Source organism: Mauremys mutica, chromosome 3, assembly GCF_020497125.1.
Source record: "Mauremys mutica isolate MM-2020 ecotype Southern chromosome 3, ASM2049712v1, whole genome shotgun sequence".
In the NCBI taxonomy this organism is placed as follows: domain Eukaryota; kingdom Metazoa; phylum Chordata; order Testudines; family Geoemydidae; genus Mauremys; species Mauremys mutica.
Window position 1 is genome coordinate 162,110,468 of NC_059074.1, and position 288,358 is coordinate 162,398,825.

Below are 288,358 nucleotides of genomic sequence, written 5' to 3' on the forward strand. Positions count from 1 at the left end.
AAATACTTTTCGGAGACAGCAGGAACTGTGGGATACCTTGCGTCCTCATTCCCCCCTCCCTCCATGAGCGTCCATTATATTCTTTGGCTTTCCGTTACGCTCGTCACGCAGCTGCGTGCTGAGTCTGTGCTATGCCGTCTGTCCGTAGATTTTTTAAAAATACTTTGGACCAGGCGTAAAATTACAGTAATTACCCTAATTAGATGCAGGAGTTTCCGAGCGAGATCACCCTGAGGACGGTCACTGAAGGAGATAGAGAGCGCATGCTGCGTGAAAGCTAGCACGAACCAGGGCCCGATGCAGCCGTGCTCGGGGAGGCAGTGCTCCCTGAGTACCTCATGAAAGCCTTGCGCGGAAAAGTGTGCTACCACGGAGCACCCAATAAGGAAGCTCTCCCCAGGAACCTCCTGCTGATGCTTTTCGATTAACGCAAGGAGAGCTTCGTGGAGATCTCCAAGGATGATTTCTGTTCTATCCCCATATCTAGAGAGCCCTCCTTTTCACACAGTTAAGATTCCTGTTATATTAAGAATAAAAGTTAACATGGTTAAAGCACTTACCGACTGCTCCTTCCCCTGATTCAGGATCCGGGTTCATGGCAGGGGAGGGTTGGTAGGGGATCTCCGTGACGGTGATGAATAGATCCTGGCTGTCGGGGAAACCAGCGTTGTAAGCGCTCTCGCCTGCCTCGTCCTCCACAAACCCTTCCTCATCTTCCCCGTCCGCGAACATCGCCGAGGAACTGCCCGTCGACACTGTCCCATCATCAGAGTCCACGGTCACTGGTGGGGCAGTGGTGGCAGGCTCCGTAGTGTCCGTTTGCCGCTTTGATTTTTTGGTAGCCTTGTCTGGGGTCCTTGATTTTCACGCGGCGCTGCGTTGCATCCCGCCTGTATCCTCTGTCTCTCATGGCTTTGGAGACCTTCTCGTAGGTCTTTGCATTCCGTGTTTTGGAGCGCAGCTCCGAAAGCACAGACTCCTCGCCCCACACACCGATCAGATCGAAGAGTTCCCAGTCAGTCTATGCTGGGTCCCTCTTTCTATTCACAGATAACATGAACTCCTCTGCTGGAGAGCTCTGCATCGTTGCAGGTGCTGCGGAGCTCGCCCCGATGTCCAGCCAGGACGTCAGATTCAAAGTGCCCAGACAGGAAAAGGAATTCAAATTTTCCCGGGTCATTTCCTGTGTGGCTGGTCAGAGAATCCAAGCTCCGACTGCTGTCCAGAGCGTCAACAGAGTGGTGCACTGTGGGATAGCTCCCGGAGCTACTAAGTTCGATTTGCATCCACACCTAGCCTAATTCGAGCTAGCCATGTCGAATTTAGCGTTACTCCACCTGTCGGGGTGGAGTACCGAATTCGAACTAAAGAGCCCTCTAGTTCGAATTAAATGGCTTCCTGGTGTGGACGGTTGAGCGGTTAGTTCGAATTAATGCTGCTAAATTCGAATTAAAGTCCTAGTGTAGACCAGGCCTTTGACAGGTGTACAGCCATCACACACTTCTCTATGGGGAAGCATAATTATAACACCAGGAATGTTGGGGGGCGGGGCGGCGCTGAAGCCTTGGCTCTGCCCATTCCCTGATCTTACCCACCTGTGTGTGGACACAACAAAGCGGCTTTGTGAAGCCTGTGTCACCTGTTGTGCTGTGGTTAGCTGGTGCAGGGGTATGCATAGGCATGGGAAATAGGGATTGCGGGTGGTTCTGTAGCTCCGCTCCTGGCCCCACACCCAGGGTCCTGGCTGCTGTTCTCGTGCCTGGGGCTCTGTTCCCAGACTCGTGTCCAGAGTCCTGGCTGCCAGCCCTGCACCCGGGGCTCTGCTCCTGGCCCCACCCCCACCCTCAGGCGTGTCCCCAGCCTCGGCCCCCTTACCCCTGTCCATGTCCCCTCCTCCCGGAGTCACAGCTTTGGGGAGGTGGGGAGACTGTTTTCTGAATGTTATAATTCTTGACGTCTGATTTGTGTCCATTTGTGTCCATTGCAATGTCCCTCTGCCATGTACATTGGCCAAACCAGACAGTCTCTATGTAAAAGAATAAATGGACACAAATCAGACGTCAAGAATTATAATATTCAAAAACCAGTTGGAGAACACTTCAATCTCCCTGGTCACTCGATTACAGACCTAAAAGTCACAATATTACAACAAAAAAAACTTCAGAAACAGACTCCAACAAGAGACTGCCGAATTGGAATAAATTTGCAAAATGGACACCATTAAATTAGGCTTGAATAAAAACTGGGAGTGGATGGGTCATTACACAAAGTAAAACTATTTCCCCATGTTTATTTCCCCCCCACACACACACTATTCCTCATACCTTCTTGTCAACTGCTGGAAATGGGCCATTTTGATTACCACTACAAAAAGGTTTTTTCTCTCCTGCTGGTAATAGCTCACCTTAACTGATCACTCTAGTTAGAATGTGTATGGTAACATCCATTGTTTCATGTTCTCTGTGTATATATATATATATATATATATATATATATATATATATATTTTCCTACTGCATTTTCCACTGCATGCGTCCAAAGAAGTGGGCTGTAGCCCACGAAAGCTTATGCTCAAATAAATTTGTTAGTCTCTAAGGTGCCACAAGTGCTCCTGTTCTTTTTGCGGATACAGACTAACATGGCTGCTATCATGAAACCTGTCATTGTATTTTGAGTTAAGGAAATGTTTTATTCAACCCAAGGTGGGGTAGCAGGCAGCTAGAGCAGGACCCAGATCCAGCACATTTATACCAGCAAGGAGTTCTCCTACACCAAGGGAATTTTCTGCTGGCCATCTGCAGCCAGCATCACAATAGAGAATCTGGCCCACTGTTTGCTAGCCTGATCCCAAACAAGAGGCATTGGAAGCCGATAGTAAAGAGAGTGTGGTTTTAGAAGTGATGACGCCATATATTCTTGATACCACAATTCTCTCCCTGAGACAGATGGTCCAAAAGTGCTGGGAGCATGTAAAAGATCTGTACATGTGTTTTATGGACCCTAAGCACACATACAACTAAGCGTAAAGAGATGGTGTTGTTGAATTATTGACCTCTGTGGAGTAGCTAGAAAGGTAACCACACTGCAGAAGCGGATGGTCTATGCATGCAAGCCCACATTCAGGCTTGCTGAACTGTCACACTTCTCAAATTCTGTGACCACTTTAACTTTTTTCCCTAACTTGACTCTGCAGAAACATTCTATGGAAATATTACTGTGCTTGCGCAGCTCGGGTGTTAGGAAGCTTTTTCATCCTGTAACAAAAGGTCTTTTATTGTTTGGAAACAAACACAATCTCTTTAAGTGCTCTGGGTTTAAAGTTTCAAAGTTCAACTGGTTTTGAGGTATCTCTGCAAAAATATCCTGGGTAGAATATTTTTTACTATGGGAAAATCTATTTTGTTTTGTTTCATTCCATTGTAAGTCTGAGATTGCTGAAAGGATTTTGCTCACATATTTTTTGAAGTATCAGAGGGGTAGCCGTGTTAGTCTGGTTCTGTAAAAGCAGCAAAGAATCCTGTGGCACCTTATAGACTAACAGACGTTTTGCAGCATGAGCTTTCGTGGGTGAATACCCACTTCTTCGGATGCAAGACTTGCATCCGAAGAAGTGGGTATTCACCCACAAAAGCTCATGCTGCAAAACGTCTGTTAGTCTATAAGGTGCCACAGGATATTTTTTGAAAGATTTCACTGTTAGGTAGATATCCAGGCCATGGTCCTGTTACCCTAGATCAGCCTTATGACTATCATCTGATGTATGGGGCAGAGGAGGGTTCAAGGCCATGGCCTCAACCAGACATATGACATACCCACTCTAGGGCAATGAGGACCAGAGCCTCCCCCTTGAACTTCAGCAAAACAACCAGCCAAATTATAGCGGTCTCCTCTGCAGAAGAGGTTGGAGGAAAGGATGTCCCTTTCTCCCCTTCTCCTCCTTGCCCACTGATTCTAAATCAGCCATAAATTGACTGGATATATTTTCTGAAAACCATGACAGAAACTGAGATCACACAGTAATGTAGTCACACTTACACAGCCCCCTCCTGTATGCTCCTGGTCACCCAGAGTGGTAGAGTCCACTAATTCCTCCCTCCAGGGTAACTCTGTGGCCCACCTGAAGACCAGTGGGTCCTGGGTTCTTTGCTCCTTGTCTCCTTCCCTCAGAGAACAACTGAGCAGAAATATCTCTTCCTGCTACTGAAAGCCTGACTGAAAGCCAGCTCCCACTCCCTGACATGGTGCCTCTCTGGGTTTGGGACAGGCAAGTGGGCTGTCCCAGCCATGCTCAGACTACCTTGGGCCTGTAAGTTGCCTGGGCATGGCAGTCAGAATCCTGTGGCAGTAACTCTTCCTTTACTTCTCTGGCTCAGTCCCCACAGGCTGTCTGCATCTCATACACCCAGGTTACTAGATGAGTGGGGTCCTGCATGTCTGTCTTCTTTCTGGAACTTCCTGATAGGCTCCCTGTTCGGTGTCACTGGGCAAACTTTTTCACTTTATCCTTGTTCCCAGCTGCTGCTTCTGATCTGATGCCTGTGGGATTGTAAAAATGGCAGGAGGGGAGGAATCTAATTCTGTGATTTCCCTGTTCTGACTCACCTACTTACACTACCTCATATTTCCCTTGCTAACCAGCCCAGGAGCTTCTTCCACACCAGGGAAATTCATATCACAGGACTTGTTTGCAGTGGTGGTGTAGCTGTGTTGGTCTCAGGATATTAGAGAGACAAGATGTGTTAGGTAATATCTGTTATTGGCCCAATTCCTCTTGGTGAGAGATACAAGCTTTCAAGCTTACACAGTCCTGAAGAAGAGCTCTGTGTAAGCTGGAATGCTTGTCTCTTTCATCAACAGAAGTTGGTCCACTAAAAGATATTAGCTCACCTTGTCCCTCCCTACTATCCATGGGACTTGTCAGCAATTTTTGCTTCCTTCAGCTACCCGAGCAGAACTGCTGATTGTAGCCCCTTGCCTTTTGAAATAAGCCTGAAAAGTTGGACACCACTACTCTATAGTTTTAGCTTCTGTAATGCATGGATACTGCTCAGCACCGGAAGAAATGTCATAGTTTGAGACTTCCATTTGGCTTCTCACCCCTTGCTCATATTGTTAGTTTAATAAAATGTCTCTAGCTACAAAGCATCTGGTTTTTAACATCTTTCTTTCTGTGTGGCCAAGCTGAAAGCTTGTGGTAGTGCAGTGAAATGCTCACATTGCCCCTATTTCTGTAGAATTGAATAGTATTTTTTTTAAATGTTGAGACTATTTTGCCAACAAAATTTTCATTCTGGTCAAATCCTGACTGTAAGGCTTTTGGGACAGGAGTGTCATTTATAATGTGTGTGTTCAGCACTTCATAGCCTGGGGCCCAGTCTGGTTGTGGCTTTTCGGCACTACTCTAAAATGTTTAGTAATAGCTCACTATCTGAATAACCAGGCTCTGCACTGGGGATATCTGTTAGGCTAAGTGGGGAAGCATCCTCCATTCTAAGCCACAGAGCTGTTTTGTTCCCACTACTCCTTAGGGGCAATTGTAGGGTGACCAGACAGCAAATGTGAAAAATCGGGACAGGGGGTGGAGGGTAATAGGATCCTATATAAGGAAAAGACCCAAAAATCATGACTTTAAGTATAAAATCAGGACATCTGGTCAGCCTAGGCAATTGTTACTAGATCTGCATCATTCCAGATCCACCAGCCATGTCCTTGCTCTTTCTAATCCCATGCCCTGAGGGGTACAGGATGCCTCCGCAGAGCACCAAGGCACACGGTGGTGCCTGGTGTCTCAGTATTCTGGCTCCTTTCTGCCCATGCAGTGGAACTGCTGCTGCTGTCAAGGGCCTCCATGGCTGCAGAAGGTGGAGGATGTGATTTGTCTTGAAAAATTCCTTATTGTTAATATCAAAAATTAACAAATTTACTTAAACCAAGTATTGCTACTTCCCTAATGTACCCTATGTTGGGGAGGTGCCCCACAGGCCCCTTTCATGGACTATCCAAATCTCTGGTCACATCATGATGGGGAGAGCAGGGCTGCTACTCCCTCCCACATAGACAGGCAGGAGTGAGCAGGCAGGTATAAGGAAGGGGCAAAATCTCAACTTCATTTCCAACGTGCCCCGTCTGGAAGAGCGGAGTCAGTCTGGAGGGAGAAATAACGTGCTGCTGGCCAAGGGCTTTAGCAGATTACTTCCTCGTGGAGTAAGGGGGAACCCCAATTAACTGTGACGCTCAGAGTGACAATTCACTGCTCATGCTGCCCCTCTCTCAGGTGACTTTTTAGATCTTATTGAAAAGTGGTATTATTGTTTCTACCGGACATGATCCTTTCTTTTTTACCCAACTTCATCTACACTAGGAGGTCTTCATCTGTGAACTATGTCTTCAGAGAAATCTATCTCAGGGGCAACCTCCTGTCCCATTCCTGACTGTGTATCCCACCTTCCCTCCACTTCATAATCATACAACAGCCCCATGTCAACTATAACTGTTTATATGGAAAAAGTAATCATAAGAAAATATTTCATAGGTTTTTAGCCTTCTTTTACTATGAATTACCAGCTGGCAATGGGAAAACCAGCATCATGTGACCAACCAGTTCTGTGCAGATCACTTGTGGTCCATGGTCCTCAGCTGGGAATTGCTGCTCTAAAATACCCTTAACCCACCCCCGATACCTACGCACTGTGATTTATGTCCTATGTTAGAGGTTTCCCAGCACAACAGTAAAAATATTAATATAGGTTAAGGATATTAACAGAAATAAGATTACACATATTTGGTGTATCACGTCCAGTGTAGTACTGATATATACTACTCCTTAAGAAGCTTCCTAATGGGGATTTTTGAAACCACCTATATGGGTTGGAAAATCATAAACACCAAATAGGGGAGGAATTATTAAGTGTAGTACAGTGTAGTTATAACCAGGAGTGTGGGTACGAAATGGAACAAAATAAAATGTAGGCTGGATATCAAGAAAAATTTCCAAACAGTAAGGTCTACTAGAGCTGTGGAACAGCCTCCCAGGGGAAGTGGTGGAAGCCCCATTGCCTGAGTCATTTAATACTAGACTGGAGAAAACATTCAAGAGTAACCCTGAATTGGCAGGGACCAATCCTACGTTGGCAAGGACGTGGAAAAGATGATCTAATAGGTCTTTTCCATCTCTAACGTCTATGATTCAACCAAGGTATGTTGCTGAGTATCATGTATCGGGGCAAGCCCAGGCCATTCACTTCAAGTTCCACTTCAAAGGGCACTGCTTGAAATTTCAGTTTGGCTGAGATTGACATTGTCATTTTAACAGACGTTGGAGGTTTTATGTTCCGAGAGTATTAGCTGGTTTTTAAGGCCTAGAAGACAAAACTGCAATGGATGAAGAATGAATTTAGAAAATGTTTTTTAAATGACAAGGTATTTTTCATGACTTGTTCCCTGCTATTTTGTCTTTTCCTATGTGGAGCTGAGGAAGAAAAAGAATTAAAACCTGTTCAAAATGCATCTATTTAGCTCCATATGCTGTGCCCATGACTGTAGCATCTGGCCGCCTGGAGGCTACGTTCCTGACATTGCATAGTCTAGAACCTTAGTTAGTAGATCAAGCCTGAATCCTGCAATTGGATCAGTGTGGGTGTGCTTTGGAGTTCACGCCACGCCGCATTTACTTCAACTTGGACTACACCTACAGTCCTGCTAGTTTAATATACTCAGTGAGCCAAATCCTCAGCTAGTGTAAATCACTGTAGTTCCACTGACTGAGGATCTGGGCTCAACAGGCTTACAGTATACTGTACTGCAATATGCATTTAAAACACATGGGCCTCTGGGCCGCTAAGTCCACTTTGCACTGCTCATGTAGCGCAGTGTGAATGTAAACTGGCCAGAATGGCCAGCAGAAATTTTCCCCTCACTAGGAGAGCTGTCCACTGCAGAAAGCTGCTTCCTGATGCCTCTGCTCCCTCACTCTCCAATGCATTCATGTGGGGAGGAGAATCTAGTCAATTTATATTGTTTAATCTACTATGAATATTATGAGAAATGAGCCATTTTAAATATTTTTATTAGGCCATGGGCCTATGCCCAGTACCCTGATTTGGAATCCCCTGAACTTTAGGGGTTGGGGGGAATCATAAATGACACACTAATATTCAGCTAATAGAAACTTTTTGCAGAAATGTATCATTTTCATTTAAAATTTTGTTGGGAAAGAGATAGACCCCCAGAATAGCCAGCACCCCAGTGGTAAGGGCAATCACCCAGGACATAGGACATTTAGTCTCAAGTCCCTTCTTCTCTGCCTGATTTGGGATGCCCCAACCACCAGTCTCTCTCTCTCTCTCTCTCTGACCAATGAGTATGTAGTTATTTATATGAAGTAGCACAGTTCACTCTCTCTCTTGCTCTCTCTCACACACACACATATATATGTTTTCATGGAGTATTTTAAAAGGTTTGATTTTTGTTCCAATGCAGAACAAAAACAAATGTCAAAACCTCAATTTTTTTTCACAAAACAGAATTCTTGTTTTCCAGCCAGCCCTATTCAATGGCTGGAAGTTGAAGCTAGGCAAATCAAGACTAGAAATAAGGCACATATTTTTAATAGTGAGGGGAATTAACCACTGGAACAATTAACCCAGAGTTGTGGTGTATTCTTCCTCACTGGCAATTTTTAAATCAAGACTGGATTCATTTCTAAAAGACATGCCCTAGTTTTGACAGGAATTAATCCATGGAAGGCCACTGGCTAATCTTATACAGGAGGTCAGACGGGCGGATCATATTGGTCCCTTCTGGCCTTAGAATCTGTGGAAAGAAATGGGAGTGAGGGTGGAGGAAGGGACATTCGGTTCCTCTATTTCCAAGTCTCTAGCTGCAAAAGTGTTGTCCCGATGCTGGTCCCTTCAGCATAAACTATTGGTTTACATCAATTTACATTTGCAAGGCCACCTTTGCAAATAAAGGGGATAGAAACTTACTTTGTGTTAACATGAAAGCTAAGATTCTTCTTTGTATTTTTAATTCCAAGTCACGGACACCAACTTCCTGATTGCAAAAGTTACCTCTGCTCTCTGTGAAACTGATTTTCACAGGTTCCTAACTTTCAGAACCAGCACATTGCCTAGTTAATCAAGTTACTGGTAGGGCTAGATTCATTTTTTCCCTCCCTTCTACTATGCACATCACTGATTTTTGGAATAAGTTATGTATTTGAGGCAACCTCCCACTATTTAATTCTGATAAAATAGAATTCTGTCATCCTCTAAATCAGTGGTTCTCAACCAGGGGTCTGAGGCCCCTCCACAAGTTGAACTGCTCCTTACTACTGTCCAGGCCTCATGAGCCATGGGAACAAGGGGCAGGCTGGGGTAGGTGCAAACGCACAGTGCTGCCGGCTGGGAGAGCAGCCTGAGGCAGAAGCCTCCAGCTCACGCGATATTCCAGGCAGGACTGAATTTCCATGAGACGAAACTTAGAGAAGAGAATGACCTGGAGTCACTCCCATTTGGTGCTCTAAGAAGAGGATAGCCATGTCTGTCCAGGCACCCCTGATCACCGAGGTCTGCCAGCTGAGAGTGCTGAGTGGGACCCCAGCTGGCAGGAGCTGGTGGATGGAGTCCCAGACCGGCAGCGGGCTGAGACGCTCACCCCCCTGCCAGTCTGGGGCTCCATCCACTGGCCCCGCTCAGCCCGCTGCCTGCCTGGGGTTCCGATCATCCAGGCAGGCAGCGGGCTGAGCGGGTCCAGTGGAAAGGACCCCAGAAAAAAGGCGCAAAACGATTGTCTGCCATTGCTTTCATGGAAGGGCGGGGGGCCTGACGACATGTACCCAAAACCACCTGTGACAAAGTTTTTGCCCCATCAGGCATTGGGAGCTTAACTCAGAATTCCAATGGGCAGCGGAGACTGCAGGAACTATGGGATAGCTACCCACAGTGCAGCGCTCCATAAGTCGATGCTCGCCGCAGTAGTGAGGACACACTCTGCAGACTTTATGCGCTTAGTGTGGACATACGCAATAGACTGTATAAAATCGAATTCTAAAAAATTGACTTCTATAAAACCAACCTAATTTTGTAGTATAGACATACTCTTAGCAATGTAGCTCGGGGAGGGCGGGGGTCCCACGGCATGAGGCCCCAGGCAACTGCCCTGCTTGCTACCCCCTAACACCAGCCCTGGCTTTTATATGCAGAAAACCCGTTATTGTGACACAGGTGGGCTGTGGAGTTTTTATAGCAAGGAAGTTGGGGGCGGATCAGAAAGAAAAAGGTTGAGAACCCCTGCTCTAAATCATGCAGCTCTTCAGATTCACGTCTTCGACATTTGTTAAATCACCTTATGAAACAGGGACATGGATTTGGCCAAAACTGGAAGGAGTAGCACAATCCACAAGGTCATCAAACTGTCTGAAACAGGATTATCTGGATCAGATTTCTTGAGTGAAATTTATTCCATAATCCATACCCTTGCTAGAATAATAGTGCCTGTGAAGACAGATAGTAACTAAGCAGCTGTCTGGGTCTGGTAACATGCTTTTATGAAAGCTTTTAAAAAAAGTTGTATTTCATTTTCTGCAAAACTTTTGAAGAAAACAAAAAATTTTCATTTTCATCAATTTTTCCACAGACTTTTTAAAATTTTAATCAACAACAAAAAAGAAAATCTGAATCTTTTAAAAAATGTTATCCAAAACTGAAAATTGTTTAGGTTATTGACAAAAACCCATGAAACTTCAACAAAAAACAAAAATTTTCTCACAAAAAAATCCACTGAATCAAAAAGCTATTTTTCATTCCCCCAAAAAACATGTTTTGGATGAAAAACTATGGACCAGTTCTTTCTGCTAAAGCAAAGTGCCAAGTGCAAAGTGGGACATTCAGGATGACCTGTGGCTGTATAGGACACTCCAAGTAGGACTCTGTGTCCATAAACTAATGAGTGGTATCCCCCATGTAGTAGCGGTTCCCCAAAGGGGATTATAGGCATCCAAGAGCGGGCCTGGGAATGCCATGAAAGGCTAAATGAGATGTTTCATTTGAGATGGAGAGGGGGTTGGGCAGCTGAAAATACTGCACATTTCTGTCCATCTGTAGTTGGACTGCTGTTTACAAGGTTATTAATGGCCTTTTATAGATCTTATTAATTTATTATTTATTAAGCATCATCCACAGGCCCAGCATTGTACAAGGCACTGAACACACACTATCCTTTACCTCCAAGAGCTAACAGTCTAAACAGTCTTTCTCCTGCTTGTACTTGCAGAGTTCTGACATCTGGAATGTGACCCTGAGGTGGCTCCCAGACCACAGAACCAACCCTGTGTCATTTAATTGTAAACACAGCAACTGACTGGGTTAATGTTCAACGTTAATCGTTTATTGTTCAAATGGTTGACCGCTAGTTAATGCTGCCGACATTTATTAGGAATGTTTTATTTATTTATTTATCATTCCTGGTATGTTCCAGTAGAGCAAAGACTAGCCAACTGATGCTGTGGCTGCTGTGGGGACTGCTAGAACCTGGGGAAGAGAAATGGGTGCAGAGAAGGAATTCTCAGATCAGCAGTAAGGTATCAAGGCATGCCTCTGGCAATAAGACTGCCTGGCTCTAAGGTAGCCTACCCACACTTTTTTCAAATCTCTGGGCTGTGCATTCACACACAGTCTGGGTCTGCAATCTTGGATGCACTTTTGTCAGGCCTATCTGCATCCCAGCCTATTTTCAATCTCTTGAGGATAGGTATTACTCAAGGTGGCACAGGAAAATATGCACTTTACAAGTGCATTGCATATGTGTAACTTTTTCTTTAAATTTGGCCCACAGTCAGGCAAACTGCTTTTCCTTCAGGAAGCAATCCAAATATAATTTAGTTTAAAATATTTTTTTCAATTATTAGCAAATAATCAATATGAACAGTTGGCAGATAACCCACATGCTGAAAAATGTTCGTCTGGACTATTTGGTGAATACATACAAGGCATTAATATATTTGAAGAAATTCAGATTGAGTTGCAAACAGTTCTAAAAAAAAAGATAGGGCTAATGTGTGTGTGGGTGCACCCATGCACTTACATATAGGGTGACCAGACAGCAAGTGTAAAAAATCGGGACAGGGGGTAGCGGGTCATAAGTGCCTATATAAGAAAAAGCCCCCCAAATCAGGACCTGTCCCTATAAAATTGGGATATCTGGTCACCCTACTTACATATATGCACACACACATGCATGGCTATCATCTGGGTTTCCATATTCATGCTTTTTGCAAATATGGTTTTGAATACCTACATATGTGCTCATATATGGATGGTCTGCATATGCTTTGTTCTGTTTGTCCAATCCAGAATTGGCTCCCTCGTCATTTTGTTTCACTAAACATAACAAGCACCAATTTAGCAACCGTGATCGACAAATACTACAGAAAAAAATTAGTAAATATCAACTGAAAGTTCAGCTTAGCCAACATATCTATGATATATGCCCAATTATGCCCTCACACCTGTGGAATCAATGGGTTCTGTGGGGTTGCATGGGTGTGATGACAGAATGTAGTGAGCTTTCTAACTTGGTCTCCTTTTGTATTTTCCCTGCCCTCTGCTTAACCAGTAACCCAAGCCTCAATACTCCCTTTGTCTCCCAAGCACAGAGATCTCTCTGCACCTTCTTCCATGTTAATCCTTATGCAGTGGAACATACTGAATCTATCTACAAAGCCAGCTCACTCACTACATTTAATGGCCTCTTAAAACATCTCTGCTGCTATTTCATGTAAGAGAAGTCAGGGGAGGGAAGGTCAGACCATAAAAAAGAAAAAACTAAGTAACAACCATCAATATATGGGAAAGCCTCACCCACTAACCACATGCTGGCAACCTCCATCACCCTCTGCTTCTCCCCCCGCTTTTTTTTTTTAACTTCTCTATTCAGCTCAGTTGTTGGGTTATGTCAAACCAAGACTGCATGGTCCTTAGTACAGTGCTCTCTTTTTATTTGTTTTAAGAGTGTCTGGCACAACACTAGGCACTTAATAAATGAAGCAGAGGAGGAAGATGGAGCTTTTCACAGATAAAATGTATATTCCATATCTTGTACTTGAAGACCCCATAGGGCACCATGTGACGTGTCATGGCTTATAGACAAAATTTAAGAAGTCAGCACAAGCTTTTGTGGATATCAACTGCAATGCTAGGAAAATATCTCTCCCTCCCTCTCCCCCCAACAGATTTTATTAATTATTATTAAGGCAGGAAATTGCAAAAACTGTCAGCACTGGTATCGACACCAGTGGGAACAGAGTTAGGCCAGCACTCAACCCTAATGCAAATCTCACCCTAACTAAGCAAACAGAAATATGTCACATAGTCTATCACCTGATACAATTCAACATCATTTTCAAATGGATCAAATTCAAGTCCAAACTAGGAAATGTTAATCCGGAACACGGCATACTATCAGATCACTCTTCAGTGCTAGGTCTTGGTTTGACTTTAGGCGCTGGGTCAAGAGTGCTAACTCTATCACATCCAGTTTTTCCTCCTTTCTATAAAACAAGAGCTCCCCAAAGTATAAAATATCACCTTCTGCTAGGCCTGATGTTAGAAATTGTGGCTGTCAATGTTAAGAGTTCTAACTTATAGCTTCTGCATGCACTGGGATTAACACACTAGCACTTTTCCTGCAAACAACACTGATTCTTCAGTGAACTGCATTCAGGGATGAAAGAAGAGTGTAAATAAATGAAATAACTCCTACATCTGGTGGATGGGGAGGGGAAGTCCAGTGTGCATGCATATGACCTGCATCTTTCCAACAATACCACAACATATCCCACGAGGTCTGATTCTGATCTCGCACCATGATTGTAGCTCCATGGACTATAATATAGTTATTCCGGATTTACATTGGTGTAAATGAAATCAGAATCAGCCCCATAATATGCCTTCTGAAAAATGTTCACAGGAAGTCTTTGTTGTGCAGTGTGATTTTTATCTAAAGAATGAAATTATAAATGTACAGGGTTGGATCTCCTCATTTTTAATTGTGATGCTTCATGTTCATTGAAAACTGAATGGTGGTTTTCATACCACTAATTTACAATGGTAGAACCTTTATTAAAATAAAAATATTTCATTGTTCAACAAGAATGTAAAATAATTAATTGGCAACTTGGCAAACATTCAGTGTTTGTAGGATCTATTTTATAAAATATTTTATTGCTGAACATGTGTCTAAAGCCTTAGCAATGTGTTTGGCTTTGGTCTCTGGAAGCTGAGAAGCAAAAATCTTAAAGCCAGAAATATCCCCAGAGCATGCAGAAAAGTACAAGTTTGCATCTATATTCCTGCTGTAGGTCTTTGGAGTTCTCCTTTTTCAGAGGAGTGGAAAAATGTTTCAGTGGCTGTTTTATGATTCGTTGTGATTTGTATATGAGCAAATCTCACATTTCTACTGTCAGATATTCCCATGCTTTACCACATTGCACTTAAATGATTTTCAAGTTGCATTAATTCTTAGAGTGGACAAGAATAAATGTTAGTGCAATAGAGTTTTAACGCTGAAAACATAGACATCACAGGCTATTGCCTTTCTTTTGTGTTTACTAATGAGATGAAGGGTGAGGAGGAGGATAAGTAATACTTAAAGTGCACTTTAGGCACAGCTTTTGGAGAATGTCTGAAGATGTGCATACACTGTACTGTGTGTACTAGACCTCTTGGCTCAAACTATAGCCAACATGGCTTCCCAATAGGTACAGTTCCCATACAGCTATGTGTGGGGCCCACATTCCAGCTGTGTGTAGGGCCCAGACTTTAAAAAGCAAGCAGGCTTCCAGTAGCTAAGAAGACACATGGCTGGTGAGTATCTCTGGGGCACTTCTATCTTATTGATATTGATTAACTCTCGGGGGCAAAAGAGGAGCAGTATCTGTGCTGTACTGTACTGGGAAGTGCCGTTGAATTTGGTAGGACTCTGGGCTGGCTGCTGTGTTTTGGAACAACAGTTAAGTGTGTTAGCTCCTGCTTTGTAGCAGGGGCTCCTTTGAAATGAGAGCAGTGGAGCTAGTGATTGGATAAGGCAGTGACTAGAGGGGTTGAGTCACCATGCAGGCGTCTAGTAGCTGGTGAGATGAAGGCAACTAGGACACTATGGAAATTAGCCTGCTGAGTTCACCAGTAAACCCAAGCCCCCCACTGTTCACACCCTACACACTACTGTAATGATCTTTGTACCAAATACGCCATGTGAAGTATCATCTGAAAACTAATATCTCACTGATCAATTATCAGAGGGGTAGCCATGTTAGTCTGGTTCTGTAGAAGCAGCAAAGAATCCTGTGGCACCTTATAGACTAACAGACGTTTTGCAGCTTGAGCTTTCGTGGGTGAATACCCACTTCTTCAGATGCAAGTCTGTATTGGAGCATGAGCTTTCGTGGGTGAATGCCCAATGCATCTGAAGAAGTCGGTATTCACCCACGAAAGCTCATGCTGCAAAACGTCTGTTAGTCTATAAGGTGCCACAGGATTCTTTGCTGCTTTCACTGATCAATAATATTCTTGTGTCAAGTATCAGAGGGGTAGCCGTGTTAGTCTGGATCTGTAAAAAGCAACAAAGAGTCCTGTGGCACCTTAAAGACTAACAGATGTATTGGAGCGTAAGCTTTCGTGGGTGAATGCCCACTTCGTCAAATGCATTGGGCATTCACCCACGAAAGCTCATGCTCCAATACATCTGTTAGTATTTAAGGTGCCACAGGACTCTTTGTTGCTTAATATTCTTGTGTGATGTCTGTACGTAGTGGATATTAAGAGTTATGGATGTATGCTAGAGTTATGACTAAAGTGTGTTTAAGCCAGGCATGTAGGGCGGAGTTGGTAAATGGGTCTGCACCAGACAAAGGAATGTGTTTACCATACCAGGCGGTTACTTCAAAGTACTTTGAAAGACAATGAGAATGTATTTACATATCACGTAAACAGATCCATTGAGCAAACAAGGGGTGGAGGCAAACCTCGCACTAACAAGTGAGGGAGAAGACAACGTGGCATCTACACCTAACAGGAGAAAGAAGCTAGGTCTGAGTTTTATTTTTTCAAAGAATACATCGCAAAAGGTTTACTGACCTGTAAAGACAGAGGATGGAACCCCAAGTGATAACCAATTGAATCAACTGATTATATATATTACATTACTGTACTATCAAAGTATATAGAGCAGTGGTTCTCAACTGTGGGCATATGCGTCCTCAATGTGTTACCTGGGCTGCAGGGGCTGGGTGGCAGGGAAGCAGCAGCCCCAACCCAGATCATCACAGCATAGGGCAGCTGCCCTGGACCCCAGAGCTCGTGGGGCCTGGTGGCTGCCCCATACCCCACAGCGCCAGCCAGCTGCCCTGGACTCCCAGGCTCGTGGGGCCTGGTGGCTGCCCCATACCCCACAGCGCCAGCCAGCTGTCCCAAATCCAGAGCTCGCGGGGCCGGCTGGGTGCCCCGACCCTGCAGGGCCCACCAGCAGCCCCGACCCCTGACCCTGTGGAGCCCATCGTCAGCCCCAACCCTGGACTCCCACCACCCGGGGCGGCTGGCAGCCCCGACCCCGCCGCGCTAGGTGGCAGGGCAGCCCATCCAGACCCCTCCACACCAGGTAGCTGGGAACCTGGAGTCCCCCAGAACACAGGCCAGCCTTTAGCACACAGCTGAACTGGGCTGCAGCTGTGCGCTAATTGGGCCACATGCAGGCCACAGGTTGAGAACCACTGATATAGAATGAGGTCTTATCAGAAAGCTAATGACACAATGGTGATTAATATCATTGTGAATTGTACATATTAACACTGTGTGAGGAAATATGGATACTTAATGATATTATGTTTAAGTCAAGACCGGATAGAAGGCAACTATTTACCTGTCTCCTACATAAATTAAGCCTGGTAGAATCAAAACAGTGGAAACACCGTTTACATACAGGGGGATGTGAAGCTCAGAGGAAGGTCAGAACAGCATGAGGTCATCCTGCCTCTTGAAACAAAGTCATTGAGCTTTAGAAGATATCAGCAAAGAGAGAAATACAAAAGAATAGCACAAGCATGTAGGAACAAAATCAGAAAGGCACAAAATGAATTACACATAGCAAGGGGCATAAAAGGCAATAACAAGAGGTTCCTTAAATACATTAGGAGCAAGAGAAAGATGAAGGGAAGTGTAAGTCCTCTACTTAGTGGGGAAGGAAAACTAATAACTGATGACAAGAAAGCTTAGGTGTTTAATGCCTATTTTGCATAAGCCTTCACTAAAATGGTTAATGGCAACCAGATATTCAACACAATTAATATTAACAGCAAGGGGGAAGGAATGCAAGCCAAAATAGGAAAAGAACAGGTTAAATAATATTTAGGTAAGTTAGATGTATGCAAGTTGGCAGGCCCTGATGAAATTCATCCTAGGGTACTTCAGGAACTAGCTGAGACAATCTCAGAACTGTTAGCAATTTTCTTTGAGAACTCCAAGAGGATGGGTGAGGTCCAGAAGACTGGAGAAGGGCAAACATACACCTATCTTTAAAAGGAGGAACAAAGAGGACCCCGGATATTGCAGACCAGTCAGACTAACTTTGATACCTGGGAAGATACAAGAAACATTTATTCCATGATCAGTTTTCAAGTACTTGGAGGATAATAGGGTTATAAGGAATAGTCCTCAAGGATCTGTCAAGAACAAATCATGCCAAACCAACCTAATTTCCATCTTTGACAGGGTTACTGGTCTAGTCGATGGGGGGAAGAAACAGTCTGATATATCTTGATTTTAGTAAGGCTTTGATATAGTTCCATGTAACATTCTCATAAGTGAAGTAGGGCAATGTGGTCTAGCTGAAATTACTATAAGGTGGGTGCACAAGCACTTGAAAGACTGTATTCCAAGAGTTATTACCATGGTTTGCTGTCAAACGGGGAGGATGTATCTTGTGGGATCTCGCAGGGGTCACTCTTGCATTCAGGACTATTCAATATTTTCATTAATGATTTGATAATGGAATGGAGCGTATGGGTATAAAATTTGCAGATGACACCAAGCTGGGAGGGGTTGCAAGCACTTTGGATGACTGGATAAGACTCTCTGGCTGGAGAGTCTTGCCCGCATGCTCGGGGTTCAGCTGTTCGCCATATTTGGGGTCGGGAAGGAATTTTCCTCCAGGGTAGATTGGCAGTGGCCCTGGAGGTTTTTCGCTTTCCTCCGCAGCATGGGGCAGGGGTCGCTTGCTGGAGGATTATCTGCTACTTGAAGTCTTTAAATCAGGATTTGGGGACTTCAACAGCTGAGTCAAGGGAGAGAATTATTTCAGGAGTGGGTGGGTCAGCTTTTGTGGCCTGCATTTTGCGGGAGGTCAGATTAGATGATCATAATGGTCCCTTCTGATCTTAAGTGCTATGATTCTATGATTCTATGATAAGAATTCAAAACGACCTTGACAAATTAGAGAATTGGTCTGAATTCAACAAGATGAAACTCAGTAAAGACCAGTGCAAAGCACTTTACTTAGGAAGGAAAAATTAAATGCACAACTACAAAATGAGAAATAACTGGCTAGGTGACAGTACTGCTGGAAACGATCGAGGGCGATAGTATCAGGGGGTAGCTGTGTTAGTCTGTATCCACAAAAACAACAAGGAGTCCGGTGGCACCTTAAAGACTAACAGAAGCCACCAGACTCTTTGTTTTTGGGGGGGGGGGGGCTATAGTGGATCATAAATTGAATATGATTCAACAGTGTGATGCAGTTGCTAAAAAGGCTAATAATCATTCCCAGACGTATTAACAGGGGTATTGTACTTAAGAAATGGGAAATAATTGTCCTGCTCTACTTGGCACTGGTGAGGCCTCAGCTGGAGTACTGTGTCCAATCCTGGACACCACATCAGACTGTAGAAAAGTTGTGGACAATTTGGAAAGAGACCAGAGGAGAGCAATAAAAATTAAAAAAAGTTTAGAAAACCTGACCTATGAGGAAAGATTAAACATGTGGGCATATTTAGTCTTGAGAAAAAAAGACTGAGGGGAGAGCTGATAACAGTCTTCAAATATATTAAGGGCTGTCAGAAAAAGGACGATGATCAATTGCTCTCAGTGTTAACTGAAGGTAGGACAAGAAGTAATGGTTTTAATCTGCAGCAAGGAAGGTTTAGGTTAGATATTAGGGGAAAAAATCCTAATTATAAAGGTAGTTAAGCTCTGGAATAGACTTTCAAGAGAGATTGTGGAGTCACTCATCACTGGACATTTTTAAAAACAGGTTTTACAAATACCTGTCAGGGATGGTCTAGGTTCACTTGCTCCAGCCGCAGCCTGGGAGGTTGGACTTGATGGTTTCTCAAGGTCCCTTCCAGCCCTACATTTCTATGATTCTATGAGATAATGTCTTCAGAAAGCTTCAGAAACACGATGGAGATACTGATGATTGGTATGAAGATTTGCTAGAACCATTTATTTTTAACTTACTGTGTCCAAATAACTCAGCTTCTAAAATGAAACCAAGACATGATCATATCTTAATTAATCTTAATATTGGTACCCAGCACTTTCTTAGGTGCTGTTAAACAATATAATAGTAATTCATAATAATTAATGCACATACAGTCCCTACGGTGATTGCATGTTAAAAGTTTCTTCCCCTTAGAAAGATCCCAGGGGTTTGAGACATCTTACGCTGGGGAACATCTGCAGAACTGGTAAAAATCTTCATCTTAAACAAAATGTTTCAAGTATACCCCATTTTAGAAAGTCAAGATAGAAACATAGGGCTCAAGGTTCTGGAGCAGCAGCATGCTCTGGTGGGTAATACGCTGGAAGCCAGGAGACATATTGTTTATTATTTGTATTGCTGTAGTGCCGAGGAAACCCAGTCATGGATCAAGACCTCATTGTGCTAGGAACTATATAAACAAGACCTGGTTCTATTCCCAGCTTTGTCTCTGACCTACTGTGTTATGTTGGGCAGGTCACTTCACCTCTGTTTCCCCTTCCACCATTTGTCTACCTAATCTATTTAGACTGTAGGCTTGGTGTGAGAAGGGCTGTCTCTCATTATACAGAGCCTAACATAATGGGGTCCCAGTGTCAGTGGGTGATTCTAGCTGTTACTATAATACAAGTAACTAAAGCTGATCAAAAAATGTTGTTGAAACATTTTTTGATAAATAGATGGGACCAAAATGAAAATTTAATGTCTTTTTTCCATTTTTCAAAGAAAAACCAAATATATTTCAATACATTTAGGTTTCGATTTTGTTTTCAGTTTCAGATTTTTTGAGTGCTTGGGAGTAGCCATATTGCTTACGTCCATAGATTCCAAGACCAGAAGGGACCATTGTGATCATTTAGTCTGACCTTGTGTATAACACAGGTCATAGAACTACCCCAAAATAATTCCTAGAGAATATCCAGGGGGTATTCCTGTAAACTTGCAACTTGTAATCTCATCAGAAAAAGTTCATTTGACAGATTCTATTTTCCATAAACCCACATTGATTGGCATTAATGATTTCAGGATCTCCTTTAATCTCTCTCATGCCCACACCAAACAACCACACCAGAGTATCAAAGGTATGATGTCTACCTCCTTGAGAAGAGATGTTAATGAAGTCTCTATAATTAACAAACAAACTTCTAGCTAATAATATATGTGCCTTTCATCACCCTTAGCACTCTACTTCTGGGTTACATCCTTTTTACCCTGTCTGCTTTTTTCTGCTACAAATGGAAACCAAGTAGAGATTACCCTTTACAGCCTGTTGAAGATACTCAGATGAAATTCCATAATAGCTCCTGAAATACATGTCACAGGGAAAGCACTCCTTAAGCTCTCTGGGACAGGGATTGTCTCTAACACAATGAGGCTTTGGCTCCTGATTGGGACCCCTATGTACTACAATAATTTAGACCTGCCTGCAGAGCTGGTATTGACTGACAGTAGTTTCTTAAGGTTTTGGACCTAACGTCATTAGAAAATCTTCTGTCCTCTTCCTTGGAATGTTGCAAATTCCAGGATAGGGCCCTTGACCTTACCAGGCCCATGAAAATATAGAAAGTACCATGACAAGCCTAGATCCCCTCAAAGCAGATTGTTCAAGCTGTTCTTTGGTGTCAAGTACATTGCTGAAAATGAGTCTATGCTTTAGTGTCATGGGGCAGCAGAAGCAGAAGATGGAACAATGGAAGATAGAGCAGCAAAGGGACTGGCAACATGGCACCCAGGGATCCCGGAGTGGTCTTCATTGGGGTCAAAATATGTCATTGTCAGGTGTGATTTCATGCTTGGAGGAGGCTATGTACCTGTAAACAACTGCCAAGCACCATCAGACTTTTCTCTATTTTTTCCAAATCAGCTACCAAGAAACACTCCCTTCCAGATGGGAAAAGTAAATCCTAGGCTGAGATAGGAGAGTTGTGTTAGCTTCCACTAGCTTGAGTAACTACTTCCATATCTGAGGGCCCTTCACTCAGTTACCCTGTTGGTAGGGACACATAGAGAAGGTAATCAAGCAAATAAACAAATAAAAACTCACTGCATATGGCCTAGGTTGGGAGGAAGTTATGCATTTAATAGTAAGGATGATGCACCAATGGAAGAGGCACAACTACAGGGCACTGATGAATGTGCCTTCTGTTGTTTCCTATAAGGGCAAGGACAGCCTTCGCAACTGTTTGTCATACTAGTGGAAAAACAGCCAAAGAGATATATCCTGGGTCCCCTTGGCACACTTCAGACCTATATAGAATAAAGTTAGGCGAGCTGGATGTAAGCCCTATGACGCAAAGCGTGTAAGTGCCTGTGATCTTAGCAAAGGCAGGCATATGCTCAAATCCTGCATTTCTCATTAAGGCTGGTCTCCTTTTCTGATACCATCAGGCAATAGCCTCTGGGCAACACTCTCCTCTCGTGTCCTTTTTCTCTCAGAATGTGATCAGTTTCACCAATCTTACATCATGTGGGATTTCTCATAAATACCTACAGTACAGTGATGGGCAAAGGAGTGGATTGTAGTTCTGCAGAAGGCAGAGTGGTCTTGACAAAGTCTGGAAATTCTGTGCTTTGGACCAGTGCTGGGACATTTTCTACTGCTTCCTGGATGAGAATTTGGCTGTCGGAGCCCAGCTGTGGAAGTGTGTATCAGTGCAGAGCCTCTTGCAAATCACAGAAATCTGATTATATTATGAGCGGGTCCCTGACACAGCAGTAGTCCTATCCCTTTTAAACACAAAATCAGGCTGCAAGCCATTTGTCAAAATAGACATTTAGTTAAGAAAAGAACCCCCTGTAATATAAATCATATATAAAGGCACATACTGGGTCATATCTCATTTAATATTTCTTTACAAACACTGCTAATATAATTAAATATATTTTTACTAAACCCATGCATCTAAGAGCCCAGTTTGCTTTACGGAGATGAACAATAATTCCCCTTTAAGAGAAGGAAGAGCTTCCCCTGACAGTAAAACTTTGAGCTGATTAGATACCCCCATGATTATGGACTTGAAAAATTCACAGACAGATGAGTTCTGAAGGAAATCTTATCCAGGCTCCTGGCTGGAATGATGGCTACTATTACATTATGCCTTCAAACTGTAGGAGGGGGAGAAGTTAAAACAGAAGAAATGGGAAGATCTTCTCTGTCAAAACCGTGAAGAATACTCACTAGCCCCAGAGGGAAATAGTATTTAAATAGTTAAACATTTCTGGTTAAGTTAAGAAAGCATTCTGCCTTTCTTCCATCATGCATATTTCAGTAATCATGAATCATAATGTTGTGAAACTATAAATCTGGCATTCCTTCTCTAGGTACCGAGTGCCCATATATGTGTGTTTACATGGCACTCCCAGCTTGTCAAAGGTTCTCAAATGTTTTCCTACACTTCAGCTCAGTGACAGCACAATTGGTGAATTAAAAAGCAGACTATAACTAGCAATGGCATGTGTAATATTTTTTTATGATTGCCCTCTATTAAAATAGAATCTTAAGAAATTATGACAACACTAACAATCATAATTACCAATTTGGTTAGACACACTACAAATGTTGGACTGGAAAGAGAGATCATTTCCAGGTGCAAAAGGGAATTGCTTGTCTCACTTCATCGGATTGTCAGGCAACTCGGGTGAAGAAAATTGGGATTACACGTGCTTCAGAAATGCTGCAACCAAACAAGAGGCCAGGAGAGGATTCCTAAAATAATAAGTCTAAAAGTCCCTGCAAGTCTACATTTTCTAACTGTTGTGAGAAGATGGCAACAGCAAGCATTCATGGCTATGTTGAGTCTTTTGTTCTTTACACAACCAGAGTAACAGGAAGGAACCACGGGGGGCACAATGGGGTCTAAATACCGTGGTTACTAACATGCAAGGCCCAGCTACATATACAGGCTGCTGTTCTGGCAGGGCTCACATGGCTTCTGAAACACAACGCAGTGAGGGCCACTAGAGGGCTCACAAACTATTTAAAGGGATACTACTCAACTTGGATACTCTGCAGGCTATTACAAGACTTGTGCAAGGGACTATTATTTTACCATGGCAGTTCCTAGGGAAAGAGTGGAGATGGTGAAAAATACAAAAGCCAGGGCAATATAAAAACATAATTAAAGGGACACAAGGATGTCGTAACAGAGTGAAAGTTCTCAATGGCATATTATGCATAATACCATTTTATTTATTTAGATTTATAGAATAATACAAATGTAGGTGAGTGCCTATAAGAACTCTCGCTGTCCTAATGCTCTCTCAGATTCAAGATACCTCATAATTCAAGTAAGTAGAATTTTCCTCCCAGTTGCTTTAAGTTAATTTCTTATCATGATTAGGTGCTGTGTGGTGATTCCTTCACAGTTGTTTAGGGACATGTTTGCCTAAACAAAAGAGGCAGCATGGTCTATTGGATAGGGCTCTGGACTAGGTGTCATACTGGATTCTATTCACTGACTCACTGGGAACGTCATTTCTTTTCTTTGTGCCTCTGCTTCCTCTGCTACCCTTTGTCTTGTCTCTTTCGAATGTCTCCTCTTTGGGACAAGGAATGTCTCATATTATGTGTTTGTACGGTTCCAAGTTCAACTGGACCCCTAGGCACTACTATGATTAGGACCCCCACCAAATTCATGGCTGTAAAAACCATGGCACAGATTGTGACATCTAAAGAGTGGAGGAAAGGGGAAAGAGCAGCAGGGCTGGGGACATCCCAGCCAGAGGATCCTACCATACAGTGGGCTCCAGTCCAGAGTGTGACTTCCTCTTCCCCTGCATGGCCACTCTCAAGGGAGAGATCAGACCCACCTCCAGGTACCTCCCCCTGCTACAGGAAGCTCCGCCAAAGGTGCTGACTCTGTGGGTTGCTCCAGGGCTGGAGCACCCACAGGAGAAAAATTAGTGGGTGCTTAGCACTCACCAGCAGCCAAGCTGATCACTCCTCTCCCTCCCTCCCAGCGCCTACTGCCCACTGCAAACAGGGTGGGGGCAGGGTGGGAGCGGAGCAGGTTGGGAAGAGGCAGGGTGGGGGGGTGGGGAAGGGGTGGAGTGGGAGTGGGGGTAGGGCCTGGGGCAGGTGTGGGGGGCGAGCACCACCCCGGGTATGAGCTCAGCAGCTTCTGCCTTCAGAGCTCAGCTCTGAAGGCAGCACAGAAGTGAGGGTGGCAATCTCTCGACCCCCATACAACAGCTTTGTGACTCCCCATGACCCTCTTTTGGGCTGGGATCCCCACGGTTACAACACCGTGAAATTTCAGATGTAAACATCTGAAACTGTGAAAATGACTAATTAAAAAACCCTATGGCCATGAAAGTTACCAAAATGGACCATGAATATGGTAGGACTATAACCATAATACAAGCAATAAAAATTATAATAAAACTGTGGGGCTCATAGCTTCCTCTAAAAGTAGAAAGAGATGAGCTTAGTCTGAACTAGAGAATCACATGTAATAATCATGACCCGCTCACTGGCTTCCTGTGATTGTCACAAGCTGAAACTGAGTTCCACCAACTAAAGAGTTCTTATTAAGCTTAGCAGATGTAGTCTGGAGTCAGTCATTGAGATAACTGGGACTTTACCTATTCAAGGCTTTGTAGATGAGGAAGAAGACTCTTGAAATGGATCCTGACTTCAGCTGGCAGACAATGTACAGTGTGGAACCCACTTGTAAGTGATGAGTTCCTGCCACTCGGCTCTGCTTAGCTTCTTATTTTAAGGCAAAGTTGATTGGTGTCTGTGTATTTTATACATTAATACAATACAAAAACAACCTGTGGCACGTTCCAGTACCTGAAACAGCTGAAAGATTATCATGCTGTCAGATAATTGGATGATTATCATTTTATTACATAAGGCATCATGGTTTATGTAATGCAGTAAATCATATACAAACAAGATAAGTAAAATTAGACATCTACTGACAAACATACTTGGCACCAATTTCATTTTTAACTTATGGTGTTAGCTTTAATTTACAGTCATAAAGCCTAGGTTTCTTAGCCAGAATTTATACTTTGTCCGAAGTAAGTTACTTACTCTGTTGACAGAATAGATGGATATGCAAAAATATTCAGGGCAGACTACAGAATTTGTGCCCTAAATTGTTGCAAGCATGTCTTAATCCCCTTTCAACCCCTATTTCTTTAGACATCTGTCATACAAAAATCCCAAGCCAAAATTCCACATAATGTTGGAAATTCTTTGCTTGAAACATACTAAAAAATATGCCAGTTCCCACTGAAAATCATTCTAGACTTAGGAGGTTTTAAGTGAATTTGTCTACATGTAATCAGTGACTGGCCTAAGTCTATTTCTAATGAAAATAGGTTGTGATATGAAGATTAGCTGATTTTCAGAAACCCCTTTCAGAGGGTTTCTAATGAAGAACCTACAGTGGAGTTTTATCTTCAGAAAACTGTGTCTTGGGTCCAAATTAAATCCATTATCTTCAGACTCCTTGTAAAGATTTTCTGAATATGTATGGAAATATACATATGTATAAATATACAAATATATGTGTTGATTAATGTAATATTGTAATGAGATGAGTGGTGTGTTTGTGCACCACTTTCCTCTACTAGACACAATTAGAATGGCTCTCCTTTGTGTCATAAGGCCCATACTGCTAACAACGAATGGAGACTTTCCTTCAATTCCAGCACTAGAGGCCTTAGTTTTTGGACCAGGATAATCTGAATTCTTTCCCATATGTTGCTGTGAAGTTGTTATGGTGGATAGCACAATGGCCACTGTGAAATTCCTAGGTACTCAGCAAGAACACTGTACCCTTACTCTTATGAAAAAAGTCATGAAATGCTTACTAACCATTACTGATCAGGACCTAGGTTTTACATCTCATCCCCAGCACCTCTCGCAGTATAGTGGCCCCTAATGCCATGCTGGCACTCATTCAACATTGACTCAGAGAGACGAGTGCCACTTCATGAATCACCAACCAACAACTTCCTGCAGTACCTCCCTATAGGTCTCTCAGCCAAGTACTGAACCACCATGATCCAGTTTGGGTAACTAGCAGCTATGGCTGCAAGCCATATTATTCTGAACACTGTAGCTGCTACCAGCTTATTTTACGTAAACCATCAGACAGCTGACATTCCTCTACTGCTTTTGAATATGGTCTTTTAAAACCTTAAATAATTTAATGACATGCAGAATAATATGAGGCAATCGGCTCTTATAACAAAATGGATATACAGCCCAATTAGTAATAAAATTATGTTTATATTAAATTATTATTGTATTAACCACTAAGCTACTTAACCATTTTAAAAACTACTTTATAACTCATCAAGAAAGGGTTAATAGTGCAAAGCAATTATTTATTAAATGTTATTTGGCTATTTTCCCCCTCATCTTTAGCTAGAATGCCAATCCCTTCAATTGTCTGGCAGATTCTAGACATAGGTCTTTGTGTAGATTGCTTTGCACTCTTTAAATATTATAAATTAGCTGTTATATGCTTAGGCCTTGCAAAAGAATCTATTTGAAAGACAGCCTGGCAACATGAAATGTGATTTGTGAAAAAAAGTTATGAATATTATGATTTTAAACCAGAGACTTCTGGCTTTTCTTTAAAGTCAGATAATCATAACTGACCTGATTGGAAGGATAAATACCATTTGCACTGTTAGTTTGTATGCAACATGCCACCCACTGAAATCAAAGAATGCTATTATACAAATTTATAAGCACAAATCTGAAGTTACATTACAGATTTAGGGTCCAATCTTTAAATTGTTACTTATGTGCAATCTATGCTTGTCTGAGTAGCCCCATTGGCTTAAATAGGACCAGTTGCATGAGTAAGTGTTGTTGGACCAGACCCTAATAAAACATCTAAAGCATAGCAGTCTTGGACTATAGTGAATATTGAGCAATCTTCTCTTTACTGATTTCTGAGTGTTGTTCATGGATAATATACTATAACAACTTATTATGTTGTGCCTTTCATAAGCATCCCAGGGCAGACTGGTTGTGCATCATTTTGGAGGATCTCAAAGCCCCTAACAAACTTTATGCATATGTGCAGATCACATCACCCACCACTGAAATGCAACTGGAAATACAGATGGTTAAAAAATGGGATGAAAATTTGCTATGGGATCTTGTAATAATCACAAAAGGTCAAGATCTTAATTTTAAATCTCATCCAAGAGATACATTTCCCCTATTTATGCCTTTTTGTTGCATGCTTTCAGCATACTCTTTCTAGGGGCACATTATAGGAGATTAAGTGCTTATTGTATGATTCATGAAAGAAAGAGATTTGTGAGTACACAAAGGGGAGAAGAGATGGTGGCCTAAAGGCTGGGACTCTGGTGAATGAAAGAAAAATGGAATCCCCCTCTACCTACCGTCTGGATTCCTGCAGCTCCCCCAAGCTGTCCCACGGGCTAAAGATTAAAGATAACTACATGGAGGCTGACTTTGCAGAGTTCATCTCAAATGCTGTTTACCGCTGGCTGTCAGAGATACACCTCTATCCCGTTATAATGCCACCCAATATAACATGAATTTGGATATAACGTGGTAAAGCAGTGCTCCAGGGGAGCGGGGCTGTGCGCTCCAGCAGATCAAATCAAGTTCGATATAACGCGGTTTCACCTATAACATGGTAAGATTTTTTGGCTCCCCGGGACAGCATTATATCGAGATAGAGGTGTATATCCATATCAGACATGGACACCATAGAGTCCAGTTCACTGGCGCCCACAGAATTTCATATAATTCAGAGGTGTATACCACTACATACAATTTTTTGACTTGGAGGCACCATATGGCCTGTGAAGGCGGCAGGGAGTGTGCATATATCTCTATATTTTTACAACATTATTACCAAAACCAAAACTGTTTCTGGACAGTGTAAAAAGTTTCACTTGAAAACCAGAAGTCATTGAATCTAGGCTTTTGGGCTACAGTTCCAAAAACAAGGCGAAAGGCTCCACTGTCGCTCATGCATCTTAACTAATGATAAGAAAACCTCCACATGGTCAGTCTTCAGATCAGATGGGACAAAAGCTGAAAAGTTCACATGCTTATTGCAACTTTATCCAAATGATCTACCGATATACGCTTGATTTGTAAAACTGGGGCGGAAATCTCATAAGAACAGTGTTTCCTTTAGGATTTCTGGTACTTCCCAATAGCTGCAAAATAAATACTACTAAACTTCTCATAGTATTTTGGTACTTCTGCATTTATGGAAAGATTTGACTTCGATGGTGGTGGGATCAGGCCCTTCAGTAATCATTGAGTTGCACAAAATGAAAAATTATTTCAGAAAAATTAGTCACTCAACTTTTTTTTGAACCTCAAATCATGTCAAGATAGGAGTAAGACTTGGGCATGAAGGGAAAATGACCTTTCTTGTCTTCCATAACATCTCCATGCCAAGGCAGACTATAATCCCCCAATAGATGAGCTAGTTGGTTTTCATTTTATGAATATCAGTTCACCCATCCCTAATTTTAACTCCCTTTCACATTAGAAGAAAGACCCTTTTTTGCCAGCACTGAGTGTCATATAGGAGAACAAAGCAGTATTAGACTTAAACCAGGGCTGATGATGGCTTTAATTCTGGTGGTTCCAGAAGGAGCACATGGGAGAGCAGGGCTAGGTAAATGTGGCCCTTCACCTTATCCCCAGTTATAGAAACTGAATTTCAGCCTTGAGGAGGGGTGAAGATCAAATCACTACAAACTATTTTATTATATAAATAAGGAACCAATCCCTTTGGTATATAAACATCATTGTTTTCTTCCCAACTCAAAGGTGCTCTGATTATGAGCACTTCCTTTCTCCTCAGTTGTGCTGTTCTTGCAGTGTGTGGTCAGCCATCTCTGCAGCATACCTGTAAAACATTTTCAAGCACCAGCTTTTATAGCTCCCTGATGTCATTTGACTGGGCCAAGCATGAAGAGTCATTGCCCCAAACGACGAGCGATTGCACCACTCATACTGGCTAACCATTATCTGCTTTGCTACGATCCTGAGATGGTTTTTACAGTGACCAAGTCACTACAAACCACCAGCTGTTGTCCTGCTTTTCTTCATCCCTTCTGCTGGCTGCCAGATAGTAAGAGTGATCCATCAACAACCAGTTCAAATAATAGCTCTAGTTTAGTTCCAGCACAGCTAGCTGCTTCCCCCAGTGGATCTTAGGTTTCTTCACTTGAAGAGCAACCCAAAGCCAAACCACTCTTTTTCGCTGACTGTGATGAGAGATAGACCGTATGAGGAATAAGAAAGGAAAAAATAGATTCTCCTCATGGAGAGAGGCTTTTTGTATTGCTACACAGTTCTCTTGCCAAGTGGGGAACTGCTCTGTGGTACTGGTTCAGCTTTCTCCTGAGGCACAAATCTCTCCAGGTGCTTCCCGGGGGTTCAGTACAAATCCCATGCAGGGGCCTATGCAAATGTCACACGCCAGCTCTTTGCTGGCCAAGTGACTGCCTTCCTCGGGTCACAGTCCTCTTAATGATTGGATCAAAATCAGCCACAGAGCAAAGGACACGATACTGGGTGGTGTGTGCGTGAATGATGTGAGCACGGATGTGCATGTGTGCAAACCCCAGTTTGTGCATATGCCCATAGATAGACAGACAGACATGTATCTACTCATATTAGCATGCAAATACGTGCCTTACCTCTCAGGATACGTCTACACAGCAGCTGGGAGGGTGCTTCTCAGGGCAGGTAGATAGACATGGACTCGAGCTACCATACTAAAAATAGCAGCGTGACTATGGCAGCAAGGACAGTAGCTCAGACTAGCTACCTGGGCTGGGTGTGTTTGTACTTGGGTGGCTAGCCTGGGCCACTGGCAATGCTGCCCCAGCCACACAGCTATTTTTAGTTCACTACCTTCAGCAGAGCTGGCTCTTGTCTGTCTAGCTGGGCTGGGAAGCACCCTCCCAGCTCCTGTGTAGACATATCCCGAGACAGACACAAGCATGCAAGCTATGGGCACGTGCACAAACTGGGATTTGCACACAAGCACATCTGGCACATGAAATCCTTGCCTTAAATCTTTCTGAAAGCCAATCCTTTAATGAACAGACAAACATGCTGGACTTGCAAGACAGGGCCTATTAATAGTTTGTGAGGTATTAAATAAGGGGAATAATGGGTTAGTAACAGACAAGCCTCTAGATTTTTAAAGATGTACTGTATGATCATTATGAAATTTTAGCCACAACTATTTTCTTTTTGGATACCAACAGAGAGCTAGTGACTGAGCTACATTTCTTCTCTGTTTGTCAGTTCATATAACTGAGCAAATAGGAAAACATCAATGCTCCTTTCACTCTGGTTCTAAACAAAGATGAATTGCAACTGTTTGTGTGTCCTGACTGGGACACCTTGGTGCAATGAAATACCTCAAAGGAGGTATCTGATACTATCTCTGTATCCAAATAATGTCCTATACTGTCTGCATCCCGGGCTTCTGCAAGGAACTGAACGCTCCTGGGAAGTGCTGAGTGTCCTAAGTTACCCTTGACGTTAGTGGCGGTTGACGGTATGCAGAGCCTCATAGGTAAAGCTGCATGTCTTTCACAGAGGTCACGGAAGTCACGGATTCCCTGACTTTCCGGGACCTCCAGGACTTCTGCAGCGGCTGGTGTGGCTGACCCCAGGGCTGCTGCTTGGGTGGCCCCAGGCAGCTGGTCCCGGTGCAGTCTGGAGCAGTGGCAGTGGCAGCAGGGCTCCAGGCCACTACCCTCTGCCCAGAGCAGCAGCAGTGGCAGGAGGACCCCGGGCTACCCCCACCCCAGCAGCGTCAAGGCCCAGAGTGGCACCCCACCCCCCCGATCAGTAGCATCCCTGGAAGCCCCCCACCACCTAAGATTTAGTTAGGGGTATTTTTAGTAAAAGTCATGGACAGGTCACCAGCCCCTGACTTTTTGGTTATTGCCTGTGACCTGTCCATGACTTTTACTAAAAATACCCATGACTAAATCATAGCCTTAATTATAGGATACTGTACATATAAAGCTGCTGTGGGGGAGGTTGTAATATAATACAGGGCAAAAGGTTCAAGGAAATTCCAGTGTTTGTACAGTAGGAACAGACCAAACTCTGTGTTATCTTTTTCTAAGCTTTTTGGCTAGGCTTAGAGGTGGTATAGGCTAAGAGTAGATATGTCCTCCCTCCTGCACTTCCTTAAGTCCTACTAGATACATTTTTCCATCTCTGACCCTATAATCCTATAGAGGAAACTGCAATGGAGTTAAGGTTGAAATGAGAGTGCTTGTCAGGTTAGTAATGAAGAGCGGACAAGTCAGGCACTAGTAGCCACATCAGCCTCTTACTCTTAGTAAAATCTATCTTATTTGAAAAGGAAATAAGTTTGATACTGCAGTCAGGGTAGTTTCTCTTTGGAAACAGCCGGGGGGGAAATCAGCAAGACTGGATATGTAGTGAAACCCATCTGTATTGCCAAGTCTCCTTCCATTCCCTGCTCCTCTCTTCCCAGAGCAGAGGGGTAGTAGAAGACCCAATTACTTCTTCGTGCCTAGATCCGTGATCTGGGTATTGTTAATAGTGGTGTGTAAGTGGAGTTCCTACTCTCTCTTTTTCCATTGTGTTGTCATGTTGGCCGAGGGTATGTCTATGCTGCAATTAAAAAGCTGTGGCTGGGCTGTGCCAACTGACTTGGGTTAAGAGTGGGGTTAAATGCAATGTAGATGTTCAGGCTCGGCCTGGAGCCTAGGGTCTAGGACCCTGTGAGGTGGGCTGCAGTCCGGGCTTGTCTACACCACAGTTAAACAGCCCCTTACCCTGATGCCCACAAGCCCGAGTCAGTTGGCATGGGCCAGCCACAGGTGTCTAAGTGCAGTGTAGACATCCCCTGAGTCATAATCTAGCCCTACTTGCTTTAGGTGAAAATTGGTATTTCTTTAAAAAATAAATACATTCAAATAAATTCTGAAAAAAGTACAGTTATTTCCCTTGGTGTGAATGCGATTCCATGTGTTGCTGGACAAACAGAAAAACCAAATTCCGAAACATAAATATAAGCAAAAACTAATCCACATGACCTTGCACACAGAAAAATCCAAACCTCTCAATAATCCATCATGCAGGGCAAATCCTGATAAACAGAACTGGGAGCTAGGATTCCACCATCCATTAGCATTAAAGCCAAAGCACTTGATTCTTTCGTGCTGAGCTCTGTGAAGAGATAACTGACATCATTTTCTTTGTGTCTTCACAGTTGTTGTAACCTCATTATTCTTTGAATTATCTTGGCTGTTAGTCATTTTTTAGGTTTAGTTGGTGCCATCTCGTCTGTAAAGCTCTGCCATCAAAATTACAATGCAGAGAAAGGTCGCAGCACAAAAAATAAGTCAGTCTCCATCTTCTAGCACTAGCAGTACTCCTTTTGTTTCCTGAATTATTCATTATTTCTTCTGTTTTCAGTTCTTGGTAGTTGTCTGATATCATCCTGCTTGTGCAACTCAGCAATAATAGTCTATGAATGCTAGAAAAGTTTATTTTCTTCTCCTTTCATGCCAATTGCTTTTACCATTTCCATTGGAATTCTATAATTGGGGTGAGATAACATGCCAGCACAGCACAAAACAGCTAATCTCTGCAAGCATAATACCCAAGAAGCCTAGTATCATATGGTTTATTGCTAGAAGTCAATATTCAGCACAAAACTGTGACAAAGGATTTAACTAAGTGATCTCCCTCTTCCTCTCTTCCCTTGGAAAAGAAATGCCTGATTCATACAAAAATAATGTTAATAAAACAATTTGCGCTGCATTGTTTGAAAAGGTCTGCTTGTTCTTCTGAAATAATGGCGCTTTCTCCTGCCTGGACTCTCACAGCTCTGTTTGATGTACTCTAGGGGTTAGCCAAAAATATAGGATTGTATTTGTCAAAATGCAGATGCTAAAATTACACAGATGCTCAGTCTCTAACAGGCCCTAAAGCTACTGTGAAAGTTAGGAAGTCGGAATAACTTTCTCATAACAAAAGGCTTCCAATGACGGGCATCGTTTCCATATTTATGCTGGTCGGCACTAAATGTCATCATTTGCCAGCAATAATTATACAGTGGTATGAGAGTAATCACAGCTTCCCACTCTACTTAGAATAAAGAATAGCTGAGGTATCTCAGCTATACCGATGTCATAAATATGAACAACTACTGACCACTGCATCATCATCTAGGGCAGGGGTCTCAAACACACGGCCCGTATTTCCTGCGGCCTGCCAAGGCCAGGAGTGGGCAAACTACACCCACAGGATTTCCCCCCTCGAGCCCCATGCCGCTCCCTGAAGCAGCTGGCATCATGTCCCTGCAGCCGGCGGAGTGAGGGGGGGGGAGAAGCAGAGGGCTCTGTCCATGTTTTGCCCTGGCTTCCAGGCACCGCCCCCACCCCCGCAGCTCCCATTGGCCAGGAACGGGGAACCGTGGCCAATGGGAGCTTCGGGGGAGGTACCTGGAGGCGCAGCAAGCAGCATGTGGAACCCTGCATCCCCCTCCCCCAGGGGCCGCAAGGATATGGTTCCAGCTACTTTCTGGAGCGAAGCAGAGCAGAGCAGATCGGGATCGGGGCCGGGGCCGGCAGCCTGCCCTGGCCCCGATGTGTGCCGCTGCCACCCCAGAGCCCTAAGCCCCCATGCCGCCCAACTCCCTGCCCTGAGCCCCCTGCTGCTCCCCACACCCCAATCCCCTGCCCTGAGCCCCCTGCTGCATCCCACACCCCTTCTGCACCCCAATCCCCTTCCCTGAGCCCCCTTCCTGCACCCCAACCCCCTGCTACACCCCAACTCCCTGCCCTGAGCCCCCTGCCTGAACCTCAACCCCCTGCTGTACCTCAACCCCCTGCTCTGAGCCCCCTGCCGCATCCCACACCCCTCCTGCACCCCAACCCACTGCCCTGAGCCCCCTGCTGCACCCCACAACCCAACCCCCTGCTGCATCCCACACCCCTTCTGCACCCTGAGCCCCCTGCCTGCACCCCAACCCCCTGCTGCACCTCAACTCCCTGCCACACCCCTCATGCACCCTCTGGGGCAGGGAGGAGGCGGAGTTGGGGTGGGGACTTCAGGAAAGGGGTTGGAATGGGGGCAGGGAAGGGGTGGGAAGAGGCGGGGCCTCATGGAAGGGGTGGAGTGGGGGCAGGGCCGGGGGCAGCGAGGGGGGGTGGTGTCAGTGTTGCAGCCCTCGGGCCAATGAACTAGCCCTCATGTGGCCCTCATGGTCATTTGAGTTTGAGACCCCTGATCTAGGGCTACGACACATCTTTGCTCGGCGTCCTTTGGAATGGGCTGTGTGTAGCTGCACTGCTACTGGAAGAGTCCCCGAAAAGAACTGTGTCTCAGAAAGGCAATTCCAGCCCTGCTGCCCCTTTGTTTCCAAATTTTGCTCCTTTGCTAGACAGAAATAATAATACCCATCTCCCAGGGGTGGTAATTCATTAATATCTGTGATGTGTTTTCAGACCATCAGGTGGAAGGAACTATAAAAGTGCAAAGTAAGCCACTGACAGGGTGAGATTCGGGAGAGCACATATGCATGTGCTTGGACTTAAGCATATGCTTAAAACGAATTGATTTTAATGGGGCTCATGCTTAAGCACTCAGATGTAGCTGACCCAGCACTCTGATCACGTAAGCATTAATTCATTCTCCCAGAAAAGGCCTGATGGAGAAGTAGAGTACTTAATTACCTAATCAGAGGGGAGCTGATGAGCTAAGGAGCTACGGTCAGGTCTACACAGACATATATTGGTATAACTACATCATTCAGGGGTGTAAAAAATCCACACCCCGAGCAATGGAGTTATTCTTACCTAATCCCTGTTGTAGACAGCACTATATCAATGGGAGAATGTATAGACCAGCCCAAATTATCCCATTTGCTGAGAGTGTAACTAAAAAGCACTGGAAAAAAGTGCAAGGGGGAAGGCTAGCAGGCTAGAGGAAGTAAAAGCTCAGGGTGGTGAGATGTCTCCCTGGAGAAAAGGTTTAGGAGTAGGGATGGGATCGCAATGCTGCATGGAATTAGGATGGTGGTCTGGGGAAGGTACCAAATAAAACTCACAAAGATGCTAACTAACAAAAAGCGTCCAAGACTGTTTATGTGGGATCTCAGGACAGGAGAGGATCCTGCTCTGTTACAGGATGGTTTCCTGAATTGAGGACTTACCTACTCATCTTGCAGAATAGAATTTAATTGATATCGTGTAGTCTAAACCATTTTACATTAGAGAATTAGTTACTGGTTAGATGCACTCCCAATCTTGTAAAGCTCTTTTTGAACAGGTTACTTGAATTCCCCTTTGTATCTACTACTCTGGATTATATTTAATCTTTTTTCATACACTTTAAAGACTCTGAGGGGTGGCCGTGTTAGTCTGGTTCTGTAGAAGCAGCAAAGAATCCTGTGGCACCTTATAGACTAACAGACGTTTTGCAGCATGAGCTTTCGTGGGTGAATACCCACTTCTTCGGATGTACTTGCATCCGAAGAAGTGGGTATTCACCCACGAAAGCTCATGCTGCAAAACGTCTGTTAGTCTATAAGGTGCCACAGGATTCTTTGCTGCTTTTAAAGACTCTGTGGTCAAGTTTAGCCCTGGAGTAAATGGATGTAACTCTGCTGACTTCAGGCAATTCTGAAATTGACAGTTTTTTCCAGCACATAAGTTACCATATTTCCTGTTATTTTATGACACTGATATTTCATTGACACATTTTCTCCTGTGCCCATAACATTTTCCATCTGGGGTACTTTTCTAATCCTTTCATGAACCCCTGGATTTAAATGTCAATATTCAGTGCTCGTTCTTGGAGACAGAAGATCTTAAGTTTACATCTCAGTAAAGAAACCTACGGTATGCTATATGATTTGCTAAAAAAACATATACATCACTGTAGGATGGGGGGGTTCTACTGCTAAAGTTACCTTCTTATGAAATCATAATCAAATCATTGAACTCCTTACAGCTGAAATCCTTGAAAATTAAGATAGTGATTTTTCCATGTAAAAGATGAAAGAGCAGCTATCACTGCGGTTCTCTTTTGGGGTTAAGAACAGGAACCAGCTAAGCCTGTTAGGGGGAAGGAGGGAAACCAGTGTAGACATATTTTTTAACAGCTGAAAAAGTACAAAGCTTATGTTTTTTTGTATCTTCTCCCAAAGGAACAGTGAAGGCTATCCAGCCAGAGTCCATGAAAGAAGAACAAAGGCCGAGGCATCATGTGGATAAAATTACAGACTGATTATAATTCATATGATGCTATTTTATTACGGATGGAACAAAATGGCAATAATTTCTTTGTGTGGACATTACTTCCTGTGGCTTTATGATACTGGGGTTACTTTCCCCTGAAACAACATGGTAGTTTAATTTGCTTCACATATCATAAGAATCTCTATTTGAAATGTCCTTTAAAATAAGTTATTTATCCTTCTGGATTAATTTTCTTCTTTTTCTTCTCGGTTAGAATATTCCAGTTATTTTGCCATTAAGCTGCAGGACTTTTATGTCATCTCGGGAAAGTTTATTTGGAAAAATATCTTAAGGGTGGTAGATTTATTAGCCAGATATGTTTTAGGGAATTCAGCTAAAGATGAGCCAAGCCAGTTCTTTCTCAAGGATTCAGGTCTTTCTGAATGAGTGGGGAAATGGAGAGTGAAGGCAGAGAGGCCCCCAGGTTAAGGAGGATGCTATGTGATTGAAAGTACAATTTACCTCCTCTGTGTAATGCCCTGTTATCCCAGAAAGCTGCAGTGTTGGGAACACCTACTGCCATTGTAGTCATATAAATAATAATATGCAGTACTTACATGGGGTTTTTCACCCTGAAAGATTCCGCCACACATTTTGGAAACTGTGGGCCTGATTCTCCTTAGATCAGATTCTGACCAAGATTCTGCACACCAGTTTTACAATACTATATACACCAAAGAACAAGAGAGAAGAATAGGTCCCCAGCCTGCACGTCACTCTCTACCTCTCTCATAGTCAACACTAAGGGTACATCCACACTACCCACCGGATTGGTGGGTAGCGATCGATCTATCGGAGATCGATATATCACGTTTCGTCTAGACGCGATAAATCGATCCCTGAACATGCTCCCATCGACTCCGGAACTCCACCAGGGCAAGAGGTGGAAGCAGAGTCGACGAGGGAGCCACGGCCATCGATCCCGCGCCATGAGGACGGGAGGTAAGTCGATCTAAAATACATTGACTTCTACGCTATTGTCAAAGCTTAAGTTGTGTATCTTACATCGACCCACCTCCCGCCCCCCAGTGTAGACCAGGCCTAAGGGACATCTTAAGGCCCCAGCTCAGTAAAGCACTTACCCATATGCTTTAGAGCATTTGGCCTCCAGAATGTAACTTCTATTCCTTAACTACTTTGAAGTAACCATATGATATCCAATGTAGTTATGTTCAACCTGGAACCGAGACTGTGTCTATTGGATAACCAAGTTTTGCTAGTCACTTGGGTAATCACTTAATATATGCAGACAGATGTTCACACAGAGGAGTCACATCCCCCATTACTGAGATGACACCACCTCCGGGGTAGAAAGCAGCAGCTGTCATTTACGGTGACTAAACTGACACTTTCTGGCTCCACACCAGAATTGGCAAATCTTTCATTGAAGCCAGTTGAGTTCTGCCCATTTACACCAGCAGATAAGTTGTCCCACTGAGTGGCTATTTGTAGCCAAGGTTTCCAAAGGGAATGGAACCTTAGGAGGTGTGTGACAACCCTATAAACTTGCTTAACTTTACAAATCCCCTATTACCACAAAGTCTCAGACATTGCTGACTCAGCAGGAATGGGGGTGTGGCTAGAGAGGGGGCCTGGGAATAACAGGAGAGTCAGAGGTCTAGGAACAGAATGAATATTTTGTGATTTAAGGTGCTACTCAATGACGGTGTGAGGTATCTCGTTTTTCTGAGCAGTCCTTAAAGTAGCTATTTGGGGCTGGGTTTAGCTCTTTTTAATGTTCGTACAGTACCTAGCACGCTGCGTACTGTCAGAAACAAATAATAATCATTGTCACTTTTCTCTTAAAACACAGATCCAGTTCCGCTGAGAAATGAAAAGGCCTCCTGAAGCTGCAGCAACAAGTCTAAATTCAGGACATTTTCCCAAATTCTGTCTTTTATTGCAGGACAGTAGAAATATATATTTTTTCCTCTGAGACTTTAAATTGTTTTCTGAAGAATATTGCTAACAGAAGGAAAGCATCTGGTGAATGACTTACAGTAAAGCAGGATAATTTGGCTTGTACAGTACGCTAAAAGATTTTCTGAGTTTTTCAATGGAGTGGGAATAGAAATATATTAAAATTGTAATAATGATTTATAAATTAGCAAAGACTGTCATCACACTTTTTTTTATAGCTAATCTAAATGGCAGCCACAGTGGAGTCTATTTGTCTCATGTTCTTCCTCTCAGTAAAATCAGGCACAGACACTTTGTTGGATATCCAGGGTGCTTTTATCTTTGCCTACGGAGACCCCCGAGGAATGAAAACAGGAAGAAGGTGTGGCAAGGGGATTTGTATCCCTGGCCTTTTGGAAGACCTGACTTTGGAGAGCTCCCTTCAAGCGTGGCATTTTATCCAGTTCTTTTTTCTGTTTAATAGGACATTAGAGTAGGAAAAAAGCTTTAATGTGGCCCAAATCCTGACCCCAAACAGCAGCAGAATGGTTTTTACATCTCTCCCAGCCAGGGCCAGAGATGGATTTTTCTAACCATAAAATGAACGATGGGACTCCAAGAATGGATCTCTGCCATCAGGGCCGGCTTTAGGAACTGCAGGGCCCGATTTGAATACTCGGCGGTGGTCCAGGTCTTCGGCGGCACTTTGGCAGCAGGGGGGGCCTTCACGCGCTCCAGACCCCCTGCCGCCAAAATGCCGCTGAAGACCCAGAGCGAGTGAAGGACCCTCCACCGTGAAAGTGCCGCCAAAGACCCGGACCACCGCCGGGTATGTAAAAAAAAATTAAAAATTAAAAAGGCACCTAAGGCGCAGGGCCCAAATCCGGGGAATCGGGGGAATCGGCCTAAAGCTGGCCCTGTCTGCCATGATTATCTTCAATTGTTTTTTTTAAAAAGGGAAAGATTAGAAAGGACAAACCTCAATACACACAAGTGAATGGATAGGAATGGCAATAAATGTTTGCAGAATCAAGCGCTAAATCACTACGATAGCCACTTCCCCAGACTTGCTGTCCAAAATGCTTGTGATGACATCAGGGGTGAAGAAGATGTTGCGGGGTGGGGGGGGAGGTGTCATTAAAAGTCCAGGCCTAATGAGTGGACACTCTTAAAAATGTAAGCCTAGCCTTTTGCCTAGTAGTGAGCAACATGCGGCCTGCATGCGGCCCATCATGGTAATCTAATTGCGGGCCATGAGACATTTTGCTGATGTTGACCGTCCACAGGCATGGCCCCCCCACAGCTCCCAGTGGCCACGGTTTGCTGTTCCCGACCAATAGGAGCTGCGGGAAGCAGCTGATTAATGTAGTTTGAGCATCTGTACGAATGTGCTCTCATTTTGAGATTCAGTTGAGATATACTGGCAGCTTGACAGGACTCCAAAGGCTGCATTCAAGTTTGAATAACATGATATATAACACTTATGCAGTGCTTTTCATCTGGCCCATTACTTCCCGCAGCTCCCATTACCCAGGAATGGCAAACTCCGGCCACTGGGAGCTGCGGGGGGCCATGCCTGTGGATGGTCAATGTCAGCAAAATGTCTCACGGCCCACAATAGATTACCCTGATGGGCCGCATGCCCGCGGGCCACTGATTGCCCACCACTGCTTTTGCCCCTCCACAATGACTGTGCTACCATGGTATCTACTTAGATTGCAAGCTGTTTGAGGCAGGGACTGTCCTTTTGTTCTTTGTTTGTACAGCACCTGACACAGCGGGGTCCTGGTCCATGACGAGGCTGCAAGGCACGATGGTAATACAAATGATGCATAATAATGTTCTGAGGTGATTCTCCAGGTACATGGAGTTAGTAAATATTGAGTTTTTAAATGGGGACCACTATAAGTTGTTATATCTTGAACAAACAAGTGTGTTGTCTGAGCCCAAGTCCCCCATTTACATTACTTAATCCTCTCCTCATTTCGGGAAGACTCAGACTGAAATCCACAGGATGAAACAGGCAGATCAAAGGGATGGATTAAAATGAGCACATATGCATCCATCTGTTGTGTCCATGTGCTCAAGACTGCAAGCAACTCCAGAAGCCTGGTTGACTGGGGTTTGTTTTCAGCAGTTCACTCAGCTAAGGAGCAAAGCTGCATTTTGGGAAGAAAGCTGCCAGATTTCACCCCCACACCCTCCCCAAAATCAATGAGATTCAAAACACTGTCATCTTCAGGTAAAAGTGAGGACCTATTAGCATTGTCAGTATCTCTTTCAGTCAAGATATGCCCAACGGTTGCAGTGTGGTTCTAGGCATGTTAGTCCCAAGGTATTAGAGACAAGGTGGGTAAGGTAATATCTTTTATTGGACCAACTTCTGGTGGTGGAAGACAAACTTTTGAGCTTGCACAGGTTGTTGGTCCAATAAAATATATTACCTCCCCCATTTTGTGTCTTTAAGATATGCCCAAGGCATTTTTAAATGTATGCCTAGCTATACCATATTAACAAACATGTCTTGAACTATCATAGAAAGAAAGACACCACATTTTTTCATCTTACCCCTAGTAGGAGCTACAGCTCTTGTAATCAGCTATTTTCTATTCCATGATCTAGCTATGACACAACTGAAGATGGTTAAAGTGTCCCACAGATCTGTACTTCGTCCATAACCTCTTCCCACATTGTAACAATTTGTTACAGGAGTGTAAATCTGATACTGCTGGCTTGCAAACAAAGTGTTAGACAATCTGCAAACATGAGCTCATCACTCCAGGCAAGGTGAAAAGGGTCTCTGATGTGGTATCCTCATTGCAGGCCCCCAGATAGGAGTTGAAACTCCAAAAGGAAATCAGTTTTTAACGTCGTGTCTGTTTTCATTTTTTTATCCTTTGTTCCATCTCTGACTCTTTCACACTTTGATATCTAGCCACTCGCTCTTTTTTTTTGTTATGATTCAGTCTTCAAGCATTTATTGTTAAACAGCTGTGTCTCCCAACAATGCTGTCCCTGTGCTAAATTTCTTAGGGGAGCAATTTCATTCCCTTATTCCCCTTATGCCATCCCCACCTTCTTTAGCCCTGGTAGTTTTGCTGTAAAAGAATAAAAAAAAACCCAGCCCACCACACCAACCCATAAACAAAATAAACCCACTTTTATGGCTGCTGTGAACAGACAAATTAGGACAGATGAGAGCACATGCAGGCGCTCCTGTGCAGAAGGCAGCTATATCTTGGCTGTTTGCCCTTTCAGGGAATCGGGGAAAAGGGGGATCGCTTCTGAACACTCCAAAAGCATGTGTCTGGACAGGCTGGGAGCAGCTGCCCCTGGAGTACAGCACTGGTGGAGGTGTGGTAATGGTTCTAGCCACTCTAGGGTTAGGTAGTGTACTAGCTTCTTGGTAGGCATAATGCTGCAAGCCACCACGCAGGTGGTGTCCCTACACATCCTTTCTTAACATGGCTCAGGCTCCTTGCATAGTAAAGGAGCCCTCAGTCTTCTAACTAAACTGAAAACATTTGACATCATACTTTTGCACCATGTATTTTAGCCTAGACTGATATCAATAACCACGACATCCCTCTGTCGTAGGAATAGACCAACTATCTCCCATAAGCGAAAAAAACTAGGAGCTGTGTAAATCCTGTGAATTCTGTTAATGAGGCTTCTTGAAAACCTTTGGCCCAATTTTGCCCTCGACCTTTGCTTTGTATTTCAGATAACGCAAGGTGAAATGCAGCCCAAACCTCTGTAGTATCCACCCAAAACTGTAAATCTGTCCATTGTTCCTTAAAACTCAGTGCAGGTGGGGAAAGATGTTCACAAAAACTCAGTGATTCCCAAGGTGGGTTTGGGGTTTGTAATGAAACCCCTAATCTAGCTAGCAAGCACACACACAAAAACAACTTACCCTCACTTTGGGTTTTGATCTAAAAAATTTCAATAAGCTCTAGAATTGACCTGAGCCTTCAAGCAAAATTGGAACTGAGCTTCAGCTGAGATTTGAAAAACAAACATTTGTTTTAAATCTAAACTAGTCAGAATCCTTTTCATTTGCCTTTGCAATTCCTGGTTCCAGACTGGTCTGGAAACAGAGGCCGCAAAATATTGCAAGAAAGTTTGTTCTCATAGTATTTCCAGCACTGATGGAAGGAGACAGACAGTACAGTCTGTATTAACCAAACCCTGGGTAAGCAATAGTCGTGGCTATCTGAAGATTGGTTACATTCACTGGGGATTACACTGGATCCTCTTCACTGCAACCAACATTTGCCAAAGTGCAGCCACAGCTGGCTGGACTGTAGGGGAGCCAGCTAGCAAGACATCTGCTTCACTGTGCTCCAGGTTCTTCATACTCACAATGGACCATCACCATCATGGCAAGCTGGAATAGAGGAGCACACCAGTGTCATTTAAGTTCATCTCCTGCAATGAATGACACAGGGAGCTCAAGTTATCTGCATTTTAACTTGTCTGTAATTTTAGCAAGGTTTCAAATGTCCTGCACCAAGACCTTTGGGTAATCAGAGTTGCATGGTGCCAGAAATACTACAAGAAATACCTTGTAAGGATGAGATCTCCAGGCCAGTTGTTAGAGCCAAAAGACTTGGATAGCAGACCTACAGTGGTCACTATCATAAAGTCACCATTTATCAACAGTTGGAACACAGTGGTATCTTATATGCAAACACTGATTCCTTTGGAATAGAAAACAGCTATGGTAACTGTATGGTACCTGTTGACTTTTGAAGGGTGACTGCTGCAACATTAGTAAGTGACATTGCAACAGGGTGATCTGTACCCCTTAAGGATAATGGTGGGCTGAGGCAGTCTGCCAGGATTAGAGCACAGACTCAGAAAAGAGGGCTGTGGAGACCCTGCTCCAAGGGAAGAAGGAATTTGAGCCTAGGGACCAAGCTAGGAAGAGACCAGGTCTCACCAGAGAGACTGGAGTGAGACCAGCAGAGCTCCCCTACGCAGAAGAAACTGGGGTAGCTGAGAGAAATGGAACCCAAAGCTCTGAAACAAGGATTAATTGGAAGCCCTGAGGAAAGAAGGCCTGATGAACTGTATTTGTTTTGTGAGAACTTAATAAATTAGATCCCAGGAGAGGAAATGTTATTTCAAAACTCCCATGAAGTATGAACAGATTTGGGAACGGAGTAGAAGTGTCTACAGTTCCTTCCATTCCATGGGGTGGTATGTTCTGGGACCCCGCCCTGCAACAGGTATTGAACAAACACAGTTTGAACAAAATTATTGTGATAATAAGAAATGTCTAGTGTTTCCAATAGCGAATAAAACAACATTAACTAAAATTTCAGGGCAGTTCACAGGATTTGTCTGTCTTGCAGTCCACTTGCCTCAACAAGAACCAATTTTTACAACCCACCACCTATCCAAGTGCAGAATATACTCTCACTGAATCACCTCAGCTGTGACTTTCACACTTGCTGTCTCCTTGACTGAAAACTTAATCCTTATGCCCTTGGGAAGTGTCTTATTTTATATCAGTACTTCTTGTGCTTGCAATTCCCTACCTTGGGCTGTTTTTCACATTTCAATCTGTCATCTTTCTAGCCTTCTTTAGTGCCTGATATTTTATACCTCCTCCTCCAGTCACTTTTTTTAGTTCTGGTCTCATGAACATATGAGTTTATGAACATAAACATATTTAAACACTTGTCCCACAAGTGTTTAAATGGTCCTTTTCCTCTTTTTTTTTTAATTTAGTTCAATTTCAACCAAAATTTGATGTAAAATTTTAGAAACCTATTTTTCCATCTCATTTTCCATCTCATTTCAGACCTGAGTGCTGATCCTTATTAATGAGGTACCTTTTTATAGCGCAAATATTTTTTCAGTGTATCATTCAAAACAAAGTCAAGAATAACTTCCAGGGCTGGCCTGGTTGAAAAGAAACAGGACAGTATGTCAGTCATGTTAAGAATCCAAGCTCTGGATCATAGGGGCTTCTTTGCTCACCAGGGGCCCAATCCTATAAGGCAGTTGTTCTCAACCAGGGATATGTGTACTCCTGGGGGTATGCAGAGTTCTTCCAGGGGGCACATCATCTCATCTAGATATTTGCCTAGTTTTACAACAGGCTACACAAAAAGCACCAGTGAAGTCAGTACAGACTAAAATTTCATACAGACGATGACGTGTTTATACTGCTCTATATACAATACACTTAAATATAAGTACAATATTAAATTCCAGTTGATTTATTTTATAATTACACAGTAAAAATGAGATAATTAGCAATGTTTCACCAATAGTGTGCTGTGACAATTTTGTATTTTTATGTCTGATTTTGTAAGAAAGTAGTTTTTACGTGAGGTGAAACTTGGGGTCCGCAAGACAAATTAGATTCCTGAAAGGGGTACAGTAGTCTGGAAAGGTTGAGAGCCATTGCTCTAAGGGACTAAACAGGAGCTTGGGGCACTCAGCAGCACATCTTGGGTTCAGGATCCAGGTTATTACCGGTCTATGAGTACAACAAAGGCAGTATACTCAGCCCCTGATGGTATCTTACTGGTCTCAGTTCAGATCGCAGTAGATAAGTGTCCACATCACAAAAACCAAAACTTTGCAACTATGGCAGTACAGCATCTAAGCAATGAATAGGCCTTGAAGTGAACAATTCTCTGACCCCTGAGGTGTGGGCTCAGCTTTCAGCACATTGGTAGGTCAGTGTAAGGTAGTTTGTGGTGTGTGTTTGACAGAAAAAAAGAGAGGAGAGACAGCTCTTTTGGCAGCTCTAAGTTCACACACAAAATATTTTTCAAAATGATATAAAGAGAAATAATTTTCATTTGTTTAAACATCTCACTTTTCTTTTTAACAGCCTCTTAGGGGATTTGTGAAAATGTTTACATGAAATATTGGGCGACAATTACTAGGTGGAGTAACCATCAAGTAGGAACAGGCAGCGGCTATTACAGTGTCTCTCTGCAGCCCTAACTCATGTTGAATAATACTTACTCTCATGAGAGTTAGTCTCTTTGAAGCCAATGTGAATCCAAAGTACACTGTATATACTGAAGGCCAAGATGATGTGTTGTGTATAAGCATTGTGGAATCGGCACCCAGCACATGCACTCAAGTGTACCTTCAATTTGAAGCCCAAAACAAATATAATTGGCTCACTTTAAACATCATTTGTGAGCATCTAGTTTGCAGGCTTTATTTGCCTGTCCTTTCTTAATGCACCAAAATTTTAAACATTTTAATAGCTTTCAGGAGGTGCTATTTAAAGCATTTAGCAGCTTTACTGTTTGGTCAGTGTAAATCCGATGTAAAAGAAACTTAGAGCATTCACACACACACATGCACGCTTGTTCATTGTAGCTATAAAATGTAGCTGCAGGGACTGGCAAGAGCACCCTCTTGCTTAGAGCATTCACACACACACATGCACGCTTGTTCATTGTAGCTATAAAATGTAGCTGCAGGGACTGGTAAGAGCAGCCTCTTACTCTTCGATACAAGTTATTCAGCAAAAATATTAGACAATGAATTCTAGTTTGGAAGGATTTTTAATTAGGTTCATTTGTTTTCTCCTTCCAATACCACATTTGGCTACCTTTTTCCTGGTTTGTGATACTGGTCATTCAAAGGAGTTTCTGAAATGGATTAAAAGCTGATTTGAAACAAAATCTTTTTTTCAGTCTTCCTGGGTCACAGTCCACACACATGGTCTCTTTCTCTCCCCCCCACCCCAATATCAGCACCTGTTGTGTGGTGAGCCAGGGTCTCTCTGTTACAGAATGAATCCATTTAAATATCAGTGACAAGGCTGTGGCCAGAAAGGAGATGGCATGTGGGGGTATTTTATTTTCCAGCGTGGGCTGATGTTCCAGTCTGGGATTTTAAAGAATACATAGTGGCTTATTATTTTTACTCCAGAGAAAAGAGCTTTTTGATCACGGGAAGCTGAGTCACCCCTTGTTAGTTTTATCAGTTTGCTGGAAGTGAATGTTGATGCTTGATCTTTTGCTGACCTCTTATTTTGATTTTCTATCAAGCCCCATCCCAATGTATTTCCTTTAATCACGGCTCTTTGATATGAAGGGGAACTGAATACTTCTTCATTTGGCTTTACATGATGTCATAGGCAAAAAGCAATACAAATCCCACGAGGTTCCCCTCCATTTGAAATGGTTCACTTAGAGGATGAGACTCAGTCCTAGAGCTTTTTCCAGGTTCTGAGTTATTTTCAGTTTTTTTTCCCACAGCCATCATAAGAAAAATAGACCATGGGTCAGGTAATGTAAGCAGCAGACGACAAAACTGTTGCCAAAAAAATGTAACCACCCAATAGGCTCGAAAGGAAAAAATTCATTAAAGTGACACATGTTAATAGTATTGAATTCAAAACACTTGTTTTGACATCCAGATGTTGGAAAGCACCATATCCTGATTAACAAAAATATTCTCTGTTCTTTCAGTTCTTCCTTCCTTATTTTGATTACAAGTCAAGTTTTGAAGAAATTCTTTCCCACTACTGTCCACTGATCACATCCCCAAAGTATTTCAAAATTTTAACTTGGTTCCTATAAGGAAAAAATGGAAAGCATAAACCACAAATATTTATGTTAATGTCACTGTTTATTATTGGAAGCTTAGTTCAGTCTGCTACAGTGCTACAGCAGCATACCAGCAGATATGCAATCCAACTCCTCAAGGCATTCAACAACAACGCACACACACACACAACTGTTATAACATGGAAATAAAGTGACAGTGTGCCAAACATTAAAAACTTCAAATACAATTTGTTTAAATGGAGTTTTGAAAAAGAATATAAATATTACAGACTGAAAGCAAGTCAGAAATGCATCCAGTTCAGCCTTGTAGGTCAACCATTCACTGGGAATAAATGTTAAAAAATGAAACCTGCAAGTTCTTAACAGTGAAGCCTCAAAATGCCCCTTTATACTAGAAACATATTCTTCTTATTCCTCTTTTACAACTGGGTAATTATTTGTAAGATGGGGGATAATAGCGCTGATTTCCCTTGTAAAGCACTTTGAGATCTGCAGGTGAAAGGTGCTACATGAGAACTAGCTATTAAAACAACAACGGTAATATGTAAATATAGCCATTATGTGCTATATTTACCCAAGGTCACACAGGAAATTTGTGGCAGTGTCAAGAATAGAACTCAAATCTCTTGCGTCCAGTTTTGTGCCTTAACCACTTCCCTATTTAATGGATGGTTACAGTATACATATCCTGTATCACCAAAGCTGCTCAGTTTGCCAGCATCTGAATGTTAATTGCCTAACTTCGGTGTCTTATTTTGTTCAATGGGAAACAGATCTAATCATCCGTATTACAAATATTGGGCAAGATTATGCCCTGACCTAACTTGGCTGTGCAGTGTGAGAGGAAGAAGCAATGACTGTCCCCTGCCCTGCAAACCAATATAAAAGCAGAGGGAATCACGGTCTCTTTGCTTGAAGGAGCACAGGGGCGGCTTTTCAGAGGGGAGGCAGCAGGAGCTGAGAGTAGGCAGGGCTCTACCCCATCCTGTGCTCCACACAGCAGAGGAGAACACTACTTAAAAGGAAGTAGTACATTCCTCCCCAATCTTTCCCCCAGCAGGCACTGTGCCTCTGAAGGGTGCCTCAATGGCAGAATGCCTGCTGGTCCTCTTCCTGGGATGGGATGGATCTGCTGTGCCCCCAACACAGAGCAGCGTATAAAATGCTAACCTAGCCACGTCCATCTGGAACAGGGAACCGTTTTCCTGCATGGGAAGGAAGACAGAGCTCTTCTACTAGGATGGAGTTTCAAAACATAACAAAAATAAAATATAAGATTATTCCAGAACTTCTAGATTCTCATTCTAAAGACTGGTTATAAAAATTCTTCCTGGTCGGAACAAAATGTTAGCATTTCCCTCTGCTCTGGTTACAGCTCACATCCCTTTTAAGACCTCTTGCTCTGCCATGAACTATTTGTATAAGAAAGCTTATGTTTGAACTGGAATTGGCACAAATAGTCACCCATTGGATATTCCTTTTCTGCAGTAATCTGATCTCTTTCAGTGCTTCACAAATCATACTATCCACTGAGGACAGAAGCCTGTGTTTTCTTATTCTCCAAAGAGAATAAAAAATCGTCAATAACCCTGACAGCTTCCTATAGTGCGGCTCTCACAGCGTATTCCAGATGAGCTGAGCAGTAAATTTGCCATAAAAATGTTATGATGTATGCATCTCCCACAGTATTCAGAGATTAGTTAGTGAGTTATATACCTTCATCTGCAATTAGCTCACAGTCAGCTGGCCTACACCACTTTGAGACATGATAATGGTAAAGGTAAATGGAAGAAAAGACAGACCAATGGCAGCAAAGCCCATGAAAATTTCCACGTGAATGGCTATTTTGTAGTATCTTTCCAAGGGAAACTTTAGGATCACATGACCTTGCACCTTTCTCTACCTAACTGAGCATAAGTCATGACTTATAATGGCACCTTATTACAAGGTTTCAGCCAGTTACACATTGAAACTGAATTTAGCTGGCAGGCTGGCAGAAAGGTGAGATGGGGTGGGGTGTCATCTAGTCATTATAACAAGAGGCTGGAAGCCTCAGTTCAATTCCTAGCTGTGCTACTATGTGACCTTAAGTACTCAATTAACCCCTCTACATCACCCCTGCTTCCTTATCCTGGAAAATAGACACTAATCCTCTGCCCATGCCACCCCCATTACAATAAGGGATGAAAAGTACTATTGAAATATACCATTATTATTGACCAGGGGGGCGTTCCGTAACTGTTGTAAATAATCCTAACTCCACAGATTTGGGCAGTTGACACCAGCTGAAGTTCTTCTCACTGAGTAGCTGCTGCTGGGGTGTTTTTTTGTTTGTTTTGTTTTTAAGTCTATTATGTCATTGCTAGTTTTTAGAACTAGGGACAAGAGAACTCTCAAGAGTTCTGGAATTTCTCAAAAAATGGATGTTTCTCAACCCTCCTTCTCCTTCCCCTTCTGAAAAGGTTTTAGAAATGTGGAATGTTGTGGGAAATTACTCAAAATGTAATAAAAATGTACAGGAAAAAAAACCTTCTCTAACTTACAGTTTTCTTGGCTAGAGTGATGTCCTAGGGTTGGATCCAGCTCAGCAATGCTCTTTGGCCTTTCTCTAGCTTTCTCTTTCCAGGACCACGTCTCTCATTCATTCTTTGCTTCCAGGATCCTATCTCTCACCCACACACAGCACATAAATATACAGACACATTCAGTACACACACACACCCTTTCGGTGCAGCAGGATGATCCCAAAGCCTCTCTTTTCCTTCTCTGTTTTAAAAGGCCCATGCTGTTCTTAATCACAGCACCTCCATTCTCCTACCTTTGTTCTCCAGACAAGTATTGATAGACCAACACACAGTTTATTTGCTGGATCTGTCGTTCTTTTCCCTGGCATCCCTATCCTATGAATAGCAAGAAGGACACTGCCTGAAAGGAACTGCTATTACAGTTGTGTGGTATTTTACAAAGCTGCTTTGCAGTGAGTTCTCCCCATCTCCCACACTATTAGAGCTGATCACCATTTTTTAAACAGAAACATTTTCTTTGAAAAAATGGCCATTTTTGTTCAAAACTTGCCCTTTTTTTAAAAACAAACAAACAAACAAAACAAAAAACTTGCCTTTTTCAAAGCATGTCATTTTTCATAAATTTGTTGGCAACTTTATCAAAATGTTTATTGAAAACATCATCACCACCACCACTTCTCTTTTTTCTTTGTTTGTTTGTTTCGTTGATTATCAAAATCATTTTTCAGCAAAACATTTACTGGAAACCTACTTTTTCCACAAGTGAAAAATGTTGATAATCACTTTGCAAGTGGTCTTGATCGTGTTTTCCATAAACATTTCTACTAAATAAAATTGTGAATATATTGCAAGAAAAATAAAATAGGGATCTGTTTCAAATCCCTTTGAAAGGGAAACAACTGCCACATTTCAAACTCTAGCCACTATCCAGTCAAGGAGTCTCAAATGTACAGCGCTAGATTTAGCTATATCAGAGAGCAACTCTCTCTCTCCACTTTTCCCATCTCTCCCTCCCATTATCCCCTTTTGACACTGAATTATTATTTTCTCTTGCCTTCTCCACAGACAAGAGGCATCATTAGGAATTGAAAGGCAAACTGCAATGATTATTTCTAGTACACGCAAGTGTTCCACCTCTAATCCTGCTCTTATTAAAGTCAGTGGCATAATTCACATTGAGTTCAATGTACAGGCCTTTCAAGAGTATGTACACAAGAATCAGTTCAGCAGCGCATTTAAGCATTTACTCAGCTTTCAGGATGTAAGTAGTCTTACTGAAGCTGATTAAACTACTTGCATGCTTAAAGTTAGGCATGTGCATAAGTGCTTTGGTGAGCTGAGCCATAAATCAGGATACCTTAGGTAGTTACATTAAAAGAAAACACTGCGTCCACCAAAAATAACTTTCCAAGCTTTAGAAATATTTGTTTCAGTTGCTCCCAAGCCAAATGGTGCACCCCTCACTCGGTGAAAGTCACCCGGCATATAAGAACTATGCACCACTGAAGACCCTGCTGAGCCCTAGTTTTGACAATTTATGTCAGTCCCATGCCGGCCTTTTGCACAGGAATGAATTTCACCCAGGGAGAGCTTCCACTTTGCCAATACAGTTTCAAAGCGCAAATTCCACTCTGATGTTGTCTGAGTCCCAGGAAACAGAACTCAATATCTGAGAAAGGCAAAAGGCACTCGATGAATGATAAGATATGGTACATTCTATTCTTTATATTGATTAGCATTTTGGAAGATCGAAACACTGTGTCAGTGAGCACAACTATTGCTAGACCCCCTCACCATGACTTTGAAAATCTCCAGCCTTCGTGAGAACAGACAGGCGGCCCTAACAGCTCAGAACTGGAATAGTTTTTTCCAGGTTGACAGCCAGCACTGACCTATCCTGTTTTCCAGGATAGTTGTTCTTTAGATGAACGACAGTTCCCCAGTGACGCTGGGGAGGATACAAGCAGCAGCAGCACGGAGAGCGGGCTGTAGTATGTCTATTCTCAGAGCCATGATATGGATGATGATGTATTTATAAAGGTATAACACTACAGCTTAAGAGCAAGACCAAAACACTACCAATCACACTGCTCGGCTGGAGCAAGCTGTTGCCAGACAAGCGGGAGCCAGTGAGAGCTTAGCTGAACATGGTGTGGGGAGAAAGCCCGGTTCTCAACACATGGGATCTGGCTAGAGTTCAGACAATTGGGTATAGCGTGCAGGCTTTGAGGGTCAAGGGTCACTTCCTTTGCTGCGTCCAATATTCTTTGCAATGTTTTTAAATGGATAAATCCATCATAAAGGGACATGTGAATGGGGAAAATCCATCCATCACCACATAGTGTACAGTCAACAGCTTCTACAAAGGGTTTATTTTTCACGTGAAATGTGACAAAGCGACCAGGAAGAGACTGTATTCAGAGCTCATCAATATTGGGGTTTTTTTTGTTTTTTATTTTTTCCTCCTCCTCCTCTAAACCTATGTGGAAATGCCCCCATTGAATTAAATGTTCAGTGGGACAGGGATAGACTCCTCAATGGAGACTCACAGGAGGTATATTTTTCACTCTGGGACTGGGGATTGTCAATATAAGGACCTGCCCCTAAGATGTGTCTAGTGTGAATGAGTGCCCTCCATTCACACTAGACAAAAGTGTTCTCTAACTTACACTGGAGTAAACCCAGGGTAACTACATTGGACAAGACCATTGGCTGTGGCTGAGGAACATTTGGCATAGCTGAGGCATGAGGTGCCCTTTGCACTCCCCAATCCCAGGGCCTCTCTGCATTAGCCTCATGCCCGGGCACAGGTTACAACAGTTAGCAATCAGTGCAGTGTAGGGGAAGCCCTCACTGTGGCAGCTTGGTATCCGACACTCTTCCTGTACAAGGGAGATCCAGTCAGGGCCAGGTTCACCTGGTTTAGGGCCACTGTGGCCTGGTGCCAAGGCACAAAGCAAGTGGAGTGTAGTCCAGGACCAGATGCATTGATTTCCAGGGAGTTAGTCCAGATTTACATGTGTAATTGAGAGCAGAAGGTGGCCCATGGACTTCAGAAGGTGTGGTAGGCACTTGTTTACCGCCAGGGCCCAGAACCTTACAAGGTCAGACCCCAAAAGCCCTGTGTCTACCCTGTAACAGAATGAGGCTGGGATTTTGAAATGAGCCTAAGTCATCCAAATCCTATCACCTTCCAGTGGTTGCTGGAAGCCCTTAAGCACCTTTGAAATCCCAGCCAAGAAGAACATGTGCAGACATTGTGGTGCAGTTCAACAAGTTGTCCACAGAGTATGGAAATAAAACAAATGCCCAGACTGCTGCTTGGAGCTATGCTACCATTGCTAGGTTACGCTGTTTCCTATGTGCTGTGGTGCTCACATGTTGTGCAAACACCACTTCTCAGAAATCCCTTTTTGGTAGCTCATGTGACTAAAATGCTTTTAAAAAAATCTTGTTGAGGTGAGGGTGGATCTATGAATTTTTTTTCTCCTTAGCTTTGCTACAGCTCAGTCTACACAACCAAGGGTTTGCTGGTTTACTATGACCCTGCCTGAGGTGTGAGGACGGTTCATCAAAGCCAAGATATTACCACAAAACATTTCAGGTTTGACAAATCTTTTCTGTCAAAACACTCTTTCATTGGAAGATTCCCAACCAGCCCTAGTCAACAGGATATTTTCCTATGGGTCAAATCCCTGAAGCCCTAGAAAGGACTGATGAATGTCCTGTATGCAGTCATTCTAGCATGCATGCGGAGCAGCAGGATTTGGGAAGGTCACACAGGGAGTGTGCAGCCCATCCATGTCACAAAGCACTGTTCTTTAAGGACTTCCTGCATCTCAGAGTGCAGCAGGGAGGTTTGGGAGGCGATGGCTACATAGATCCACTGGACATTTCCCCCTGTGGAAGGGGAAAAGAATGCATGCAGCAGCCAAAGGGGTCACTAAATGTGTCCTAAATGTGTAGCAGTGGCTGTGGGATTGCTCCATGGACTGGTGGAGGCAGGGGCGGCTCTAGCAATTTGGCCGCCCCAAGCAGTCATGCGTGCGGGAGGTGCACCGGAGCCGGGGGACCAGCGGACCGCCCGCAGGTATGCCTGTGGGAGGTCCGCTGTCCCACGGCTCTGGTGGACCTCCCGCAGGCATGACTGCGGAAGGTCCGCCGGACCCGCCTGCCACCCTCCAGGGAAAATGCTGCCCCATGCGCGCGCTTGGCGCGCTGTCGTCTGGAGCCGGCCCTGGGTGGAGGATTCCATTCCCTCCTTCCCCAGAGACCCATAGCCAGTTTATCTGGACTTGACACTGGAGACGGCATTTGAGAATAGTTTGGTGGAGCTAAGCTGCTCATTGTTGACTGTTATTAGCAGCACAGCGGTAGCACACAAAGGCCCCAGTCAGAGATCGGGGTTCTACTGTGCTAGGTGCTGTACATACATGTAACAAACAAACAATCCCTGTCCCAAAGACTTGGCAATCTAAGGATGGATTGGAAAGGATATTTACATTGACATGCTTTCATGTTTGTGTAAACAGATGGCTGCCCAGGAAGGTGTAATACTTGCGGAAAGCTCCAAACCTTTTGTCCATGGAAGGACTGATCACATCCGATAATCTAATCACAGTTGAAATGTATGCAGGATCCTGTTAAGCTGAACATGATCTGACATTGTAGTGTGGGACAAGACACAAAGATATACTCAGAAATACTCCTGTACCCAAGGATGGCAACTCTCAAATGCTGGGCAAATCTAAAAAGATAGGTAAAACATATCTGATTATACGGGCATATTTTGGAAAAAGCAACTAACAGAATTGCTAAAATAGTCTGAGTGCCAATATTTAAACTATTCCCAGATTATTTTGCTTTCAACATTAATGACATCGGAGAAGCCAGCAACATCAATTAGCATTCATACCATAGCCTAACCAATCAGTGAACACACTTGCCCCGCATGAAAAACAATGTTCTGTATGCAATAAAATTACCTCTAAAGTAAATGTAGGCAAAAATTACATTAGTCTATTTGCATGTTCGAGATACTTGCTCCACATGACACAACCAACTTAACAGTACAGGTTATTAGTACTCTGGCACTTGAATTTTACAGAGGTTAGCAGGCACTCCCATGAATAATTAAGCAAAGACCCATTCTTCCACTCAGCTTTAAATGGTGACTATATTCCAAAGCTGAAAGTGTGGAAAAGCATTTAGATACGATTTGCAGAAAGAATTACAAGAAATCTCACTGCACACATAAGGAATATGTTGACAAGGAAGAATAGCTGACCATTAGTCTGAGTAAACTATTACATAACAGCTAAGCTATAATAAAACCCTGATTCCAAATCAAATAAGTCTCCCAGACTGCTTAAAAATGAGTCACCAACACCTTTATAAACATACAAAATACTTGACAAGGAAGTCTCTGATAATTTTTTAGTAATTATGTCTGTGAATTGTTCTCTGTTGACATCACTATTAGAAATAGTTTCCCATAAGTTTGCATTGCCTGTTAACATCTGCTCATTAATCACTAAATCTTTGAATATTTCCTTCATTACAAATTTATTAGAGAGTTTACATGATTCTGAAACTGGCTGTTCAGAGATTTTTAATTAGCACAAACAATGGTATAGGACAATAGTTAGTTTTTTCATGTTCTTTAGAGAGGGATGGGGTTTTTTGAGTAGATTCTACATGGGTTGAATAGCTTCATATCAGAACATGATTTCACAAAACAAAGAAAGACGACACAACTTCTGTTTGTCTCAGATATATGTAGAGAACAAAAAGCTATTGGATTTTTCTTTTTTTTTGTTGAAAGACATTTTAAAGCCATGTGTATAATTTATCTGTGTCTTGGATGAGATTTTCAAAGTTTTGCCCTAGTGTATGATTCAGAAGGAAATCCAGAGCCAAACTTGAATGTCGAACAGTGGTTTCTTAATATGGTCTGGCCAAACTGATGCAACTGATAAAGAAGTAAAATGAGCCAGACAATGAGTGCAATAAAGAGAATAATCAGGGCCTGAGAAAATCTCCTCATCATGGGAGATGTGGATTTGAGGAACGTGTGGCCTGTTACAGCACAATGTCTGGGAAACAGGAAGGTCCTGCATTCAAATGAAGACTCAAGGCAAGTCACTTTACTTTTTTATGCCTCAATCAGTCCAGCTGTAAGACTGGATTCCATTGAAAACCAGATGCTGCCTCTGAATTGAGCTATGCTGAATCAATAAGTCACAAGAAAAATGGTGTATTTGAAAAATGTTTTAGCCAGGGATTACCGTAGACTGCTACTAGCGACAGACAGAGCATTAGAGACTGTGGTGGTTGTAGCTATTTCAGCCACAGATGAAATATGTAAATTATTTTGCTTCCTATGTAAATATTAGGAGGGAAATAAATAATGAATTGCATGGTAATTTGAAGTAAAAAAAAAGCTATGTTGAAAAGATGCAAAGTAACTTGGTGCAAGGTAGAAATAAAATATGCTTTTAAATTAAGAAATTATTATAGTGACACTAGTGAGTTGCATTAAGAGCTCTTACGATACATAAGTAAATGAAGTACCGTACAGTCTGTCCACAATATGCAGGACTAGAGTGACTCATTAACACTATAAAGAAATATTTTCAACAAACGCCCACTGAAGGCTCACACTGCACTGACCTGTCTGTAAAGAGGCAGATGCCAGCCTGTTCAGAAAGATCAAAAGGAATCACTGGAAAGAATCTGTGAGGAGCCATGTGCAAAACAATACTAACCGTGCCAAGATCTAGGATCACACCCTGGTGTGCCTCGGTGCAATTAGAGTACATTTAAATGTCTGTAAAAGACAGCTTGTGTTATATGCTAATATTCCATTTGGCTTTGCATTTCATTGTTCACCTTCAGCGTTCACCTTAAAAGTTATGGGATGACAGCAGCCATTTTATGACTTTTTCTGCAGAGAAATGCAATAGGATGATTATCGCTTTCTGCAGGTAGGACTTTGGGTCTTTACACTGCAGTTTATGTTCATTCTTTCTGTACAAACTGCTCAATCTCCCTGTGGTTCTAAACTCCACTGGCGGCATCATGGCGGAGTCACGGCCATCCTCATTACCACAGTTCAGTTTGGCACTGAAATAGACACTCAAATGATGCAGCAGCTACAAGTCAGTAACCAAGTCTTGTAGAAAGATTTCAACCCATGACTTTATAGGTAAATTATTTAGAAGAACAAATTGTACCATGCAGAGCCTGAGAGAATACCAAATATGTAACCATCAGGTTTTTAAAATAATGAGTGAAATCCTGGTCCTATAAAATCCAAGGGTGAAACTACAATTGGCTTCAATAGGGCTAGAATTTTACCCAATGTGTTGTGTTGGCTACATAGTGCTCTCCTATAATGCAGCCTCATTGGGGGGAGGGGAGGGAACAAGGACCTTCCTCCCTCTCTCCAACAAAAACTCCTTGGCTAGACACGCTAGACCTGTCAGGAACACAGTACCAGGTTGGAGTGGATGGAGGGAAGGGGAAGGGTCACCTGACTGGTGCTCCTTCTGGGAGCAATTTTGCAGGAAGGGATGGGAGTAGATGGTACTGGCTGGCTGCGAGGTAGAGGGGGTATGGTGTGCCCTTTAAATAGCTGTAGAAGTTTATGCCCACCTTCTCCAGAGCAAGATGGAATCTCCTGGAGAACTGAGCCTCAGAAGAGTGGCTGAGAGCCACAGGAGCTGCCTGGGGCAGCAATGCTTATGCACCACTATTTGCTGAGGGCTGTGCCTCAGGACTCAATCTTGCCCTGTGATGGAACTCAGATATAACACTTACAGAAGGGACAAACTGCAGGAGGAAGAAAAAAGCACTGAATGCCTGTTCCTGCTCCGCCTGAACTCAATGGGAGTTTTGTCACAAAGCAAATGGAAACAGAACTGGGCTCTTACAAATGTACTTTTCAAGCACTGGCATTTACTCAAGACCGGATTCTGCCTCCCTAGCTCATGCTGAATAATACCTTACTCTCAGAGTAGCACTTCTGAGTAGCCTTTATTCTCAGTCAGCTCCTGCTTAACGTGAATCTGGCCAATGCAGTTTTCACCTTTCTTCCCCCCACCCCCACTTCACCTCTCCTTACTCTCAGAGTAGTTTTGGCACGGTGAGCAAAATAGCTGCAGCTCCATCCAGGATAGGTTCCTACACCTTGGCTTAGAACTGACTACTCTTTGACCTCAGTTACACAAGCAGGTTTGGTTTGAAAGCCTTCTGTCGAAATGAAGAGGGAGGTTTGCCCTTTTTATTTCCTGCAAAATGCTAGGAATGTTTGAAAGCTACAGTAACCAACGAAACAGAATAGGAAATGAGGGAGACGTTTATCCCCTTAGAAACAGCTTTATTCCCCTCAGATTTCCAAAGGAGCAGAGACATATTCTGTCTGTTTTGGCACTAAAAGATATTAAAACAACTTCTTCAAACATCAGGATTTTTTCTGCCTTTTATAAGGGTTGCACACACTGGACATCAGAGCAAGAACACAGAGTTCAGCTTTAAAGACCTTTTACTTCAGCTATCAGCAGGAAACTGTAACACGCTTAAAGTTCTCTCAGAATATATGGATTCATCAGGAAGAATATAAAGCCACATCTCCCTCCAAAACCTATTTTCTCTGAGTAAAAGAGTCCACACCTCATAATAGCCTGTCTTCCAATAGCCACCTTCAAAGCTGTTGAAAGCTACAGAGTAGCTCTAAGATGAGCATAAAGGCCACTTGTGCTCCCTTTTGTCAAGGATAGTTACTTTTCAGCTTTGGAAAACAGAACTTTAGTTATGATGGTGGTTTAGCAGATTAATAAAATCTGTCACTAGAAGTCTGATTCAAAGCCCACTGAGGTCAGTGGGCTTTGGATAGGGCCTAGCTCAGGGGTAGTCTTTAGGCAGACCGGGGGTCAAAGCCAGAACACCAGATGCCTTTGAATAGCTTACAAAATCTAGGAGCTGTATCTGGGGATTAGCTCTCAACCAGTCTGATGCCCCCTCCTTCAGCTGCTTGCCCTGTCTCTCTCCCTCTGGGCTTGATTGCTCCCTCTCCAAGGCTTAGTCCTCCAGCCAGGTCACTGTAGTTTCCCCCTTCTAGAGAATCAAAGTCCCACTGGATGAACTGTTTCAGGCAGCCATCTGATGCACTTCCCACACTGTGCTGTTTCCCCAGTGGAAGGTAGGGGAATCCAGGCCCACCTTCTACTCCAGGTTCCAGCCCAGGGACCCTATACCTCACCAACTAGTCTGCCCTACCATTGTTTTCCTAAATTCTTTCCTAACCTCCTTTCTCCATCTTCTGGCCCAGCCCTGGAACCGCCTCTGTTCGCTATGGCTACTTCACTCTTTCTCAGCTTTTTGTTATTCCCAGGAAGCGTCCCAGAATTTACTTCTCCTCTCCCCCCAACACTTCTTTGTCCCTCCCCTCTAGGAAGTGACTGTAGAGCGCCTCCCTGTAGCCCTTTCTTCTCAGTACTTCATGGTTTTATATCAGCTCAGCCTGCCCCTGGCCAGCTGGGCTTCATCATCAGTTAGAGCTCATCAGACCTCATTCTCCTCCAGGTGTATCCTGTCATGGGGTTAATTGGCCCTTTCTACCTACTCAGGCTTTGTGTAGGGGTGGACACCTCATCACAGGGATGGATAACCTTGTGAGCAGCAGTAACAACTGTAATTACAGTTTAGGCCCAAAACCTGTGTAAAATTAAGCCCAAGTTTTTGCAGCATCAGAGTTTTAGATTACAAATTCCTTGGGACAGGAACATGTATTTATAATTATCTGTAAAGCATCATGCACAGGGTGCTAGAAAAATATAATAAAGATATTGTGTTAATGCTCTCAGCCAGGGGTTCTCAAACTTCATTGCACCAGCACCCCCTTTTGACAAAAAAAATTACTTCAGCCCCAGGAGGAGAGACCGAAGCTTGAGCCTGCCCAAGCCCCACAGCCCCGGGTGGGAGGGGCCAAAGCCAGAGCCCCACCACTCTGGGCAGGGGGGCTAAAACAGAAGCTCAAGGGCTTCAGCCCTAGGCAAGGGGCCTGCAACCTGAGCCCTGAGCCCTGACACCCAGGGCTGAAGCCCTCAGGCTTTGGTTTCAGCCCTTGGCAGTGGGGCTCGGGCTTCAGCCCCGGATTCCAGAAAGTCTAAGCCAGCCCTGGCAACCCCATTCAAAGGGGGTCATGATCCACTTTGGAGTCCTGACCCACAGTTTGAGAACTGCTGCTCTCAGCAAAAGTTAAAGCCCCAAAGGAGAGTGGCAGTGGTCGACACCATCTGCCAACATCAGGGTGAATCCCTCTCTTAGGGCGTGGGGGGTTTCACTTAGTGAACAAAGATGTAATTTACCCCACCCTCTGGCACTTTTTCTGAATTTAGCCCAATGTAGAGAATTTAGAACCAGTTCTCAAGGTGAACAAAGCACAATACCATCATCTGAGGTTGGGGGGTTAATGCAGTTGCACTTCTCTATATGTCAAAGAAGGTGGGCAACCATTTCCTTGTGGAATGTGGAGAGATGGGATGAGGGTTGCTGTACAGACGTGTGATGCAATACAAACTGGGACCAGATCCATAGCCCGCTGAAGCTGATGGAAAGACTCCCAATGAGTTTTGGATCTGGTCCTTGATGACTTGTAACTGAGCTCCCTGGAAAAGAAAGAACCCATCTTCAGCAGCCGAAAATGTAAAATAGCCTTGAGATAAGTGCTGGCCTAAACAATGCTGAGACTTTGTTATTATTATTATTATTTATTATTATTGAAAGGACCATTTTCACAGCAGCTAAGGCCAGCTACAAATGATGACTCACTTGCACCATTGATCTACACAAATAGCATGTGCTAAGATTACCATCTGGTATAACAATCTACATCACAAGGCTCCACATTTCCTGTTACCCAGGGTAAGTAAATTTCAAGCGTGAGGGAAAATTTTAGCAAGTACCTTTGCAGAGAGAATAATGTGTCTTACACAGAGGGGGGAAAAGAAAGGGAAATTATGAGGTAAATGTTATTCCCCTCCTTCTGCCCCCTCACCGCATAAGAAGAAAAACATATTAAGTTTGCAGTTCTCATTTCTATCGTATTTAAAAAGTCAAATCTATGTAATGAATACCTGCCTGGAGGGATTCCAACAGGATGCTGACAGGCTTTCTGGACACTGTTTGAAATGGATGGTGAACATTTCATTCTCCCTTTTTTAACGGTGGGATCATATACAACAATGATATAAGGAGCTTTAGACCCTGAAAAAATGTAATTATGTCCTACTCTCTTTCACGAGGCTAGACTATGCCTCTAAGGCACAGCCTGCCCCAAGGGTGCCCCTGTAACTGGCCCATCCTTTAAATGGGTGCAGCGTCTGCTCCCTGCACCACCCCAACACCTTGCACATCCTCAATCTGTCTCTGTGTGTACATGTCAGATGGCAGCTCTAGATGTGGGTGATAGACAGAGAGTTATAAGTACATAGGTGTAGCTATAGATGATACAGATAGGGCCAGCTGGTGTAATTCAGCATACCTCCATTCACTTTAATAGCTCTGCGCTGATTAATTGTAGCGGAGGACCTGGGCCTATCTAGATCTGTGTCACCAATATTACACACATCTAAGTAAACTGGTGCAGCTATAGATATAAAAGGCATTGTTTATAATTAGAGTCAACATGCAGTGCACTTTGGGGGTCACCCTGAATTCTGGCAAAGCGTCTCAGAGTCCCACAAAACTGTCCTTTTGTTTCCTTCTGTGATACATTCCCCACCACCTCCAGAGAGCAGGATCCTTTTGAGAAACAGAATCCAGGGCCAACAGCGGGTGGAAAGCTTTGACTAGGCAGATTTACACCATTAAACGCCTCCCCACTCTCAGCAAAGAACACTTCTGCATGTTAGGCCCAGCACTTGCCACCTCTAGCAGGAGCACCCATGGTATCTGGCCAGCTGTTTAGCCAGTTTCTTTCAGCTAAAAGACAGGAACCAGCTCCTCACCTGATCAAACCAGTGTTTTCTACTGGAGCAGTGCTTTGACATTTGGCCGGAGCTGGAGAGAAGACCTGGATTTGTGAAGAGAAGCAGAGAAAGTCTCCCAGTCAAAAGAGAGGTAAATAATAAAAATAAAAAGGAACAAGTTACTGAATGCCAGACAAGGGACTCATTGGTCTCAGGAGGTCAATGACATATTCCACTGTGTAGCAACAAGGGAGATAATACAGCTCAATATAGACAAGCCTCTACAGAGACCATAGAGGTTTCTTCCTCCATTCACATCTTACCCAGAATCTGATGTTAAAAGAGAACTGTTGTTTGTTGGTCTAAGGGCTGCCATGTCTGCTTTGAAGTCTGATGTGCATGATGGAAACATCAGAATAAGGCCAGCAGCTGTGAGAAAGAAGCATTTCATCACAATCAGAGGTGTCTCACCTTAGTGCATTCTTCCGCGCTGTCCTTGGTATGTGGAACTGCCCTTCATCCTAGCGTGCTAGTTACCTAGATGTTCCTCCTTCAAATTCCTCTTCCTCCTCCTCCAAACTCATTTCTTCATGCAGTCCCAAACCATTAGCCTGCCTCAGCGAAAATGCTGGCACCCAACCATGTCGTGAAGAGAGAAAATGAATGTATATAGGCAGATCCGCAATTGGTGTAAATTGTCATAGCTCCATTGAAGTTTCAATACTCCAAGGCAATTTCACTCCTGAAGTCAGTGGACAGTTTGCACTAGCTGAGGATCTACCCAGTCCCAAGTTAGAAACTTGCTCTTTGTTTCCTCATGCAGTTTATTCTGTCCATCTAGTTTGAAGTGAAAACTTCTTAAGGCGAGGAGCCTATCTTCCTCTGTGCTTTGTATAGTGCCAAGTTCTTTGTCAATGCTTAGCAAATAATAAATAACTAATAGCCTCAGTGTGCCTCATGGGCTGACATTTAGAAGGTCGTGGAGTCGAAATCCTGTCTAACCTACCTGCTGGCCACTTTAATCAACTCTGTTGTAGATGTGTGTCTAACAATGTTAGCATCAGTCTGAAAATGTTACATATACATACACAGAGACAAACACGGCTGCTCTGTAACGCTGGGGAGAGATTTCTCTCACTACCCAATACCTCGCTACTCTCACTTCCCAGCTACTCAGGCCAGATGTTAGGTGCAAGATGTGGGCCTTAAAGAAAATAGTACATCAGTGAGTGAATGTGGAAAAAGAATAGGCTAGTTCACTGGTGGGCAACCTGCAGCCCGCAGGCCGCACACAGCCGATCAGGGTAATCCACTGGTGGGCCGCAAGACAGTTTGTTTACATTGACCGTCCGCAGGCACAGCCGCCTGCAGCTCCCAGTGGCTGCAGTTCACCATTCCTGGCCAATGGGGCCTGCAGATGGTCAATGCAAACAAACTGTCTTGCAGCCCGTCAGCGGATTACCTTGACAGGCCTCAGGTTGCCTACCACTGGGCTAGATTGTACAGGGCCATACTATTTCCACCCTCTGAGTTAAGACAATCTTTAAGAAGATTTAAATGGGCCCAAGAGGCAGCAAGATATGCAGAACATTGCACTGTTTTCCTGTGATATTTATCAGCTACTAAATTTATGCTGAAATACAAGAACAAGATTGTTGACCCAGAAGTTAATATGGCCTGAGGCTAAGCCAAGCTCATTCTTATTTCTTGCGCTGGCTCAGTAAGGCCTAAATCAGCATTCATTGTGGGGATGGTGCAAATCAAGAGTAACTCCATTGACATCACTGGAGTTACACTGGTGTAACTGATGGAGAATCAGGCCCAAATCATAGTCCACAAAACATTTTGCCATATCTTGTCCATTTTGAAAGTTCTTTACTTTTTGAGCTTTTGCTTTAAGTCCCTGATACCCAAACTTTTATTTTTCAACTTTAAAGGATTAGGCATTGGATGCAACAGCTTCCAAGAAGTTCATTTTTGTGTTTACCTATAGAGATGCTACCAATGTTAGGCCCAGATTTTGACCTTCTTTTGTCTTATATCTTTGTAACAGCCACATAATTCATTGGTATGACATAAAAAAACCACATACAGTTTCATTGATGATTTTTCCTAAACTCTCCTCAGCACACAAGAACCACCTGAATGCCAGGAGCCCAGCACTTCTTATCAGCCCGACAATAACAACACACTGTGCCCGAGCTCAACGCTCATGAGTCACTCTACAACACACCTGCCATTGTGCAGAGCCCGAGAACCCATGAGCAACCTGATGACAAACCACCAGTGACAGAATGCAAAAAAACCCACTGAGTTAAACAAAATTCAAATTCAAGCCTCTAAGCAAATATTTTATATTTAAAAACCAGTGGGGGGTGAGGGAGAAGGGAATGCTCTGAAATTCTGTACATAAGTTCTGAAATATAATATTTCCCAGGCATACTTATATTGTTTCTCAGCAAAATAAATAAATAAAATAAAATTTACAACCACCCCCAACTGTCTCGCAATCTTCCAGGCTATGGCAAGACAAAGTATGACCGGACTCACAGCACTGCTCCCACATTGTATATATCACCAGTACATCAACCACTATTTTACCTTATATGTTCATGTAATATTTCAGTCACGAGCCTTTGGGATGCAGGGGGCAATTGATCGTGTTCTTCTTTATTTTCGCTAAGCTATCTTTCTGACTTGATTCATCCAGGTTTAGGGCCATGAAATTATTACTGTACCATTGGAGTCAACAGGAGTCTTACCACCCACATTAGTAGGATCATACCCATGGACCAAGATTTTCAAAGGTGACCAGTGATTTCAGGTGCCTCAGTTTTGAGCATTAAGTTTCTGCCATTTCAAAGGCACCTGATTTTCAAAAAATGTTGACCATTCTGCTAACAGGGGCTTCTAACAGGGAGTTTCGCAAGGGAGTTTGGAAGGGGAGTGGAAAGGGGACAAGGGCCCCTTGCTGTTCTTTATCAGAGGGGTAGCTGTGTTAGTCTGGATCTGTAAAAGCAGCAAAGAGTCCTGTGGCACCTTATAGACTAACAGACGTATTGGAGCACAAGCTTTCGTGGGTGAATACCCACTTCGTCAGATGCATGAAGTGGGTATCCAACGAAGTGGGTATTCACCCACGAAAGCTCATGCTCCAATACATCTGTTAGTCTATAAGGTGCCACAAGACTCTTTGCTGCTTTTGCTGTTCTTTAAAACTATAAACTAAACTACATTCACAACTCCTTGATTTAAACAAAACCCTTTCATTAACCAGGCGACCATGCAGGCAAAAGCCCAGCAGCAGAGTGGGGGCTATCCAGTTTATTGTGCTGAGTGTAGCATGTATGATTACCTGCCCTGTGGGCGGGTGGCATATGTGTGCATTCGGTGCAAGGAGCTCTTGGCCCTCAGAGACCGCATACGGGCTTTGGAGGCCAGGGTGGCGGAACTGGAGGAGCTAAGGGAGACATAGATGTATGTTGACGAGGCTTTCCAGGACACTGTAGAATTGTCCCACCTCCAGTCAGACAGCCCCTGCGCTGGTGAGGAGGATGAAAGCCCCAGGGAAGCAGAGCAGTCAACAGGAGCAGAGGGAAACCTTCCCATAGTTGGGACCCTCCTTCCAGATGGTGTTAGGGTATCCTCTTGCACTGAAGTTACCTCTCCGGGGGAGGGAACTCCAGTCACTAGGAAAAGGCAAGTATTAGTAATGGGAGATTTGATCATTAGAAACATAGATAGCTGGGTTTGTGATGACCAGGAGAACCGTATGGTGACTTGCCTGCCTGGTGCAAAGGTTGCGGATCTCTCGAGGCATCTGGATAGACTTATGTGTAGTGCTGGTACCAATGACATAGGGAAGGGTAGGATAGATGTCCTGGAGGCCAAATTTAGGCTGCTAGGGAAGAGACTGAAATCCAGGACCTCTATGGTGGCATTCTCAGAAATGGTCCCAGTTCCACGCGCAGGGCCAGGTAGGCAGGCAGAGCTTCAGAGTCTCAATGTGTGGATGAGACGATGGTGTAGAAAGGAGGGGTTTAGATTCATTAGGAATTGGGGAAACTTTTGGGATAGGGGGAGCCTATACAGGAAGGATGGGCTAAACCTAAACCAAAGTGGAACCAGACTGCTGGCACTTAACATTAAAAAGGTTGCCTAGCAGTTTTTAAACTAGGAGATGGGGGAAAGCCGACTGCTGCAGAGGAGCATGTGGATCGGGCAGAGACTTCTCTAAGAGGAGAGTCTATTGATAGCGATTCTCTAGGTTATAGTCAGGAGCAGAGGATGGAAGAGGATAATGTAAGGGCCAGATCAGACGAGAAACATTCACAGAAAGAATCGGACACATCAGAAAAGGGCAGACAAATAAACAGGGACACGTTTTTAAAGTGCTTGTACACAAATGCTAGAAGTCTAAATAATAAGATGGGTGAACTAGAGTGCCTCGTGATAAAGGAGGATATTGATATAATAGGCATCACAGAAACCTGGTGGACTGAGGACAATCAATGGGACACAATCATTCCGGGGTACAAAATATATTGGAAGGACAGAACAGGTCATGCGGGGGGGAGGGGAATGGCACTATATGTGAAAGAAAATGTAGACTCAAATGAAGTAAAAATCTTAAGTGAATCCACATGTTTCATAGAATCTCTATGGATAGTAATTTCATGCTCAAATAAGAATATAACATTAGGGATCTATTATCGACCATGTGACCAGGACAGTGATAGTGATGATGAAATGCTAAGGGAAATTAGAGAGGCTATCAAAATTAAGAACTCAGTAATAGTGAGGGATTTCAATTATCCCCATATTGACTGGGAACATGTCACCTCAGGACGAAATGTAGACACAAAATTTCTTGATACTTTAAATGACTGCTTCTTGAAGCAGCTGATACAGGAACCCACAAGGGGAGAGGCAACTCTAGATTTAGTCCTGAGTGGAGCACAGGAGCTGGTCCTAGAGGTAGCTATAACAGGACCGCTTGGAAATAGTGACCGTAATATAATAACATTTAACATCCCTGTGGTGGGAAGAACATCTCAACAGCCCAACACTGTGGCATTTAATTTCAAAAAGGGGAACTATGCAAAAATGAGGGGGTTAGTTAAACAGAAATTAAAAGGTACAGTGACTAAAGTGAAATCCCTGCAAGCTGCATGGGCACTTTTTAAAGACACCATAATGGAGGCCCAACTTAAATGTATACTCCAAATTAAGAAACATAGTAAAAGAACTAAAAAAGAGCCACCGTGGCTTAACAAGCATGTAAAAGAAGCAGTGAGAGATAAAAAGACTTCCTTTAAAAAGTGGAAGTCAAATCCTAGTGAGGTAAATAGAAAGGAGCATCAACACTGCCAAATTAAATGTAAAAATATAATAAGAAAAGCCAAAGAGGAGTTTGAAGAACGGCTAACCAAAAACTCAAAAGGTAATAACAAAATGTTTTTTAAGTACATCAGAAGCAGGAAGCCCGCTAAACAACCAGTGGGGTCCCTGGATGATTGAGATACAAAAGGAGCGATAAAGCTATTTCAGAGAAACTAAATGGATTCTTTGCTTCAGTCTTCATGGCTGAGGATGTTAGGGAGATTCCCAATCCTGAGCCGGCTTTTGTAGGTGACAAATCTGAGGAACTGTCACAGATTGAAGTGTCACTAGAGGAGGTTTTGGAATTAATTGATAAACTCAACATTAACAAGTCACCGGGTCCGGATGGCATTCACCCAAGAGTTCTGAAAGAACTCAAATGTGAAGTTGAGGAACTATTAACTAGGGTTTGTAACCTGTCCTTTAAATCAGTCTCTGTACTCAACGACTGGAAGATAGCTAATGTAACGCCTATATTTAAAAAGGGCTCTAGAGGTGATCCCGGCAATTACAGACCGGTAAGTCTAACGTCGGTACCGTGCAAATTAGTCGAAACAATAGTAAAGAATAAAATTGTCAGACACATAGAAGAACATAAATTGTTGGGCAAAAGTCAACATGGTTTCTGTAAAGGGAAATCATGGCTTACTAATCTATTAGCGTTCTTTGAAGGGGTCAACAAACATGTGGACAAGGGGGATCCAGTGGACATAGTGTACTTAGATTTCCAGAAAGCCTTTGACAAGGTCCCTCACCAAAGGCTCTTACGTAAATTAAGTTGTCATGGGATAAAAGGGAAGGTCCTTTCATGGATTGAGAACTGGTTAAAAGACAGGGAACAACGGGTAGGAATAAATGGTAAATTCTCAGAATGGAGAGGGGTAACTAGTGGGGTTCCCCAAGGGTCAGTCCTAGGACCAATCCTATTCAATTTATTCATAAATGATCTGGAGAAAGGGGTAAACAGTGAGGTGGCAAAGTTTGCAGATGACACTAAACTGCTCAAGATAGTTAAGACCAAAGCAGACTGTGAAGAACTTCAAAAAGATCTCACAAAACTAAGTGATTGGGCAACAAAATGGCAAATGAAATTTAATGTGGATAAATGTAAAGTAATGCACATTGGAAAAAAATAACCCCAATTATACATAAAATATGATGGGGGCTAATTTAGCTACAACAAACCAGGAAAAAGATCTTGGAGTCATCCTGGATAGTTCTCTGAAGATGTCCATGCAGTGTGCAGAGGCAGTCAAAAAAGCAAACAGGATGTTAGGAATCATTAAAAAGGGGATAGAGAATAAGACTGAGAATATATTATTGCCCTTATATAAATTGATGGTATGCCCACATCTTGAATACTGCGTACAGATGTGGTCTCCTCACCTCAAAAAAGATATACTGGCACTAGAAAAGTTTCAGAGAAGGGCAACTAAAATGATTAGGGGTTTGGAACAGGTCCCATATGAGGAGAGATTAAAGAGGCTAGGACTTTTTAGCTTGGAAAAGAGGAGACTAAGAGGGAATATGATAGAGGTATATAAAATCATGAGTGATGTGGAGAAAGTAGATAAGGAAAAGTTATTTACTTATTCCCATAATACAAGAACTAGGGGTCACCAAACGAAATTAATAGGCAGCAGGTTTAAAACAAATAAAAGGAAGTTCTTCTTTACACAGCGCACAGTCAACTTGTGGAACTCCTTACCTGAGGAGGTTGTGAAGGCTAGAACTATAACAGGGTTTAAAAGAGAACTAGATAAATTCATGGAGGTTAAGTCCATTAATGGCTATTAGCAAGGGTGGGTAAGGAATGGTGTCCCTAGCCTCTGTTTGTCAGAGGGTGGAGATGGATGGCAGGAGAGAGATCACTTGATCATTACCTGTTAGGTTCACTCCCTCTGGGGCACCTGGCATTGGCCACTGTCAGTAGACATGATACTGGGCTAGATGGACCTTTGGTCTGCCCAAGTATGGCCATTTTTATGTTCTTATGTTCTCTGAAAAACCAAGCTTTTTGAAAGTGCTTCAAGTTGAGTGCCCCAGAATCACGAGTCAGTTTTGGAAATCTTAGCTTTAGGTCTTCAGGTATTGCTAGACACTCTGACAGTTGTGCTGGGAACCTCTAGATATTGAGTTAGTATAAAGCATCATCATCAACATAGCTTTAGCCTTTAAAATGCTTGTATAGACTGAATAAATATGCTACTGCTATCGATGTCATTTTGAATGAGAAAGAGCAGGAAATTTTTCGCATACAAATATACATTCCTAGATGGGGAAAATGTTAACACTCTCAAGTTGGCTTGTGAATAATCAGAATTATCCACAAATGCACTCAACTAGAAAACAAACTAAGAAACAGAATCCAACAATTCTGCCAGTTATCTTATTCCTTTACAGTCACCAGTCCTATCTGTGATTCCAGACCCCCTCCGTTTTCTGAGGTTTCTTGCAAAAGCACATCAGTCTCAATATGAAATCTTTGATTCCCACAGAGAATTACATTTCAGAATGATGCTCCATGCTAGTAATTTTTTCCCTGGCCTTCCACATATGGCAATATTTATCTTCAAAGTTTTCCTCTTTGGCTCGTAGGCTGGTTTGTAAACCAGATGATCTTGTGTGGCCTAATTGTAAGATGATTTGTTGTGTGATTCAGTAGCATTGTTTATTTGTACAGTGGTTTGATGGAATTTGTAAACTGCACAATATTGTTTTACAGTGTTTTCTGTTATGAAAGAGTCACATTTTGCTCTCGTATTTGCAGAGGCAATTATAATTAGATGTAGTTCTCAAGATACTTTGATCTCTGTTCTCTTGCTGTATAAGCTAGTGAGATTAAAGCAGAAAAGGTCTCTTTTAAGCAGGGCACTGACACAGAGTTTGAAGGCTGAGCAACAATAATACACCAGGTTTTATATTACAAAAATATTATTATCGGACAAATAAGTTGTAAAGCTGAATGGTGGAAATTTGATGGGTGTTCAGCATCCCTAAGAGTCTCCATGTTTTACTATGTTTTGGGATAGCATTTTAGCTCCCTTTCCACAAATATCTTTTGTATTATGACTTCAGAGATGTGTTATTTACCATTCAGGACAATGGTAGCTTTGTTCTATTTGACCATTGCATTTTGTTTAGTTATGAGTATATAGAGGCTGCCAGCCCTATAAAATGTTGTAAGGGCTTTCTGACCTTCCCACTTAGTTTCCATCATTAAAGATGCCTTCAGGAGTCTGTCTGGTGTTCTAATGGGCAGATTTCTGTAGAGGTGTTGAGAATGTAAAGCCAGACATTTTTTTGAAAAACTTGGATTCCAAAGCCTTGCTCAGGAGGTTGGTAATGGGCCTTTCACTTTTAGGCCACTGATTTGAATCCAATCCACTCCACTCCACTCAAAGTCATTGTATCTCATGGCTATTAGTTGGTCTCTGTGAAGAAGTGGTGGTCTCAGTCCAATTCCTTGGTTTTCACACCTTGGTTTTCACACCTCAGCTGCTAGAAGAGGGCCTCATCCTCCCTGATTGAACTAACCTTGTTATCTCTAGCCTGCTTCTTGCTTGCTTATATATACCTGCCCCTGGAGATTTCCACTACATGCATCCGACGAAGTGAGTATTCACGTCTGTTAGTCTATAAGGTGCCACAAGACTCTTTGCTCCTTGTGGACAAACGTCCACATCAAACACAAAATTCCCATCATTACAACTGGTAAGCTTGTGGACAATCTCAGCATAGCGGCCATCGATTGACTAGACATAAGGACTGGTTACCCTCTTAGCCTCTGGACGTGTTTCTTCTTGAAGAGGGTTCAACCACATTGACAAAGTGTTGTGTATGGGAGCTGGCTCCGCTACTGATCACATGGTATGATTTCATTGGATAAAAGAGTGACATCTGTTTCAAAGACTGTTGGCTTTTTTCCTTTCATCCTCATTACCTTTTTCATATGTAAAAAGTAAAGCACAGCTAGTCATTGGACTCCACCAGCAGTATGTGGGACCCAGGGAATTCTCCACTGAAGATAAATGTTGATCACAGAGCAGTGTCCCCTTTGAAATGTTATCCTTGTTGTGTATTCCTTTGCTGTGAAGTGTTTGTGGGGGAAGTGATAAAGGGCCAGATTAATTCATACAGATGGGGAATTGCCACTGTGTGTGATGCATGAACCTCCAGTGTCTGATGAGTGTAATATAACATAATTGGGTACAAGCAGTAGAATCACTGTCTCCCAGATTCATTCACTAATGATTCCAGCAGGAAATACAGATGTACTAGTGATTCATACAGAAAGGCTGCTAAAGAGTTTGGCTGACCTTTCATTTTTATTTAGACATTAGCTGTTTTTCATCTCAGTGTACAAGCAGGTACTGTGAGAGATTATCTCTGGCAGAGTTTCAAAGGAATATATCAAGACGAAGAGACAGGAGTGCATTGTAACAGAGGAGAGTAACCCAAATTCATACTGCAGTTTTACCTGGACTATGCAATTAAACTATTTCTCCACAATTCACGGCCAGGTTATCCTAGCAGAAACAGGTCTTGTCATCCTTTACTGCCTTGTCAAAAATATTTCTTGTTCTACATTTCTCTACAAAGATGCTTTTCTTAAAACGTGGCATTTTTTTCCTTGGCAATCTCTATAATGAATCTCATTTCATTAACAACAATCTGGCCCCTGATTTGGGATTCAAGAGACCTTGGTTCTATTCCTAGCTCTGCCACTCACCTACTGTGTAGAAGCGACTTTTCTCTGTGTCTCAGTTACCCCATCTGTAAAAGGGGGACAGTAAAGACCTTCATGAAGCCCTTTGAGCACTAGAGATGAGAAAATGCTCCATAAGAGCTACATATTGCTATTAGGAGCGGTCAGAGAGAGATGGGCCCAAGCCACAAAGTTTGAGTCCAGATTTAGATCCAAACTTTCCTAAAGTTCAAGATGTGTTTGATTCTGAGGTTTTGATCTGGTGCAGGAGTGTTGTAAAACACTGGGCCTTATTTCCTGACCTCACTCATGTGACATGGCTCAGAGTTAAAGCACTTGCTCCTGTCACAGGCAGAAGCCAATGTCCACTGTTAATTTATTTATTTTTAATCAATGCAGATAAAATATTAATAAATCCCAACCCCCACAAACTAATACAGCCAGTGAATTAAACATGCCAATAGAGATGTCTAGGATGCAGGTCAGGGTAGATGTCCTGGATGCGCTTGACGGATGAGAGAATTATGCTTCCTGTTGTGACTCAGCTAGCAGCAATTATTATCTCTGAGCCCCAAGAGCTTTCTGATCACATGGCAGCTTCTCAGAGCTATGCACACAAATGAAATGCGCTTAGGAAATCTATGTCACTCTACTCTCGCAAAGCGTAATGACTAAAACCCATATTAAGTAAATGGTGATCATCTACACGCGAGAGCTGAGCCTGAGCCAGAACGTTTCCTGAGAGTTCGGCGGTGCTCTCATCTGGAGTCTGAGTTTGCCCATTAAGGAGTTATGGATCAACTGCTAAATTCACTTCCCCAAAGTTTGAGTCTGGGGTGCAGGCTGGTTGGGGGAGTCCCCACCCCACGTGGCAGCTGCAGTGCGGTAAAGAAACTGGCCCTATCCCCTGAGCCCTGTTTGGTTTGTGGGGAAGATAGAGGGGAGTGGCCTCTGTGCGTCCCAGAGCCCCGATCAGTTGCCAGCCCATCTGCTGTTGGATGATGGGGATGCCACTGCAGAGGAGGAGCTCAGCCCTACAAAAGAGAGCACAGGCCACTGGCCACCTGATCAGCGCTGGGCCTGATGCTGCTGAGAAGGGGCCTGCAGGGCAGGGCTGGGAGGAGACTGCACAATATGGCTCGCAGGCAGTGGGATACGCGGCTGCTGTGACAGTCTGAGCTCGTGGCAGAGCTAAGCCCAGAAAACAACCTACACCAGGCCCACCCCAGTAGGTCTGGCTGCCTTCGAACAAATGGAGACAATAGGTCAGGGTAATTCGGAGAAAGTACTATAATCTGGCCTGACACTCAAGGAGCCCTAGGGTGACCATATTTCCCAAAGGGGGACTAACTCAATGCCTCCTCCCACCCCCGCGCTGGAATAGATGTATGATTGCAGTTATTGCTAGGGAAATTCCGACCTGCTAAAAGGTTTCTCTATGCCAAGACAAAGGAGTAGGAATTTAGGAACAGTAGGAACCAGTTGCAAGTTTGATAAATACTATAATGAAGACCAAAGCAAAAACAAATACAATTTACTTGTGTCTCTGTTCAGCTTAAAGTGCTTTATGTTCACACAATCCATCCTCTATCCACATACTCCTTGCACACATTCAGTGCTCCTGATTTATGTGCACCTGTCTCCTCATATGTGAATTGGCTTTGGTTCAGACCAGACATCTGCAATGATTAATCTTCTACATTGCACATACAGTAGTTTGGGTTTGTTAAAAAATGCTCATTTATTATATTTTGAAAACTTATTTAACTTTTCTCACGAAACCATTGGAAGCAACATATTTTATAACATCTCTGAACAGAGCTGAAGCTCCCAAATCTTCTTAAATTGATCCAGACCACCTCTAAGATAGCAGGTTACACACTGCAGTGGAATGCATAACTTGACCGTGAAGTGCTGCATATTTTATACTTCATATTTACATTTTTCCAAATGGGGTGTGGGGGGGCAGCCATTTTCTTCCAGATACAGACACTTTCTGCTTTTGCTGGCTGAGATAAATCTGTATATCCTTGGACTCTCTGCTGAGATTGCCAACAAGTTTACACTAGGAATTGGACTGAAGCCACCAGTTCATTCACACAGGTTCCATCAGCTGGCAATGACATTGTCAGATCAGTACCATACTGCTGATCACTAGGCACTAGGTGACAGAGACTTCCCTGAGGGTCATCTTGATTTGTAGAGATACAGTCCTGTAACTACTATTTTAGCAAATGGCAATTCAGATGATGAGATCCCTAAGTGAAATTTGGAGCTGGAGAGCTGGCAGTTATGCAAGCATAAGAGCTCATGGCACCATGGTCAAAGAGTCGGGAGGCTAAATTCATTCTAGTCACTCACTTGGGAGTTCATAGGCCTTGGGTGAGCATGAGCCCTCTGCACAGGGGCAAATTTCACCCTGCTAGTGTAAGTGGGTTCAACTAAAGTCAATGGAGCTGTCTTTGCATACTCCAGCAGTGAATATGGCCATAAGAACTCTCATTATAGATCAGCCTCAGAACCAAATCCCCCAAACTTTGGTAAAGCATGGATCCAGCTTGGCTCTAGGTCCCTGACCTCAGAATCTGAAAAAAATTGGACCCCCATCTGAACTTTTTGGCCTGGACCCACCTCTAATTAGCTGCATGAAAATGATGTGTAAGAACAATCTTCTGAATCCCACAGTGTGTTTCAAAGCATAAAAAGCACTTTAATTCCTATTGGCCACTTGCATCTAGTTCCCCTTCTTATGACTAAACAAACCATGCATCTCACACCTAAAAAGTTTTATTGGGTTCAGCCTATAGCATGTGCAAACATTACAGAAACCCAATGATCACTGACCCCTTCCCCACTCCTGCCAACATTTTGGTTTGGATTAAAACAACAAAAAAGGCAATGTTAGTTTCTTGGACCACCACAATATGTTTTAAGAAGGCTTTATGCCCATGGGGCTTAGTATTAGATTCCAACAGGTTACTTCATTAAACGAGCATATCAAATTTGATTGGGAGTTCTCATCAGCTTTCTGTTCCGTTTAATTTTATTTTTAAACAGATGAAGAAATTACTGTTACACCCATACCCACTGACAAGCCAACTACATTACTTCACATCTACTTTATAACCACATATAATTACATAACCTCTTGGTTTATTTTCTCCCAGAACTCATGGCTCCTCGTAGAATCTATTCCGTCTGATCTAAGAGGCAGATTTTGGCCTAAAAACTGGTTTTCAAGACAGTTACAGGGTTTGGGGTTTTATTCCTATATCGAATATTCTATATTTATTAACCACATTTTGATTCAAGCACTGTAGCACGAGTGTCTCTGATCAAGTCTGGGTAAGCTGTATTAGTAAAGGGAAAAGACAAGCCCAACACACTATTCTGCACAAATAGTCTACCTTTAATTATGCATAGCTGTTTGATTACATCTCTTTATGAGGGGGCAGGTCTCATTTTTCAGCCCCACGTCATAAAATCTTTTCTCAGGACATTCTGTTCTCTCTACTTTGTTTCTTTCTAATTATACGCACCGTAATTATTTTTCTAACTAAAAATCCCCATCAACCCCCCATGAAACATGCTTCACTTGTAGAAATAGAGAAACCAGGACTTCAAAGTGTTTTGGCAAACAGGTGCTCTGTAAGAATGTGTATGGATCACTTTTGGTAAGAATGTGATTGGAAAGTCCTATCATTGGCAATTTTACATCAAAAGCAGCATCTTTCAGCAGAACTTCATATAAATGGAAATTAAAGGCCTAATAATTTTACATTATTGCAGTTTTATGCCAGTGTAACACCACTGAAATTAATGAAGATCAACCAGTGTAAAACTAGACTAACCCTGGTGAACTGAGCCCTAAGATTATTTTAATGTTCATCCCAAACCTAGTTGTTTAAGAAGATATTTACAGTCCTCGGGGTCCATTTATTATTATTAGCAAAATATGCTAAATAACCAGGTACAAACAGATAGGTTTTTTCTTCAGCACCGAGGCGTGCATAGTATTTCTTGGATAGAACCTTAACTCCCACTGAAATCAACAGGAATTGTACTTGCTTTGCACTTCTTGCCATCAGCTTCTATGTTTGCAAACACTTCTTAATATACCGTATTCATAAATTCATCTTAAAACACTGTGGTCTAGTCCTGTGACCATCCCTCACTTGAGTTACGTTTACTCATGTGACTAAGGCTACTGATGGGGTCCAGGGAGTAAAAATTGTGGTATTGGGCCCCTTGCTTCTTAATTGCTCGGATGACGTGATTGTAAATTGCAGAATGGGGTGGGAACGACTCTTCTCATAACAAACAGTGGAATCAAATTACTTGTCAAGAGAAATAGAACCATGTAACTATTTCTCTGCTATGAACAAACCACTATAAACACAGTGGTTTGCAAGCAGAGTATAACACACGCACTTAGCCAACACATAACAGAACTAAGGGCAGGCAGGATTGTGACCTCTTATGAGACTGTGTGGGAAACTGCACAAGACAAGAGCTCACAATGATTATGTAGCTCATCAATGTGAATACTGTACAATTTCAATGAATTCTATCTAGAGGTCTGAACTGGGTGAGAGCCTTTGTCATGTGGATCAAGAACTGGACTCAGATCACCGACTCATTTCACCGAGCACAAATAAACAGACAGAAGTAGAAATGACTTTGTCACTGCCAGGTTGATCTGGTCTGGATTCAAACCCATGACCTAGCAGGGAAAGCCCCCCACACAATTGGTAAGTGATTGATGGCAGTCTCTGTAGAGAGGTTCTAAACTGATTGTGTGTGGCACAGATCACGGTCTGGCCCCAGCGATGAGGAGGTGTAACAAAGGTTTACAATCCCACTGCCTATGTTGTAACTATGAATACAGAAGACTTTACTCTCCAGGACTGTCAGTCCAGAACACCTTTTGCTGGCACTACATTCACCTGGAACAATTTTCTGTCAATCAATATGCCTGTATTTATACTGCAATGAAAGGAAAAAAGCACTGCATGGATTATGTAATCTTTGCACTAAAACAGAGCAAAGAAGCGATCCATCCATACAGAGAACAGTTTTTGTTAGATTCAGGCCACAAATACAATTTGAAGAGCAAGTATGCAAAAATTACTTCCCACATTAAGCTGAGACATATAGTATTGAACTGAGGGATTTCTTATGTCAGAAGAAGACTGCCATACGAATGCGACATAAGCATATAATTGAAATAATTTATTTACCACTAGAGCACCACAAAAACAGACATACACTGTGTTAAAATACAAGGTAATCGGTCATCAAAATACAACACAGCTGTTTTTATGTTCCTTTTTTTTAAAACCATGCCGTCCATACAACTGTATTGCTGCTAAACACACAAAAAATGCTGTCCTAACCCAACCAGCTGAGTGCTAAGATTTGTCCCTTAGCCCCACCCCTTCCCTTTGAGTCTGATCCTGTGAGGTACTGAGTATCTCCTGCCCAGTGCTGAGTATCCTTAATTCCCACTGTCTTCATTGCAAGCTAAGGAAATCAGCACCTGACAGAGAGGCACCATAGTACGCCCCTCTGTGCCTCTTTATTTCCACTTACGCCTCATTCTGAGGCTTTGCGCTGAACTTAAATGGTGCCAGGGCCTCCCTCGCGCTGGCCCTCTCCACAGTTTCACCCCAAAGGAGCTCTGTCTGCACTTTGTAGGATCAGGCCCAATGTCCTTATTCACTAACGGGAAATATATGTCTAAAAATAAACCAAAAAAGGAAAGATTTAGGAGCTGTAAAATAGAACGTTTCAAATACTGTCAGTGCATTTCTGAGGAAAAAATACAAAACAAAACTTCATCCAATTTGGGGAAAATGACCTAACGCAATTACAAGGCATTATACAGAGATTTTTTAAAACATACCCACCTCCCAGGCCCAAACTTTTGGCTGTGTCCAGCACACGATGAGTTGTTGTACACTAATGGCATCTCAGATCCTGCTATTTCAAATCATCAAGCTTCAATACCAGGTTTTTGCCGCATTTAAATTGATAATGACAAGTTCGGGTTTTTTTTAAATTGCCCAGCCCTTGTCTCCTCCTCCCAACCCACAGAATTCTGATATTGAAGCTAATAAAACAGATTAGGGCAAAATGCTGCAAAGGCCAGCAGTCCCAGTGCTTTCTACCTCAAAGAGTTTCATTTATTTCCACGGGTCTCTTCAGGATAGTAAACATGGCTCCTGCAAGTGTTTGTAGGATTGGACCCTTCATTTGTTAATTTCAATTTCTTGAATAATAAATAATACTACTAGAAGAACCACACACACATACAAACCCTCATATACCGCCTCTGCACTGAGACAATGGGCAGGGTCAGATTATTCGCTGGGCTACATTTCGATCTCAGCAGTGAGCACAGGCTCATTTAATGGGAACTGTCTGTGCAAATCAGAGGGGTAGAATCCAGACCTTAAGCCTGATTCTCCACTATGTTACTTCAGTTTTACAGCAGTGCCACTCCGCTAAAGTCAAGGGCGTTACACTATCCTAAATTCAAGTGAACACAGTGGAGGATCAGGCCCCTAATGTTTTACTTTAAAGCTTGAAATCCTGACCCCATTTCAGTCAGTGGCAAAACTCCCATCAACTTAAATGGAGCCAGGATCTCACCCTAGGTCCTGTTCCTGTATTGTATTTGAGGGAATGTTCCCTTTATATCCAATTGTCATATTTCCTTGCACAGTCTTCAAGCTTTGCCATTCAGAACAATTTATAATGTGAAATCAATTGAACTGTTCCTTGTCATGGTTTTTACACATCTTTGTCTAGCTTAGAGATCTGTTGCTATTCATTTATTTTTAAACAGCGTGTATGATGTAGATCTTTTCTTACTCCCTCTAGAATACACTGAAGATTGTTAGGGCCCAAAGGAGTTTCCTAGGAGACTTATGTTCCTTTTTTTTAGAAAGAGGAAAAAGGAAAGGTGTTATCTGAAAGAAAAAAAAAAAGATTAAATGAAGACACAGAGCCCGATCCTCCAAATCCTTCCACATGCCAACACTCACTAGGCTTCATCTGATGCCACAGAAGTCAATGGCAAAACTTCTGCTGACCTCTGTGGGAGAAGGATCACTCCCATAGACTAACTGCAGGTGAAAAGTCACTGCTGTGCCAAAGGCCAACACAAGGCCTCTGAACTAATTAAGTCCCACTCAAGCCTTGTTGTTAGGGCTTCAGTCCTGGCCCTCTGCACAGTAGAGAATTTCACTTGTGTAAGGGTTTATAGGGCTGGGCCCTAGCCTCGTATCACTTAGGCTGCGAAATCCTCTCTTGAAAATCTTGCTCCTTTATCCATCTGTTTGACTGTCTTTAGCCGAGAAAATAAAACAAAACTGGGTTTAAAACTCAAGAGTCGCATTGCGATTCACTGCTACAAATGTGGATGAACTAGGATGTGGGAGAAGGGAAGAGGAGAATATTTTAATCCATCCTTTTTGTAAAACAAAAAAAAAATGGAGTCAGGTAGCTTATGTCATAATGATGAACAATATACAAAGCACAGGTATAGCAAATTATTATAAAACATGTATTTGTAGTGCAAGTCAAAATATAGGGACTCTACTCATACTGGCCAGCTAGAGGGAAACACATGACTGAGTGATCAAAAAGAGCCCCAAATTCAAATTCAAACTCATGAGAGTTGACAGTATTACAGAATACAAAAATATGGTGAAAATTTACACATTACACATAAAGTACTTAATTTTTTTAATAGTTTACAATAGAGATCTACAGATATGTTTCCAATTAAGCTGGCTTTTACTACCCACCTATTGTAATACTATAGGTATGGTTACATATACCAAAAGAACAAAACATCCCATAGCATAGCTATACAGCAACATATTAAGGTCTGAAGATTAGACCAGTACATGTTAAATATTTCACTGGTTTACTAAACTGACATTTTAATCATTTACAGTAAAAAAAAATCGTATAGACTTGTCTTTGAGACTGAAACAGAGCGTCCTTTATTAGTAAGTTTTTCAGTATTTAAAACAAGGGTTTGAGACCTTACAAGAAGCCTCCCTAGGCCGCTGGCATATAAAATAAGGCATTTTTAAGGCAGATTTTTTCAATAATGTAATAACTGACTTCTGTTTTAATTGAACTAAACTAACCATTATTTTCAGGATCTTTTGCACTTGAGTTCCCCTAAGCATTAAACATATTTCTGGCAGTTTATTTGGTCTCCACTTTGTCCACATTTGTTTCTTTTTTTCCAATGGCGAAGAAATGTTCATGTGATAGTTTTTACATACAAATAAATAATGCACTGTTAACACTAAAACTAAAAAGAATGGGTAGGATGTCTATCGCATAACAATACAGAGAGATCAAGTAAGGCATGGGACAGATACAGCAACTCCACTTAATGGGATTTTCCTGTTTTTTTCCTTTCACATAGTAACACTAACACATTCTTCCAGTGTTTATTTTTTAAAAGGTGTGGTTCTTTTTGTTTTTGTTGTCGTTGTTGTTGTTTTTGGTTTTTGTTTGCTTCTTGTCTATCTCACTAACTGAGTAGGTGAAATGTAGGATAAAGGCCTTCAATGTTTTGTTTCAGATGCCAGTTTTAAAAAAACAAAACAATCAAACTCTCAAACAGTTCGGACTAGTACCACTTTTCTTCTTCTTTTTAGGTTTTTTTTTTTTAAATTTTTAAATTTTTTATTTTTTTAACACTGATGAACTTAGTTTTTTTTTTCTTTCTTAATCTCTTTTTCTTTCTTCCTTGGTTATTTTTACGCATTTGTTTATTGCTGTTTCAGGGACTTCTTTTAGCTGCATTTGCAAGATTTTACGACCATGTTGGAAAGTTGTTCAATTTTGGGCGTTTTGCCAATGTAGTACAGGATGGTGAGGGGTTCTAAATCCTGGGACACACAGCATGGAGAGGCAGACGCTTCTGGATTTATGGTGTTATACAAACTGAGTACCTAGAAGAAGAAAGAAAAAAACTATGATGAAAACATTTATCATTGTGTCCACAAATCAATGCCTATCTCCATCTCTAGCATCACTTGCTCCTATAGAGCCAAAGTCCAGTGAAGTCAGTGGAAAGACTCCCACTGACTTCGATACTCTTTGGATCAGGCCTGTAGCCATGGTCACACTTTACACTTTAACAATACATCTCATCCCATTTGTCTCTCTTGCCAAATACAACTTCGTGCCTTCTACCTCACTCACCCTATGCCCATCATCAATAGATACCAACATACACCAAGATATCCTTTCCTGCTTCAACAGACTTCTAAAAACCTGGTCCATAGCACTTTCCATCTAGAAATATCATTCCAAACTCTGTTTGGTTTTGTATTGTGTTGTGCCAGCTTGTAAACCATCAGGGGTACGGCCTCTGGCACGGATAATTCACTGTACAACACTGTGTGTGACTGCAGGCTTCACAAATTATAATGAATAACACATTTGGTGCTGATGCTCAGCATTCTTTTGCTTTGGGGATCTCTTATACCCTTGAGGTGCTGTCCCCTTTATTTAGATTGTTAGCTTCTTGGGACAGAGGCCTTGTCCTCTTACTTGGCTGCAAAACACCATGCAATAAAATGATATAAGTAAATAACAATGTGTGTGCAAAATTTATGGTAAATAAGCTTAGTCAGAGTTGAATGGAAAGGTTTTTTATCTGCCAAGAACTGAGTTAAGTTCACTTTCTACTATGTTTTTAAAGTGTCAGTGATATACAGTAATCAATTGCTGGAGGAGAAAGGCACAACATTAAACTCAGGTCTTGGCAGGTGAGTAAGAGAGGAAATTATTTTTAAACTATTTTATTTGCACATACATTGACCTGATTTGTGCACAGATATGGGGATTTGAGGGAACAATGGACTTATGGGTATTTTTCTAGGGACATCCATGGAAACTACCTCGGAAATTCAGCCCTTTAAATCTACATGTATTAGATGTACATTCTGTACGTTACATTCTGTTAACGTGATGGGCATTGAAAGAGCCATATTTATGTTTTCAGATTTTAGTTGACTCTTAACTGGCTTTGCAAGTGCATCAAAGAGTTAGGCATTGCTTTGTTTTTCTCCCATGCTGCTGTGTCCATTATTGCTGCTATGGATTAATTGTGACTTTGATCGCAAAACTCGCCTGGAACCAACTACGGCCAAGTTAGCAGCTTTCATGCCACATTAGATTCACATGCAGAACAGTTTTCTCTAAGGGAAGTATGTAGGTTACCCACTGATGATACACAGGTATTTCCAAGGATGCCATTAATGTGTTAGTTAAACACTAAGTGACCTTTTCCCAGAGCTTCAGCACAGCGTTCGCAGCTGAGACAGAAGTCCTGTTCAGTGCAGCAACACTAACTACTTTATTAAGCAACCTCTAACTTGTTGGGTAACTGTCCAAACCACATATTTGTGACCATGACAGTTATTCTTCCTTCTTCCTTAAAAAACAAGTGCTGCTCCAAACTTTGCATACTACTTCTGTGTATCAGAGGGAATTTGTACTCTCTTGCATCTGAGCCTGTTGACTCCGCCGAACTACACTGATGCTGCCAGCCAGCCAGCCACCCACACATATGCAGTGCATATATACTAAATTGTTTATATTCAAGATCAATACAGGCCTGGACTATAAGATTTTCTCGTACTAGAGAAAGCAAGATTACTGTTCAATGTGCTTTAATCCAATTGCTTGCTCATGCTAATCTGATATTTTAAAGAAGGCTTGAGGAATGGGAGCCATTATTCTGGTTTGAATCCAGCTGCAGATTCCATGGTACAATCAGGAGACAAGTTTAACTTTTCACATTTACTGAAACTTAAAAGTAGAACAAAAAATAGGGAATAAATCACATCTGTTCAGTTTTCATGAAAAAATAGGGAATAAATCACATCTATTCAGTTTTCATGAAATTTGTGAAAGGTGGCAGATCAACAGTGGAAACCAAATCCCTCCAGTTATCCAAACAATAGGTAAGGTCCAGGCAGTGGCAGTGAAAGCTTCCCCACGCAGATACCATGCTTTTGCAACTTGGTAGGTGGAAGAAAGAGAATCCTTAGTGGAAGCTCCATTTTCTTGGGTAGCCTAGCAAAACTAGAACATGTTAACCTCCAGAGACAGCAAGGCAAGGCCCAGTTTGTCAGTGGGGAAGATAAGGCACTCTCTTCTTGATGTTTATGACATATGGGATGCATCCATATATCACAGCGATGGGCTCACAATTAAGATGAAATTCACTCCCATGCAGAGGGCCAGCACAAGGTCACATAAGTTCCACTTAATCTCTAAATAGAGGCCTTCACTGGTCCCCTCTACAGGGCTGAATTTCACCCTAAGAAAGTCATTAAAATAATACATTTTGCACTGTGAAAGCTTTTGACATTTGGTGGCAATGATAATATAATTCAACCCAAGGCTTAAACATAGATGTTCTAATACAAGTCACATGAATCAAAGTTCTCACAAGGCAGGACTTACTCTGCTGTGCTGAGTATCTGAGCTCCATAAATATGGGCAGGCTCCTGCACAAAAATTAGCATTATACCCTTTAGGTTCATGAATCCATTTCCAGCCAAGATCCCTCTTGAAGTCAATATAAAGTTGACGCAGGCAGCAATTATCCTGCACATTTCTGGAAATAAAAATACAGTCAGATGCATTGTTCAGAACCACAATGTGTGTGTGTGTGTGTACGGGGGGGGGAGGGGTAGAGTGGGAGGGAGAATCTATTTAATTGCTTCCTTCATAATGCAATGCTTTACAGGTGAGCTCAACCCTGACTCTCATACTAATTCAAACTGTAAGATTCCATACAGTGCCCAAGCAATGATTTCAATTCCAAGTACTAAGGCCCAAATGCTGGTCTCACTGAAGTTAGACCCATAGATGCCTCACTACTGATGTTAAGCTACGATTTGACAGGTTATCCCATGTACAGGGGAAGCGCTAATCAGTCACTAGTCTACTAGTGTTGAATCAGAGGCATATATTTGAGAAGTTAATTTATAGTTGTCTCCTGTGTGGAAACAACAGTGCCTGGGAGACTTAAGATTTTATGGCTCTGCAATGGGGAAATGTGCAGGGCAGCTGACCAACCCCTATAGAATTATGTGACTCAGCTGTAATTCTTTAAACCATGAGATATTCGCAGAATCTACACTCATGGGATTCAAGAAGAAAAAGAAACAATTACTTGGAAACCAAAAGAAGCTCAGAGTATAATGAAATCCAATGCTTAGCCACAATTATTTTTGCTCGCATATACAACGGTTTGCCAGACTTAACATTAGGAAGGATTGTTTCCCCCAGGTCATACAGGTACAGACTCTGCCAAGGTGAACTTCCTCTGAGGAGGTTAGCATCCTCACATGAACTATTTCCTATGATTACATGACTGATGTGGTTGGGGACTAGTACTGGTGGATCTTGATTTCCTGTTTTCTAAAGGTCATGAGTGCTCTCAACTCTCATTAACTTCAATGGGAATTGAGGGTAATCATCTCCTATTAGGTTCAGATCCCACATGGACATGTCAGTTTTACTATAGACTGACCTAACCTGTCTGAGAACACGGGGCAGAGTTTTGTGTTAACACCTAGTGAAAAGAAATTTATCAAATCTGTTAGAAACAACCCAAGTTACACCTTTAGGCATGTAGGAGTAAATATAAGTAAGTTGACTTTATACATATATTTACCTAAAACAATAGGCAGCATCTAAAGCACGCTTCTTCCGCCGACTGGGCTGTTGCGACTCAAGTCTGTAGGAGGGTAATAACATTAGCAGAAGATGTGGGGTCTTCCCACTGTATTTTTTCCTACTGGACCTGAAAGTTTTCCCATCACCACTGGAATATATGTAGGAGTCATCAATACCTTCAAAAAATACATTTTTGTGATAAACATTGTGTTGCTGTTTCTTCACAAATTATATAAACCATCTCTTTAAAAAAATCTCTTTCTTAGAAAACTGGTGGTGAGGACATCAGGTGGGTGTGTCATGGGGGCAGGGAATCACAACCCAAGAGCTCTGCATTAAGGTACGTATAGCATCACGTACCCTCATGTTTGACATATTGGCCTTCCCCAGTTTTAATCTATCTAAATGGCTTTTTGAAGTCAATTAATGGATCTATCAAAATTAGTGATGGAAAAGACTTATTGGATCACCTACCCATGTGGAAAAGTCCACTTTGTCTAAGCTAGTTTTAAATGACCTGCATGATGATGCTTTTGCCACTTTGTGTGGGAGACCAATCCAATGGACTCTCTCTCTTTTCAGATTCATAGCTTTTAAGGCCAGAAGACACTGTTAGATCATCTCTTGACATTTCACCTACACTTTTCTTTGCTTAATTTCATTCCATTATTCCTATTTTACCCCCACTGTGCCATCTGAGCAATTCCTCTTAGTTCTTCATTTTTACATCTTTCAAATGCTTGTACACTCTTCTCCTATCTTCCATAGTCTTCTATATTACTAACCAATACATATTATTTTGTTTTGCTAATCTTCCTTCATAGATCAATCCTTCCAGCCCCTTAATCTGGTACATATCTGACAATGGGGACTTTAAAATAAATTTACTGGAACTAGAGACCATTGATATTGGGATTAATTAAATTTTTTTGGAAGCCATTGACAATGGTCTTAGATCACTACTAGTCTTATTCAGTAGGACAAAGGACTTCAATAGATACAACAGAACTTTGGCCAATACAACACTGTAGGTCATTTATACAACTTTGGCACATACTGTATAGTTTTTCCGCAAATGATCTATGCTACAGTTAGAGTTAATGCATATTGAAAAGTTACATCAGAGATATAACCAAGTGAAAACACCCAGGAGCAAGAGGAGCTGTTAGCATCCTGCAAAGATTTGAGAGTCCATTTGCAGGTACTCACAAACAGCAGGGCCTGATATGGTTTTGCATCAGCCGCAAAACAATTACCCTTCCAAAAACGGTATCTTGTGATCAGCCAAAACAGTGTTTGGCACCAGGACATTCTTCATGTTATGTGAATGGCTCTTCTGTCCACCAAATTCAAGATGACATTACTCATTTGTTTGGGGAAATGGAAAGCCAAACACCTGACTACTGCCTTGCCTATACTAGAGAAATTTACCATGCTAAGAACTGCTTAGTCCCTCTTGCACACTTTAAAACACATCATGTTCACAGACAAAAGTGCTGCAAACAGTTTGCATGTGCTCTAAACATTGTCTGGATTAGACCTGCCTACACCAGGGCTAATCAATGGTTTAGTCTGCACTACTGTAGCCTGCACCATTTTAGTGCCAGTGTGGACAGCAATAAAATAGTTCAGACTGAAACAGTTCAGTCAATACTGTCAGCTCAGTTATGTCCCATAGTGCACTGGTGATTTCAAGATCTTCCAAAATCCACTGTTTTGGGACCTGTGCCTTGAATTGTGAGATAGATACCAACTGAAGGTAAAATGGTTTGGAACAGGCTAGCATGGATGCACTGAACCATTTGTGCTTATGGCAGTGCAATCTCTTTGATTCAGTTGTGGACCAGTTTCATTTTACAGTGTTGACATGGCTTTACCCATGTGTCCTCAATCATCCCATTCCCCCCAACAAAGAGTCAAAGGTCTCTAGTTCATCATCCTCAGGCCCCCACATCAGTTGTATTTTATATTTTACAGAAACCATAAAAAGTTCCTTATTTCTATCTTTTAATCAGCAAACATCACCGCCCTTTGTACACCCTCCCTCCCCTCCCTCGTTTTCTGTTGTTGTTTTGTTACCTGCAAATCTTGCTTCTAGCTCTTCACTTTTATTTGGGATGATATAATTATTTGAAGGCACGAAGGTGCAGCATGGACAATGTAAACTTATCTTAAATCCAAAGTTCCTCTCTGCAAAACATGAAAGTGAGGGGGATCATTTTTACATCTGGAATGACCCTGAAATAATTCAGGTAATGAAGGAAGAGTTGGGGTGGGAAGGCAAGAGAGAAGAGCATTTCTCATCACCTTTGTGATGGAGCCATTCGCGTACAGCTTCAGTGACATCAAAAGACAGCCATTCCCCTTCAGCTCGTGTTTTAACTACCTTGCTATCAATGTAGCGTTGTCCTGGCGAAGGTAGTTCTTTGGATTTAACAACCTGAAAGAAACAGTGAACAAGTCAAGACTCTGTAGATTACAGTTTTGCAGACTTATCAAAATAGACACTCTATAAGAGCTTAACATAACACAGTGGTATGCTAATAAATAACGTAACAGCAATCTACACATACAGGGTAGACAGACATTCAGGCATTTGACACAAAAATGTATACTAAGCAGTGGTGCAGGATAAGGCTCTATCTCTATGGGAGACTTGCTGTTGACTTAAGAGAACACAGGAGCAGGGACTAAGTCATCTGCACATTGTGGTAAAAGTGACATGAAAGATACTGGCAAATGAGGTCTTTTCATTTCGATTTCTATTATTCTGTTCCAGAACCAGTAGTGCATATGGTCGAACACCAGTTACTCTATAGTTCTGTGTAATCATAGGGACATGGGAGTTGCCAAGCTGCAGTTTGTATCTATCCCTAATGCAATATATCTTACCTCTAATATACTTGATGCTTCAAGGAAGGGTGAGTAATCCCCATATTTGCACCTAGACTTACAAAGTATTTTCCTAGGTAGACTTAAGTAATCAGCTTATATCCGGAAACAAAAGCACTGTCTTCCACATAGTTCTCCAAGGGAAATCTAGAGAAATGACAGCAACAAAATGCTGCCCTGCACTACAATATTGCAGAAGTGGTGGAGCAATGGGAATAAACTCCAACATTTAAGTTAGCGAGGACAGTGCACCATTGGCCATAATACCTATGTTGGGTAAATTAACACAAGCACACCTTAGGCTAAAAGAAAGCCTGTTGGTGCTTTGTACATTGATGATACTGTTATATTCTTCAAGAGCAGTTCATCTGTAAATAAATATTACCTTGTTAGAGCTACTAATGTCTACTCTGACTCAGGGTTACTGGCCACATGAATGCGCATTGTATTACAGACAACTGCAAGAAGATGTAGCTTATGCAGCTGTTTGTAGAGGGTGCAGCAATATAAAGCAGTGTAAATCCTAGTTGAATATCGCCTTTTATTTGTACTGTTTAAGATGCTTTTTTTAACCCAAATTTTCATTCCAACTTAGTTTGTATTTTATGCCAACAGGTTTATCACAACCTGGTACTGAGCACACACCTCATTAGAAAAAAACTTTTTCTACCTATATAAGATGTTGCAGCACATTTCCAGATTCTCAAGTGCAACAAATTCTTCCCCTTATTTCCAAACAACTGAGCAAACCCCACATTGCGTACAATCGCAGATTCCCCCCATATCTAGGAAGGAAAACTTGGGCTTATGGCTGTCTGTGAACTGTCCAGTTCCCCGGCATTACTACACTGATGATTTTTTTGATTCAGAGAGCTGGAATGTCATGCCTGTTAAGTACATTTTAATCAAGAACTAATGATAACATCAGTTTGCACCCATTGGTATGCCACCTCCATTACTTCAAAGATTTTTTTGCCACAGTCTGAGTCCATCTCTAAAATGAATGATTGACAGACATATTCATTTTTCCATCCTGTGTTCTCAACCCAAGTCAGCACTTTGTTGGCACATAATCAGCAAATGAGATGGTAAAATTCACCTGAAAAAATCATGGACAACAGGCACGAAAATGGGCCATGTGATTGAAGTAGGTTCTTCATCATAAAACAAAGGGAATTAGTCTATTCTCTAAAGGTCAGATACTGCCCCAGATACAGTATTTCACCACTGACTTCATTGGTGTCCCTGCATGAGTCAGAGAATTATATTTGGATCTCTCCTCTCAGAGAGCAGCCCTTGCACTGAACTTGTCTCTTGACACGAACAGTACGGTAAGTTCTTACTCGAAGGAAGGAGCATTTCTTCCTCCCCCAGACTTCTGTTGGAGGACTGAGGCCTGGTCTACACTAAGGGCGGGGGTCGAACTAGGGTACGCAAGTTCAGCTACGCAAATAGCGTAGCTGAACTCGAAGTACCCTAGTTCGACTTACTTACCCGTCCAGACACGGCGGGGTCGAACTCCGCGGCTCCAAGGTCGACTCCGCCACCGCCGTTCGCGGTGGGTGGAGTTCCGGAGTCGACCGGAGCGCGCGGGGAGTTCGAACTATCGCGTCTTGATTAGACGCGATAGTTCGAACTCGGAGAAGTCGAACTCACCGCGTCGACCCGCGTGGTGAGTATGGACCTGCCCTCAGAGAGAAGGGATACACAAGATGCTATTGGTCCAAGCTGCTGAGCCCCTCCCAGAAATGGGTGAACTCCTTCAGTGGGCACTGAGGGCATTCGGCACCTCTCAGAATGGGGGCCTATTTTTTCACAATGAATTCTTCAAACTAAGCATTCACAAAACTATACAGCAAGAGAATGAAGGCAGCAAAGAGGTTCCCATTCCTCAGCTGTGCCCGAGGGCTGAGTGAATCAGTATTTGCAGCTGCGAAAATCCAGTGGTAGCACAGATATAACTTTAGGTTCCCATGGAATTTTACTGGGTCAGTTCCAGTGTTCCTAAGAATTAAACACAGCCCTCATGCTGCATGGATGGATGGATGCTTCTCAGAAGAGAGCTGAAGAGGACCCAGCATTTCAGCTCATCTCCGCCCTTCTGTGCAGTCACACCTCACAGCAGGTTTGACTCTTCATATCATCATATATCTCTAAAGTATGAAACATGCAAAAAGCCATTTGCTAATGCAAGTAGATTTGATATGGTTGCCCTGAGACAAGTTAAGGCTCTTCAGGTGGGCCCTGAGAGAGTAGAGGGGACTGGCCAGGGGAGAGAACCAGTCCCCAAAAAGTTTGTCTTCCTACCCCCTTTTTTCCCCCTCCCCCATGACTGCCTGCTGGCAAGAGGAACACTGTGAAAGGCATGTGTCAGAGACTATCAGTATTCACCAGGCATAAGAGACAGAGTGTATTTCACTCACCCTGCTTACACGGTGGTGCACTGAAAGACAGTCTTGCTCTCAGAACTGAAAGTGTTATGAGAAATGTGTAGAAACAGTAGAATGGGAATAATTCAATGTGAAGGTTACATGACCATTATTATATTATTTGATCAGGAGACTTATCTCCTCATTCAATTCACAGCATCTGCAGGAAGAACAGAAAGCTATGGCACCTCAGGTGAGGTTATTAATGTGCAAGCTAAGCAGTGCTCAGCTAACCTATGTTATCAGTATAACTGGTTAAGCAGTCAGGCTTGAGCAGTACTCGGATGGGAGACCTCCAAGCACTACGGATGCTGCATTGAGTGATATTGGTGAATCAGCAGGAGTGTTCCTCTCTTCCCTCTAGGTTGAATCAGCACTCCCATATGGTGTTAGGAAGATACATAAATCAGTGCCCTGACTGCTGGTGATCAAGGAAGACCCCATGACATTTTCTTCCCTGAGAGGTAAGGGCACACTAGCCCCACTGTGCCAGCCAAATACCAGTATGGATCATTACAATCTACTGATCAAAATTCCTCCTGCACTTTCAATTAAATAAAGTATTCTTCATTTCCTTTCCTACTTTGCAGCACAGTATTGTTGTGCACTCTGACACAGCCACCCAGTAGGAGACAAAGTGACTCCTCTTTCTAGATAGTGCTTTGGAATCCTTACAGGAAAAAGGTGGGGATTGGTCCTGCTTTGAGCAGGGGGTTGGACTAGATGACCTCCTGAGGTCCCTTCCTGATATTCTATGATTCTATGTTCTATAACTGAATAGAGATGATAACACTCCACATCCTCTCTCCCATCTTCCCCATTGTCCTTCTCTCATACTTTTTGCTGTGCACTTTATTTCTGGTCATACTCCGTACTGGCAACAACCTCTCCACTTCCTGTGCACTAGGACCTGCCATCTCTGTCACATACTCTTTAAAGCCCATTCCTTTTGGGAAGCTTTTCTTTCTATGCTGCTCTGCCCTCTGACAATGTCTCAGCACCTTCTCTGGCCTGAAATATTGTCTTGTGACTTGCATTTGCATGAGTTAGACGATGAGTCTTTGGGGCACGGACCCTGCTTGTTTAAATTATCTGCAAAGCATCATGTAGTTCCACATACTAATGGAGAATAGAAGAAAATAAAAGTGAAGTGAGAAAGTTAAGACATAAATGACTCCGGGGGTGCGGAGAGGGGCATTGAGGTAAAATCCCCACTTCACAAAGCAATCACTTCACATGTCCCTCTAGCATCTCCTCTAATCCCTCCCTTTGAACAGCTACAAAGACTCAGATTTTCGTTTGGATCCCAACCCTTTTTTTGTGCACCTGCGCGTAAAGGTGACAGATTCAATCACATGGAGGCTTAGGAGACAGAATTTACATGTACAAAACCCCATCACCCACATGTACCAGAGATACATTTGATCTGGTCTATGTTGAAAAAAGAGCTGAATTTCTACTAGTTTCAGAAACTCTCCATTATTGTTTATTATGATATAAATAGCAGTGTGAGTTTACACAATGCTTCACAAAACACAGAATAAGACAATCCTTGTCTTCAGATTTCACATTGGCAGCTGATATGTTTTGTCTCGTTATTTACTGAAAAATGCAGTACTTTCTTGGGAGTGAGTACTCATACACACACTAAGCAGATTTATCTTCCAAGATTTTAATGATTTCAGCTAAATGTCTTGTTCTCCTAGTTTGTTTCGTTTTAAGTCTTTTTAAAAGCTAATGCACTGTAAAAATAAAGCGGAACGAGTGGCAACAGCAATTGAGAATACAGCCTATACTAGAAATGCATTTATAGTTTCCTCTAAATTTCTATCTGTGATGAAATTTGAACCCTCTTCACCATTGAATATAGTGACCCTACTCTTCGTAATTCCAGAGTCTCAGAAAAGCCTACTGTCTTCACAATGGATGGGGAGATGCATACATATATCCCTCCTCGCTGAGCAGTGAATGCACCCCTTTGAGCTTCCGGGTTACTTCATAACTGTTCAAACTTTATAGTGAGTCCTTTTATAGAATTAGGAAAGAGCAGCATGTTTGGTGGGAACGAGAACAGAATGGGGAATGTCAGAGAGAGGGGTTTTTTGGTCCTTATGCTACCACCACTAGAAAATTTCAACATAAGATATAATACTTTGGGGTCTCGTAGGCAATAAGCAGCAAAAATGTGAATGCCCCATTTGTTTACAGTGCCTTGGGTGTATTCTGCAAAGATGCACTAATGTAATCTGCAAAGGACTAGACTGTGGAACCCTTACTTGCATCCATGAGGATTTATTCCTGTGAGTAGCCCCTTTGAAATCCCTGTGACTAGTCCTGCGAGTGCTCATCAGCATATGTTAGGGTTCATTAAACATGTCCAGGTAGATGAGGTCTTATGCATGTTTCTGTCTATGCTGCTTCATCAAATGAACTAGTGTGTGTGTGTTTCTTTCACAGGGTCCTGATAGTACATGATCATACCCGATGTAAAGCCTAGGCAACGGGGCAAGAGACCACCTGTGAGTTTTGTTAAGGTGCCTTCAATTCATGAGTTTGTAAAAAGAAACTTGGTCCAGAATATATTTTTTAGCAGTGCCATAGAAAACAAGTCCTTGAAGGCATGGCCCAAGTTTGGGAACCTCTGATCTAGAATAATCCCATCCCTTAAGGATAAATAAGGTGCTCAGATACAACAGTAATAGGGATCTTGAAGAGATTAACGAAGACATTTCTCCCAGCCATTGCCTTTACAGAGGGGTACCGTACACAAAAGGAGAGCAGGGAAAAAACAAGAAATTGCTTTCAGATGTCAAAGCAATACTACCAAATAAAAGTGATACTATGGGTACGTCCAGACTACCTGCCGTATCGGCGGGTAGCAATTGATTTATCGGGGATCGATAGACCGCGTCTAATCTAGACGCGATCTATCGATCCCCGAACGCGCTCCCCGTCAACTCCGGAACTCCACCGGAGCGAGCGGTGGTAGCGGAGTCGACGGGGGAGCTGCGGACATCAATCTCGCGCCGTGAGGACGGGAGGTAAGTCGGAATAAGATACTTTGACTTCAGCTACGCTATTCCCATAGCTGAAGTTGCATATCTTACATCAACACCCCCCCACACCCCCAGTGTAGACCAGGCCTATGTGTAATTGTCCAGAACTTTACTGGATACAGTCCTCTTACCTGGGTAATCTTTCCATCACATGCACTTGCGTACCATGCTGCTGTGCAGTAACCCTTTTTAAAATCACGATTGTGCGAGCCCACATGAAAGCTAGACCAAAAAAGCACTTTATACACACACAAGATCATGGTGGTGTAAAGCAGTGTGGCTCTGTTTCACCTCAATGGAGTTATGTTGATTTCTACCAGCTGAGGATCTGAATGTCTAACTTTTTAAACAGTGCAAATACAGAAATGCTCTGTTTTAACCTCTTTATTGGCCTTTTCACAGAACAAGTGGTGAAAATAGGGGATGAATGAGTGACTTCTAAAACAATAACCATCTAAAACAGTATATTCCCTTCCCCCCACACAGAAAAAGGTAAGAATCCCACAGGGACAGATGGAACCTCTCTTCAAATAATTAGAAACTCTCTTCAAATAACTAGAACTCCAAAAGCAACTTTCTTAGAGTAAATATAGTTAAGCTGCAAATTAGATCCTGATCCTGCAAACACTCACTCATCTTAATAACTGTTCATATATAGATAGTCCTATTAAGTTCAGTTGGACTGTTCAACTGCACAGTTATCCAGAGGCATAAGGGCTTCCAGGATCAGGACTATAGTGTAATCCAGGTATGGTGGCTTAGCCAACAGCTGCTGGTATTCAGCCACTACATTAAAAAAATGAAAGAACAGAAAAACTATAAACAAGTGTTCCAGGAACCTTGTAATTTATTACTAGGTAATTTTGGCTAATAAATCCATCACCTCCTTAAAAAACAAACAAAATCCCAACTGCAGTTCTGCAATGACTAAATACAAATGCAGGCTGATACGGTGCTTTTTAACATCAATTAAAGCCAAGAAAACTCTGATCACACATCAAAGGCCAAGCTTTAACAATAATTAGGGTATTTTATATCTGGACTGGGTATTATAGTCACTAAGTATTAGGAAACATTTTTGGCAATTTACCCTTCCTTTAAAAAAATTGCTGAATAATTTTCAAAACACAAAAATCAAATGACAACCTTAAAATAACTATCTTGTCTGTTATGTTACCACCTTAAATAGGGTTGCAACTATAATCAATTAAGGATTTTAGCTCTTTTTTTAGAAATAGCTATGAGGGTATTCTCTTGTAAAAACCTGACAATAATCTATTTTCCCCTCTCCTGATGTCCTCCTTCCAGATACTGTCAGCTCACTTATAACTTCCTTCCTTCTGTCCACTCCTCTGCTGCTTCAGACCTCTCAGACTGTTTTGCACTACAGCATCTTGGCAGACTCACTAATTCTTCTCTTACTCATCAGTCAATATCCGTTACTTCATGGTCCTTTGTCAATAATGCAAATAACCTTCTTTCAACTTTTTATCCCTTGTACTGAACAGCCCTAAACAATGACCAATTATGTATCGATATTGGTCAAGGGAAGAGCATGAGAGATAAGATTATTATGCACAACACCATGGCTGTAAATGGTCACTCAGGATAACAGCTTTTACAGTTCACACTGTGATCTCAGGTAAGATGCCAAGAGTGTATGTGAATATACGTGAAAAGGTTTCCACGTTCTGACATATGCAGGTTTTGGTTCCTCTGAAGTGTGTGCCACTTGCTCTAGTGACTCATTCCCTGTCAGATCCCAGATTTCACTGATATTCTCAAACAGTCCTCTTTGACTTCACCCCACCCTTTCTAAGGAGTAAGGGTGAGTAATCAATCTTCACCTTAGTCCTTAATTTTTCCTCACTCTACTGCCGAATTCAGGAACTGAGATCAAAATCTTGCACTCTAGCAAGAAACAAATCTATGTTTGTTGCAAACCACATTCATCTCTTGATTGCTCATCTTCTCTTCTTTAATGATTCTGTGTGAAAGTTCATGTGGTAAATTAGCTGTGAAAAGCTTTTGCAGCACATTTCACAAGATACCCACTATCTGATAAAACTGATCTAAATGTATTTGCTTGTTTAGTAGTTCTCACCATCAGCGCAAGAGATCAACCGTTTATTTGCTATAAGATTTGCTGCATCAATTTTCAAGATTTTTCTGGAACAGGTTTTGCAAAACATTCAGAATCAGAGTCTGCTCTGATCCATACAACCCTATGCAATATTATAGAGCTATGAGGGTGTATGGCCCTGATCCAAAACCTCACTTGAAGTCAATGTGGGTCTTTCCACTGACTTAGTGGGCTTTGGATAGGCTCTAACTGAGGGCAGAATCTGGTCCTTAGAAACTAACACACGAGGTGCAGAGTTCTTGCCAAAATACAAAAGTACAAAGTACTTGCCAAAATGTTTTGAAAATCTATAGCGCTGTGATACATTTGCTTGGAACTTGCCAGACACGTTCTTCATGCAAGCTTCCAAATAAAGAGAACATATTGAACACAGACCCAAATCCACTTTATATCTAGGTGCAATGCAGCTGCACTGAGCACAATATCTGCCTAGCTGCATTGGCCTGCTAGTTGCTTTGAAGGTATGGAGGAGGGATGGGGAAGTGGTGAAAGCAGATAAAAAAGGAAGTTGACCACCCGTTCAGGTGGTCATCGTGGACAGGTCTCTAAATGTGATGATACAGCACTGCATCATCTTGTGGTGATGGGACGAGCCAATCAGACGGTATCCCTATCCTCCAAGAAAGGCCCTAGCCAGCCAAATGAAGATTATGCATGGGTGGGTACAATGTGTGGCGCTGGGGAAACATCCCCGGTTTTCCTCAGCCTCTTTTGTACAAATGCATGTTTTACACTTAACCAGGAGGGAAGACTCTGCATTGTGTAAGCAACAAACCGGAAAAGATGACTGGGAATCCTTCTCCCGGAAGATGCAATTTCCTGCAGTTTAGAAGATTTTAAGATAGCTCAGAAGATCAAAATGAAGCAAAACAAAAAACTTCTGTACGTGTATCTAGCCATTTAACAGTAACTTGCCAGAGGCAAGGTATGTTTTATTAAAGTACCAACAACTAGGAGTCAACGCCAACAAAGCAAGAATGGGTTTTCCACTCTCCTATCCCTACCCTCAGAATCCTGTGTGATCATGTGCTCATCTCCCATCTAAAATTAGGTTTCTCCTGCTCCTGCTACAGTCATGTCTCCTGACATCTATAGCTCACCTTCATGTGCATTTTATTGCAATATTTTAGTACCATACTTACTATCCAATGTAAAATGTTTTGATTTACAACATCTCCCAAGATCCTGTCCGGCTCCATAAGTCATTCCTCTTTGTTCCTTTCCATCTCTCAGTTTGCCTTGTTTTCCTTAAACTCCAGTTTCCCCTTATGATTAACTTCCCTCCCATCCAAATCTTTACTCTGCCCCACGTCAATTTTCTTTCAACCTTTTCTCTCCACTGTCCTCCACACTCAAATCTTTTCTACTCACTTATCTGCCCTCTTTACTGATTACTGCTTCCTTGTGTATACACTGTGGAGTGCTAGCAGTCGTGTGGAACCTAAGGGGCAACAGAGCCATGTTGTTGCCCTGGGATCTTCTATTCCAAGATGGGAGAGGAAGCTCATTAATGGACCATCTCCTCTTCAATCCTTTTTATTTTATGAAGGGGAGGGAGGAGACTTGTATTCATGGGGTCATCAAGCACTGATGCTGCTCCATCTACAGGTAGGAAGACTAGAACTTCACCAAACTCTTCCCATCAGGCACCTGTTCTTTCCACTGCAACTTCTTCATATTTCCCCCCCCCCCCAGGGATTTCTAATTTCATGAGAGAAGGGGATCTGTGTTCCGGCACAGCAGTGAAAGAATGGAGTACCTTTCTCTCTTCTTTTAGCAGAGAAGGGGGCCCCGTGCTCTGCTTCACTCTTCCCTTATTTTTGCTCACGCCTGGGTCCCTTTTTACAAATTATTCTAGCTCCCAAGACGGAGCTGTGTGGCAGAAGCCCTTTCTCTGTAGAATGGCAAAGTCGTCCCGTATGAATAATAATCAGAGCAAAGTATCAGCTCCTTTTGCCAAGGGACCCCCAGGCTCTTTTCAGTGCCCAAAAGGCACTGTAATACTATGGTGGTCATTCCTCTGACCCAGGATTTATTAAACTCTCTTTCTAACTCGTCATATCTCTTTCTTCATCAGCCAAAAGGATGACTTTCAACAGCTCAAGGTTCTTTATCACTCCTGAAATTCTGCCCAAAATGGAGGCTAAAGCTTTTCCCTCCATAACACTCCCAACTCCTGCTTGTTTGGGGGTAGGAACCCAGTCCAACCCTGTATCCTAGAGGGTACTAACTACGAGGTCCTAAGATGTAGCCAAATACTATACTGCACCTCCGCATTCAGTTGCTCTGACACTCTTTTGCTTTAATAAGGTATACTTGCCACTAACTGTAAATAATCTCTGTCAGTCAATGGTCTATATTTCTATGTGCAGTGATGTATAGTTGTGAATATGTATTCACCTGTATGAATTTCTAATAGGATATGGATTGGTTCCCAGACCCTGTCTCTAACAGTTGCTGCATTCCAGCCAGGAGATAGCTGCACTTCAGTAGGTGAGGCGAGTTTCCAAAAGCACAATACAGGGCCGCCGGGGGGGGGGGGGGGGGGCAAGTGGGGCAATTTGCCCCAGGTCCCGGGCCCTGCAAGGGCCCCCACGAGAATATAGTATTCTATAGTATTGCAACTTTTTCTTATGGAAGGGGCCCCCGAAATTGCTTTGCCCCAAGCCCCCTGAATCCTCTGGGCGGCCCTTGCACAATAGATAGATATATGTAACGTTTTTTTAAAATGACACTTTCTAATCAACTGATATGCATTATCAACTGATATGCCAGAGGTACTCTATAGAAGGTCTGGTGTGTGCTAAACTTCACAGGACAAGTAGTATTTGGACAAAAGGGAATTATAGTACAAATAGAAATATACCCCACATATCCAGACATACTGACCCGCCAGCCTCACCAATTCATTTTTTCCTTTTGCAGGGAAGAAAACTGTTAAGCCCACATATCCTACAAAGTTTATAGTTTCACAGCATACGGTGTATTTGCCATAGTGAAGGCTAAATTTCAGATTGCAAGAGTATAATTTCTGGAAAATATCATATAAATTTTGATAACTATCAAAATAAGCTGCTTTATATGTAGTCCATCGCAAAACCAGCCAAGTGAAGTCAAATGCCTCAGGTGAGGTTTATAATACAGACAGATTGTCCTGGTTCAGATTCCCAAATCCAGTTTCTCTGACCAGTATTTCCCATAGCATGAAAAAAGCATTACTTAGCAAACCCAGTGAATCACTTGGAATTCTCGTTCAAAAAATAAATGAGGCCCCCCAGTTCTGTTCTCAATTACAAAAAGGTTAATCTGGGGTTGCTCCACTGAAGTCAATGTAATTACTTCAAATTTACACGAGTGTAACTTGGCCCAAGCTTTTAGTATCTCATTCTAACTGTACTCCCTAACTGAAAACAAGACAAAAGGCCATCTGAATTGTAAGTGTGGTATGTGGAACACTGGCTGTGGCTTACATTTAAATCTGACTTATAATGGGGTGATATATTCCATGGCATCGTCATTCTACACCTCAAAAGGGGGCCCTTAAAAATTTTGAGGTAACTTTGTCTGAAGTGTAGACTACTGTTCAACTCTTAGGGGCTTATCCAATGCCACTGAAGTCTTGGATTGGGCCCTGAGACACAAAGGGTAAAATTCTGCTCCCAGTTTCTTCAAATTCTTCATTGTAATCTGATGTCCCCCTTGGGCTCTACCCTGGTGCTGCGTGCTTATTTCAGCTTGACTGTTTCTTCCTCTAATGTTTCATGTGGTGCATTCCTCTCTTCTACCAGCCTATCAGGTACCCATATATATAGCAGCCTCAGATAGCAGCCACAGTAAGACCAGCGTTTCAACTACATGCTTCACAATGCTTTATGATGTGTTACCAAAACATGGCGCCGGTTCCACGGGAAGTCATTTTAACATGTTATTGTTTGACAGTCTGTACCTAATAAAGCTACCTTAAAAACAATACCTCTCAGAACTAGAGTGGATAGGAGTCTGCCCTGCTGAGCTTTTCACTTCTCCAGCTTTGCTAAGGTGCCTATTTATTTTTGGAATGTTATTCATAAAAGTCGGGCCTTTTCAGAAGAGTGCAGAGGCTTTATTCATAAATATAGAAGCACCTTAATAAAAGAAAGATGTGCTGAAGTCTTCAAAGCACTGATGAACAAAGATATTCCCATAACATCGAGCTTTATCTGATCAACTTCTAATAAAGCCGGCATTTGGCATAAATCTTTAAAAACATAGCAAGGGCCACTGGAGGATGCTAGGACTTGTTTATTTAATCTTATTCCTCCTCCAAAAGTACTTTAGCCTCCTAATAGTCTCTAAAGTCTTCGTGTACATTCAAAAGTGCATCACATGAATGCTCTCGAGTCGATGCTAGGGGGGGAGCAGGAAGGATCATTCTCTGGTGTTTGTGGCTGTGCTGTTTTATTTCTTTCCAGCTTCCCACTCTCCAGAGTGCTGATGTTCAGCAGCCACCATGAACTGATTAAAGGGAGGATTCAGGAAGGAAAAGGGACAGAAATTATAGCTCTTTTGACAAGTTTAAATCTCTGTGGGTCCGTCCACCTGTTACAGTCTTGGAAAGATGATAGCATCTGTGTAATACAGAAGAAATTTGGTTCCTGCTCCTGAGAGCCTTCCTTTGATGATAAGGATGAAATAGTTAGCACCTATACAACACTTCATATCTGCACAGGGCTTTTCACTGATCCTCAGAATGCCACTGTGCGGTAAGTAAGTTTTATTATACCCCTTTGACAGATGGGGAAACAAAGGCATGCGGGGTCTTGTTCAGATCTCAGTTACACTACTCAGGCATTGATTTCAGTGGAAGTACACCAAATTTACACTGATGTAAAAGACACCAGAATCTGGTACAAAGGACACCAAGTGACTTGCTCATGGTCACACAGCAAGTCAGTGGAAGAGCCAGAACTAAAACAAATCCCCTGGTATCTACAGTGGCCTCACAATGTGCAGAAGGGGGAATATCATTGACAGAATAGAGTCAATCAGAGCCAGATTAAGGCATAGGTACTATAAGTGCATGTCTGAGACCAGCTTGTGGAGTCATGTCATTACCTCAGAAATAAGCTTTCATTTTAAGTTTTTAGCCATCGTGACTGTAAAGAAAATCTTGAATATATGCCCCTGATGTAACCGATGCAGTCATGTCTGCCTGAGTCCACAGGGAGACAGAAACAATAGCTTTGAGAAGTGTAAATTCCCTGTGTATCTCAATGGGGTGTTCTAAGATCTATTATGTGACAGGAGGAGAAGAGTGTAGAAGGCCTGGGCCAACCTCTCAAACAGCTACACTCTGGCTACTGGGGTAAATATAAGGAGGCCTCCTTGCTGCCAACCCTGCCTCTCTGAGGGTGGGGAAAGGGGACCCTTCTGCCATCCCTAAGGGGAGGAAGGCCCTTGTTACTGCTCCTGGAGTAAGAATGAGGCTCCATGCCACTACCTCACCTCTCTGGGAAAGAAGACACTGGCACCATCACACCAAATGGGGGGAGGAGACCTGGGTGATTTGTGTTCTGGTGCATCTAGGCCCTAGATTGTCTTAATAGAGTCTTGAAGTAAGTGCCTTTATTGGGCCTTAGCAAAAAGCAGTGCACCCATTTTCTGATGAGGCCTCAAAGGAATGGGTGAGTACTGTCATAGAAGATCTTAGAGAAGCAAAGATGCTGCCTTCTAACTTTTTCAGCTTGAAGGAGTAGTTCTGTAAGGTGAGGGACCCAGGTACCTGGAGAACTAGAGGGAGAATGCAAGGAATGTTCATCATTGTGATAGCTGTCACATGCTAATTTCCTAGTTTTTCTCTTTCCCACCTTTATATTTTTGACTGCAGTTGTTCCCAAGATCAGACTACGACACTAACTCCAAATACTAGGACCCAGTCCTTCCATGCATGCTCCATTCACTTCTATCTAGCCAGGTTAGGAAGAATACCAACTAGTCCCAGCCCCACTGCACACGCTCAAATCATAGCCTCTCTGACTATGAGGTGAAATCTGCTACAGGGCAAAGTTAACCAGGTCTCTTTATTTCCATGGAGCCCTCCACCCCTCATATCATTCTTGCACATAATATATTGGGGAACACCTCCTTCCCCTTGAAGTGGCTCCTGCCCCTCCCAACCTGCCTGAATTCAGCTCCAAAAAGGTAGGTAGAGGACTTGCATGCACACTCATTCCTTGAAACTGGTGGGTGTGGAACTAATTAATAAGATCTTATTAATGCAACTCTGACACATAATCCAAATACTCATTCCTGAATTTAGAGGGAGTGGGAAGCTAACAATCAAATTATATATTCCCCATGTGGGATGCAAAGCCACATTGTCCCTTCCAGACTCACTAGTACTAGCAAGCCTAGCACAAGCTGTCCCTCCACATATCCCACAGAGAAGCAGGAAGTTAGGGATGTATTTATGCATGGAAGGGGAATATGGAATGTGCAGGTCGACCCTACTAACAGCCATACTGCTCTTGTGTGAGACTCGCTGTCCGTGCAAGGAATTGTGTACTAGAAGCAGTGACGGGGGCTGGCTGTGAACGTCTCTGCAGATAGTAACTTTCTTTTATTATTCTCTCTCCTTCCTGCCTCTACCAACCCAGTGGACTTAAGAACCTGCCTCAACACTCCTTGCTTTACCTCCCATATGCAGGTTCTCCTCTCCACTTCTGAAGCTTCTAGCTCTAGTTTCAATCTCATCCTAGCCCCATGCTTCTATTCAAGCTCTCCTCCATTCCCAAGACATCTGGTCTTTTTTTATCCCCTCTCTCCCACCCACCCTCCTTGATTTTCCCTTCCTCTCCAGCTCCAACTCTCTAATTGGACAATTCATCTTTGAGCCAACTGAGGCACTTCAAAGAACTGGTCTTCTTTTGCTGCCTCCTATTCGGCTGGCAGGTCTTGGGGTGGTCAGAAAGAGAATTTAGCAGTACTTAGAGATGGTGGTGCTCATGTAGGCAGAACTACTAGTGAAGGTACCTTATAGCACAGATTCACCATTACAGAGCTAGCTGAATGATTGGGGTCAACCCTTTTATTGAGAGCTGCATATAAGGATGCAAGATTGGTAACTAGACCTCACTGAAAAGGAAAATAAAAACCATGAGAGGAGGGAACTGGCCATAAGGATGTCCCAGATTTTCAGTAAAAGCAACAAAGAATCCTGTGGCACCTTATAGACTAACAGACGTTTTGCAGCATGAGCTTTCGTGGGTGAATACCCACTTCTTCAGATGCAAGACTTGAAGTCAGTCTTCAAGTCAGTGAAGACTTTCGTATTCACCCACGAAAGCTCATGCTGCAAAACGTCTGTTAGTCTATAAGGTGCCACAGGATTCTTTGTTGCTTTTACAGATCCAGACTAACACGGCTACCCCTCTGATACTTGACACCAGATTTTCAGAAGCCTTTAAGAAATGAATCAGAGTGTCTCACTTCACTACCCAGTGAACAGTTGGCCACACAAACCCATCACTCCAATAGATGTGCTGCAGAGGAAATGTTGCAAACAAATTCAGTTTATCACACTGGGGACCTAAAACTGTATTATAGTCCCAGGCTTGGTGTCTTTAATCAGTAAGTAAGAGCAAAATAATAAGCACGACCCATTCTTCTTATACAAGAATACACACAGCTAGCTGGTTTTAACCTTCTGTTTCTTTGGGGAAGACAGATTTGATTTCACTCTAGTCTAGATTTATTACTGATAGAAAACCTTCCCTCTTTACCCCCTACCCAACACAAAAAAGTAGGCAGCCCTCACCAATAACTGTATATATAAGGTCAAAGTACCTGCCTTTTCCCAGGTGTCTATACTTTACCAAGGGCACAAGCTTGCTCAAGCGCATACCCCCAATAATGAGCTCCAGCTGGCCCTCATTACCAGTCAGGTACTCAGTTAAAAAAGGCACTTTTTTTTAACCCTCCTGTCCCTCAATGCCTAAATGAAGAAAGTCAATGGGTTTAACTCAGGCTGCCCCAAATACACACCTTTCAGGATGCTGATTAGCTACCACAGAAGCACTGTGACCGTAACTCCTGTTGATGGGAGCCAGGTGCCTAACTACCATTGAGGAGTTGGGCCCCTAGAGGAAGTCTCAGTAGGGAGACCAAGTCAGTACACAGACTGAACTACTCTCAGGTAGGGAGACACACACAGGTGTGATAGCATAGTGAGCTTGCAATGTCACTCCCCTCTGATCTGCCTATCTTGTTTATAAATAGAGGGCTTCAGTCATCTTCATCAAAGATTCACTTTAATTTTTTCTTTTAAGAAATGTTACAGAAACTTCAAAATCATATCATATATATTTGAACTTATCTCCCACTCCATCAGGGGTATCAAATAAAGCCAGGTTCCAGTCTACAACCAGCTTGCAGATCTGAACTCCAGCACTCCTGCTGCTGATTTCTAAGAGGATTCTGAGATCCTTTGTTTTGCAAGCTGGGCACCTGCAACAGAATTCCATGTATCCCTGGCCTAAATGATGACTGCAATGCATACTTCTCATGGCAGCTTCCAAGGGATGATGGCAGCAGAGCTCCAATTTCAAGAAAGCAGCACAAACTCTTAAAGCAAATGGTAATACCCTTATTCCACTGAGCTGTACTTTACTCCACAAGGGGTCTCGCTGAAGTCAATGATACTGCCCAGAGTCTCCCCTGTAGACTTTACTGGGGTTTAACAGGTGTGATCCAGGGCAGAATGCCCAGCAGAGAGGCACTGCTACACAAGTATCATGTGGTTCCTGTAATACCCATATGATAACCAACATACCCCTTTGGTGAGAAGTCCTGGGAGCTGAGCTCATAAGTCACCATACATTATTAGCTAAAGTGCCTGGTGAACTTTCAGAGTAACCAACAAAAATACATTTTATTAAAATATAAACAAGTCTCACCAGGACGGACCTATGGAAGAGAGGCAAGAGCATGTAACTCTTCGTCTCTCTGTTTTTGCTTCCTCCTTTCCCTTTGATCTACGTGGCTGTCATACAGAAACAGTACCACAAATAAAACCTCAAATTGTAATCTTACTTTGAAATGCTATAATGATCTTTCCTGGTAAGGAAGAGTAAACAGGCTCTGATCCAGTTGGGGATCAGGGGAGAGGGATAGCTCAGTGGTTTGAGCATTGGCCTGCTAAACCCAGGGTTGTGAGCTCAATCCTTGAGGGGGCCACTTAGGAATCTAGGGCAAAAATCTGTCTGGGAATTGGTCCTGCTTTGAGCAGGGGGTTGGACTAGATGATCTCCTGAGGTCCCTTCCAATCCCAATAGTCTATGATTAGGCCTGAGAACAACAGTCCCATTTCTCACATGTAAGCTAGTGATTAGATGGAGAGTTAGGATCCTAGATTCTGTTCCTTACTCTTGCCACTGACTCAGTGTGTTATTTGGGGCAGGTCGTGTAGGGTCAAGTTTCATAAGCACCCTCCAATGTTGCATGCCCAAATGTAGACATCTGAGGTCTTAATTTTCAAAGGTACTGAGCATATTACAGCTCCCACTGACTTCAACTGAAGTTGCTGGCCACCCAAAATTAGAGGGTGCTTTTGAAAATTGGATCTTAACCTCTTTCTGCCTCATTTTGTTCCATCTGTTTAATTGGGGATAATAAAAATTTTTTACTTCAGAAAGGTGCTGTAAGACCTAATTAGTGAATTAATATTTGTAGAGCACTTTGAGATTTTGCAGTGAAAGGAGATGTAGAAGTGCAAAGTATTATTATTACTATTAATTTACTAGCTTGAACTGTGAAGACACTTGAAATTAGTTTTTCGATTTTGAGCACATGAAGCCCGATTCTCTCCTCGCTTACATAAGTGTAAACTGGGAGTCACTCCACTGAAATCAATAGAGTCATTTGAGGGTAAACCAAAGTAAGACAGCAGAGAATCAGGAGCAGGGAATGTTATCATAAGGACTTAGTACAATAATCCACAGTAATAGTCAGAGCTTTACCTGATACAGTTCTATTCGTTGTTCAGATACCCGTGCCTTTGAATTCTGCAAACGAAAAACTCTAAACTCTGCCTTCACCAAGTTGGAAGCATTTTTCTCCATCGCTGAGACGTCAAATCTTACGATTCTGTAGTAAAGGCTGTAATAGTTTGGTGGGATGGCATCTGCAAGAAGTTAGTGTAATCTTTTAAAATGATAAAATACATTGTTCTTTCAAAGACCGCAACATAAGATAGCCTCAAGAAACAGTAAGGGAAATGTGTGCAGCATAATTCAGTTTCCAACGGCCAATTTAATATCATTAACAATTTAACCAGAAAAATAAACACATGTGTTTGACTAGAGGAATAGCAGATTATTAGAGATTAACAAACCATTTCAAACTCTATTTCAGGGCACGCATTTAACCCTGTTCTTTGAAAGTAACAGTGGAAAATCCTGGATGCTTATAAATTGGAGCATGTTCATGACAGTTGATATCTGGCGACTGACTTCAGACTTGCATAGGCTTAATTGTATTTTCCAAGAAAACAGAATTTAATGGCAAGCACTTTGCCCCATATAGGTTTCATTTTTTCAAAGCCTACAGTAAAAATATTCAGCCCTGTACAATGTGTTTTCTGTTTTAAATATTTTGATTGTATTAAACTGCAAAAAATAATTAGAAGGGAAAGGGAATAGACCAGCATGTACAAAAAGAGAACTACATATCCAGTGACCAACTATCAACAATAACTGATCATATATATTAAAATGAACAGTTAAAGTTAAGTACAGGCACTATTTTAACATTTAGAAAAGCTGAATCAAAATCTTAAAAGACAGCATTACAAAAATCATCAGTTTAAATTTCAAAAGGCTTCCTCTCCTAAATCTTATCGGATGTTAACATGGCAAGCACTTACACCCAATTCCATGTAACATAATGGGTTCAACGATCATCGTAAGCTGTTCTACCTAATTTTGTCCATGAGCACAAGCAGCAAACCATGCATAGTGCTACTCCTGGGGGAATTCTGCACCACTGCACATGCACAGAATTTATGTCCCCTGCAGATTTCTTTGCTTCCCTGCAGAAAAATGACTTTCTGACAGGGAAGCAAAGGGAAGCCACAAGAGCAGTGAGCGACCCTCCCCAGCAATATGTTTCGGGTGCCCAGGTCAGCCATCAGAGAGGTAAATCATTGTGGGGCAAGGGACAGGACTGGGGAAGACCCAACTAGTGCTTTCTATCCTGCACCGGGCTCAGCTGCTAGTCCTGGCTGGGCTGGGGAGGACGGGACTTCCTCTTCCCCTGCACAGCATCTGGAGCTAAGTCAGACCCACCCCAAGATTTCTCCCCCAGCTGCAGGAAGCTCTGCAAACTCCTCCTCCCCTCCCGTGCTTCCTCTACCGATTGCTCCTCAGGTGCAGGGGGAGGGATCCCTGTGCAGGGAGCTACCCACACACCCAGACCCCCTTGTTGAGTTCAGTCCCCTGTACACCCACACCCCTCCCCCCGTTGACCCCCAACCACTTTCACCTGGACTCCCCTGCAGAGTCCCATTACCATTGCACCCTGAACCCCCCAACAAACCCCTATGCATGCAGACCGCCCCGCACTCGGATCCCCCACTGAGCTGCCCACACCCAGATTGCCCCACACAGAACTCTCTCAGCCCACACCTGGATCCCCCCATACTAAGCCCCTCCACACTTGGATCCTGGCTTGCTGAGCCTGCCTGCCCACACCTGGCCCGGAGGGGCAGGGTCCTGGGGTGTTTCTGGGGCAGGCCCAGTCCTTGCGCTGTGTCAGGGTTGGGAGCAGCCTCACTGCTAAGTCCATGTCTCAGGGGGGAGCTGCACAGTGATCTCCCACCTCTGTGCAGCCAGTGGCCTGTGCTCCCCAATGCCATGCTGGAACCCTCCACATATATTTGACAAATAAAATTTGCAGAATTTTGCTGAATTTTAAAATATTGTGTGCAGAATTTTTATTTTTTTGGTGCAAGAGTAACAGTGTGGCTGAAAACACTCTGCATGTGTGACATTCTCCACACTGCTGTTTGGCAAGAGGTCCTCCAGTTGCAGAGTGGGTACAGTGAGCCAAATTCAGAGATGAGTCTAAGTGAAGCTAGGGGCCTGATACAACTCCCACTAAAGCTAAGGGGAAGTCTGACTTTTCTTTTACATTTTTTTAAATGGAAAACTGTCTAGAAGAGCAACAAAGATGAAAAACACATAATTATAAATTGATAAAGTGGGCCAAATCCTCTATCCATGTAACTCCACGGGCTTCGTCAGGGTTATACCAGCAGAAAATATGGGCAACCACCCAGTGATGAGCTGCCAAAATCTTAACAACCGGTTCCCTATAAAAAGCTCTGATTTAAGGGGGGAGGAGCGGGGGAGGGGCTGAGAGAGAGATCCTCGTGGGGCCGGGGGCCCCTGCAGGGCCTGGGCCAATTGTCCCACTTGCCCCCTCCCCTCCCCTCTGGCCAGCCCTGGAGCTTGCAGCAGCCCCACCCCCCACCTTGCTGGGCCATTCAAAAAGTGGCAGCAGGACGACTCCCGAGCTCAGCTGAGCTGCCCAGCTGGTGCCGGCGGCTGGCCACGCTGCAGCTGGGGGGAAGCGGGGAAGGGCCAGGGGAGCCTCAGCCTCCCCAGCTGGGAATCCTGGGAGCAACAGGATGGTCCGGCCCGCGGACCGGAGTTCTTTGCCCACCCCTGGCCCTTTAACAACCGGTTCTCCACGGAGGTCTAATTTTAGCAACCGGTTCTTGAGAACCTGTGGGAACCTGCTCCAGCTCACCACTGCAACCACCTTTAAAACTCAACATTCTCCCCACCTGTAGCAGTCTAGGGAACCTTGGAAGATTTTGTTATGGCTTAGCTCAGGCAATTCCGCTTTCTCAGCCTCCGGTTATTGTAGGACACAGCATGCTAGCTTTGACCTGCTGTAGCCGGCTGGGACTGCTGTGTGGTAAGTCCCTGGCTGTTGGCCAGGGAGGCAGCCCCGGAGGGCGGAGAGTGTCTATTGCATTATGTATGAGCTGATATGCTGCTGTTTGTATAAAATGAGCATGCTTTGTGTTTGTTTTAGGACCTCACCCCAGGCCGAGCTACAGGGCGCTGGGTCCCCGTCTCAGTGACAGCAACGTTTGGGGTCCCCGTTGCAGATGTGTCACTTTACCTTCATTAAAGCCAATTACTCTCAGTGTGGAGTCGGTCTCGTTCTTGCAGAGTACCTCGGACCCTTTTGGGCAATAACACCACCCTTCACACAGCTCAATACTTGTCATGCCATGGAAGCAGTTGGCACCCAGCACATTATAGGATTGGGCCTCTGGACAGTTAAAAACCCAAGTGTGACTCTTGAGCTTTCTCAACCATCCTGGAGGAGACTCTTGCTCAATCCCTTTTCCTGTAGTATATTGACTCTAGGGCATTAATCCATTCTCCTACTGATGGAATAGAATTCTTTCTTCTGTGAGGCATTATAGAAAAGACAACTCCAATAAGTTTGAATCTATTTCTAAGCCACTAGAGGACGATTGGGACAGATCATTAAGAATGGAAACCCACAGATAAAGACCATGTTGCATGTCTACAATGTCTTTATATTTTTCCACTGCTATCTGAATTTTTGAACAACCCAGCAGTTCTAGATAACTTTCAAAAAGGCACCAGCCTCACTTTTACATTTAGTACACCTGTCACTGTTCATTGCGTCTATTTTATGCATTCTGTCTGGATTTGAATACGGTAAAGAACAAATACAAGGCAAGTACCAATGCAGTAAAGAGAAGGGCCCCATCGGCAAAGAATGAAATCATATATTTCTACTGTCCTTATGCCCTTTACAAGGGCATCTCCTCTAGACATATGGCCCAAAATCTCATTAAAACCTTGAAAATGGTTAATCTTGAAAAGTAATTCTTAATAAGAGGAAAACTTCAGATGACCAAGAACTGATCTAAACCATAGTTTGGCTTCCCTATACATAGTAGATAACCAATTCTCAGAATACGTACCAAATCCCACACAAAAGAGGATTCCCAAAATAAAGTTCCACTCAACATGGTCAAATGCCTTCCTCACACCTAGTGCAGTTAGCACATTGACTTACCAGTCTTTCTTACTGGCCCCATCAATTAGAAAATCTTCTCAAATTAGCAAATATACCACATCCTAAAACAAACTCCCAACTGATCACTATGCTGGGCAACATCCTTGCCACCCAGCTGGCTAAAATGTTTGCTATAATCTTAAAATCAGAATTTGGTCTATAAAGCCTTGGTAACAGGAAGTCCTTATCTTGAGTAATACAATGGTTGTGGGCCTCTCTCAAAGTACTAGGGAACTGCTTTCTTCTACAAGCTTCCCTTTACATATCAAACAAAATTTAGTCTAATACTTTTGAGAAATTCTATCAGAAAGGTGTCTGAACCAGGGGGTATATCCCCATTTACAGCAGAAATAACCTTCTTGATTTCTTTTTCTGTTATAGGGAACTCCAAGATTACTACCTGTCCCTGGTCCCTGTCCTACTAGGAAAAGAAAATTTTCAACAGAACCCTCAGATTTCACATCACGGGAGGAATATAATTTTGGCTAATAATGTATAAATATATGATTGATGTATTTAGGATTAATTGTAAATTGTCCTTCCTTGTCAATTATTTAAGGTATCAGCCTACAATTTTATTCGCTGTGGATAAACCAGGTTAGAAAAGGGCTACTCCTCCTATACACACAGGAAAATGCACACGCATTCACAAACACACACATCTTGTTCATATGCTTTTATTTGAGATACATAAGATCCCATTCATCCCTCTGTGTCAGAATTAAATTAAGTTCTACTGTATGTCCACATATTTCTTCCTCTATTTCTACTGAATAAGATCTAGCAAGGGTCTCCTCTAGGTTGCTCAATGTTGTGTATAGAAATTATACTGCCTTGTCCCTTTTCTGTTTTTTGTTTTAGATACAGCCTATTATTAATCCATGAATGCATTCTTGAAGGATCTGCCAGTAATTTCCTTGACGTACCTCTCCAATATATTTTTTCTGATCAAACAAAATCAATATTTGTAACTATTTATTTTACCATTTTTTCATTGCCAAATAAAATAGAATTCAATCTCCATTACACGAAAGGTGTGGGGATAGCAAAGATTTGAAAATAACTGAGGACGGGTTACTTAACTTACAAAATCTTTACAAATAACTGCAAAATTGGGGCTTCAGAAATCTATCCATCTTATTGTATCAACATTAAGTCTGTGTATTGTAGCCATCTTTAAGACAGTAGAAAAACTCCCACTGACTTTAAAAAAAGTTGGATTTGGCCCCAAGTGACTCTAAGATGCTGTAATTTGTACCTTCTTCTGACCCCTCCTTAGCATACAAATTGTATCAAATTAGGCACAGTTGGACTCCCTTCAACTCCCCTTTGACTCTGGCCCAAGAATTTCAATGCCTTTACACCAGGGATGAGTCCATCCCATTTAGTTTCCAAGCACAGTTTCATTGTTAGAGAGCAGAAGCCTTAAACATTCTTTGAAAGAGCATCACGAATGAGTGGAACTAATTCAATATGTTTCCTGTTGTTAGGAAATGTAAACAACTTTTCTTTTCTCATTGGTAGAAACCATAAGGATTGACTTCACACATCCACCCACACTGGAAAGGCTGAGAGCTTCAATCTAATCCTTCCATCAAGGACTGGTAATAAATGCTTCAAAGATTTATTTTTATTCCCTTTTGTGTTTATTAAACTTTGGAGGGTTTTCTTTGCTTTTTTATTTTCCCCTCCTCCTCTTCTTTCTGGTGCTCTGCCCGTTCTTCATTATGACAGTTACAAAACATGGGGTCCCTTTTTTTTTCCTCTCTGTCTCTCCTTTTTATTCTTCCTAACTGAATTATATGAATGGCCATGTACTAGGCTTTGAAGAAGCATATGCAAATATTTATAAGAGTAGCTTGATTGTTATTAAATGCAGTTGTTATGCTTTCTATACTCTGGCAGAGGTCCCTAGCCCTCTGACTATTAGAACCATTTAGGCTGTTTAGATTGCAACTCACTGATAGCAATAGCCTACTTCTTTTTTTTTTTAAATGGGCAGCAGTCACTTTTGCATAACATGACATTGTTCCTTCCCACCTCCTGTTTAGATTTCATTCCTGGTCCTACATATGGATTCTTGTCCAGAGCAGCCCTCCTTTAACAACAATGGCATGTGACAACTGAAGCTGTATGTACTGGGGGGTGGAGGGAAAGGCAACTTGTAAGCTATCCCTGAATATCTTTCCAGCAGGATCCTATCCTTGCTGTCAGGCGCCCTCTTCCAGTGAAAACCTCTCCAAGGAATGAGACAGTTGTCTAACACATCTGGATTCCAAAAGCTCACGGCTAATTATTCTGCTCACCCCTTGTGACTCCAATGTGGCTGCAGAATTCTGCGGGAAGCAGTCTCCAGAATGCAATCAGATTCCTATATGCAGATGAGCCAAATTATGCCTATAGGCTTCATTCGTGTTTTCAGGGGTCCAACATTCAAGTATTCAGAGGCCCAAATGGACAGCTCAGATGTACGCCCCCATGGTAAGCTTTTCCCTCGGTGATAAAGGCTTCTGGAGACATCCATCTGCTATTCCAACGCCTTGGACCTAGATGGATCATACTGTGGCTGCAGTGTGGAGCTTGATGCAGATATCTATTCAACTTCCTGCAGTGACGCTATGAAGTCAGAAAGTCAGCTCTGCACTGGCTCCCTGTCTGGATCCGCTTTAACATCCCAATTTTTAATCTTCAAAGTTGTCAGTGGGTTATTACCAGACTCCTTCAGCAACCACTTCTCTATCCACAGTCCGCTGCTAACACTACCATCCAACAGGGACACTGTGGCTGATGGAGCAAAGGGTGACACTCTTGGGAGTATACAGCAGGGAGTTTTCAGCTGAGGGCTCCTGGCAATGGAATTCCCTTCCACCACAGATCAGGATACATTCGTGTCTTGCCTCTTTCAGAGCATAATGCAAGACACATCTGTTTGTAGCTTCTGTTATTGAGGGAGGCCCAGATTTGTAAAGGCATTTAAGTATTGCTGCACTCCACGCTGCAATCCATCACTTATTTAGGAATCTAAGTCTCATTTTCAAAAGGGATTTAGGCACTCAGGAGCCTAAATTCCACTGATTTTTCAATGGGATTTTGGTTCCTAAGTGCCTAAATCCCTTTTGAAAATTAGACTAAGGCTCCTAACTCAGTCAGAAGTTGCAACACTGAGTGCAGCAATGCCTAAATATCTTTAAAAAATCTGTTCTGGAGGGCCAAAGCAAAATGGTAGGTAGCTTGATCTATTCCACAGAATAATCCTTAGTAATAAATCCTAATCACAGTGGGAGGGAAGGGAAATGGAGTACAAGGTTCACAATCTCATGCCCCTGGTACTTCTTTGAATTTGTGTGTTTGGTATCTACATATCGTGGCAATGGACATAATATATTTGGACAGACAGAGAGAGAGAGAGAGAGAGAGAGAGAGAGAGAGAGAACGAAAGGAAGAGATATTTCCTTAACATAAAGGCAGTAAGAAAGAGAATAGGTTTGGGACCCAATTGCTGACTACTCTTCTGAAGCCGTGGGAAAACCAAGGAATGATGACAACTGAAATCAAATCAGTTGCTGTACCACTGATGCTGGCTGCTAGAACTGTCAACCCAGCAGAATGGTAAAGAGCCAATATGCCACCATTAAGAACATGGATTGTCAAGTCCAAATCCTTGCTATGAAAAAACCCAGACTCAAAACCCTAGCCCGAGACAGGACTCCTACTCTAGTTACCCAAAAAGCTGGCTTTTTTCCCAATCAGTTATATTTACACAAATCAATACTGACGAGGTCTCTTTTTTTAATTAACTTCTTTCCATATTAGCTCATGAACTTTTAAGAGTCATTATGGTCAATCCATACCCAGAGAAGGGACTCTGTGTAATTTTCTCTTTATATTTTCATGAATTGCCTATCAGGACTCAGGGTACACCACAGGCCCTGTTCTGCTGATAACTAATAGATTATGATCTATGCTGAAATGATACAAGTATTACAACAGGAGTAGGTGAGTTCTATCCACGCTGTGCCTGTGAAGCTCCATATAGCCACGCAGTGCACAGCCAACTACAGCCATACAGTTCTAGGGGGTCATGGATTTACAAGATGATAATTATCCAACTTTGTGCTTAATGTTCCACTGTTGAACTGCTGTTCCTCTGTAAAAATCTACAATACAATAAGAAAATTAATATGTTTATCTGATTGGAAAGTTGGCCACAGTTAGAAAAAGATGTAATTTTCTAACCGAGACGATGCATAACTGTTGATAGCGGGAGGGCACAATTTAAAGGTTGGACTGCCCTCCTTCCCCCCCCCAACCCCCCCAAACAGCTCAGGTCACACACCCGGGCAGGCCTCCCCCTTGCCCTCAGTCTCCCCTCCCGGAAAGCAGGAGCTCTTCCCTGCAGCGTCCAGCTGTTGCTCCTGCCTCTCCCCGCAGGGTGAAGCTTGCAGTGCAGCTTGCCTGGCCTCCACGGTCACTTGCCTGGGTTGGCTCCGCCAGCTGCCGCGCAGGGCAGGGGCCCGGCAGCATCAGATGGCTGAGCAAGGCAGGCTCTGAGTCAACAGGAAATCCAAGCGCGGGAATGGGGCAGCCCTGGCCATGCCCCGAGCCCCTGGAGGCTGGGTGGTTTCCTTCCAGATGTGGTTTCCAAGGTGCCCCGCCTCCCCGGAGGGGGCTCCTGTGCATCAGCCACCCTATGGCCGTGGTTAAATCACAGACAGGTCCCGGTGCGAGCCCCAAACAAATACTGGGACAGGTGCCCAGCGGTGACCTTGCAGCAGGCCTGGCAGAAATCTGGGGGGGGGGGTCACATGACTCTGTGTCCCCACCCCTGCCACATGTTGCCTCTGACTGTGCATGTTCTCTTGGTCTCCCTTCCACTCCCATTCCCATGAAGCTACTAATCTTTGCAATCTCAACTTAAAACATAATTCAATCTGGAAAGCAAACAAAGAAGGCAGTAAATGGCTATACACCCACCCCACCGACGCAGCACTCTCACCTGCTGCTGTGCAGGCCCTGCAAGTTCTTTACCCAAATCTGAGCGAGCAGAGCATGACTCCGCAGCTTAATGCTGCTATTCTGTGCAATGCCACCCCATACCACCAAGACAGGCTACAGAACAATCACCCTACTGAACACAGTCCGTTCTGGCTCTTCCTTCTCCCTTTCTCATTTACTGTGTGCTACTGGGTGGGGAAGGGCTGCTGTGCAAGATAGCAAGAGTGAATGCATGTCCATCTTCTGTGCCACATGGCGGGAGCAGACTGGATGTATTACCCAAAACACACCAGTCCCTGCAGATGAGGAGGCCAGGAGAAAGGACACCAGCAACTTCACTCCCTCAAAATGTGGGGGAGGATGGTGAAACTTAACACCAAAGGGTAAAGTTACAGGGACATGTAGGTGCACGGCTGGTTTATCTGAAAAGATGACCTGTGTCTGGTGATGGCCAAAGGCCTCAGATATAGTCGACATTATCATCCCTTTATCAGGCACATACAGCCACTGCTTTCTGATAGACTGTAGCTGCAATGAAACAGTGAGTTAGTTGAGGCTTGGAACCCACCCTGGTGCAAAGAGACCCAGGGTCCATTTGCAAACTGTGAAACTAATGCTAACATATTTTTGACAGACATGGATTAACCTCTTCTGGTGCTTTAAGCCAAGACAAGAAAGACCAGATTTTCTGGATGCTCAGCACCCGTAATTTGGGATAGGTTTTCAAAGTTGCTCAGCTCTCACAGAGATACCTAAATAAGGGTCAGATTTTCCAAAAACCATAGCAACCAGTAGTTGCTACTATGACACTTGTGGCCTGATTTTCAAAAGCACTCAGCACGTGCTATGCTCTTTTGAAAATCTGGCATGTATTCTGGTGCTGAAATGGGAACAGAGTGCTCCTGAATATCTGGCCCCAATTATGGGTGGTGAGACCTACTGAAAATCTGACCTAAATCTTCGTCAATCCCTGGCTCCCTTCTCCAAAAGGCATAAAGCAAAAAACTTTCTCCCAGTCCCTGCTAGTTGTCTAGGATAATGGTGTCAAACGTGTGATAAACAGACCAACTACAAAAACATGCAAACAATTGTTGAACACAAGTGTCTGCGTGATCAAAAAGCCACACAGTGGGCTATAAAATAACACACTGGGCACGGCCTAAATGAAAAGGCAAAAATGTTATGAAAAAACATCTGTGTATCCTCTCTTTACCTCTCTCTTTCTCTTGATATTGCTTATTACTTGCCATTAACAAACCCAACATTAATATGTCACTGGATGCTGTACAGCATCATGGGCACCCATTCCTTCTTCCTTTCCTGCAGATGAATGAACTATTAAAAAAACAAGACCAAATGCTAAGTGCTGTCAAAGTAGAGACAGCAAGAGCTAAATAGTTTGGAGAAAGAGATACTACGCATGCCTGCTTCATTCCAGCCCACACACGCTGCCACCCGCTGCAGGAGAATTTTACCAAAATAGAAAGCGATAGTGAAAGAGTCTGGATGGCTGGTGGGTGAGGTGAGAGGAAAAGGCCTTTATAGAGAAGGGTGACCATATTTAATGTCAATGGATAACAAAAGCTGGTTTTTTTCAACAGCTATTATTCCCTTTCAAAAGAAGGCCTGCTGTAAAATAATTACCTGTATGTCAGTATGCTCTTACTAACCCATGCTTCCTGCATTTCACAACACATGCCAATGACATTAAGTGGGATCTAAGAGGCTCCCATAAAGAGAAACAGGCCACAGAACAAATTAGAACACACTTATTTTTGGAGACAGAGAGACCTTGTTGAATTTAGCCTAAATAAAGTGTTGCAGGGTCACCCATTTGCAAAACAGAATGGGGGATCCGATTGCGACTCAGGGCTAGGAGGAAAGTGAGAGTAAAACCTTAAAATATATACACACCATCACAAAGTCTTTCCATGTACAAAAATCCCATTGATTGGAAAGGGAGTTGTATGTGTGCATCTAACATCTGCTTAGATTGAAAAGGAAATGACTATGGAAATCTAGTGGTAGAGACTGGAGAACAAAGACTAGATGCTGTGCAATCAGACTTACATGTTTAAATATATGTTAGAGTAAATAACCATATGGACTGCGAGGGCCTTTTGTTATTAGTACTTCATAGTCAGGCACTGCTATTCAGTCAAACACAAGGCATGATCCTGGCCCTTTAAAATTCCTCCTGTCTTGAGAGTGCATTCCACTGAATAAGACTGAGTTCCTGTAAAAATGACACTTCTCTCCGCACAAGAGAAGTGGAATTGTAAAGGGCCAGAACTGTACAGAAGAGCAGTACCACTATAGAAGAAACATTACTAGTATCGGGGAAAACATTCTAGTGTGGTAGGACTAAGCACAAAGCCCTGAATCAAAATCCTGATCCAAATATCTCTGAACTACAGAGGTGTTTGAAAGCTATATTAAAATGATTGAAACCTCTGACTAGAGAAAGAAGGGGGTAGTTGTCTGTGGCCTCCCCTAGGAAACTCTCTCTTTCTTCCAACGTGCACTCAGAGCTCATCTTTCTTCACAGCTGTGCTAGACTATTGTATTTTCTGCGTGAGTGCTGTGTAACATTACATCTCTAGGATTATAAAATGATAAATGAAGTTATATATTCCTGCCCAGACCACAGAGAATCCAGATGGGACAAAGCAATCACTGCTGATGGCACAGTGACAGACCAAAGAAGGACTTAGTGTGACCAGTGCTGAATGCTTTACTTTCTTAGAAATGAATATGGAACCCTTCCCAGATTATGAATCTGCCCCTCTAAATTACACTTCGCAGGATGAAGCAGAACAAGCAGCAATGGAGTGGGAAAGACTAGTAATTATTCCCCTCTCTCTCTCTCTGGAAGATCAGACATTCACCTCTTTGCAAAAAAATAAATAAAATAAAAAAAAACAGGCCAGCCAGCAACCTACACGTAAACACCTGCAAGTTTTTCACAGATGTGTTCCGCTTTACTATATGCAGTCTGCTGCTGCCTCTAGGATTGCTTGGAAATGAATCCATTGAAAAGAAATTCCATGGCACACATTCACTCATCTCGTTCCTTCCCTCTGCTTTATTTATATCCTTTGGTGCTGCTTTTCCTCTCCCATGCTGAAACACAGGGGCTGAGCACTGATGATAACACTTGGTGCATATCAAGAGAGCTATTTTCAGGTCATATTTTGGACTGTTCAACAATTGTCTTGGACTACTTAAAAGGGGTAACCAAGTTCCCCAAAAGTACTTTGGTGGTACTAGTTGGCTTTCCATCCTGGACCATCTTTAAGACCTACACAAACTAAAACGATTAAAGCTATGAAACTGAACCTCATTTACACTAAGGCTCCTTTACACCACTCTGCTAATGTAAAGGGGCCTTTAAAAGAATGTAAATGAGAATCAGGCCCTTTAACTATTTTTTAAATTAGTAATTGACACACATGGCTCAAGGCTTAATGGTGGCTACACATCAGAATGTTCTACAATTATGACACAAAGGCAAAAAGACCAATATAATTCTATAGCTAAATGTACAGTGAAGCTTTGCTTGCTCTACCCTAGAATCTCATATCATTACTGCAGTCACATGGTCTCATGATTTTCTATTCCCGGTGAGATGTGGCAGAACCGAGCTGGGAAAACAACATTTCTATCTTTAGCATGCTAGCTCGAACCTTTCCACTAACACAATTCTTTCCACCAGGGCCAACAGCCTCGCTTTAAAGCTCTGGAGTAAAATTCTGGCCCTACTGAAGTCAATCCCATTGACTTCAATAAGGCCAGGATTTCACCCTGCATGCACAGCAGTAACAATGGAAGAGGGTTTTTTCGGCACAAGATGACAGTCTTCACACTCTCTGCCTCATGTTTTCTCCTGATTAAGGCTGCCAACAAACGGTCCTTCAGCTTTCGCCAGTTATTTTCTGAACATCTGAGGAAGGAGAACCCTTCCAAATCGCCATCGGTATCCTTTGAATGAAATCCCAGGTTATCATGTATCACCACTGAAATCAAATATGTAAATAGATGTGTGTTGTGTTTGGAAAATTCTCAGGTATGCACTTTGCTATTCTGCTTATACTGGAATGTAAGAAAAATACCCAAAGTGTCTTTCATCTCTTCCCATGGAGTGCCGCTCCTTTTTCAGCTAGGATTTATAAGCAAGAATCACAGGCACTACCTCCCATCTCCATTTAAGAAACTGATCGGGGAACACAAGCTGACCCTCTTAACGGGTAGAGTTGAGGCCCTCTGAATTTGTTGTATTGGGTAAGCTGAGCATGCTGATGCCTAAAACGTATCAGATTCAACTCCTGCAATGTTTGCAAGATTGACCACAGGCTACTTCATAACAAAGGCCTTTTCTTCCTTTCTTTCCCCCACCTCTTTTCTTGGTTGCAGACTACTGAAATGAAGTTTTCAGAAGGGATCTGTAACAAGAGACATCCCCATTGGCAGAGTGAAAATGCAGATACAATGAAAAGCCTGGCTACATTACTTGTAAACCATACTGCTTTATATGCAGACTTCTTGAGGGTGGTAGTAAAAATAAAATAATAATTATAATTAAAAAAAATGTTTTTTATGAAAGACAGTGTTTTTCATTCTCTTATCAACAGGAGATTAAGTATTGGGCTGGGTTTGCGTGTGTGTTTATTATTATTATTAAATCTGTCCTCTTTTTGGCACCTGCCTCATCAATTTCATTTATACTGACAGGATTAAACCTGGCTTTGGGATGTTATCTCAGTGCCAATTTACTAATGAGCCATATTTTTAAAAAAAAATATTGTCCAGACATAGTTTTACTGACTCCATCAGACTTATTGCAAACGTTACTTCTGTTACAAATCTATTCTTCTCTTCAGCATATGAGACTCTTGGCATAGCTACGTCGCTGCACCTGCTGTGCATATCCCTCTTTTCATGGCTCTAAGATTTCTCAAGGTATTGGAACTGAGGCGTAAGGTCAGAGAGAGGCACATGGGAATCGTGGAATCTTAACAACTTCAAGGGGAACCTGCCGCAGCTGGACAGGATGCACCTGCACTCGGAGACAGGGGTCTGATGCCAATATGGCTGCTCAGGCCAGCTCTGAGGCAGCAAGAATGCAGTTTTCAATACACTGCGCCAAGTGCAAAAAGATTTGTCACCACTGTTTGTTAATAAACTAAACATACTATACATATAAGTCAGAAAAAGAAAGTAACTTTATTTCAGCTATGTTTAAAGCCCTGAGTGGGCATACTGGACAGCTGGTGATATTTCTCAATGACTTCAATGGACTCTTTAGTATTTGACACTTTCAGAAATGGCCTGAATATTTCTATGGGCCACTTTTTTATCCTCTTTCCCTACCCCCCTACCAAATATAAATAACTCCTCTCCACTGTGATCACAGCACCATTCTCAGGGCCAGGCTAAGGAGTTTAGGGTGGGTCAAAATCGTGGTTCTGTGAGGAACCCCAAACTTAACAGGTTCATTTTATGTAAAAAGGGTCTGGAGCAAAACTTTATGCTCTCTTCCACTGCAGAAGTGGAGGCTCAGGTTGTACTATTTAGAAGTGTTTAATTTCAAGGGGACATTCTCCAAATGAGCCTGGAGTCTGGGGCTCTAGGCTTCAGTCCCTGTGAGGGTGAGTGTGTGCAATCTGGAGACTTCTAGCACATGTATAACAGTGCTCTACAAACATCAATTCACTATTTAATCCCAGATACTGGGACTGGGTGACAGGGGATGGATCACTTGATGATTACCTGTTCTGTTCATTCCCTCTGGGGCACCTGGCATTGGCCACTGTCAGAAGACAGGAGACTGGGCTAGATGCACCTTTGGTCTGACCCAGTATGGCCGTTTTTATCACCCTAGGGTTGCCAAATCTCCAGGATTGTCCTGAAGTCTCCGGGAATTAAAAATTAATCTTTACTTAAAGGTTATGTCATGTGATGAAACCTCCAGGAATACGTCCAACCAAAACTGGCAACACTATACATGTTAAGTAGGTATGGAGATTTGTATTATTGCCTCCATCTTACATATGGATACACAGAAACAAAGAGTGGATAAGTGATTTGACTAGCCCCCCAGAAAGAATTCACTGTCTGTCAGATTAGAATGCAGGAATCCTCAGGTCTTAGTCTCAAGCTAAATCCATTTAATAATATAGCCTTCCATGCGGGGTACTCAGGGAGCCAGCCAGCAGGCTGAGAGGAGGCCTGCTGCTACCTTGTCAGCAGCAGCAGCCCATGAGGCACTACCCCCCTCAGCCACAAATTGGTTTGCAGTCCCCTTGATTTGGAGGATTCATGGCTGTGTGTTTTTTGGGGTACCAGAGGCCAGTCCTGGGTGACTGTAAAATGGATTGTGATTAACCCATTATCTTTGGAGTAAAGCACAGGCACAAACTTTCAACACCAAAAACTGATTTAGTACACTTTCAAGGCTATCCCCTGCACAGATTTACTCTTCTTTTAATGTAAACTGAGACTGGCCTTGATATTTCTATGTCCCTAAAATCAGGCTGGGCCCAAAACACCGGTTCTGTAAACCTTACAACTCTCACAATACACACAGCCATCACAAATTCTCTTAGCAGCTGAGTTAAGCTTTTCAATGCTACATTACCAGGACAATGTTTTAATTCTCTGATCACACATATGCATTTTAATTGTCTGTGGGAAAGGACTTGTAACTGCAAGTGTTGTTGTACAACCCAGTACAATGGTTGGAACCCCCAAGGTTACCTCCCGGTTATACATTGACACCATGACTCAGTGCTAACAGACTATTCATACAATACAAAAACATGCCACTGCTGAAGCAAGCTGTGCTGGGGGGGGGGGGGAAGGGGAGAATTGGAAACATTCTGAATTATTTAAAGAACTACTAGGTAAGCTTTCCCTAAATCCAATTTTCTACAACAGTGTCACAACAACCACAAAGCCGTCATACATGACAAACTTAGTGGTGTTGAAATCAAGGAAATGGCAGTGAAAATACATTCTCAGGCTATTTCACAATTCAATTTGAGCTGTTCAGACTGCTGTGTTTATGTGTCTCTGTCTTAGAGCAGGGGAATCCAACTGTAATCATTTTGCTCTTGTTTCACAGCATTGTTGTTTTCATGTAAAAGATTTTCTTTTCCCTTTATTAATGTGCAGAGAGTTTCAACCAATTGGAAAAGAATATGTGTGGGATAAATGATAAAATCAGTCTGAATCTTCTATAGTGCAGTGGTATAAAAGGTCTGTGGCTCTGATTCAGGAAAGCACTTAAGCCTGTGCTTAACATTAAACTTATGTCCCACTCAAGTCAGTTTAAGAGCTTTCCTGAACAGGCATCGATTTAAGCATGTGCTTAAGAGCTCTCCTGAGTTACAGTCTGTAACCGTAAGAGCAAATGGTGTGAATTTTGTGTTGGATGGATAGCCCTAATGATTGAATCCCTCTGTTTATCTATGATGGTGGCAATATGAGTTCCCCCTAGTGTCCTGCCAGTGTACTTGATTCCTGTCTTGAAAAGACCACCTCTAAGAGTAAGAGTGTAGTTCAATCTTCATGAGCATTCCATTCTTGCCCTCCCATCTGAGGCTCCCAATCAGGGCTGACAATTAGTGTCAACCGTGGATGGGGAATCTGTGAAGCAGACATTTACATACTGGAGTGAGATGCACCTGGACTGGATGTCAGTCTAGAGACACAGCTATCCAGTCCCACAAAAGCATCTAACTTTGAAATATGAAGTTTGCCTTTAAAAACTCAACAAACAAGTGTTGTTTTAATTGTCAAGAGAGCTAGCTTATATGGACAATTCTCTGCATAGAGATCACATTAAAAGTGGGCACTGCACCCATTAGTGATTTAGTCTTGAATTGCTGCCATCTGAATGAATCATGATCCTTCGGTGTTGTCCCTTCCAAGCTATCCCTCCATTTCTCAGTCTACTTGTATGGCTCCACCATGAAAGATGCTGAGTGCCTCCCAAACATGACTCTCCACAGTTGGTGGTGGCTCCATCACTCTTGCTGCCGCATCTCAGTTGGAACTCACCCATAATTTTCTTCCTTCAAGCCACTGAGTCATTTCCCATCTTTAATTATTCCCTTAAAACTTTCCTTTCTCTTTAAGCTCATAAATTATTCTTTCAGTGAAGCATTTTGCAATGCCCTCCATGAAAGACAACACTTTTTTTAAAAAGGCCTAATTGTGCTGTCATGTTCTGTACAGTACAATTCTGTACATGTCAGAAGGAGAACAGATGCATATATTGATAATTAAGGTAAGATTGTCAAGTTTCAGCATCTTTTGGAATTGAAAGGCAGTCAAATTAAATGCATAATTGTAAGATATGTGAAGTTAAGTAGGCTTCTGCAATTGAAAGTTGCCGATGAAAGCAGTTCCCAGTGCTGTGGTTTTAATTACTACATAAAATGAATGGAAAATAGGATTAAGGATTTTGCACAATTGTAACACATTGTATTAGGAATTGGAGCATTTTTTTTCAGCTGGAGAGGCATGAAAAAAACAATAGAATGAAGTCCAATTGGATCCAGCTTCTTTTTAATATTTCAGTTTACTAGACAACATTTGAAATCATTTTTCACTGGCATGTAGAGGGGATTATTGGGACACAAATTATGTAGGTGATTTTGCAAATCAATCTTGTTTCTTCTCAGACTCTGGATTTTATTATTTGTCCAGCAGAAAAATGTTTATGGGACCCTGTTCCTGCAACCATTTAGCTTTATCTCATTGACCAGCTCTGTTTATAAACAAGAAGTTTTCCAGCACTGACTGAGAAATTGACCGAAATCCCCTCTGACTGAGTGGAGTCTCGTGGCTAGACAAATTCTGGCTTGGCACAAAAGTAAAGCTATGTAGGTATGAAAAAAGTCTTAAAACTGCTATTGTGTCATCGGAATAACCAGTCCACATGTGCAAATGCAATAAAACTCAAAGCTTGCAAAGAGGTTAGCCACCTCCAACAAAGCCTAGAGAGCTTTACATCCACAGCTAGAGTGGCTCTTTCAATTTTTCCCTTCCCTTTCTTGCACAGTGATTTTAGCCTGAATAAACTGCCCAGTGAGTGACTCTGTTCTTTACAATGTCTTCACCTAAGTCAATTACCCAATAAGAATTTAGCAAGCTGTACCAGTTCATTCAAGCTTTTCCTTCTCAAGCTCAAATTCTCCCTAGCTCCCTCTTCTCCACAGGCCTGCTCTTCATCTCCAGCTGAACTGAAATCTGGTAAATATTACACTTACAAGGTAACTGGTTTGGAATGTAAAGCATCTCAAGCACAGCAGAGTCTCTCCTTGGCACCTAAATGTATATGCTTTGTTGCCTAGTGCCAAACTGCATTCAACTAGCTTTATGCAATTCAAATAAAGGTATTAAAAATCTTGGGATATATAAACAGTCAGAGTGTTTACCAAAGTGACAGTTAAAATAAATGCCTTCCTAAGGGAAATAGACAAGTGCTACTTGCCTTTTTAGTTAGAAATCTTAAAGAGCGCCAGGTCTTGAATAAACCTTTCAACTTTGGATAGAGGAACAAATTGTTTACATTTTTTGGTACAATCTTCATAAATATAGAACAATGGAAGAAAGATCAAGGCCGATTTGTGATGCTCTTCACCTCTCATTGAATCTCTCCCCACATCATCACACATAGCCATGGTCATCAGCAAGTGCAGGAGTTCCTGGCATTTTACAACCAAGCTCAGGGGGCAGTATTTTAAACCAAGTAAAATCTTTTCCTGCATCAGGGGCGGCTCCAGACCCCAGCACGCCAAGCGCGTGCTTGGGGCGGCATGCTGCGGGGGGCGTCTGCCGGTTGCCGGGAGGGCGGCAGGCGGCTCCAGTGGACCTCCTGCAGGCGTGCCACGGGACCGGCGACCGGCAGAGCGCCTCCCGCGGCATGCCGCCCTGCTTGGGGCGGCGAAATGTCTAGAGCCGCCCCTGTCCTGCATGCAGGATTTTAAAATCATTTGACCACCATTCTGCTAGTATAGAATTAGTCATAGATGTCTGCAAAGTGTGGTACTTAATGAGTTAGGAGAGCCAGGTTGGAGACATTTGCTTACAGTAACTCCCAGTAGCTGAAAATGCCTATTTGGATGCATTAAACAGGCCTCTGCCTGCTGCCTAGGAGACAATGTTGATGCTAAAGGGTAAAAATATAATCACAGTGCAGTAGGCAGATTCAAATGTCTTCTCTTTATAAGCAAGCATTACTAGTGGCAAAAATGAATATCATGGCAACTACCTTCTGTATCACACAGTATGGACTCGCTGGAAGGATCCTAGCACATGGCTGTCAAAAAGCACATTTCTTATCTGCTAATTTAGGGCAGTCTTGAGAGGTACGAGGCAAATGCAGCTCCCATGGGCTTCAGCTGGAATTGCAGGTGCTTCAAAAGTGTTCAGAACCCCTCTGAAATTTGGCCTTTCAATTCTTAGCATTTTCACTTTCTAGTCCTCATGCTTGAGCTAAGATTCCTTACATCCAACACACAGAAATAGAAAGACAGGATTTTCAGTTCATAGCACATCCCTGAATGCTTTAGCTGGACTTATTCTGCATGCTCCTAGAATACTGAAAGGTTGAAGAAATATTTTAGATGGGGTGAGGAGAAATCTAGAACTGGACAGGACTCAAACAACAGGGAAGAAATATACCATCCTTTCTTATTCTGCCATATCAGTCAACAGTCTCAGGACTTTCTTACTGGTACGGTACACTAACCTAACTATAAGAGGATTATCCTTTTATTATGACTTATAGACTCCCCACTAAATACGCCTGAGGGAATTCTACGCCAAAAAATTTAAAATTTTGCGCCAAAAACCTAAAAATTATGCACACAGTATTTTAAAAATCTGCACAACTCTGCAAATTTTATTTGTCAATAAATAAATGTGGCTCCAGCATGGCAGTGGGGAGCACAGGCCACTGGCTGCATTGAGGTGGGAGATCACCCTGAAGCCCCCGTCTCCCCTGGTACAGGGGACTTGGCAGTGAGGCTGCACCCGACCCAGACACAGGGCAAGGGCCGGGCCTGCCTCAGAAACACCCCGGGGCCTTGCCCTTCTGTGCCAGGCACACCAGATGTGGGTGGGCAGGCTCAGCCCAGCAGGATCCAAGTGTGGAGGGGCTTAGGGTGGGGGTTCTAGGTGTGGGGTGACAGAGTTCTGTGTGGGCCAGTCTGGGTGCGGACAGCTGAGTGGGCGAGGTGGAAGAACAGGGGCTCGTTGGGGGGTTCCAGGTGCAGGGGCAATGGGTCTCTGCAGAGGATCCAGGTGAAAATGGTTGGGGCTCAGCGGGGGGGGGCTGGGTGTGGGGAGATGAGGCTTGGCGGGGGTCTAGGTGTGGAAGGCTCAGTGGGGGGTCCAGGTGCTGGGGGAGTGGGACTTGATGGGATGGGGTAGCAGGTGCAGCTGGTTGAGGCTCAGTGGGGTGTGGTCTTGGTGTGGGGGGCTCGTTGAGGGGGCCAGGTGTAGGGAGTAGGACTTGTCAGGGTGAGGATTTAATGGGCCTGCTTAATGGGAGAGCCCCAGCTGCTGCTGAAGGGATGCTACATGCCAGGCTCCCGCTTCCCCCTGCAATTCCCCTATCCCCTTTTCCTTCCCATCTCATCCCCCTCCCCCACTGCCCCATGCTCCAAGCCTCCTCCCCTCACTCCCACATTCCCCTGCCCTGCCCTATTCCACCCCCTTCCTTCCTTCCCCACTGCCTCTTTCCCCACTCACTCCCCTTACCCAGCCCCATCACGGGCCTTACTATTGCACAGAAAACAGGAAGGCTCAGAGCACACAGAAGGGGAGCCCAGAAGGTGGTGTCCAGCTGCAGAGTCAGCAGAGCAGAGACACAGCCTCCTTCAGCTGGGCAGCTGTGTTTGCAGAAATGGGGCCAGGGATAGGACAGTGGCATGTAACACCATGTGCCTCTCCTCTACTGGGGGGGGATCCCTCCCAAAACTGCAAAGTCTACCCCCTCCCCCACTAAATGGTTCATCTGGAGAAAACTGTGTCTCCTGCTGGTAGCGTTTGCTTGTGGAACAGAAGGAGACTCAAATAAGGGACTTACACTCTTACCTGAGTTTAGAAGTCTCTGGTACTTCCACTCAAAAGGCAATGATGACAGAAATGGAATGTATCCCCATTGCTACACTCACTGAAGAAACTATCTTTATATTAAGATTTTACACATCCAGCTAGAGCAGGAATGGATTATATGGTAGCCACAAAAAATTCTAATCATGTTAGAACTTTAAAGCTTTCTAAACATACCTTAAACCTAACCTTACCTCAAAAAAATTATTATGAACACACCTCTTCTTATCATCTGCTCACTTGGAACTGAAAAAGGGAAGGAAGAGTGTTTCTTTATCAAGATTGAAGGAAGAAGAGACCACCCTGTAGAGGTGCACGTGTGAGAAGCAGACTTACTGTATGTATTTTTCTGTCTAATGGAATACTAAACAGGAATCTTTGCACCATTAGGCTTGAATTTCCACAAGGTTCTCAAAGCAATTACAGATGGGCTGCCATGTATCCAAGAAGTCTGAGACAGAATCATGCTGTGGCCTGCTGTGACCATCAGGATGAAACAGTGCAAAAGGATTCCTGGGTACTCCTTGCACAATAGGGAAGAATTTTAAAACAGCTGAAGGGAGCATTGTACTGTACTATGTATTTCTAGCCTACACAACTAGAGTAGTCTGGCTATCTGGTAGGTTTTTCCATGGTATCTTTCGAGAGCAGGCTTCTGTCAAAAGATGGAAAAGCAAGTCTGCTTCCAGACCGTCACTGCAAAACCCACCAAGATTTTGACAAAGGTATAAGACAAACACAAGGCCAGTCAGCCTGCACTAAGAGAGCTGCAGAGCTCTGCCCAGCCGCCGGCGCCACCGCCGGCAATGAGAGGAATCGCATGGGATGGAGTGGCCGCTGCGCTGGGAGGGAGAGGGAATCTGAGCCCAGGGGTTCCACTGGGTCAGCGCGCCGCCAGTAGCCCGAACCCCCGGGCTGGCTGCCGGGGCGGCACGCTGACCCAGGGGAACCTCTGGGCTGCCTTCCGGTGGCTCAGACTCCCTCTCCCTCCCAGCGCAGCGGCCGCTGAAAGGCTTTAAAAAAAAAATTGAGGGTGCCGCTTTTTGCCCCCCCCCCCAATGTTGGCGCCCTAGCCAACCGCCTAGTTGGCCTAAATGGTAGCACCGGCCCTGTCCTCACCTGCAGCAGTAGATCCACAATAGTGTTGCCCAGGTATAAGTGAGCACAGAATTCAGCACTTAATATACAAAATAGAAACAAATGAAATCACTTTGAATCAAAAAAGGGAAAAAATCCTACATTTATTTAATCGTTCCATGACAAATGGCAGGATCTAACAATTGTTCCTCAGGCGCTATTGTTTCAGATTTCTTGGTATTCCAAACTATCCTTGGAAACGCTGTAATCATTGGTATAAATAAAAGATTCACAGTTATTTTTTTGGTTTCCACTAAAACAACATATATTTTACATGTTTTGATTGAAGCAATTCCTCAGATTCAGAAGTAGATCTGGAAATGCCTGACTGCGTCCAGAAATCTAAGAAATGGATCGCTGACATGGTCAAAAATTTTAATGTATTCTCCCATCGCAATGAACATGAGTTGTATATTGAATAAGATCATTTGGTTGGCAACCGTCTAGCTGTCCTTTACCAGGAAGGTCTTTTGTGTACAACGGAAAGCTTCCCCAATACAATTTAAAATGGGAAGAAGTTAGTAAAAAGGGCCATATTGCCAAAATACTTGGATTCAAAGTTTTTAAATTACAATATAGTTGTTATTTCTATTACAAACTTGGCTAGCCACTATTTTTTATTTGAAAAAAAAATCATTTTTCTGAAAGATTTCAGTCTAGCATAATCTATTGTGCCCTAGACAGTCGTCTGAGCCTCAAAATGGACTTATTTCAAATACTGGTTATTGTAGATCTAGACAGATGCCTTGCCTGGAGCAAAATCATATACAGACTGAAAAAGGATTAATATTTGATACAGTCAATGTGCACTTATGATATTTTAACCCTTCAGTGGCTGGAATGGAAGAAGTGCAAAACCAAACAAAATCACTGAGCAGCACAGATTACTGTAGCACTACAAACCATGGGATGTGTCTCCAGAAGTCTTTACAGCAAACACAAGGTAGTAGAGTGCCAGTGTGGAGGCAGGGCACAGCTGTTTTTCTGCAGTATGGCTGCTCTCCCTGGTGATAAGGAAGTAACTCAAGGGCAATCACATGAGTTAACTCTGGAGTGAAGACACAAGTCTTGTTTGTATTGCATCTGGTGTTTTCAAAATCGACTGAGCTTCCTATTTTACAAGGCAAGTTTTGGTTTTCCTGGATGCGACTGCAACAGCTAAATGGAGCTTGTTGGATCTAACTGAAGGATATGACAAATGTCTTTGATTGAGACATACTCATTTTCCATCAGTCACAGAGATGGCAGCTACCTGCGTCATGTTCATCAGCAAAGTATTGGTTTCAAAGAGCACATTCTGCTAAATTGTCAAGGGGTTGGTTTCTTTTTTCTTGGTGAGTTTCAGATTTTCTTTTAAGTCAGCTCTTCCACAAACCAAAAGAGATGTCAAAAACTTTGAAAGCATGACAGAAAACCTGTACTTCAGAATGACCCTACAATGCTGAAAGTTATGGAGCTGTATCAGTAGCAGTGGGTATGACTGCAAGCTACAAACCGCATTAGCGGGTACTCAGAATTCCACAGATACTGAAACCATGTCCAAGCTCACCAACAGATCAAAGGAAAAGGCCCTATTTCTGCAAGTTTTGATCGATGCTTTTAGTCCATTAATTGTCCCTGAAGTTTCACCAGTTTTATTTTTATTACTTCGTCTGTTCTTTTCCTAACAACAACACCAAAATAAATGATCCTTGAAGCAACACTTGCTTCATTTTTGTAGGAGCTCCTTTCCCGGTCTGCTGGACAAACGTAAATGGTTGAGGTGAGGTGAGGAAACAGGCGACAGACAGAGAGAAAGAATCCAGACTGTGAATATTCTACAGATTGCTTCATATAATAGGATGATTCAGAAAATGCAGATGTACAGCAGTGTGAGAAACAAAACCTTTAAAGATCAAAACAGACTAGCAAGGCATCTGCTCTGCTAAGAACAGACTATGAAGCTGATTACTTATGAACACACTAGTATAAAGCAGTGGTTCTCAAACTTTTGTACTGGTGATCCCTTTCACATAGCAAGCCTCTGAGTGCAACCCACCCCCCTTATAAATTAAAAACACTTTTAAATAGATTTAACACCATTATAAATGCTGGAGGCAAAGCAGGATTTGGGGTGGAGGCTGACAGCTCATGATCCCCCCAGTAATAACCTCGTGACCCCCTGAGGGGTCCCGACCCCCAGTTTGAGCATCCCTGGTATAAAGCAATAGAGCAACCAAGAGGGCCTTTCAGAACAAGTTGTTGGCTTTGTGCTGTATATACATTATAGATATATTTTATTGATTACAGTTGTTATCAGTAGGATAGTGCAGGTGTTTAACTGATTAAAGCTAAAGAAGCATAACTGCAAGTAATCTTCCTGATTTAATTTAGTCATATGATTCTATTTCAAGTTACACAGGATACTGAGGGCTATTAAGTACAGTATATAGTGTTTAAATTGGCAAGGGATTTACAGAAAATAGGGAACACCCTTCTGCAAACTAGGATGTGAAACATGGAACTGACCCAGAAATTAGGAAACCAAGTAGCTATGCTCCCTTTGGGCAAACCATCCTGAATTTGTAAACTCTGAAATGGAGTTACATGGAATGTTTTTATTGCGAAGCATCATGCATATTTACATGTGTTTCAGGGGTGCTCATACTTTGCCCAACTGGAGGTTGCTCTGGTAAGCTGCAAACTCCCTACACCAAGGATGGTTGAAGGGTGGTTGCAGAATTGTACAGTAGAATTCCAACACATGCATTTGGTTGCGGAATGCACTTTACCCAGCTTGATACATATGACAGGAATCACGTAACACTGTAGAATGACACTTACATACAGGCCATTGAGACACCTCATCTAATGCCACTGGGATTCTTGAAATACAACACATGAAGAAGATTTTTTTCAGTATGCATAAACATTTCAAGAGGTTCTCCCATGCGCCCCTGCATATAAAAAGCTTTATGGAAACCTAGAGAGAGTAAAAACAGAGTAATTAACAATGAAGTTTAAACTGAAGGTTAATATGTCTGGGGAGAAATAACCCAAAATACTGGTGTTCTGCTGGAGGGAGAGACCTGGGAAAGTAGTGAGAGAGAGAGTTGACAATGGATATAGCAGATTAGAGATGAATTCCCAATCTGACGTGGCAGCAGAAAAAAATAGGTGCTTTTGGACTGCATGCCCAGAGGCATCCCATCACAGAGCAGGGAGGCTGTTTCTATGGGCAAGTCTACACTTAAGTGCTACATCAGCACAGCAGCAGTGATGCAGCTGCACCATGGTAGCGTGTCTGGCGAAGACACGCTGTGCCAATGGCAGAGCGCTCTCCCATCAGCATGATTATTCCACCTCCACGAGAGGCGGAAGCTATGTCGGCGGGAGAGCATCTCCCGCTGACACAGCGCTGGTGTGGACAATGCTTAGGTTGCTGTAACTTGTGTCGCTCAGGGCTTTTTCACACCCCTAAGTGACATGTTACATTGACTTAAGCGGTAGTGTAGACCAGCCCTATGTGAATCAAGTGTGGCCACATCAAGAATATTGCATTCAGTTCCGGGCTTCTCTTACAAGAAAGATACTGGCTAACTGGAGAGACTTCAGAGAAAAGCAACAAAATGATTAGAGGGCAGGAGGATCTGGCTTATGAGGAAAAATGACAAGAGCTAAATACTGGGCCACAGTAACTGTTGACAAACCTCTGAAGCATCTAAACACCAAGAAAAGAGAGCTTATTTAGGGCAGTATTAACATTACCCTGGAACATATCTTGTTTGTTAGAATAATTTCTGGCACTGTCATGTGAATGCTAACAAGGTGCCAAAAACATTATCAGGCGTTTTTAAGCACTCAGATACAATGGTGGTAAGTATAGAATAGACAGAAAGATCAGTTAGGCAGAAGGAAGAGAAGCTAAAAGCACTGGGTTAAGGTTGGGTTAGGTTGAACATCAGGAAAACCTAATATCTCCAGACAGTGAGACATTGGGTACAATTTTCAAAAGCACTTAAGTGACATAGAAGCCTAAGTCCCATTCACTTTCAATGAGTGCCTAAGTCACTTTTGAAAATGGGACTTAAGTTCCTAAATCACCAAGCTGCTTCTGAAAGTTTTAATCATAGTCCCGCAGGAAAAGTTAGCCTATCGGTTCAGACAGTTACCACCAGACTGGACTGAGGTGAACACACACCAGCATTGGCAGGGAAATGGCCTACCTGTCCTACTAGATCTTTTCTATCCCTAACTTCTCTGATCTATATGTTCTGTTACATATATATTTGAACTCTGCTCTGCTTTAAAAAACAAGAGGGATATTCAGTGCCTTCTAGAAGCAAAGTGATGAACAACTTGTACTTACATCACTCAACACTCCCGCCCCCACAAAAGTTTAACATTTTGTAGTTTCCCTGCCCTATCTTGGTCCTGATTAAGGATCTATTATGAACAGCAGGAAACAGAAGACAATCTGCAAATAATATCTTATAGAAGTCTCTCCGTTTGAGAAGTCAAACCAGATACAGAAGAAAGTGTACAACGGAACTTAGGAAAGTTGGCCCTTGTATTGACGTGTCTAGGATTATAAAAGGTGCTTATACATTTTATTTAGATCATTCTTTCCTGATAAGGCAATTTGCTGTTTATAAGCATGCGCAAAAGAATGCACATGCCCTTTGCTGTGGGTGATGCAATGTTAATATTTCAGGCCTACACTTATGGGATCATGATTAGTTCAAGGCCCGTCCTCATATTCTGTTAGAGACTATTGAGTCAACAGCTGGCACTTTAAACAGCTGCTGAATTCAGCATGATCTCCTTGAAACAGTTTCAAAGCAACACTGTTGCTACTTCCATAAGAGTAAATTGGGCCCTTAGATTCAAAGGAAAGGAGGAATTTGGCCCAAAGTTAGAAGTTAACACTTCCTTTATAAATCCCTGTCCTCCAGGTATTAGGACTATGTCACAAACATTTGGCTTCAGAATTAAATATGACGCCCCTATGCCAATTTATACCAGCTGAGGATCTGCATGCAATTCATTTAAAAACAAAATATAAATATATAGTTAATATCAATTAACACGAACAGATTAGATACACAACAGATGATTAGAAAAATGCCAGTTCTATATATGCTCCCTTGCCTAAACCATTCCAAATATATAGAACCACTCTCCCCTATCACCCACCTGAAGAGTCCGGGAAGCTAGATAATGCCTAGGTTCAGCAGTGATGGTGCATTTGATGGAGCCAAAGAGATGGAGGCTGAGATGAAGGGAAGCACAGAAGAGGTGAAAGAGGGAGGTTCATTAGCGAAGTAATATACTCATGGCCACACATGTAGAGCACTAGTGAGATGGTGTTTTGGAAATCATAATAATTTGAATGATGGTGGTGCTTCCAGACCCGCACCCCATTGGGTGAGGCACTGTACAAACATAACTGAAATAGTCCTTGTCCAAAGCACAAATCTGAGAAGATGGCAGTTTCTGGAAAACCCTACTGATAGTATGGCAACCCTGGCCAGCACTGCACACTGATTGAATAAGGTCAGGAAGATGATACTACTTGGCTTTGACTTCTTGAAGATGAATGAAAATTAATTACTTTAGAAACTCTTTTGCTCATTTTGAGGTCAGAGGCAGGAAAAAAAAGGAATTCTTTGAGTTTATGTATTATCTTATTTACCAACCCTATCATTCTGAAAGAGCTTCCGTTTTTCTAGAGAACATGTATCAGATCCTTAGCCCTTAACAAAGAGGAAACAATTATAAAATCACAAGGCTGGAAGTCAGAGCAGAGTTATACTGCTCCCACTTTCGCATAATTTCCCATGTGCACTTGTAAAGTGCTTTGAGATCCTGGGATGAAAGATACTAAAGAACTGCTAAGTGTTGTACTACAGACAGCCGTTTAAAACAAAACAAAAATGATGACGGTCAAGCTGTTCACGTTCGAAAATCAGATGCTACACATGCTCAGCAACGTCTTCTTCCCAGTCACTGTTTGTTACATATTTCTATTAGGGGGGCTCCTGATACCTGTCTTCCTCGCAGACACAGATGGGCCAAGAGGCAGCAGAACCAATGGAGTTCACCTGTATGTACAGACAGCTGGCCGAGAGCCCATGTACAGCGGCTGTTCTTTGAAAGAGAGGAGAGCAGGCACAGCCAGGGAATCTGCAGCTATGAATTACACCAACCAGACCTTCCTGTCTTGGAGCATATGCAGCCACTGTGGATGAGCCTGAAGCTGTAGTTGTTAGCCACACCTAACTCCCATTACAGTCACAGTGAATGACAGGGTTATACCAATGTGCTATTTAATAGCCACTTAAGTAGGTAATAAACGAAATATGGCAATATTTCTTTGAGGCATCCACAGTTTACTGGATAAATAATCCACTGAAAATAAAATTTACTAGTACTGTACTAGAGTTAGCTCTCTAATCAACAATAACAGCTCCTCAGGCTAAAAATTATATGCCTTGGTAACAAAATATGCTTTCTCTCTCTCTATATATATATATATTTACCTGGGAAACCATGATATATAGTTTTGTTATTTGGATGAATAATGTGATATCTTTATATATAACTTCTATTAATTCAGAGAAATAAAGAACTCCAGTATAAATAAAACTGAAAAAACTATCTTGCAATAATGTAAATTTGTGATAAAAGTAACCCAGTGCCAAATTCTTGCTGACATCCCATTCTCAAGCCCAGAATTTACCACCCTCCCCTTACTTGGCTGAGTAGTACTTTACTCCATGAGTAATCCTATTGATTTCATTGGAATTACTCATAGAATAAGCTTATACTCAACACAAGTAGGGTGGCAGAGTTTTAATGAGTTCATTATACTGTGTGTTTTTTGGAGTCACTGGAGATATTTCATCCTTAATTTTGAACTTCCTGCTTTTGCTGGTCTGCAGTAAAAGCCTAAAGCGAAACTGTCTAACGGTTTGAGCCAGAAGTTTGACCTACATTGCAACTGCTATAGCCTGATGGGGAAATATACTCTAGATTCTAAATTCTCTTTGCAAACCTCACACTCGGCTGACAAGAAATAACAATCACTAGAAGCTATCTGGCCACTGTTAAAGAAGTAGTAAAAATCAGGCCCTGCAAAAAGCAGTAACACTGAATGTTAAGTGACATTTCTAACAAATAATTCCCTGTTTCTACTGTAGGGTCGGTCTCTAGATAAGTACTAGTATATTGGACTAGTACAGCTGCAGGATGATGAATACTGTCAGCACGAAGAAATCTTTGAGCTGCTATGAAAGTCTCCAGTTTAGAACAGGCTCGTTTCTTCTTCTGCATAACTGATTATATCATGGAGCATCCACTGGCTCATCAATTTAAACTGCTAGCCTGTCAGGGCAGGAACTGTTTCTTACTATGAATATTAGAGTGCCTAGCACAACAGAGGCCTGATCTCAGTTGGGGCTTCTGTACTGCATATATTAAGGTATCCATCACTTTACCTCCTAAAGCCTCTCTTGGATAGTGTTGTTAGCAACAGATGGATGCAGCATATTTCTACCAAGGAGTTGGCTGCATTTAGGTTTGGAGTGAAATGATCCCTGTAAATACATGGCCAAATTCTGGTTGGCATGTGGTTCCACGCACCAGAAAATCCTCAGCCAGCAGCTGCAATACGGAGTGGAAAGTGGTTCCTCCCATTTTGGCCCCTCCACAACATCAAAGAAGAGTGAATCTGCAGGGCCTCTGTGACAAGAACTATGGAGGAGGGGATGCATATTTAACACCAACAGACCCTCGTCAGCAGGTAGGATCAAACCTGGGACCTCTGGAGCTAAATGCACGAGCCTCTACTGCATGAGCTAAAAGCCACATGGCCCTTAGCTTAGTCTGTAGCAGACTCATTAATCTCTAAGTGGTCTTGGTGACACTAGCGGGGACAGAGCACCACATCCAGGAGATGTGTGGGTTACACATACTCCCTGATCTGGCAATAGCTGATCGAAATAATCTGCAGAGGGAGGCTGTACCTATCTATATTACTGTCTGCTATTTGTTTGTTTTTTGGAGGAGAGGTTATATAACCACTATTACTGGGGTATCTTTAAAAAGTTAAGAAGAATAAAAGTCCAGAATATAAATGGTTTTGTCTCCATTTTTCTGGAGCACAGTGTTACTGCTTGTGTAGAGGTTTGGATTATTTTCTCTGGGCACTATTAAGAATAGCAATTCCTTATCAAAAAAGTGTACCTTGATCTAAACACTGTCTGGTTTGTACTTTGTCTGACCTCTTCTGCCACAAAGTTTCACAGACAAAGTCCTGCCATCAAGAATACTTTGTTGCCATTGGCTGACTGTTGGAATCTGGGCCTATCCAGTTACATGGTCCCTGTAAAGTGAGGGTAGATGTCTTGGGATCTCCTGGAGGGTAAGGCAGTCTCTAAAACAAACAGATGTCAGCCTATTAAGTGCCTTCTAGATTAGAACCAGGCATTTGACCTTTCCACTGAAGCAAATGTGGGAAGCCAGTGAAATTGACAAAGCATAGATGTGATGTGTTTGCATTGGATATTTCCACCAGTAAGACATGCTCTACCAGCTTTGGCCTTTCTGAAGCAGTTGTGTCCAACCTAAGTAGACTGAGTTGCTATATTCCAACCTGGGCATGTTTAAAACCTGGATTACTTTGGCTGGGTCCTCCCTCGAAAGGAGTGAACACAGCTGACTGGTCAAGTGAAGGTCAAAGAAGGTGTTTCTCGGCACTGTGGCAAGCTGAATGTCGAGAGAGAATAAGGCTTCTAGCAAGACTCTAAGGCTTTGCACCACCTGGATGATCTGTGATGTTCTGGATCACTGATGATTTTAGTGTACTGGTTAGTTCCTTAAAAGTATTTCCAACTCCCTACCACCACTGGTTCTGTCTTTCCTAAATTGAGATTGAGCTAACAACTCTTCATCCTTTTGCTGATTTCATATAGACATTGGGGCACCTGTCCCTGGTGATGGCAGAGGCTGAGTCATTGGAGAAGACATTCAGATGAGTTGGGTGACAGCTGAGTCTATGGCATCTCAAGATCTCTCTGAGTGGTCTCAGGAAAAAGTTAAGGAGCAAGGGAGCAATTATTGAGACATGGAGATCTAGCAGTATCAGCAGACAGATAACAGGCCTGGAGAAGATTCTCCATCAGGGCCATTTTTATATTATGCCCTGATCTGAAACCTGATTACTATGAATCAAGGAGTCTAGCAGAAGACAGATGCTGCTCGATGCCCCCATCTTCTCAGTACTTATGTTAGCAGCAGAATGGTCCCAGCTACAGTGCAGGTATACAGTAGTGGTTTTTTTGCACTGTGTACCTGTTTAGTGGGTGGGACACAACACCTGATACTGACCCTGTCCTGTGTCAGGGGGACTACCCAGGTAAACCTGACATAGGTCAGATGAGAGACATTAGGAAACAAAGTTCTGTTGTCTCTTACCAGCAGTCCTGCAAGTCACACTTTTATTACTCTGTACCTTATGAACCAGTAGTCTGTAAATATATCATATTTGTAAAGTTGTTACTGATATAATATGCTTGCAATTTGCAAAGGACTATAAGAATCTTGAAGCATCATCATTATCCAATACACTATTTCCAGCAGAAGGGTTCACTCTGAGCATTGATACTTTCACACTGCAAACCAGTGATGGCCAAACCAAAACAACAGATCCAAATTTCCCCTGAATTTTGGGGAAAAAAATTATGTGAATCTGAGCTTTAGGGTTTGTCCCTGCCTCTAAATACAGGATGTTGAAATGGAGGGGGAAATACAGGCCCTATTCTCACTAGAACAATTCTGAGCATGTGTGTATCTGAGAACAGAGGCAGTTCATGGAAGGTGACAGTGAGGATGGCTCCAGCTGTTTAGAATAGCCCATTTTCCCTTACCAAGTGTTCAAAATCACAATCTGCATGCAGTAACTCACTCTTACGCTAGATGCCTTCCCCCAGCACAGACTAATTATGGTATATTTTTACTCAATTACTATCTATCATAGTAGGTTGTTTTACTTTAAACAGAGGGCCCCAATGGCCCATCAATCCTGCCTGAAAGATTTAAAAGTAGTCAGCAAATTTCTGCATTGGTTTGTAGAGAGGAGATGAAAGCGAGTCCCACGGTTTAGATCCTGTTCCACTAGCCCCACCCCTGCCAGGAACAACTCCTGCTCCTTTGGCAAGCCCTGAAGCTGGCTTCTGACACTTAGCCTGGGGCTCAGAGAACAGAATTTCTAAACTATTCCCTGGCTGTAGAAGGAAATGAAAGCAAGTCATTTTCAAGAAAAGCAGGTTGGACAGTCCAACCTTTTGCTCTAGAGACAAAAAACATGAAACATGAAAAACAGGAAATATGCAGAGAGAAAACGTGCAATAAAGGGAGGGGAAAGAAAGTAAAAAGAGAATTGGACATTTTGATCTGTACTGCAATTGAGTGGAAATTCACAGATTCTAATCTCAGCCAATACAATTTAAAATAGTTAAGATAAAGATACTCCAGCTAATGGATAATAGACGAATGGCAGAGACAGAAGAAATAGCAAGTTTTTAATTGAATTGGAATTCTGATGTCTTTTCCGTCTCACATCAATCATTAAAGTGAAAGCAATGCTTGCAAATTAGGACGGGAAATGCACAGAATGATTTTGAATTATCAACCAGGAATAAACCTCAGAATAAACTGCTGGATAATACTAATGATATTAACTCCTGGAGTGGTGAAATTACTCTTTTTAAAATTTCAGAGTGAGGTATCTGAATGAACTGGCCCTAAGATGTGACTAACAGACCTTTCAAGTCTAATGCCTTGAAGTACAAATTTAGTAACCACAAAATTTCAAGTAGGCACTCGTCTATTATTTAACGCTAGTGTAATACGCAGCCATTTGATCTGTCAGTGAAAAAAATGTTTGTAGCATTGTTGTAGCCATGTTGGTCCCCAGATACAAGAGAGACAAGGTAGGTGAGGTAATACGTTTTATTGGACCAACTTCTTCTGGTGAAAGAGACAAGCTTTTGAGTCCATCAGAGCTCTTCTTCAGGTCAAATAATGAACAAATAATGATCAGATCAGACCAGTATGCAGCTAGGATTCATGAAGCATAGGTCTTAAGGTTATTTGTGACGTCCAAGCAGCTGTGGGTGGGGAGAGTATTCTGGGTGTGGGTTTCTTTCCACCCTGGTAGAATGGCTACTGGGAGAAACAGAGCCAGCCTGCAAGCTGCTGAATCAGCACAGGACAGCCCAGGTGAGGCATAGGGATGTGGCCACCTAAGGTCAAACCTGAGGAGGAACCAACACGTAGTAACTAGAAACAAAACTAAATCCCAACTTTTTTAGCCAATGTGAAATATTTTTTACACTGTTAATATGTGAGACTCTGTTAGTATGTGAGACCCTTCACTGGCAAGTTCTATAAATGTGAATGGGGTGAAATCAATCTGGCCTGTGACCTTAAAGGCACCCACCTGTATTGAGTGCCTAATTCTTTTAGGCACTTTTGAAAGTCCTAGCAATAAACTATACTCTGAAAACCTATAGATATTAAAAAGGAATAAGACTCTAACTACAAGATTTTGAAACCAACCTGTAGAATTCTAACCGTGTAGCAATTGATACTGCAGTCATTATACAGACCAAAGTCCCACTGGAGATAATGGAAGTTTTCCCTGCTCCCAAACTGCACCCTAAGCCCATAACCAGGAGTCAAATTTGATTCACCCTGCCACACGTATCTTTCATTCTGTACTGCAAATATACTGGAGGGCAGGATGTCTCTGATCACATCTATTCTTTAACAACAGTTTTGGATACCAACATTGGGTCCTTCCATATAGTATTACACTGGACACAGCACTAGCAACTGTTCTGTAAGGAACAATGTTACATTGGCAGGCAGATGAGCAAGATGAGCTAATGAACCAAATTTTCAAAATTAGCCTCCACAATGATGCCCACAGAACTTAGGCTCTGAAGTGCCTAAGTCGCTTTTGAAACCAGGATTTAGGGTCCTAAGTCATTTGGACACCTTTCAATATTTTACCCATGGAAAATAGGATAAACCCAATAAATTCATAATTACTGTGATATATGCTAGGCTCTAAACCAGGGGTCGGCAACCTCTGGCACGCGGCTCACCAGGGTAAGCACCCTGGCGGGCCGGGACAGTTTGTTTACCTGCTGCATCGGCAGGTTCAGCTGACCGCGGCTCTCACTGGCTGTGGTTCGCCGTCCCAGGCCAATGGGGGCGTCGGGAAGCGGCGTGGGCGGGGGATGTGCTGGCTGCAGCTTCCCGCCACCCCCATTGGCCTGGGACAGTGAACCACAGCCAGTGGGAGCCACGATCAGCCGAACCTGCCAAAGTGGCAGGTAAACAAACTGGCCTGGCCCGCCAGGGTGCTTACCCTGGCAAACCGCGTGCCAGAGGTTGCCGACCCCTGCTCTAAACCTAGGTCAATGCATTTAACCCTACTGGATCCTATGTTAACACACAGCCACTCCTCAACTACCACACAGTCAAGTTATCAGTTAGTTATTTAGTTAAAAATGCAGCCAGATCTGGAAATATATGCTCTGAGCAGAATCTCTTGTCTCTGCTCCTCTCAGTGGCACCTGCACAAATCAGGTGGCATTATGGCTCCATTAGTAAGCAAGCCTTTGAAGTAGAAGATTGTGGGTCTGATTGTCATGTACACCACTCTGACAGTGTAAAGGAGTAAATGAGAATCAGACCCTTTGGCTTTAATTCCTACTCCAGGGTATTTGGGCACATACTCCAGGCTGACCCTGATCAGGCACAGGAAGTACTGCAGTAGTGGGGGCTTCCTTTGGACAAGAGGTTATACCAAGCCCCCTCCTTTTTTCCTCTGAAGGCTGCTGAGCTCTCACTGATTTTGTTTGTGTTTTTAAGAAAGCAGGATAAACTCTTAGTATGCAGGTTCCTCTGTTGATCTATCATCTGTACAGGGGACTGCTATTTACAAAGGGGGCCTAAGGGACCAAATCTCATTGCAATTTGATGGGAACTAGATAGTTAACTCCCTTAGGCTCCTTTGAAAATCCCATCCACAGTGACGGCTCCATTTGCCGAATCACTCACTCGACAAACTCCGATCTCCACGACTCCAGTGAAAATCTGGATTAACTTCACTGGTTTCAATGGCTTTACTCCAAGTTTTCATCTATGTAACTGAGATCAGAATGTACCTCCAAATATTTAACTCATCACTTTGTGACACCTCAAGCAAGAGGCACTATATAAAACCACATTCACTTCCATCCCATTAGCACAGTTCCTGTTCCCAAACTCCTTTGCTTTCCAGCTTGTAAATTCAGCATATATCTTTGCAGCTAGTTGACTCAAAAACTGATGCTTTTAGCAGTCGCTCTGCTGGTTCCAGCTCCATTCAGGACTGACTTTAAGATTTTGCAAATAATATAAAAGGACCTTGTTGGCTTAGCCCTGGCCTTTCTTTCTGGGTTGCTTGCTGAGTTACCAGATTCTTATTTGCAGCCTTTAGAATCTTGCTTGCTATGTGTATTAAGGTTTGGATTTTTACAGTTGTCTGTAGAGAGACTTTTAGATATGGAGCCCTTAGCTTCTAGACTAGAACTGGCTTTAGGGAGGATGATAGTAATGTATTACAGCGTGTTTATTTGCCAGGTCTTCATGGTCAGATTGTCATTTCTTGGAGGCGGGGGTGGAATACCTGAGAGGTACAGGACAGAAACTCATGCCTAATACTCTGTATTCTGTAATCATTTGCTCTTGCCATATTGCTGCCATATGCTGCTACCAGATGACATCTGCTATCAAATGCTGCTACCAATAAGCTACAGTGTAGTTTATTTTTAAAGCTTTTTACAAAGCCTTATACAGAAGAACAGCTTGGATGGCAATTCATCAAAGGCAAGGAGCCACATTACAAAAATGTCCAAAAATACCTTGAAAATTCGGTTATTTTTTTAAACCGAGGGTAAAGCATCATAGGCCTGATGCAAAGCCCTTTGTAGTCAATGGAAAGACTCCCACTGATTTCAGTGGGCTTTGGGTCAGGCTCTAAATCAGTAGTACAGACTCTCAACAGTCATGTAGAAGCAAAAAGTTCAGGGACTTAGCTGCATCACATGTGCAGCTGGTCTTGTGGTAAGTGTGGATTAGACAGAACTCTTTCCAGCCCTACCATAACAAATACCCTACCACCAGGAGGAAGAGAACTTTCCCACTAAAGTGGATTAAGACAGGACCCCAATTTGGAAGGGTGTAATGTTCCCTTAGACACGTGATACTTGTTGTGACTCAGCCATTGGTCAATCTATTTAAAGATCTCTTTTTCTGCATCTTTGCTGGGTCTTCTGTTCACAAGAAAGGGGGGGGTGTGAAAATTCCAACTGACTCACTCCCAGACATAAAGATGGACATAACCTGCCACATTTGGATCCAGATTCAACTTTTGAGAGAGCTCGGACCCAGGGTTTTGGTACAAGTCCATTGTAAAGACATCTAACTGCTAGTTTAGATATCCAGCTGCCCAAAATGTAGATCCTGAATATAAGCCTCTTGGTTGGTAACACCATCAGATCAGTGGATTTCTTCAAGAAAGGTGGCACTTATTCCCAGGCTGACATACCTAGTGCTCTACATGCTGTTTGTTGCAATATTCTGTCGCTCTACATTACGTCAATATGTAACAGGAGGGACAAAGAAAATGTGCAAGCATCTTTCTGCATATCTTAATGCAGAACTCTGTATCTAAAGGGCACATTGCAAAGAACTTGAGCTCAGGGAAGGGAAGCAATGGTGCAAGCCACCTATATCCCCTACTCTGCTAGGAGTCTGGAGCCAGTACAGCAGCTCACAAACTGGGCAGGATCAGCTGGTGAGGGGGTAGGACCAGAGCACCCAGGATATGCACCGATCCAACATATCTCCTAGGCAACAGCCACTGGCAGAGCTCCTATGCAGCCCCAGTTTAAAAGTGCCCATCCTGATGAAGGATGGCAGTAATATAGCTGCCTTTCTTTCCCCAAGGGTGAATGTCTCCTGTTGAAGCTGCTCCGGCCGGCATGTGGTCAAGGGGTGCAAATTGTCACCTTCACAAACTAGCTCCTAGTCGCTAAAGATTTTGTTGACTGTATGTTCATTAAATATGAGGTTGCGCAGAGTTAGCTGGAGTTGACTCCAGTCTGAAAAACCTCATAAACGTGGAAGTCTGCAATTAAGATCCAAGAGAAATAGCTGGTGCTATGTTCACAGGAGTGTTTCTCAGCTTTGTTGGTCTGCCTCATTCTTATGAGCAAGTAGGGTTTGAAAATGGACAAGCAGCTTCCTATATTCTCTAATGACCAGTGGTGACTTAGATCCCTCTCTCACCATTCCAAGCTTGCCAGCCACTTCTGGCCAGTATTTCAACTCCTCTGTACCTAAAGAGGGGGAAATTGTGCCTTAATATTTACATGACACTTTGAAGACTTAAACTGCTATAAAATTGCTACGTATTACTCTTCCCGTTAGAACTCTTGGTCATTTCAGCTAGTCCTCAGTGCCTGTTTTTTCAGAGCACAAAAACACCAATCCGTACAGCACACTGGGCAGCGTCTGCTCAGGAGCAGCCAAGCTTTGAAATAACAAGGGCTATTGTAGGTCAGGTTTGGGATGCATTAGCAGACATGTGCAGGCTGGAGAGCTTAAAGCAGCATCTGCTCACTGAATGTTGGGCTCATTATTATTGTTTAACACTCATATGGGTCAGGGCCCACTGTGCCAGGAGCTGTACAAACAAACAACAAGACACGGGGCTATCAGTTTTTCACCTTCACAAAGTTCACTCCCAATTTTTTTTAAAGGAAAAAAATCCATATTTGATTCCTCAATCCTCAATCGTCTCTATGATTTAACCAACACTCTGCTTTAGCTGAGCTAGCTACTGAATTGCAAAGGCTGAATGTAAACAAAAACAAATAAGAAAAGGAAACTTCAGCAGCACTTAGCTTGCCTTTTAAAATTCAAGGCAGGGGTTTGAATGAGACGCAGCCAGTGAAAACACAAGACACTGACACTGGCCAAATGAGGAAAAATAACGAATTTATACGAGTGAAGAACTGAAATGGAAAGAATGACAGATCTACTGCTGCATTTTGTGTGCATATAATAATCACTGATAGACTTTCCCCAGGAAGTGTTGAAATTACCATCATTGAAATGAGTCCAGCAGTTTAAAATTAAATTATCTTTCCCAGAACATTCCAATTTGGGCTTTGGCAACAATAGATGTATTAATGCTCTTAAATAAATAAATAAATAAATTTAAAAAGTGTAGTATACTCTTTCAAGCAAGACCTCCCTCTTTGTTTTTGTGAAGTCAGACTGGACTTGTGGTCATTTTGTAGGGTCCTTTTTTCAAAGCCAATGTTCGAATTCACAGTCGTCAGATTAAGCAACAAACAGACATTCTTACAACAGCCCTGAGTTATGAATGAATGGTTATTTGTGAACTAGCCTGTCAAGACAGATGCAGTATTTGTCAGAGTAGTGTGGGTTAGATATGGTGGGAAGGAGCCAAACAAACAGAGCCAAGGTCAAAGTCACAACATTTTCTTTCTCTCTCCTTCCCCCCCCCCCCCGTTTTTGTTTTGTTTGCTACAGTGTTTGCTGAAATATAATGCACTAGTCAATATTTTCACTCAGCCTGCCCTATATTTTTGTCTGAAAAGCAGTATCTTCTACATGCAAGGAAAGCAAATGAATTTATAAATAAATGAATAATAGTTTTAATAATACAAGGGAAATATAACATATTGGGCCTGATCCAAAGCTCACTGAAGTCCATGGAAAGATTCCTATTGATTTCAATTACTTTTGGGTCCTAGGGAATTGGGATATGTGGTGCAATCTTGTCCACATTAAAACTATGATTGTTATTTATTTGTATTGCAGTACTGACTAGGAGGCTCAGTCACGGACCAGGACCCACTGTCCTAAGTGCTCTGCAAACACAGAGCAAAGAGACAGACCTTGCCCCAAAGAGCTTAGCCTGGGGGCAAAACTTCCATTAACTTCAGTGGGAGTAAGATGAGGTCTGTACTGAAAATCCAGAATAGTTTCAATGCACCTCACTGTGCATCATGCAACCACAATCATAGGAAATTTCTGTTTCTAGGGGCATACCTTCCCCTCTTGCAGGAAAACGTGCATGATGGGAAAAGATGTTTTGAAAATCCCACCAGTTCAAACTCACAGGATTGCTACAGGGCTTTCTTCCCTAGGGTGGGAACATGGGATAGTATCCACAGGATGGCATTCCAGGTGCAAACTTCACACTGTATGGGAATCCACAGGGAAATCCAGGTGTCTCCCTCTGGGCCTTGGGGTATGAGAGAGTCTATCTGCACTGCTTGCCAGACCCTTCTCCTCAGATACATTATATGGCTCACGCAACAGCCACAGGCTTCTTCCCCTGGGGGAAGTCAATACTGTACTTCAACAAGCAGTGAGAAAGCCCAAGCAGATTTCCACTTGGAACTCCACTAGGTTTGGAGGCCATCGTACTGCACAGCGAAGGTGCTTTCCAGTTCAGAACCAACTTGCAGAGCTCCTACTGTATGTAACAAAAAACCTCAGCCATTACCCCCCAGAGGTATACACCCAGTCATTCACATCCAAAAGCCCCGCCCGCTGTCATATGAGCTAAAGGAGAACTCCTGTAGTAATTATAATAGTAGGTCCCTTCTCCTCTCTGCCAGCCACTAGAGGGCACCATCATTCACTCATTCATTCCCACAGAGCCTGCAGCTTACATTGGGAGGAAGGGGGATATGGCGCCTGGTGCTGAATGTGCTCCCTGCCCCCTTATGCAGAGTTGTGGCCTTTGAACCCTTTCCCCCTCTCCTTTACTCTCTTCTGCCCCATTCAGCTGTATTTTTGCACTGCTGGGTTTTCCCTCAGTTATTATAGAACAGCAAGGACAGTGTAGATGTTTTTGGAGGAGTTGTTTCAAGAGGAAACGTAGCTGCTTTAGCCAGACCATTCCAGGAAGCAAATTGATAGCAATGTTGCAGTTAGGCACCTACTTGTGGATATCATAGATTTAAAAAGAAACACACAACAGTTTGTGGTTGTAGGCAGGATGCAAACATACTCTGTACAAATGACTGAAGCAAACTTTTTAGTCTAAACAAATCTGTTCAGCATCCATAACATATTATTAAATTAAAATAATACCTGGAGAACATATAATTCCCAGGCTAAAAACTGCCTGTTTATATGTATAGCATATGGTTTCACAATGGGAATGGAAACATTTGTGCATCTTTACTAATGAGTTGTTTTGTCAAGATGTGCTGGGAGTTTCCTCTTAATCTGTAATGTGGAAGCATTTCTAGCATAGAGACACTTGCATAAACAAAGAAAGCAAGCTGTCCAACTGGAAGTAGGGTGACCAGATGTCCCGATTTTATAGGGACAGTCCCGATATTTGGGGCTTTTTCTTATATAGGCTCCTATTATCCCAGGCCCCCTGTCCTGATTTTTCACACTTGCTGTCTGGTCAGCCTATCTGGAAGAGACTCTTCAGGATAACAAAGATAATGAACAAAAAACTTTTTTTTTTCTGAAAAAGACTTTTCAAATCTTGCCTCTGCTACTGGTCCTGATGTTTAGCAATACATTTTCTAAGCGCTGTGAGGGATTTCAGCTGCCTGGCTCCAAAACTCTGTTCATACCTCTGCTAATGTCCCACAAAATCAGGTCCCAGTTCAGCAAGCTACTTAAGCTTTAAATGTTAATGGGACTATTCACATCCTTAAAGCTGTACACGTGTTTCTCGCTGAAGAACAAATCCTAGCGCCCTTGTTTAGCTTTTGCTCAGTTCTTATACATGCAAGAGTCCCAAGTTTAAAGTGATAACATCAGCCTATGAAAAAATGTTACCTATTGTCCTTACAAGTGACACCTAAAATGACTAGGACTGACAGAGGTTAGTGAAAGCAAATAGTTTGTCTTAGTTTTTTTCAGTTTATTTACATTGTGTGTTTGACAGCACTTTGAGAATAGTCAGTCTGCTCTCTTCCCTCTGTAGCCATTTGCACCTTGATACTATAACAGTCTGAAGCCAAAGAAACTTCATGTGGGTATAGGGTTCCATCTATATAGTCACTTGCATGATTGGCACTTTAGTCAGTCAGTTTCCTCCTTTATTTATGTGGGTCTTTCACACAGAAGCAGAAGACAGAAAAACATCTAAAAATTGTCACCTGTGACTGTAAAACCCCAAACTGGCAGAGGAGTAGGGGCTGGGTGGAGTACCAGAAAATTTACTTTTTTAAAAACTTGACTAGATTCCAAGATGATGGTATCTCTTTAAGAAAGATGTCAATGGGAGTTTTGTATGAGTAGGCACTGAGACGGGGCTTCAGGATTTTGGTCCTAGGGGGGGTTTGTTTTGTTTCTTTTTGTTGTTCTGGATGGTCTTTTGGACCCCTCTAAGAGCCTAAGGTGTTCCTTCCATATTTATTTTCTTTAGTCTCCCTCTCCTCAAGTCAGATAGTAACAGGATTTACCATGCCAGATCAGATTACTGAGCTCCCAAATCTGGTACTCTACTATTGGCCATGGCCAATACCTGATGGTTCAGAAGAAAGCGAAAAACACCCAGAATGCACTTTGCTATTTGTATGATGAGGGTACACGTGGGAGGAGTGATCCCTTCCTGACTCCTATGGTGATCAGCTTATGCAGCGAAGCAAGACATTTGATTACCCCACTCAGTATGTATAATTACAAATGATACCATTGTTCATAATATTATCGTGCCCCTTTTAAAATCCACCGACAACTTCTTGGATCTAACGAGCAGAGGAGGACTCAAGAATGCTACTCGTGTTTAAGCCACATGGCATCGTTCCCACCACCTTCCCTCTACCCTACTAGAAGCCTCCACCAGTACTCCAAATTCCTGACAAGAGACTATAGGGAATCAAACTCCAGGGAGGTGCTAAGCACCACAGCTAGGCCACTGGGTCAACACAGTTGGGAGGTTTAAAATAATATACTCCTTTTGAGAATGCTTCCATATTTTTAACAAAATAGAAAATCCTGAAAGATTAAGTTCTGGGCTCTGCTAAATGCAAAACACACGTGAGCTGCACATCAGTAGATGTTAACATTTGGTAATGATGCAATCAGTGAAGGGGAGGCATAGCCACCACTGTACTAGTAACTCAATTATTCTGAAGACAAGAAGTCCACATGCACATAATCACTGGTAAATCAACTCCTTGTTCATAAAACAGAAGCATGGCCTTGTACCCAGCCAGTTTATATAGGTTTTTTTTTTTCATTAGGGAAATACTCAGCAGAATGACAGTCTATGTAATACAATATTCATGCTATAGAGTTCATTGAAAGATAAGTCACATCAATAACTCCCATAAAACTGACATATAGGCAAGAGCTTGGCTTCATGGCGGGGAGTGGGGTCTGTATAATATTAGTATAACATTAATGTGAAACAACTATCAAGAAAAGAAATTGTAATTTTTCAGGGCTTTGTATATTTTATCCCCACCTCCTCCAAAGATGATAGAATACTCAAAGTGATCACTTACTTTCATAGGGCCCAGTCCATCATATTTTACTAATTTACTGACTGTAATGGGAGTTTTAGATGAATAAGGAATACCGAATTGGGCCTTTATATGTTTACCACAAATAAGCCTTCCAAATCCCTGAAAACATGCCTTGTTAATTATATGTATGTATAATAAATGTCTCAGATATGTCAGATTATTATTATTTGCAATCTATAACTGTACTGATATTACATATCTGCAGATTAACAATGCAATGTTTGCCATCACTAAGTTGAAATAAACATCCAATTTAAATATCAGAACCTGTCTAATCAGCAATTTTATCCCAGAGACAAAATTATCTTCTAATATGACCCCATTTTAATAAAACCAGAACTTTGGAACTCAAAAGATAATTCTTTCTAGGCATAGAGTTTTCAAGCATTCTATCATCTACTGTCTTTAGATTTCACATTCAATCTCTGTAAAAGAACTCAATTACTGACTGTTTGGACTTTTATTACCTAACTCAAAACAAGATACATGGGGATTGCTGCACAAACCAAAGCTCAACTGCTTTTTGAGTTTCCGAAGCTTCTTGATATTATTTTTGTGACACTAATTTTGCAATCTATTGTCTACATGGGTCTATTATTCTTTGACTCTCTGAATTTCCACATATATTCTGACTACAAGTGTCTTTAACCTCAAATGGACTGTCAAGCAGATGCCAGATGCCCCCTTATTCCCTCAGTGCAAACTATCAGTAAACCTTAGCATAACTTTACTTTGAGCCTTAAACTAACAGCATGTGAAAAGATTAATATGAATAAATTCAAAACTAATCAGATCCCTTCTTTAAATGTTGACACAGTATTATTTATATCCCATAAATACCTTCTTGACTAAAATTCATCCCAGGAGATTGGCATCTTGCCAGTTCTATTCATATTTACTGTATTTATATAGTACAGTTGGCCAAGGATAATATTAAAGACAAAATATGCCTTAGGGTATATACAATATCTCTTATAGTTTTCCTTTTACATCTCCTCATTGCTAAAAATATTTAGTCTGAACTGTATAAAATGCCTCACAAAGACCTATCAGCAATCTGCAGTGATATATAGCTGACTATGAGTATAATTAGAGCATATTTGTAATACTTGGGCTGTAGTCAGTTACTGAACGCTAACAACTTTGTGGTTAAAAACTCAACCACTGATCTTTCCCATGCCTTCATCTCAGCAGCTTTTGACCTTCAATGCATTCATATTGATCTCCTTCTCCTTCCTCATCACTGTCCTAGCGGGATCAGGAACTGCAGAGTTATGAAAATTATTCAGTGAAGTCTAGGAGAAAGTGCATATAGCAGCCAATGCTGCACTTTCAATTTGTTTGTTTAAAATATGGTGGAGCAATTCCCTCCTTTCTGTCTATTTTGGAAAGGTTCACTCAATCCAGTATAACTAGAGAGCAGTGGAAAAACAGTTAACCTACTTACTATGATGTTAGCCACGGCACTTGCACAGTAGTATTGGATCTGTTGCTAAATGGCCTTCTGATCCCAAACTTCTGATGCACTCTGTTGGTAGATACCTGCAGTCTACTTTAGGCTGCCAAAACCCCTGCTGATACTTTAGTACCGCTCTGGCTTTTGACAATATTTAAAAAATAGACCCTCTTTTGTCAACTTTGATGTCACACACTTCAGACAAGTATACGGCTGGATTTTATAGTAGTAGTTCTTTGTGTGATTTTCTTTGGGGGGGAAAAGGAGGCAAATCTGTGGTCAGGATCAATGCCTTCAAAAACCCATATATCAAGGAGTTGCTACTACTTTCTATGGCCTCTGTTAGTAAATACTTGCTACCAGGCTCAGGGCATGAGGTGTTGGGTCTCAAAACAAAATTCGGACTTTCACCAAAATATCAGCAAGGGTGGTGTGGCAATGGGGGTGTGTTTTGAAGGAAAAGTGCCATGAGTTCCACGTTCTGTCTCAATGTTATTGCTACAAATTACATTGAACCTTTTGCGTATATCCACTTGGCTCCAATATACGTAAAAGAATCTTCCTTCCCTGAGGGTAACAAGGGTGGAGTATATTTATCCTAGCTGTTATTGTAATTACAATAATAAAATGGCTTTGACTGTGAGGGTGTCCTGTACCTGATGGTGTCATTCAACAGTAAAAGAAGAAAAAGGCAGCTGCAAAGAGAGGGGTTCAGACACTTTGGCTGGCATCATGGGACTATCACATGCAAGACACAGCAAGTCCTAAAGCTACAACTTGTTAAACTAAAAATAAATAAAAGAAAATGCAATTAGAAACTCTAGGATAAAGTTACCAAGATGGCTACATTATCTATTTAAGCAAGAGGTATGTACTTTTCAAAAACAGACAGCAAATATATAGGGCATCAAGTGGAGGGTGGGGGAAGAGGGAGGGAAATTAAAAGATTAGGCACTGGAGTTTTGGATACCCTGATGGTGAAGTTATTCTTTTCTCTCTCTGGTATTTAACCTTCCTTGGCATCAGCAGCTAGCTTTTACCTTTTTCTTAAGGAGTTTTATGCTTTTCTGCACACCCACCACCACGACCAAAACAAAGAGGCATGTTATGATGATTTGCATTCATTATAGGTGGGATCTGATTAGATATCAGCACAGAACATTTTTCCCTTTTATTGTTCAGAATGAGATGTGTATCATCGCTGTCATTCAAAAAAATAGCAAAGGGCAGAAAAATGAGAGGGGTTTCAGCAACCTGACACTAAACAGAAGGGGGAACTTCTTTGTACATAAAATTAAAGGCACCATTAATTGGAACAGCGGCTATTAAACTGAAAACAGAAGGGAGGTCTCTGCAGTTGTCCTTTCTTACCTACCAATTTAAGTAGAGATCTTGAGAATGATGTTCTGTGGATTGGGGAGTTAGCAGGGGGAGGGAAAGAAGCCTGTAATTCTTTTTTATACCTTTTTTAAAACCGCAGGGATAGGTTGAGGGACAGAACAGCTGTGGAGAGAGATAGGGTCGTTTTAGAGAGGGAAGAGAGAGAGAGAGTGTGTGTTTGTGTGTGTGTGTGTGTGTGTGTGTGTAACAGCAGATCTGCAAGCAACCGACTCCTTTTCCCCCTCCAAAAAGTATGAAAAACGGACTAAGAAGAGGAATGAAATGAACAGATAAGGGGGGTTATGATACATGGGGCAGGTATTTCAGGGCACTGGCCACTGCCAAGGCTTGCGGGGTGAAATCACACATACACACACACAGAGGACTTACTTTCAGGGTAAAAAGGCAGCATGTCTATTTTGTAAACCTCTTTGGCATAATACTCCTCATCGCTCCTCTCCCTTTCGCAAGTGGCGGCTCTGTGGTTGGCTTTCTCCTGCAGCAGGTCCCTGGTGCTGTTGTAGATGGAGATGACCTCCGGGGGTACCTCCTCGGGCTCGGGGTATTCTTCGGGAGGGCTGGTGAGCTTCAGCTTGCTCAGGATCTGTCCTCGGATCGCCTCGATCCTCTTGCGCATAAACTGATCCATGTCTAGGGTGCTGCAGGTAGACAGGCTGAGCGCCACCGTGGCCAGATCCAGGGTGAGCACCACGCTCAGGAGATAGCAGTGCATTTTCGGGTTTAAACCCAGCGTCCCCAAAAAAGTGACTTGAAAAAGAAGGGGATGGGCGGGGGTGCAAAGGAGGGGAAGCAGCTGCGGCTGGAAACGCAACCGGGTTGCCAGGAAAAGGCAACGGGGGTGCAAATGAAAAAACGCCCCCGGGTTATACAGGCGAGTTGCAAAGAAAGCAGGTCGCTACCTCTGCCTCAGCCTCCAAACGGAACAAACTCAGGGGGTATTTCAACCAGCCCCCACCGCGGCGCCGGGCACCAGAGGAGTTTCCCTAGCGAGCCGGGGTGGCGGGGCTGGCCAGTGAGCAGCGCGCCTGAAGCCGGAGGGCGAGCGGGTGGCAGCCGGGCGCTCAGCTCCGGGCTTCTGCTCTGGGCTCCTCCAGCGCCACGCACGGGACGGGACGGGACGGGACGGGAGAGGGGCGATGTCAGGGGCGGGCGGGCTGGCGGCGCGCTGCGGAGCTGCAACCGCGAGCAGAGCGAGCCGCCCCGCCGGCCAGAGGGCGCCCACGTGCGCGAGGGGAGAGCCCGGGACGCCGCGGGGCTGGGTGAGCTCCGCTCTGCTCTGCGCTCCGGTGCTGAGCCTGCCGCCGGCACCCCGGGCTGCATGCACCGAGCAGCCTCCCTCTCTTGCGGTGCAGCTTCCCCGGCGCCCTCCTCTTCCTCCAAAAAAAAAAAAAGCCAACCCAAGCCACAGTCAACAAGCCGGCGCTGCTGCTGCTGCTGCTGCTGCTGCACCCTCCTGTGGGTCGCGAGCCCGGGCGTTGAAAAGGTGCTTTGCCGCTTTCTCCCTCGGGGGCACCTCTCCCCTCTTTGGTTTCAGTGCTTGCCACGCACGGCCCGATCCGCAGGGCTTCCCCCGGCCCGAAACGCGCAGCTCCTGCTGTACTTTATCTGCAGCCCCGTTAGTCTCTCTCTCTCCTCCTGCCTGCCTGCCTGCCTCCCTCCCTCCCTCGCTGAGCCCCGTTGCTTTCCTTGCGAAGAGGGAAACTTTGCCAGCAGATAACATCACGATCTTGCAGGGAGAGGGAGATTTATAAGGTCTCCCTGCACCACGTGTTTGCCTCCCAACAAAATGACGTGGTGGGATTGCATGGAAGAGGATTCCTCCAGCTTTTCCCTCACCCCGGCTCCTTAGTCCCTCTGTGCAGCAGGCGGGGGCTCCGCGAGCCAGCATTAGCAGTGCATACGCTTCAAGGTGCCGCACCGTGCGGGGTGGGAGAGAAGCGGGAAGGGGGAGACGGGGGGGGGGGGGGACTCTTGTCAGGCTTGCTTGGGGTTTACTGTTTCTTGAGCCTGTTCTTATCGTCATGGAGCCAAATCACATCAATGTTTTCAACTCTGTTGTAGGCAATTGCCTGGCACTCGCTATAGGGGTCACTGTCATGCCTGCCCCACCTTTTGGGGAGCTCTGTGAGATACTTCTGTTAGAAGAATATGTGCCAATAATTACGATTCATTATTATATTATGCAGCAAATGTGGCCCATCGTTTTAATAGTCAGCAGAAGGTATTCTGGCTTTGCTCAGTCCACTCCCCTGTGCTTAAGTTCAATTCCCATACACATTCTGTGGCCTTGTCATCTCCCTCTGAAGTGTTACCTGGTTATCATTATACTCATTAAGACTGTGATGATAATTCTCTCCTGCCTCCTCCTTGGTGCCCTTTGTGCACATTGTCATTTGTACTAGGTCACTCAGTTGCTCGCTCCAGGAGCTTTTTAATTTCTGTCTCTCTAATTTGATCTCTCAGTTACTTCTTTATATCCACCACAGTCTCCTAGATGTTATATATAGAAAAACCTATTGGGTTTACCTTGTCCATCTTGGTGCTAATGCATGACCATTCCTTCTTTGTACATAGGGAATTGCTAGTGGTTCGACCTAAATGCATTCTGGCCCTGGTCTTGAGAAATTATTCTACAGTCAAATAGATCTCATTCTTAACTTCATCCCCATGTGTTTTCTTTTTCTGTCACAGTCCATTTATCACATCTGTACATCAGCATGAATTTCATGAAATGATCAAGTAGCCTTTGTTCCCTTAACACCCACCATTCTATCCCTAAATTCCCTTAAGCATTAAGTTGTCATAATTTTTCACTGGATGTGTTGAGAGAGAATCATTTGGAGCCTCTAGTAAGTCATCTAGCCCACTCTCTTCCATAGTGACAAGATTGTTTCTAAACCTCCTATTATGGTATAAGATAGGGGTGTAGGAGCATTCATTGCAGCATGATGACATAAGGGGCATAAAGGGTTAGGACCACAGCTATACCATTCCTAATTATATTACAAAAAATGTACAGAGGAAGCCAGATAGGATGGCTCAAATATCCCAAAAGATATAGGCCCAGATCCTTAGATGGTATAAATCAACACAGAACCATTGAAGTCCAAAGAGTTACACCAATTTACACCAGCTGATGATCTAGCCTTAGAAGTACAATCTACTGTTTCTAGGAAGTATTAAAAAGATTTCTAAGACTTGCTAGTCACTTGAAAGTGGTAGCCCCTAGATGAAAAACAAGATTTTACTTCTCAGTATGTCTGCAAGGAAAACAGCTTCCTTAGAGCAGTTATGGGGGAGGGGGGGAGGCTAGGGAGGGGAGATAAAGGGACCTAGCAGTACTGAACTACTGCATGGTGTTCGCAATGGTAGGGCTCCACTGTAGGGAAAGCAGTGTTGCCAACTAATCCAGCACTGCTGTAGATCTAAGCAAAGAAGAGCCTTCCCACTGGATAAAGAACATGAGAATACTATATACAGTAACTCCACACTTAACGTCCTCCCGCTTAACGTTGTTTCGAAGTTACGTCGCTGCTCCAGTAGGGAACATACTCATTTAAAGTTGTGCAATGCTCCCTTATAACGTTGTTTGGCTGACTTTACAAGGGAGCATTGCACAAGTTCCTCTTCTCCGCCTCTTCCCCCTCCCTCGCTCCCAGCACTTCTCCCGCTGCCAAACAGCTGTTTGGCGGTGCTTAGGACTTTCTGGGAAGGAGGGAGGGAGCAAGCGAGTGGGGAAGTGCCCCCCCCCTCCCCTCGGCAGGTAGGGCCACCCGGAACACAGGGGCTTTAGGGGCTGCAGGGCCCTGGGCTAAGGGGCCACCGGGGCCCTGGCCTGCAGCTCTAAAGCCCCTTTCGGAATGCGGCCCTGCGAGCACGGGCCGGAGGACTCAGGAGGAGCAGGGGCAGCCACGCAGCCAGCGGCCAGAGAGAAGCGGTGCTTTCCCCTTCAAAGCCAGCTGGAGAGAAGCCCAGGGCCCTGCAGCCCCTAAAGCCCCTGCATTCCGGAAGGCCCTGCCTGCTGGGGGGGGGGGAGGCAGCTCCCAGAATCGCGCCTCCAGAATCGCGGCCGTGAGTGCGGTGCCGCGCTGCGCAGAGCCACTTGCATGCCCCCTGCACCAAACAAGAGCTGCCTGCCTCAGCCCTGAGCATCCTCCCGCACCCCTACCCTGAGTGCCCTCCCACACCCTAACTCCCTCCCAGACACTGCACCCCCAGCCCTGAGCCAGGGGCACCTCCCCACCACAGTACAGTAAAGTACTGTACAGTATATAATGCCTTTTGTCTGCCCCCCCCCAAAATTCCTTGGAACCTAACCCCCCACATTTACATTAAATCTTATGGGAAAATTGGATTAGTTTAACATTGTTTCACTTAAAGTTGCATTTTTCAGGAACATAACTACAACGTGAAGTGAGGAGTTACTGTAGTTGAAAGGTCATTTTGTCATAGTTTGAAAGTAAACAAGTTTAAAAATAAGCAGAGATGGATGGCACTGCAGCCACACAACTGATGTTGCACCAATCCTGAATATCACATTTAATGGCACCTGTCCATTTAAACCTCTCTGAATTCTTACAAAGAGCTAAGTAAAAGTTTCTCTGTCACATCACCACACTTTTATTGTTTTCTGTGTCAATGTCTTATTCTTATTGACCCGAAAGGTACAGCTCCAGTGATAATGATTTGGGAAATAATATGGTTTCCAATATCAAGGGAAATGAAATTGAATTAGTGAATTCATTTGATTTTATTTCTGTAAGATTCCTGTTTAAAAACAAACCGCCATTTCCTCAGCTAGTATAAATTGGTATAACTCCATTGACTTCACTGATCAGCTAAAGATCTGGCCCTGCCACCGGTTGTACCTAAGATGTGAATGTTTCTGAACATAAGTTTGTGAAATTAATGTATTTCCTCCCAAAACTGTACCTGAAACCATGGAGAAATACACTGTAATACATCCATGGCCACATAAGAATTTACAATTGTTACTAGGCTGTACCTCATGCCGATCCAGAACTTCACAACGACAACACGGCTAGAACTCAGATCCTCCTACTCAAGCACTAGCCCATACCATGTGAGCATTTAGAAACTCTTCACTAGCTGTCGGCAGTGATAAGTAGAGCTGGGCAGAGAAAGGTAATTCTCCATCAGAATTTTGATATTTTGAAAGTTGCTTTTGTTGCCGTTAGGAATAAAAACTGAAAATTTCAAAATTCTCTGTGTACCCTGGAATCCCCAGGGTCTCGGATTCTGAGGCCATCTGTCCGGGGGGCTGCTCCAGAGCTGTAGACCCTTCCAAGTGAGTTGGGGAGTGAGGCAAATGAGCTGGCAGGAAACCGGGCAGGTTTAGAAACCTGGCTGGTTTTCAGCTAAATGTCAGCGAAATCGAATGGTCTCCAGGAAACGTTTTGATTTTGCCAAATCAGCAAATTTCAAAAGAAAAATGTTGTGCCAGAATTTTTCCGATCAACTCTCATTATAAGTCTTATAACCTACAACAGAGCAGTTCTTATGCTGTCCAGTAGAAAGTCCAATAATGGTACACATACACACTACCAGTTCATTACTTTCTTAGTTTGACAAATCTCAACCTCAAGTGTCTGGCATTCACTATAGTTCAGCTCTCAGTTTGACATCAGTGTAACAAATCTGTTGCTACCTAAGGCTTCTTGGTATCACTATGGTGAAAATTATTGCCATTCAAAAGCTCTCAGGAGCAGCAGGGATAGAATGTAGACTCCTCTTCCAAAAGCATAGATAGATCCCTACCACTTGAGCTAAGCCCCGACCACCTATAACATAGGGCCTGATACACACAGGTCAGCCATTTTGATACTCCCTAGTAGAAGACAATGGCACACATACATGCTAGCCAGTTCATTACAATATATACCAAAATACACAAGCACCAGCTTTCCATTTTGAAAGTATGACATTCTCTCTCTCATGACACATTGCCTGAGCTTACTTTCTATGTGCACCCAAAACTCTTGCTCCCACAGATTTTCTTGTGGATATACAAGCAATGCAGAATTGGATCCCAAAGAAATTATGGCCCAACCTTTGTTGATCATGGACATGTGAGCAATTGCATTGAGTAAGGCAATCAAAAGTTGGCCCTGTAACTTTTGCCATTTTATGTGCATGGTCCAATGCAATTCTGTTGGATAAAGTGCCATAAACTAAACATACTTTCAGAATTAAACAACCACATGCCTTTCAATACAGGTAATTCAGTTTTTGAGTTATAACTTTATTTTCACTCTGCACATATCTAATAGGCTAAACTATCATAATTAACCCCTGGCATTTTATTTTGGGAAGGTATCAGTTGTATTTATTAAATTCTAAAGAGTGAGTTAGGGTGAAAAACTACTGTGGAAAACATTTACTAAATACAAATGCAGTTAAACTTGATTTCATCTATATACATTTTTTTTAAATGGACCCCATCCTGCATTCCTTGGGCACCCAAATGTGAGTAAAGAAAGCACAAAGAAAGAACAGGACGTATCTGTTCTTGTGCTTTCAATTCAGTACAATGCTGTCTTTTTATATGTTGATTTTTTTTAATAAATAGTAACTGTTTATTACAAAAACAGGGACACCTGGAAAGTTACTTCACTTACTGAACTTACGGCTTTCATGTTTCCTGTTAACTTAAAAATTATGTGGTCAGGATTTTACAATTTGTGGTTTCTTTTTTAGATTGTTTTGGTTATACACAAATGTGCTGTGCAAAATACAATGGCAATAATCTTTTTCAAACTGCTGACGACGATGTCATTAAGTAAGGTGGCTGGCCACATTTCATAAACTAGAGAACATTGTTGGAGAAGGAATAACTTTTAAAATTTAAGAGGCACATTTCATAAGCTTCACATTGATGACGAGTGTCTGACAATTGCACAATTAATTCTTTGTGGCATACACAGAACTTTGCAGCAGTTACTCTGCTCATGTTGAATCTTAACTGTTCTGATGCAGTCTGCCAGCCAAGAAACTTTCGAATTCTCCTTTCTATAAAAACAAGCACACACAACCATTCAATTTCTAGAGCAGAGGTGGCACCTTATAATAGTGAGATGAAGAGATGAGAAATAGAGGAAAATTTACAGTAATAAAACGCTTGATTTTATCATTTAATACCTTTGGTGTAGCCGGACGCACCAGTCCTCTATACTTCTGTATCGTACTTTTCATTAGTAAGCATAGTGATTCCTATGTGTACTTGACACATCCTACTGAGCTTACTTATTATGCAAGTGGCCCCATTGCCACCAGGATGTGTCTTTTATTTCATACAGGACTCTGTCCTGCAGTCCTTACGTTTCAAAGACATTGACTAATTTGTATCACTGGCTGTTTAACATAAAATTAAAATGATCTTATGTTAACATAGTGATTTTCGTTTTAGAGGCCCAAAGTTCTTTGCAAACTTTACAAAGTGAAGGTCTGGTCCTGCAACCTTTCCTCACGAGTAGTCCCAGCTCATGCAAACAGACCTCTTGGCTTCATTAGGAGTGTTCATGTGAGAAAGAACAACAGAATTTGGTCCAAATAACTTTTTCCACTTATACAGTGCCAGCACCTCTGAGTAAAGGTGGGAACTGTTCTCCAGTGGACACCACCACTACGCAACAATTTAAGGCAGGAAACAAAGAACAATACCATAAGCAACTGAAGGTATAGTGCAAATTTAGAATGGACTATGACCAGGATACCAGCATTAAGCCACCTAAGGCCGGATCAACCACAACCCTAACTGGAGGAGCATGCAGTCCCCAGTAGGTGCTGAGCTGACATAGCTATCTCTTGGACCACTCCTCCCGGCAGCTCTAGCTGTTGGAGGAATTCTGGGAGCAGAGATGGGGGTATGGCCAGATTGCACAATACTCTAGTTTAGGAACTGTTACTAGCTGACATAGATTAGACCCTGACAGTCTGGAAGCCACAACAGCACCTTTGTGGCACAACCCTCCACTACTCAGTGGAGACTGGATGCTGCAGAAAATCGGGGGCACTAGTCTTACGAAAATTGTCAGGGAATATATAAAGACCACAGTGGTCAGGGCCTCTAATCTAAACTATTATAAATTCATGGACCACTGCTTTATATGGAGTGTGTATGTATTTCTTTCATAATATTTTAAGGCCTGAAAGGTTATTGCATGTTATTTTAGAATTGCATAGAGACAGTGTTGGTTGTGCGCCAATAAATAAGACAAATGATAATCGTAGAAATTGTTAGTAGTTCTAGCAGAACATCTATATGACAATATTCAGGAAATTCAATTGTACAACTTCAGTGAAAACATGCGTCCAGGCAGTACTTGTGGTGGTTTTTTAAGAAGAGGATTGTTTATAAAGCAATATTAAGTAAGTGGCGGCAGCCTCAAAAATGGGCCTTTAGTAATGTAATATCTTAAGCCATGTATTGCAGCCGCACAGGAACAGAGTTATTCTTTAGTTCACAAAGACTGTAGGGTTCTTGCTTCTCCGGCAGCCCGTTGGTGCAGCTCGCACAAAGAAAAGCCTTAAATAAAACAAAGTGGATTCCTAAGAGTGTAACATCTTCAAAGTGGCTCATTTTCAAGGGCAGTGGGGAAGAAAAACTCTAGACAGTTAGATTTTGATTTACTATTTCAGACTGTCCCAGTAGAAAGCCCACACTGATCTACTTCGGGGAGTAGGAAGCGGGGAGAGGGGTGGAACAACTTCTAGTTTTTTCCCCCTGACCAGAGATTGATATCCTCTTCCAATTTAAAAAACAAATACATTTTCAAGTCCACTGTTCATGGACCACTGAAATCAACTGGAGCTCTGCACAAGAAGGGCTTGCAGGATTGGGTCCCTTTAGAATGAGCTGATGTAAATGAGGAAACTGCAGTCATTTGTCAAACTGAAGAGACAGCCCTAGACCAAGTAGGATCAGATTTGCCTCTGTACAGAGTGCCTACAGAAAGCCTATGCATTTAGCCATCCTTAGTGCTTTTAAGTGTTATGTAAGCCTTGTGTGGTTGCTCTGCACAGGAGTGAATTTCACCCCAGTGAGCAAATGTATCCATAATAAAGTGTAATAAACTTTGTGTCTCACTCTTTTTCCTGGCTTTCACTGTGACAACGGGCATCCTTGGTCTACCATGTCATAACCCAGGCTTCATTGGATTATTTCATTCATACATAAGTCATTCTAGTTTGCTTTGGTATGGGTTTTGTTTGATTGTTTTAGTGAATGCAGTGAGAGGAATTGACATCTCTGCATTTGTCTACAGCATGATACTGCTAACACAGCTCACCCCCTGACTAGAACAGGTCAGAGGGCAGCTCAATATCTATACTCCTTCATTGGGCTCTCAGCTGAGACTGCCATCAAGAGCATCAACCATGCTGGCATTTTTCTGCTGTGGGTACAGTAGCACCTCAGAGTTACAGACACCTTGAGAATGGAGGTTGTCCGTAACTCTGAAATGTTCTGTAACTCTGAAGAAGAGGCTACGGACTTCTGGGAGGGGGTGGGGCATTGGGACTGCAGCCTCAAGGTGAAGGTCAGGGATCCAGGTGTGTGGTGGGGGGAAGAGTCAGGGCTTCTGTCCCACGAATGCACAGGAGCTCAGCGCTTTAGACATGGAGGGGGAGCACTGAAGCTTGGGGCTTCAGCCCCATGGCTCTGCTCCCAGTTTCAGCCTTGCAGGGGGCACCAGGACTCAGGGCTTCAGCCCTGGGAGGGTGGGGGGAGGCACTGAGGCTCAGAGCTCCCCAGGGCTCCACTCCTGGCTTGGGGGAGGGGCAGGGAGGTTGCATTAGGGCTTGGGGCTTTAGCTATGGGGGGAGCATTGGGGCTGAAACTGGCACTCCCTTCTTAGCTAAAGTCCCGAGCCCCAGCACTTCCCCTGATCTAAAGCCCTGCGCCCCAGTGCTCCTGAGGAGCAGAAGCTCCAAGTCCCGCTACCCTGTGGCTACAGCCCCAACCCACCGTGGCTGAAGCCCTGAGCCTCGGGCCTAAAGCCTTGAGGCATCACAGTATTTGCTGGTGGGTTGTTTTTTTTGTTTGTTTGTTTGTTTTGTCTGTGCTATTGCCTCATTGAGGACTTCCAGTTCCACAGGGTGTCTGGTTGACCGGTAAGTCCGTAACTCAGGTGTTCATATCTTTGAACTGTACATTCCCATTACAAACCAGTCTGAGTCCAAACTGATTTCACATCAGCTACTAGATAGCCACTTTTAGTCACTACTCTACCTGCGCTAGTGGCCTAGAGGTACATGACTCTGATCACTAGTCTCCTGAGCCATCCAGGCTCCCTGCTCACATCCAGTATGCATCCTTCAGAATCTGCAGAAGTATTACTACATTTACTAAGGGCTGCAGGACTTCCACCACAAACAGTCTCAGACAGCAGCTTTGGATCGGGTTGATCCATGGGTCTTTTAGCTGAGGCCTAGTATCTCAATGCCAGATGTACCCTCTACCTGGACTATACCTTACACTTGCGTGGGGTGGGGATAGACTCTGACATTGGAGGCCTTTTCCAGTCACGCATAGATGATCCTGCTTGCATTTCTATAAACTCTCTCAAACTGGATTCCTGTAGTATGCAGTTTTGGAGGCTTCCTATAAAGCACTTCCAGTCAGCTGTTCCATTTATTCACTTAGAGCCAATCCCTTGACCCTGTAAGGTCTATAAAGGCAATTCTATAGCATTCCAAATGAAGCCCGATCTAGGATGAATTAGCAGCTGCAAAGGCCACACACACACAGGGATGTAACTCTCAGCTGTCCTTGTTTCTAAACTCACATTTTCCCAACTCCCATGCAAATTTAGTGCCGCCTCTTTTATTACAGTAAATCTATTCCATCATAAATGCAGAATCAAGGAACAGAGGTTACAGAAAAGGCTATTTCCATTAAAGTAGGTAATTTCTCATCAATGCAAACTTCAAGGCCCTCCAAGGTCTAGCTATTCCATCTCCCACTGACTTCAATAAGAGCAGGACCGTCCCACCTATTGCTTCCTCCTTGCCTTCTCTGTGTCCTTCATTGTATTCTATTTTGGTGTTGCAGCAGGTGGAGACTATAACATGGAGCTTTCTTCCAGTTTCTGAGGCCTGCAGAAGCTGGCAGCTCAGGAGACCTACATAGCAATTAGGCTGTCTGGTCATAGAGCACTTCCTAGTCCAGCACCCTAGGAGTCCATTAATTTCAATGAAGAGCACCTATAGGGCAAGATGGTGGTTAGTCTTACATGGGTGCCCACAGTTGGGGTATAGAGGGAAGAAAACAGGGCACTAGGAAGTCACTACTGCTTGCGCACCTGTCAGCCACAATCTGTCCCTGAGACCATGAGGATTTTGCTCCTCTATCCACACCCCACCCCCAGTGGAGGGGAACAAGCATGGGGGAGTACATACAGCACCCTGTAAAAAGGTGGTGGAGCTCCCACAGCAGAGCATATGCACACCCTGCCCCAGAGGCACTAAACTGAGTCAGATAAAATGCCCTTGGGAGCTCCAGCTTCAGCCAGGCCCTCCTCCACCCAACCAAGCTGTGGATTAGAGACCCCCCCCGCCCCAGGTCTTTAAATCCATAAGGAAGACCAAAATAATTGCAGTATATTGTGCAAATCTTTAAAGCCTACATTTCTCAGCACATATCGCAAAAAAATAGAATTATATGGAGTCAAAGAGAAGTTCTGTGCAACCTGGATTTCTAGACCACTGGGATCCAGGACTCAGAATATCATGAAAAGGACCTTCTCTTTGTGCTAATAAATATTAAATTATCTGCCCTTTGGCCGTTATCTAATTATAGGAACTTATCTCCTAACTATCTGGCGCATTCCTGATCCAATTTATGGAAAGTTTAGACTTAAGAGGAATTTGTCTGACAGCCTCCTTGTACAGATATTTCTCCCTTGTAGCTTTACTTTTCCTTTTTGCATCTTTCCTATTGGGCCATTCAACATTATACACAGCTGCTGGACTGAAGCTGCGCAAAGTGTTTTCTTTTAATTTTGTTCATTTCATTGAAATCTTGACCCAAACTCTGTTCAGTTGTTTTTTCCTTCCTTTTCCCTCTAGTGCTGACCGGTAGATTTGTATTATCTTGCTGGAAAATCTGGCTAAAACTTAATTATAAAACATGTATTAAAGTGAGAAACAGATGAAACTGAATTATATATATGAAGCAGGTTGGATAACTTTGTTATGATGATGAAAAAAGATTAATTAGGAGGACACCAGTTGGAACTGCTATCTTATATTGCATCAATGTGCATGCTTCCAAGTATTTTTTCATCATGTTTGAAAATACTGGGTAGCTAGTTAATATGGATTTTTAGCCACCTGTAGGTTACTGGATTAAGTGCAACACACGTTGCTAGTATTATTAACTGCTAATAGTTGTTTGAACATCCTGGGTGTAATAAGCTTAATGGTCTGAATGCACAGATTTCCACCTCACAGAGCTACCTACCATACGTACACACACGTTAGTTGTCTGAGCAGAGCAGCCAAGGATTGAACATGGCATGGAGATCAAATGGCAATGCAGTGTGGCAGAAACCTCCTCTGGCCCTGTTAGTGTCAACGAACAGACTTCCGTCAACAGACCTTCTGCTCTAGCATATTTCACGAGTTAAATCCTTTTCCTTTCAGACGCCTGTTCCCCTTCACTCTAAAACAGAGCTGGAATCAGCAATTTTAAAAACCTCTTCATTATATTAAAATTTTCAATAAATGTTTTGGGCCTCAGCCACTGTAGATCTGTGTAATTCCTTACTGCTTTACAAACAGGGCCAAATATTAGCTGCACGCTACAGCTGGGGGAAATTAAGGCAGAGAGGTGAAGTGACTTTGCCTGTGTCACCTTGGGTGTCATTTCCAGAGCTCAGGACACAGCTCATCTGTCCTATAAAGCTCTATTCACCACTGTAGATCACTGGCAGGCTGTATCGTGGTTTGGGCCTACACTTGGCCTACTGAATCAGCAGCAGCTCAGACGGGTTGTGTGTGTTCAAGTCTCAAGGGGCCAGTCTATGGTTTTTTTTCTCAAGTAGCTAGCCAGAATCATACACCCAGCTGCCAAAATTCAACCTGCAGGAAGGAGTGCGCTATATACAGGCACAAGGAAGTTCCCAATGTCAGTCTTGCTACCAATTTACCTTGACTAAATTGCCCCCTTGATAATATTGGCCACCCCTATCACTGGAACTCATCTACCAGTACTGTATGCTAGCATGACGTAGGAAGGATACAAATCATCCCTTGTATTTGGTATGGCACTGTACGGGAGGCCAAAAATTGAGTTCTGTGACCCTATAAAGGAAAACATTTTGTCTCCTGGACCACGTCTAGATTATGTGCGTTGTACCCAATCCTGCAGAATGTTTCAACACCCACTCAAACCAATAAGTCTGCGGGTGCCGTGTATCTACTAGCATGAAGCCTTTAGCTTTATGTGTGTTATACAGACATCCAATCATCTTTTACCTCACAGAGAACAAACTTTAAAGGAACTTGATTTTAAAAGGACACAGCCAGTAGGTTGAATTTCCTATTTGATCTACCTAAAAACTGTTACAATCCAGTGAGGAATGTTCTTCACATACTAAATACATTTCACTTAATTTATTTTTTAATCCTTCATTTTGGCACCAAAAACTTAAAAACAAAAAAATCCCCAGGCAATTAAATAATACCACAGAAAACTAACCGTGTAAGAAAGACTATACTTCTCTTGAGCTGATGTGGAGATGACAAACAGGTGTGGAGTTGGCAGGTTCACACATGATCCTGCAAGGTGCTGCAATGGGAGAGACGGGTGCCTTGCAAGAACTGGCACCTTCGCTACCCAAAGCTCCATGACTGAATTTCCATGTATTACTTCACTGTTGTCTGTTTTAAAATATTATTTGATTGTGTACTTACACTCTGTGGGTCTGACACACTGTACTGGCACGGTTAAGAGACCTGAATGTATCTAAGAATCAGACCCTATGGGCTTAAGTCACTAGCATTAGCACGGTCCTACTGTGATATGATGCTAATCAATAGCACCACTTGCAAGCTACTAGCCTAAAGGAATTTTCTGAAACTACATGTTTTATAAAGAAATATTCAGTCATGTGCCTGCAAAATAAAAAGCAGCACAGAGATTAACAGGGTGTTACTGAATTTTTCATTCCGTCTTAAAAAAATGTATTATACAAAGCATACCAGGCACACTTTGAATGTTATTAACATCTTGCTGTTACATAGTGTCTTTTATCCTTGAATCTAAAAGCACTTTAGAAATATTTATTAAGGCTCTGATCATGGAAAAGCTCTGCACAGGTGCAGGGGATCTGCCCATGTGTCCCTGATAACAGAATGGGGAAAGCTCTTGTCTCTAAAAATTCCTTGGAGGTGTTTGGGAAGGTCACTTAATCAGTGGCAGAGTTGTGAATAAAAGCTAGAATTCCTGGATCCTCATGCCTTGTTCTAAAACCTAGTCTGCTCTTTTCTAATAGATTATGTAACATATACATGTTTTACATGTATTTTGCATCTACATAGCATACAAAAAAAAGGAATTACTTCTCTCATGTAAAGAAATGACTTTATAAGACATGTGTTAACTAAAATTCATTATGTGGTTAGAGGCATGGATATGCCAGGCAATAATCAGTAACATTCATTTAATTAATGACACTAAATCTCCTGCCCATCCCAGGCAAGATTATGGCAAAGGAAATACTTCAGAAACCTTCAAATTAAGAACTGCACTGTCTCTCTTCAGATGGGGATAACAGAATTGCAGTTGACAAGGAGATAAACTCACTCACCAAATTAACTACATCAGTCACACGTCATATTAAAATGTCATTTATAAGATAGCTTATAACAGGTTAACAGATGTTTTTAACGTATGTTACAGATTCAGATAGGTCTAGATGTTGTTTACAACCATGGTATATAACCATCGACAACTGATGTGCTTGTAACCATCTATGACACACACTACACATGTTTGTAACATGCTTATAACATCTATTGATTATGTATTAACCATTATAAATGGAATCTTAATATCAAATGCAACCAGTGCACCTCTCCTTTAAAGTTATTAGGGCTGTAAGCCTGCAAAGACTTATGTATGCAATTTACCCCTCGGGTGTAAGTTTTTGCAGGATGCAGACCTATTTAGCAATTTTACAATCAATAGAAATGCTGAAAATAGAACTTTAAGATTATTACTGAAAAGCTGCATGCTGGTGCATGAGAATCTCTGCCATTCATTGGAGTGAGGGAAGAGGCTATTGGTCATCTCACTGGAATGGATGAACTATGAAACTATAACTAAATATTGTTGATTTATCAGAAGATTTCCAAAAGCACCTAAAGGATTTAAAATCCCATTGAAAGTCATGTGATGCTAAATCCCTTAGGAGCTTTTGAAAAGATCCCCTTTAAACTTATTAAAGCATTTGGCAGCACACAAGTTATATAGGTGTTAGGGTGACTGAACTCACTCTAAAGATTGAAATGTTGCACGAGGATAAAAGCAAGTATTCTATTTAGTGTTGAAGTTGCACATTTTGAGTCAAGCTCTGTTCAGTCAATGTGTACCCAAAGATAAGAACGATAAGAAACAATTGCCTTTGAAAGCAAACACCTGTTGTAAGACAGCTCAGAAATCTGGCCCGTACCCCCTCATTCCCCAAATGTAATCTTTGCTACAGTATTTGCCCTGTGGTATTATTTATCATCTTATTCAGAACATTCTGCTTCAGGCATCTCCTGTATATGAGAAAGCAGGGGAGTGAAGTCACCAGGTTTTCAACTGCCTTCTTGGAAAACCACCATTCACAATCCTCCCATCTACTGCAGAATCCAGGACCCATTTAATAAAAGTTAAGGGTTTGTCCTTCTAACCACCAAAGAGCTAGATTTGAGATGGCTACTGCCTTCCTCCCTGGTGGTGACTGCAGAGATAGCTCAAGAGACTTGGAGGTCATGCAGCTATACAGGTCAGCCTGTTATAGGAACACCACCCTGCCCAGAACAGTTTCATTCCTTCTAAAAAGAAATCCCCTTTCCACTAGGAAACAGCCAGGGCCCCCAATCAGCAGCTTCCTACTAAGGGAATGCTTGGTTCACGTTATTCATCTTGGTCAGAACATACAACTTCAGAAGGGAGATGATCCTCAGCCCCGAACCACGAGATCACCAGCCAGAGAGAGGCAGGAGCTCTCCTCACTCAAGCGGCCATGGCAGGGAAGTTCCCAGAGCCTCTCTGTGCCCCAGTAAAATTAGTACAGAATATAAAACAGACCCCAAGAACACCCCACCAAAAGTTCTCCTACAGGGGCAGACCCAAAGCACAGCTAGGGGAAGATGGTCCTTTCCACACAGAAAGAGAAGCCAAAGGGGATCCAAAGATGAAGGCAAATTTAACCAACAGATTAAGGTGAACTGCTCCTCTCCCCAATGAAAATGTATCGTCTGCAATCCATGCAGCAAAGAATCATTTTCCAGATGTGCATATTATGGAGCCTACTTGGTGCTTTGCACATCTGGAACCAGCCCTAGGTGTCTTTATTTCTATGGATGTAAAAAGACACCATATAATAGTAAGTAGGATCATGAACTCCTCCCTTCAGGCAGTAGCACAGCTCTTCTGAAGCCTGGAAACTCATGGGAGCAGGAGACAGCTTGAGAACCAAGTTCTGCTTTCTCTGCAATAGTAAAGGAAGAGAGCACTGCTAGAGAGAGTAGGTTGAATGACTCTGTGGGAAAGGGGTAGGGCTGGGAGTCAGCAGCCGGGGGTTCTAGCTCTGTCTCTTCCACACTATTCCAGAGGTGTTGAGCATCTACTGAACCCACGGTTCTGATCATCCTTCCCCTCTTGTGAAAGGAAATCAGTCTCAGAGTTGCTCCTATACAACAGGAATCTACTTTTACTACACATTTAAATCCTCAGTTTAAAACCACAATACCAAATTATAAGGCAGGATTTGTGTTCATGGAAATGGTTCGGGTGCAGAGAAGGTAGAAGGCAGTTGGGTTAAGCTAAGTGGACCATTTCTGTGCCTTGAAATAAGTTTCAGAATTGCTTTGGATGGAGAAGGTAGTGGTGGGAGGAAGAGATTTGTTTTTGATGAAATATTACAATATTTGCATGTCCCCCAAACACTTTTCCCCCCAAGAAATCTATTGACCAGCAAAGTTGCAGGATTGAAGTTCACATATACGTCCTTCACTGAAAGCTAGACAATAATGCTGTCAACAGTGTAGCAATTCAAACAGCGCACGGACGTGCTGATGCTTTGTAGATTTCGGTCCAAGTAAAGCACCTATTTAAGACTAATTTAAAAACAATCAGCGCTCAGATTTAGATTTTAATTATTCATCAGCATATTGTATGCAACCCAAAGGAAAAAGCATGGAGGCTTTATAGGGTGAGAGGGTTGGTTAGGCAGTCTGTGAAGTAGAACATAAAAAAGGTCGGAGTTATGAATGTTAAGGGATTTGAAAGGCAATACATGTGGCCTACACACACAACACTCAGGTGCTGATGTGCGATCTAAAATTATAGCTTTTAAGACGTTCTCTTTTATGTATAATCTCTCCGTATTTTTCTTAAAAACATTTATAAATGGCCACTCAATGCTTTGGTCACTTACAACTTTACTGCAAAAACCTAAGTGCATACAAACAAGTTCTGAAAACTTAAAAGATTATGGAAATGTTTGCTAAAAATCATTTTATAAAATTTAGTCATTTCAAAATATACTATTGTTTCTCAAACAACTTTCTGGTAGGAAAAATCACCTTTTTAAAGTAGTTGATCTCAATGAGTCACTGGTCAGAGCCAGATACTGCTGATATCAAACAGGACTTACATGGTGGATGCAAGTCAGTACCAGGCCTTAAGATCTAACCACAGAGAAAATTCAAATCAGCATCATCAACTCTTTGTTCAGTAAGGCTATAGATTTAAGGCTGTCCATGAAGATTTTACTCATAAAGTAACTAAACTCTGCAGAAACCAAGAAATGTGATGTGAGACTATAATGGTACTTTATAAGATTCAAACGATATTACCTTATTTTAAAAATATTTGTTTACAGTGAAATAATGAGATGCCAATTATACTAATTTAATAACTATACAGATGTCAAATCCTCAGAAGTTGGGATAAATGTACATCAAACTTTTGTGGTTTTGCCACTCTATATTTTGAGTACATGCCTTCATTTGTGATAATAATCATGAGGCCACAAGCTAATGTCTCCTTAGATATCTAATACACTTAACACTCAAACCAGTTTGAAAACGTAAACATTTCTGCTGTTAGCTTCAAGTTCTCCTCAAATAATTATGCTACAATATATACCAGATGCATGAACAGGCTACAGTGTAACAGAACTACTGCCAGTTCTTAGGGGCTGAGTTTATGAATTAGATATGTATATGATATTTACATGGTATAATATATACAAATCCCTCCAGTCATCTTATTTAAGAAATTTAAATCCAATTTAACATTTGTAGTTTGTCTCTATTACATCAATGAAGTCCTTTATATTTTCATTTAGATGCTGAATAAGGGAATACTTAAAATATTTTTTTAAATTAGTGAAGATAGTCCTTAGTGCCCTGCATATAATAAGATACAAAGGTGCATGAGAAATCCATAGCAGCAGACTCAGGAATACTTGGCAGTGTAACAACTTCCAGATCATCACAAAGTGGTTTAAAATATCAATGAATTATGCCTTAAAACCCATGAAGTATTATTATCTTCATTTTACAATTGGGGAACTGAGGTACTGACCTACACAAGATCTCACAGCAAGCCTATGGATGGGCGGAGAGAGAATTCAATCCTCTGGTTCTTACTTTTCTTCCTTATCCACAAAACTATCCCTTCTTTACATGTATATGTACTGTACCCATTGTACCTTAAGGACTGGATTACCAACGGGGTAAATTGGTTAGGTCCAATGATGAACTCCAGCTGAGAATCTGCCCCTCATACTAAAAGCAATTCAGAGCAGTGACTATTCCTTGACACAATTCAACACCATACAGACAGCACTTTATAAAACCATTATTTAATCAAGCTGTACAGTTGTCACAGCAATTATGCCATGGACCTCGCAGGTGAGGTTCCTTTCTGAATGTGGAACATTCAAATCTCAACATTGCCCTCCCCCAAGTTTTATTTATTGTAAAAAAATAAAATAAAAAGTGAGAGCCCCTTTCCTCTCCCACCAGTCTCGTACTGAGATTAACTTAAGACTTGCAAAAAAATAAAGGGAAAATATAAAGAGATGACATCAGTCATAAGGCTCAGTTTCTTTTTTTAAATTAAGTTTCTATAATTGTTTCCCACGAAATCAATGCTCAGAGACCAGTACTATGACACTAGTGGTTAGCTTTCTTTATTATCTACAAAATCTTTCTTGGCCAAAGGACCGCAGACTCTACAAGAGACCAGTAACTTTACAAGGTGATGGAATTTTTATGTTTATTGTAAGTCATTTCTTTTACAAATTGCTGACACCTTTTCAAGGTGCAACCTAGCTTTGGAAAGGCAGGCACAATAATACGTCAATAGCCATGACCAATGTATTCACTTTTAATGACCTTGGCAAAACATATCTTTCATTGGGCAGGTGCCACTATTTTGACTGTACAAAATGTTTTGGAAATATGTTGAAAATTATACATGTTTTGGAAAATATTTCAGGATTTCAGTATAGGGAGTGAAGTTTTGGTAAATAAAAGTTCGAAGCAAATGAGGAAAGAAGCCACACCCAAACCTAAGGAAGTCTTTGCTTTCCTTAAAATAGGCATTGCTACAATCCCCAAAAGCTGTGCATTCACAGAATGTAGAGCTTTTTATTCAAGTAAACTAACGTTTTATCTTGAATGTTCTTTTATTTCCTCCATCAGTCACTTTCACTATCCTGCCTTAGTCCATCTTGTCCAGTGGTGCTTTCCCTGTCACTCTCTTTATCCCAGTCTTTCATAGATGCTCCCATCATGAAATCGTCACGGAGTATGTTCCATGCTGGCTCTTCATCAGGTTTCACTTCACCCTGATTAGGATAAAACCAAAACCAAAAAGGTGAATGAGGAAATCAGACAGTCTGAAGGATTCTGATCCTCCACAATACCCGCTCCCACTCCCCAAACCCATATTTACAATGTATGCAAAGACACAGACAAACTGAGGGCTGACTTCATTTGCTTTCAGTGCAAACAAGCATGCAAGTGAATTATAAAAAACTTGACAGCAATAAAAGAAATATGGAAACAAAACAATTATTTTTCATGGACTAAACACAGTCAACCCTGGGCATGGCTTCTTTTAGTAAAATCATTTTTGGCAATCAAAATGGACTCATGATATCATTTATTAACCCCCAGGTGCTGCTTCATTAGAACATTTTTGGCACATTTCTGCAATACAAATATGGATTTAATAAAAGCTTTGTAAAAAACAAATTTAACATTTAACATATTTTGTGATTTGTGAACCAAATCCCCTTTATGTGGGTTATTATTGCCTCACTACCTGGGCCTGCATATGGTACAAAGATGCTTCCAAAAGAAATGGAAATTTGATCTATGGTCAGCAAGCCAACAGCACCTTGATTCCAAATTTGCTTCTGCATGAAAATAGTTTAACTGAGGCAATATTTAAAAGGCTCAGGGGTTAATAAAAAGAAGGGTGATAAAGAGTTTTGGTTAGCTTATCATTTAATGTATTGGGAGGCAGCAGATCTCCAAAGATTATGTGGTAAAACACAGATGGTGCAACAGCACCACCCTGTGGAAATAATTTAAGCAACACAGTTTATACAAATTTGTACCTATAACCTATTATTGAAGATAATCACTCAAAACTGTTCCATGTACTAGAGTGGGAGTTTAGTGATCTAAGCTTCCGGTGTGAAATATTTCAAGGAACAACATGGCTCAATATCTGCTTGGAGTAATGGTGTAACATGCAGTTTACCATTGAAGGGTTATTGAGATGAGATTGTACAGACAAACATAAAAAGTAGGGGTTTTCCCTGCTGTCCCTGGCTAAAAATATCTTCTCCCCCTGCACTGCTATCACTGACTAGTAAACAGTCACCCCCTCAGCGCTTGCATTTCCATGATGCTGTATGGTGTGTACAGAGCGTAAACATAACATTGTGGTAACGTGCTTTGGGATACGGCAGGATTAATAATATCTTCTTAAACGAATCTTGTCACAAGGAATTAATTGAAATGAGAATACTATGAGATAAACACCTTGACGGTTGTTGCTCTGCCTACTACACATAGTCAGTCTCTTCAAATTTATGCATGCTTTTCCCTTGTTCTAGTGCATTTCTAGATGAACACAATATGCATAAGCCTACTTTCATGTGATCTCAGGGAGAGAGCAAATGGAGATTATAAGGATTTAGTGCCCTGGGAAAAAGAGACTGGAGAACTCAGGTCAGTTAGTAAAGAGCAAACATATAAAAAGACTAGCAAGAAAGCATTTCTGCATAATGAATACAAGTTATGGGAACAGAAATCTGTCCCAGAAAGAGCGAGATCTTTAAGCTAATGGATGTCAAAAACCAGAAGCATTCATCTAGAATTACAACTTGTCCTGTACTTGTATTAAAAAGATGCCTCTCATAAGACTGGTTATTTTATTATTTCACACCTATCTCAAAATAGTTTCCTAAAGCCCAATCCAGAAAAAAGTGCCCTCTGCAGCTGCTGCTTGGACGCCTTATGGCCTTTACATCTTCTTCCACAACTTCCTATTCCAAGGAGTAGTTCTCCCATCTCTAGCCACCACAGAATCTTCTCTGATTCCACCTACTCTTATGGCAACTGGCCTCCAGAGAAGTTGATTAACTCCACAGAGGGCTTGGCTACACAAAGAAGTTGCACCACAGTAACTACATTGCAGTATGGAATCGGTAACACCTGCTTCCCCCACAGCATGGGCTCAGTTATCGGTATAAATTATTCCCATATGGGAAGGGGAATAGGCCCCTTTATCCCAGCATAACTAGGGATTGTACTAGGTATAACTAGATCAGTAAAAGAAACACCCCTCCTGAACAGTTATACTAGTACAAAAAGTGTGTGCAGACCAGATCTGACATGACCTCCACCTACTGCAATGTTCGTCTACATTAGACTTTTTCACCTTGCCTTAATGATTTCCAATTAACACATTGGTAAAGGCTAATTTGGATATTTCACAAATGTCTGTTCCAGGATACAAACATTGATGAACTCTGGGTAATAAAAGTCTCAAGTAGCCATACCAAGAGTCTCTTTTGTCTGCATGCAGGGTGGGCTCCTCTACGGCTGCTTGCAGAAGAGCTCTGCCCAGAAGACAGAGTGGTGTTCGCCTTTGGCCGATAGCCAGAATGCACAAGAACAGTTTAAAAAGAAAATTGTTGCCGAGATAATTTGGGGCTTGACTGGGCCCCAGCTGTTTTATATCTCATCATCTACCCTGTCAGGGAAGAGAGGCTAAAATGATAAAAGAAAACACTCACAAAACCTTCTTTGCTAAACCCATTTAATAATCACCACAGTCTGGATCTAGCACTGAAGTAAAACTCTAAATACTCAACTGAAAAAATCCAGCTTGTTTTTCCAATAAGCTGCTTTTGCTAAAGAAAAATGCAAGAGAAAACGATTACTACATTTTAATCCACATGGTGCGTTTAAAAAGATAAAGGCAAGAGGCAGCAGCAGTGAGTTCTAGGGGATTAGAGCAAAGGGCTAGGAATGAGAAAAGCCTGCATTCAAATCCAGTATCATCTGACCTTCAGCAAGCCAGTGGGCCTCCTTTTGGCTCAGCCAACTGAACGGCAACACCTGGGTGAAAACAGGACTTCAACAAAAACCAGATGCTGAACTTCAGTATAGCTACCATCTCTTGTGTGAATGAATTACTTGTAAAGTTTGATTAGAGACTTGCGCAAGCATTAACTAAAGAGTTAGAAAGCGGCAGCAGGTCTCAATCTGGAAGATGAATATTTACTTTCAGGTGGTTTATCAATTTTAAATATATTACCACTAGGAGAAAACCCACGTTCATCCCACTTAATGGTGGGGCACTTCTACCGCAGGAAGGAAAAAGCGAAGGGGTCAATGAAGACTGAAGAAAATACAAGACTGACCTATTTGCTGTTGTAATATCAAACAAACAAAATTAAGTCCTAGGAAAATGTGCAGTAAATCTGCATATAATTAGCAGTTAGTTCAAGTTTAATTTCATCACATGCTTTATCGACGCAAGAATGTTCACGTCTTAGGGATTTTAATACCATAATCTAGTTTCATCGAAGTAAAAACAAACTGATTCTTGGCACTTGCCAAGTAAACTAGCTTTCATTCCACATGATTGCTTTGAGCTTTCTCTCAGCTGTTCGTCCACATCTTCCAGATTTTACTACGGTATTGAAGTCCCTTCTGAACATCCCCAAATGAAAACAAAAAACTATGTGTAAACATTAGCGTGTAGTGCTACACAAAAGGACTGTTTTGGAAAGGCAAGAGTAAAGCGCCAAGGGCGTCACATCTGTAGAGCAAACTGTTCTTCGAACAGGTTATGACATTCAAGAGACTAGAACAATGTGTATATATACAGTAATACATTTGAAGGATCGCTGTTTCCTAGTGATGTTCAAGTTATTTTGTTTTACTCCACAGTTTCAACAGGGGCCCAATTATCACTTTAAAAGATGGAAGAGGCTGGAGAACATGTCATATATGGCTTCTTATATTTTCACCAATAATATTCAGAAGTATTGCATGGATTAATTGATAAAGGCAATCTAATCCACAGCATCTCTTGGAAACTTGCTTGTTTGCACAACACAGGCACATTATAAAAGATATTGGACATGCAAACAAGATAAATGTTCACACTGGCTTGAAGCGTTGAGAATACATCTGGGCAGCCAACACCACACTGGACACAAGCTAAGTCAGCAGTTCTTAGTGCAGTGGGATGACCTCTATCTCACCAGAGCACCCAGACTAACCCTGTTCTGTTCCCAAAACCAGATGTGTTTCTGTACCAGGACAGCAGCTGCACTTATGGTCAACTGAAAAACACTAAAAGACAGCCAACCCCCTCCACATCTTTCCTAGAGCCTCTCATCCATGAGCACACTACTAGTGTGGATCCAACCAAACTGGTCTGGCATGGGTACGCTTTGCAGAGAGGATGCTCCACCTAGGCTAGGCTAAGTCTGAGGGAATGCCCACACAAACCTCTACAACAGCACGGCTGCAGTGCAGCAGCTGAGTCACTGTAGCACTTCAGTGTAGATGCTACCTAGGCCAACAGGAAGGGTTCTCCCATCAGCGAAGTTAATCCACCGCCCCGAGAGGCAGTAGCTAGGTTGATGGAAGAATTCTTCTGTCGACCCAGCACTGTTAACACGTGGGGTTAGGGCAGCACGTCTCTCAGGGGTGTGGATTTTTCACACTGGAGGGACACAGCTATGCTGACATAAGTTCCCAGCGTGGACCAGCTGTGAGTGCCGATCACCTGAGCTCAGACTCACCCACAGTGAGCTGAATCTTGCCAGCCAAGTCTTGAAAAATGAGTAAAGTCAGGGTCCAAAAGCCTAGGAGGACATAATCATTAATGGATGTCATTCCGTACAGCACAACACAGCAATATGGCCTTGGCATCTAATTTTTGGGGGTGTCGTGGGGCCAGTGCAGTAACAAGCTCCGTGCAGTCTCCATGCCACCACAGCAGGGATCTGTATATTTGTGATGAAGTAATTTTGGAATTTAGAACTGAGCATCCCTCTCTGCTTTTAGCCGTTGTTTTTACTGCCTGTACCAATACATGTTATGTAACTCGCTCTTGGCAAACACAATTAGAATAACTAGTGTGCCAGAAACTACGTGTAAGTGAATGAGGAAAGCACAGTCATTCAACTGATACAGTATTTTTAAAGGCAAAAGAAAGGAAAGATTCTAAACCTTGTAGGATGAGACAACGTCAGCAAAAGTATAGTTTTTGGTGGGAGTGAACTTCCGTAGTGAGAACCCATGACAGAGTAAGAATATTGGTTCTACTCCCTGCTCTTCCACTAACTCATATTGAAACTTTTGGTAAGTCACTTAACTTCTATCTGCCTCAGTGTCCCCATCTGCAAAAACAATAACCTCTCTCACATGGAAGTTGTGAGGCTGTGTGTGTAAAGCAGGGGTGGGCAACCAGCAGCCTACAGGGGTGCGGAGGCTTGGGGCTTCCCCCCACGGTGGGGCGAGCCGGCACTCATGGCTCCAGCCCCATCGTGTGTGTGTGTGTGAGAGCGTGCGCAGAGGCTCGGGGCTTCGCGTGTGCGGGGTTGGAGCCACGAGCTCCGGAAGCCCCAAGCGCTCCCCCACCCCACCCCACCCCACCCGCCCAGTAGGTGAGTTGAACGTGTGTAGCCTGCCATTAATTTTTTCGGTGGGTCAATGGCCCCGACACAAAAAAGGTTCCCCACTCCTGGTGTAAAGTACATTGATACCCTTATCTGGAAGTGTAGAACATTAACAGGCATTTTGCAAGCCTGGGAATTATAACCAACATACTCGGTTTCCCTTGCCTTCACTTTATACTCAAAGATGAACTACCAGACACTGCACTGACATCACTCTCACGTCACCTTTCACCTACAGTAAGTGTTTATTTGTACCTGTCAAGGAAGGAATTTCTAATATAAACATTTTTAAGCAACAGCTTTACGTCTAGAGATTTTTTTTTTTACATTTTTGTCTTAAAGCGTAATTAATTCAAACTACATCTCCAATTGCACCCATTAAGATCAAGACAGCAGTCTGAAAGCTCGAAACATAGGCGACACTGACTGCCATGAAAGAACTGTGAAATGTAATTTACAAAAGTAATTTGATACATTTGACATTTCTGAATCCACTACTGGAATTAGCTATCTGACCATAGTTTGTGTTGTCTGGGGTCCTGGTAGAATAGGAGTGCTGGAGAGAAGCTTGTAAATAATTTTCTACCCGGCCAGCTCAGCGCCTACCTTCCAGACTCGGACCCGCTCCTCTGCCGCCACTGGTGGAGTGTCGACGCGGACTAGCCGGTCCGGCAGGGAGGCTACCGCCCACGAGACCTCGCCTCCCTCCTCCTCCAAGGCCGGTGCCACTGAGGCCTCCACCTCCCAGGCCGGGGCCGGCTTTGGCTCTCAGGACACTCCTGAAGTTTCCCTTTTGGAGGCTGGGAGCGTCTCCGAGGCCTGTGCTTCTCAAGGCGGGGCGGGCAATTCCAAATCTCAGCGAGAGTGGGGAAGCAGCCGGCGAGGTGAACGCCGTCGCTAGCACCATGCTGGACGTATTCGGCTCCATCCCCACCCAGATGGACTACCAGGGTCAAAAACTAGCAGAACAGATTTTTCGAAGGATCATTCTTGTTTCTCCAGTAATTGGTTTTATCTATGGCTACATCACTGAGCAGTTCAATTGGGCTGTCTAGATAGTTATGGCTGGGTTTGCTTTATCGTGCCTGCTAACACTCCCTCCATGGCCTATGTACCGCCGCAATGGCTCCCTGTCCAAGAGTCGGGAACAGAAGATAAGAAGCCATCAGAGAGAGGACTGAAAAGGCATACTCAAAGTTGAAGAATATGAACCCTCATGATGTAACATTAGAGAATTTTGCTTCATTAAAGGTTTTTATGATGATTAAAAAAAAACTAGAAAAACAATCAATAACTAGCATTTATTATTTAAATAGTATTTAGTTGTGGCGAAGCTTTCCTGGTTAATCGGTATTTGCATACACACTCCACAGTAACCACCATCATGAATGGCACTCTGTTGGCAGTGTAAAACAGGCAAAATTTTGAATGGCAAAGGAGACTGGAACTTCTCTTTTCCCCCCTAAGAGTAACTGCTCCTGGACAGGAACGAGGGACATCAACAGTTCCGTGTGGGAAAGTCTGCACTGACACTACCTGTGCCATGTTGCTTAATACATACAAAGAAAGCCCTATGTTTTAGGAAAATTAAGGTTGCAAAGTCAAGCACTCTAAAGTCAGGCAATGCCAGTACTATGGTTGTCTATGCCAGTGCTTCTCAAAGTCGGGCCGCCGCTTGTTCAGGGAAAGCACCTGGCAGTCCGGCCCAGTTTGTTTAACTGCCTCATCCGCAGGTCCAGCCGATTGCAGCTCCCACTGGCCATGGTTCGCCGCTCCAGGCCAATGGGGGCTGCGGGAAGCGGCGTGGGCTGAGGGATGTGCTGGCCGCCCTTCCCGCAGCCCCCATTGGCCTGCAGCAGCAAACCGCGGCCAGTGGGAGCCGCGATCGGCCAAACCTGAGGACGCGGCAGGTAAACAAACCGGCCCGGATCGCAAGGGGCTTTCCCTGAACAAGCGGAGGACCAGCTTTGAGAAGCACTGGTCTATGCAATCTTAACTTGTACCAACGCACCACAGTCTTATGCAACATCACATAGAAAGTATGTGGTAGAATCAGAAATCACGTTGCCTTTACCACTGAAGAACACTGTTCTTTTCTTACAACCCTCTGCCTCATTCACTGTCCAGATTGTGCAATGAATGAAGCAGGCATCCCACTGGAACAAGTAATGATCATATAATTCAAGACTATCGTAATGCATATGCACAAACTGGTCAAAGTGAGGTTTCAGAGGCAACCTTAATTCTGGTGTTTCCTAATTTCTGAGTCCTTGACTCTGCAGCTACAACATTCCTTTAAACACAAATTTGTTTTTGGTTATTTTAAGGTTTTAACCCTCTCCCCCCCCCACACACACAAAAACAAACAAAACAAACAGAAAACTGAGGAAATTCCCTTATATGGAACCCCTTTCTGGGTCTACATTAGCAGAGTTGGAACCCAGGACCTTTAAATTACAGTAAAAAAAAAACCCTTCCACTTCAGCTAAAGGAGTGCCTGAAGAAGCAGTAGAGCATTAACCTCTATATGGACCAGTCACTTGAGGGGAACACGACACATTTTGCTAGATAGCAGTAGAAGGTTGGAAATTATAAATACTGGGATCCACTCCTGGCTCTAGTGAACGGGTCTAGCAGTTAACAACAGCCCACCTAAGCATATAAATCCAGGCCAGCTGTTTTGAAAAGCCATGTGTGGACGAGTGGATAAGGCTTGGGTAGCTATAGCGGAGATCATATTCTATTATACGCTCTGTTCAAAGTGACCTTGTGTGGCATCTCAGTTACCCCATCTGTAAAATGCGAGGAATTAGAACTACCTGACTTTCAAGAGAGGGATGTGAGACTTTGCTCAACACGAAGAGATGTAAGTACATGGAATTATGAACACCAATAAGTAGAAGATCTGAGAGTATGGCCTGGTCTACACTAGAAAATTAGGGCAGCATAACAACATTGCTTGGGGTGTGAAAAATCCCCACCCCTGAATGGCGTAGCTAAGTCGACCTACATCCCCGTATAGACAGCACTAGGTGGACGGAAGAATTCTTCCACCCACCTAGCTACCATCTCTCCGAGAGGTGGATTACCTCTGCCGACAAAAGAATGCCTCCCGTCGGCATAGGTAGTGTCTATACCAAAGTGCTGCTGCTGTAGCATTTTAAGTATAGACAAGCCCTAGAATTCCTCTCTTCTTGACTCCTGGCACAGCACTCCTTCCCTTAAGCAAAAAGGGCTGGCTGATGCTGCCGTTTCTGTGTAGAAGTCAAACTCTGGGGTAGGCGAGTATGCCCCATGTGGATAGAATGTTCAGTGATTTTAGCAGCCAATTCGAATAAGCTCTACTGAACAAGTGCAAATGGTGATTTTCAGATGCTTGTAACTTGGGATAAATCGGGTGGACTTCTAAGGAAATAATAAAAGGCACTTCTGACTCTGACAACAATTTCCCTGCTAAATTTCAAGTTCCTGCTCCCAACGTCTAAAGTGCTAAAGCTCTTCAAAGCCACAGTTGGAAACATTTTTTTTAACATTGCCAATACTATCTACTCTTTCTAACCTTATTCTCTGGAATAGCTAAGATTTTTCACTGAAGCTTTAAAAAAATTCTCCTGAGGCAGAGAACATGTAAGGAAAATTGCAGCCCAAACAGTTAAAAATTGGCAATATAAGAAGCGATTGAAAACAGAGGCTTATAATGGAAAAATATTGGTGTTGATACCAACTTCATCTATAATAAAGCATCATAAATATGCCTGATTCGGAACAGACACAGAAGTAACATCCTTGTTCTGAAGACTTTATAAACTATGTTTTATGTTATTCTGTCCTGTTAGCATCTTGGACTCTCAATCTGGCAACTTTCACAAACACTCCCTTCACACAAAAATTGTCGTAACAGGGTAAATTACAATTACATTCTCTGAACAACACACTTCATATTCATTTGGCTTAGGAAAGTATTTTAAAGTGAAAGCTTGTAGAACATGCCGATTGTACAACAGGTGCCTGTTCTGCTCCAGGGTAATTTCACAAACACTTACTCCTAATGATAAGCATGTCATTCAACACACATTCACACTTCCCCTGGACTTCAAGTTAGAGTGACTAAATTGAAATGCAACTGAATATTTGAGATAGATCTATGCTGTTGACTTTAGGAGCAATACACAATCTCATTTATTCACAGCTCTACCCAGGCTGTGTAGGCTAAAATCTACAAGGCCATTTCCAGTTAACAACCATTACAATCAATTGTTTACAGCATATGGATTCCAGATGTTAATATTCAAACTTCTACATGGGGAAAACATTGGAGTTACTGCACAGAGGGGCAAACTGGGCTCAACAAACATTGATTTGAATTTTGGGCACAACTGGAAGAGCAATCCACAGTTCAGCAATCTGAGTGAGTAATCCCCCTATCCCTACATCCTTTTCTTGGGTTTATTGTGAAGGTGGATGTGTGAATGAGAAGGAATGCTTGGGTTGGCATGCACAGAGGTTTGAATACACGCTAACCTAATAAAGCCCAAAATTGAATTACGTAAATTCTGAAAATAAACATTCACCTGGGCTTTAGTGAAAAAAAGAAATTAACAGCAACCTCATTCTCTAATACCATTACTTAACACTTGACTGTAAAGAGATGTAACAGAAGTCGTTTATATTTTAAGCTATTTACATGGGGAAAAAAAAAGAGAGCTTTGTTTAGTCCTGGTAAAAGAAACCCAATGAGTTTCAAGAGCATTTGTACCACAAGATGTAAAAGACATTAAAAGAAAAAAAATAGAGTTAGGAGGGGCCTGGTTTTTGGCTGGAAATTTTGGTGCTTTGCAGAGTTTGGGGCATTCCATTTCTGATAGCAGCCATCTGGGAATTCTTTCCGTTGCAAGAAGAATTTTACCACATGCTGCTGCAAGACAACATACAGACATGTTGGCAAAGAGATTCACATATACCTGTTGAAAGTAGTGGGGAAAGATATGGGAGTATTATAACTAGGAGCTGCCCAGGAAAAAACATAAATTTGGGTTCCGGATTATACTATGCACAATATACGTGTGTTTTGGAAAGCATATGACTTTTAAAAGGAACATAATCAACATGAAATCTAATCAGTTATTAAAAAAAGCATTCAAAGCAGTTTCAGGTAATAAACCTTCTGAAAATTCGTGATTTTACAGTCACTTTTCCTATTTTAAACATGGTTTTCTCCCCTGTATTGCTGTTTAAAACCCCCACACAAACTTGCTGTAATGAGGAAGGGAAGGTACTATGAAAAGAAGAAGGGGGAGCAGATATTGTGAAACTGACTATATGCAAAGTTAGTAAAATATATGCTAAACAAATTGGACAGGTGCTGTTCTCTCAATTTCTTTCAATTACAGTCATTTTAGGTGTTACATGGAACAATACTGGATAAAAAGAATTAAGAAGTGTTCTTTAAGCTGATACCCCTTTAAATTATATTTTTAGGTTGAATATTCTTGTCATTCTCATTTCTTCCATGACAAACCATTTTACTTACAAACACAATAGCCCACAAGACATTTGAAAGCTGTCTAGCAAAATGTAATCAGGCTCTTTTTATATTAATCTCATGTACCCAATGCAGAAACACCTGAAAACAAGCCTGATTTAGTGAAATGCAATGTGGTATTTTATAGGTATATAAGATGCATTACAGATATAAGAGGTATCACAGTTCCTATTTTCTGTTAATATTTTAAACTAATGCTCTGTGAGATAGAGTAACATACTAATGAAACTGCTGTGTACTCCAGTGTCATGGGATCAAATGATATCGGATTATAGTGACAGCTAAAATCAGGCCAGAATTAGAGTTCAAGGACGAACACTGAACCCAAACTTTATACAGCATCCCCCATGTGACCTCCCAATGCACAGATTGCTGCATAAAAATAGATCCAGGGGTGGGGGAATGCAGAGTAAAAAGGGGTCCTGGTCCATGTCTGGAGCTTCCAGTCGCTACCATATACAAATAATACGTATTATTGCTTTTAAAATTAAATCTTATCTAGATAAACATTCTAGAGTCAGATTAGAATTTTGTCATATGTTTTGTCAAACGTTGTGCAATTCAAGCAGCATCGGACTGGTTTGGGTGCCAAGAAATTTCTGGAAACTCTAAGGTACGGGCTTTGTATGAAAAAGGAAGTCAGCCAGGAACACAGTCAAAAAGAGCATTATCCAGATCCAACAGAGAGTAAACACACAAGCTGCAGAGTTTCAGACAATTTGAGGGTGATGAATTTAACCAGTGGAAATTAAAGTAATCTAAAAGTTTAAAAAACAAAAACAAACCTAAGTTAAGTTAATGTGTAGAGACTATTAGGGCATATAGTGCAGGGTTTCTCAAACTGGGGTCGCAGCTTGGGTAGGGAAAACCCCTGGCGGGCCAGGCCAGTTTGTTTACCTGCCCCATCCGCAGGTCCGGCCGATCATGGCTCCCACTGGCCGCGGATCGCTGCTCCGGTCACGGCTCTCACTGGCCACAGATCGCTGCTCCCATTGGCCCGGAGCAGCGATCTGCGGCCAGTGGGAGCCGTGATCAGCCAGACCTGCGGACAGGACAGGTAAACAAACCGTCCCGGCCCGCAAGGGGCTTTCCCTACACAAGCGGCGACCCCAGTTTGAGAAACCCTGGTATAGTAGTTTCCATTCCCTATGAAGATGACAAATTAATAACTTTAATCATCAAAACATTACATCTAAGATATTCACCGCTTGAAATGGTGGCTGTTGGAAATGGAGGATCTACTCCCAAAGTGAGAATATTGCACAGATTGAAGGCCTCATCCAACTACCAGTGAAGTCCACATGAGTTTTTCCACTGATTTCAACAGGAGCGAGATCAGGAGCTGACCAAGCATATCAGTTCTGCAGTGAAAACTCTGAACGGTCAGACAGATATTTGTAAAAACAGACAAAAAATACCTTTCATATCCGAGGGAGCTCAAATTGTAAGGCAAGCAATCTGTCTCGCAGAGGAACTGAAAATTTGACTGAAATTCATAACTCTGATAACACAAGTTAGTTGTTAAATTTGAATGGCTACAGCTTTAATGATCATAGCTCAGTTAGGTTAGAAATAGTCCAATCATCATTTAGAAATTAGATCTCTTTTAAAAATGCCGTTCCCATAGTACATTTTTTCCCCAAAAGTGAATTAATGTTAAATCTGAAGAGTTTTACTATAAATACGAATGTTTAATGCTGGGGGAGGGGAACCCAAAGAAACACTAAAACCTCTCTGCAAATGATAATCAAATACCAACTGCCATTCTTATCAAGGCTGATCAATAAACACAAAAGAGTCAATCCCAGACACACTTGCTAAATAGATGAAGACTAAAACAATGATAGTTCCTTTGGCATTTCAGGTCACGAAGTGACCTGACAAAGCAATCAAATGGGTCCAGGCCTGGAAAAGGTCCTCCTTTCCGATCACCAGTCCAGGGCAAATGCTTAAGTTTATAGATCCTGAAATGAGATTACTGGTCTACCAAAGTTATAAATTGTTGGAATTTCAAGAGTGAAGATCACCCAATTTATTGTTTCAAATTTTTTGTTAGTGAATAACTTGGAAACTTCTTGATAGCTGTGCAAATCTTTTCCACCCAAAACCCCCATCTGGTCCCTCCTCCTACACGTAGCTTTGGCAGGATGTGTTGAAGGTCTGCAAATTGAGGCCTTTTTGAACTATCACTGTAGTTTTTTCTCCCAACAAAGCTTGTCCATCTATTTCAGTCCTATGCTGCTGCTATCATCATAAAAGCAGTCAGTGCCTCCACCTTCAGGAGTTACAAATGCTAAGTTAAGTGGAAAATATGGGACTTTTTCAGATGATGCACAGTACTCATTTTAGCTTTTACAATCCTCAAGATGGCAACCATTAAAATCAGCTTGGAATGGAAATGTAGAAAAAATGAAAGATTAACAGTATCATGAATTTTTCAAGGTTCACAATTCGAAAACAACCAGATTTCTAAATAATTAAGTATGTCTAACCCTGGTGTTTTGTAAGATAATGGGCCTTAACACTGGCATCAAGCAGAAGTGCTATTTTTGCAATGGTCCAGCATCTAACACAGCAAGCCTTTTTAATCCCAGGCACATAGCTAATAAAAACAAGTCTCCTTTTAAGAAAAGCGTCTGGCTAGTGCAGGACTTTAAATTTCAAATTAACTGCATTCCTTTTAAACAAATCAGTCAGTTTTTAGAAACAAGTTAGAAGTTTCAGGCACTACCCCTTGTCCCGGAATCCCCCACTTATCTATCTGAGACTATACCCCCTACTTATTCTACCCATTAACACAGAATGGGAGTGCCGCACATATCTTCAGTGTATTTATCCTCAGAACACACCTGCGAAGTAGGAATTATCCATTATTATCCCCGTTTTACGAAGAGGGAACAGAGGCACAGTGAGACTGTGTGACTTACTCAAGGTCACACAGGAAGTCTGGAGCAGAACAAGGAATTTAACCCTGAACTTCTGAGTTCCAGGCTACCACCCCAGGCAGTGGACCATCCTTCCTCTCTTTTGTTGCCACCAATTGTTCCACTCTTCCACCCCATTCTCATGGGTTTATAATTTTTTTTGTTGGGGGGAGGGGGGATTCTTTCTTGTGTGGGTCTTTTACTCTGCAAAGAGGGGAAAGCCAACTGGCTATTAAGGGGGAAATAAAACTGACTATACAAAGAATAGTGTCACATAGAATCATAGAAGATTAGGGTTGGAAGGGACTTCAGAAGGTCACCTAGTCCAACCCCCTGCTCAAAGCAGGACCAATCCCCAGACAGATTTTACCCCAGTTCCCTAAATGGCCCCCTCAAGGACTGAACTCACAACCCTGGGTTTAGCAGGCCAATGCTCAAACCACTGAGATATCCCTCCCCACCAAAATGCTCAAACAAACTGGAAAAGGGTTAATTGCTCTCTAATCTTTCAGCTAAAAACATCTTTGGTGTTTTCTGTAACCACAGTTGTTTTAAAAAAGATCTCAATTATGTGATTTCTTTTTTAATCGCCAGTGTCCTTTCAGAAACCATCATTAAAAATTAGTCAAATTCTTTGATGAAAGAAAAAGTTTAGCTCAGTCTTCCAACTGTTCTTCCAATTCATACGGCAGAGCTCATCCATTTACCCACATAAATAAACAAAGAGTAGGTGCACAGAGAAGTCATACTTACAAAAGAGCATTTATGTATTATGGTAAATAGAAATCAGAACACATCACACCGAAAAAAACTAAGTAATACAGAGCTGAGGAAATTGCTCCCCAAGATAATCTGTGAAAGACAGCACTCAGATGGGGTAAATCAAACTAGTTCAGATAAAAGACCTACACTAAATCTTCAGTTATTTCCAGAACAAAATCTTTCTATAAAAGGTTCTGAAGTGTTTATATATATTCCTCTCTACGTACATTGTCCTGCCAATAACTGCTATGAACAAAGACAGAAACCTCTCAAGGAAAGTCTGCTTTTGGGAAAATTTCAGATCAATATTGCAGAAGTGAATCCTTCATGCAAGTAGCCCAACTTTCGTTTTTTGACCGAAATTAAATCTATACTCCAAACTTTTTGAGATTTGCTTACCGCTAGAGTTTGGGCCAGTATGTTGAACTTTCTTGGCTTTAAACTGATTCAGTGATAAAAGCATATAAGCAGTGACCAGAAAAACTGAATTACCAATTGGAGTTTAGCCAATGGTCAGAAGATCATTTGATGCAATCAAAGAGAAGGTGCTATTTGACAGTTTAGAAAGTCTGTAAACAAACATAACTGAAAGAATTGGAATTCAGAAAGGGACAGTCAAACGTCCTAAAAAGGACCTGGAGAACTAACCATGATCTCAGTGATTAATCCACAAAGGAACAAATTTCTGCTACCCCATACAACAAATAAGGAACGTTGGGGGAAAAAAGGGTCCAAATTAAAAGGACAAGCTTCAACTAAGTCAATCATGACATCATGAGCTATTAAAGCCACAGCCAAAACAACTAGACATCCAATTTGAGTTCTTCAAGACATATTTCCCATTAAAATAGCTTTGGAGATCATAGTTTGAGAGTTCAATAAAGCAGTCTTAATAGGATTAGACATTTTGGATGTCTATGCATTGTGCATTTACAGAAGATCAAAAGAAGATGTATACCGCAAATTGTTCAAATGTAACCCCTCCCAGTGACTGTTTTAGACACAAATTCATTGAAAACTAGCTTGGCAGCAACATCTGGGAAAATAAAGTAACATTGGAGCCCCCTTTGCATTACTAATGAACATGTATCAGGGCACGTAATTCTCAAATACTTTATTTTTATATTATGGGTGGAGCTGATAGCACTGCCTATAGTTAAAGTTGCCCAACATTACCCATTATAAGACGATGTTTTCAGTTGCTTATAACTTTGCCAAACAAACCCTTTGAGCTGAAATTTTCTATGCTAGGTGTCTCCCAAAAAAATCCAATTTGAAGCAAAGTTTCAGTTAAAACAGTTCTGCTATTATTGAGAGTGAGATTAGAGAAAAATGCCTGATAATATTGCCCATGATAAAAAAAATTCTTACAACCACCTTGTTAAGAAGCTCAGACTCCCTCGTGCTTTGGAGCAGGGACTTGTAATTTGCCAGGGGGTCACCTTGATGCCAAAGATTTGCCTTTTGATGTTCTCATGAAGATTCATTCTAATTTGGCCAAGTTCTAAACCTCTGGAAAAAAAAAATCTCAGTTTGCACATGCTAAGTAGAGACTTGTTAAAGTTTGGCAGATAAAAATTCCAAATAGTCGGTCTTCACTGATCATGCTCTGATCCCTCACAGCTCTCACATGAGATCAGACTGCACAGGTACCATCCCCACAAGGCAACTAATTAAGCATGCTCAATCCCATGCAGGACTTTCCCTCCAATTCCTTCTCCCAGCAGCTGGGGTCATTTTGGTGTTAGGAATCAGAACTGAGAGCAAGGAGACTCTCATACTCTCAATGCTCCCCCTGTTGGTGCCCAGGCAGCACAGAGAGGAAGAAATCGCTTGACTGTAATGCAGAGGGGAGGGAGGAGCAGGAGCCAGGAAGGGGAAAAAGATAGCAGAAAGGGGGTGGGGACAGTGTAACCAGTAGAACACATGCTCCTCCAGAATCTGGAACTGAACTCAGGATGCTGAGTCTCAACATTCCTTTGTTGTCTAGCAAATAGTTATAAAACTAAGTTTGTCTCTCCCCCTGTCTAGTGGCTGGTTCACACAGAAGAATACGGCCTTCTACTGCTGCCAATTACTCTATTTGCTCAAGCGCCAGACAACTGTACTATGGATGTAAATATCCCAATCTTGCCAATAACCCAAGGTGGAGATCACGGTCTGACATGATAGAATTTCGTTTTTTTCCAGTTTGCTTAAAACATTTTTATGAAATTACACACAAAGAAAACCTACCTTAAAAGATCAAGCACTCAGAAGTTCGGAAATGCCAGAATTAAGGTTGCACAGGCACACAACCTGAATTCAGCCCCATTGTTCTTATGCATTATAATACAGTATTTAATTATATGATCACATTCCATTGTAACAAAAACCTAGACTAAAAATATAAGTGAGCTTCAAACATGATCCAGCAGGTGGGCTAGCAAAAATAAAAGATATGTACAGCTAGAGAAATTGATACAAATAAAAGGATTTATACAATAACCTAAACTAAAATTAATATGGAAAAATCCTCACATGTTGACACTGGGACCATCACTATGGCCTAGGATGGTGAGAGAGATTTTCAGTTTACTGCAGGAGTTTGCCAAACCAGATTACTCCAGGTTTGCTGCAGCTGGGCTAAAGGGGACTGTTTAATGCCTGGACAAGTTGCATACTCTGTAACTTTACCTGAATATTAAACACTCTAAAATGTAGGTGCATTCCTCCAAAAAAGCAATGGTTTACTACGTTACAGTATTGGACTTTACTGTGGTATTTCCTACCTGAAGTATAAGAAATAGTGTCAATACCACACTAAAGTCAAACACTCAATGTGTTAACTCCTGTTATTTTTTAAGTGGCATCCACTGTACACTGTTATCTCCTCTCAAAATACTAGTCTTTTGCAATAAATTCTTGCTGCTGTCATTCCTGACATTACGTTGCAGAAAATCCAGCCAAATTATTTGTTCCCAACTAATTCCTATCACTTTGGATTTATATTTAAAGTGCTTTCTGTAACAGCAGCGTACTACATGCTGACAGTTACGGTATGCTCACGACACTCGCAGAAAACTGCCAGTGGCTGTAGCACTGAAAACAAATGCCAGTACGAACATCCGCAGCAGTGATCTGGCACCATACTCTACTCTGCAATATTTTTGCCTTCTTGTTGCAACAAGCAACTGCTTTTTAAAGGTCAAAACAGGTTTCAAGCGACCCCAGATTGTTAGCAGAGTTCTAGGCCTTCATCAACACTCATAAGAACGGCTATACTAGGTCAAACCAAAGGTCCATCTAGCCCAGTATCCTGTCTTCTGACAGTGGCCAATCCCATGTGCCCCAGAGGGAAGGAACAGAACAGGTAATCCAACAAGTGATTCATCCCATTGCCCATTCCCAGCTTCTGGCAAACAGAGGCTAGGGACACCATCCCTGCCCATCCTGGATAATAGCCATTGATAGATCTATCCTCCATGAATTTATCTCGTTCTTTTTTTAACCCTGTTATGATCCTCCTGATCCTACTTGACCCAAAAAGCCCTAGAGATTCTTGCGATTTCAACAAGTTGTCTGGATGTGGAGCTTATTTTAATATCTGTACCCTCAGGACCCTGAACAAGGCAATGTGACTTGACAAAGCTCATAAAAGGTATGTAACTAAACAAAAACAACCAAAAAAATATCCCCAAAACAAAACAAAAAATGAAACAAAAATTTTTGCACCTATTTAAAAAATATTTGACTTTTCACCCGAAAAATGTTTTTCTATTGTGTCATGTGATTTTGTTTTCCTCAAACCTGATTAGAAAAACAACCAACCCAAAATACTGCATCTCCTGGGGCCCATGATACAACTCCAGACCAAGGACTTAGAATTACACTTAGGGCCAAAAGGTGGCTGAAAATAGCACCTTAGTTTTTCAATTTTTTGTATACCATTGCAAATTTACTCTGTTTAGAGGCCAAAGGGGTTTTTCTAGTTGTCACCATGGGAAAGTCAATTTGGTCTAAGAATCAAATTACGTTTTTTACTGATTTGTATAGTCACCAATGAAGCTTCTAGAACAACAATTTAACATAGTTTAGTTCACTATAAACAGGGCAGAAGAGAGTCCTGCTCACACTTCACCATTGCAACAGCTCTGCAATAAAAACTACAGTAAAAGTATAGTTTTGTTGGTTAAAGCAAGCAGCTGAGACTTCGAAAATCACACTCAGGAGACCACTGATTAACTCAAAATAAGGCTGACAAATACAGACTAAGCTTTTTACAAAGTATATTTCTAAACAATTCCCATGTAAATTACATACCACTGAGATACCTCTTACCCTTAAGACAATCTTACTGTGAGTAGTACAAATGCAAAGAATCACAGAAATGAGAGGCCATCAAGTCCAGTCCCTGTGCTGAGGTAGGACCAAGTTAACCTTAGACCAAAGGTTTGTCCAACCTTTTATTAAAGTCTCCAATGATGGGGATTCTACAACAATGTCCCTTGGAAGCCTATTCCAGAGCTTAACTATCCTTATAATTAGAAAGCTTTCCTTAACATCGAATCATAGAACTGTAGGACAGGAAGGGACTTCAAGAGGTCTTCTAGTCCAGTCCCCTGCACTTAAGGCAGGACTGAAGTATTATCTCCATCCCTGACAGGTGTTTGTCTAACCCTGCTCTTTAAACTCTCCAATGATGGAGATTCCACAACCTCTCTAGGCAATTTATTCCAGTGCTTAACTACCCAGATATTTAGGAAATCTTTCCTAATGTCCAACCTAAAACGCCTTGCTGCAATTTAAGCCCATTGCTTTTTGTCCTATCCTCAGAGGTTAAGGAGAACAATTTTTCACCCTCCTCTTTGAAACAACCTTTTACGTATTTGAAAACTAGTATGTCCCCCGACTGAACCCTCCCCCTGCCCCCCCCCACATACTCCGGTCTTCTCTTCTCCAGAGAGAACAACCCCAGGTTTTTTCAATCTTTCCTCATAGGTCATGTTTTCTAGACCTTTAATCATTTGTGTTGCTCTTCTCTGGACTTTTGTCCAAATCTTTCCCGAAATGTGGTGCCCAGAACTGGACACAATACTCCAGCTGAGGCCTAATCAGTGCATAGTAGAGCACAAGAATTACTTCTTGTATCTTGCTTACAATATTACTGTTAATATATCCCAGAAGGATGTTTGCTTTTTTTGCAGCGTTACATTGTTGACTCATATTTAGCTTGTGGTCCACTATGACCCCCAGATCCCTTTCCACAGTACTCCTTCCTAGGCAGTCATTTCTCATTTTGTGCATGTGTACAACTGAGTGTTCCTTCCTAAGTGGAGTACTTTACATTTGTCCTTACTGAATTTCATCCTATTTACATCAGACCATTTCTCCAGTTTGCCCAGATCATTTTGAATTTTAATCCTATCCTCCAAAGCACTTGCAACCCTTCAGGGCTTGGCATCATCCGCAAATTTTGTAAGCAAACTCTCTATGCCATTATCTAAATAACTGATGAAGATTTTGAACAGAACTGGTCCCAGAACTGATCCCTGCGGGATTCCACTCATTATGCCCTTCCAGCATGACTGTGAACCACTGATAACTACTCTCTGGGAACTGTTTTCCAACCAGTTATTCACTCACCTTATTCTAGCTCGAGCTAGGTTGTATTTCCCTAGTTTGTGCGTAAGGTCATGTGAGACAGTATCAAAAACCTTACTAAAGTCAAGATATACCACATCTATCACTTCCCTCTATCCACAAGGCTTGTTACCCTGTTAAAGAAAGCTACTAGGTTGGTTTGACATGATTTGATCTTGACAAATCCATGCCAACTGTTACTTATCACTTTATTATCTTCTAGGTGTTTGCAAATTGATTACATTATTTGCTCCATTATTTTCCAGGTACTGAAGTTAAACTGACTGGTCTGTAATTCCCCAGGTTGTCCTTATTACCCTTTTTATAGATTGGCGCTATATTTGCCCTTTTCCAGTCCTCTGGAATTTCTTCAGTTTTCCATGACTTTTTGAAGGTAATCACGAATGGCTCAGATACTTCCTCAATCAGCTCCTTGAGTATTCTAGGATGTATTTCATCAGGCCCTGGTGATTTGAAGACATCTAACTTGTGTAAGTAATTTTTAACTTGTTCTTTCCCTATTTTAGCCTCTGATCCTACCTCATTTTCACCAGCATTCATTAAGTTAGATGTCCAGTAGCTATTAAATCTTTTGGTGAAAACTAAAACAAAAGTTATTTAGCACTTCTGCCATATACACATTTTCCATTATTGTTTCCCCCCCTCACTGAGTAACAGGCCTACTCAGTCCTTGATCTTCCTCTTGCTTTTAATGTATTTATAGAATGTTACTTGTTAACCTTTATGTTTCAACTAACCTAAATCTCCCTTGCTGCAGACTAAGCCCATTACTTCTTGTCCTACCTTCAGTGGACGTAGAGTACAATTGATCACCATTCTCTTTAGAACACCCCTAATCATATTTTAAGACATATCAGCTCTCCCCGCAGTCTTCTTTTCTCAAGACTAAACATACTAAGGTTTTTTTTTTTAAACCTTTCCTCATAGGTCAGGTTTTCTAAGGGTATGTCTACACTGGCAAGTTTCTGCGCCACAAGTTATACCATTTTTATTAAAATGCTTGAATTAAACCACTGTGCTCCTTGTGACACTGAAGAGCACCCACATTAGCAGCTCTTGCACCACAAAGACAGCAGTGCATTGTGGTAGCTATCCCACTGTGCTACTGGCCGCAGGATGCTTTGGGAAGGGTTTGCAATGCCTCGTGGGGCAGGCACAGCGTCACATGATGACCACATCCTGAAATGTATCCTTAAAAAGTAAGCACCAAGAAGTCTTTGGTAGACCAAGCAGGTTTCTTACATTTTAGCTAAAGGGCCTTGAAAGCAAGACAAAGTTTCCTAAGAAAGAACTATGCGGATTCTGTATCCCATTACCGTCACCTCCCGATCATCACATCTAATCTGGGCCAGGGCCCCTAAGAATCAAAGTTATCACATTTGTGGTCTGGGTGCCTCTGGACATGCGTCTGTAGCTCAGAGGACCTGTGGGTTGTTTTATGACAGACACTTGTTCATTACCTAAATCGACTCCCTTGTGGTCAATCTCAGAGGTCAAGGACTCAATGGACATGTACGACAAGTTACTTTTCCCACCCTAGAGGCTGTCCTTCCAATTTATGGTTGAGGCATATCTGGAGAGCAGTGCATACTTCCCTGCACTGCCACTATCCATGTTGTACCCATTCTGTGGATTCACAGAGGATTTCTGTTCCCAGAGCTGGCAATATGGCAACTTTCACAGGCACTATTTATTTATTTTTTAAAAAGATACTGTAGATTATGTTATTGTTTTGGTGGGGTCAGGAGGGAAGGAAGGGGGGCGGAAGAGAAAGAGAAGCAATGCACTGTACAGAAAGCTCTTCTAGTAGGACTTTAAACCAAAACGCATCTCATTGTAAAATAAATGCTCCAAAAACTGGAGTACTTTTCAACGTCTATGTTCTTCTCCCACATAGAAAGGCTTTCAGATAAGGTGGGGGATCTTGCCCAGAAACAAGTATCGTGCACAGTACCTTGGAAAAAACAAGGAAAAATATTCCACAAACTAGCTGGCTCAGCCAGGATTAAGAAATACCTTGATAAACCGTTAATGATATGAAAGGCAAAGCCCTTGGCTTCAATTCAGAAAAGTAATTACTCCCATCTGGGCACACTCAACCTGCAAAAAGGCTACAGTTTTAAATTGTATGAGCAAATATTTAACAGAAGCCCATGGATTCTCCTTATTGGAAAAAAGAAACACTGAAAAGATTTTAGGCTCATGGATATAAAGCAAGTATACAAGACCATATACAACAAATACAGTTCTAGGAAAGGGTACAAGTAATCCCTCCTCTAAGTAAGATACCAAGTTGTAAGGGTAAAGAAGGAACACCGCAAACCCTATTAGAAGGGTGCCTATGCTACTGAAATAAATCCTAATTCCACATGTGGACTTCTATGTGTCTCAAAAATGTTAACATAACACATCTGTGTACGGATGTGTGTAATAAGCAAATCACAGCAAAAATCAAATACTAATGGTCCCTGAAAGTTCCCATCATTGCCTCTCCAAAGAACAGCTACCAGGATATTGGAGGGGAGGAGAAAAATTAGCATCCCCTCAAGACATGGCAATTCGGGAGTGCATGGTTTGCTGCATTTGCAACTTACAGCAGATACACTCCTGAGCGTAGCCTGCCTATCTGCATAGCAAAACGATTAGTTTAAGAAAGGTTCACTTTCACGGGGAGATTTTGTTCTGCTATGTTCTTCTTGCTGACTGGTTGTTTTATGTGGGTGGTGTGGTCATGGTGGTTAATTGTTATTAATTGTATTCTACTTGATGGCAGAGTGCCCATAGCGTGGGATTGGCATCTTTTAGATTGTTTGTTGAAATAAACACATTCACGTTTCTTAAAAAGTAAAGACCATATGCTCCAATGCTGAAATATACAGCAACTTGCTACCAAAACCTGCCTACAGACTTTCCACACAAGCTAAAAATCTCCTGCTCTTTCCAACATACAACTCAAAATCCCCCAAAAGATCCACAAACTCCAAACAGCAAGGTATGATGTGAGAAAAGATACAAGTCCTGTTCAGTGGCAGAATGTTTGTGTTATACTAAGGAGAAAACCTAGGTTTAGATACCTGCCTCAGTCTCTCTCACCAAAGTTCGAGCTGGGAGTGAGCTATGAGAGAGCTAAGTTGCCAAGAGAAAACAAGCTTTGATTCAGAGCAGCTTGAACCAAGTTCCTGACTTCGTTCAGTCCTGGCTGTAGGACTGTGGTGACAAAAGGAAATGATGGGAAGAGAAGAACTGGGGTATCTACAGAGAAGATATGGCTGTTATAAAAGGGCAAATTTGGCCCCAAATCCAAGCTGCACAACCTCCAAATTTCATGCCCCACGCCCCACCTTAGGAAGTCCTGGACTTTGTACAATTGTTCAGATGGGGAAAAAGACAACATCAGATCTAAAGCTAGAAAAAAGACAAACCACCATTCAACATCCAAAGAGTTATATTTGATTTTCCAAAGCACCAGAAAACGAACACGCCCCTGGTGACTCCTCCAGAATCAGTCATTCTAGTATATATAAGGACACAAAGAGGCACTTGAAACCTACATTTTGTGACCCTGTCACTAGAAGAAAACTGCCGCTCCACAATTTGATAGATATAAAAAAAACCCCAAAAAACAAAAGTTCCTCCTCATCTATTGGCCCAATCTCAGCCTACCATATTTTTGCAGGTAATGTACGATCTCCCCTGACCACAGAGTTATAAATACTGTCAGACTCTTAACCACAGCAGCACTAGTAGGCATTGCTGTTATACCAGCTCTTTTTTTTTTTTTTTTGCTATTTGAAATCAAGCAAGCTACACAGATTAAGAAAAATAAAGTGTCAGCACCAAACTAACTTGCTCTAATTACCCAAAGAGTTTTAAAAATACTTTCTTACTACACTTGAGTGAAATTTTTAAGTGCTCTTCATGCCATGGAGTGTTTCAACATGCTGCCTAAATGCACACAAACAAAAAACATATGACAAACTGTTGTCTCCCAACTGATTAAAGTATTTCTTCCTGGCACACAAAAGCGCTTAGTTAGCTTGTGTGGATCTGAGCCAAGAGAAGTATTCCACCCACTACCAAGCATAAAGTTCAAACACAAGCACAAATATGCTTAAAAATGAGGCAGCTTCTGAAATTTCAGAGAGCAAGAGAAAAGTCTGAGCAACTTGTTATTAAACCCTAGATACCTGAAGGGTTCACAGGATTGGTCCAAGGGTTGGCAGATCCAAAAAATCTGTGTCACTCCAGTATCTGTTTGTAATGACCATGTGATTTTGTTTGATAACTCTTGGAAAGAGAAATGCATAATGTCTTAACCAACTCTGCAACCTGGCTAGTGTGCACACAATTAAGTGAACAAAACCCCCACATCTGATCTTTATTAAAGTCTCTAAATACCCTTATTATTGCCCGCCAATATAGTAATATATCACCCTCACACCTGTGTCAAAGCCTTTCAATTTCAGGTTTGATAATTACTTCAGAGCAAGAGAGCACAAAGAGACTACCTGTGTGAATGGATAAGTTGAACAGGTCAGTGCCACATGTTATCCCAGGAAAGTCCCTGCCATTTACCACTGTATTTGAGACTTCAAATCAAGTTACAAGCCATTCAAGTCCAATAGTTTCTATTACGGTCTCTGATTATGTACCAAGTATGAGTTCAACTTTTACATATCACTAAAGCAAAATGTACTCACTGTGATCAATGGATTACCAAAAAGTCTACCTTGAGCTTCACAGAATGGACTAAAGATTAGGATGGAGGGGAGATGGGTCTAGCGAGGCTCACTTTCTGCCTAAGTAGTCCACACACAAAAATCAGACTCTGAGAACCACTGTGCTAAAGGGCAGAAGAATTTACGCACCATCAAATAAAATCAGAATAAACAACTACACTAAGAGAACCCCTCGTGTAAATTCAGCAAGACCATGCCTACCTGTTTGCTTTTCAGGGTCTTCCCAGAAGTACTTTGTTCTCTTTTAGCTCCTTCACTTCCTCTGAGCATATTGATGAAGTCTTTCTTCGTAACAGACGACATCAGTTTAGCACGCTTCCTATTGGAATTCCCTGCTTCTTTCACTTTCTCATCGACATTCTTTTGGTGTTTCCGGACAGCATTAAATAATTGCACAACACCCCTAGGGTTAAAGAGAAAGAAAATATTGCATTTTGCACCAGGTTGTCATTACAGAAACACACACCAAAAAACATTGTGCTGGTGCAAATGCTAAAAAGACCATTAGCTACTGTTCTCAAGAACAGTGACTTAAGGCGCTCGCACAGCTAAAGAATAAGTAATCATAATGCACCTCAGACTTCCAGCATTCAACTCTTTCTTCACACCTGCTGCTATGAACCAGATAGACATCTACCGCTATAGGACCCAATTCAGCAAGGTACTTAAGCACATGAACAGTCCCAGTGAAATCAATGGGGCTACTCACATGCATAACTGAACTAGAGCCAGAGTACTTAACAGGTTATTCAGCAGCCACATCAAGTTGCTGAAGGATGGTACAAAGTGCTGGAGTCAACCACAGGACAACTCTCCATCCCCCCCAAAATCTATCGCCTGCCACTCCCACCTATCAAGATGGAAAGGGAAAGGAGCATCAGAGTGACCCCAGCAAAATAAAAGTAAATACAGAGAGAACACCAGCAATGCATTACGCCAAAGACACGTGGTACCGCACTAGGGTAACAAGAAACAGTAATCTGATCACAAGAACAATGAATTTGGTGAACTCTCAGTAGAGGAAAAAAAAAAAAGAAAGTGGTAGATGTGACTGATCTATATATTTTTAAGTATAGAATTAACAAAACGATGAGCTCAGGCACAGCACTCATGCTGGGCAAACACTTAACATATTATATCCTGTCCAAATTCTTATGTTCTTATAAGACTTCTGAAATCTTTTGTTGAACTCAATACTATACAAGGCAAACCTGGGTATAAATCACTTGGCTCCCACTAGTCACTTCTTAAGAGTTCATTCTGATTGGAAACAGATTACCCACACATGCTTTTATATCTGTTTAAAAAAATGAAAAGGACAAAAACACTTTCTTACCTCGTGGCAATTCTCTGAAAATTTCTTTCCGTTTCTCTGTCTTTGGCAACATCTGGCTTCACTCTGCACATCATTTCCCACTCCCGCTTTTTATCAAGCTGGGGTATAAATATTATTATGTGAAAAAACATTAGGCATTTTAAAATGTAACACACTTTGATAGGATATTCTGTAAGACGACAAAAATGATAAACCATTTGGACTCAGTTTGGATGGGGCTGGACAACAGGTCCTGGGGTAAGTTTGCCACACTCACACAAGAATGCCAAGATTCTCAAACAGCCTCTTGTCCCCACAGGAGGTAAAAAGCCCTTGAGAGTCCCCCCTGCAGAAAATCTTCTGGGTGACCTAGAAGGATTAACGGAATCTGGGAGGAAACTCAGCCTACCCCTTTTCAGCAAGAGAGTGGCCAACTAGGAGAAAATTATTCAAAAAGGAATTCTTCTCCCTCTCCCCCTACCCCCAAAAATCATATTCTTCATCACACAGTGTAGGAACAGCAAGTAGTCAAAAACTTTAAGTTAAATATTCAGGGCCTGCCAATAAAGGTGTGTCACATTTTGGGCCTACACTACTTGATGTTCTCCACTGAACAGACTATCATACAATGCACTGTATTTTGTAAAAAGCAATGACACAGCAAAAAGAAAGCTATAAAGGAAAGAATTTGACCAAAGAGGGAGAACATCGTGTCCACTGAAAAAGAGCTGAGATATAAAACATTTCAGTTTTCTTTTGAAGCTCGCTGTTTTAAAATCCAACCCAACCATATTTTCTGCCATCATCATCAGCCACAGTAAATAGTGCTTTTATTTCCACTATGATAATGGAAAGTTGTATTCCCCACCTCTGTTTCAGGGACAAGTTAGCAGCATTTTTTTTTAAAGCAATTTAACAGTGTTCTAGTCATAGGGATCTTACATTAAGTCTGCATCATACAAAAACTCTTTCATGAAATTACAGAATCCTTATCTTTATCATTCCAGGCAGACTACTATGAATTCATGAGTTTATGACCATGCTCTGGCCTTTGATCAAAGGAATTACCCTATTCTAGCTTCCATCAGCATGGAATTAATAAAAGGCAGACTGTTTTCAAGTTTATCCAGGGGTGAACAAATCAGTTTACAGCCTCACAGCCCACCACTAATTTGTGGTACCCCACATATTTATTGGATAAAACCAGGTATTCAGCAAGAACAGTAACTGATTAGATTCCTTACTGTAATGCTCTGTATTCAAAAGGTGGGCTGCAGCCACCACGGTACATCCCAGCTAATCAAACCGCTGACTGGGTCATCCCAGTAAAACAGTATTGTTAGGCCAAGGCATTTAAAGTGTTTCTATTCTGTACTTTTAATACCAAGGTAAATCAATTTTCTGTTTTTATCACAATTCTTCATAGGAAAAGCAGCTAATCTACTTAATTAGCTACACAATTTTGTTTTATTCACCTGACAATTTCAAAACTGCATACAACCTGGGACGTTTAAAACGACCATAGACAGAACATGAGAAAAAAATACTCATTGGGCAAGAAACTGAACTGGCAGCGTGAACCACTAGGCCAGGTAATCAAGCTCCACTCTGATTTACACCCAGAAGTTAAGTCACAGCAGAATTTAGCCCCAGGCAACTTTTTGTGTCTAGCTTCTATGATACTAAGACATTGGAACTTTACAAACGGAAATAAATGTAACACTCCAACACACACCTATACCATACATTAAAAATAGTCTTGAGAAAAGTGAACCAGCAGATGCTTTTCACCCCCACAACAACACATACTTAATCCAAAATGAGAGCAAACTCCAATCATAATACTCCCATTGCCAAACACCAGACCTTATTGTGACCCAAAAGCCTGTGTGGATAAAGAGACAGGCCTTTAGCATGTCCTGAAGGCCAGCAGATTCAGGCTATTTCAGATCAAAGACTGAATGCAACCCAAAGGTGAGGCAGGGCCATAACCAGGGCAAGGTAAGTGGGGCAGCCACCAGGGCACATAGCTACAGGGATGGAAAAATGGGGTGGAGAAATGAAGGGGGGAAAAAAAGTAGGGGATGCAAATATGCTTGCTCACCCTGGGTGCAAAAATGCCCTTGTTATGGCTCTGAATTGAGGAGTCCACATGGAGAACACTCTACCAGCAGCTTCCCCATCTCTACCAGGGTGCTCCAGCTCAGGAACACCCACTAAGTGCTGGTGTGGCAGTACTGCACAGAGATATCACAGACTGTCTCTTTCTCACCTGCCTCTTTTTCTCTAGCTTCTCTTGTTTTTCTTTCTCTTTTTCCTTCTCCAGCTCTTTACTTTTAACCAATATGGTGGATTTACTTTTGGGAATCTTTTTGTTAAGCACTTTGGCCATGGCCTCCGCCCAACCCGCACTTGGGCCAGCCTGGGATTCTGCTTCATTTTCATCCACGTTGCCATGGGCCATCGCCTCATCGTCATCGTCACCGTCACCGTCAATCGCTTCGCCCGCTGAAGAGAAACTGTCTTCTGGGAGCTCTGAACTCCACTCAGAACCTGAAGAAAGAGGGAAGAGTCAGATTCCCTGCTTCTGAATACCCTACCACTAAGAGAATTCCTCTCAAGCTGAAATGTTACAAGAGTTCAGGACCATGCACCATTTCCTGTTACAACTAATTCCTCAAGATGATGTCCAACGGGGCATATATCATTATAATGAATTTATTACAAAGTACATTGTGTAAGCATTTGCTCCTCTGAGTGATGATTTAAGAAGCTAGGTGGGAGGGAAGAGAAGAGAGCCACAATAATTTATTATGGGATTAATGAACATTTTGATGATTAAAAGCGGCAGATTTCTGAGAAAAAGCTTTTCTGGTAAAATATTAAAACCGCAACACTGACACCTAGTGTTTAAATAAATATAACCAGGCAGATTAGCTTAATGGTTGTGTGACATTTACCCACAAATACACAAAGCTAATTCAGATTAGTGCGCAAGTCAAATTAAAGTAAAAGATCCCCAAAGCACTATTTCCTAGGCAGATAGAAAGTATCCAGAGGGCTATGTTTTGTGGCTCTAGGATCCAAAACGCTTGCTCAAACTTTCCCAGAACACTGAGCTCCTATGTCACAAAGAGATGCTCAGGTCTCTCCTGAGACATACAAGGAAACACCTACACCTCTACCCCGATATCATGCGGGTTCGCATACAACATGGTAAAGCTCTGACATGCTGCTCTGAGCAGCGTGTTAAGGGTGCTGGGCCAGGCCGGGACCGAGGGGTTCGATAAGGGGCAGAGGGTCTCGGGGGCAGTCAGGGGCTCCCCCGCCAGGGTCTGGGGGGGGCAGGAGCTGTGGGAGGGCACTTTTGGGGACCCCGCAGTCCCAGAGTGGCCCAGGGGATTAACAGGGGGCCGGGAGCAGCCCACTCTGCTTCCCTCGCCCCGGCCCCAGCCATGTCACTCAAGGGAGGGGGCTTGGGGGAAGGGATCTCCCCCGCACTCACCAGCAGCGGCGGAACCAAAGCAGCCCAGCCCCAGCCCGCTCCACTCCGCCAGCTCCCAGCTGCAGCGCTCCGCTTCCCGCCACAGGTGAGTACAGGGGGCGTCCTTTCCCCAACCTACCCGCACTCACCGGTGGCGGGAAGCAGAGCAGCCCAGCCCCAGCCAGCTCCACTCCACCAGCTCCCAGCCGTGGTGCTCCGCTTCCCACTACAGATGAGTGCAGGACCTTTCCCCAGCCACCCCCCAGCGACACAGCTGGGGCCAGGGCAAGGAAAGCAGAGCGGGCTGGGGCCGCGTCGCTCCGCTTCCCGCCGCAGGTGAGTGCGGGGGGGGGCGGGGGCATCCTTTCCCCAACCTCTCCGCACTCACCAACAGCGGGAAGTGGAGCACCGCGGCTGGGAGCTGGCAGGGTGGAGCGGACTGGGCTGCTCCGCTTCCCGCCGCTGCCCGTGAGTGCCTGTCGGGGGGTGGGGGGATGGGTAGAGGGTGGAATCCTGGGGGTGATTAGGGATGGGGGTCTCTGGAGGGGGTGGTCAGGGAACAAGGAACGGGGAGCGGGATGGGGGGGCAAAGCAAGTTTGATATAACGCAGTCTCACCTATAACGCGGTGAGATTTTTTTGTCTCCCGAGGACCGTGTTATATCGGGGTGGAGGTGCACTTCTTTCTTTTTACCAAAGTAACACTAGATTTTGAAAACAAACAGCAGGAGTATGTGAGAAAAGGGGAGAGAGAGAAAGGGTCACCAGCTCCCCTCCCCCCCCCAATACATCCCTCAACCACCCAAGCAGACTGATGAAGCCTGCTTTGAGGGCATCATGTGGGACAGCAGCTCTAATGCTACTCTTGGGCTGCCCTTAATGGGTTTCAGTTCTCCCCAGATGCAATCAGATTTGAAGCTTGACCTGGGAACAGGGAGAGATCTTTCATTGCATAGCTAACCTACCCCTTCACCTTTTGCACTGACTCTGGTAACAGCTGCTTCAAGCGGTCTAATTCTCATATCATGCTTGACCCCTCAGAAAAAGGACTGCTTTGTGGTTAATGAACTGGTCAGGAAGTCTTGAACTAATTCCTCTCTGTCATAAACTTTCTGTGTGACCGTGGGCAAGTCACATAGGGCCAGATACTTGTTACCCTTACTCATGTTGGGCAGCAACTCAATAAAATTAATGGGACTATTTGAGGAATAAGGCACAACCTAGTAGGAGTAAAGGTCTCTCTCTGTGCCTCAGTTCTCCATCTGTACAACTAAGACAATGCTTCACTATTGTACAGGGGCATTGTTTCATAGATTTATAGAGTTTAAGGAACAATTAGATCATCTAGTCTGACCTCCTGTATATCACAGGCAATTGAATTTCATCCACTTAGCTCTGTACTGAGCCCGATAACTTGTGTTTGGTTAAAGCACAACTTGCAGAGAATCGTCCAGTCTTGATTAAAAGATATCAAGCTATTGAGAATAAGCCACTTCCCTGGGTAGCTTGTTCCAGTAGTTAATCATCCTCAAGGTTAAAAATTGTGCCTTCTTTCCAATTTGAATTTGCCTGGCTTCAGCTGCCAGTCCTTGGGTCTTGTTATGCCTTTCCCTGCTAGATTAAAGAACTCTTTACTTTCATGTGGAAATACCGGGCCCTACTTACACACTAATTAAGCCACTTCTCAAAATTCCTTCTGAAAAACTGAACAGACTGTGCTCTTTAAATCTCTCACTATAAGGTGTTTTCTCCAGCCCTAGAGTCATTTTTGTGGCTCTTTTCTGCAGCCTCTCCAATTTTACAACATCCTCTATAAATGTAGACACCAGAACTGGACACACTATCCCAGCACTGGTCTCACCAATCTCCCCACTCCTCCTCACTACTCACATCTATGCACCTAAGGATCACACTGACCCTTCTTCCCCCACAGTATCGCACCAGGAGCTCATGTTCAGTGCCTTGCCCACTACTACCCGTAAATCTCCTACTGAGTCACTGTTTTATACCCTACAGTCCCTCATTCTGTACATATGGCCTGGAAACACTGTTGCTGTATCTATGACCTTCAACTGGCTGTATTACTTCAATGGGACCAGCTTACAAGCGATCCAGATCATTCTGTATGACTGCCCTCTCCTGATCACTATCTACCAATCTGTGTGTCATCCACAAATTTTATAAGCAGTGATTTTATATTTACTTCCAGATCATTGATGAAATTCTTGAATGGCATCAAGCCTAGTACCAGCCCCTGCAGAACCCCACTAGAAACACCTGGGACTTTAATAGCACCCCAGTACTAGCTGGCACACTGTTGTGGCACATAATAAATAACATGACCTTTTCAGTATATCGCTGGAAAACCAGTAATTCACTGATCATTAATATTCTTGCATGATGTATGTACAGTAAAACCCAGAAAGGACTTTATAAGAGATGTGCTGCAAATATGTTCTTAAAATGTACTTGGTAAGCAGTGCCTAAGCCACGCCTGTTCCACACCAAGGAATGTGTGTCTCATGTAAATTAAGCAAGCTGTGACCAAAGACCAAAAAAAAAAGAAAAAAAAAGGCACATTTATGCAAGGTAAACAGAGGCATCAGGAGAGCAAGTAGGGAGAGATGACTAATAAACGATCTTGCAGGGAATGGAGACTGTGCTCCGATGAAGCATTTGTGCCTCTGGAAGCAAGGTCAGTGAACTTTGGAAAGATCTAAGGAGGGGAAAAAGCCATGTTGGCATCCATCTCTTGAGGGACTAAAGAGGCCAGAGCTCCTGAAATCACAGAATGTTGTGTCCTTCAACCAATGGGTTGAAGACACTGGGATCTTAGGATAAGTGAGACACCTGCTTAGGCAAAAATTATTTGCTGAAATTAAGCTTTAGTTTTAGAAGTGTATTTTTGTTTGTTTCTAATCTTTTCTCTCCTTACTCTTTATACCTGTTATCATTTAAACACATGACTTTTTGTTTAATAAACTTGTTTTATTTTTACAATAAACCAATTTGCTGCTTTGATTAAAATAGAGTATTTGTTAACCCCAGTTAAGATAAGCCACTGGGTAGTGTCTCTTTAAGGAAACAGCAAACCTAATAACGTCTTTAAATGGGCAGGAATAGGGCTGGACACTAAACAGCATACAGGGGGAAATTTGGGATTTGGAGAGTGTTGGGGTCACTGAAAAAAAGGAGCCTGGCAGAAAAAGCCAGCGTGGATATGGCTATACAGCAAAGAGAAACCCGGGGCTGACCCATGCCAGCCGACTTGAGCTTGCGAGGCTTGGGTTGTGGGGCTGTTTCACTGCTGTGTAGACTTCCGGGCTTGGGCCCAAGCTCTGGACCCCTCCTACCTTGCAGGGTCCTAGAGCCTGGCACGGGCCAGCTGCAGGTTTTCTTTGCTGCGTAGACATACTCGGTGTGACTTGCACACTTGTATGCTGGCTCTTGGTGTCAGGGTGTGAGCATTTAAGGTACCCACAGTTGCAGGGCAGGCAGTGACACAACCCCTTACCAGTCTGGGTTGAACCCCAAAGCATCACAACACCCTAATTCAAGAAGATGCCCTATCAACGACTTCTTTGAGATCTGAGTTAGCCAGATCTCAATGCATTTAACATGTGCATTATTGATACTGCATAGTGTTGGGTTTTTTTAACCAGAATATGATGCAGTACTAAACCAAACACCTTACAAAATCTGAGTATATTACATCTACACAATTACCTTTATCAACCAAACTTGTCATCTCCCCGAAGAATGAAATCAGGTGTGTTTCACAAGATCTCTTTTCCATAAAATCATGTAGCCTGGCATTAATTATATTCCCATACTATAATTCTTATCCCCTGAGTCTCATATCAGCGCTTCCATTATTTTGCCTGGAACTGATGTCAGGCTAACTGGCCTATAATTACCTAGGTCTTCCTACTTGTCCTTTTTGAATACAGGCACAACATTAGCACTCCTCCGTCTTCTGGAATTTCCCTGGTATTCCAAGATTTACTAAATATTAATGCCAACAGGCCAGACATTCCCCCCACCAGCTCTTTTAGGACTCTTGGGTACAAGTTCTCCACGCTTGCTGATTTTAAAAAAAAGTTGATCATGTTTAATGTCATCCGTGGTTAGAGGTTACTAATGAAATGGAAAGTCCTTAGGATAATTTTATCATCTCCATCTATTAATGGGCCTTTACTATTACTATGATTTCTTTTGTTTCTAGTATATTTTAAAACCCTGTATTGTCCTTAGCCCCGACAGCCATGGATCTTCCCCTGCTGTTTTTAGCTTCCCTGACAAGTTTTGTCATTTCATAACTTATCATTAATATTGACTGCTATCAATATCCCCTTTTTTTCCATTTGTAAGTATACAGCTTTTTTATTTCTGATTGCAGCACAAGATGAGCTTTTAGCCAAAGCTGTCCTCTTTCTTGATACATAAAAATGCTTTTTAAAGAACGTCCAATTTTCATTCACATTTTTCTGTCTAAATTTTTCCTCCCAGTCAATTTCACTCATAATTTTCCTTAGCTTTTGAAAGCTACCCGTTTTGAAGCAGCAAATATATTTTTCGTTCATTCAGATGGTCTTCTGCTTGCCTTTATTGGATATAATCAGGACATGATAACTGGGCCCTAAGTAAGCACCAACTTTCAGTCCAGTGATTTATTCCCTACAGTGAGATCCAAAGTAGAGTCACTTCATGTTGGGTGCACTACCTTTTGTCTATAATTTAAAGAAACTCTAATGATATTTTACTGCTGGCTTCATGAGACCTCCAGCAGATGTCTTCCAGACGGAAGACACCCCCCCAACACCACAATTTTTTTCCCACACATTACAGACAGATGCTAGGGCAAGGAGAACCAAAGAAAAGCCTATTCATAAAACTGTGCCCAGCATGCATTTTCCCTTCACCTTCCTCCTCCCTTCCCTAATCTCATCTCCTCTTTCACCCTCCATTTCCCCAACCTACAATCCCCACCACCACACCACGTCTCCAACTATACGATTCGATTCTCAAAATCTTCCATTTGGACAGCAATAAAAGGGGTCATGCCTGAGGGAGAAAACACAGTCAGAACCGAAGCTCACAAAGCTTGCAAATGGAATTTTTGTACATGCACTTTTCAAGAAAGCAAATCCTTAACACATATTTAGTTAACTGTACAGAATACCTAGTTGAAGGAGGGGGAAAAAAAGATTTTGAAGAACTGAACTATTTCATCCCAGAGTCCGAATAAGCCCATCCCACTCCTGAGGGGTAATTTCTTATTTGCACACGGCCAAGTGGTTAGTGATTTTTACAAGCCCTGCAAATGGGTAAGTTAAGTTCGTTGTCCAAGATCATCCAGCAAAGCAAGATGAAGACATGAACAGAACCTAAGAGACTTGAGTCCCAGTCTCTTAATTTAAGCAAAACCATGCTGCCCCTCAGTAACCCAAAGGAAACTGCAGTACCATTGCACACACTGGATACCTTACTCCATGAGTAGTCTCATTGTCTTCCATGGAATTTCTCACGGTGCAAGGTACTATGCAACACAAGTAAGGGTATCATGATCTGGCCCTGTTATGCTTATATGAACACTACTGCGAACAGTCAGCATTTGGATCGAATAAAACTGCAGTTGCCACAAAAAAGCCACAAAATACAAATTCCATTAGTGTTCTGTGTCCATGTCATGATGCTGTATGCCCCACATGGCCCATCATGAGTAGGAAGGAGAACTTCATGAGTGCTGATCCTGGAGTTAGCACAATGATAAAATGGAAGACTCTCATTTAGATGCGTATTCTGCCATCATCCCATCTTATTTATTAATTTCTAAAAGCTGCACTGTTCTTATACTACCAAGACATCTTCACACACCCTGCTTCCGTGAGCAACCCGCAGGTTTCTGGACATGTGAGAATAGGTAATCACACAGCTGTTGTCTATTGCCTACTAACACAAAGAATTTGCCAATTATTCAGCAATCCACTCTAGACCTCATCTATACTACAAAGTTAGACCAGTTTAATTTATATGGGTTATTTAAACCAATGTGGTCCAATCAGTGCAAACCCCAGTGCTGAGATTTATTTTGGTTTAAGAGTGCTCACACAGCATTTTGAACTGGTTCAACTAAATCAGTTTTAAAATTACACCTTTCGTTAAACCAGTGCAACTTTCTCATGTAAACAAGATCTTCAAGCAATAGCACAGCTCTGAATTTTCCCTTCTAAAGGACCTTTAGTCTGAGGATCTCTTTACTAGCATTAGCTAAACTAGGCTCGTATCATTCCTAGCTTACAGATGAGGAAACTGAGACACAGATGTAAACCTATTTACCACAGGTCAGAGTGAGTCATGAGCAAAACTCAGGAGTCCTACACACCACCTTCATGTTGCCAACTCTTGCAACTTCATCACAAATCTGGTGAGATCTGATGTAAAGTTCTAGCTCCTGGATTCACGTGATTATGTGAGAATTTCAGCTTTGATTAAAAAAAATCTTCTGGCCTTCCTGGTTATGAAGGAAAGCTTGAAAACATCATACAAGTGTACCTTAAAGGCTCAGAATCCAGAAGATAAACAAAATGAACCCAAAATGTATTACTTTTAAAACTCAGGATTTTTTGTCTGTGGGGTTGGCAACAGTGCTCTATAGACTTTAAAAAGCACTAGTTTTAGAAGAGCCAAATCAAAGCAGAGCCAAACTGATTGTGAAGTCAGGAAAAAATAAAACTAACAATGGATCTATCCTTGCAGCTTCCAATTTGTAATTTAATTTACAGCTATCTGGAGTCAACTCCAAACACTACACATTGCTTAGATTAGTTTGAGAACAAAGTTTTATCTTCAGACAAATACCAGTTCCACCGCAAGAGACACATACAAAGCACCGCTGAACTAGGGTCTGACTCAGCATTTGGAATGGCAAAGAGCTATGACTTAGTGCAGGGTTTCCCAAACTGTGATCCGTGTAGATGAGCTTGATGTTCTATCATTCACTTCAAAACAATTTTTGAAGGTGGTTGTATACGAACCAATAAAGTTTGGAAACTGCTGATTTGGTCACATTTTCCTTTGCTCCCAATCATAAAGTTACAGTCTTGGGGCTGGTCTACACTATGGGGGGTAGAACGGGGGCGCCAGGATTGATCTAAGTTACGCAACTTCAGCTACATAAATAACGTAGCTGAAGTCGATGTGCTTAGATCTACTTACTGCAACATCTTCACTGCGGTGTGATGCTTTCCTGCCAGTTCCCCTTGCGTTTTTTGTTGAGGTGGAGTACCGGAGGCAACGCTAGAGCAATCAGCAGTCGATTTATCACATCTATGCTAGGCATGATAAATCGACCCCCGCTGGATCGATCGCTGCCTGCCGATCCGGCCGGTAGTGTAGACAAGCCCTTAGTCTATACTTAAAAGTTTTACAGGCAGAGCTATATCATTCAGAGATTTGGAAAAAAAACACCACCCCGAGCAACATAGCTATGCCAACAAAACCCCCAGCGTAGACACAGCAATGCCAGAGGATGAGTGCTTCTGTCAACATAGCTAATGAATTTCAGGGAGGTGGTGCTCCTACACTGACAGAAAAACTCCTTCAGCATCTACACAAGCAGGCTATGCCAACACAGGCTCCATAGCACAGGCATAACCAAAGACTTTACTACAGAAATTGTAAATTGCCAAAGGGAATGGTATAGCTAAAAATCACATGTGGTACCATGAAAGTTCAAGTGAAGTTTCTTCTTTAGATAATTTAGAGACATTCCCATTGCCCACAGTAGTAACTAGAGAGGCTAGTCCTACTTACCAGACAAGTTTTGCATACTAAACAATTTTTTTCAACCAAGCATATTAATTGTGTGCATCTTGAAACATCTCTTAAAAATGCAGGCTAAAGCATATGTAGCTCAGACTAAATTAAAGTGGAGTGCTTAGTTTTAGCAATTGATTTCTGTTGAGTGAGGTATTTAGGGCTCTATCTTGAACTACAAGAACTCTAACCTGGCATAATTTCAAAACCATGGTAGTAATACTGTAACCACATATGCACAGACTTTAAACAAGAATCAAACTCTCTCAGGATCTAGTTTTGCCTTTCTTAAAATACCTCTCTCTGTCTGAAACAAACAAGACCACCCTGGAGCAGGGCTCTGACATGGCTACCTTGACATTTACAGGACACTTTATCTTGTGACATATTACCTCTTCCCAGACTGAACAGAAGACAATTTTTCATTGGAAGAAAACTTTTTTTCCTTGCCCTTATTTTTAAGAGAAAAATTAATCAGGTAGATTAGTATTTGAATGCTGCCAACAACATGTTAGAGGATGAAGATAATCACTAGAGGATTAAATGTACATCACTAAGGCATATTAGCAAACTGGTGTTGAGTTAATCTATATTGGTTGCTTCTATGCACATTTGTATTCTGTGCTGTCTCAAGTGGATTTCTGTAGATCCTGCAGCAGATGGAGATGTTTCATGTATTTTTTTTGAAAATAAATAAAAATAAAACTTTTCTTTCTGGAAAGAAACAGCAGTACACAGTTTATATACAGTATCAAGTACTGCAGTTCTCAAGAGCACAGAAGTGTTCTCTCAAAGGGGTTTACAGATGTAGGAATCAGCTAAGACTAGAGCTACTGTAGTGCCAGGCAAATTAGGCGGGGGGAAGATGAGGGAGGGACTACACAAAAGCCGATACAAGAAAGCAGGAGGCAACCATAAAGCCTAAATGGAGGATCTCAGGCTACATGTACACTAGAAGTGCTACATGCGGCGCAACTGTAGCATTTCTGGTGAAGATGCTCTAAGCCTACCAGAGAGAGCTCTCCCATTGGCTTTATTACTCTGCCTCCCATGAGGTGTGGAAGCTACGTCAACGCGAGAAGCTCTCCTGCCCACATAGCACCGTCTACTCCGGCACTTGGGTTGGTATAACTCACGTTGCTCTGGGTGTGATGTAAGTTATACTGAAGTAAGTTCTAGTGTAGACAGGATCTCAAATGTTATTTGCGCCCTAGCTAGGCCTGATCTACACTAGACAATTAAGTCAGCCTAACGATATCACTCAGAGATTTGGAAAATTCACACTCCTAAGCAATGTAGTTAAGCCAACTTAATTGTCTAGTGTAGATGGCACTAACTCAATGGAAGAATTCTTCCTAGGTACCACCTCAGGGTAATGGAGAACTGCTCCTGTCAGCATCGATAGTGTCTACACTGAAGCCCTACACCTAGTGTGGCCTCCGCCAAAAAAAAAAAAAAAAAAAAAAAAGTTACACTCCGCATCCCACATCATGCTCAAAAACCATATAAAAAAAACCAAGGTTCCTGCAACTAAACAAGGAATATTTCTCACATGAAAAGAAGTCACTACACTTGCAGATTTAAAGCGCTGGGCGTTAAACCAGCCTTCAGAGACCATAACAGGGAAAATGCTGCCGAGTGTTTACACTCTCAGCTGGAAGGGCACTGGCATGGCTACATTAGCAGCTCTTGCAAGGCCACAAAGAGCAGTGCATTGTGGTAGCTATCCCAGCGTTCAAGTGTCTGCTACATGCTTTTCAAATGCGGGGGGGTGGGGTGGAATGTGACAGGGGCTGTGTTGTATGTTGTGGGGGGAAGAGAGAGTGGGGTTTTGGGGCATTGAGAGTGTGTAAGCATGCTGTCTTGCAAGTTCAGACCCCCCCCACACACTCACAGCAAGCAACATTACACACTAATGGCTTCCTTTGCCCCTGAGCAGATAAGCATGTGGAACCTCAGAAATGGAGCTTTGAAAGGGGATATCCGCATTCCAAAACAATGACAAGAGGGGCCACTTGACTTAAGGGGATTATGGGACGCTTCTGGAGGCTGAACAAAGCGCAGTAATGGATGGACAGGTAGTGATCTATCGGGGATCGATCTATCGCGTGTAGTGTGGATGCGATAAATCAATCCCCGATCGCTCTCCCGTCGACTGCTGAACTCCAGTAGTGCAAGAGGTAGAAGCAAAGTCAACGGGGGAGCCGCGGTCGTCGATCTAGCGCCACGAGGACGCAAAGTAAGTCATTTTAATTCAACTTCAGCTATGTTATCCCCCCCAGTGTAGACCAGGCCTTCGGCTTCTCCTGAAGGTGGATTGCCAGGAGCACTCCAGCTGCAGAGTCCAAGCACTCTAAATGCCTTGCCAGCGTGGACGGGCCAGGAGTTAGGGCACCCGGGGCTGCTTTAATGTGCTCTAACTATTATTCCACAAGGAGATGCACAACACCCCCCTACCCCCACCCCCGCAGATCAGTTACTGCCTGCCTCCCCTTGCATCCTACTGTTGTCTTTTCGTGCTGCTCTCCTGGCCAGCAGGGAGCCGAAAACGGAGATATCTTTAGGGGCAGCAGCGGGGATTGGGCACAGGGCGGAGCGGGAAGGAAAACGGGAACGTGGCAGGCTAGAGCGGAGGCTCTGGGAGGATCGGAGCACGGGAAGGTTGAGGAGCAGAAAGAGAAGAGCGTCAGGGGGTGGGGAGGGACAAAGCGAGGCTATGAAAAACCTATGGCGGGTGTCGGGGTGGGGGGGGAGCCAGGAGGATGGAAGTGGGGACATTAGCAGCCTGCAGCAGCGAGGAACGAGAGGAGAAGCGATACGGACACCGAAAGGTGGTTTGTGGAGAAGACACCGGGGGGGGGGGGGGTTGCAGATGCTCACGCAGAGCCCCTGGGCTGCGGATGTCCGCACCGCAGAGCCCCTGGCCAGGCGGGGGGGGGGTGCCCGCGCTCTCACCAGGCCGCAACGAAACCGCAGTTAGTTTTACTACATCCCCCCCGCCCCAAGCCCAGGACTCTGCCCGGTGCCCCCAGCCCCTCCCGGAGCCAGGAGCCATCAGCCCTTTACCGCTCTCCTCTGCCGAGTCGGCGGCGGCGGCACCGACCCCACGTGGGCCCTCCATGGCGGCCGCCATCTTGACCGCCGCGTGTCCCGCTAATCCCGCCCGGGCAGCGCCGCTGGAGCTGTGAACACGGGTTCCGCGGCCCCACTTCCTGAAGCTGCCTTCGCGGGGAGAAGCCGGGCCTCAGAGACAGGGCGAGAGCCGCCGCCGCCTTCCCCTGGGGGACCGTAAACAGGGGGACACCCGCTTCCCGCACGGCGGCGCTGCGCCCTTGCTCGGTGGGGCGCGGTGTGGGCGTTTCAAAGTGGGCGGGACTGAGGCAAGGCAGGAACACGGGTGGGGAGGAGCAGCAGTACTGGGGGAGATAGGGGCTGGGGGGCAGGAACACGGGTGGGGGGCAGCAGCGTTGGGGGGGTACGGGCGGGGGGGCAGGAACACGGGTGGGGAGGAGCAGCAGTACTGGGGGAGATAGGGGCTGGGGGGCAGGAACACGGGTGGGGGGCAGCAGCAGCGCTGGGGGGAGGTAAGGGCTGGGGGGGCAGGAACACGGGTGGGGGGCAGCAGCGCTGGGGGGGAGGTACGGGCTGGGGGGCAGGAACACGGGTGAGGGGCAGCAGCACCGGGGGGAGGTAGGGGCTGGGGGGGGCAGGAACACGGGTGGGGGGCCGCAGCACGGGGGGAGGGACGGGCCTGGGGGGCAGGAACACGGGTGGAGGGCAGCAGCGCTGGGGGGAGGTACAGGCTGGGGGGGGCAGGAACACGGGTGGGGGGCAGCAGCACTGGGGGAGGTGGGGGCAGGAACACTGGTGGGGGGCAGCAGCACCGGGGGAGGTACGGGCCTGGGGGGCAGGAACACGGGTGGGGGGCAGCAGCACTGGGGGGAGGTAGGGGCTGGGGGGGGACTTATCCAGGTTCGTATGGAGCTAGAGTTTGATTCCTTAATAAAATTATTTTGAAATACATTCCAGGCCGCAACTTTCCTTTTCCTCCTAAAAACCTGCAGACCTTCCTCGCAGGCTACTCTGCCATAAACTGTGTGATATTGGTAATCATATTATTTCTGTCCTGACTGTGTTCTTTATATTAAAAGTAGCATCTAATTTTCATGGCTGCCTTGAAACAAGAAACATTCTAGTAAACAAGAGAGGGCTAGATAATAGATGACATGATGTGGTTGATATTGAGCAATGTGAATGTTGGCAAGACTAATACATTTTATTTGATTTGAACAAATTATACTTGGACTCCCAGGCTCAAAGCCTACATTAGTGTGATAGCTACTGTCCTGCATCAAGGAGATATATTCCGCCTTGCATAAAACCTTTCCATCAAGAATCCTCACCTTACCATGGGAGTTGAAACCTCAGCGAATTCATCAAGGTTGACAAGATTTGCCAAGATGTTTTGAAGGAACAGGCAAGAGAGAAAAAAATGGGGAGTTATTTGTCATAGCAGAAGACTTTTATGGTACTGAGAACTACTCTTCAAGCCCATGCAATTGCACCCATTGTGGCAGCTACACTGTGATCCCCAGGCCTCTTTTTCCACATTTATGACATTTAAGATCTGGGAACTCGGGGGTTAGTATATTAGTGTGTTGAGGGTGTTTATACTGAAGTTGACCAGCTGCAACAATCTGGTAGCTAAAACAGCCAGAAGTTTCTCTGCCACTGAGGCAAAAATGACCAATGAAACCCTGCGAAGGGACCACTTCGGTATCCAAAAGGTCAGGAGGCCTTTGGCTTTGCCGTGATGAGGATGATAGGATCATGCATTGTTTTAAAACTTCTATAGTCCTGCAGATCTGACCCTCTTCCTTTAGGCTCTTTTCCTAGTCAGTATCTCCTGCACAGGAAGTGTGTGCTTCCACTTAGTACTCTGATCCCCACAGACCTTGTGAATTTCTTCAGGAATCAATTCTGAGCTACAAAAACAGACATTTAAGTATTGTGTTCAGTGGCTCACAAAAAAAAAGTCAATACTTTAGGCTCCTGAGAAATACTAAGCAAACACTGTGATAGTGATCATTAGAGTGATCAGCTTAGAATTGCTGGTCTTGTTCCCACACTAGACAATATTTTTTTATTCTTTGTTTTGGAGTACCTCCATCCAAAGGTAGGTGTTCCAGCCCTATCCAGTTCTCATCTAGATGTGGGAAAAGATTCAGACCTTGCAGGTTCAGACAGCTTGGTCCAGGCTGAAATAATCTGGCCCATTTCTGAAATACATGGCAGCTGGGGATCCATGTTTAAATGTCACTGTCACAAAAACCTTAGGTTTCCCTGTACACTGCAAGGACTTAGACAATCAACATTTACTGTGCCACAGTATTTGACTTTACCATGGTATTTGCTGTTTGCCTTTTACTAGAAAGGGTAAAGCCAAAAATATTATGGCCATTGGTGATATAATATTGCTTTCTTAATTCAACCAATTTATCTTCCCTTCCCCATCTTTATACAAGTCTCATGTCAATTTGATCCGGGAAGCTGAACTGTGCTCTATTCCTGATTAACCAGCAGGGGTTGATGCTAAGAACACCAAACTCACCATCTTTCTGATGAAATCAAAATGCCACCTTACTAGCAGCCTAGCATTTCCATCTGGAAACACAGGGCCCAGTCATTCTCCCATTATTTCCAGTGTGGAGGGGAGAAAGGAGAAGGGTCCACCCCTCTCTCAGTAGGGGGAGCCATAGCTGAAGAGAGAACTCAGCAGCACCAGTGGGATGTACACTGGCCTCAGACAACAAGGGAAAGTTTTTTTTCAGAAATTGCAGCCTGAGGATGTAATAACTATGACATGTAGCAAAGAATCCTGTGGCACCTTATAGACTAACAGACATTTTGCAGCATGAGCTTTCGTGGGTGAATACCCACTTCTTCGGATGCAAGCTGTTTGCATCCGAAGAAGTGGGTATTCACCCACGAAAGCTCATGCTGCAAAACGTCTGTTAGTCTATAAGGTGCCACAGGATTCTTTGCTGCTTCTACAGAACCAGACTAACATGGCTACCCCTCTGATACTTAACTATGACATGACACTCTTTGCATTAGAAAATCCCTCTTGAGGAGTATCCCAAAGGCAGCAGCTAAGGGAAGCTTAAGCAAAGCTATCATAGTCAAAGGGCTCTGTGGGTTTTCCCTGGCCTCCTTCTGGTTCTGGGGGTTCTGCAAGTTCTTTGTATGGAATAATGGTGTAAGGACTATATTATAATTCCAGCTAGAAAAGCTTTAAGAGTAGGAGGGGTTCTGTGGCCCTGCATGCAGGCTGGTGGGATCTTTAGTAAAGTGTGCGATCTGGACCTACCAGCAGTCAGACATCCTGCCTAGAGTAAGATGGGTTGAACTGTGGCGCTGTTTTAGGGAGCAGCCTGCTTTGTCTCTCTCTGTTTTGGGGTTCTTGTGTGTGATTCTGAATTCTAAGAGAATATAGTGTTACATTCCAACCTTCCATCAAGAGTATTTATGTTTTTAATAAAAGAATAAATGGACACAAATCTGACATCAGGAATCATAACATTCAAAAACCAGTAGGAGAACACTTCAAGCTCTCTGGTCACTCAGTAACAGACTTAAAGGTGGCAATCTTGCAACAGAAAAACTTCAAAAACAGACTCTAACAAGAAACTGTTGAACTTGAATTAATATGCAAACTAGATACCATCAATTTAGGCTTGAAAGGAGACTGGGAATGGCTGAGCCATTACACACATTGAATCTATTTCCCCATGTTAAGTAGCCTCACACCTTCTTGTCATTATCACTACAAAAGCTTTTTTTCTCCAGCTGATAATTGCTCATCTTAATTAATTAGCCTCTTAGGCCTGGTCTACACTAGGGTGGGGGGTCAAACTAAGGTACGCGACTTCAGCTACGCGAATAGCGTAGCTGAAGTTGAACTACCTTAGTTCGAACTTCTTACCTGTCCAGACGCCGCGGGATCGAAGTCCGCGGCTCCCCCGTCGACTCCGCCACCGCTGTTCGTGGTGGTGGAGTTCCGGAGTCGACGGGAGCGCGTTCGGAGTTTGAACTATCGTGTCTAGATTAGACGCGATAGTTCGAACTCCGAGAAGTCAAACGCTACCCGTCGACCCGGCCGTACGTATGGACGTACTCTTAGAGTGGTAGGGCAACTCCCACCTTTTCATGTTCTCTGTATGTGTATATATATCTCCTTACTATAAGTTCCATTCTATGCACCCGATAAAGTGGGCTGTAGCCCACGAAAGCTTATGCTCAAATAAATTTGTTAGTCTCTGAAGTGCCACAAATACTCCTGTTCTTTCTGCGGATAAAGACTAACACAGCTGCTACTCTGAAACCTATGTTTTTAATCTGATTTCTGTGTGTATGCTGTGAACATATCAGAAACCCACTGCATCAGGATTCTATGGCACAGTAGTAAAAAGACTTAATCCCCGAGTACATTACAATCTCCCCTGGTGCTACCACTGCTGAAGCTGCTCTGGTAGTGAATTTTGGGTCCCAGTTTTCCTAATGTAGACAGAGCCACTGAGACAAGGAACATGTCTTAATCTAAGCAATATAGGTGCATCTACACTGCAAAAATTCAAAACCGTTATTCACCACCTATGCAACCCACACCAGTGCTAGCTATGGTGGAAGTTATATTGGTAAAAATGCCTGCTCCCGTCTATACTATGGCCTCCACTGTTGCACTGACTAGTATAGCTGCACCCATGGAGAATCCTGGGTCCCAATTTTTCCATTGTAGATGCACCCTAGAAGGCTTAAACAAGTTTCATACATTCTTTCAAGCCCCACGAACAAGACAGAAGTTAGCTGAGATACTTCAAAGCATATTCAGAATTCTAGTTATTCAAACCATACAGAATGTAAAGGGTGATTCAGGTTTCTGGGTCAGATCCTCAGTTGATGTATATTGGTATAAAGCTTTTGATACGGTCTCCCACAGTATTCTTGCCAGCAAGTTAAAGAAGTATGGGCTGGACGATTGGACTATAATATCTAGAAAGCTGGCTAGATCGTCGGGCTCAACGAGTAGTGATCAACAGCTCCATGTCTAGTTGGCAGCCGGTTTCAAGTGGAGTGCCCCAAGGGTCGGTCCTGGGGCCGGTTTTGTTCAATATCTTCATTAATGATCTGGAGGATGGCGTGGACTGCACCCTCAGCAAGTTTGCAGTTGACAATAAACTTGGAGGAGTGGTAGATATGCTGGAGGGTAGGGATAGGATACAGAGGGACCTAGACAAATTAGAGGACTGGGCCAAAAGAAACCTGATGAGGTTCAACAAGGACAAGTGCAGAGTCCTGCACTTAGGATGGAAGAATCCCATTCACTGTTACAGACTAGGGACCAAATGGCTAGGAAGCAGTTCTGCAGAAAAGGACCTAACGGTTACAGTGGACGAGAAGCTGGATATGAGTCAACAGTGTGCCCTTGTTGCCAAGGCTAATGGCCTTTTGGGCTGTATAAGTAGGGGCATTGCCAGCAGATCGAGGGATGTGATAATTCCCCTCTATTCAACATTGGTGAGGCCTCATCTGGAGTACTGTGTCCAGTTTTGGGCCACACTACAAGAAGGATGTGGAAAAATTGGAAAGAGTCCAGCGGAGGGCAACAAAAATGATTAGGGGGCTGGAGCACATGACTTATGAGGAGAGACTGAGGGAACTGGGATTGTTTAGTCTGCAGAAGAGAAGAATGAGGGGGGATTTGATAGCTGCTTTCAACTACCTGAAAGGTGGTTCCAAAGAGGATGGATCTAGACTGTTCTCAGTGGTACCCGATGACAGAACAAGGAGTAATGATCTCAAGTTGCAGTGGGGGAGGTTTAGGTTGGATATTAGGAAAAACTTTTTCACTCAGAGCGTGGTAAAACACTGGAATGGGTTACCTAGGGAGGTGGTGGAATCTCCTTCCTTAGAGGTTTTTAAGGTCAGGCTTGACAAAGCCCTAGCTGGGATGATTTAGTTCGGAATTGGTCCTGCTTTGAGCAAGGGGTTGGACCAGATGACCTCCTGAGGTCCCTTACAACCCTGATATTCTATGATTCTATGATTCTATGGTGCAGCTCTACTGACATCAATAAAGCTATGGTAATTTACACTGGCTGAGGATCTGGCCCTCTAATCTGATTTGCAGTTTTGCATCAGACTATTTTTGTGTCATGACCTCTGAATTTTATACCTTCCAGATATCTACTAAAATAGTAGGGTATTTTTTTAATTAATATTATATTTCTTAATTGCAAAACAAGCCAGTTTAGCCAGGAAACCATTTATCTTATACAGGAGATTATTGGGAAATGTGACTTCAGGGTCACAGCATACTTACATTTTCAAGAGGTTGCTATGCCATAAATGCAATAAATATAATACTAACATGCCATAGTGTGCTGCATGCTAATTTCCATATTCACTATGCAAAAACATCATGAGCCAAAGTCCTCTTTGGTGTAAAGCCATAATAGTCTGTGGAGTTACACTAGAGATGAATTTAGCCCTGTGTTAGGCTCACTTCAGTTTAAAAGACATCCATTGCATGGGAAAGAGTGAGAAATTGAAATTATTATTCTGTTTACTGTTCACTCAGAGAATCAGCTATAAAAAGATGAATAAAACATTTATTGCATCCTCTTCAAAATATAAAGATGTACCATTTTAGTCATGATGTGTCCATGTGCTATTTTGAATAGGGTTTTTTTCCTACTTACATCAGAAATATCCTGTAAAAAGAAAATAGGCCTCAGTGTTATAGAAAGGTAAATCAGAAAGGAATATATACATGGACATTGGACAGATTTCTACTCCACTTCCTTTGTCCCACTCCAGCAGCGCAAAGGGACTAGAAAGCTGGCCTAAACAGCCAGTGGAGGATTCCCTTTATAAAGGGATAGCACAGAACCCATGTAGCCAAGTCTTTCCCTCTTGCTCCTGCCTGCTCCTCCACATCGCAGAGGCCAGGGAGGAAGCATGGCCAGAACACACTGCACTGTGGCTATCCTGGGCTGGCAGAATAGCCCTTTGGGGAGCTTGTTACTGACACAGACTAGAACAGTCCTGAGGCTATTCCAACTTGGGCTGGGGACTGAAACAGGATTGAGGAGGTGGTATGAAGAGTGGCAGAAAACCATATATGCCTCCCCTCCCACACACACTCTTTCAGTGCAGCAAGCACAGCTCTGGTGCACTTGAAGATCTGGCCCTAAATATTTAAATTGTATATGTGTCATGATAGCCGTGGAATAAATGGCTTTTATTTCTGTGTCCATTAAATAAACTGCAGAACCAAGGAATAAACTGCATGTATTCAGCAACTTTGACCTTCTCACCTGCACTTTCACCATCCTTCTGGGTTATTATGACTTTCCAAATATCTTAAAGGCTTTCAAACAGCTACCCTTTTTAATAAAAGGAACCTGTCACAAAAATTTCTTCCCAAATGAGAAATATCTTCCTCACATCCCCAAATTACACTGGTCTCAGATTTAGGTTGGATAAATTTTAGTCCTGGACTAGTAACAGTTTTAATATACAATATCTGGCAGACTAGAAATGGGGCCTCTGTTTGGCACAAGGACTGAGATCCCTTCCTTTTAATAGTAATAGGCATTTGCTTTTCATTCTGGTGGTTCATGATTGAGCTGGCATAAAACACTATTCCTACATCATTTTTAGAGAGTCACATTAGTTTATTAGTACTTTCAGTCACTCCAAGGCCATCATAGCAATTCATAGAGTTAAGGCCAGTGGGGACTGTTATGATCATGTCCTCTAGGCTGACCTCCTGCATAGCGCAGCCCATAGAATACAGGAACTACGGCGACTTGGCTTTGCAAGAGGAGGGATATAAAGAGTACCAATTAAAACATGTTGAATTAAAAAAGGTTCTCAAGTAACTTTCTCCTAAAATGTGCTCTAAACAAAACACATGAAGGCTTGTTATTATTAATAATTGTTACTATTATAGTGGTAGCCAGAGGCCCCTGTAGGTATTGGAGTCCCATATGTGCTATGCAAACACTTGTCAAGACATGGTCTCTGCTTGTAAAGCTTATAAGCTATGGTCCTAATACTACAGCTTGAACATGGGGTGAACCCCTTCCCCAGTGTGGCTCCTCATTGACTTAAATGGGACTCAGTGTGGGTTATGGATCCACCAGAGCAGATTTTCAGCAGGACCTAGTTTCAGACAAGATGCAACATGTGGGTGTTACTGATCTGAGACTGGAAGATTGATTTTAAGATGGTAAAGTTCAAATATCATAGAATCATAGAAGTATCGGACAGGAAGGGACCTCAGTAGGTCATCTAGTCCAGCCCCCTGCACTCAAAGCAGGACAAAACAGCTAGACCATCCTGTCAGGTGTTTGTCTAACCTGTTCTTAAAAATCCATCATGCTGTTGGTTGCCTTAGAAATAGCAGTAGATAGGTCTACCAATGTTACACTTTGAACAATGTTGATAGTTGGAGTTTTTAACTAATTATTACACTATGTATTTTATAAATGAGACTTTTTAGTTTCTGCTAATTTTCTACTGCTTTTATTTTATGCTTTGCTCTGCATAGACCATGTTCTATCATTCCTTTCCCCCCGCCCCCAATCATGTCAGTTGCACTGGAGATAGAAAATTCAGTTTGGGCACCTCCATATCAGAAAAAAATTGATAAAGTGGAGGGAGCTTTAGCTTCGCCCGGGCTTCTTGACCCACACTTTGAGAACCACTGCCATAGAGTTTACCACCTGCTATTGTGTTGAGGGAAGGAGACCTGGAAAAGAGAGGTAAGATTCAGAAGAGATGACAGAAAATAAAATGAGGAGGCCACACAAGGCTAGAGAAGACTGGGAAAAGAAAACAAAGTAGAGAAGTAGGAGAGGAGACAGAGAGAAGACAGCAGAATATTTAAAGAGGAAAAGAGGCGATTCCCTTGGGTTTTTTGCTTTTGTTTTTCTTTACTTTTTGGCAATTCAAGCACAGATGTGTAATCTTGCTACAGCACAGGGGGGTGGACAAGATGACCTCTTAAGGTTCTTTCTAGCCCTACATTTCAATGATTGTTTTTCTAGATAATACAGAGGATAAGATTCCTTGTGTGCTCAGAGACCATATTTCTTGTAACTACATAAATTAATCCACAATTTATATCAGGAACAAAAGATATATATGAAAACGAAATCTACAATCCAAAACTAACTTTTCATTGTCTTTGGTGGTGTTGGGTTAGGTGTCTTATGCACACAACTTGAGCAGTGTTTGTGTGTATTAATTTTCCCTAATTATTCTAGCTTAAGAAAGGCTCTAACACAGCAATAGCTTTTTTCACAAAAATCCTGTTGTGAAAGTGTCCAGTTGGCTCAGGAGCTCCACTTTCATGAAGATCCTTTTCTTTGTGGAAGCAGCCACTGCTTTATCAAAGTTTTCCCTCTACAACACAACTTTAATGATGCTGGGCTTGAAAAACCCACTTCTCCTCTGCTGGGATAGGCCCCAGATTTGGATGGAGGGCATTTTACTGAGGCAATATTGTACTGCTCCCCTAAAGTAATCAACATTTTGCTAAACCAACACTTTTTGCTTTCCTTGGTGAAAATGAAACTTTTTCATGTTCTTCATTAGCTCATCAGTGTACCTGAGGAACGCAGAATTACACATAATGCTTACATAGGGACCTCGGACACAGCAGTGATTCCTTTCACAAAGGACGAGAGCTGCTTCTCTACCAGCTGGGTGTGTTCACAAAAATCCTAGTATTTATCAAAGTAGCAGTTGCCTTGTCACAGCCCTATTAGTTCACTCTGCTCCTAAACTGGCTTAACAGTTTGATGAAGAACAGGGTCTTTGACACTGGTAGTCTTTTTCTTCACTAAGAGCAGGAGCTCCTGAGCTGCTGTGCAGTTTCATGAAGAACAGGGTCATTAACACAATCGCTTTTGTTCTGTTTTGATGCTTTCCTAATGTTTTGCTTTGGTGCTGTTCTCTGTGAAACTGTTTAGCTAGTTGTCATAGCGATAAAGGGAAGGGTAACAACCCTTCTGTATACAGTACTATAAAACCCCTCCTGGCCAGAGGCACCAAAATCCTTTCATCTGCAAAGGGTTAAGAAGCTCAGGTAATCTGGCTGACACCTGACCCAAAGGACCAATAAGGGGACAAGATACTTTCAAATCTTGGAGGGGGCTGAAGGCTTTTGTTTGTGCTCTTTGTTTTGGTGGTGTTTGCTCTTGGGACTAAGAGGGACCAGACATCAATCCATGTTCTCCAAATCTTTCTGAACAAGTTGCTCATATCTCAAACTTGTAAGTAACAGCCAGGCAAGGCGTATTAGTTTATCTTTGTTTTCTCAACTTGTGAATTTTACCTTTGCTAGAGGGAAGTTTATCCCTGTTTTGTTGTAACTTTGAAACTAAGGCTAGAGGGGGTTCCTCTGGGCTCTTTGAATCTGATTACCCTGTAAAGTTATTTTCCATCCTGATTTTACAGAGATGATTTTTACATTTTCTTTTTAATAAAATCCTTCTTTTAAGAACCTGACTGATTTTTCCATTGTCCCCAAGACCCAGGGGTTTGGGTCTTTGATCACTTTGTAACCAGTTGCTTAGGATATTATTCTCAAGCCTCCCCAGGAAAGGGGGTGTAAGGGCTTGGGGGATATTTTGGGGGAAGAGGAACTCCAAGTGGTCCTTTCCCTGTTTCTTGTTAAATCACCTGGTGGTGGCAGCGTACCAGGTTTTAACCTAAGCTGGCAGAAATAAGCTTAGGGGGCTTTCATACATCTGTACCCTAGAGTTCAGAGTGGGAAAGGAACCCTGACACTAGTGCAAGAGCTTTCCTGAAGTTTCATGGAGCGCCTAGACTTTGCTGAACTAGCAGCCATTGCTTCAGAGAACCCTAGTCATCATAAGCCTTGTTCTCTGTTGGCTAGCTGTGGTGCATAAGGATACATTTATGGCCAATAACAGTAATTGTTTTAAATTCTTTTTGTTAAATAACAAAATTACATAGCCCCAGCAAGCCCATCAAATGCCCACTATGTACATTTAAAAAAAATTTTTCTTCAGTTTGTAGTTTACATTGGAGGCCCCTGCAAAAATCATGAGGCTCAGAATGTGAACTTTAGAACTCAAATGAATGATCCTATTTTCTTTAAGCTCCCAAGAAAAATCCATGCTATACTCAGAGATTATGTACTGAAAAATTGGGACAGATCTACCCTATTTTTCCCCTGTCAAAAAACAGGATGGACTTCCTCTTTAAGTGCAAAACAGAACACAGGTTTAATGATGGTGTCCCAATGGGGTGTAACATGGCTACAGCTATGAAGTCCCATATTTTTGTGTCTGATCCAAAGCCCATTGAGATCAGCTCCTTTATGGGCTTTGGATCAGACCCTTTATCCCAAATTTTCTTAAGATGAGATTTAACACAATTTATAAATAATTAAGAAAACGTATATAGGGGATATATAGTCCCTTGTTCGATTAGAAGAATTCTTACTGATATCCATCAGAAATGAGCATGAAGACATTCCCCATAGGCTTCCATGGTATTATAATACACTTACAGTATGTAGAAGACTTGAACGTTATCCAAAATAAACAGTGGTGTTTTGGTTTGAGGGGTTGTTTGTTTGTTTCTTTTTCTCCTCACTTTCCCCTATTGCTTCTACCACTCGCCTCTCCTTCATTTTGTGAACAAATTGCCTTGAATCACACATATCCCCAGAACAAATGCCCTTTCAGTTCCAGTGAAGGCTGAATCCCAGGCCAATATGAGAAAGTTCAAAATGTTTGCCACCTTCATAAGTCATATTCACGGCCTGATTCCCATACTACAAAAGATCAATAACAGCAGATAGAAGATGAGCATGCTAAAACTCTCCATTGGCCCTAGACTTCAACATGTTTGTTTCCATTTTCATTTCTGTAGGTTACCTGGTCCCAAGTTATCCCTAAGCATTTCAGATCATTTACCAATGAAGAAAGAAGAACCAGCAGTGAGCAAGTCAGTTAACTATATTGCACCTACATCCAATAGCCAATGTTCTAGCAATACTTGCCCAATCTTTTATTTTGTATGTGTCTCATCACCTGCTAGCAGGGCCGGCTTTAGGGCGATTCCCCCGATTCCTAGGAATTGGGCCCCGCAGCGTTCGGAAGAGGGGCCTTTCACCCTCCGCCGAAGTTCCGCCGGAAACAGCAGCAACTGATTGAGCTGCCACCAAATTGCCGCCGCTATCTTCGGCAGCAGCTCAATCGCTGCCACTGTCTTCGGCGGCATTTCAGTGGCAGCTCTTTCAAATCGGGACCCGCACCTCCTAAAGCTTAATCACCCTGACCACGTACAATGTCCTGTTTGAGATTCTTACTGAACAAATTTGCACTCAAGTGATGCCTGCTAGTGGCTGGTCCATATAGATAACAACAGCCTTCTAGTGTTATTGGAAACTTCATCAGCTCAAGTGGTAGAGGTCTGTGTTGTGGATCCCAAACCTGCTGGTGACCCAAACGGGGGGGTCAGTGTGGGTCCACATAATTAAATTTCTGTTTTCAGGGTTTTTTTAAAAATTGGGAAATCACATCCCAAAGTACTACATTAAAAGAACATTATTAAGGTTGCAAAGTCAAGCATTCAAAAATTAGGAAATGCCAGAATTCAGATTGCCTGTGCATTATGGATGAACATAATCCATAATTGGATGCATTATGATAAAGTTGTTAATTACATGAACATATATTATTTTTTCCATGGGGTGGGTCTCTCTCTCTCCTGTTGAAGCTGTTCCACTTTGTATAACTACTTAGAGTCATCAGGCCAGAGCAAGAGAATGACTCTCTAGCCTGGTCATTTAGGCACCCCCACGGGAGTCAAAGGATCCAGTGCCCCCACTCCGATGACTAATAATTTATCCAAATTGGAACAGCTTCAACAGGAAAGACTGAGAGAAATCCATAGTCCAAAAGGACTATCTGATAGCCCACTGGTTAATGCACTCATCTGAGAGGTGGGAGATCCCTATTTAAATCCCCTCCCCCCACAAGGCAGAGGGTAGAACTGAACCTGGGATTCCCACATCCCTAGTGAGTGCTACATCAACCAGGTGGAAGTTATGAGGAAGGTGGCAGCACCTTCTCCTCTGGCCATTTAGCATGGATTGAGGCAGGCATGTAATTCTTTCTCACAAGAAGTGGTTTAGGCACCTCACTCCAAGAGCGGGACTACAGGATGTAAGACAGTCCCAGCCCCAGTGAGCAATGTCCAAACACCACCTGTTCTCCCATATGGGAGAATGCTTACTCTTGCAGAGGGGGCATTTTGCACTCCTATGCCAAAAAGTGGTGAATAGAGCTGGGTGAATAGTTTATTTGACAACAAATGCAGTTTTGGGTCAACTAAAACTATTTGCAAATTTGTGTCGTATGCGGCGAATAGTTTTGGTGAAAATAAATATTCAAAAAGTTGCAATGTTTCAGTTCCACATTTTCAAATTAAATGTTTTGACTTTCCATTTCAAAACGTTTCATTTTGAAATTTAGCGACTTTTAAATTTAAAAAACAATAACGAAATTTAAAAAACCCACAAACAAAATGAAAAATAAATACAGCAAAAGTTGTTTTGGGTTGAACAAAATGTTTAGTTCAACACAAAACAATTGTCTTTTTTTTTTTCCATGTCAGTGAGAAAAAGAGAAAAAATTCAATTTTGGGTCAAACAAACAAATACTTTTCCTGATTTTTCAGTTCAACGACAAAACCAAAAACCATATAATCATATCAGCCAATTCCTTGCTCAGGTCTAGTGGTTTAATCACTCCCATGATCCTAAGCCACTTGTCAGCAGGGGTGAAAGTAAGGCGGTATGGGCTGGTACGGCGCACCGGTAAAATGGCCGCTGGTACCAGCCCTTACCGCCTTACTTTAAAGCACTGCCACAGCAGCGCTTTAAGTACCCTGCTTAAAGCGCTGCCTAACGTCGCTGCCATGGCAGCACTTTAACGTCACTGCCGCTTTTGCACCCCCCATCGGCGGCCCTGCCGGGCCCTGCTGCCGGGCCTATGATGGGGGAGCGCAAAAGGGGCAGCAATGTTAAAGCACTGCTGCTGTGGCAGAGCTTTAAGCAGAGTCCTTAAGCACTGCCACGGCAAAGACCCTGCTTAAAGCGCTGCTGCAGCAGTGCTTTATCGTCCCTGCCCCTTTTGCCCCCCCTGGCTGCCAATGGGGGAGGAGAGGGCAAAAGGAGCAGCTGCCCCAGGGCAGGTGATTTAAAAGGGCCCGGGGCTCCGGCTGCTGCTGCGATAGCGGCAGCCTGGAAGGGCTGGCTGGGGATGCTGACCCCCAGCACCACCCCTTCCCCCCAAGGCTCTGCCTCTTCCAGGGGGGCCAGATTCGGCCCCCATACCGGTAAGTTTTTCAATTTTACTTTCACCCCTACTTGTCGGGTGTCCATGTAACTCCATTTGCGTAATACTCATTCTTATTGTGCAACGTGTATGCAGATGTGAGAAAGATACCAGAACACACTGTAAACACATGGCCCACTTTAAAAAAAGCCACATCATAGCCTGACTCTGAAACACCTGCTGCTTCTGCTGATAATCCAGTTTCTGACTTGCTTTAGAAGACAGCAGGTCAGATTCTGCTCTCACTTCCACTGACATAATTATAGTCAGTGGCTGGACTTACTTCTGATTTACACCAGTATACCTGAAACCAGCCAAACATTCTTAGGACAATTTTCGGAAAAAAGTAAAGACCTAATTTTACATCACAAAATGTGAATTAATAGCACTGTATAGAAGTTTGCCACAGGTCAAATTCTGTTCTCATTTACCCTGATGTAAAACTAGAATAACGACATCGAGTTTACCAATGTCAGTGGAGTATGTCAGATTTACATCAGTGTTACCAAGAGAAGGCTGTGGCTATGGCTACATTGAAGAGCTTACAGAGGCGCAGCTGCACTGTAGCACTGCTAGTGCAGATGGGAGATGCTCTAAGCCAACGGGAGAGAGCTTTGCCGTCAACTTAATTACCCCCACCCCCCAATGAGCAGTGGTAGCTATGTCGGCAGGAGAAGCTCTCCCATCAACATGGTGCTGTCCACACCAGCTCTTAGGTAGGTATAACTTATGTCGCTCGGGGGTGGGAGGGTGGATGGGGGCTTATTCACACCCCTGAGTGACATAAATTATCTCAACCTAAGCTGTAGTGTAAGGCCTTGTCTACACTACAAGACTATTTCGAATCTACTTAAGTCGAATTTGTGGATTCGACCTTATGAAGTCGAATTTGTGTATCCACAGTAAATACACTAATTCGAATTTCTGAGTCCACAGTAACGGGGCTGGCGTCGACTTTGGAAGCGGTGCACTGTGGGAAGCTATCCCACAGTTCCCGTAGTCCCCGCTGCCCATTGGAATGCTGGGTAGAGCTCCCAATGCCTCCTGGGGGAAAAATGTGTCGAGGGTGCTTTTGGGTAACTGTTGTCATTGAACCGTCAATCACGCCCTCCCTCCCTGAAAGCTCCGGCGGGAAATCTGTTCGCGCCCTTCTCTTGTCAGTTACAGCGCGTACGCCACAGCACTGCGAGCATGGAGCCCGCTGCGATCATTGCTGCACTTATGGCCGTTGTCAACTCCTCGCACCTTATCGTCCACCTCTTCCACAGTCAGCTGCTGAGAAATCGGGCGAGGAGGCTCCGGCAGCACGGTGAGGACAGGAATTCACAGAGTGGTGCAGACCTCTCACAAAGCAGGGTACGCCGCGCCGTGGAGATCATGGTGGCAATGGGTCAAGTTCATGGTGTGGAACGGCGATTCTGGGCCCGGGAAACAAGCACGGACTGGTGGGACCACATAGTGCTGCAGGTCTGGGATGAATCACAGTGGCTGCGAAAATTCAGGATGCGTAAGGGCACTTTCCTTGAACTCTGTGACTTGCTGTCCCCTGCCCTGAAGCGCCAGGACACCCGGATGCGAGCAGCCCTGAGTGTGCAGAAGCGAGTGGCCATAGCCCTCTGGAAACTTGCAACGCCAGACAGCTACCGGTCAGTAGCGAACCACTTTGGCGTGGGCAAATCTACCGTGGGGGTTGCTGTGATTGAAGTAGCCCACACAATCGTTGAGCAACTTCTCTCAAAGGTAGTGACTCTCGGAAACGTCCAGGACATCATAGATGGCTTCGCCGCGATGGGATTCCAAACTGCGGTGGGGCTATAGATGGGACTCACATCCCTATCCTGGCACCAGCCCACCAGGCCAGCGAGTACATTAACCGAAAGGGCTACTTTTCAATGGTGCTGCAAGCACTGGTAGACCATAGGGGACGTTTTACCAACATCTTCGTTGGGTGGGTGGGCAAGGTTCATGACGTGCGTGTGTTCAGGAACTCTGGTCTGTTTAAACGCCTCCAGGCAGGTACTTTCTTCCCGGACCACAAAATAACGGTTGGGGATGTGCAGATGCCTACAGTGATCCTCGGGGACCCAGCCTACCCGCTAATGCCCTGGCTCATGAAGCCCTATACAGGCGCCTTGGACAGAGAGAAGGAACTCTTCAACTACCGGCTGAGCAAGTGCAGAATGGTGGTGGAGTGTGCTTTCTGACGTCTCAAGGGGAGATGGCGGAGCTTACTGACTCGCTCGGACATCAGCGAAAAGAATATCCCCGTAGTTACTGCTGCTTGCTGTGTGCTACACAATCTCTGTGAGAGCAAGGGCGAGACCTTTTTGTCCGGATGGGAGGTTGAGGCAAATCGCCTGGCTGCAGTTTACGCTCAGCCAGACACCCGTGCTGAGAGAATATCCCAGCGGGAAGCGCGGTGTATCCGGGAGGCTTTGAAAGCAAGTTTCCTCGGAGAGCAGGGTAACCTATGACTCTCCACTTGCTTTCAAGAGAAACTGACCCTGGGCCTGTGTCTGTATGTGTCGATTTCGATCTGCGGTTACATACCCCGTTCTCCAAGTTTCCCCCACTTCCAAAGCACGTTTTAAAGCAAATTAATTGTAACACTCATTATTAATAAATCTTTGTTTTACTTTGCATTTCTGTTCAGGTGTTGAAACATGGACGCATACTGTGCTGGGCACGGTGTGCACTGATGTACAGACCGCTTGTTCCATAGAGGAATGACATCCTCCTGCTCCTACATAGGTCTCTGGGGTGGGGGACGGTTTCAAGTGGTTGTGCATGAAGGGGAGGGTTTGCAGGAAGGGGCGAGTGGTGCCTTCTTTGGATAGGGGTTTGGATGACGGCAGTGGGCTGCGGGTTTGGGCGTAGGAAGGGGTGAGGGGTGTGGGGGAAGGGTGAGTATCTGTCCGTGGATGAGGGCTCTTGTTGGGGCTCAGAGCAGCGGAGAGGCTCGTTGCTACTGTGGAAGTGCATGGTAAGGGCAGCGTGCCTTAACATTAAGGGGGTGGCAGGCGCTAGGACCCTGGACAAGCATACACATCACAGAATGACCCGGGGCAGCATACACCACAAAGAGTGACCCTGGTGCCTACTGACTGCACTGCAGTTGATCATGCCCCCAAGTCTGTACCCTGGTAATGTAGGCTATACCGTGCAATTATAAATCCCCTCCCCCCCCCCCCACAAAAAAATCCTCTGACACGAAAGACGTGACCGAAACAGTGAATAACAGCAAACAGCTTTTAATAATCTAATACACAGTGGGGGGATGAAACTTGGATTTGGGACTGGGTGAGCCTGTAAGGGAAGCACTTCTACAAATTTATAGCGTGAGAGGTGTGTGGTACATTAGCGCTATGCAGTGGTGCAGTGACAGTTCTCACGGCCCCTACCGCCCCTCCGTCTTGTACTTTTGGGTGGGGGGGGGGCAGGACTTCTTGGCGAGGGAGGGCGGTTGCAGATACACTGCAGGGGGGCTCTGTCCTCCTGCCTGCGGTCCTGCAGAACATCAACAAGGCGCCGGAGCGGGTCCGTTTGCTCCCTCATTAGCCCAAGCAGCGTTTGAGTCGCCTGCTGGTCTTCTGCCGCCACCTATCCTCCCGTTCGATGTGTGTGCGATGCTGTTGACATAGGGTCTCCCTCCACTGTCTCTGCTCTGCCGCCTCGGCTCTGGAGCAGGCCATCAGTTCCGCGAACATCTCGTCCCTAGAATACGCTCTCACTGGCTGCGGCATTGCACAGGAGAGCGGACAAGTGGGGAGAGACAGCTGAATCCGTCTAGCAGACAGTCCTGGTAAGCCTTACAGTACATTCTGCTTATCAGTTAATGGATAGCTGTGCCCTCCCGCTAAAGGCAATCTGGAAATCATATACTCTGACCCTTTTCCAGCCACTCCCGCCAGTGCACGGGAAAGATCAATGTATGCTTTTCCTATGTGGCCTACAACACGTGGCTGTTAAGCGAGGGTCATTGTTATGCAAAGTAAAAGTCAACCATTCACAACAGTAACAATACACTAATTGCCCTAATTAGATGCAGCATTTCATGAACGAGATGACCCTGAGGCAGGTCCCTCGGAGTCACAAAGAGCGGATGCTAAGAGAAGCCCTGCAGAGACCAGGACCATATGCGGCCATGCTTGTGGAGGCGATGATTCCCATGTACATAAGGATGTCCTGGTGCGGAAGAGTGTGCTTCCACGGAGCACCCAACAAGGCACCTCTCCCCAGGAACCTCCTGCGGAGGCTTTTCGAGGACCTCTATGAGACCTTTGTTGAATTGTCCCTGGAGGATTATTGTTCAATCCCTATATGTGTGGACCTACTTTTCATATAGTTTTTCATTGAAAATTTTATATATAGTATTTCTATTTTTTTATACCTGTTTTATAAAAAATAAATGTTTACATGTTTATAGCACTTACCGCTTGATCCTTCCCCTGATTCAGAGTCCAGGTTAACGGCCGGGGAGGGTTGGTAGGGGATCTCTGTGACGGTGATGAAGAGATCCTGGCTGTCAGGGAAAGCGGTATTGTGTTCGCTGTCGCCTGCGCCGTCCTCCACAGACCCTTCCTCATCTTCCCCATCGGCGAACATCGAGGAGGAACTGTCCAGGTTCACTATGCCATCCACTGAGTCCACGGTCACTGGTGGGGCAGTGGTGGCAGACCCACCTAGAATGGCATGCAGTGCCTCGTAGAAGCGGCATGTCTGGGGCTGGGCTCCTAAGAGTCAGCTTCATGTACTTCTGGTTGCAAATAAGACTTTATAGAAAGATTTTGAGGCTTAGATAGATTTAGAAAGTCCTGTCATGCTCTCCGGAAATTGGAAAGAGACTATATGACTAATACAGCTCAAATACCTCCTTAGCACCAGCCAGCTGAATACTTAATGCCCATATCAGAATGAAGTGTACAATCAAGGAAATGAGAGTCACAGGATAGTGGTGTGGTTTGTATGCAAGGAAGATGCTGCAAGGACAATTCCGGTAAATTCTACACAGATTTGTGTCATTCTGACAATGGGCACATCTCAGGGGTTATGCAGCAACCTTAACAAACTCCAGGAAAAAGATCATCACCAGAAAATGATTTGATGAAGGATGTGTTATTTAGTGTTTCAGAACAGCTGCAGGGGAATTAAAGTCCCAGGTTTAACAGGATTCATATACATTTGTATTAACACGTTTATTTGTTATGGGAACCCTAGCTAGATATGCCCAATTATTATCTTAAATTATAAAATCTTCCTGAATCAACATTGTTAGCAATTACTGCCATCCTCATAAAACCTGGAAAAGCCTCACTGCAGTTATTTTGCACAGACCATTAACATCATTATTAAATACAGATGCAGAAGGTTTAGCCAAAATGCTACTGTAGCTACAGGGCAAGAATTGGTATTGGAAAGTGAAAAAAATATCCCTTTGTGGTAGTAGATAAAGCAAAATATAAAGTTACCAGCAACCTCTTAAGTTGGGAATAACCATTAAAATAACTTCAAAGTTTTTTAAAAATAACACATTCTGTTCAACTATGAGATATGATAGCCCTGATTTATAACTGAACCTGAACTTTGCTTCCAGAGACAAAAGTGAATTCTACTAGCAATTGCACTTATGTATACAACCCACTTAAGGCCAGATTCTGATATTCTTACTTTGAGTAGCATCTGACTGCATGAGTGGTCTCTTTGGGCTCAGTGTCAGACTGGTTCATAATCAGGCTTCTGAAGCCTGAAACATCAAGGTAGAGTAAGTGCTTATTAACTTTAAGCCACAAATAGTTCTACTGAGGCCTATGGGACTACTTGTGTGATTAAAGTTAAGCACAGGCTCAAATATCTTGCTGAATTGGGGCCTGAATAGGTGAATAATTAGTTATGCCTGGAGTTTTGCACCTGCATTTAATTACTGATACCTACCATACTGTAAGATGTTTTGTAGAAAAAAGTAGATCTAAAGTTTTTCTTCCGATGACTAAAGCATGATGGGAACTGGTTACTATTGGCCTCCTACTATCAGTCTTCCAAATTGTGTCACTTTTTTTAGGAAGATGGAGTTTGCCAGCAGTAACGTCAGCAGTGCCACTTACAATTCAACATATGAAGTTTAATTCTGTACTTAGCAATACTGGAGCAATTTCCTTTATTTCTGAAAATCAGATTATATTATTGCTGCCTCTTTCATCATCATAACATTAGTGAATATGTGTAAATAGAATGGAATCCAGCTTACTCTCCCTTAGCTGAATGGGATCTGTGGGACTAATAAACGTAAAAACGTGTTTAAGCACGAGGACATGACTCAAGAGCCACATTCTATCATTGGACATATGTGAATGGAAAATGACATTTATGCATCATAGGATCACTTAAGGTAGATATAGGTATGATCCATCAAATCATCCAGCCTATCTCCCTGCAAAGATGTCTTCATTTTATTATGCTACTAAATCTACGCAGCAGCATGCAGTGCATTAGGTATTTGAATTGTATCTCACATTAATATTTATCTGCACAGCAAACAGAAATAAAGGTGTATCATTGGTGATTAAGTCTTCTTTGCCCTGCACTCATGAAACATGCATCCTCAAAGGAAGCCATATGGCTATTTTTCATATAGTTTGAGGGGACTCTTTTTGTAAGTCAAAGACCAACAGCAATGGGCGAAATCCTGGCTCCATTGAAGTCAATAACAAATCTCAGACTGACTTCAGTGGAGCCAAGATTTCACCCAAAGCCTTTATTGCTTACCCAAGAACTATCATTAGTAAGAGTCTTCATTTTCATTTCCTTGCTTAAAAACTTTGAGCGCTAAAGGTATGCATTTATCATGATGATGGAATGATTAATGGACAAACCAATTCTGATAAAATTACCAGTTCAAACCTTCATCTAAATGCAAAACTTAACCAAACCTGAATTACAAATCTTCAGGTAAGTTCTTCCCCTCTTCCTCTTCAGCTCCCTACAGAAATGATCATCATCCACATGAACTTTCAGAATAATTCACTGAGAAACCAAGGTGCAGTTTAAAAGGCATTGAGTTACTGACTGGAACCATGGCTTAGTCATACCTATGTGGCCATCACCATTATTTTCTACAACCCATTTTTCATTTGACTGACCATTTCATCAAGAATTGTACCACCCAAAGAGGAGTACTGGACAGACTGCAATTGTGATTGGAGACTGATCATCTTAATTTCCCATAACTCTCTAGAGTGTGGTTTGTGTCAGAAAGATGGCTATGTAAAACCTCCCATGATGCCTATGGTCTCCCCTCTTGCAATCCATCATGGAAGATTTAGTTCAGCAGGGGAACCTGGTCCAAGAGGAGAATGGGGCATGAGACACCTGTACTACAATTCCCTACAGGCACCATGGCAGCATTTCCAAATCAATTTTTTTCCAATTTTTGGCCAAAAAAAAAATCTATCCTTTTTTGGTGTTTGGATTTTCAACTAAAATTCAAATTTTTCTGTGGATAGCAGACAATTTTCACAAGAAAATGTATTTAGTTGAACCCCAATTTTCCATCAAAAACAGTTTCTATGGTAATTTCAACCAGCCCTAATAATTTCTGCAAAATAGAGTTTTTCAGGATATATCATTCTCTGTATAGTGAAAACTCACAGAGAGGCCAGGAAGCCATAGAGGTTCAATTCCTAGAGCTCTTTCCATTTATCTAAATTCTTATTTGAGTCCCTGGCTATAGTATCAGTGTGCCTACAAGGTATTTAAAAACAAATACCAACAGCAGTATCTCTCTTCACCCCAGCCTGTAGAAAAATAGTTACTAGTTTATATCTTTGTTTGTTTGTTTGCCTGTTTATGATCTGAGTGACTGGATGTTTTGACTAGAGTGGGAAGAACTTACCTTAATTTCTTTGATTTAGCTTTCACTCAGTATTTCTACACTTAAATTGCTACAGTGGCACACTAGACACTTATTACAGTGATGGGAGGGGTTCTCCTGTCTCCTTTTTCCGAGAGGCGGTAGCTAGTTTAACAGAATAATTCTTCCATCGACCTAGTGCTGTCTATACAGGGACTTAGGTCATCTTAACTAGGTCACTCGGGGCATGGATTTTTCACACCACTGAGCAACATAGCTGGGTCACTTAATTTTCTCGTGTAGACCAGCCCTTAGTTTTGCATTCTGAAGGTGGTTCGTTCCATGGTTCCTCTTAATTTTTGTTATAGGAGTGAGGTTACGTCTACATTACAGATTGTATGCCGGCATAGCTATCTCAGCATATGCCAACAGAAGGAGTTCTACTGCCAGTGTAGGAATAGCCACCTTCCTCAATGCACTCTCTTGTCAGCATAGCTACATCTACACTGGTGGTTTGGTTAGCATAGGTTGGTGGTGGGGGTGGGGAGGTGTTTTTTCACACCCCTGACCAACATAGCTATCCGGGTGTAAGTTTTAAGAGTAGACCAGGTATAACTCCATACTCAAGATCAGGCTCCTAAGAATGTCCTGTCTTGTGCTCTCATGAGTCTCCCCATAATGGTAGACAGTTTAATTGTCCTGTGGGAATGCACTTGTGATGGGAGATCATGGCAGGGGAGGGAGAGACAATGTCATAAGTAGCTAAAGCTAATTGCATGGAGAGCTTGGAATATCAGGAGAGAGACATCAAAATGGTCTCTGTATTCAGTGAAGAGCTAGAGCAGAGAGAGCACAATGATCATGGTCATGTCTGTTACTAAACAGATGGACTGCTGTATTTTGAATCAGCTAGAGCTTTTTAGGATTGTATGACCTCATTCCTAGATATAAATCTTTCCTTTCTTCTTTATACACCGTAACAAAGAAAAAAGGGCACAAGTTTTTAAAAAAATCTCCTGAAGAGTATCTTTAATCTCACAGCTGATTTTTCAGAGGTGCTGAGCATTCACAAGTCTAGATGAAGTTAATGGGAAATACAGGTGCTCAACACCTCTAAAAATCAGTCCCTATGCTTTCAGCACAGTTTGGGGGATAAGGGAAATGTGAATATCTGTGAGGATGGTGACATGCATGAAACCCTAATGGAAGCTCTACAGAGGCCCTTTTAGCCTATAGAATAGAAAGTTTCTCTATACTCTTAACAGTATCCATTGCATGTAGCTATGTAATGGAATTTCTCATTTTTTTTATTTGCATGTGTTAGTCTTTTTATTGCAAATAGGGCTCTAAATCATACTTTAGAAATGAATATTGCACTATATGTGAGTGCATGTGCAAAGGAAGCTATCAATAATGTTAGTTATGAAAACCTGATCATAAGTGTTTTTAGTCCATTAGCCATTCAGTTTTATTTATGTCTCTTTCAGGCAGGATTTGAAGCCAGAATTCAAAAGATGAAGTTTGGAAAAAGAGCAACACATGAGGTTATAAAACACTGTCACATTCTTTATGCAACAGAAGCCTTTTTAAAAAAAACCTCCAAGTCTGGCAATAACTTTCAGGAGAAAAAGTGGGTACTTACCAGCTATTGTTTTGCCATCATTAAACTAAAATGTCTTTAAGAAACACAACTCAGACAAACCAAACCAAAGTAATCTGCTAATCACATATGCTATGAATACATATAGTACATTATGCTTCCACCAGCTATATATATATATATATATTATGCAGTCGCAGACCTTAATACTGCAAGCACACAGGTGATGTAACTTTACTCTTGAGTATTTCCATTAACTGCAATGGGACAAATAATGTGCACTTCTGTGCATAAGCATTTGCAGGATAGAGTACTTACTTTTTCATAAAATGATTAAATATTAGAGATACCAAAAACCTGCTATCTACTCAGAGTTCATGGGTTATGATAAAATTGGATTCAGATCCAAAGCACCATTAGAATTGCTTTTGCAAAACAAGACTGATCAGCAAAGTTTTGCAAAACCAAAACCGTAGAGCGAGTTTTGAGAAAGTAGAAAATGGATTCTAGAAAGTCCAGTTCCAGTCTTACAGAAGTGAAAATCAACTAAGAATGTTTGCAAAAACCAAAACCACCCTATGCTTTCCCCATCTCTAGAATGCAACAGGAATGCAGTGCATGATTTATGAGTATGAAACTGTTTGCTTGTACTTCCTGTTTTATCTGATAAATAAAATAAACTTTATGCAGTTAAGTGTAAAAGAAGAAAATGTTTCTTATGACTTTCCTGGAGTATAGCTGCTATCTGCTCCTGAGATTTCTGGTACATGTTTACTGTGTTAATGCATGCCTGAAGCTATGACTTGATCTTGTTGCATTTAGAAGTTGTGAGGCTGGGATTTGAAATGTCAGCACAGGGGTTGCTCTTGATTCATCACTGCTGCCAAAGGTAGCAGTGGCTGTGGCAGCTTCTTCCAGAAGCTGTTGTTGCTCATAGTTCACAAAGCCTAAAAAAAAAAAGCAGTGAGGAAAATAGAGCACCTAAAAAAAAAGTTGTTGCTATTTTTTTTTTACCATATTAAGATACACGTGTTGCTAGCTCTGCTGGATATAATACAAATTACTTTGCGATAAGGAGATGGTCTTTTTTCTGTAATTTATATCAAAATTAAAATGTTAGCCTGAGATAATTTTGCAGCCAACGTTTTTTGATTGGGTACAATTCAAAGGCTCCAGTGTTTTTTACATGAAGAATAGGTCTCTAACTTGAGAATTAATTTCTGTTGGAGGCAACATGGATACAAAGTTTTTAAAGCTTAATTTAGATTCAAAGTAATGTCAAGGCAAGTTCTTTGAGTCACCTAGTCCTTCTCTGTGGAATCATTTCTAATTGAATGTTAAGATCAAAGTTTAAGTTTATAAGAAAGAAAAACAAGCGCAGATAAATAGTTATTATCTGACATCCTTATGAAAATTCATGACCTGCAGCTTTATCAGAGACCTTTTAAGAATTCTAATTGTGAAGTATGCATAACTATTAAATAGCTAGAACGCTTCAGTCTCTTGATAAGAAGCGAGTTAAATAATTGTCCTGTTTAACTTGTGCTTGTTAACCTTTAAGGTCAACTAGTTTGAACATACGTTTAATGAAATCCTGCAGCCAGAATTTATGATACTGCTGCTGAATGTTAAATTGGACAATTTACATAAGCAGGACATTAACCTTCTGAGCACTAAATAGCATTTTAGCACTTAGCCGCTGGGGACAATAAGGGACATGTTCTATATATTTGTGATTAGCTTGCCTGGAAATTCTCATGATGACCAATTGGCCTACCAAGTTTAGCAGCATAATTAAATGAATGGACTCAGCCTAAGTAAATTATCAGTGCTGTGTACAGTATATCATTATAGTCCTAAGGAAAAAAAAAGATATGAATAATTTAATATTACATTACTAATTTATCAATGCTAAGTGACTGCAAGGAGGCTCTTTGTAATTCGTTGTTTTAAATTTGATATTTGATTTACTGCTGGTGTGATTAAACTTGAACCTACTTCATTTCTTTATCAGAAATTTATGGTAACAGTCGACTTTTCTTCCCCAGGGTAATGGATGTATTTTTCGTTTTCTTCTGCTTTGATGATAATAGCAAATACAAAGTATTATGCATTGCCAAACTTGTAATTAAGCAATTTGTCACAAGGCATGTGTGTCATCTTTTGGCAGGCAGATCTTGTAAAAGGTAAGGGCAGCAGCCTCAGAATTGTCAGCTTTCCAAGCTGGTACAACAGGACAATAATGGCTTAGGGTAATTTTCCTCTTGGATCTGAAAGATGGAACTTAACATCCTGCTCTCCCTACTTGAATATTCTCACAGTGTAAGGGAATTCAAAACGTTGGAGGAGAGTGCTGTAGACCTACAAGGAGCATGTTGGTTTTAACTATTATTATTGTTATTATTTATACTGGGGTACTGCGCAATCAGGGTTGGAACCCCATTTTGCCAGGTGCCGAACAAACACATACAGAGTCCAGTCCTTGCTCTAAACTTTTTATAGTATTAAAAATAAATAAAGCAGACAACAAGTGGGGTAAAAGGATACAGCACACAAGCAAAGTGATCAAGGTAACAGCAGGCACACGCTAGCTCCACTGGGCCCATGTTGTTCGAGGGGGTGGTTTTTTACAGTTGTTTTTATTTATTTTGCAAACATAATTTTAGGTTTGTTTTTTGAGGGGCACTCAGGGTTGAAGTCAGGAAGATGGAGTGAGTGTTGAGTAAAAGAGAGGCCTGGGTAAAGGAAGAGGGAAATGGAGGGGGAGGGAAGTACAAAGAGAAAGGAAAAGGGGCAGGGAAGGGAAGGCCCATAATAGGTAGGCAGAGTGAAGCTGGGAGCAGATGGGTTGCTGCGGTAGTAGGAGAGGGGGGGATGAAGGCCGACCAGCCTTCAATGGCAAGACAGAAAAAGAGAAAAAAACCCAATCTGGAGTGTGATGATGTCAGAATCATCACAGAATCGAGCAATGATGATGTCAGAAGGCTGTGAAGGCTTCCTGGCTGCTGCTGTTTTTTCCCCATGTGGGAACCCTAGTGCCTTGAGGGTTCCCCTCTAACTCTGGTGAGGTGGTAGGGGGCTGGAAGGCCTTGATTTAACCCCTGCTCACTGAGCTGTAGCTGGTGCTGGCTGTACTGGGGGAGGTGCACTCAAGGTTCGGGGTTTCAATAGCCCTCGCCTAAATGCTGCTGGTGTTCCTCCTGTGTAGGCAAGAATGGAAGCTGCAAGGCTTAAATTAAGTCACAGCTGTCACTGCCCAAGTGCAAGAGTAGAAACCTTGTCTGCTGATTAATGTGCTGCTGGATTGGATGTGATGGAGTTACAGCCAGTCCAGCTCAGAACACAGTACATGGCACCACTGCACTCACTTTTCCCAGCAGCATCCCAATGTGCTCCTCAGTTCAGGTCAAAAGGCCACGAGTGCTATAATCCACTGTTGTGTGGCTCTGCTTGGATGCCTTGTCAAGGAACAGAAGTGACCAGTGTACGATTAGTGCTCTCTCTGTCTCACCAATAAATAAATAAATAAATAAGCAATCAACATGTTAATTGGAAATCTTCCTCATTTTTATTTCTTTTTGGCAATACATAGAATAACTATATGAAAGATCCCTTTCCTGTGAATGATCAGATCTGAATAGTCTGTGTGTTGTTTAATTCAAAAGTAAAATCAGTTTATTTGTGGGGAGTTTTAGAACTCACTTAGGAATTATTGAAGATTGGTCTCCAGAGCCAGCACTAGGCATAAGCAGACTAAGCAATTTATTGTGGGCCACAAAATATTCCAGCTGAGGGCCCCCACCAGGCGAGATTCACCTCTGTTGGTCCGGTTGCAGATTACAACAGCAATTCATGAGGCGCCGCGGCAGTCTCACTTCGCTACACTGCCATATTTTATAATGGATCGAAGCCAAGACTGGATAACTCATCTGAAGTCACAGCAATATACAAAAAGTTATACCAACTAGCAAAAAATATGGCATATGCTACAATGGTCAACCACGTAGATTTGTAAATTCAATTAAATCTGGATCCAGAACAATGTATGACTTTATGAATGTATTAATACATATATAGCATAAAAACACAGAATGCAATCCTCCCTGTTAAACATTCATATTGCACGTGGGGGTATTTTCTAATTCATATTAGAATAATTACTACATTTTGGATAGGTGATGATTGTTCAAGCAATTACAAAACTTTTTTAAAAATTAGCATGAAAGTTTGTTTTCAGAACACTATACAAATTACTTTGAATGACTTTGGCAATTTTATTTTATTAGTCCTTTCCTGGCTACCTGAGCCCTGTGAATACCATCAGTCTGTGTGACAGGTAGTTAGAAAACTACTAAGAAAATAACTGAACAGGAAAATGTGGCAGGTAAATCCAGCAACAAACTTATTAATATGGTCAGCCCTGTTTTTTTGAAGGTCAATGAATGTCTCATCTTGCAGCTGTAGATATTGATAGAAGTGAAAGCTGAGTAATTTTCAAAACTGTGCCTTGACTAAAACATATTAGACCCCTTGATTACCAATTGGCCTCAGTACTGGCAAGAGAATGCAGGCTGCTTCAGTGGTTCAGGCGCTGCCTAAAACTGGGGTGACCTGGGTTCAAGACCCTGCTCTGGCTGGGGAACTTTGGGTAAATCATTTAGCCTCTCTGAGCCTCATTTCCACCATATGTCCAATGGGGATAATAGTGGTCCCTGACCTCGCAGGAAGATCGTGAGGATAAATTCATGAAAGACTGAGATGCTCAGATGCTAGGAAATAAAAATAATAAAATAAAACATGATTAGGTAATTAGCTTCCTTTTATAACTAAAGAGTTCCCTGTTCGGTGCAAAATAAATAGGTTTGCATCTAAGCTAAAGAAAAAAATGAAAGGAGATAGGCTGGTGCATGACTTCCTTTCTTAGCCCAAGAGACACAAGCTGTTCAAAAAGATACATTATCAGCAATGCATGGATCTATTTTTCTACTGTGGTGTTGTGGCAGCAGTGCATCAGTGCTTTCAATCAGCCATCACTGGGATTACAAGGTGCAGGGGTCTTCAAAACAATTTGGAATGAGCTGTTCTATATATTACAGCTTCCTTTTCCCTTCCCTTCTCCTCACTCCAGGTTATTCCTCATCTGAGACACTTCTCGGTACATTTGGAAAACAGTTTTACCAATGCATGGAATTTCAATATGGTAAAATGCTTGGCTTCCGGCCACCCCACCCCCAGAATACACCCAACACACCCTCTTAAAGAAGAGTCTCAAAAGTAACCTCAGGTGAGAGACTAGTTAAGTGGATAAGAGTGATTTTGTTAATGTCACTTATGGTGCCAGAAGTTCAGCTCCTTTCCATATGATGGAAGTTGAGCCTGTGAAGTGCTGAGCCCCATCTTTGGAGCACTCAGCACTTCTCCGGACATCCTTGGTAATTGTTATATTGGGATCCCAAGGGCCCCAAGCCTCCTGTTCAAATGAATGGGACTAGTCCTATACGTGCGGGGATTGAGAAGGAAGAACAGTGAGCAGGAAGACGTGGAGATTGTACGTAACATTTTTTCTTTGACTTGCCAAACAACAAATGTACAGTTGCATTAATAGCCCCCCTCTGTTTCAACACGCCCATCATTCATCAGTCTAAAATAATGACAGAGCTGGGGAGGACCATTTTTTTTCTAGTACAACTTACGTTTGTAGTTTTGCTAGTACAATCTATAAGAGTTGCTAGTACAAAATCTTTTTTTTCCCCCCTAAATTTTTCTCATTCCATCCATCCATCCATTTCCACTGCAGTGGAAGGCTTGTCTTCTGGCTGGTTAGCCTCCTCTTCCTGCAGTGCATCTTCTGAGTATGAGAGCAGTATTGTTGACAGACTGTCTCTTCCACCAGTGGAACCCCCCCACCCCAATCACAGTGCCATCTGAAGTGTGTCGCCTTAGGTATATGCCTTAAGCTATGCACACATATTGAACAGTTTCTAGTTAGAGCATTTTTAAGTCAGAGAAGATCCTATAGTTGAATGCAATCTTTAGTTGACTGCATTATGGTGAGAGACCTTTCATCACACCTTCAGAATTACCTACATTAATTACCTACATTGCAGGTTAAGTTGCACCTGCATGAAGTTGCAGGTTCAAAGCTATCATTACATCTTTGCCCCCTGAATTCATGAGGGTGTTTTCAATTTTCTGGTGATCTTTACCGGCTCATGTGCCCATATATAATTATACCAATAGTGCCTTAAGTACCTAACAGCCTCCAATTAAATGTGCTAAATCAGATGGATAACAGAAACCAAGAAATATAAATGGAAAGAAAGTAAATTGCTTGGACATCTTATCAGAAGGCACAAATTCTGTCTATCTCTCTTGTTCCCTCCCCACCACCACCAGTTCCATTTAGACAAATGTATTCCATTTAGCAAAAGGTTACATTATTGCTTGTCAACCTCTCCACTGAAATATACACAGGCATACATTATCTAGTCTTTTAATGCAATCCTAAAGAGCTTTTAAAATGAAAGAGTCAATGCAGCAGTGTGTTGGAAGTTATTTAAGAATTCTTTCAACTGTACTGTAGCTATAAGACATCCTTTCACAAAACAAGCTTTCTCTTATAAGAAAAAAAGAGAGAAATTTCTCTGACATGTTTTCCACACAGGCATTCTGAAATATAATCCCTTCTGTTGCTTTGGTAAGTCAATCACGCTAACAGGTACCACTTATTCCACGACTGCCTCAGGCTAAGTAGAGCAGGTGACAAAAACACTTTCCGGTTGTCATGTGTTAATGTATAATGCCCCCAGACCCCACCGCTTATTCATCTTCATCTAGTTGACTAATGCTTTCCCCATGTTGTTACATGTTGGTAAATTAAAGAAATCTTCCAGACAGTTCTGTCAACAGTTTCCTGAAATGTACCTCATTAGTGAGGTTGAACTGTCACATGAGTGTAATTTAATCCTATTGAATTATCACTCAAAAATGTTTGAATCTCAGGCCTTTCTATACCGGAAAACAAGATTTGCTAGTCATACTGTCACATCGTCAGTTGATTGGAAGTGAAACATTTACACACTGAAAAATGTACTTGTAGTCAGACTTGTAACAACCCTTGAATTGTGTCTTATATTTCAGTGAATAACATAAGACTGTGTGCCTCTCTAGTGAACATTTGCTTTTCAAATCCAATCAGAGATGGGAAGCTGAATACTACAGTTAAGATTGAATATTTTCCCTTGCCTGAACAATAGATTACAAATTTATATTTTTGAAAAGTTAAGGAAAAAAGAGGGAAATATAGCAAGAAATTTAAAGCATAGGAATTGAATGTATACTATTAAGTTTGGGAAGCCTCAAAAGGTATTAATCTCTATCGAGGAGGTAGAAGCAGCACTGAATAAGATCAAGAATAGTAAAGCAGCTGAGATGAGAAATTGTTGATATAACCAAGGCAGTTGGAAACACTGGAGTAAAGTGGCTTCATAGATTACTATGTGTTTGCTGGGATCAAGCGAGGATACCAGATGACTGAGAAGGGGAATGATTGTGCCTGTTTGGAAGGGTAAGGGTGATGCAAATGATCCAAACACCTGTGAGGGCACCACACTCTTAAGCTAGCCTCTCACAGTCCTTGAGAGAGTTTTGGAGGCAAGGTTGAAGTGCAAGGTGCAGGAAAATATAGGAGAGGCGCAACGTGGCTTTAGGAAGGAAAAGAATGCTATGGACGCAATATTTGCAATGATGTGGAGGTTTGAAAGAATGATAAATTGGAGGGCATGACAGGTATTTAGCATTTCCTGATCTTGAGAAAGCATATGACTTGGTTCATGGGAGCTGGTGTTTGGAGTATTGAAATGCATGGGAGGAGGACATCAAAAAGTGGAGATGATAGAGAAGCAGTATTGAAGGCAAGAGCTAAGGCAGTAACAATACATGGAATGTTGTAGAGTTTTGAGTTGACGATGGCATTGATACACGGCAGTGTGCTGAGTCAACTTCCCTTCATCCTAGTTATGGAGCTAATTAATAGAAGAACCAAGCCTATGAAGACACAGAGAAAACTAATGTATGCTGACAATCTGGCCCTTTTAGCTGACAGCAAAGAGGAACTGATAAATATGGTATCAGAGTGGGCATCTGTGTTTGAAGATCATAGTTGGAAGGTAAACACAAATCTGAAGTTATGCATGTAGGAATGGTGGAAGAAGAGCTGTTGATTTAAGTTTCACAAGAGATACTGAATCAGAAGAAAGAATTTGTGTACTTGGGAAGTACACTTAGTGCTATTGGAGAAGCTTGGAGCACTGAAATAGAAGAACCCCGTGTGCATGTGCAGCAGTGAAAAAGGTGGCAGGAGTACTGTGAGACTAGCAATTAGGTAACAAACTGAAAGCAAAAATGTATTCTGCATGTGTTTGTCCTGGCCTGCTCGATAGTTTGGAAATAGTGGTCTTACAGAGATGGAATAAAAAGACGATAGTAGAAAATAATACAGTGAGGCGAATGGCAAGCAAGCAGAAGGTAGACAAGAGTGTGTATGGAAGAAATTAGGGGTTAGATGGACTTCAGGCTGTCCATGATAGATAGGCTGGACAGCACACATTTGAGATGGATCAGAGAAGTGATGAGAATAGGAGAAGAATGACCAGCAAAAAAAACACGGGAGGAAGAGGATAGCAAGAAAGCACATGGAAGACTGAGATACAATGGAAAGACTCTGTCAAGAGAAAAGGACCAGAATTCCAAGACCTACAAACCTGTGCTATGGACTAGAAGGAGTGGCCAAAAATAGTGAGCACATCCAACCCATGTATATGGGAAAAGCTGTCGAGAAAGAGAGAAAAGAGAAGAGTGTATACTATTAAATCATATGCATTTTGTGTCTGGTCCTGCGCCGTGTAAAGAGCTTTGGACCCTTAAATAGTAAAGACTCTGTTCTAGATTATCTGACCTTCTCATGTCTTAATCCTGTAAAGTGCTGAGCACCCCCTGTGAAATGCCAAGCGCTCAACTGCCACTGAAGCCATAGGACTAGGCCATTTGATACATAATATAGGGTGTATGGGAGGGAGGCCCTAAAAACGCATGACAACCCAATGCAGAGAAATGGTGTATTGAAGTGCTGAGTTCAAACATCTGTCCATTTAACAAAGGCTTTGGGGTGGGAAGAGGAGGATGGAACAGTGTCCCAAACACTCTCCAGATCATTGAAAAAGAGGCCCTCCTGCAACAGGAGAGTAAAAATGCACCTTCTTTGATCCGTAGTTCCATTGAGGGTCATCTCAAGAGCTTAGGGCCAGCCCTGCCTAGTTCTCTCTGCTGGTAGCACTGCTTGCTTTACATACTGAATGAGATTTTATGATTTTAGGCACTGTAAACTATAGTTGCTTCCGTAGACCTCTTAGACCTTCCTCCACCTACCTTCAATATACCTGTCAAGTTTCACAGGATGTGCTCTAAATTCCAGAAGGGAGAATGCTGACTTTGCACAGCGGGAATGAAAGAGCCACAAAGCATTACATTGTCATACAGATTACATGACAGGCCTGGAGACTGGAGTGGAGATAGGGGAGCAGCAAGTGTGGAAAGAAACTAGGATGGTATAGTTTGTTTAGGAATGTGTTTTGTGTACATCTCATGGAGAAAGGAATGTGATATTTTCTGTATTTTACAACGTAGACTATGCAAGGCAAGAGTTGTTCAACTGAAAATGTATTTTATATATATCTCATGAAACTCTTGAAAATGTCATTTAATGCCATACTTAATAATTTCTGCATATTCAACTCCAATTGATGTCAGTGGAAGCTTTGCATACAAATCAGTTGCAGGATACAGATGAGGATTTTTGGGGAAGCGGGTATTTTTTTTTATTCTGAACTTTTACACATGTAATTTGTTCTTCAGTGAGCAGAACAAGGTTCCTTTTCATCAGACATTTAATGTGTTTTTGTGTAACAGTGGCTGGTACAGGCAAAGCATTATCAATTATGAAAATGTGTTGCTAATCTTATGTGTGTTACAGAATGCCATGTATGGTAGTAGTGAGAATATCTAACCTATGCTGAAGGGCTTCCTCTTCAGAATTACTGTGTTGAAGGTGAAAGGGATATTTAGGCACAGGTATTGGGGTTGTCAACAAATACCCTGCTTTGATAGAACACTAATCACTTTCCTGTCATAGCTAAGCTGTTACTGCCACAAATGCATCTTCTCACTGAGATGCAAGATCTTATGGAAAGATCATACGCTCTGTTGCTTTGTCCCAGTTTTCTATGTGTCAACACAGTTTTCACCATGGATAGCAATAATGAAAAACGGATACTTTGCAAAAGCTTCCCTGAGAGCTTCTGCCACACAAGGAGACACTGGGAGATCCCTCTTATGTTCTGTGCTGGAGATCTGCACCTAGGGCTGGCTTACCCAACAGGCAGACTAAGCATGTGCTTAGGGCACCAGCAAAGCAGGGGGCACCCAAAAAAAAGATTATTTTAAATTTGATATTTGATATTTCAAAAAAAAAGCATCGAAGTAGTCGTCATGGGAAAAATCAGAACTTTGTTAGACTTCCTTACACTCCACTACACACACTTCCCCTGTTTTTCTGTTCTCTTTTTATTACTCATCCCCACCTAAACCAGGGGGGCGTCCTACTAACATAGATTGAAATAATGCAAGGAAATCAGAGACTGTAACTGATCATCCTACTCCTGGTGGTAAAACAGACCTTGTTCTAGAAGGTGTGGATGTGTCAGAGATTGAACCTGCTCATGCTGTAAATAATAGGAGAAAAGATCCTGGTATGTGGGTTGATTTCAGTACCGATGATGTAGCTTACTGGATAGATCGTGGACCAAATGACTGTCAACACCATACTGGGCCATTTGAGAAATCACGTCAGACTTTTACCAATGGCAAACAAACAAGATATTGTCCACAAAAAATATTTTTCAGCATGAAAGCGAATGGTGAGAAATACACTCAAGAATGGCTACTGTGTTCACCATCAAACATTAGCTGAACATGGTCTGCCTTTCTGGGGATCAAATGACACATTTGGATCATTGCAGAATGGACATTTCTTGGGATTGTTGGAGTTTGTGGCTCAGTTTGACCCATTTTTAGCAGGCCATATCTTAAAACATGGAAATGCTGGCAAAGGTAACCCATCATACTTATCCAAGACAATATGTGATAAACTCATTGGTCTAATGAGTGACAAAGTTTGTTCAGCTATTGTGGATGAAATAAGTACTGCTGGGTCCTTCAGTTTATCTGTCGACTTTACACCTGATCTTTCACATATTGATCAATTGAGTATTGTACTAAGATATGTGTCTCCCACAGATGGAAAACCAGTTGAACGATTTATAACATTCCTCAATTTGAAAAGCCACACTGGTGAAGAAATGACAAATCAAGTACTGCATTATCTGAGCCAAGTTTGCAAAATAGATTTCTCAAAGTGCAGAGGTCAATCTTATGACAATGCTGCCAACATATCAGGGCGTTATCCAGGAATGCAGAAGAAGCTTTTAGAACAGAATAAACATGCCATATTCATACCATGTGCTGCACACTCTCTCAATCTTGTTGGCCGCAGTGCTGTTGATTGTTGTCCGGTGGCAGTAAGGTTTTTCTCAACAGTCCAGTTACTTTATACATTTTTCTCTGCCTCAACACACCGATGGGCAGTTCTTGAAACATATTTGGGCAATGATCATGTGTTGAAATCTCTTTCTAATACTCGCTGAGAGGCACATGCAGTGGCAACAAGTGCAATTCTGGAGTCCTACTCAAAGATTGTGGATGCATTAGAAAGTATAGCTGAAGACCAATCACAAAAGGGAGAAACTATACGAGAGGCAGAAAACATTGCAAACAAGATGCAAGAACTAGAGTTTGTATTCATGTGGACCATGTGGAATGAAATTTTACAACACTTTTACCATACAAGTCAAGCTCTCCAAGACAAAGAATTGGATTTGAAAACATGTGCAGACCTCTGTCAATGACTAGCAGACCACTTACACACTTTTAGGAATGATTTAGAAAGATTTGAAGACATATCAAAAGATATCTTTCATGATACTAACTACAAAGAAGCCCAGTCCCACAAGTGAATCAGGAAAAAACAAGCAAATGATAGCAGTGCAACAAAAACAACATTGAATCCTAGAGACAAATTTTGTGTATCTACTTACTACGCTATAATTGATACACTTGAAGCTCATATGAAGAGGAGAGGTGAAGTGTACAAAGAAGTATCAAGTAGATTTTCTTTTCTAAATGATATGATGAACAATATTCACAAGGTTCCCAAAAACTAGTTGACTCATACCCTGTTGACTTGAACATGAATCTCTGTGGAGAAGTACGGCAGTTCCACTGTTATATGCGCGCAAAGTTTAATGAAACAGGAAAAATTAAATTTAGTCACATTGATCTTCATGACACGATATTGAAAGACGGAATACAATGTGTATTTCCAAATGTAGAGATCGCATTACATATTTTTCTAACATTGATTGCTAACTGCTCCACAGAATGCTCTTTTTCTCAGCTGAAAAGAATAAAAAAAAACCCTCAGAGAACAACAATGTGTCAGGACAGACTTGATTCACTTTCCCTGTTGTGTATGGAAGCAGACGTGCTTCGTTGAGTCAGCTTCGATGAACTTATCCAGAATATTGCAATCAGAAAATCTAGAAAGAAGCTATTTTAATTTCAGCATACATGTAAATTTTGTGTCATTTCAAAAATAAAATTGTATTTCATGGTATAGTATTGTCTTTATTTTGAATTTCATATGGGCGGGGGGGAGGAGGGTACCATAATCTTTTCAGTGTTTATGGCCTCTAAAGGTCTTCATCTGGCCCTGTCTGCACCAGGAAATTTCCAGTCAATCTCTTCAGACCAGATCATATAGGAGCAAGAATCACTAAATGAAGATCTCTGTGTTGAAAGCTGGGCCTCGAGTCCCAGAAAATCCACTGAGAAGAAAGTTGAACATCCAAACAAATCGTGTAGATTTTGACCTCCAAAGTCTCTGGGAAATTGATACTTCTAGGTACCCAATTCATCATCAAACTTGGCAATTTGGCATTAGTTCTTATCCCTGAGTTCTGGATGGAAGATATATTCCATATCCAAATTAATATTGGCAATATGATGATAGCTGGCACTGGAAAATGATATGAAATATATATTGAAAGAGGGGTAGTAGTCCCCATCCACTGACAATTACCAGGGATATTATTAATTATTATTACTATTATACACATCTTTGGTCATGTTGGATACACTCTGGTAAGGAATCGCTTTGACAGTATAGAAATAGTCTTTAAAGGAGAAAAATAATGGTCACCACCTTGACCCAGAAGTGAAAGCTGAATGGCATTCAATCACTGTTGAGTGAGTGTATACAGCAGCCAAGTCCAAAGCTAATTCAGTGTTGACCACAAAAGTCATTACTTTGGTTGTCTTTCTGGAGATTAGCCGGACAATTTTCTTGGAAAAATTTTAATAGGCAGGTGCAATGAATGTAACCGATTCATGCCATATGGGAAAATTACTTCCAACAGGCAGCATACAAGAACATAAAAATAGCCATAATGTGTCAGACCAAAGGTCCATCCAGTCCAGTATCCTGTCTTCCAACAGTGGCCATTGCCAGGTGCCCCAGAGGGAATGAACAGAACAAGTAATCATCAAGCGATCCTTCCCTGTCGCCCATTCCCAGCTTCTGGCAAGCAGAGGCTAGGGAAACCATCCCTGCCCATCCTGGCTAATAGACATTGGTGGACCTATCCTCCATGAATTTATTTAGTTCTCTTTTGAGTCCTTTTATAGTCTTGGCCTTCACAATATCCTCTGACAAAGAGTTCCACAGGTTGACTGTGTAGTGTGGGAAGAAATACTTCCTTTTGTTTGTTTTAAACTTGCTGCCTATTAATTTCATTTGGTGACCCCTAGTTCTCGTGATATGTACTTATTTACTCTCTCCACACCAGTCATGATTTTATAGACCTATCATATCCACCCCTTAGTCATCTCTTTTACAAGCTGAAAAGGCCCAATCTAATTAATCTTTCCTCATATGGAAGTTGTTCCATATCCCTAATCATTTTTGTCGCTCTTTTCTGAACCTTTTCCAATTCCAATATATCTTTTTTGAGATGTGGCAACCACATCTTCATGCAGTATTCAAGATGTGGGCATAATATGGATTGATATAGAGGCAATATATATTTTTTAACTTATCATCTATCCCTTTCTTAATGATTCCCAGCATTGTTTGCTTTTTTGACTGCTGCTGCACATTGAGTGGATGTTTTCAGAGAACTATCCACAATGACTCCAAGATCTTTCTTGACTGGTAACAGCTAATTCATCATTTTATTTATATGTATAGGTGGGATTATGTTTTTGAATGTGCATTACTTTGCATTTATCAACATTGAATTTCATCTGCCATTTTGTTGCCCAGTTTTGTGAGATCTCTTTGTCACACTTTGCAGTCTGCTTTGGACTTAACTATCTTGAGTAGTTTTGTATCATCTGCAAATTTTGCCACCTCACTGTTTACCCCTTTTTCTAGACCATTTATGAATATGCTGAACAGCACTTGTCCCAGTACAGATCCATGGGGGTCACCACTATTTACCTCTCTCCATTCTGAAAATTGACCATATATTATTACCCTTTGTTTTCTGTCTTTTAACCAGTTACTGATCCATGAGACAACCTTCCCTCTTATCCCACGAGAGCCTGTTTGACAAATTCCCCACATGGCAATGTTTGTGGGTTATTGCTATCCTGAAACATCATTTATTGTTTGGAAATCTATTGTTGATGTTGTGCTTTTATTTTAGCATGGTTGACAAACTCTCACTTGTAAATGAGACAAATGAAAAATGTTTAAAAAAACCAGCCAGCTTCTTAGCTCATCCGCCCCTTGTCAGGCACCTCCAGTTATTGGTCAGTAGGAATCCAGAAAAACAACAAGCGCAGACGTATTAGGACAAAGCCACCACTTCCTAAGTGATTCGTGTTTACAGACACCAGCCTAAGAGTGGGATCTCAAAGGAAAACAGTGTTCCAACATCTGATGAGCTTTAGCTTCAAATTTTAAAAATTCATCCCTCAGAACTCCCACTAAATTGAACTCAAACAACAAATCAGAACAGCGAGAAACAGTCACAGCTTCAATAACTCTGTAATAATCTGATTTAAAAATCTCTGAAAAACACTTGATTCAGACTAAAGGTGAAATCCTGGCCCCATTGTAGTCAATGGCAAAACTCCCATTAACTTTTACAGGGCCAGAATTTCACCCTAGCATATTATTTACACTTTATATTACTCCTGGGAGAAAGTCCCAGAATTAATTCTGTCAGATACTTGTGCACAGCTCCCCTGGAAGCCATTAAGGGTAGCATATACAGGTCTCATGGCGGTTTTGGGGTCAAGGCAGGTTTTGTAGGTTACACAGAAGGGTGGGATAAATGCTTCCCTCTGCTTACAGTTCTGGAGAGAAACGAAAGAGAAGCAGGTGGGTGAGAGGTGTCCCAGACAGAGGCAGGAGTTGCCATTGCGCTGACTCTGCAGGAGGTCCTCCACAAGAATCAGGGATGAGTCACTGTCGGGTGCAGCGGAGAGGATGTCCATTCTTTCTGGCATCTTCCCCCACTCAATTCCATGCAAATTCCCAGACAAAATTAGTTCTGACCCAATCAGCATTAATACATGCAAATTCTCCATCACAATGTGCAACCTTTCCCTTCACTGAGGGTGGGCGTCAGAGTGGGGAGCACCAGGGGACACCACTGCAGCATGGCTTTTGCAAGAGCCGTGCTGCCATTGGGACCAGGATGCTGTGCAAAGTCACAGGGCACCTCTGTGGACATGCCTGGTATCTAGACAGCAAATGTGAAAAATTGGGATGGGGGTTAGGGACGGTAATAGGAGCCTATATGAGAAAAAGACCCAAAAATTGGGACTGTCCCTATAAAATCGGGACATCTGGTCACCCTACTGGTATCTAGCAGATCTCCAGAGAGCGATGGATTTCAGGAACTGAGTTGCATCCCCTTCTGCAGGAGGAAACCACCACTGTGACCCCTCCCCTCCTTTACCCCTACCACACAGTCGTCCGGCACCAAAGTACCTTTCTTCCCCCTAGACTGGAAGGGACGGGTGGATGACTGGTGCGCTATCTGTTCCTCTCTCTCTCTCCCACACCATGAAGCAGGCTTTGGGGAGGCAAGAAGGAATTAAGCCTCCTTCACACTCTGCTCCTTCTGGCTCCCCCTGCTATTATTTCATTTCTTTCTTTCTGGGAGATAAGTCATTCAGGGGGTCAGCATTTTAAACATCACTGGGACATGGGCAGAGCTGAGATGAAGATGTTATGCTGGGAGGTGTTAATGACTGCCATGAACCAGTTCTTTGATCTGCCGTTAACTACAGAGCTCGTTAAGGCAACTAAGCATATACAAAGAGCTCTGTGTGTCCATTAGTTCCTCCTCCTGGTTTTCTGAGCCACCACCCACATTAATAGAGTTCTGCTCATTGATGCCCAGCTCATTCCCTGAAATTTTGGAATTCATCAGATGTGGCATTCAAAAGTTATCTTATTACATACAGACAAACAGTGACATGCCATCAAGTTGAGTGTAGGGCCTCGCTTCACTCAAACAACTGGGGGGGCCAGCGACAGGGTGTACAGGTCCCTTGATGTGCCAGCAGTCATTAGTGGGGTTTTGAAGTTAAACTGCAGCAGAGAATCTGCACTAGGTTTTCAGAGTCCCACATGCCTCACTGAGCTGGGGTGGCTGGTGGAAGCCCTAACTATATGCAAACTCATGAGGCAAGCACAGGCTCAGATTCATACAAAGGGGCTGGTCTTTTTTCAGGTAGCCCCAGAGACCGACAAGGGCTGTCCTACTGCAGTTTAAAGATGCTAAGCTGCATGCTAGGAAAATGACCGAGACTTTGCTTGTTTGTTTTTATTTTGACTGTTCTAGAAACAATACTTCACCGTAAATAAACGTACAACCTCCAAGAGGGTTTTCTCTTCTTATCACTGGACTCCTATTAAATTTCTTTCTAACTGCATGAGCCCTACTCTTCAACCAAGGGTGGGCAAACTACAGCCCAGGGGCCACATCTGGCCCTTCAGACGTTTTAATCCATTCCTCGAGCGCCAGCCAGGGAGTGGGGTCATGGTCTTGTCCTGTGACTCTGTGCAGCTCCCGGAAGCAATGTCATGTCCCCCATCTGGCTCCTACATGTAGGGGGAGCCAGGGGACTTCACATGCTGTCCCTGCCCAAGCGTTGCCTCCTCAGCTCCCATTGGCCAGAAACCATGGCCAATGGGAGCTGTAAAGGCAGTGCCTACAGATGGGGCAGCGTGTAGAGCCGCCTGGCCATGCCTCTGTGTAGGAGTCAGAGGGGGGACATGCTGCTGCTTCCAGGAGCTGCTTGAGGTAAGCACCATCCAGAACATGCACCCCTGACCCCCTCCCAACCCCCAGCCCTGATCCCCTCCCACCCTCTGAATCCCTCAGACCCAGCCTAGAGCACTCTCCTTCACCCCAACCCCTCATCTTCAGCCCAGAGCCGCACCACCCCCACCACAACCCTGTGCCCCAGCCCAGAGCCCCCTCCCACACCCCAAACTCCTCATTTCTGGCCTCACCCCAGACCCCGCACCCCCAGCTAGAGCCCTCACCCCCTCCCACACTCCAACCCCCAATTTCATGAGCATTCATGGCCCGCCACACAATTTCCACACCCAGATGTGGCCCTCGGGCCAAAACGTTTGCCCATCCCCACCTTAGACCATTCACTAAATGAAAATCACCGTAAATACAATATCAATGTGTAAAACAATTTGCCAAAACATCCCAAGCAGTAATGCTGATTCTTCTAGTGGTGTGAAAGGTGAGAGGTTAGAAGTCGCCACAACTGCTGGCACTGGGCTGCATCAGCTCCAGAGCAGATAACAAAGTCAGCACATTGCTTTTTCTAATTTATTTTCTGACTCTCCTTCTACATTAAATCAAGACACTGGGAATTGTTACTGAACTGACAGAAGTTATCAGAGATTTTGGATCTTGAAATAAATTAACATTTACTCTTACAATAATAAGTTCCCAGTAGCAATATCTTTACACTTATTAGCTTCATGAAACCCTGAATACCTCTGCTATGTAAGACAATCATCCTCACTGTATGTCTTGGGTTACAATTCTGTGTGTTTCACTGAACTGTATTTCTTAAAACTTAATAAAAAGAATTATTTTAAAAATTAGACTTGGATCTACATTTCCATGGGACTTTGTGTAATTAAAACAAAAGCTTCTTGCACTTAGTTTGCCCATTCATAAAATGGGTATATTAATGCCTGCCCATCTCATGAAAGCACTGCTCCAAGCACACTCAAATCAATGGGGGTTTCCATTGACTTCAGTGGGCTCTGAATCAGGTCTATAAGCACTTATCTTACAATCATATCTGCATGTATCCACCTGCATGGATTGGATTGCAGGACGAGGGCTACTGTGAGTCTTAAATGACTGCTGTTTCTAAAGTGCTTTATGATCCTTGAATTTATATACAGTAAGTGCAAGATATTATACACGTTATGGGGGAGAGGAGGAGTATCTTACTATTAATAGAAAATTCAGTGGGAAATCAGAGATTTTATTGTGTAAAAGACGCCATAAAAATACAAGTATTTAAAAGGAAAATATGTTTTAAATGGTGTGTTTCCTTGAGGCAAGTGGAATAGGTTGCCTGGGACATTCCATTTGCAGCCTCCCCAAAAGATGAAAAATCAAAAGTAAACGAACTAATTAATAAGTTCTTTATGCCTGTATTATTTCCTGTGCTCGTTTCCATTCAATGAACCAACCACTGAAATCTGAGCAGTTCCTTAACTCCCAGGAGCATTTCCAAGTGGATAAAAAAATATCATGGGCAAAATGCTGCCCCCGTTGTAGTCAATGGGAATTGAGCAAAGTTCAACTCCGATTGATGGACCCTGCTGACTCCGGGCCAGTTTCTTCTGTCAGTTATAAAAATCAGCAGGAATCTGAAGCACTCTGCTGACTCCAGTGACATTACTCCAAATTTAGGGCCTGATCCACGGCATTCAATAAAGCAACAAATGTGAAGTGAGGCTGGGAAATTATTCTTTCCTCTACCAGTAGTTAGAACTTTCACATCCCAACACTGTGATGAGGGCACAGCATCTTTACCAAACCTTTGATTTCTAATGGAGATGCACTGGGATTTTTTTTTTTAATAACCCCAAAATACTTGTTGCTTCTGCTTCCTGGATGTATTATTTCCCAGAAAGTTTGTTCCCCTCTGCATGTAGCTGCAGAGTTAAAATATGTGGTAACGTATCATGATGCAGGGTAACTAAGGGTTTCACTGTTTAATTTGCCTTTAACCTATGCTGAGCTATCTCACTTGTTTTGTAAGTAAAAACTGCCATTTGTATTTATATTGGGAATGGAATGAAGAGCCTTTCACATATAGGTTGCCATTCACAATCTGGCTCAGATCAGTAGCAGTTGAAAGATTTTAATATCAGAGGTGAAATCCTGGACCCGTTGTAGTTGATGGGATTTTTGCCATTGGCTTCAGTGAAGTCAGGATTTCACCCCTGATGTCTGGCCTATGGTTATGTAGAATGATTCAGTCCAGTGTTCCTAGTGGACAAGAGTCCATTCCACAAAACCACTACCACTGGTGGTATTATTTGGCATCCTAGCCTAGTGGTTGTCAATCTTTTTTTCATTTGCAGACTCCTAAAAATTTTTGAATGGAGGTACAGCCCCCTTTGGAACTTTTAGACATAGTCTGCAGACCCCCAGGGTTCACAGACCACAGGTTGAAAACCAATGTCCTAACGGATAATGCCAGGGTGGCCAAGGAATAGACAAATAAGGAAACAGAATTCCCTTTTCAGCCACTGAGACATCTTCTCCAGGTCAGAGAAGAGGGGAAGTTTACACAGCTGCTGCCTGTGTTGTACCTGTTCAGTAGATACAATATGGCCTCTTTTACCCACGCTAACCTCATCTCTCTCTTTTAAAATGAACCCCAAATCATTTATATTTATTGTATCTTTTCTGCCTTGAATTGACTGCTAAGGCAATAGGATTTTAAATTAATACAGAAAAGGTGACGGGCTTTGTGGTCCCTGTTATAAGAAGCAGACCTTCCTTGAGGATAAAATACGGCACTATTATTTTGTAAACGGAGCGCTGCATTTTGTCGGGGTGGGGGGGAGGGGAAATGCAGAGCTGTGACAGCGGAGCCGAGTTGGTGTCAGGCATTTTGTTAGCCTGGGGCAGATGCAGAGAGAATGCTTTAAGATGTATGGAGGGAGCATACTCACTTTCTGCTGCAATTACTTTATGCTGCTGAACGCTAGAAGCAGGCACAAAATGGTGAAGGGCTCGGCCGGTTGCTGCATTTGGATTATGGAGCACCAGACATGCTAGTCAGCCCCTTCCCTAGAATTCAGCGAGTGCAAATAGCAGCAAGCTACCTGGGCCCTCTCCTCTCCTTAGCATACCCTCCCCATAAAATCATCCCATACATTTTCAAAGCATCCTTAGATATTTTTGTCCAGATTTTCATGCCATTTAATATTTCAACTGTCTATGTTTTATGGCATTTCTTTTGTAAACACTGTTTCATTGATATAAAGCAGCAGTTCTCAAACTGGGGTCTGCAGACTCCTGGGGGTCCACAAGGGTACTCCAGGGGGTCCATAAGTCATGTCTGGGGCCACCAGCCCCAGCTGATCAACTCCTCCCCCTCCCTCCCAGTGCCTCCTACATGCCACGGAACAGCTGTTCAGCAGTGTGCAGGAGGCGCTGGGAGGGAAGGGGAGGTGCAGGAACTGGGCACGCTCAGGGAAGGAGGTGGAAAGAGGTGGGGAAGAGGAGTAGCAGAGGTGGAGTCGGGGGGGGGGAAGATGTGGGGCTTTGGGGAAGGGGTGGGGTGGGACCTGGGGCTGAGCAGGGGTTGAGCACCCCCAGGGAAAATTAGAAGCCCACTTGGGGGTCTGTGAAAACTTTTAAATCAAAATGGGGGGCCTCGGGTTGCTAAAGTTTGAGAATCGCTGGTGTAAAGTATAAATCAGAATCCAGAACCAAACTCAACATAACGGGGTTGCATGCCATGGACCACATGTTAAATTTGCCTAAAATGACTGAGCAAATGGGTTTAACTGGACACTGCAAAAGCAGCCTTAATGCGTGTGGGTCTTTAGAAATGGGTTTAGTGTCTGCATGACAGTAGTGCAGTGAGGCCTCCTATGATATCAGGGCCCCGCTGTGCTAAGCACTGCACAGTCCCTTCCTCCCAGTAGCTTACCAGTTAAACAGACAACGCAGACAAAGGGTGGGAGGGAAAAACAGGGGCACAGAGTGGTGAAGCGATTAGATACTGGTTGGTGATGCTTCCTGCACAGTCACCTACGCAGATTTTTCTTACAGAACCAAGAATAATTTATATGTAGGACTGTGCACAAAATCTGCTATCAGGGCAGTGTGCATAAGTATGTAAGCATGCATACCATGCACCCTGACCTCATGCCCCACAGTCACCTCTGCAGAGCACTCGTTATGATTCCTACTGCTGCGGAGTGCCTTGCCCATGATTTTGAGGGGAAAGCAGATAATTTCTGCCCAGGCTTCCCCTGCTGCCCACTTATGAACAGCACCTGCCAAAAACTGGGCCTCAGAAATATGATTCAGCATCCCCAGAAAAGAATATGCAGTCCCCTGCTGACATGCCTAGCACTAAAACCAAACCACATGGAGGGCAATTCCTGATTTGCATAGAACAGGTTTCTCTGAATAGTTGGACATAAAAGTGTAACATAACAAAAGTTATAGTCACCACTCACAAAGGAAAACGAGTATCTAAAAGCTGTCTATGCCTAAGCATTTCTGCAGATGGTAGGCACTCTCACACATCACAGATGTAGGGAGTTTGCACTGGGATTTCATGAGAGATTTGCGGCTCACTTTATTGTTACATTAAGAGCAGAAAAACAGTTTGCAGAATTGTACAGCCTGGAAGGAAGAGTTCAGCGTTCCCAGGAATGAGAAAGGCTGAGCAGGTGATAAGGCATGTTTTAAAGATGGAGTCCATTGTACTGTGAGGAAAGTCACATTGACGGGATACCAAAGAGGCTGTAACTATTTGGAATAATGAATTATTGGTAGCTCTCATGTCTGTGAAATTCCCTGATACGCTCTCTCTTTCTCATTCCCTGACACTTAATCTCTCTCTCTCTCTCTCTCTCTCTGGTATGTATGTTTTTTAAAATGTTGAGTTCATGTGTGACTTCAGTGCTTGTCAATGGACAGCCCTGAGGAATGAAGTTTGTTTTTCCGCCCATTAGGAAAAGTATTGGGGAGACTCTACAATGCAGGCTTCCCCACCTATGTGCCACAGCTCTCGCTGGAAGGAACCGTCTCTAGGTGTGAGAGGGCATCTCAGTCTCCACATCTTTGCAGTTCTTGGGGCCTGATTTTCGGTTGCCTGGAAGGCTGCAGCCATTTACACCAGTACAAAGTCAGTGTAAAACTCTACCAACTCGGAATACACCCATTTTACATCCACTTTACACTCCCTTTGTGCTGGCATAGATAACTGCACAAGGTGCAGCGCAATGAAGCATGGCTTTTGGTCTCTCACCTGGGAATGTCACGCAGATTGCCACTTGAGTTAATTGTGGCTGTGCTCTGTTGTGATGTTGACACTTCTCTGCTAGGAACAGAACCAAACTCATTTCATGTAGCCTGCTAAAGATCCATCAGGTGATCAACACTTTGGGCACTACTGCCCTGGACTAGATTTAAATTAGCCATTTAGAAATGAAAGCTTTTTGTCCCATCAGCGACCCCCGCACCTTCCCTGACTTTTTGACATGTGGTTTCTAGTTCCAAACATGAGATTTACCATCTGAAATGCAGCAAGATAAATCCGGGGTGGTTGTCTGTGATGGGAAGAACCCTGTGTATATTTCACATAATAGCATCATTGTGTGTCTCTTTCTAGCATCTATAAAAAGCCAGATTTGCAAAGGTGCTGAGCATTTGATTGCAGTGGAATTTGTGGGTGCACCCACTGACTGCAGTGGGATTTGTGGATGCTCAGTGCTTCAAAAGGGTTTAAAGGTAACACAAGCTGTCAATCTGTGAAGTCCTCCCTTGTTTTATGCAGAATGTTTTGGTAGAGATGATGGTTTTCATTAAAAAAAACATCCATAAAGATCCCCGGGCCAGATTCCCATCTCCAGTTCTGTCCCCTTCTCACTGGCTGAGCTGTGCAAAGGGGACACAATCTGCATCACAGATTGCAAGTTGATAATTGCTCTGATGGAGAGGAATTATTATCTGCTTTAAAACTGATGGAACTGCCTCCTATGCCCAATGTCCCTCTTCACCCCACCTTGGCACAGTGGGCATAACAAAGATGAGGAGGGATATTTCTGAGCTGGGACCATAGCTGGGGGTAATTGGGAACAGCTTCTAGGCTGCTCTAATTTACCTTAGGGCTGGGACCAATGCAGCTTGATAATTAGGGGGCCATAACCAACTTCTTGATGGCCTCCCCTTTCTCTTGCACCAAATGGATCTTGGCACAGGAAGAAAATCTAGCCCAGATGTCTGTAGTGAAAAGTGTGGTTTAGAAGGTTATATCTTATTAATTTGTTGTCATTGGGGTTGATTGCATATAGACAAAAGTCTTTCCTCCTTAGCGTGGTTCATGTTAAGATTTATTCAAAGAACTGGAGGGGGGGAACCAATACATTTTAGGAGGTAGTTCAATTAATTGATTTATTTATTTCCCTTTTTCAACTGATGTACTCATGAAAGATGCTAGATTGACAAGTTTGGAAAATGAAGTCCTCTTTTCCCAACTGATCTGCTAATGGCCTTCTTCCCAAGGGAGGGGGTAAGGATGTAAGTTAGTCCCTATACTTGGCCTCTCTGCTAAGTTTGCCTACAAGGATTCACATTAGTGCCAGTTGTAGAGGTGGTGGGTTGTTTTTGCTGCTTATTTTTGTTTATCTGTTTGTTTTTTGTGACACAGGTTTTTGTCTACCAGCAGCTGAGTTTTTAATAATTATTATAATATTTAGAGAATATGTAGGTAATCGTTTGGCTTAAAACATCCAGAGAAATTCTATGATATTTTTCCAGAAATGCCTGGCACTCACATCAATGTGAACTGGCAGTGAATTTGTCAGCATGACCCATACAATTATTGCCATTTTGTCTTTACAGCTGTTTTGCAGCCATTACACAGTTATTATAATGCAGGCATGGGAAAAATATTGTCTTTTTTGTGTCAGTTTTCATTAAAGTGCTAATATTTTTATACCAAATAAAGAGCCAAGATTGTCAGCCACTTCACACGTTTCATCGTTGCTAGACGAATGGGATTGTTATAGGTACTGGACTGTGAAAAATGACTTTTTAAAAGGGTAAACAATTAGTGTATAAAATATAGTACATTAATCCTACAGCATTTTCATGTTATTAGGCTTGAATTTGATCATTTTTGAAAATCCTGAAATCAATAGGTTCTCAGTTACTTTTCAATGACATTTAACAGTTAGACTTAAAAATACAGATGAAAGCATTATAAGTTTTATCCAAAATGATTATGGCCGTCATTTGAATAAAATACAGATTTTGCAAGCTGTAAAGCATATCATTATACTACATACTGGTCTAACTAAGGTTTGGTTCACAAACTACAGTGCTCTAACCAAGTCATTAAATCTATCTAAAAGGGCCTCATTTGAGAAGCAATAAAATTTTTAATCATTTTATTATTAAAAGAGTGTTTAATATGTAGCTAATTAAATGCCAAAGGCAGGTTATCTGAGTTTAACCTTCAAAAAGAAAATGATGTATCAAAGTCTGCCTCTGGCATCATGGGATAGAAATGTCATCCTCATAATCATTGCGTGACAACTAGCTGGTGGCCTTTTCTAGAGCTATAGTTAAATTACCTGATTAAATTAATAGCCATTTAGATGTTTTAGGAACTGCACAGACCTATGCTAAATGAAAATTAGGTCCATTACATTTTCTGAGTGGGCTAGATAGACCCTAAAATAAAACACGTATGCCATTGTCCACATTACTTAGATTAAGCAATTAAAAGCCCTTTCTAAAAAGCTACTAATTTTCTATAATGTGCAAAGGACTTGGTTTACATGAATGATCCGAGATAAGATTTTCCTGCTCTTTCCCCCTTTTCTTGTTTACTTTACTATTCAAAAACAAAGGGTGTGTGTGTGTGTATTCTAAGCATGGCTAGCATGCACTGTGTGCATGCTGCCGCGTATTTATCAATCTTAGGCCGTGATCTTCTATGAGATCCATGTGAATAGACACTTATGCCCATGCAGAGTCCCATTGTGTATGTCTATACAGCATTTCAGAGTGAGCCTCTCAGCCTGGGTTGACAGACTTGGCTTAGCTGGGCTCCAGACCAAGCTCTGAAACCATCCTCATCCCCAGGCTTCAGAGCCTGAGCTCCAGCCCGAGCTGCAACTTCAAAGTACTGTCTATATAGCTATTTTCAGAGCACTAGCATGAGCCCCACAAGCCAAAGTTGACCCAGGCTGCAAGGCTCACTCCAAAATGCTGTGTGGAGGTACCCACTGAAGTCAAATGAGGCCTTTCCCAGTTCAAGTCAAAGAGCCTCCATGTAGGACACAATGGTCTGTCTGTGCATGGATCCCACTGCAGGATCAGGGCCTTGTATTGGATAAGTGAATATAGTGACAGCATGTTAGTAAAGAGAAAACTGATATTGAAAAGCCTGGTGCCTGTGGTTCCCAGGCCTGGGACAGTGTTAGAAAATATAGGAAAGTCATTTTTAGACCTCCAAAAAGGAAATTTTATTTGTTGCAATGTTTTTCCAAAGAGAGATGCAGTAACAAGTGTATTCAGTATAACTGAGCTCAGACTATAGAATACAGAAGTGTTGCATCTAAAATCACATCAGATAAACTGTGAGTTGTTTTGTTTTTTTTTAAATCAACTGATTCTAATTAGCCAAAAACTAAAGCAGCATTACCGGGCATCATTTATAAACCGTATTTACTGAGAAACATTATGCTTTTCTGTTGACAGCACACATATTTGATTTGGGAGGGCAGGTGACAGAGACTCAGAACCCCGTGGTACTGTTCCAAGTTCTGCTGCTGACTGACTGTGACTTTTGATAAATCTCTACAGCTCCAATCCTGAAACCTGCTGAGTATACCCTGGAAAGTGCTGAGCAACCTAAGCTCCCACAAGACCTGGCCCATAACAAGTCTGTGCTTATGTGTACCCATCTGTATAATGGCCATAATAATATTTACCTAACTCAGAGGAGTGTTGTGAAACTTAATTCATTAATATCTGTAAACTACTTTGGGCCAAATTAAACCATTGCTCAGTGGCTTGTGTAGCTGCACCACCCCATGATAAGCTCAAAGAATCACCATTCATTTCCTGCTCCCCGGAGAAGTAATCTGCTACAGTCTTTTGCCAGGCACAGATGACTTTCCTCATGCCAGCTCAGCTGGCCAGAATATTGGTGGGGTGCCCAGGGAGGGGAGTGCCAGACGTGTAGCTCTTCCTTCCTCCCTTATGCTGAGATCCAAAATGTGGGGAATGGAGCTGTGTGTGAATAACGGGGTAGTTCTTAGTTTGCTTACAATTAAAAGAAACAAATCATTTTCGGTTGAACCAAAAATGAATTTAAAAAAATGTTCAGGAAACTGAAAAGTCAAAAATCATTGTTCTGGACTGAACAAAATGTTTCGTTCACCCCAAAATGAAAGGCTTCATTTTGATTTTGAGCATTGTTTTACATTTTTATTTTAAACAAATGGAAGGAAACACTGAAATTTCAAACCAAGAAACTGGAATGTTTCATTTAGAAAATGAAGCACTCTGACTATTTTGGAGGGTTTTTTTTGAGAGGTTGAGGGGATTTTAGCACCGACACAAATTCGACAAATGTTTGTTGTCACCAAATCTGCATTTTTCACACACACAAAAAAAAGTTTTGGCTGAGAAATTTCACCATGTAAGGAAGCTGACCTTTTGTGGCAGTATGGTCCAATGGATAGGTCACTGGAGTGGGAATTGGGAGACCTAGGCTCTAAACCCTGTCACTGACCTGCTGTGTGACCTTGGATAAATCAGTTCATCTCTCTGTGCCTCCATTTCCCCTCCCATCGTTCCTCTGTCTTCCCTATTTAGACTGTAAGCTCTTTGCAGGGGGACTGTCTTACTGTGCATAAGCACAGCACAGTGACTATGCACAGTATATGGTGTGTAATACAGTGGCACCCTCATGCCAGGTTGGGCATCTAGGTGATTCTGTAGTACAAATAAATGATTATAATGAGATCCATAAATGAGAGGGACTATGTTAAGCACAAGGTATTGTTATTTTATAAAGCTGCGTTTCTAAATGTTGGAATCCTCCTGCATATCTTGTCTGCGTTTTGAAGTATAAAACCTACCAATAAAAACTTATTTCTACTCTGAAATATACAGGTGCATAATACAGTGAATCTCAGACTGTCTACTGTTGGAGTGGACATGCATTCACCATAGGGGATTTTTCAGGTTACACAGTGGTATATGGATGCTTATCTATATTAAAACCATGCCTAAAGTTTTGGAAATATGCTGTATGGTTTTGTGAAGGTATCCAAGTGTTCTGTAAGGCCCCAATCCAGCTAAACACTTATGCAACATGTAACTCTCACTGACGTCAATGGGACTATGCACATGCCTAAAGTTACACATGTGTTTAAGAGTTAAACTGAATCAGGGATTAAGTCAGGACATGGACTCACGTAGTCTAAAATAGGTGCATCCATTCAACAATGGATTTTCACCAATGATCTCTCCATTCAGCAAATCATGTCAACAGATAAAAGTTTCCAATGATCGATTCCTTGTTTGCCCTTTAGATAGAAATGACTGCTTTATAAATCAGGTTTGAAGTCATAGAATTGTATCTAGATTTGTCAGTCCTATTCTGAACTTCCAATTTAAAAATCCTGATCACGTTTTAATATTTGGTCCTGCCCTAATTTACAGATTTAGTAATCAACTCCTTAAAAAGTTAAGCATTAAGCATGATACAGTGTGATTGGAGGGCACTCTTAAGATATCATCCCATATAAGAATCAAAGCTTTTATAAAGCATTTTTGGCATTTATAATTTCAGCAATTACTGGAAAAATTCACCTGGGAAAATTATAACTGGTAATGCAACGTTTATAATTAGTATTGCCCTTTTAAATGACCACGCTATTTCTGTATTCAGAAGTTTTGTTATTGACCTATAATATAGTTAATCATGGTTTGTATATTTACTTTTCATTGCTGATTTTACCAGTGATGTGCTGACAATATTCAAGCAAGTGGCTCCCACAAGAACATTCTCATTTAGCTTGTGATATACCATATGTACCCAGGTGTGTGGTGCTCACAGGGCGAAATTCATCCCTGTGCAGAAGTCAGCACCAGGTCTTTCTGTCACTTATCTCCCAATAAAGCCTAAGACCTTAATTGGTACACAGGCCTGGTGCTAACCCTGTGTATAAGGGTGAATTTCACCCACATAGAGAAGAGAGAGCCTGGAAATCTATTAAATCCTGATCCTGCAAAGTGATCTGCTCTCTTGAACCCTTACCGCCATGCAGAATCCCACCAGGACCTCACGCAGGGGTAAGCATCCATTCTGATGAATCTCTCTTTGAAGGCTCAGAGCCTTAATTATTGTTCCTATGTAAAGAAAAAAGTTTTCTTTTAACTATCCCCAAGAGACAACACCCTTTGGCAAACAAATTTATATTAAGTGCACTTTGCTTGAAATATTTATACTACATTCCTGAAAAATATATTGTTTATTGATACTGTAATTCAGTGGGTGATATTTGTCACTTCAGGGAGTGGGCCCAGGTGAGGAGGACTGGTAGTGAGAGTGTATGTGTGGAGGAGAAATCCTCTCCCTCTGAAATATTTTTTAAAACTGCTGCCACTTGGTATTATCTGATTTGCTCCACAGATTAAAATTAAAAAGCCGCTTCAGAATATTTTTATGAGCCCTTGGGATAAAAGTCATCTCTGACAGGGATGATTTATCAGTATCCAGAGTTGGGCTGAGCTCCGTCAAAGGGGGCAAACCCATCCAAATTCCCTTGCGACTCCCTCCATCACATCCCTGGTTATCCTGGTTCAGAAAGGAATCATCCCAATTTAAAACTTGCCAGATCTGTGTGTACTCACCATGTTTCTGCTGCTCTTCACGGAAATATAAAAAAACCAACCCATTGAAAGGCATTTTAAATAATCTCTGACATTTACATCGTGCTTTTCATCCCGAAGGATCCAATACACTTTGCAGCATTTGAGAGTTAAATAGGCAGAGGAATCCTTTCACCTCTACTGGGGGTGAAATGCGGCATCCGTTTAACAGTACAGAGCTCCAGTACACAGCTGTTTGGGACAGGATGTGAAGAACAATAGTGTGTCTACCTGAAACTGCTGGGATAGCAGGCATTTAATTTTAAGTAGGCAACATGGTAGGCAGTTGGACTTTGCAAAGACACCAGCCAAAGCTGACCTGCAGGGAGGTTCATTTCTGTCTGGTTGGCTTAAGACAGGCATAACTGCTAATTAGGACAAAAGTTGCGGAAGGAAGCTTCTCTTTTGAGCTTCATTACAGAATCAGATCTGATTTTAAAAGACAAAGGTGTAAATTAAAGATTCATCCCACATTGTGCAGGGGATTTACACAGGTAATCCACATCGGATCTGTAGGAACTGCTTATATAAATTCCCTGTTCAGAGTGTGGAGGCTAGCACCCTTGAAGTAAAAGCCCACTGCTGCCAGGGGATACACATCCTAAACTTCCAGCAGAAGAAAGTACTAATATGAAGAAAACCTGAGGGTACCTTATGAGCCCACATGACAGAAATCCACTGAATGAAGCTAATTGCATCTGCCATACCATGACAGTATATAGACCCTTTCCTCTGAGGATCCCACTACGCTTTAGGAACATCAGTTAACTAAGATTCATAGCACACCTGTGAGGAAGGTATATATTATCCCTATTTTAGAGATGAGTAAACTGATATATAGAGATAAGTGATTTGCCTGTAAGTGTTCTTATCTAGAATTTACCGGGTGTTTCCCAGCCACAAAGCCTTTTAGGCAAAAGGGAATACAAAATAATTTACTCTGAAGGAAAAATTCAGCAAATGCAAAAACCCCTGTGCACTCTCCCCCATCCCCAAATCACCTAAGTAACCTTTTTCCAGGAAGCTAATATTTCTACACAAGTCATTAACTCAGGAACAGAAAGAAAATGGGGCTTAAATAACCATTGAAACTTTGATTCATCTGTAACCAAAAATCATCATACCAGTGAATACAAACCAAAACAACATAGGACACTGATCCGACAGGTGCTGACAACAGCCTAGCCAAAGGCTCTTCAACACCAGCTGATAACAGCCTTATTTTTCAGAAAAGAAATGCATTTCTGAAAAAGATACCAGACTAAAAAAGATGAGCATTCTAAAACAGCCAAAGAAAAAATAGTGATGCCTTTTTCCTAGTCAGAGCTCCCAGAGGAAAAAGGTAGTCTAGTCCAAACATCCTTGAAGGGAATATTAAAGAAAACCTATAAATTGAAGAACACATTTTTTTTAAAGTCTGAACAATTGCTGTACATCATGTATATATATATTTCAAAGCTATTTTTCTTTTAACAAAAGTTACACTAAAACATTCCTTTACAATCTCTCGCAAGCTTTTCTTAACCTTTACAATCCTGCCACATGAATTCCTGGCCAAAAAGCTATGGGCCTGTTCCAAATAAAAAGAATCCCATTGACTTCAGTAGGCTTTGGGTTAGCCTCCATCTCACTTGCCTCATTCTGCCATTGGCTGTGCCCTCCAAACACCTGTTGAAGTTAATGGGCAGTCTTCTACGGTCTCAAGTTATACTGGTGAAACACTGTTGAAGAACTTGGACCTCTTTGGTCAGTCACACATTGAGGAGCTTTAGACATCTTCGAATGAGGTAAAAAGGAATCCCAGGTGCAAGTCATTCTCAGCAAGCACTTTACCTTGTTTCTTTACAGGACTAAATTTCCACTGCAGGACCAGCCTCTGGCCTGTGCTGCACTTTTGCCAGCACTGCTTCAGTTCCTCTCTTGGCCATTTTGGGGGCAACGTAGCTGTATTCACTCCTCACACAGGGGGTGCATAAAGTCTTAATCGAACCCTTTGTATGAATTGGATTTATGAAAATAATTGCTAGCAATGGACCAAATCCCTACATCCTTAGGTCAGAGAGAACTCCTGCTGCTTTCAATGGCAGCCTAAGGAAGGCAGGATTAATTTATTTTACATTTTTCAAAAGTTGTGCTTTTAATTGAGAACCAAATCTTGCTACTGTTACTCACTGAGTAGTACCTTATTATGCACTTTATGGGTTCATAGGCATTAGGGTGAAGGAACTGAGCAGCAGATCATAATTCTGACTAGAAAACTATGCTTAAAGCTGTAAAACATTAGCTGTAAACACGAATCACTGCATTCTTACTGCTAAATCATCATCTTAATAATAAATATTAGATTTGTTAAGCAATGTCACTCCACTCCAGCTGAATGAATTAATACTAAAAATAAAAAAAGTCACAGAAAGGGAACAGTGTCCTATCTGCTGGAAAAGGACTTTCTGAAGAAAAAGATAAAGCAGCAAATGAAACATAGCAGTCAGTTGCCAGCCATCACATCCCACACTGCTCTTGGATATATACAAATATATATATTTGCATCTAGTAAGATAACAGTTACCTGAAAATGATAAAACAAGAGCTAAAATGGGTTTTAACTTAAAGTACTATTAATGTTATTTTACTAGAAGTAGAAATTTCAAAACCAACTAATTTTTTTCTTTTTTTTTAAAGTTTTTGTCATCAGAGCCTCTGGAAATGAAGTATGATATTCAAAATCAAATTGTTCTTTTCAGTGGTAAATCAGTGGACCTATATATATATCTGGACCTAACTGTTTATCCTAGTTAGGGATGGGTAAAGCTCACAAGACCCAGACGTTCACTCTGAATAAACATCTAAAATCTGGGTATGCAAACACCTGGAATCTGCAAAATTGTCTGGGAAATCGCATGAAGACAGTCAGAGCTTGTGAACCTTTGCTGGCGGGAAGCAGAAAGTGCAAAAGTACATGACAATGGTCCTGAGCCACAAAGTTCCCAGCTGCAGATCCACTCTGTATTTTTCCATTGTTTGCAGCTTTTTGGATGACTTTGTTTGGACTCCAGCATGAAAATGGATTCAGAAGTAAACTCATCTCAAATTGGTGGGAGTTCAGATCCAGGATTTGGCTTCAGATTTGTTCCAATGAAACTGAGAATTTTATTTTTCTGAAAGCTAACCAAACTTTCTTCAAACTTCCACAAAAGGATCATTTTGAGATTTCAATGAAGATTCAGGTTTTTCTTGGGGGGGGAGGGAGAAGAAAAAAATCAGTGCCTGAATCAATGGTCCATCTCTCATCAAAATCTCAGCATTGCTTTATAAAATGTACCTTTATCTATTTTTTTCCTTGCTGGCACAGAGCACTGCTAAAATGTATTTTTCAATATGTGTTTTGCTGACTGCAGACACTGTTCCTTTAAAGTGTTAGCTCGGAGATACAAACATGAATTACCTATCACAGGTTTTGAATGGTGTGTTTATCATTTTTATTATTTATGTTTCTGGCTTGCAGTGTTGATGCAAATGCATTGAATACTGTTAAGACCTGTGTGCTTTAGCATCTGTGGAATATCATCACACCTCCAAGGCTAAGCCTGAAGTTAAAGTGTTTAAGAATTTATATGGCCATTCTTTTTCTCTCTCTATGGCATTAAAGAGGGGGGAAAAAAGCAATAATGAAATACATAACCTATATTCTAAGAAAATATAACCGGCCTATTTGTGATTATGATTCACTGTTTGGTGACCAGAAATATATTGTTCTACAGGTTTATGCCTTTAACAGTTATTTGTTAGTTGCAACTCCTACATAGATTATCCTGCTGCAAGTGCTTTGACTTGGAAGAGAAAGTGTGTCCTTCAAACAAGTTTATTTCTTTCAGGGATCTTTCTGTGTATTGACTACTCATAGTATTTTCTGTTATCATCTTGTCAGGATTTAGTTCATTACTCTATTCATTATTCAATTTGTTGGGCTATACGCATCTGAATAATTGAAAACTGCAGAAGTATTGTAAATTATAGTGTCTCCATGAAATCCCAGTTTTTGGGGTCTTCAAAAAAATCACTCCCTGAAACTTAGCCTATGAGGTCTCAGATTAGAAATAGAGTTTGATGGGTTTTTTAAAACAATTTCTGTATACACACATACCCCCCTTCAAATGTACTAAATCTCAGATTTGCTTTGTACAGTTTATCTGATTTTTAATTACCATCTCAGTAATGTGGACCAAAGACAAATAAGGGAGTCAATATGGCTATACTATCATAAGATCAAAATATCCTACTGTAGTTTTATGCAGCAGTAATACACAAGTCAATAATGCTACTGAACAGCTATATAAGCCGACTGTACCTGTTGTTTTAGGTAATATACAGTATCACTGAGCTAATATGACTCTTATTCTCATTCCTGTCATCTGATATGTTGGAGTATTTTATTTCCACCCTCCTGGTGTATCATACAGAATCACACCATGTGTACCTTAATACAGGTATGGCAACGTGTAAACATATATATAAAAATACAGTACATTGTAGACCAAATTCTGCTATTGATTACATGGCTGAGATGCCATTCAAGTCAATAAGGTTGTGCCAATGTACCCTGTATTTCTTGACTCTGTATTTTTAAGCATCTTCTTTTGTCAGGCTCTGTGACAGATTCTGGTGAGTGTGACGAAAGCAGAGTACATACTCCCCAGATGGGCCTATATACATCTTACAAAACCAGCTTTAGTTTCTGTTTATGCTGTAGGTATTAGCAGCCTCAGGCATTTGCCCATTCCCTCATGCCAATCTATTCCTAGAGCAGAAATAATCTGCATGGGGTGGGGGGCTACTGTCTCATTTTGCCTGGGGGGGCTGCATGCAGAACACACACCATTATACCTGTTCCTGTTGTAGAGGAAAGGCATCTCTCTGAGGACCTAAGGGGGCCAGAATCAAGGCTGCCAGCATCACTCTCACTATCCAACTCCCGGCCATGGGTTTGCTGGCATACATGTACGCTAACTGCCTGCCATTGTCTGGACCCCTTTGATCTGGCTCTTCTCTTACTACTGCAACCCATCAGCTGCCCATCTTCATGGTCCCTATCCACTGTGTTCCTCACCCTCCTCTCCCCATCCTCCTGTCCCTTTCCACCTCCTTCCTTCACTATTTCCTCCTCCCCAGCCCATTCCCTTGTCTTAGTCCAACAGTCCTTTTCTCTGCTGTACTACAGCCTCAAGTGCCTCCTCCCTACTAAAACGAACAAAAAGGTCCCCTAAAACTAAGGGTTTGTAATGGAAAGACAACAAATATATAAACGTATATGCTTAAAAAGCCCCCACGACGTTAATATGCCGTGTGCCCACCACCACAGTGAGCATTGTGCTTGTATGCTGTAGCCACTTAACCCACCCTTCATCGGTTTTTGGTAAGCTTTTTACGTTGGGATTCTGTTTCCGTTTGTGCACGCAGGACAACCGAAACTGAGTCTTGACTGGGGCCTTTGGGCACTACTCCAATATGAACAATTAATAATAACTAGAGCTGGTTGCAAAATTCCTACAAGAATGGAATTTTCCTACAGAAAAACAGACAAAATTCACTATTCCCCCCGTTTTCTGACCAAGTCTAATAGTCATAATACAGTAATAGTAAAATAACATAATATTAAATGAAGGAGCAGTAAAAATAGACCGTTTGTTTCAAAATCATATGTCAGGCCAAGAGGCAGTGAAATTTATCACAGTACAGATGGGTCTACACGAGGCTTTATGAGTCCTCTAAGCTCCACTTCAAACATGAATGGTCTAGAAGGTCTTGTGTGGATCTCTGCACTGGGGGGAATTTCATCCACTGAATAAAGTGTCATAATAGGCAGTGCAATTGCGTTACACCTTTCACTTGTTGTTTGGGACAGAAAGCAGTTTCTGTATAGTCTTGCTTCCTTACAGCAGGGCATGTAAACACTGGGAAACTTTTCCACCTTTGTGAATTAAATCCTGCACATATTTCCTGAGGTGAATCAAATCATGAGTACATTTCTTGTCAAATACTGTAGACTTTCCAGTAGAGTATCTGCATCTTAGACCTGCAGAGACTAGTGAATTGACTTCTGTGGAGCTACTGCAATTTACACCACTTGATGATCTGGCCCTCAGATTTTGAATATACAGTTATGCAATTTAGCAGTCTCAGATGTAAGCATCTGGGGTACAGTTCTGGCTCTATTGAAGTCAGTTGAACTTTGTGATTTTGTAAATGTTTAACCAGTCTATGTGATATCACCTGAAAGCTTCACATATCTGAAAACAATCATCTATTCCATTTAACTTGCAGCAAGGGACTTGAAAATGATTGAGGAAACTGAGTGAAGAATGTTCTAAAAAACACAGTTGGTAACAAAACTTATTGCCAGTTGACAGTACTACATGAAAGAAGATGGTGTCCAGTTTCATATGGACAAGTGTGCACATCACTAAAAAAATTAGCATAAGTAACACTATTAATTAGAGCTGTGCAAACAACAGATTTTTTTGGTTTCCTGGCAAGTCTGAAAAAAATCATTTTAGGTCAGACTGAAAATGAGATTTTTTGTATTTTTTGGCAAATCAAAAAGTTAAAAAAATGTTTTGGGTTAAACAAAACATTTTGTTTCAACACAATTCAAGCATTTCATTTTGATTTTGACTATTTTAGAAAGTTTTTGATTTAAAAGAAATTACATTAAAATAAATTTGTGAAAAAAGTCATTTGAAATCAAAATATTGAAATGTTTCATTTAGAAAACATTTTCTGAATTTGTTTTAGGGTTTTTTTTTTATTGAAACAATTTGGTGAAGCCAATGCGAATTTGTGAAATGTTTTTGTGTTGCCAAATCTATATTTTTTGTTGAAAAAAGTTTTTGGCTGAAAAATTTCGCACGGCTCTACCCCAAGTGGAAATTTGCGAGGTAAATCAATGATCTAGGCCTGACTGTGTATGGAGAATACGCATTCACTCATGGAGGTGGTTTCCTCTAGACTAGGATTATGGTGTAATGGTGGAGCAACGGGGGAAGCTTGCACTGCCACTGCCCATGTTATACTTGTGCTGTAGATAAACAGCAGACGTCAACACAAAATAAAAAGCTTTGATCAGTACTAACTTCACCCTCCCACTTTTTACTGGCCATAAGTGAGAGTGATGGGGGAGAGGGGCAGAGAGGAGAGAACAGGAGGCCGTGCCTTGCAGGGAAGAGGGCGAAGGGGGAATGGGTGGAATGAAGGTGGGACCTCGAAGAAATGGGTGGTGCGAGGGCAGGAGCTCAGGGAGAAGGGGCGGTGTGGCCTCAGGCGGGGGGAGGCAGCACAGTGTAGGGGGTGCACGGCCACGGTTTGGGTGTGCATGGCCTCCCACCTTTAGGGTGATTCCACCACTTCTGGGACACAGAGTCTCACAGGCATAAGGGATGGGATGGAAGAGCAACCACAAAGCGATTGTGAGGGAAGATGGAAGGCCGCAAGGAGCCTCTGGTGCAGGGGCGATGGAACAGAGGAGGCCGGGGGGCCATGGCCATACTCACTGGCCACAAGTGCGAGTGACTGGGGTGGGAAGGCGGTAGCGAGGAGCAAAGCAGGGCAGGGTCTTGGGGGGGAAGAGGCGGTGTGGGAGTGGGGCCACGGAGGAAGGGGTGGCACGAGGGTAGGGCCTCAGGGGAAGGGGTGGTGTGGAGGCAGGACCTCAGGGGGCAGGGTCATGGTTCAGGTGCCTGTGGGCCTCCCTACACCTTTGGGGCACTTCCACCACTCCTGCCCTGGTGTGTGCAGTGACCTTGGCCTACAGAAGCAGCAAAGTGCTCTCCTGCTTTCTGTAATTTGCGTTATTTTCAGTGTCCAAGATTTTTTGAACAGTGGTGAACACTTCTATGATCAGGTTGTCATAATTCAGGACCCCTCTTGTCCTATTCAGCACTCAGTTAAAATTTGGTAGAAAAATTCTATCTTGGCCCTAAAGGGAATGTACGAATTTGGATACCTATGCCATTTTTTGTGAGTTTCAGAGGGTGGCCAAAACTGGGCTTAGAATGGAAACACTGCTATAACCTTACCTATGGCATTGCTCCACAACAGCGCTCAGAAAACGACATCTTATTGAATGGAGAGCCGTTTTGTTTACCATTGGGAAAGGATTGCTGTATGAAGACATAAAAGCTACTTAGAAATTTTTTTATAGAACTTTTGCATAAATCTTGTACCTATAACCTGAACTAGTGACATAAATATTAGCAGCTTGTTTCTATTTCACCTGCTGTAGAACCAATGCTGTCCTGCAGCAATAACCAGCAAGGGAATAGAGCTATTTGCTGCTGTCATAAATAAGAAGGGGTGTCATGGCTGTTTTCATTTGACTGAGCAGTAATGGAGTTAATTATACTTCCAGTCTCTTTGTTTTTGATCGGTGTTTCCAAAGTCATCTAAGCTTTCTGACTTCTCGCAATATTTTTAACCCTTTTTTCTACCCAAGTGAATTAGATTTTTTCTCTGGGTTGGCGGTAGTTTTGTAGCTATAATTATGGTCTGTACTTAACCCATGCTTTTCTAACTGGTGAAAACTTGTCATTTACTAACTGTCTAATAAAAATCAGTGGATTTTTTCATAGCCCTGAATAATAGCAGATTAAGAATCTGATAATACTCGAACACCAGCCATACAGAGTTGCCCTTATTAGCAAATCAGTTTGGTGTATCCCCACCAATGCATCAGCCTGCCTTTAAGACAAAGGATTATATTATTAAAACATAGTTCTGCAATTCATAATCAGTCAAAATGTTCTGAAAAGATGCAGCACATACTAATGTTGCATCTTTCTAGGAAAGCTATGATGGTAGAGGGCAGCATTCACTGGGGTTATCTAGATAAGGAAGAGGGCAGTTTCTTGGTACACTGCTGGTCCACCAAAGACATGATAGATTGAATGTAGAGCACCTGTTTGCAATTTATTGTGTTACTATTGTGACAGACTTGCAATATCCTGTAATATCCTAAACAAACCTTCTGGAATTAAGATAATCTTTAATGAATTAAGTTAAAGCTCATTTACACCTTTGAGTATGTTGTATTAAAAATGCAGTTGTGTATGTGTTATTGTAGCTCTATACTGTATGCACCTTCTCTAGTAGCATGGGTGGGGATGCTAATGTATTTCCTCCATTATCAACCTTCCGAAGACGTCCCCGTGGAGAGGTTGGCAAATACTAGTTCAAATTGATTTCTCCAGGGACCAACAGGCAAAGAAAGTGGTTTTGGTTAAATAGCTTTGGTTTAATCTGGCTCATGGCCTTCTTTCTGATTCAGCAAATGGACGGGATGCCTGGTTCACAGAGGGCTCGATCCTTAGGGTAAGGTAGGAAGGATTGGGCCTGCCAGAAAGTTGAGGAGAATTCTGGTAAGCTTATTAGCATGCATGTAGGGTTTTTTATTATTTTTAATATGTTTTCTCTGTAATCCTTTTAACCTTCAGAACAAAGGAGACCTGCACTGGAAGTGCTGTGTGGTACCTTATAACTGTAGCAATTACACCTATTAGCCATCTAATAGGAGAAAGCGAGCAGGTGTCCTTTGGGAAACCTGTCTGTGCTGGGAATAACACAGTGAAGACAGGGAACTGTGCAGCCCAGAAATACCCATCAGAAGGGAGAGGGATGCATGTCTCCATCCAAGAGAGGCAATAGCTGGGGAACTGGAAGCCTGAGTGCGTGGCCTGAAGGGCCACTGAGGAGAAATACAGGTGCAGTTGCCCCAAGCCATGACAATTATGTTTTGGTTTTTCACTCTTTATTTTGAATTCTTGGAACATAATTCAAGGCAGGCAGGGGGATGTGAATAATATACAAAGGGTGAAATCCATTGAAATCAATGGCAAAACTCTTGTCAACTTCACTGCAGCCAGGATTTTACCCAGATAATTTAATAGATTAGGTACTTGCATGAACAGTTATACACGTGCTGAAATGTCTGCAGGCTCAGAGTCTTATAGTGACTTTTTTAAAGGTGTTGATTTCAATGAAGTTAGGCACTGAGGTGCTTTTGAAAATCCCACTTGCCCAAATACAGAGGTGACATGTGGAGAGGAGTCATGCGGGGTCACGTGCCCCCCCCATTTGCTGTTTGGCTTGTACTGAGCATGCTCAAGTAACACTGCTGAAGCCAACTGCCCTCACTCTGCGCCCCTGCCCACTTCAGCAGGCATGGATCATCTCTGTCTGTCATTTGACTCATAAATTTTACCTTTTTGTGTAAATGTTTGACTTTAGAGAAGAATTTTACCCCTCAGCTAGTTCCTCTGTCTTTCACACTGAAAGTTAGGTAAAAAGTTATTTGCAAAACTGGGGGAAAGACGTGCACTGCACTATGAGCACTGTAAAACATCTCTCCCCAGTAACGGATTTAGCCAAGCTACAGCCTTTGCTAGGGAAGGTCACATTTTTCACTCTAAAGTCTTTCAAGCTCTGAACCCCGTTTGCATATTGAGCTTTCCAGGACTATTTTCTACTACCAAAGGCATTTAAGCATGAAGAACACATTTCTTGATGTCTTTAGCTACAAATTGGCACGCAGATGGGCTGCAGTAGCATGATGAGGAGGGGGCTCAGATCTTAAATCCGCTCTGTTTATTACCCAGGAAGTTTTGATCAAGTTTATGATGTTAAAGACTCCAACATATCAACTCCACTGAAGAACAGGACAAGCTATTGTAAATATGAACCATCAAAGCATTAGCCATTTCAATGAAATGAAGCAAATCAATTGTTTTTTACAAAGGTGCCTTTCAGATCTCCTTTTTCAGGTTCTGAGAGCCCTTATCAAGTTCAGCATTAATAAATGTTGGACTATGGACTGCAAGAATATATATATATATTTTAGGACTTTGAAAGGTCATTTACCCTGCTATTAACACACTTGCTCTTTCATTTATTTTACTTGACCTCAATAGGCAGAGTTACTTTATACCGCTAAATACAAATAATAATGTGAACTAATACTATTATGTATAATAATCACAATGCCCCCAATCCAACAAAGTAGTTAAGAACATGCTTAACTTTAAGCGTCTGAGTTGTACAACTAAAGTCACTGTGGCTACTTACATGCTTAAAGTTAAGCGTGTCTTTAAATGCTTTGCTGGATTCAAATCAATGTTTCTGATGCAATGCATCCCTTAGACCAGTGGTTCTCAACCTTTCTAGACTACTGTACCCCTTTCAAGAGTGTGATTTGTCTTGCATGCCCCAAATTTCACCTCACTTAAAAACTACTTGCTTACAAAGTCAGACATAAAAATACAAGTGTCGCAGAACACTGTTACTGACACATTGCTGACTCTCATTTTTACAATATAATTATAAAATAAATCGATTGGAATATAAATACTGTATTTACATTTCAGTGCGATACTTGAGCCTGTTTTTCACTTATGAGCCTTGTCTGAAGTCAAAGCCCCGCCACCTGGGGCTGAACCATGTAACTTGGCTTTGTGGGGCCTCCTGGGGCGTGGGGCCACAGACAACTGCCCTGCTTGCGACCCTCTAATGCTGGTCCTGCACTTGCGACCCCCCTAAACCCATCCCATGACCCCCCAGGGGCTGCAACCCCCAGGTTGAGAAATACTTATCTTGATGAGTTGATGTACCCCCAAAGACCTCTGAGTACCCCTAGGGTACACGTACCCCTGGTTGAGACCCAGATTTCCCCTCCCCCTCCCATTCAGATAGCTAGCAGCCACAGGGATGCTGGAAGAACGTCATGCCTGAGCTCCCTAATAGGATTGTGCCCAGCCCCTGCACAGGAATTCAAGGGTTTGAGCATGTTCCATCCACAGTCTCCTCTGCCTCACAAGGTCAGGCACAATCATACTCAAAATAATTTCAGGTTCATTTGTATTAGAGGTTGATATTTTATGTCACAATAATAATTGTCATTTTAATTATGTAACTGATTTGATATAAATATTATACACAGCTGATTTAGGCATATAGGGATTTTGGCTAATATCTTTCATGCACTACCAGCTAGCTTCCAAAATATTTAAGAGTCTAGTTCACACAAACTCACAAGGGGAATATTTCTTAGCATTTTGTTCCATGAGATAAACTGAAAATCTTATCAATTGCTTTTAGTTTTGATCAAATGTGCAGGCACAATATCGGGCAATTATTTACATTCATTAGGCTAAATTCATTCCTGAAATCAAAGCAGTTGTACCTATGATGAATTTTTCCCACTGTGTTTTTGTTACTTGTTTGCTGGACATCCTCTCTTATTATAAAACAAACAACCGTCTGATTAAATATAAGTCCTATTTATCTGCAGTGCCACAATGAAAAAAAGTATATGTGAAATTGCAGAGTCATGGGATACATTGTGGGATCCTTACGGAACCATGTGATAAATTATATTTGTTATTCACTTTTGTACTATGCCCACTAATCCATGTTCCATTCCACTATTGCTAATATTCAAAACCTCTGAGCAGCTTCAAACAGCTGCCATGTTTAAAAGGAATGATTTGCTAGAATAACGTTTCCTTCTTCCCACTACAAATGTGGAGTTTTCTCTCCAAAATTACACAGACTTAAGCTCGAGTATTGGCAATATACATTCTGGCACCACTCTGGGACCCTATCACTGGAAACGGGAGATTTTTAGCTTTCCAGTGGACAAACACCCTCTTGCTACTAGTTCTGGAATGTTCAGAGACACTGGGGTTTAAAGTCGTGATATATTTAAACAGAAATGCTACCTCAGATCGTCTTTAGAGGTGATTTAAATGACTGAGTTATAATTTTCCTAATTTAAAACCAGCAAAGTTCCGATATTAGCTTTGCTCTCCTGGAAGATATTTATGAGTGCAATAACCATATATAAGATCATTCACATTTCCTTTCCCAAATAATGTAGTAAAATAAAATGTAGTTCAATACAAAGGGATTGATTCTTCACTCTCTTTCATGAGTGTAAATCAGGAATAATGCAATTAACACTGGTGTAAAACTGGTGTGTAAGAGAGGATAATCAGACTCAAACTGTCTTGTGCTCCATTGTGTGCAAGTTTCCTGCTTTTTTCTTCCATGATGGTCCAGTTATGTTCTCCTAACTCTCATAAGCCATCACATTGACCCTAGTGGGGTCAGTCATGAGTAAAGTGAAAAAGATATAGTTGCTATCAGACTAACCCACTGTATTTTTAAATACAGCCACTTTAGAAAGAGGAAATTCTCTACTACAAAAACTAAAAATTCATATTAAAACACTGACATTTTTTAAAGAAAATTTGTTGATAACACTGATATGTCATGAATGTAAATCCACTTTTTCTTTCAATGAAAGCTTTAAAATTATGAATGCATTCTTGCTGAATAGTGATATCCTATTATTCTTCTGCCACAGTTTTTTTCTTAGTCTTTACAACTCCCTAAATTATAAGGAAATTAAAAGTCCATTAGATAGTTTACATTAACATATGCTATTATGTGTCTAGCTAGTGAGCGTGGGCAGAAGCTGCTGTGTGATGTGACTTTCCACTACTGTACTTTAAAGACATAATACATGATTCATTGAATATGTTTTCCTATTTGTACAAAGAAATAGCACTTAACTAGTAAGCAAATTCATGTAAACTAAAATGATGCCCACCACATCTCAGTATGTTATCTCTGCAGCGGAACAAGTAGGAAGTACAAATTTAAAATGAAAAGAAAATACATGATCTAAACCATGGAACATAAGAATGTAGGAATTGTCAAATTGGAACAGACCAATACTCCAAGACCAAAATCCTGTCTACAATAGTAGCAAGTGCTATGCTGCAAAGGAACGTCAAAGAACCCTGGAGAAGGTAGTTGCGGGATAGCTTACCCCAAGGGAATGTTCTTCCTAACTCCCAATAGTTATGGGCTGGGCTTATGCTCTGAAACAAGAGTCTTCATATCCCATCCACAACTCTTGATTATTTTTAATACTAAATGACATGGACTATACTATAGTTTGCTATGATTTAGTGGTTAGAATAGCAGACTGGGAGTCAGGAGATTTGGGGTCTTTTTCTGACTTTGCCACTGACTTGCTGTATCACCTTGGGCAAATCATTTAACCTCTCTGCCCTATCTATACTATGAGGAAATAATATTTCCCTACGTCACAGATTACCATTCTCCCTTCTTATTTTCTCAACCTCCTGTGAGGTTGAGATCACAGAAATTCCCTTTGGACTGTCACCTGATGTGCTGAGACTACCTCTGAGCCCTTTTCTCTGCCAGTTTGGGCCTTCAGAACCCTGTCTTGTTGAGCCAGTCACGCTACCCTGCTGCTGCAGGGTCTGACCCACACCCCCAAAGCTGCAGACTTAACTGAAAATGGCTTAGCAAGTGCTCCTGTCTCCAGCACCCAGACACCCAGCTCCCAATGGGATCCAAACCCCAAATGAATCTGTTTTACTCTGTATAAATCTTATACAGGGTAAACTCATAAATTATCCACCCTCTCTAACACTGATAGAGAGAGATGCACAGCTGTTTGCTCCCCCAGGTATTAATAACTTACTCACTAAAAAGTGATTTTATTAAGTATAACAAGTAGGATTTAAGTGGTTCCAAGTAATAACAGATGGAACAAAGTAAGTTACCAAGCAAATAAAACAAAACATGCAAGTCTAAGCCTAATACATTAAGAAACTGATTACAGATCATCTTCTTTCACAGACTGGACTCCTTCCTAGTCTGGGTCCAGCAATCACTCACACCCCCGTAGTTACTGTCCTTTGTTCCAGTTTTTTTCAGGCATCTCTTTGGGGTGGAGAGGCCCCCCCCCCCGTGTAATATTGTGTATTAATAACCTGTAGCAGCATGAGTCAGCTGAAGACAAAATGGAGGGGTTTCCAGGGCCTTTTATATTCTCTCTCTTGTGGGAGGAAACCCCTTTGTTCTGTGCAAAATCACAGCAACAAGATGGAGTTTGTAGGCACCTGGGCAAGTCACATGTCCATGAATGATTCAGCTCTTTGCAGGCCGACACCATTGTTTACATGTTAGTTTGAACATTCTCAGGAAAGCTCAGATGTGGACTGGCGTCTCTCAAAGTCCATTGTCAGTTAAGTGTTTCTTGATTGGGCACTTATTGAGAATAGTCCTTGCTCAAGAAGCTGACCAAATGATACACACATACAGACAGCATAATCATAACCAGCAAACTACAACCTTTCCGTAGACACTCCACTTGACTTCCTCTGTACATAGGACCCTGGTTCCAACAAAGATCTATACAGTCACACCTCCTTCTACTGCCTTCTCCCCATGAGCTTCTACATCCTTTTCAACACCTGGTGGAAGTCCTGGCCCCCTACCAGCAACTGTGTCTATATATCCATACCCCGGCTCCCCATTATATCTGGAAACAATCTATTTCTAGATGGGTTCCTGGGCAGAGAAGCATTTTTCCCAAAGTCCAGCTATAATTTACAACTCTTCCTGTCTGAATTAATCATAAAAGGAAAATAATATATTTCAATAAATTTCTCTTAATACCTTAACCAGCAAATGCATGGGGGACTGGGAACAATTATTGTTGTCTTGTTTGTGTTTTTTGGATGAAAACAATCTCTTTATTAAAAACATTGCATTGATCTCACTTTCACTGTTCTCCCTGTAATACATACATTAAGGAGTCCTAAGTGGATAATGAGAAAGAGCAATAATAAAGATAATGCAAAGTTAGGGAAATAATTATGTAACACATGACAGGTAATCTCTCCTCTGAAACCTTATGAGGTATCAGGCCAAAGGCCACATGCATTCACAAGGGATGTTTACAGAATCACATGCCTGCAGACATCTTATTATTACACTTGTAAATGTAAATATTACTGCTGATTTTTATATATCGCACTATGTGACTACTTTAAAAAATGTTTTATTTATTTCTAGATTATTTTCAACAGTGGTGTCAGGTCTAATTCTTTTAAATACATTTTAAAACCACAGGCTGGAGCTTTGAGTGCCAAGGTTTCGTACTGGCATTTTGGCTTCACTCTGAGCCAGTCAACAGGAAATTTGTTAGTTTGTTTACAAGTTGGTTTCTTTTTGATTTTTTGGCTTCAGCCCAAGCAGCATCGGCTAAGAAAGAGGAGCAAAAGCACAACAGCTCTAGTAGAAGATAAAACAGTTGTAGGTAAAATGTAGCCAGACATATGGCATACTTCCTGGAACTAGAAATGAGAGATTTATACCACTGGAAAGCAATGATTTCTAACTTTCTAGAGGGACAGCAAGCACTTGCTCCTAGCCTTGGAATGTGCTGAAACACTGCAGTTTTAAGTCATGATATATTTAAACAGAAAAGTTATTTTAGGTCATTTTTAGATGTGGTTTAAATGAGATTAGTCATAATTTCCCTCGCTTAAAAGAAAAGCCAGCTCAGCTCTGGTATTAGCTCAACTTACCTGGAAAATATTTTTGGACACAAGACACCATGCAATCATGTACTTTTGCTTTGCCAAACAACAGAGTCAAATAAAATGTAGTTTAATACAAAGGGCTTGATTTTCTTCTCTCTTGCATCAGTGTAAATTAGAAATGACTCTATTGATGTTGACACACAAGAATCAAATTCAGATTGTCTTGGGCTCCATTGATTGCACAAGTCCTGCTTTCCCACTTCCCAATGGCCCATTTCTGCTTTCCTAACTCACATGAGACATCCCATTGGTCTCCAATCATGATTAAGGGGAGCAAGATTGGCCCCTCTAACAGGCTAATCATAGAATCACAGGACTGGAAGGTACATCGAGAGGTCATCTAGTCCAGTCCTCTGTACTCATGGCAGGAACAAGTATTATCCAGACCATCCCTGACAGGTGTTTGTCCAACCTGCTCTTAAAAATCTCCAATAACAGAGACTCCACAACCTCCCGAGGCAATTTATTCCAGTGCTTAAACACCCTGCCCAGTTAGGAAGTTTTTCCTAATGTCCAACCTAAACCTCCCTTGGTGCAATTTAAGGTCATTGCTTCTTGTCCTATCCTCAGAGGTTAAGAAGAATATTTTTTCTCCTTCCTCCTTGTAACAACTTTTTATGTACTTGAAAAAACTTATCATATCTCAGTCTTCTCTTTTCCAGACTAAACAAACCCAGTTTTTTCAATCTTCCCTCATAGGTCATGTTTTCTAGACCTTTAATCATTTTTGTTGCTCTTCTCTGGACTTTCTCCAATTTGTCCACATCTTTCCTGAAATGTGGCACACAGAACTGGACACATTACTCCAGTTGAGGCCTAATCAGCATGGAGTAAAACAGAAGAATTACTTCTCGTGTCCTGCTATTACATCCCAGAAGGATGTTCACTTTTTTTGCAACAGCGTTACACGGTTGACTCATATTTAGCTTGTGGTCCACTAAGACTCCCAGATCCCTTTCTGCAGTACTCCTCCCTAGGCAGTCTTTTCCCATTTTGTATGAGTGCAACTGATTGTTCCTTCCTAAGTGGAGTACTTTGCATTTATCTCGATTGAAATGAATCCTATTTACTTTAGACCATTTCTCCAGTTTGTCCAGATCATTTTGAATTATAATCCTATCCTCCAAAGCACTTGCAACCCCTCCCAGCTTGGTATCATCCACAAACTTTATAAGTGTACTCTCTATACCATCATCTAAATCACTGATGAAGATATTGAACAGAGTCGGATCCAGAACTGATCCCTGCAGGACCCCTGTCATGAATGGGCTGGATCCTGCAAATGGCTCTCCTCAGGCCCATCCCTGCAACTGCGTAGAGCTCCTTTCAGGTCAAGGCAGGATCCATTTGTGGGACCTACCCCAGAATTTAAAAAAAAATGAGGAATACAATCCTGCTGAATACTGATCGCATATTATTCTTCTACACTATTTTCTCCTTCCAGCTCCCTATACATTGGTATATCACGCCCTCTGAACAAACCTATTCTGTTATTATAGTACCCATTTCAAGTCTGGTGGTACCAAGTGTAAAATGAACTAATTCCCTGTCTCCAATGGTTCCCTAAAGAAGGGCTAGTCTACACTTACCGTCCGGGTCGACGCGGTGAGTTCGACTTCTCGGAGTTCGAACTATCGCGTCTGATCTAGACGCGATAGTTCGAACTCCAGAAGCGCCGCGGTCGACTCCGGTACTCCACCACTGCAAACGGGGGGGGGTGGAGTCGACGGGGGAGCCGCGGAGTTCGACCCCGCCGCGTCTGGACGGGTGAGTAGTTCGAATTAGGGTACTTCGAATTCAGCTACGCTATTCACGTAGCTGAATTTGCATACCCTAATTCGAACCCCCTTTTTAGTGTAGACCAGGCCTAAGTGCCCGTGAAGTATTCACTTCGTTTACGGGTGCAGAAGCAGACAAAAGACTGCTACCATAAAGTTCTGCAGAAGTGCATCCATATATTGTACATTTGTGGTATATGTTTCCTATATTACTATGCTTCTGAATGCACTATTAACTACCCAGTTAAAAATATATATACATAACGAATGTCTAACCAATTTCAATGAATGAATCAACAGACACTGCACTTTGAGTGCTCTTTATCCTGAGATCTCAAAACACTTTTCAAGTGCTGTAAAACTGATAAAACATGTAATCACTGCAGTCAGCCACCTCCAGGGTGTGATATGTCTAAAAAGGTAATGTCTGCTGACCATATGACAACTTCCCATTATCAGGCCTGTGTTGTGACAGTGTAACTTACTCATGTCTAGAATCATAATCTCCGACATAATCTCTTGGAGCTAAGACTACTGTTGATAGATTTGTGGATGGTAAATAAGACAGAATTAATCTCTCTTCAGGGAATGGGCTGGTGCTACCAGAATTCATTCTGCAGAAGCTTTCCAGGCCAGCCTTGAACCCAACTCCCAGAGGTGAAAGGCAAAAGTTACCATTAAATTTAGGCACCTAAATGAAGTACCCAAATTTTCAAAAGTGCTCAGCTCCCAGCAGCTTCCATTCTCCTCAATGTGTGCGGAGCAACTTTGTAAATCTGGCCATATGCTGAAGTGCCTAAATAAGAGCTGTTGGGCGCTGAGCTCTTTTGAAAATCTGCCTCTTATACTACAAACAAACAACACCCCTATGGTCCAGGTAAGTATTATTATCCTCCCCCTTTGTACATGAAGAAATGGAAAGAATGCTCAAGGGCACAGGTGTTGGTGTCTGATCCAGGAGCCGAAGTCAGGAGTTCCTGACGCTTAGCCCTGTGCTCATTCTAACAGAAAATGATGGCTCATACGTATATTCCACAACATAAATATAGCCTATTCGGATAGAAATTTTGGACTATATTGGTATCCTACTGTTTTCTGTTTTCCTTTGCAGATGATCAGCTTGCTATCATAGAGCTGATATAATAGAGCACATATTGTAGAGCACTAGCATTCTACGGAAATGAAATGCTTTTGGTAGCTAATGTAAATTTTAAAAACATTTATTCATTTATTCCTTTGTTCCTCTGATGCCAATCGCCTCATCACAAGTGGCTCTAAAATTGGAAGAATAGTATAAGCAACTCGAATGCTCAGTTTACGGGTTACTTGCTTGTCTTGTAAAGGAGCCATTTTTATATAAAGAATGGGATTTACTCTAGAAACATAATAATTGTTCAAAATAAGGTAGAGTCGTTAAATGGTTAAGACTATGTAGGTGGGCAGCTAAAGTATCTGCCACTTCTGAGAGCAACAATAGCATGTACTTTATTAAAAGCAGCCTGCTTGGGTCCGTAGCGCAGTCTCAGAATACCACCCAGGAACAATTTCAATTTTAATAGCTTTTACTATGTATTTCATAAGCATGCCCATTGAAATTGAGTCATCAAAGCCTCCCAGTTCCTCCAAGACAGATTTTAGCCCGAGAGCTTGGAGTAATTATCCCACTGGATGTTAGCCTGTGTAGCTATTTCAACCTCGTTCATCATTTCAAACAGCTACATACTCTGCCTGTTAATTTCATCAGATGGATTAGCCTCTCTTACTTGTCTATCTTTTTTTATTTCTGGGGGGTGAAATATTGCCTTCTTCCCCTGTTTTAATAAGCTGAGCAGGCATGCACCACTGCACCGCTTCTGACTCCTATTTCTTTCAGCTCAGAGAATGATCTTCTGGGGAAAGAGCTGGGAGTAAATGTGAAGGTGAAAACTTGGCCACTTTTACCTGCAGGCTGGAACCAGCTGCTTTCAACCTGCATCTGCAAACAGAGTCTTGAGCGTGTCTGAATCTGTCTACCTATCTGTTTATAGCGTATTCTAAACCGGTCTGCTTCCTGTTTCTTCTGTTTCTTCTGTTTCTTTTCCTCCACTGTGTGACAGTTCTTTTCTTGGGCTTCAGATGATACTGTATCTCTGTAGTCCACGTTTCAAGTAAAGCAGTTAAGAGAAGAATGACTGCTTCCCTAGGACTAGAATGAAGGAATCTGAGTCATGTCCCCATTATTTAAGGACTCTGATTTTATGCCATTGTATGTGATAAGTTTTGTATGACACCAGTAGAGAAAATGAGCCTTTTAAAACAATATCCTGTCTTAAGAGACTACCCCAAATTATCCCCAAATGCCATCAATACAATTCTGCTCCACCTCTGATAAACAATTATTAAAACTACTGGGCTGCCTTTAAGGTGGGACCACTGGATTGATGAGAGTGGTGCCTTATACTTCTGCCATGCATTCAGCCAAACAGGGACCTTATCCAGATACTTCATACCTATGCACCGAGGTGATGAGTTGGATGGGTCCTTGCACCTTTTACTTGGTACCTACATTCTTCAATGATAAGAACTGTATCAGCACACGGAACAAATAAATAATAATGATTTCTTCATATAACACCAGCATTACGAATGCCCAGTCCTGCCCAATGGGTAGAGAACTGCATTACAATAGAGACAAACTTAGTTTGGGAGCACTGCCTTGTAGACTGTTCCTTGTGGTATACTGAGCATTGTGAAGGTGGGACTGTACTTTCAGAATGGGGAGGAAGTTGCAGAGTGGAACATGTTTGCTTTTGGGCACCACAGAGAAACAGTTGAGTATTGTGACTCTTCTAAAGAAGCTGTCTTTTTTTAGCCTCTCAGCAACACTCATGGTTGGCAATGTCAGCCTGTGGGGGAAAGGATGCAAATGACACGTCATGTGCGTCCCCTGGCAGTTGGTTTAGAGCATCACTATACCTTCAGAAGAAGCTCTCTATCCACTTGGCCATAAGGGTATGTTTCAATATAGGTGCTGAGAAATTGGGAAGACGGATGAAGCTCATATGGGAAAAAACAGTAGCCCATTTGGAGGAATTATTCACCACCTTGGCCCTATAGCCCCCTCCAGGACAGATCTAATAGTTGCTAAGACACTTCATTGGGATCCCTTATCCAAATGCACTTGCCTGTAGTGTGGGTCAGCAAGTGGGAAACCCAGGGTTAGATCCTTGGAAGCTGCTAGAAAATAAAATCCTTAATTTATACCTAAATTATCTAAGTATTAGAGAAGATCCATATCATTTCAGAATGACCTTGATGTTAGGACACATTGATATTTTAGGTGATGTTCTTTTAATTTTTGCAAATTTGTGACATTAGTTATGGTTCAGTACCAGTATCAAGATCATTAGTATTAAGTTAAATACTTCTGGATCCACAGGACAGTAATTGCAGTAGATTTTCTAACTATTTATCTGCAAGTTTTATCTTTAGTTTGCCATCATTTTAGACTCCTCTGGCCAAATTGTGTCTTCACTTACACTGTCACAATTCCACTGCTAGGGCAAAATTTGTTCACTCTCTCCCTGACCCCTCCATTAAGTCTGGAATCCATATCTACACTTCCTAGGATTCATAAAGCAGTTCATTGAAAGGCCTGAATGAGGAAAACATTGCAATTTGAACGGAGGCTTTGCTCACTGGGTTGGAATGTGCTTTTCCTAAGTGAAGCAGACCCATCATGAACCATCTAAACCTTTGTTTCCTGGTCTTTAAAAGGCCTTCTTTTGGCTATGCTCCAATGAGTATGCAATCACAAAATAAAACTAAGGAGATATACAATGAATTAAAGGCTTGAATAGAGACTGGGAATGGCTGAGCCATTACACACATTGAATCTATTTCTCCATGTTAAGTATTCTCACACCTCTTGTCAAACTGTCTGTAATGGGCTATCTTGATTATCACTACAAAAGTTTTTTCTCTTAATTAATTAGCTCCTTAGAGATGGTAGGACAACTCCCACCTTTTCATGTTCTCTGTATGTGTATATATATCTCATTACTATATGTTCCATTCTATGCATCCGATGAAGTGGGCTGTAGCCCATGAAAGCTTATGCTCAAATAAATTTGTTAGTCTCTAAGGTGCCACAAGTGCTCCTGTTCTTTTTGTTTAACTAAAGGTACAGATCTTGCAACAGTTATAAAAATAGTATATTTCCTGAAGAAGGAAGAGAGGGAAGGGTGAAATAGTAAGCCTGGGTAGATTAAACCACCACAATATATTGGTAATAACTGACATACAATAATTTTAGAGTTACTATCATCCAAAAAAAGATAGCGTATACTCAAGAGCTTCACTGATAAACACACATAAACAGCAGCTTTCATGTAATGTAAAATACTCAAAATACAACATCCATCTGTATTCACAGGAAATAACATGCACTGTTTTCATATTTGTAACCTAACATCTCTCTCTCTCTCTCTCTCTCTATATATATATACACACACACACACACACACATAAACACACATTTTTAGACAAAGAAAATGTGCTTAAAAAAGCAGAGCAAAGAGGATGAAGTTCTTCTAGTAATGCTGATTGCTGAAGAGAAAATAGAGAATCCATTAGGAATGCCTTCATATTCTTTAATTCTCTCCCTCCCCCTGCCCCAATCCCTCGACCCAACCTAGGCTATTACACACATGAGGACACACATCTTCAATCATTTCATATCCTCTACAGCACTTCAGAAGCCATACTTCACCCTCTTGCTTTTCAGCACCATATATAAACAGCACACATATTCCCTCCGGGCAGTGAAGAACTCTCTCTCCCCTTTCTCAACAAGAATCACACACAGCAGCCACATGCTATCAGCCACAAGATTCAGTCAAGGTCACTTACATGACCTTAGGGCTACTTTTTGTTTGCCTCAGGAAATGTGCCATTGAATTTAGTTGGGGAAATAGCCTTCCTAGGCATTCTTCTGCCTCTTGGAGATGTCTTCTTCTGAAGGGAGCAGACAGTAGAGAAGATCCCAAGGAAAGAGAATTCTCTCTTAATTATGTATTTTCCCCCACTTCTATGTCAAATAATTATCATACATGTAGTCCTTTGCCCTAAAATTCAAATCACATTCATCTTAATAATAATATTAATAATAATTAATAATATCTTAATATTATTATTCACTTTATCT

At 42.4% G+C, this 288,358-nt stretch overlaps 2 protein-coding genes and 1 pseudogene across 2 annotated transcripts; 1 reads left to right on the top strand and 2 right to left on the bottom strand.

The window, feature by feature from the left end:
• Window positions 1-77,097: 77,097 nt before the first annotated feature.
• On the bottom strand, window positions 77,098-152,618 carry TGFB2 (transforming growth factor beta 2). Its single transcript, XM_045008398.1, has 7 exons — window positions 151,324-152,618; window positions 105,093-105,256; window positions 86,885-87,017; window positions 86,657-86,767; window positions 84,576-84,753; window positions 83,357-83,510; window positions 77,098-80,829 (listed from the first exon to the last, which is right to left on the bottom strand). Exons 1-7 carry the CDS (start codon window positions 151,664-151,666, stop codon window positions 80,671-80,673), a joined length of 1,242 nt encoding a protein of 413 aa, XP_044864333.1. The 5' UTR covers window positions 151,667-152,618; the 3' UTR covers window positions 77,098-80,670.
• Window positions 152,619-170,462: 17,844 nt separating this feature from the next.
• On the bottom strand, window positions 170,463-211,865 carry RRP15 (ribosomal RNA processing 15 homolog). Its single transcript, XM_045008798.1, has 5 exons — window positions 211,713-211,865; window positions 199,618-199,898; window positions 197,367-197,464; window positions 196,232-196,433; window positions 170,463-171,050 (listed from the first exon to the last, which is right to left on the bottom strand). Exons 1-5 carry the CDS (start codon window positions 211,777-211,779, stop codon window positions 170,901-170,903), a joined length of 798 nt encoding a protein of 265 aa, XP_044864733.1. The 5' UTR covers window positions 211,780-211,865; the 3' UTR covers window positions 170,463-170,900.
• On the top strand, window positions 177,326-177,621 carry LOC123365828 (annotated as a pseudogene).
• Window positions 211,866-288,358: the final 76,493 nt, after the last annotated feature.

Bases quoted from the DNA above. Each gene is read 5' to 3' on its own strand.
- TGFB2 (XM_045008398.1), bottom strand. From the start codon at position 151,666: ATGCACTGCTATCTCCTGAGCGTGGTGCTCACCCTGGATCTGGCCACG. The intron at 86,768-86,884 runs GTGATGAGAAAT...CATGTTTTGCAG, and splicing joins CGAATGGCTCCATCACAAAG to AGAGGAACTTTGGATTTAAG. The intron at 83,511-84,575 runs GTAAATATATGT...TTTTATTTCCAG, and splicing joins GATGCTGCCTATTGTTTTAG to AAATGTGCAGGATAATTGCT.
- RRP15 (XM_045008798.1), bottom strand. From the start codon at position 211,779: ATGGCGGCCGCCATGGAGGGCCCACGTGGGGTCGGTGCCGCCGCCGCC. The intron at 196,434-197,366 runs GTAAGAAAGTGT...CTTTAACCCTAG, and splicing joins TTTCAGAGAATTGCCACGAG to GGGTGTTGTGCAATTATTTA. The intron at 171,051-196,231 runs GTAGGCATGGTC...TATCCTAATCAG, and splicing joins AGACCCTGAAAAGCAAACAG to GGTGAAGTGAAACCTGATGA.